This window comes from Catharus ustulatus, chromosome Z, assembly GCF_009819885.2.
Source record: "Catharus ustulatus isolate bCatUst1 chromosome Z, bCatUst1.pri.v2, whole genome shotgun sequence".
NCBI lineage: Eukaryota > Metazoa > Chordata > Aves > Passeriformes > Turdidae > Catharus > Catharus ustulatus.
Genome location: NC_046262.2, coordinates 25,445,541 through 25,733,898, shown reverse-complemented (window position 1 = coordinate 25,733,898; position 288,358 = coordinate 25,445,541). Strand labels below are relative to the sequence as shown.

Below are 288,358 nucleotides of genomic sequence, written 5' to 3'. Positions count from 1 at the left end.
CCACTCATCCCACATTAACCAAGCAGGTTACTTTGGTGTGGAGGGTAATCAAGGAGTGCATTCTTGTAAAGATTCCCAGTACTTGCTGGCTTGTCTGACCTCCATGAAAGCTTACCGTGGAACCCCTCTCAATAAGCTCTGAGTGAGCTGAAATTTTGCTGTTCTAAAACCTCATCAAATCTAAAACCTTTGCCTCAGTACTAACCTTCAGTGTGCTCAAATGAGTCTCAAACTCCTCAACATTGTGATGGCAGCAGCCACGGCTATCACCAAGCGAGATATTACAAAGCAGATTTTCTTGGTTTGTGAACACAAAAAAAAAATTATTTTTCCCTATGATTTTAGTCAGTTATCTATGGATGATAGCTCTAAAAATGGTAATAAATTTATAGAAATCATTGAGTAGCGATTTATTTTTCTGAGATGCTTGCATTAGAAATACCTGGAGCACCCTCCCTTCTGCTATTCCCTGAATTTGTCAATACTAGACAGACACTGCTGAATATGTCTTCCAGTCTGTTCACCTCATAAGTGTTTGCTTGTCTGAGTGTTCAACAAATAGTGTTCAGCAAACACTGATTTAAATTAGCCTCTGCAGAAGAAAGATACATAGCTCAAAAAATGAAGATTAAGAGACCAGGTTCTCAGTGCTGCTGCACTGCTTTCAGCAGTGCATGTAGGTAGCCCACAGCATACATCTGAAAGAACATGCACTAGTTTTACACTCTAGCTGTCTCTTCTTTTAAATTCTTTTCCTCCTATTTTCAGTTTCATTTCATGTATCAAGTATTTATCCACATTTTAAAAGCTAAATGTAGTCACGTTGTTTGGGTATCTTCTTTTCATTATCTGTCTTTCTGCTTGAAATTATTGTAGAGATCATAACTAGTAATCATAAGTAGTAATATGTTTTGATGAATATTACATAGCCAGTATTGAATTTTGCTACCTCACTGATTCCATTCATCCTGCACTACTACATTACACAATGTGACCATATTGAGCAGATAAATGATAGTCCGCAATTATTTTTCACTTCAAAGTGCTTCAATGATCCTTGGACAAAAGCTTGAATCCACTGAAGTCCTCAATTAACTTTATTTCAAATTTCAGTGATAGTTAGTGTAAGTAACATCTTTAACAGAATGAGAAAATGGCTTTGTGGACAAAAAAAAATTCTTCTTTTGTGTTATAAAAATACTTGTACTCACTATAACATCATGTTGGAATAATGGTACCTGTCAGACAGTTCTGTTCCACATCTGATGAATTAGTCCCAGTCTCACTGGGACTAATGGCTTCACCTTCATCAGAATTACTTCATGCTTGCACATATGTAACAGAGCACTATTACAGGAGCCTGTAAATGTTACCAACAGCTATTGGAAACTACAAATGCAGCACATGAAATATTATACAAAGCTATTAGCTTATTTTAAAAACCTGCTAATATTAGAGACTGAGATCAAATGACACTGAATCTGTTACTGTAAAAACGCATATGAAAACAAAATCCAGATCTTAGCCCAAGTACCTGATTCAGATTTGGGTCTGTCCCCTTTTGCTGTAGCTAAACATGTTCGCTTAGCCACGGAGACACTAAATTGAGAAACCATTGAATAATGTTGCTTTCAGTTGTAAATCAAACAGCACATGTGAAACATATTACAGCTTCAGAAATTAACCCAGATCACATACATCTGAGATTTAATATTGGTACATCTTTTGGAAAGAAACTCCCTGTTTGGTACCTTCCACCACTGATTTCCAAACTATGTTGACTGCTTCTCTACAGCTGGTATATGTATTTGTGTACATCCACTGAAATGGTGTATGTGAGATCTGCTTTGTTCCAAACTCTCCCTGAGAGATGCCCCTGCAAAGACAACAGGTGCATGTGGACTTTTCATTGGGTCCTTTTTCCTCTGATTACTAGGACTTCCAGCTAATGAAGAAATGGTCCCCTATAACTTTAGCGTACATTTTTCCCCACTGACCATCATACAGGACATCAGATAGTCCCAAGTCTGTTTATCACTAATTTATTTCTTTCATAATCAAACTCTTCTCCCAAACAGCAGATCTTTCATCTTCTGTAAGAGCATTTGATTCGGAGGGTGAAGGGCATATCAGTCACTTGTTAATAACAAGGTCAGACCACTTTCAATCCCACGGTCTGCTGCAGCAGCTCAGCTTGGTGACCATGAGGAAAAAGAGCCACAAGAGTCAGTTCTTACTTCAGCAGACAGAGAGGATTTTGGGGTCTTCTCTGCACCCCCTAATCATAACAGGCATTTCTCTCTCTCCTCCTGAGAGCCACATACTTCACATTTTCCCCCTACAAATAACTGCTCAAGCCCTTTTTTCAAAGAGCCTTTATTAAACCACCAACTATTTGCTGTCAAGACATTTAGGATGAAATCATCGTGTTAAACAAATAAACGCAGCTTCATACAGATCTCTGCTCTGGGAGCAGAATAAGAAAATAATTTCTGTCTGCTCTCCACAAAAGCAGCTGGAAAGGCTGAAAGAAAAATATTATTTTTACTTCATTGTGTGAAATATCGTTTTGGAGGATCTGTCGCGTTGAGCGTTTGAAGAGTTTTTGCTGGCAGGTTTCAAGGGTCCCCTGGGTTGACCCCCTTGGATTGTTTTCTTCATTAATAAACTTTGCATGATGTGTGTTAAAAGGAACATTTTGTTTGCTTTGTAAATAAGGGATGTCAAACAAGAAGCAGAAGCCTCGCAGACACTAGATGAGGTGCTCTTCAAGGGCAGGAGAAGCTTGTGTGGAAAAATAAAAGTCTCAGGGAAATCGAGAATAATGTGACTGCCCTATCCAAGCTGACACATTGCTGTGAAAACTGTTCTGCCTGTGAACCCAAATGAGATCACTTCTTTGCAAATCCCAGAGAGAAAGAGGCACGCTGTGCCTTAAAGCAGCAGGAGGGATACTTTGGCAGGCAAGTGCAGGACCATCTACCCAAAGCTGGGCAAAGCAGGCAAGAGGTTGCAGAGCAGGCACTGCCATCACTGTGTGGAAGAATTTTGACAGCTCTGCAAACAGCCCCAGGAAGAGGGACTGAGGAACGTTTCTGTACCAACATTTGACAGTCTGCTGCTGCCATGGAAATTACTCTGGTAAAGCATTTGACCGGATTTAAGGCAGTAATTTGCAAGAAAGCAATCAGCCTTTTGCTAGTCCTGGGGTTTTCTCTCCTATCACGAAACAGAAATAAAAATAGTCTGATATTTGTTGGTGTTTATTTTCTAGTGCCTGCCTCCTTGCCTGTATTGCCACTCAACTCTGCTACTGCTTCTGAATCTATTCATTTTGCACCTGTTGTTGCCTGCTCTCTTGAAGAACCCTAATAAGCCTTATAAAACAATTAAGCTCCCGTAATTCACAGAGTATCTGAAATGCATTAGAGATACCATAGCCAGGAAACAAAACTGTCCCCAGTGTCACTTTGAGTCCTGTTTCAGGCAGGGGTGGAAGGCTATGAGACCCCTGCTAAGCATTGGATGGACCAAGCCCCTCAGCTGGCTTTAGCCAATCTGCACATATTCCTACAGTGTCCTATTCCTCTGGTTGTCATCACAGGGGAAAAAATACTCAGACTGCTTAAAACTTGTTTAGATTAGGAAGAGAACAGTCAAGCACACTGTTTCAGAGATGAAGGAGGATCAATTCTCTAACTTCAGTGATCCAGGAGAGGAAACATTTCAGTGTCCAACAGTCCTTGGATGTAATTACAACTGACAGAATCCCACTTACATTTACCATTTCGTGCAAAGCTGTGCAGTGCATCAAGAAGAGATGTGGCTTCCACAGCTAAGCCTCAGGCCGGCTTTAGAAGCAATTCTGAAACAAACATATAATTAACAGTATTACCTTTTTCTTAATCTGTATTGTATCTTTGTTACTAAAATATTTATCATATGTAGGTCACATACCATGCAGTCAGTAAGCTCACTAAGCTGATTTCAAAGCTGTGTTAATAACTGAAAGAAAAATGTTTAATTTCTCTAAAATATATAAATATATTGTTTCAATAATACTTGTCACAAAAATAGTGAAATGCAAATGATTTTTTGAAGAGGTGAATCGGGTGTAGAATCTTAAGAGTCACCGTAACTGGTGATGGTGACAAATATAATTTCAGCTAATTTGCTAATCATAATGATGGAAGGATGCCTACCAAATTTTTTTTTTTTTTAAACCCTGGTTTTGAAGTGATTTGCAGTGGACTTAGAATGCTGAAATGAGATTTTAAAAATCTATTTTGCCTTTAAAAACTTGACTATGTATATCTCATTCCACAAACTCCCTGCCTGGAGTCCCAACTTCTGTTGTCTTAGAGTTACTGTCGCTCTTTAAAAAATCTTGTGCAATGGATAAATTCATTAAGAAGTGTAATGGTTATGCCATATATAGTCTTTCCATGTACAAATGTTGCTATTTTGATTTTGCATATAAATTCCCCTTTATTGATTCTTTATTATCAAGAAACCAGTTTTGATTTACAAAATCTGTTTTATCTTAAGAGGAAACAAGCTGAGTGCCTGGTTTGAGTCAACTGAGTTGCACTAGCAGCTATTTATACAGCTTGTGAGTTTATGTAAGGGTGGGACACTTTCATTGACAGGATGGACTAGAAAACTGTCACAAATTTTTCCAGGTTTGGGTACTTAGTTGCAGTACAGGTCACGTCATTTTCTATCAAGTGCTAATTTTTACTGAACTTAGGGATTATATGAAATTACTATCTTCATCTTATTCTTTTCCAGATGGAAGATATCCATTGAACTGGTGGCCCTGATGGCAGACATATCAGAGATATCAAAAATGGCAAGGACCTGGAAATTGAGGTGATCCATTTGGAATACAAAGGTCTGATCAGATAGCAGTATGTAAACAAATACCCACATATCATTGATACAAAGCTAGGTTGGAGGAAGTAAAGTCAAGACACTAAATGTGGAAGCATCCTTAAATGATGTCCAAGTATTTTAAAAAGAAATTAGAATTTAAGCTGGTATTCCCGAAAAACAGATAGGTACAAGTAAAGCATCCTGAAGCACTGCCTCATGAAGTTTTAGTGGTGGAGTACCGTGATGTACAACTTTTAGACCCTTCAGCTTTAAACAAGATATTTATCATAGTTGCTACATTGATTTTTGGTGATAAAGGTGAAATGTTTGTATGGTGACAAGGCTAGGGACAGCACTTCTTTCCATGTGAATGGTGCTCAGCACACACTTTTGAATAGATCAGAAAGACTAGCATGCAAATTACTTTTAAGTACCTAAAAACCATATCTTACAGGTGTTTGGATAACCCCTTTTAAAAATTAAGATTCCTCTGTGCACCTCTCTGTGTAGGCTGTTCACTAGCCTTGGAGTTAATGAATTGTCTAATCTATCTTCTTTACTCAGGTAAGTGCACTTTTTCACATTCTGTCCCCTGTGGGCATGGGAAATGATTGATCACTGTCCTCTTCATAACAACATTTTACATATTGGGAAATTGTTATCCCTTCCTCCCCCTCCCCTTGAGCCTCATGCTTAGTCTTCTCTTTTCTAGACTAAACAAACCCAGTTCTTTCAACCTTTTCTTGTAGGTCATGTTTTCTAAACCTCTGATCATTCTTGCTGTTCTCCTTTGCACTCTCTTCAATTTGTCTACATCTTTCTTGAAGTGTGGTTCCCAAAGCTGTACAAAGCACATCAGTTGAGGCTTCACCCATGTAGCCTAAATCAGAACACTTACTACTTTTTTCACTGGTAAGGCATTGCAGGTGAAACACCGAAGAATTATATTTGCTTTTATCCTAACACTGCACCAGCAATGGTATTGGTATACCCCATGGTATTGTGATTGCCTATGAGCTCCGGATCACTTTCTACAATATTGCTGCAGTCATAATCTTTCTTATCTTGTTTCTGATTATTTAGATTCTTCTTAACCCATCTAATGTATTTCTCTCTCCATTATCTCATCTTGATGACTTCAGACCATCCATTCTGTTTACCAAGACTATTTTTTATTCTGATCATATCCTGCAAAGAGTGCCTGTATGATACCAACTGCCACAGCTCATACAGGCTGTTGCATGCTGTGGTCTGTGACCTGTTACTGTCCCAGGACTGCACGGCCATGTCATGTCTTTAGTTGCAATGACATACGTGCCAGTCTGCAGTCCTAGTAACTCACCAAATGTACAGAGGAAGGTTTTGCCCACCTCACACATTCACCACAACAGATGTGCTGTTGAAAGCAACTCAAAGAGCAACTTCAGCTTTAGTCCCTCTAGCCAGGGAACCCCTCCAAGAACACATCTCTCCTGCTTGAGTGCATCCCATATGACACCAAGTATGAATCAAACGTACCCTACACACATCTTTTCTTTGAAGCAGAAGGGCTTCCTTTTAGGATGACTTCATCAGCCTGGACTGCTTTGTCTCATACTTTATCTCCTGAAACCTGATGCACTGTTTTTTTCAGTTTAATGCTTTATTTTTTTGAAATATGTTGTTATTCTTCTGCCCTTCTTACTTCTTTCCACCTGCTCAGCCTTCCTTTTTCATCCAATGGTCAATCTTCCTCTGCCTTCAGATTCTAATATTTTTCTAAGAACCTGTGTCTCTCCCCCTATAATTGTCCTTTTCCTTTAATCATTTTCTGAGGACATTTTCAACACATTCTGGGAACACAATGAACCATTTTTCACTTTTCCAACAGATAATCAAGCTCTGCTGAAACTGTCCTTTAGATATTTCAATATTGAAGGATTTGGGGTTTATATGTTTTACAATTTCCACCTCACCATCCAGTACGATGATGTGTAATTCAGCCCTGCTAAATCTTGCTATCCCAGACATAGCCAACAGTGCTGCCTCATGCATGTCTTTGAAATTTCAAAATAATTGCATGACCAGTATTTAGGTTCTCATATCGGTATGTAATAGAACCTACACTTGCATTTTCAAAATAAACCCACAAAACAATATAAATAAATCTACAAATCTAAAATAAAACTAGAGAAGTCAATTGTTACAAAACTGGTGATGAAACTTGCTTCAACATGGTTCCCAAATTCTCGACATTTGTCTAGACATGCATCAACAAATTGTTTTACTATGGTATTTAATTTTTCTCCTCTCATGTTTCTTTCCCCCCATTCATTATCTACTTACAAGGTTTTTCCTGGATCTCTGTTTCTGGGGTTTTGTTCATTTGAAGATCCTCTCAGTAGTTTCCTTCAAAGCCAGTGGAAGCCCAGGCCCCACAGAAAGTTTTTCACTAGAGTGATCCCATTTCTGACTAATTCCCCTTTGCAACATACTGTCTGGTGTCTAAGGAAGCCAAAATCCTTCTGTCGACACTCCGTGCAACGAAGTATTCTCCTGTAGCCTGGCTATTGTAATCTCTGGGATCACATTCAGACCCTCTGTTCTTAACCTGCCAGAGCTGTGCAGCTGCTGGTCATGTGGACCCAGCAAATCAACCAAGTCTTCCCTCCCCCACCCTCCAACTTCTCTCAACCTGGTTCTGGGTTATTCCAAGCTGCCTTTCTTCTCTGAGCCACCCCTGCCTGCTCTTGCCATTCCTCTGCTGTGCTCACATGCAGGGGTCTCCTGAGGTGCTCCTGGCAGCAGATGCTCCCTTTGCACGTGCCCTGCCTGGCCAAGGGCTCTCATGGCTCAGCTGCCAAGTCCACCTCTGCCATGTCCCTTGCCATGTTCTGCTTCCCCATGGGAGGCTGCCACAGCCTATCCACTTGTGTGTCTTCTGCTGGAAGACTTCAAAAGGCATTGCAGATTTTTCCCAGCAATGGGGGATAGCAGGAGACAAAACAATGATGTAATTATTGCCATAATTGACCTGGTAAATTAAGAACCAGATTAGAAACAAAACTGGTGACCTTATTCTAGCCAGGATCCTCCAGTCATGTCTGAGTTATGGAACATTTGCAGAGGTCTAGAGGATCTCTTAACTCTCCCACAGATTAGAAAATATCATTTGGCCTGATTTATACTCAGACATGGATAGTTCAAATTATTTGTTCGGGGTCACTCAGCAAAAAATTTCCATTGCTTCTAAGCATTACCAGGGTAGACACTGCTGCTTTCCAGGTTCAAAATTTTTTAGTTGCATCTCTAATATTTTGGTTTTTTAGCTGCTTAGTTTGTATGAAATGGCATATTGTAGAACATTGTTGCTGTCACATTTCTTTGACACAATAGATTTTACAATTACCATCCTTGTCCAGTGATTGGTTCAATGATCCTTGAGGAAGCCCATTCATTTCTCTATATGACTTCAATCTTACAAAAAAGATGTATTACTGCAGAATAAAAATCAAGTTTTGGAACTTTTCAGTCCAAAGTTACAAAATATATTTTCCTTCTCTTTTTTTAATTTTTAATAATGGACTCTTTCCATTGATGAGTTTTTGACATAGCCTGTTTTGAACCCTTGGTATTTCAAACAGCTCACTGATGTTTTCTTAAATTACATCCTCTTGTGGGTCCGTAAAATCCTGAAGTTATTACAAATAAATAAACAGTATTTCTCTTCATGATGTAAACCAGCTTTGAATGAAGTCATTGAGTGGAAGTTTGACTTGGATTGCTTCTGAAAAATTGCTCAGACTGAAGGCAAAATTCTGTTATTCTCTGTGTACTGCAGAAATTGGTGAGCAGCTGTTCTAAGTCAACTGAGGGGAGCAAACCCCTCTTGCTTAATGCCTTGTTTTAATTTTCAGTGGGAAACCAAGTATCAGAAAGTCTGTACTCTCCAGTCCCTTTTCTTTCATTCACTTTTTCCAAGTAGTATCTTCCTGAGCAAGTTGTACAATTGAGTGTGAATGAATGATATGATATCTGAGTTCTCCCTTCTCTCATATGTTAGGCATCTGATCCCGTCAGGCAATGCAGTGGGCCTCAAGCTTCCCCCAATTAGTGGAGTTGGTACCAATATTTAATGAGCTGTTCCATTCCTAGCTGAACCACAAAGGCTGTGACACCAGCAGAGCACAGCTCAGACTCTGCTGTGAGACACGAGACATGAACAAGCAGTGCTATGGAATCAGGCCTGCACTTCACTTGATTCTCTCCCCATTCCTCCCCACTGTGGTCACCTGCTCTTCCACAGATCTTCATCACTCTCATGGATAGCCTTTATATCACTGAGAGAAAAATTAGACCTTTTATGATCCCCTGCAAGGACTGAAATCTGAGCCTGTATCACCTCAATGACAGTTTGCTCCAGTGCACTATGAGGAGATGTCAAAAGAAGCTCCATTGATCGCTTGTAGATTCAGGAAATATGTTTAGTCTTAGCACAAAGCTGTACATTTCTTCAACAAGCATCTAGAGTTCGGATCATTAATATATATAATTTTGTCTTTTCATTTTTAGTAAAGTTTTCACAAATACCCATCAACAACCCAAACACTCACACAGATATGAATAATTTAATGTGTTGAGCATGTCAAACAAAATGCTCACAAATGTGCTTTTTAATTATTTCATTAACTGTGCTAATAACTTAGTAATGCAAGCAATAAATGCAGTAATCTGTCTCATAATACTGAAAAACAATGACCAGGACAACCTGCTCTCAATTCTCCTGAGAGACAGCCAGATTCTGGCACTGGAGCTGTAGACCATGTTTTAAATGATGCTGCTGTCTGAAAACCCCCACACAAGCACTGAGATTGCTTATGGACTAGGGTACTACCTAGTCTCTTGTCCACAATTAATAAATATCTAACCACAATCTTCACAGGAATCAAATCATGGATGAAGAAAAATACAAACGAGATGGCAGGACCTGGAAGGTAAATTGAAAGTTTTAGGTACAGCATGAATTAAAAGGAACAACCTGTTAATAGGTGAAAGTCTATATAAGTATGACATTTAGCACTGTGACTAAGAGCTAAGTGCTATTTGCTCCTTCTCAGTTGACAAATCTATTTAGCAAGGTGGCTGTTGGAGGGTTGTCACTCTAGTTCCCCAGGGGCTGAGCACTCACACCACCACATTCCCCAGTTCTATGGGCAGATGTTAGCACTGGTTGGAAAGAGATATTTTATTCCTACCCCTCTCTCCCCCTACCCTGAAAACTACGGCCTGAAAATCAAAATACTAGCAGTTATTTCTTTGTACCTGGAAATGCTGTTGCTGCAGCCTCTGGCAGAGCTTCCAGACCACTTCTCCCACTCCTCCCAGGGAGATGGGGAGATGTTCCACCTCATCCTGCTCTGAGGGATAGAGGTCAGTTGAGCAGCACATTTTGTCAGATTGAGCATAACCAGACATCCTGATTGAGATCAGGAGAGCTGCTACATTCAGCTTCCAACCACAGCTCCCATGAAACTTTGTGGCAGCATTTCAGTGTGGAAATACTCTGATTTTCAGACGTTGTGGGGTAGAGTATGGGACAGAAAAAACTTGTTGAAAAATTGATACTGTTCACAGAAAACCCATACTTAAACAAATAATTCATTTAGCTGCTGTCAATAAACAGTTTCAAAATGTGCCTGATCCCTAGTCAAGTCTGCAACCCATACTGAGCTATTTTATTACTCTGAGTACCTCTGAAAAAGTTAGCCCTGCTGTTTTCTCTTCCTCCACATAAGGTAGAGATTTGTTCATCTCGTGGGATGCTCAGTCAGTCCTTGGCTCCCCACACTGACAGCCAAGTTACAGTTTTAGCTCCACAAAACAGTGTTTATATAAGAGTTAGAGAGAAAAGACACCTATGAAAAAGAAAAATAATTATATTTGTTTGTGTTATAGCAGCCCTCAGCAGCCCCACTCACAGTTGGGCCCCAGTACATAGAACAGGGTAAGATCATAGTTGCAGTCAAAGCTGCTTGCAATCTAATTAAGACAAGATGTTAACACACTGATGCAAAAAAATGGTTGAAAAGGGGATCGATGATGGGGGAAGCAGTCACTCCTTAAGAGGAGAAAGAAATTAGAGATTTTTGCTAATTGCCCAATTCCAGCATCTAGGGCTTGCAAAATCTTGCGGAATATCACTAAGTCAGCAAATAATCAGAAACTTGCCGTAAATCTTGAGAGTAGGTAAAGCGCTGTTTACTACTTGACATTTTCTGCTTGGAGTTTTTTTACGTTTTTCCCCCCTTTCATGGGTCCTTCACATTTGTGCCTGTAAGTGAAAGGTGAGGTAGTACAAGCGACATCAGACCATATTTTGGAGTGCTGTTTTTTCACTGCAACTATCTGCCTCAGCAACTAGCTGGTTAGGTAGACTCTAGAAGGCAAAGTTTTTTTGGGAATCGTTGTTGAGAAAGCCTTAAAAATTGTTACATTGCACACAGTGTCAACAGATCAGCTCCATGAACCAGTAAGTACTAAGTTGGAAGAACAGATCAGAGTTATAGATCAACTTTTTTCGTCTGAATGAGAAGCTGAATCTAAAATTTGTCTGTAAACCTTTGTATTCCAATATTAATTACTTCCCCATAAATAGTGTTTTTGTGGGCACTCAAGCACTGTGCTTATATCAAAGTCCTAGCAACTCCCTGCATCTTCACCATTCCAGCTCCATTATTTTCTAGACACTTGACCAAATCTCTGGATTTTGGAAGGGTGGGACTGCAGTTTCCTATTTAATTGAACAGAACAACTGTTCTTTAACAACTGCAGAGAGCAGGTAGTAGGAATACGAGTGTGCAGTAAGTTTCACATCAATCAGAATCATGATTATGAGTTGTAACGTCAGACAGAAATGAGGAAAAAGTGACAATACGCTCCCCCAGTCTAGTGTTGTGTTGATGTAGAACTGACATGTTGGCATGCTCAGTAGGAGTAGTTTTGGTTGCTGTTTTGGAGTCTACCTGTAAAAGAAAAGTGCCTGGCAGAAGCAGGGTAATGAAGAAGGTAATGGCAATTCAGTCTGCAACACTCCTCTCTCTAAATTATGGCACTGAGAGAGTTACAATTCTGTTTGAAAGAGCTCAACAAAAATAACGTTCTCTTTAAAGAAGGTCTCAGAGTAGTAACTACTCTGATATAAATTCAGTAAAAGATTCTTCATCATCATTCAGTCAGTGATTGTTGGTGGTGGAAGCTGGAAAAAGAAATCCAAAAATGTCAGTTTTTCAGTAAGTTTTTGACTGCAAATTTGTACCTTGGAAGGGGCAGCTGAAATCTCACCACTTTCATATGACATAGTCTTGAAAATGTGTAAATATATTGAGCTTTAAAAGTGTTCACAAAACTTTGCAGCTGCCACATATTTAGATTATCAATCAGCCATTTGTAAAGTACTGCAGTAACTAAATTACAGCTCAGGCAGCCTAGCCTGAGAGTGCCAGTCTCCACTTCTAATGATTTCAACATCATTCTTAGAATCGCATAGTTCTAAATACCCCTCAAAACTTTACTCCAACCTGGTCTAATTCTTCAGAAAATATAATCCTTCAGAAACAGTACTGAGTTAATACTTCGATAGGATAAAAAGGGATATTCATGATGCTGATTAGAATGGACTGTCAGTCTGACAAATCATGAACATGAAATACAAACTCCTGTGATCATTTAACTCCTTGCAACACAGTGTCCCAAGACTAGGCAGTTCACTCAGTTTCCCAGTTAAAACAACTACTACTCGCTCATGTACAATTTCCGAGAAAATTAAACATAGAGGTGATATATTTCTTCATTTCCTGCCCTGAGTTTACATAGTATTGCTGAATTTTGTTGAAAAAGCTGCCATGTTCCACGCTACCACTGGATTTATTTCAAAAGTAATTGAGCTAGTTGTTAAAGTATACAAGGAGCACCCACACTGCAAAACAGATTCGCACAGTTATTTCAAACTATTTCTCTGTTCTAGTGGACAAGAATGTTTGTACAATGACTATTCACATTTATCTACACTAAATATTTTTTTTCCTTTCAAATAATAGCACCGTTGCCCTTAGGCAGGAATGTAAAATCTTAAAACATGACCACAGAAGCTGCCCACTACTGAGCTGTGAACCTGCTGCTCTCTGTATCTATTTCGATTTCTGTTTCTTAATCAAATCCCAGTGACATATCTCTCACATGGCTCAGTCGGGCTCCCAAGCTGCAAAGCCAGTGTGAAAGAAATGCAGGTCTGCCCATTTGCTACTGGTAGAAACTACATCCAGTAAACATGACCTAGTAATCTAAAATCTTTGCACATTTGCAGCCAAGGGGAATTTTAAAACTTTAGACTTATTCTGATGAAATGAGATTTTTTTTTTCTACTATGCAGTTTATTAGAATAATAGGGGGTTGGACAAAAAAGAACAGGTGAACTCTGAGTCATATTGACTGGGATCTGAAAACCCAGAATGAACTTTTGGAGAAGTTTTTTAAAATAATTTTTCAGATATTAAGCCTTCATCTCAAGCTATCAGCATACTTTGTCCTTTCCCTTAGCCTGATCAAAAACTTTGTGTGCTTGTATGAAGACTTCTTTCCCCTCAAATCTTTGCGGAAATTTATTCATGGCTTGAAGGAGAAGAAATAAGAGATGTTCAGCCCTCTTCTAATCAGACAGTCCATGCTCCATCAAGTTTCTCTGAATGAAACAACTGCCATTAGGACCTGCCCATGGGCTAACAGCAGCCTGCAGACAAATGCTAACAAGGAAGTGCCTGGGTAATTTGAGAAAATACCTTTGTTCTAGCATGAATAGTTCACCCACTTTACAAAAATGAGCAGCGTAAACAGGGACTTTTCTATATATGTCATGGCAAGGAGACCAAAACTATCATGGAAAGTACTTGTTTAATGGTTCTGGCACATGGCCAACAAAAAGGCAAGAAGGTCACGCCCTTTGCAAAGGTGCAGGGTGCAAGCTGGTGCTGGAAGAGAAGTAGACACTGTACCCACCAGTACAACACAGTCTCCCACCAGCTGCTCTGATTCATAGCAGATGTAGAAGTGCAAGCCCACTTCAAAACCAAGGGGATAAAAAAGAAGCTTTGTGCCTCTTGTGTCTCCATTTTTGTAGTTATGAATTCTGCTCACTTTCCTTTTGGAACCCCTAAATTTTCATCTAAATATTAAAGGGACCTCCAGGTCCAGAGACCAGACCAGACTTTCTTTGTTTACAGCTACCCATCTGCTTTCCTAGCCACAGACTGATTATCTGTCACATTCTGTTATCTGTCACATTTTGTTTATGGATATTCCAAAGTCAATCAAGGAGATAAGTGTCTCTCTTATGCAGCTAGCAATACCTCAGATAAAACATTTATTGTAATGCATTAATCCATATGCACTAGTTTCAAATATTTGGGTCTATTGGTTTGATCTACCTATTCATCAGTTGGCATCAAGAAGCAGAAGTACACCTGCAATTTTCTACTGAAATAAAAGAAAATATCTATCAGATATCACTGTACAGCAAAGAAAAAAAAAAACCTGCAGTTCCTTCCTCATGAAAGCATAATCTTTATTTGTAATATAGATATCACACTATGAAGTATTCAGTTCATGTAGACAAGGGCTCATATTCTCCTAACAAAAAAAGGGCTACCCGCACACAGCTCAGAGAAACCCTCACCACATCTGTTTAGATGCCACTGGTTGCACATCAGGATGTCTTTCAGCCTGAAGGCTGATGCTCTCCTGAGTGGGGGGCCACAGGCAGAACCGCCCTGGGCTTCCCACATCGAAGTGTTCAAAGCAGGGGGAGCCAGGCTCTAAGCCTGGCAGTCACACTCCCTTTCCAGAGAAGATAAAAGCAGCAGAGGAGAGTTACAGCACAACCACAGCATCTCAGCTGTTAAACAGTACTCAAACAAAATGTGTTTCTAGTTAGTTTAAGGAAGGATAAACAAGATTTAATATCTGGCAAAGAACATAAGTTGTTTTTTTCTTGCCCTATTAATGATATTTGGATTCATTTAGATTCGTGTAGCTTCCACTCACGTAAGACTCCATTCCATTTCCTAATTTTCCATCTTTTTTATTTCCTAAAACATGAGTTGTTGAGCTAATGAATTAAAACACTCTGAGGTTTGGTTTTGGCTCTGTGTGCATCTGTGCTCTTTTACTACCATAATTCAATGTGACAAGTTTATTGTCCTAACAAACACTAGCACCTATTGTAGAACTATAATAAAAAAAGAAAGATTGCCTTAAGCAGCACATTTTCTTCAGGGAAGACCAAATACTACCTATTGACATTTTGTTTTCCTCACATCATGTTCCTCTTTTCATTCCACAGTGGTCACTAAACATGCAAGTCTGTAGGCAAAGTGGACTAGATTAGACTTTAAGGATCAGCCTCTGCAATGAGCTGGATCAGATGGAATTCATTCTTCTTATTAGCTTTCAGCTGATACTTATGAGCCTGAACTCAGGACTTCATTTGTGCAAGGCACATTAAACACTGTGAATGCAACCCCTGCCCCAAGGAGCTTGCAGCTCGAAAAGACAAGTATGCAAAGATAAGACAGATAAAAAAAAGAGCCTAGGACTTTGCAAAAAACAAAGTCCAGACCAGCCTTTGCTAAATCAATGCACAAAAAGTCAACACAAATGAGAGGTCGATTTCTGCACAAGAACCAACTTTCTATACAAATCAGCCACATCCAATACAAGGCTAGCCCTCCAGATGAATGTCTGTCCAAAAAAACACAAACCCCCACAGATCTACAGCTAAGTAAATAAACTACAATGACCCAAAATAAAATGTGAAACACTCTGTTTTTCAAGGCTCACAAAACAAGATTATAATGATGCATATGGTCCTTATTTTACCCATAATGGTTCTTTGATATATAGTGGCAAGACTTTAATTCATTGACAGAATAACATGTTCATGTAACCCATTCTATTGCTAACGAAATAATCAAACCTTCTCTCCTGTATCTCTTTGACAGGCTATATTCAATAGCAGGTTATGGAATATTTTATCAGCAGAGGAATGGCACAAGAGTAACAAACACAGAAACTAAAGGGGAGTCTGTCACAACTTGTTCCGTATTAATTTTTTTTTTTTAATTAAAAAAATTATTTCTGCAGAGAAATGCTAATGCATTATGGGTCTGAGTCAGCACAGGTAGACACCACAGAAGACTCCTTCAGGGAAGAAAGTGCTCTCTTCTGAGCTATTCACACTAGTGGTGCAAGTGCCCTGGCAAGGTGGACTTCCTGCTGAAGCAGGGTGTTTGGCGTGGGCCAGGGCTGATGGTAAGGGCTTTGCAATAGCACTCTTTCCTGCTCCCTTCAGTCCTCTCCTTCCTCAAGTGCAAATAAAGTGTGACCTGAGGCCTCCAGGGCTTGCTTCCCTTGATCTCCTCCTCAATCTTGCTGTGGTAGAAGCAATCTGACCCAGTCAGGTCCAGTCCTTCATCTGTGGGCTCAATCCTGCCTACACTACCAAGAAGGCTGCCTTTCAGGGATAAACTGGGGAAAATCTAGATGGGGTGGAAACACTGGCCTCTTCTCTTTCTAAGTAGTTATTTCCATGCAGTTGAGTGCTCAAGAATCTGACTGAGAATAATTAGTGCATTTCACCATATTAAGGACTTTCAAATTCCTGTTACTTTTGTGAAAAAGCTTTGTGTCATCAAGTGGCAGAGGTATGGCCTTTTCTTAAAATATTGGATATAATTTATTACATTCATCAATGCCTAGTGAATTGGTGAATGTAATAAATCCTATTGCCTTCAGCATCCAAACAGACTGCATTAAGCACTGGAGGAATCAATCTGACACTAATTTCATGTTTTATGATATTTTGTTCAAAATGGTTGCACAAATACAGCAGGCATCTGTTTAGAGCATCTTTGGCAGTGTTCAGAGAATCTATATTTCACTCAGCTTTCATGCGTGATTTAAATTAATTGCTGCTCAGGGAAGGGACAGGAAACAGACACAGGTATATATGATGCATGTGTTACATACACATAATTCCTCTAATGGAAAGAGAGTGGTGGGGGCTGCAATTTTCAAAGCTTCCCACTTAGCCTACTTTTTCTGCCCAGTCTAGCTGAAGTGGCTGCACAACCACAGCTGTTTGATACAGTGAGATATCATGTGTAATCTGAGGAGGAGGCAAGCCTCCTCTCACACCCCTGGAAAATTCATACTCATCCCACGCTCTGCTCTATCAGACAGACCGAGAGACCCCACTTAGAGCCCTCCAGGACACTGTGCTGGAGCAGACCCCCATCTGCAAAATGCAAATTAAGGGAACTCAGGGACTGGAGGGGAGCAGTAACTACAGTAATTTCACGACCATAAGGCACACCGGACTATAAGGCGCACCCGCCGGGAGTCGGCAAAATTCGCAACTTTGTAGATCAGATAAGGTGCACCGGACTATAGGGCGCACTTTTTTTTGCAGTGAGGCTCCACCCCCAGCTCCCTCCGCGCGGTTGTTGGCCAAGGCCCCACCTCAACCTGGCAGCCATTGATCCCCGGGGCCCGCCTGTACCTGGGAGGGGCGGTGCCGCGGGGCCCCAGGCCCGCCTGCATCCGGCGGGGCCGGGACATAGCCGCCTCCCCTCCGTGCTGCCTGCACGGGGCCGGGGGGTGCCTGTGGAGGGGCGGCTCCGCCTCCACGGGGCCTGGGGGTGCCTCTGGATGGGCGGCTCTGCCTGCACGGGGCCCGGGTGTGCCTCTGTAGGGGCCGTGCCGCCTGCACGGGGCCGGGGAGTGCCTCTAGAGGGGCCGTGTTGCCTGCACGGGGCCAGGGGGTGCCTCTGGAGGGGCAGCTCCGCCTGCACGGGGCCGGGGGGTGCCTGTGTAGGGGCAGCTCTGCCTCCACGGGGCCCGGGCGTGCCTCTGGAGGGGCGGCTCTGCCTCCACAGGGTCGGGGCGTGCCTGCCGCTGCTCCACCCTGCCTCCACCTGGCAACCATGGCCCTGCTGGCTCCCCCTGTGGCTCGCAGCTCGCACTTCCGGGTAGGCAATTTTTTTGAACTTTGTCCATCAGATAAGGCGCACTGGACTATAAGGCGCACTTCCGGGTTCTAGGGAAAATTTTAGTCAAAAGGGTGCACCTTATAGTCGTGAAATTACTGTAATTGAACTTTTCATCAGGAATAAAATTTGGCAGATCTACATACAAGGCTAAAACCCCTAATTAAGTTTAGGACTACAAGGGAAGTAAAATCCTGTTCTTCTATGCATTGCTGAGGGCCAGCATGGTGCTCAGCTCAGAGTGTTTATCTCAATCTATGTGAAACGAAAAAAAACCTAAAAAGATAAATTATTCATATTTTGTTTTGCAAACAGACTTAGAAAAAGAAAATCATTAAATATTAGATTTTTACTGCATTTGTCAGTTACTAGGAAAAACAAAAACATATCTTTCACTAATAAAATGTTTAGGCTGAGGCATTTTGCATTGCCTTTTTGTAGATCTATGCATACCTTTTTATTTCCAAGCATAGAGTGAGGACAGAGACAAATTTTTCACATGCAGTTATTTCCCTGGTGGAAGTTTGCTATTGAGACTTACAGCTAACACATTGAAATATATTAATAGGGTTTAAGGCATCCATTTATCTTCATTAAAACCAGTTTGAGTCTGAAAGCTGACTTGAGGATAATTTTTCATATCAGGAATGAGAAGACAAAGGTTTCACCCCAGCTCTTCAGCTGCCTTAAGCAGTGATTTCAGACAATTCCCATCAGTTTGGAATACAAAATGTAAACTTAATAGCACATATCTCTCTCCAAAGTAGCCTGACATGTCTTTAAGAAAGTCTGTGAAGAAATAAGAGTATTGTAGGTGAATTTCTCTTGTCTGATGATTAAGAATCTGAGCAGATGGACCTTCACACACTGAATCCATGTTGCAAGTTTAATACTCTGGGAAACTGTTTGTGAAAATGCCTGCAGCTCTTTAAAAAATGAAGCATTTTGTAAAATATATATACTGCTGTTTTTCACAAACTAAATGCTTTTCAAACACATAAGTAAGACAAAGCAATTTTCATGCCAGAAACTGCTTGGGAAATCATACCTTTCCTGTATTAAAAAAAAAAAAAACCATATATATCCTGACTGTGTTATGCATACAGGCAGAACAGTGCATGTAATCCTGCTGGATAAAGGTTTAGAAGAGGTGTGATGTCCTTGTGGCTTCATCCTTTCCCCTTCAGGCCCTGCTGTATTCCTGGGACCATTTGGAACGTCTGTGTGGGAAAGTATCCAGGAGAAAAACAAAGCACAGGACACAACAAAACCCTGGGATCATATTGAGCTGCCACAGGTAGTGATGTGGGCTTGGGGGGCGTGCTGGGGGAGATGCAGCTGAGGAGAAAGTTGCCTCTGTGACCAGCTTTAAGCACTGCAGTTCTCTGTTTGGCCCTTAACAAAGTGGAAAGACTGTGTGGGTTCTTTTCAGCTTACAAATAGTCCATAGATAAATGAGGCTGGGAAACAGGCATCCAGCAGAGATCATAAATAAACACTTTGTCCCAAAACTCTGAATTTGTGATCTTTTTTGGAAGAGGGCAACAGGATGTTGCGTTTCTTGTTCTTCAAGTACTCTGACAGAGTATCACAATGCACACAAGCACAGCACAATCCTGCTGCAATTTCTGTGTTGTAGATAACATCTAGACTACAGACTTCACTGTTTCAACACCCTTGTCAGTGCTTAGCAAATCTTGCAAGTCCTATTACATCCTACAGGAACATCAAGCAAAGACTGGAGCAAAAATATCTTGAAATGGTCTGAAATTAAGGGGATTTCAATTTTCTCTCTCCAATTGGAAGGAAGATCTTGGAACAATAGGTCTTGAAAATTTTCTGTCTCTGTTTTTTCTCCATAAAATGGATGTAACAATACAAACTTCCCTGGGTAAATGCTGTGAAATCAACACATGAAAATGCTATATGGAACTTGGGTACATTAATTGGTAGTATTACTGCTGTTATTCGTGCATTTTTTCTGAAACTACAGTTACTGTGCAAGGACATCAACCAAAAAATCTTACTACAGAAACATGAATATGTGAATAAACATCATTAAGAAAATTCACACACTCTCAATTAGGCAAAATACCTCACAGAATTAGGTCGGACTCTTCAGACAACACTTGCAAAATTCAAGCCCAAATTTTTATTAATTCACCCCTTAAATAAAACTCAGTTTTGATTCATCAACTGGTTTTCAGCAATGCTGTAAAATAACCAAAACACCTTCTCAGGGATTATGCTGACAGGAGTTTTGAACAGGTTTGGGGCAATATTCAATGAACTGTAACTAATCATTTTCATCTTATCGCCTACAGAGTCATTGCATTGGAATGATGTTTGGCTAATTTTCCAAAGGACACGTTTACTATGGATTGTTCTACATTGCTGTCAGGAATGACAGTGAGCCAAAACATACTCTGCCAAGGGAAGTGTTTGGTTGATGAAATTATAAATAAGTCATCAACCAAAAGTCTGTTAAAATGAATCATCATTAAATGTTTCTCAAAATACAGTGTTTAATATCAAACTCCAAAATAGGAACTGCAAGACTGTCTTTCCCTACCTCATTCACAGATCTCCTCTTTGAACACATCATGAGAATATTAAGTCAGTTAATTTAAGCTATATGTGCATGCAAGCACATGCAGAGAAGCAAAGACTGTGATATGTTTTACATAAAGCAGGCCATTGTGCACTGATTATAATGTGTAAAGAGGAAATATGTTTATACCACAATCTATTCTAAACTCAAATAGGCAGCAGTACACTGTGTTTATAAATACAAATGCAAAACCTATGTTAAGATAATGTTAAGAGTCTGGATTCTAACCACAAACCCTAGGAAATTCAGAGTAAACCTTGAAAGTTTGGGCCTGATTCTGATTTCCATGTAACCCCAGTATCTTCAGCAAAGTTTGTACAGGAGAAAACCAAAATTTCGGTCTGAAGTTCTCTAAGTATGGCAGAGTTTGTGCTAAGTATTATCATATTTAAGACTGAAGGCTAGGTACAAGAAAACAACGTAGGTAGCTGTGACAGTCCCCCAAGACTTCTCTTGATCTAATGCAATGTGTATGCACTTGTGGGTGTGTGCAAGAGGGGAAGGTTAGAAATCTGCAGTTTTGACAAGCACATCCTCAAAACTTTCTTGTGTTGTTCAAGACATGTGTAGACATACAGAAAGCTTGGAGCGAGCTGAACATTATCACTCTTTTGTGATGCGTAATTCACATCACTACATTACCATGCTTTACGGGGACTGTAACAAAGGAGCACAGCCAGGGATGTCCCCATTGAGATACACAAATATTAATCAAGACACTTCAGTGAGGAAGGAGGAGGAAGTGACCTAAGCCTGTGCAGTCCTGTGCACTGGAATATCTGTGTGATGTTCCAGTCGACAGCCATGACAATAAAAGAAAATCTGATAAAGGCAAGAACAAGGTTGGATCATTCCAGGTAGACAAGGAAGGGGCATGGCAATGAAGAACAATTGATCTCATGGTAACCTCTAACAACTGAAGCAGATGTTGGCTTTCCTCTATTAGCAGAAGTGAACTAACCTTCCAGATGGAAATGCTGAGACATCAGAGCAGCCAACAAGGATCTCCTGCTATTACAGTGTATTTCATGTTTTACTTTTCTGCAGCTTTGCACATATACAAAATTCCATACATATATCCTTTAGTAAAAATGGCTTTGGATATCTTATTTTCCCTAGCAATAAGGCTAGTGCTCTGATCAATATAGCAAAGCATTCCCTGAGACAAAATCTTCTATGAGTGTCTTGTAGACAATGAATTGTGGACTTCACTGGCATCTGTACAGAAATCCACTTATCCAGAGGGGACTGATAGGTGGTTAAAAAAAATCACCATGCTGCAGTGTGTTTTGTCTCTCAGCAAATGCTCACCCAAGACTTTGGCCAAACTTGGAAGTCACAATGGGGTTCCTGAAAGAGGCCTGAGAGGGTAGTTTAGGTGGAATTTAGGCATTAAATGAGCAAGTCACAAAAGCATATCCAACTTCTTTACTCTTAAGCAGCCATAGATATCTATAAATGGAGCAGTCATGTAGCACAGATCCTGTAAGCTCTGCTCACATGGTGCCAAAAACCTCCACTTTGAATGGCCTTAATCCACCTAAAAGCAGAAACTAACCTCCATCTTTCCTGTAATAGCTGATGTCTGGTGAACCTCCTGAGGAAGAAGAGATACAGGCTACTTACTCACTGTCCTTGGCCTGAGGCAGTCCCCACTCATGCTTGGCAACACATCCAGTGCTCTCCTACCAGCCTCCCCAGAGACTCACAGCTATTCCTTGGACTGGAGCTTCCTTGTGGGCTGGAAGGCAAACAGCACCATCAGAGAGGAACAAGACAATGTCCACATCCATTTTATTAGTAACAGTGGCAAAACTGACTCCCAGATCAGACACAGGAAGGACCAAATGGGACAATCTGACTAATCTGGAAACAGATATGTAAACCTCCACTGAAAGACCCAGAGACGAGAACCGACAGTCCTCAAAAAAAGGCTGTCCATCTCATTTCATCCAAAAGAAAAGGAAACCCAATGCACAGACTATGTGAAAGTGAGGAAGGGAAGTATGCTAAAATAGTAGTGGATGCTGGTAATGTCCCAAAACACATCAAGAAGAGTGGAATATACCTAGAGGAAATGTTTCAATAATGGTTAAGTTTGCTTGGATGTGTACCGTTTTCAAAGGAAGTACAGAAGGGGACCATGTTAATGGGTTTCTGTTCCCAGTTAATGAAAATTATACTTCTGATGTTTCTCCTGGTTTTCCATCCTATTCATCAAATGATTTTTAATGAGACACAACTTCAGCTACAAATACATTGATCATCTTTCCATGAACATTGACATGCTTAACACAATCAAGGATCATTGGTTTACTACCTAGTCCTAAAGTTCATTACTGTAAAAAGCCTGGAAAAATGTGTTTGCATTGTTTGCTATTAATTCAGTTTATTTAAACCAGTACTTTCTTTCAGATTAGTTTATTCATTACCTCTGTGTGATAAGTAAAACAGCAAGCGCTTTAAAAAAACTCTAAAAGTTATCTTAGATATAAGGAGATGAAAATATTCTGACTGTAGCCCCAGTTGACATATTCTTGTGAAAACCAGGCATCAACTCAATGAAAGGAGTCTTCCATGGGCAAAAAAGATTATGAGAGAAAACTCAGGATCAGTCCATTGTTCCTACCCCAAGGGCAACAAAGAAAATTCCAGGAAACTTGTTCTTTATTAAAAAACCATAAAGAAACATACTGTACAAATAAGTGTGCCAGATGAGAGTGCTTCTATATATGGTTGGATCTAGAAGACTAATTCAGAGATAAATCCTGCCTGCAGCCAAAAACACCAACACAGACCATCACAAAAGCAAAGGGAAGATCTCCAGTAAATTATACTGTCCTTCACCAGCTAGCTTGAGATACTAATGCAAGTTTGAACCTCAGTAAGACAGAAATCATCTCAAAGGAATAATATTCTTGTCTTCCTATGAGAATAACAAGTTCATGCATACTGCAACTGTTGTTAATGTGTCGTGGGAGATCCATACAGAAATTCCATTGCATCTAGATGGAGTTGTCTCCTGAAATGTGTACTCAAGTATTGAATTTTTGTAATATGCTCTTTCTACAAAGGACTCAGAAATAAACCCAAGGAATTCTTCATCTCTTTCAGTTCTTGATCCTCTTGAGAGGTCTTGATGTTCATTACAAATTTTTATTTCTCATAGCAGCTTTATCTGACAAAGATTAGATAGACAGGGTTAGGCTGACAGTAGATGGGCGCAAGCCAGAGATGAGCAATTCAGACAGACTGCTGGAGACCCTGCAAACTTCATCACCATGTTCATCACCCTGTGCTGAAAGGAGCCCTCAAGGTCACAGTGCACAAGTTACAGAGATGGCTGCCTGACATCATGTTGGTTGTGGTTTTCAGGCTTTATTCCATTTGTTGTCATGCTAATATAAATCTTGAATAACTCCATTAGGGATTGCTATATTAGTGGTACAGCCTAGATTGGCATCTCTGGAAAGTGAGCTTGGCTCCTGTTCCATGGGGCCTTACTTGCAGGACAGTAGAGAGCATGTTCAGACTCCTCATCTATTTACTGTCTGCTCCTGATAGAAAAGTAACAACTTGTCAAATACATAGAAAATATAAGATTATTTAAAATTATTAATAAAATTATTTGCATAAGAAATGGTTACACCCAAAAATCAGAATCAAAACTTCAGAGAATGAAAGTATTTATTAAGAGTTTGGAGTTTTAACGGATTTTTGTTAGTATTAGAGTCACATAACAAAACACCTAAGTCCTTATTAACTCTATATTTTTTGTTTTGCTTCATAATAATTCTTTAAAGTGTGTCCCACAAATTATTTGCAGATAATTTTTTCTGTATCCATAATTTGATGGTAAAACTGTTTTGGAGTTTCCGTGTGATATCCTAGACTGCTTCTCTGAGGAAAAATATGGATTCTGTTTGTTGATAATCCACCTGGTGATTTATCACCAAGCGATAATACAGGTCACAATACATTTTGTTGTAAGCGTCAGGCATTTCAGAATGCATGAATGCTATCAAGGCAGCTCATGCACCAAAGGATATAGAGGTACCATGGTGTTAAAATCCTAGTTTAGGTTCAAGATAAGCTCTTGCTGTTCAAATTAGATTAAAAAATCAGAAATTAACACTGAGTCTCACTGGAATCACCAAGACAAACATGGAACTGAGACAGCATTGAAGGAAGATTAGATGTGTTTTAAAGAGAAGGACAAGTACAGGGCCATGACTCTTCCTGAAACCAAAAATAATCCACAACAGAGACAAGTTTATCTGAATAAGGGAACTAGACTAAGCAAAAGAAAGCAGGCAAAGACCATATAACCATATGGATAAATCTGAACAATATGTTCAGAAAGAAGGAAGGAAAGATGGAAAGAAGTAGAAAAAAAAAGAAAAAAGCAGAGAATGAAAGAGCAAAAGAGAGAGAGAGAGCAAGAGATGTGTCTATAGGACTTCAAATATCTGGAAGACTGGGAAAAAGAGGATAAGTAAGGTTTTTCTCCCAAGGAACAAGATAAAATTCAAAGGAATATCTTGTCCAATGGGACAGGAAGCATGCCTTAGGTTTTGCATAGCATTTTGCTCAGCACTTACAGCATCTCCCACAAAGTCCTGCTAACATTTCTAAAATCTGAGAGTTCTATTTGTTCTCTGGGCTTATCTAAACTCTGAACTTTGTCCAGGCTAATCACTAGGGTGCCACTTGCAGGTTATGCCTGATAGGTATCGTTCCATGAGCAGCTGGTTTGCGACTAGCTACAAGATCTTCGCTCAGATACACCAAAATTCCATCACACTGAGTGACAGAAAGTCTGAGGGTCCAAAACGTCACCCCCAGTCAATGATACAAGCAGCAGTTCTCAAGACATTGAGGTGCTTAAAGTAATTGTAGACGTAAGACTAGCCGCCAGATGTTGTGCTTTGAATTATAATTTCATACAGAAAGTGCTCATACCAAGCCGTATATTATTCATAATTTGAAATATCTTTTACAAATTTGTGTCGTTGGTTTTTTTCTGCCTTTCAAAGAAAGCCTGAAAGGCTCATTTTTATATCTGCAAATGTATTTAAAGCTTGTGGAGGAAGTCCCTGTCTTCGGGCAATATAATGTAGTCTTCTTTCCGATTTTCCACAGTGGTTCAGTAATTTCTCTTTGATGTGGTCTCTGGCACCTAGAAAGCAAGTAAGTCCATTTCAGCTCTTATGTGCCAGCATTTCAATACCTCCAGACACCATCTTAGTACCTACAGCTGAACGCTGGGGCTGGAGAATAGGCAGAGGAGTGTGAGGGACATCCTGAATTACATTCCTGCACATCCTGACTTCCAATTCTGAAACCAACAGCACAGCAGTTAACCAGAAATCTTTACCACCAGAGTCAAATAACTTCCAAAAAACCAGGATTTACGCACATGTCAGAGACTGATTGCAGCTTGTCAGACACTCCAGGCTAAGTGATTTTAGAGCAATTTCTTCAATTACCAGTCTTTTTGTTTGTGTGGACCACCATGAGCAGATGAGCAGACACCCAGAAATCTCATGACTCCAGTAAGGACTTGGCAAAATATACACACTTGTATATATACATATATGAGCAGGCACACACATGCACAAGAGAAAAAGGATATAATGCCTGCAATTACTTTATTGACTGAATTGCTTTTTTGAGACTGGTTAAGGAGACGCTGTGCTGGGTGGGTTAGTGATTATTATTTTTCTGCAGTGTTAGGGTACTTGACATTTTCGTTCCCCAGTGACTTCAGTTAAAAACAAATAGGTCTACCTGCAGTCCACATCTGATTGCCAGATGGTCTTTTTGCCTATGAAGCTCCCATCTCCAAGTGAATTCAAATGACCTCACACATACATCTTCAAACATTGCTATCTGACCACAAAAATGTATGGAAAACGCAACATCTGTACATGTCCACATCTTAAATCCCTGTTGTTTTACAAAATATATTGCTTGTCACCCTAAAGTCTAAAGCCTGTTAATGATCTTCAGGAGGAGATGTAAATGGTAGTCTATGAATTTAGAAGTTGTTTGTTGTATTAAACTGTTTAATTTCAACCAAAGGTCAAAAGATAGAAAACTATTCATTTGAGTCCACTGAAGCAAACAAATATATACCCATTAAGTACTTCAAATGGTCCCCAATGCACAGCAGTGTGTCACTGTGTGTCTCTGTGTTGTGTGTATTATTTATTATGCAGTTGATGTGTCCACACAGTTAAAATAAACTTGAGATATTATGAAACCATCACTATTGTAAGTTCAGAGCCGTTCTTACCTGTCTAACAAAGGTTTACTGAGCCACACAGCCTGTAAGATCTAGATTGGTTCAAGGGGACACGTTGTCATAGCAACATCACTGTACAAGTAAACCCAACGAGAGGGTAAACACAGGTCCACTCAAATGACTGGGTGAAAAAACAGATGGAATATCACAAACATTTTCCATACTGCAACAGACTTCTAGGCCAATTAAATAGGGTTAGCTTTGAATGGGAGAGGAAATAGTTTTCTTTGCTGTTAAATGTCAAAAAAAAATATTTCCTTGGGGCATAAAAACCCAGTTCATTTTTGGAAACTTGCTAAAATTAATCAACCCTGCGTGAACTTCCAACCAAAACAAAACAACACACAAAGAAATAGAAATATATAGGGAAATATCAGAAAAAAGAAGTGGAACAAAAGAGATTTTGAATTATGTGGTACTTGCATTAGTAAAAGCTTTTTCTCGAGATGTCTTAACCAATCTGCATGGAAAAACATTTGCATTTTATGCTTAGCAGAATAAGAAGTTGAGAATAAAAAGGGCTGTTCTATTATTACTATGTGCTTTTAAGCTTAAATACAGTCATGAGAAGCCAGGTTGAGATACTTTTTCATGACAAAGCCAGTGTATAGAATTTACATTTTCCTTTTTTGTTGTTTTTTTTGGTTTGTTTGGGGGGATTTTTTGTTGGTTCTGGTTTTTTGTTTTGGGGTTTTTTGTTTATTATTATTATTATTTGTTTCTTACAAAGCAAACTTAAATTTTGGAACCCGAGCACTGGCATTTGCCTTCTGTGAAATTAATTAAGATGACAAGTTACCAAGGAGAAAATGCCAGTTTAAATAGTTTGTTCCCTTCTACCGTAGTGGTACTTCATTTTAAAAAGGGAAGAAATCACATTTGAAATCCTCCAAATAGCAAGCCATCCCAAAGTTCAGGCATCCCAAGTTTCCAGCACTGATACATGTTTAGCTCCTTCAAAGGGAGAGCCTTCATCACAAAACAAAGTCAATAGTGGCCATCAGGACATAAAGAAAACATTGGAGAAATTCAGTTAATCTATCCTAGTAGACGAGGTCATGACAGGACCACGTGCATAAATAGAAGAGGTATTATTTTCAGATGTAGATGTTCCAAACAGGAATGGACCAGCTGGGAAAAGGTTTCCTTCCAAGTCCCCTGAATAAATGGCAGTTTTTGGCTAGGAAGAGTGTGGGCTGCGATGTCATCCTTTTCTATCACTGTCAGCTCAAGGCAAAGTGGGAAAAAAACCTCACACCAAAGACACAAAGAAAATCACTTCTACTATGCCTGAGACGCAGTAGTGCATAATGGCAGAAAGAAATGAGAGAAACTGCTTTTGTAATTGCATTTGTTTTCATTCTTACTCACTTTTTTGCCCTGCAGAAGACTATTGAATATTCAACCTGCAATTTGCAGTGTGGCTTTGTGATGCTGAACTTAGACGGGTTCCTTCAGCCTGTGCAAATGAGAACTGCCCGTTTGCCCTGCACTTCAAATCCTTGATAGTGTAGGCATTAGCCACTTACTCTCTAAACCAAATAAATGCAGTCAGACTAATGTCCCAGAGGGTTTTTCAGTCATTCTGTGTCATCTGACATTTAGAAGTGCCTGGGCTTAGATTCCCTTCATATTCTGGGCCTGTATAAGTAACCCACAACCAAAGCATTTCCGTTCCCTTGAAGCTGCTATTGCAAACACTTTTTGCACCGCTTGTCAGATGTGAAAAGAGGATGATATAATTGAGCCTGCTTTAAAAAAAAATCAAACTGACATAATATTGCTAGTAACTTGACAGCTTTATGTAAAGCCTTCCCCTGAAAACCCAAGCTGATCACACTGTTGAAGACAAGCAAAGGTTAGGGAGAAGGTTTAGGCTCTAGGAATCCTAGACTCAGGCTTTCAGAGGTTCGGTCATATTTAGCTTGCCCTTTGACATGACCCAGGCTTAAACAATAGCTTTGTGGATATGCTAAATGGCCACATCTTGCCAGTTGCTGCCAAATTAATGAGCCCATGTCATTTTTAGTTTACAGTTCAGTCATAAAGCAGCCAAGTGGAAAATGAGGCAGGGACCGTTAAGGAGTGTCACGCAAATTTTCAAAGGGTATAGTCCCTAATTCCTCACTGCCCCTTTCAGAAGTCTCTAATCATTGTTCACTTTCCTCCCTTGATTTCTTCAGATCCTCTAAAGATCCCCCACACTGGGCAAAAGAGGCTGGTCAGAGGAACTGGGAACTAGTGACTCAATGCAGGAGAGTTGAGGAGGAGTAAAAAATGCAACCTGCACTCATGATTTGCACAAAAGTTTAAGCAATCTGAGTGGTCACCTGAATTCCCCAGCTCCCACTGGGGGCATATGTGCATGAGTGTAGGATAGTTATGCAGAGCACAAGTGTTCGCTCACTGGAAGCGACAGAAGCAAAAGGAAGCTTCCACGTTAAAAGGGGTTGATTTAAAGGGAATCCTGTCCAGAAAAATGCTTGGAGAAAAGAAAAGAAAAAACACATAATTTTCTACTGTCTTACATTATTTACAGGCAGGAAAATTTAAATCAACGAAACCTAGCATCCCATCTGCACTTTTAGAACTCTTTTCTTGGACTGTGGCTTAATCAAAAACCCAAAACTCAGTTCAGAGTTGCAAAGCTTTCTGCTTCAGTCCTACAAGGATGCATCTGTTGTACCAGTGGTTTTACATGCTTTCAACCTGAAACCATGCAAATCTTGCCAGCTCTTCTCTTCCCTGTCTCACTCAACCCCCACCTGTGGTTTGCCTCCTCGTGGCAGCTGTACTGGCATATTTCCTCCTTCTTAATCCATCTGCTTCCATATCTTCTGTCCCTGTTTCTCACCAGCTGTGGACCTCATTCTTCTATTCCACAGCCTGGACTTCTACCTTGGAAGTGTCTCAGCTTCTCAAAGCTCAACTGTCGTATTTTCTTGTGTGTGGCCTTGCCTGGATGCACAGGATTCTCTTCTTTGCAGTTGTCAGGGATCAACGTTCACATTATCCTCAGGTAGCCTCCTTGGTTCCCTATTCAACTCAAATTTGTCCTTGTTGTTTTAAAAGCCTGCCTCAGACATGCCTCAGGCTCTCTCATACAACTTGTCTCCCTCTGTTCTTCTTCTTGCTCTTCCTGATTGTCTAGCACTTGGTTTCCTGTGTCCCTCCAGGAGCTATGTGTATTCCTTGAAATTTTTACTAGGACTATTCCATTGAACAAAAAATGGTTTTGTTTCATGCTGCACTCACACCCTTTTGGCTCGAGCATAGAGGGTGAATTTGTTAGCAGGAATATTTGCAGACACAGCAAATCTGAAGAATATAGGTCAGAATATTTTTGGAATATGAATACAAGTATTTACAAAGAAAGTCAGCTCTAGGAGATATGTTCTTCCAATTGGGAAGCAGAGCGATTGTCACATGACCTCTGTGCCCATCCAAAATTTGAAACACATTTCACATTTTAAAGAAAGAATTTTCTCACGGAACCTCTTGCAAACCATTTACAGACCCTTGGTTAGATTGTGGTGCTGCACCACATGCCCTAAATAGACAGCAGTTCAAGGCCACACAGGAAGAGCCAAAGAGATTGAGCCTAAGAAATAATTCTTCCCCAGGGTTGCTCACTATGTGTGGAGGTGAACAGTTTATATTAACTGATAGGAACAAAAATATTTAGGAACACAGAAATCGGTCCTCAGAATACCTGAGGTATTCTGATTTTCTTGGAGTGCACTTCAGGTCATCCTTCTCTCAGCCAGAGCAAGCTTCTCCCAAAAGCAGGTACAGTCCTGTTCTCCTGCTCCAGCCAGAAGACAATTCCAGCACCATACCCGTCTTAATTAAGGAAACCTCTTCCAGTTCCCAGCCTAGCCTTGCTCCTAGCTATTTCAGACACTTGTACGTTTCTGATAAGAACACCATTAGGCTGTCATTAAGCTATTTTTTCCATCTTAAATGGCAGCCCATGTGGTTCCTTAAACTGCAAGCAGATCCTGTCTCAGATTGTTTCATAGGACTAAATGCCATTGAGCAATTTTAGTTTTCTCTTGTAACATCAGTTCTTGTTCCCCTAAATATGTTCCAAGTCAACCCTTCTTGGCCTCTGTTCCTATTTGCATCCTTCTTTCTGAAACATGGGTGCTCAGAAAAGCACATTTTACTTCAAGGGCCTCACTGGTATCTGAGAGATTAGCATCAGCCCCTTTTTATCTAGTGAAAATGCCTCTTTTGGCATATATTGTGACCATACTTAACTTCTTCATTGCTATATGATGCCCATATCTATTTTGTATTCCTGTTATTTTCAAATTACTATCTTAATTTTTATAGCAAAATCCATGTTATGTAGCAGTAAATGCATGATCTTAAAATTTGCACTAATGACTGTTATCCCATTTCTATTAATTCAAACCAAATGTAATTCAGGTTTTTGTGTTATAAGTTCTGGCTCACTGCCATACCCTCTCCTTTTGTGTCGATAACAAAAGTCATAAAAACATTTCTAGGCTTTATACAAAGTCACTTTACCATTAATTAAATCCTTTTAAAAGTCTAACTCTAGATTAATCTTTGAAGAGCTCTTTCAGTAACCCTAATCCAATGAGATGCTCCTTTGGTTGTCTTGTTGATCTTCCACAAGTTCCAATGCCTTCTTCATATAAACTGTTAATTTCTCGTGTAAGACCATGCAATATATTTTACTGAAGCTGAGATAAAAGAGATCATTCTTATTTCCTTGTTTAACAATGTAGTTAACAAGGAAAAGTAATTCCTTCAATCTTCCTTGTTTCACCTTCTTCTAACTCAAATACTGTTTTTCAATAACTTTCAAGTGTGTAACTATCTTTGTCTTAGAACTAGCACATTGCTGAGGTATGATTGAAAGGACTAGTTTTCCAGCTTGGCACTTTGCTGCTTTCTAAAACAGTATGTACAACATTTGCTGTCCTCTAAGCAAATGCTACCAGATTTGATTTAACTCATTTATTCAGGATCTCATCACCACAAATCACAGTCTCATCTTTCAGTTCATTAAGGACTCAGGAAAATGTTGTCCTTTCCCAAACACTTAGTGCTCCCTATGTCACGTCCCTTCTCAGAGATTGCAAATTTCCGTGCCCATTCTCTCATTCTTACTTGTTTGCCCTGTTCCCATGTCAAGAAAAAGGTCCTACAAAAAGGGAGGGAAAACTCATAGCTTCTCTGACCCCAATTAGACTGTGTGGAGGGATCCACATCCCTTACTCTTTAGCAATAAATTGTCATCTCTTTTTTTTTTTCCTTCTTCACTTTCCTTCCTCCCCTTTCACTTCCTTCTGCAGGGGCTCATCTTTGACCTCAGCAGTTTTTATCCACCCCGTACTTCTGGTGCTGATATTTGCCTCCCCACTGTTTCTTTAGATCTGGAACAGGACCTGAGCACAACGCGCCAATCTCACTCAACAAAACATGCCCCAATACCTGTGACCAAGCGCCATCTCCTAATCTTCTTTTTCCAACCCTTTCAAAAACTCTGGAAAAATAGAACATAACTCCTGCAAGCCGGTGCTCTTCAAGGAAGAAGAGCTCTGCTAATTTAACCCCACTGTACAGCTGTGAAGACAATCACAATCTTCCTTCAATAGCTGCATTCAAAAGATATCAGGAGTAATGGACAAACTTGAGACAAATTAGATTGCGTGCATGTGCTGTATCTTGAGAGAAGAAGAGAGACAAATGTTTAGTATGAATAAAACAATAGCTAAAGTCACTCACTCTAGTGCAAAAGGTCTTTCCCTTTCTCTTTACTTTTCTTTCTTCTTCCTGTCTTCATTTTTATCCCAGTTCCACATTTCTCTGTCACAATCAATGCTCCCTGAATTTTCCTACAGCAGCTAGAAAGCATCTTAGAATATCATCTCAAATGATTCATTCTGAAGCAGTGCAGGTTTAAGGTACTGCTCTGTGGCTTGCTGCAAGACACTTCTGTGCAGCTGAATTTTTAGACTATGCACATATCCAATAGGATGCAAATCTTGACTAAGGCAGCTATAGATGAAGTATTTGAAAGGCAAATTTATTTCTAAGTCACTGAAGAAGTGTTTATTATATTCTAATCTCTCATTTAGTGGGTATTTTATCCCTCACCTTCTGACCTTGAGCACTCTGCACAGCAGTTCTAAAGCTACCCCAATTAGTTACTTAGAACGTAGGCTGACATGGTCGAATAGCTTGGCATCAACATTCATCCATAACCTGAGCAGCTAGATTTGCTTTAATCCCATAAAAAGTAGTTAGGAATACAAATGTGCCAGATTATCAGCTGAAACAAACTAGCTCTGCATCACTGAGCTCAGTGATGCTGTGCTGATTGAATCCATTGAAGCATTTGGCTTCAATATATCCTAGAGAAACAGCCTTTCAGAAAAATAATCAATGCAAAACAGTGTTGTCATCGGAAAGCCTAGAACTAATGCACATTAGAATTACTCAAGTTCTTTGGTGGGATATTTAAATACCAGTGTTTGAATGCCAGGGAACTACAGGCCAAAGAAACTGCTCCAAGTTGGATTTGGTAAGCACGGGGTTTTTCTTTAAAGCATGTTAGTCAGAAAAGTTCAGTCAAAAGTCATATGTAAGTTTATTAGCTCTTGTACAGGGGTTTTCTCATTTGTGTTGGCTCTTCAAAGGCTTTGGAAGCTGTACTGGGCAAAACACTGAACAGCTGAAGATGGTTGTGCTGGAGGCAGGCTTTTTTCCACGCCTTCTTCACTGCGCATCCGCTTGCCATTGGAATCCCACAACAAACAAATTCCATTCTTACAATCAGTTTTGGGAAAGCAGTTCTTCAAAAAGAGAGGGAAAAATACTATGATGAAGCCTTCTTTTTCCAGCTTTCTTAATATCAGAGACAATGGACCCTGTGGTGTCTCATATAGTAAAACATGGGAACGGACCCAGCAGTAATGAAGAGCATAGTCATGCTAAAATAATGTTTCTAATGTTAGGATTCCAAATTGTGAAATAGTCACAGCCTTAAGTCTGCCCCTTGAATATATTGTGAGAAAGTCCCTAATTCCCTCCTTATTAATCCTGTCTTTGAAGCACATTCATTAATGAATGAAAACAAGATTAAAGAAAAAAAAAAATCAATAGGTGGCCCTTACAAAACTTATACCTTGGGCTCATGTAAGTGTGAGCAACCTGCAGACAGTTCAGGGACCAACAGAGGTTCCTCAACAGTATCCTGAGGCTCCCAGTGACCAAAGGACCCACAGAAAGGTCTAGAGCAACCATGAAACTCGGAAACAGTTGGACTGCTTGTAAAGACCATAAAGACTGGAGCACCTTTTGGACACATGGCAACCTGTGTAGCTTGGCAGGTGAGTCATCTAGTTGAGTGCCTCACAGATGAGTCTGTCTCACATTAGGTCCTCCTAATATGGTGGTTGGAGGACCAGTTGTAGGAGTATTGTTTTGTTCCTGTATCCTTCCCTTAGAATGTGTTGTGAGATATGAAAGAGTTTGAGCACTTTAGTCTGACTGGATAAACCTTGTGTTTTATGTTCTCATGACTTTATCAGACAGATAGGTTGGAGCCTAACTTACTTCAAGTATAACAGACACACTAGGAAAGACAAGCTATGACAGATACATCCTTCCAGGCAGTGAAAGAAGAGCAGCTAAATTCATCTTCCTGCTTCTGACACTATGGCTCTTCTGCTCTCTCCCTTTTATTTTCATACCTCATTATCCCAAGTAACTTTGAAATCAAGTTCATGGTCACATATGACAAATATATTTTATGGATCTTTCCTCTAGATTGACTCAAGACTTAACTGCTTAAGCAATATTGTGAGCACTCCAACAAATGGAAAGAGTCAACAAGCACCTGTCAGCTTGAGCTCTCTCTCCCTTCCTCTTCTCCACTGGCAGCCTCACCTTTCAGCTGCATTGACTCCTGAATGGCCTGTAGATGTCTTTCAGAAGGAAGCCCAAGCAGCCACTTTGAATGTGGTTTAGACATAGCAGCCTCTGTGAATTTATCCTGTACCATGCTCTGCTTCTGTATTCAGTTACAACAATTATTTGGCTCTAAAGACAAAAGAACTTAGAAGTAACTTTCATCATATTAATTTTATTTCATATGATGTAGCTCTAGAACTGGATTTATGCCTCCTCTACATCAATGCTTCTTGAAGTATAGTTGAAGCCAAAACTACACTTCAAAACAAAGTTAAAGATGTGTGTGAATGCATAAAAATGTGTTTGGCCGTTTTTCCTCAACCTTCTCAGCTGTGATGACAACTCTATCACCCCAGTGGCAGGTCAGTATACTGTCAAGCAGTGGTTCAGAGCAGATTTCACCAGGTGGGGAGTGGGGTGCACCATCCAGTTACAACACCTGCAGCAAATCCTCCTCTCATCCTTCAGTCCCTTCAAGTCTACAGCTTAGACCTCTGGCTTGCTATGTTTTTTTAACCTACTCTCTAGCCTGCTGGTGATGAATATCAGAAAATTCTGAGCAAGCTGCCTTATGTCAGGATTTCACAAGCTGCTGGCCATTCTAACACAGAAATGGAGACTGGAAGCGAAACTGCTGGAGTAAGGGCCTACAAGAAATAGAGAGAAAGAGAAGGAGAAGGAGAAGAAGAGGGAGAAGGAGTGGAAGAGGGAGAGAGTAGGTCCTCTTTCCCTGTTTTACAAAGGTCTTTTTTTTCCTTTATTTTCATGGATTAACGAAAGAACAGCTGAAGGGAGTTATTAGAAATTTGTGTTCTATAAACACGAAACAAAATAATTCTTTCCGCACTCCTTCTCTGTGTCCACTAGTTACCAGTCCTAGTTACAGATCTGAAATTACTGATTAGTATCTTGGACTTGCACAAATGCACAATGCACAAATAAGACTATCAGTGTATTCTGAGTACAGAAAAGTTAATGATTATCATGTTTATAGCTTGAGTTAAAATGAGAAAGCTATAAAGACAAACTTCTGATAAGGTAATACCCATATCCTAGTGAACTGTGAGTTTCCTACTGGGCACCAAGGTCTCGAGTCTCATTAGTGAGTCACTTGGACAGCCTGCTTACGAAGTTGTTTAACCTAGCAGGACTAAATTTGATAAGTGTCTGTAGGAACACCAGCATAATTCCTTGCTTTGGTCAACTGATAATGTGCTAGACCTCGTCTTGGGTGTAGCCCTAAAGGAGGGGTATTTTTTCCTTTTTCTTCACTTTGAAAATCCAGCAGAGTCTGTCCAACAAGAAGGCAGCATCTCTAAATTGCAGTGCACAGCCTGTAGGTACATTGGTGTAAACCAAGTGTTTTCTTTGGCTATGTCATGTTGCAATAGGTGGGTCTTTCATGAGCAGCATGAGAAATGGAAGAATCGGCTGAAGTCAGAAAAGTGCCTTAGTCTTCAGATCCCAGACCTTCAGCAGTAACATGCCATTGACTCTACCACTGCAGTTGGGGTACCCATCTGCACTGTAGCATGTTGCCACAGGTGTAGACTATTGTTGTTTCTGACCTTTTACATATGCTCATCCTGACAACTGGACAAGCATATTTTTGTTTCATGAATGTTGTCAAGCCTGTTATTTCACCCTGCAGCCAGAGCTTCATATAGTAAGAAACCCATGTAAAGTATTACTGAGGTAGGAACAAGGTTTTCCAAAATTTAGCATGATGGCTCTTGCAGTCACTGGAATTGGATTGGAACTCAAGCCTTGAAACATGAAAGAGATTGGAGAGGTAAGATCCATTTTGTCTGCTAGAAAATAAAACAATAGTCAGCTGGATGGTATTTCCTCTATTGCCCTAAAAATTATGGCTAACTGATTAGCATGAATGCCTTCAGACAGTAAAACAAAAGAGTGAGGAATAGCTACGATGTTCAGATAAAAGGTGCAAGTGCACCACACTTTAGGTAGAAATTAAACCCTGTGGTATTTTTGCAAACATTGACCTGTGTACGGTAAAAGGATGAAAGATCTAAACTCTGATTTAGATACTTGAGAGGTCTCAGAACACTTGCAGATAGCCAAGAGCTGCTGGTAGAATATTCAGTCTTTTTCTCTGTGTTAAATCTGGAAAGGAAGAAAAGACCTCAAGTAACATGGAGATAAAATAGAGTAAGCAAGCATAACTCTTCATTTCGTAAAGCTCTGGAAAACAAAAGGACCGCCTTGGGACATTATGGACAAGGAGATAGATGAAGCATTTACATTTTATAAGATAATGAAACAACTACAGGAAATATTTTCTAGTGCTGGTTATACTGTCATAAGCCTGAGCAACAATAATATATTGACTGCATGGGCACCGTTTGAAATTGTGTATTGAGCTTGTTCTTTGCTGGTCAACATATTGCAGTGAATGGCTGAGTTAATTAATTTGTTATTGTGGTTTTTTAATATTAAGCTACAAGTAAGGATTGCACTTTAAAATAGGTTTCTCACAAAAACAGAGTAGAACTGCATCTGTAATTAGAGGATTCCCAGTGGTATTGTGTTTTTTTGCTTTTGGCACAGCTGGGAACTAAAAGTATCTTAATTGGCAGAAGTATCTTAGGTCTCTCCAAATGTGAAAGTGTATATTACCAATTGCTATTTTTCAATTCCTAACCAACTAATGACTCTCCCAAAATAATCAGAAAGACAAATGCTGTCCCCATATTACAAAATCAGCAGAAGTAGAAAGAATAAGCCTTGCACTTGACAAACAAGTATTTTTCTTGTGATTTGATGACTAGAACATGACATCAAGCAGCAGTCCAACAAAGTCTAAGTGCCTGACTCCCAGCCACCTGCTAGGAGCTAGTGTGGGGCTAGCGAATATGAAGTTCTTGTTGTCTTTTGTGTTTTGGATTGTCGTCATTGCAGAGATAAATTTGGAGCTCTATGGAATCGTGTCTCTTGGGGATTGCTAACACTTGAAAATGGAAGGGGCTTTTAGAAGTGGAGTCACCAGAGTGGCTAAATACTGCAAAGAAAGGCCTGGCATAGCGATAATGGGAAATTCCACAAGGTAAGCGTAAGACATATACCCAGTAACCAAATTAGCCAATCCTAAAGCAGCAAATCAAGAATCAAAGAAATAAATTGCAAGAAAACCTGTTGTGATGGTGCATTCCAACCCCACCCCCCACCAACCCCCGCCTCATCCCAAGGCCACATTATGATCTGAGAAATGCTCATTAGACTTCAGCCTTGATGAGCACTGCCTGGTCTCAAGGCTCTCTTTCTTGAGCTTATTAGAAACACTGTCTGCTCCCAGTAACTTGTGTTTTCTAACAAGATTTTTTTTTTAATGAATAGTCTTGGAGACTTATTTTTTCTTGCCCTAGTAACAACCCAAGTGGAATAATGGTTTTGTTATCAAATTTTCGAAGTCACCAACCTGAATTGTGGCCAGGATGGAAAATTACTCTGACTAAAGCCCAATCTCTTGCAACCCTATAAATAGCTGTCCAAAATGAGACTCTTTGGGCTTTTCTGGACCACAACAGGTTGGAAACAGAGACCTCCCTCTGAGCAGGGCCTCTCCGAGCCAGCGAACTCTCAAGTTTGCCATTCTCAGAGGACCACTGAATGACAACAATGGATGACACCAGGATGCCCCAGGATAACCTTCAGAAAATGTGAACTTGGGGCAGAAAGGCTCCCCAGGGAAAGTCTTGGTACTATACTGTGCAAGGGATGCTCTCAGGACCCTGAGATCCACCTTGATGACCTACGTTGCATCACCACCTCTCTCCAGTTATTTTCTAAATTGTGACATATTTCTGCTGCTTTACAACTCAGCTTGCTGGCAGTAATTTCAGAGAAAATGAGTTCTAATGTCAGTGGCATTAATACTTTGTAATCTTCTGATCTTGATAAGTTTGGCTTCTTTTGACATCTCCTGTTGCCAGGAAGCTGATCCATTACAGTTCCAAATTTATAAATCTTATTACCAAGATATCCTAGTAAATATATATTCATATTTATATATGCAGTTATATGTTTTAATTTATATATTTTTTAAATAGTTAAAGTTGGTGTAAGCTAATATAGAGTATACCCAAAAGACAATATGCAGCAACACTCAGACATAGGTATAAAGACTTGTACTGTCTGAACTAATCTCTCTCTACATTGCTTTTTCTCTTCCTGTGGAGCTAGAGACTGTCTGAAGGAATTATGGAAGACCCCTGTAATACAAATAATTATCAAAGCAATCTGGCTGAGCAAAACTATTTAACGGATGGCAAGCTGCTTCACACTGTGCTACATTATGCTTTACCAATCAAATGCCTCAGTAGTTAATTCATTGAGCTCCACATGGATTAAACAGGCTAGAGTGCACTCATCCTCTCCTTATGCAAAAGGAGAAGATTTGGTTCAAATGTTGATTTGTAACATGTCAAGAAATGTTTTCTTCAATTAAGCGATCTCATATTAATTACAGTTCCATGCCAGAAAAATAAACAGTACAACTTTTTTGCACATGTGCAGCAGTTACATGCAGGATACAATCTTTGATTTCTGAGGGGCAGCTCTTGAAAGACAGGAATTAATACTTATATCAGGATCACAGCTACACAAGTGTTAGGTAAGTTTTGGGTTCAATTTCACCTGTTTACTTATAGCTAATTAATTTCTAGTGGATCTACACGGGTTTAGTAATCATAATAGAGAGAAAAAATGTCTTTCAAACTGGCATTCCTTAGTGAAGAAGAATTAATCCACTGACTTTGCTCCACACTAACTTCAGTATTGATACTCCTTTTATGCAGTTTAATTCCTCATAGCAAGTTTTTTTTTCCTCTGGTCTGAGACTAATTGACTGGGATAAAAACAGGTAACTATTATTAAAAATAATAATAGACATGTCTTCTCTGGTTTTTACTACTAAGGAGATTAGAAATACAAAGATAATAAGACTCCTAAAATGATGAAACAAAACAAGAACTCCATTTGTCATTGTCAGACAAAAGAAAGGTACAGAAGAATAAATACACTCTATGGTTTTATCTCACCTTCAAGCCTGATAACTAGGGTCTGACCACACGCTTCCTAAAGTCAATGTACAGTAATTTCACGAATACAAGCCACACCAATTTGACCAAAATTTTGGTGGAAACCTGGAAGTGCGGCCAATGTTCCGGGGTGGCTAATACATTAACAAAATTCTAAAAGCTGTCAACACGGAAGTGAGAGCCCGCGGCAGCCCCAAGCCAAGCTGGAGCCCGGCCGGCCCCGGCTGAGGTGGGAAAGCCTGGCAGAGGCGGGGCCAGCAGTGCGGGGGGGGAGCGGCAGAGCCTGAGCCAGCAGGGCGGGGCAGGGGGGCGGCAGAGCCCGGGCCAGCAGGGCGGGGGAGCCCGGGAGAACTGGGGCTAGCAGTGCAGGGGAGCATGGCAGAAGCAGGAAGGCCGGCGGGTGGGGCTGCCTGGCAGCGGGGGAAGCCCAGCAGAATCGGGGCCAGCAGCGTGGGGGAGCCCGGCGGTGCGGGGGCCTGCAGTGCCGGCCGGGGGGGGGGGGGGGCGGCCGGCGAGCCCGGCGGCGGCGGCGGCAGCCCTGCCGGCAGGGCTAGCAAACGCGGCGCGGGGCGGCTGGCGAGCCCGGCGGCGGCGGCGGCAGCCCTGCCGGCCGGGCGAGCGGACGCGGCGCGGGGCGGGCGGCGAACCCGGCAGCGGCGGCAGCCCGCCGGCCGGGCGAGCGAACGCGGCAGCGGGGCGGTGCTGACGGGAGAGGGGGGCCAGCGAGCCCGGCGGCGGCGGCAGCACCACCCGGCCAGCCCCGCCGAGCCGTGGCGCTGAGCTGGGCCACCCGGCCCCGTCGGCAACCATGAGCGGGCCGAGCCTTCCTGGCCCCGCCCCGAGCCAGTAAAGCCCGCTATGCCGCGATCCTGTTACTAATTGGCCAATTTGTGAAAGCTGCGCACGGATTCTCGCGACGAACGAAAGTGCGGCTAATATTCGGGGTGTGGCTTATCTATTGACAAAGACAGCAACATTGTCGAGGCACCGGAAGTGCGGCTTATAATCCGTGCGGCTTGTATTAGTGAAACTACTGTAGTTACAGCAGAGATGATTTTTGGCCTTGTGACAGACAGTTTGCGTTAGATAAGCCAGCCCTAAGGAATATATTTTCACCAGGCTTTGTGTGGCATAGCTGAATTATGAATAATTACTGATGCCCCATCTGAGAGCCAAAGCAGCACACCATTATGCAGCTCATTAGATCTCTTGGGAAACTGGCAGTAAGGCAGCTTTGCTTTTCTCTGCAGTTGTGCTCACCCAGCTGCAGTAACTGGCATGCAGTGGAAGAAGGCTGGGTTTCTTATTCTGCTATGACCCATGCAACAGTGGAATAAAACCCCAGGAGTGTGACCCAGAGGTGAGGGGACCCAGGAAACTGGGAAAGCCCACACAAACATATGGCCGTCATTTGGTCCCTTCATCAAGCTTTTAGAGAGCACAAGCTATGGTGGCATTGCTAGATTTTTTTTCAGTTGGGGGGTGGAGGCAGGTTTTTATTTTAGGGGGGGACACATTTAAAATCTGAAATAATGAGTCAGCACCTTGTTTCATATTTTCTAGGAATAAAAACATCTATGATTTTCTGTTACTTACAATGAAAAGGACAAAACAAACAGTTCTTTAAAATGTAGACAACCTAAACCTCAACTGTATCTATTGATTTGCTCTCAATGTCAGGGGCAAGTCAGGGGAAAAAACATGCCAGAGAAACTGATAATCTGCCAGGTACTAGATACCCCAGCAACCAAGTCTAATAAGCTCTGTTGGAAGCTTTAGAAGATGGTGGTCTGACTCACACCCTATTGCTCTGACCAGGAACTCAAAGATGCTGCTGTGTCCTTTGCAGTCAGTGACAAGGAAGGCCTGTGATACACAGGGATTCCCTGCTGCTAGCCTTACACCTCCTCATCCTTGGTGTGATCCCACTGAGGACAGGTGTCCTGACATAATATTATGCACCTGCTGATGATCTCGTTAGAGGCCTTCACCCACTCACATTTATTAAACACTGCCTAGGAAATAAGCTCAGACATGGTCCCTGATCCATCCATGCATGCATTGGTACCAGCTTTGCTGGTGTGTTCCAGCACACAGCCAACATCCTCTAGGAAAAATCCTGATGGTGTTGCCCATAGGGAGGACAAGACACAGTGACCAGCACTGAAACACTGTAGAAATTGAGGTTTTACTCCCATATTCCCTAGCTCTAGTTTGTACTGATGCTTAAACCTGATTTGGACATGAAGCAAATTTGAATTCAAGTGCAGAAAGAGGGTTACATTCATATGACAAGCTAGAAGAAGTGGCCAGGCTATTCTCCAACAATGAACACAAGCATTGGTGAGAGCACCTAATCAATTAAATTATGGCATAATAAACGATTAGTTAAACACAAAATTACAATGGACTTTTAAATTCAGATTAATTTAATTTTTTAAGTTTTAGATTTTCCTGGCACTGTGAATTCTTTGTGTTTTAAAAAGGGGTAGAAACTTCTTCATGGGAGAAGAAAAAATCCCTGCTGGTGACTGGACTCAAGTAGGTACCACTGCTCTGCACAGGTAATATGTTTGAAGTACAGTAATTTCACGATTATAAACCGCATCATTTTGACTAAAATTTTGGTCCGAACCCAAAGTGCGGCTTATAATCAGGTGCGGCTTAGATACGGACAAAGAACAAAAAGTTGCTGTTTTAGTTTGGAGGACAGGTGTCTGCTGAGAAAGGCAGCAGCTTCTCTTTGAAATGGAGACTGTAAACCCCCTCCCTCCAAATTATTATAATTTTGAAATCAAGGGGCTTTCAGGCAAAGAGATGGGAATTAGGAATAACAGCTCTTTTCTAGGGAAATTAAAATAGAAATACAGTACTACAAAGAAACAAACTCCAAACCCTGACAAAGTCAGAGTACAACCTGACACCCCGTCAGGCAGGGTGTTGGTAGCAGTCCCATTAAATGGTGGCTGCATCCTCCTGCAGTGACAGATGTGAGTCAGTTGGAGCAGTGCTCCTGCAGAAGGTGCAGTTTCCCTCTAAAGATCCAGCGGTGATGTGGAGAAATCCGGTTTTCCTCTGGAGTCCAGTGGAGAAAGGGGCTCCCTTAGTGTCCCAAAACCTCTGTTTTTATCTTGGTGAGAAATGTTGGGCTCTTCCCCCTGGCTGGAGCAACTTCCAATGGGATGAAGTAATTTTATCAGTCACACAGTGGGACTCAATGGGCCATTAGCAGAAAATGACTCGCTGGAGGAAGGATGGGGTGTGAAAAGATAAAGAACAATACCCCACCTGGTTTCAATGGATGGCCCATTAGCAGAATGTCTACCGTTCAGATAAGGATCACTGCCCCCACCCTCAAAAGATGGTGATAGAATAGATACCTTTTATCACACTCTGTGTTGCAACGTGAGGCTTATAATCAGGTGTGGCTTATATATGGACAAAGAACAAAAAGTTGCTGACACCTGGAAGTGCAGTTTATACTCAGTGCAGCTTATAATCGTGAAATTACTGTAACACCTCTCCTTGATTCTACTTTGCCTCCTTATCAGAGGAGACTTAGTAAAGTCAGTAGGTTTTCTTCTTGCCATTGACAGGCTGGAGGTAAATCTTTACCTTCTGCACATAAGCTTTAATTTGCTCTAACCTTTGCCACAGAGATGCTGCAAGCACTAAGTACAGCATCACACATAAGATCTAAATAGGATCCCATTAAGCAACTGGCAGTGAACAGTGCAGGCAGTAGTGAGTAAGCTCTTCCCACCAAATTCATGTTTCATTCCAGATGAGCTGGTGGGTGCAGTAGGTACCGTCCTGTGAAGTACACCACATGTGCACACATACACTTTCTATTTCATTTGCAAAGCTGACACCCTGTTCCTACAGTTTGCAGAGACTGGGATTTGTTTCAATGGTTTTAACTGGGCCACTGCTTGTTCTGTTTCCTGTTGCTTTGATCATGGTTTTCCAGCTCTCCTCAAGTAAGTTGTATCCTCCAAGGTGGATTTTCTCTTTTCCTGTGCTGGGCCAAAGCATCTAAGTGACCTTTGATTTTTTTTTCTTCTTTCCTCCTTTTTTCCCCCTTTGGCTTTTTTTTGTTTTGTTTTGTTTTGTTTTGTTTCTGACTTGCTATATGTGAGATAATTGTGCCCACAGGAATTCCTTTCAGAGTACCTAAGCACAAAAGAAAAACACCCGGCCAGTTCTTTTTCTAGAGCAGTACAAACATTTCCTTAAACCTAAGTGTCTCAGGAGGGGCATTGACAGAAGGCTCCTTTCACCCAGAAAGCCTGCTCTGTGCTGAGCTGCCGGTGAACCCTCAGCCGCCTCCTGCATCTTGACGTCACTGATGGAGCAAAAGTTTTGCCAATAAAAGCAGTCAAGTTCTTTGATTCCAACTTTATGACAATGGAAAGGAGGCCAGGGCCAATCATGCTGTGGTGGGGTTTATTAATGGAAAAGGGCAGTGGGAGCCAGTAACTCTTTGGCAACTTTGTTCCTTTGACTACTGTCCCCCTGCCTTGCACTTGATGGATGGAAAACTGCATGCTCTCCTCTTCAGTGATAGCTTTCCCATGCTAATAATCTCCCCAGTAAGAAGGCCTGGACTAACATTAGGAACTTGCATAGCTTGGGAAGGGCAAACCAGATCTTAAAACCACCCATGTGATTTGACGGCTGCAAGGAACCATGCTAAGAAAATATCCCTGTACTCTGAACTCATCTTATTAAGGGAATAAATCTGATTTCGTCTTTGAGCTCTCCTCCCCTGTGGTCTGAACTGCTAACCCCTTGGTTTTAATAGATGAGTTATGTCCCTGGAAAATGACACAAAAATTTTAGTCCTATTTTCAGCATAACCTAAGAAAATGAATTGTAATCTCTCCTCAAAACTTTTTCAGAATTCTTCAGTCTGTCACTGCACTAACAAAAGATGGGGCTGACAATAAGCTTATCAGGGGCTCATTTTTCCCAGGTTCAGCATGGTTGTGTACTGAGGAAAGGGATTCTGTCTTTAAATCCCAACTTGTGGAAAGGGTAGACAGGCATTGCTTTTCCCTCCCTTCCCTGCTCTGTCAATAAAATTGCCAGTAAATGCCTTGAACAAAGCAAGAAGAAACCCCACACCATGGACCACTGAAGAGCAACAGAGGTAGGGGGACATCTGCTTTAGCGACCAAGCCAGCTTTAGGGAGTACCAAAATCAAAGTAAGGAGCAAGACAGCCAGAGCTTGGCTGGAAGGTAAGAAAGATGGGGGAAAAGCCACTTCACTGGGAAACTTATGGGGGACCTAAGCGCCTCTTTTTTGCTTCACCAAACGTATCACAGAACAAGACAAAGCCCAGAAGTTTTAGGAGCTCCTTCCCTCTCCACTTTGTGATCCAGAACATTCTCAGTGCAGTCAGAAGTCACCCAGTCTGGATGGTTATGGTTATTCATGGACCTTTGCTGGACACCAACAAGGAATCAAGCACATAAATTACATCCCGAGCACTACACTCCTGAACACACCTCCCAGGGAATCCATAGAGGATATGAAATTCCTAGGAGAAGAATTCTGCAGTCTAAGATAATGTCAATAAAAAGGAGCCCATGCTTTAGGACATACTTTGGGTGTGATGATTTTTTGTTGCTGTTTGTAGGAGGAAAAAAAATGTATTTCATTTGAGCTAAACATCTCCAACATTTTTAGTTGTAGTTGTAGAATACAGATTTCATAATAATCCTTGCTAAGGGACATTTCAGATAAAAACACAACAATTTACTTCTCTCTTTGTCTGACAACTAATAAAATTCTCCCCAAAAGTGTATAGTTTTAGATAACTAAATCTCCTTAAAAGTGTATAGGAAAAAAAACTACATTGAAACAGAATTTATTGATTAGCAGTTGTGGGTGGTGAGGATGCTAAGTGTATAGCGATTCTGAATTTTTATGACATGGGTCCAGATTCATAAGAAAAGTTTGATATATGTAGCGGGAGGGAGGTTACAAAATATGTAAGTGCTAATGTTCACAATATACAGTTCAAGTTTTTATGGCAACTTGAAACCAGAATTTATAGAGTGCTATTAAAATGTCTTGGTTGTATGTGTTATACCTTGATAGCAGCTGGACTAGCCTTAATTTTTATTTTTTTTAGTATGATGAAGAAGAATGTGACTGTGCATCTCAGCATGTGAGCAAGTTTATCAAATACAAGGCAGCAGCCAGAACAACAGGAAATCACATAAGAAAGCCCAACTCATGGCTGGCAGAAGCACATTGACCTCTCCTTCATGTCACTGGGTTTAATGCTCCAACTTTGCTGTAAAAGCTTCTTCCCCGAGCCTGGGTTCATAAACGTGTTAGTGGTCCTTGATGTTCCCAGCAGAGGACAGTAAGGAAAACACAGCCCTGAATAGCTCACATTGATTGCAGCAAATACAGAGCAGGAGGGTCAGAACCATTTCCCAGCCCAGAGACAGTGCTGTAGAACTGAGCAGCTATTCATAGCCACTGGATCCTCTCCTAGCCGTGAGTGTAGATTTTTCTTGTATCATCTTTGCAGAGAGGAATTGTGGTCCCCAATGCCTCCCGCTTGATTCGGATAGACTGTTTATTTGTTTAGTCCTGTAATGATATTATCCACAGGGCTAGAGCCACACAGGGAGGATTAGGAATTCCTGGGGGAGAAGCCGCGTGTTTATTACCCTGACAGCCCCGTGTGACACAAGCCAACAGTTATTTGTAGTTGTTCTTTCTCTCTGAAAACACGGAGCATGCAGCGGTGGGGCGAAGGTGTTGGACTGATCTCGCAAAGGCACGAGGCGAAGAGGCTGTCACAGGGAAAGTGGTAGGATTAGCGTGCTGGAAACTCCTTGCTCGACTACCTACAAACAGCTCTACCTCAGGATGCTTTTAAATGCAAATGACGGGAGGGGGGACATCAGAGACCGAAGCTTTCAAACATTGATAACACTCCCAAATCTGTGCACTTAACCTGCTTTTCAAGAGCATTTAATAAGGCACGCAACTCAGAATTTAGCCGGCTTTAAAAAAAAAAAGAAAAAACGAAGAAAAAAAAATTTTAAAGTCCTGCGTTTTTAAAACAACAACCAAAAGAAGCACCAGCACAAAAAGGTCTTGCAAGCATGTGCATAAACCCAGCGAAAGGGGAAGAGGGGCCAAAGGGGAGGAAGAAGGTTGTTGGTTTGGGGTTTTCTTCCTATTATTTTTCTTTATAAAAAATCGTTTCCTATTTTAATAAATATTTAATCATGGAAAGGGAGGGGAAAGGCCAAAAGTAACAAAGAACTGTACGTTGTTTAGATTGCTTGGGAACTCCCTCTTTGCAGCTGACCATTGCTACATGTAGGTTAATTTCCACATGGAGCTGGAGAAACTCTATCCCCGGTTTGTGAAGTATGGGTCAGCCGAAGCTTGTTAATCTGTTTAGCATGTGTGCTTCGTGGAGGTGCCAGACCACCGCCGTGCAAGAGCAGAAGCAGCAGCAACCACAGCCCTTAGGGGTAGTTAATAAAGACTTAAAGGGAAACAAGTTTATAAAGGTTTCAGTTCGTGCACCGTGCCAGCTTTGGACATTTCAGGCTTCCAGCCCTGCGGATCAGAAAGCTGAGAAATCCCCGGGCTATTTATCGCAGCCCTAGAAGGCAAAGCGCCGCTGACGCAGCCTGCGCAGCCGGGAAAGAGCGGGAAGAGCCGGAGTGCTACTTGTCCCGTGAAAAGGGGACAGCAGCTGAAGCTCCCCAAGGCTCTAGGAGGGAGCACCCCGAGCTCCCGTAGCCCCGCACGGGGCTATCTACCCACGGCTTTGGGTAGAGATGGTTTTGGAACCTCTGTTTCAACCTGCACCCTTACCGGCGCAGAGCCTCACGCCCAACTGGAGGCTTGGAGAGTCGTACGAGCTACTGAATGAGATAATAGCAAATAAAACTCCATGGGCTTATTCCTACAACCCCCCACAATGCCAACTAATCAACGTCTCGTCTCTCGCTCGGGGATGAGCTGAGAGACATGTGGCGCTCGGGCTGACAAGCCGCTTCTCTCTCATCATTTTTTTTTTAATTTTCCTTTGAAATTCTAGACACTTATTAAAGCATTTTAAAATAATCAAAATATTTGCTGATGAGTATTTATTTTGACAAGGGTTTTGATTTGGCTTTCGACTTTCCGTTCAACTATATAGACTGTGGTATTAATTTACTATAAAACCAAATGTGGTTGAGATTATTCTTCCTCGACGTTGGATTTCAGTCATACGGAAGAAGTTTTTCTAGTAGATGAAATGAACAGTCACAAATAGGTCTCTTTCCATTTTCCAGCGTGCTTTGCCATGTGTTCTTCGGAGCCAAAGGAAGTTGAGCACTTACCGACAGGAAAAATATCCTGCGAACAGATACATACCGTCGTCGTATTCTGGAAACAAGGGCATTCATGCAGTCCCGCGGTGTCGCTGTCCTCGCCGAAAATCGGAAGAAGACACTGACTGGGACGGGGATCCTCAATGCGGAACCGAATTACTCCATCCCGAAGGAGTTCTGGACGGTGCCCTTTCACTGCTGGGCACTCGGAACCCGGGGAGGGAGGGAAGGAAGGGAAGGAAGGGAAGGAAGGGAAGGAAGGGAAGGGAGGAAGGGAGGAAGGGAGGAAGGAAGGAAGGAAGGAAGGAAGGAAGGAAGGAAGGAAGGAAGGAAGGAAGGAAGGAAGGAAGGAAGGAAGGAAGGAAGGAAGGAAGGAAGGAAGGAAGGAAGGAAGGAAGGAAGGAAGGAAGGAAGGAAGGAAGGAAGGAAGGAAGGAAGGAAGGAAGGAAGGAAGGAAGGAAGGAAGGAAGGAAGGAAGGAAGGAAGGAAGGAAGGAAGGAAGGAAGGAAGGAAGGAAGGAAGGAAGGAAGGAAGGAAGGAAGGAAGGAAGGAAGGAAGGAAGGAAGGAAGGAAGGAAGGAAGGAAGGAAGGAAGGAAGGAAGGAAGGAAGGAAGGAAGGAAGGAAGGAAGGAAGGAAGGAAGGAAGGAAGGAAGGAAGGAAGGAAGGAAGGAAGGAAGGAAGGAAGGAAGGAAGGAAGGAAGGAAGGAAGGAAGGAAGGAAGGAAGGAAGGAAGGAAGGAAGGAAGGAAGGAAGGAAGGAAGGAAGGAAGGAAGGAAGGAAGGAAGGAAGGAAGGAAGGAAGGAAGGAAGGAAGGAAGGAAGGAAGGAAGGAAGGAAGGAAGGAAGGAAGGAAGGAAGGAAGGAAGGAAGGAAGGAAGGAAGGAAGGAAGGAAGGAAGGAAGGAAGGAAGGAAGGAAGGAAGGAAGGAAGGAAGGCCGCCCCAGTTTGGACAATCTCCTCCCGACAAGGCTGCTTTTCTCTTTTTTTTTGCTTTTGCTTTTTTTTTTTTTTTTTTTTTTTGTCTCCAGTCCTTGAGCACCCGTTTGTATTGAGTAATGCATTGATGGCGATAAAATCACAAGTAAGGGGACAGAGCCAGAAGCAGCAGCGTTATAAATGCAGCTGCCTGGAGAAGCCTCTGCCCACTTTCCCGCTGACTGGCAGACCGACTCCCAGCCGTCCTTCCAGTAGTAATGCTCACGTGCACTATTTCCCTTCTTCCTTCTTCACTTGCAGGGAATAGTGGCAGTGGTCACCCACTGGCGTCTGCTGGCACGGGCTCACCGTCGAGCTGGGGTCAGGCTCTTCTCAGCTCCCTCCAAGAGACGAAGCTCAGCACCAAAAGAGCACCCTGTTAGGTTTCCTGGCCTTTTGTGACATCTTCAGTAGTTTACTTTCCCCTGCAAAGCTGGATTTTTTTTACTTTAACATTTTGGCAGTTTTGATGATTGATGTTGGTTGTTTGGCAGTTGGTTGATTGATGTGTGGGCATTGTTTGTCGTTTGTGGTTTTACCTTGCACGCACTTTTCTCATTATGTTTTCTATTAACACTGGAAGAATTGGTCGAGATCTTGAGACGGGCGGAAGCTCCATGGCTTGACGTCGCTTCTGAAACCAACCTGACACGTCAGTAGAACTCACTGACACTGACGTCGAGCATCCTTAGGCTGAGCTATGCAGGGGGAAAGTGTCAACTATTTCAGAACAGGATTTCCCTCCCAGTTAATGCTTGCGGGGTCAACACGCACACACAGAGATGTTTTAAAAATTTTCTGGAGAGAAAAAAAAAAAAAAAGTGTTCTCTGCTCTCCCTGCTGAAATGTTTTACAAAATGTTATTTCCTTGAGGAGTGTCTTAGAGGGGTGGGGAGTAGGTGGAGCGGGGGTTGGGGAGGTAGTACGCACTGACGATAAACGTGAGAAGCCCTCGTCTGCTCAGAGCTTTTAATGCTCTGATGCCCTGTCCTCGAGGGGAGTTCCCTTTGCTCTCATTGCTCCTTGTCCTGGGCAGGCCTGTTCTGGTTCCTCCAACTGGGCAAGGAGCAACTGAGGAGATGACAATGTCATTTCAAGGCGCTAAAATTACTTTTATTGCTCTAATGACCTACAACCTATTTTCTTTCTCTGAAGGATCCAGTAAGACCTATTCTGTTTGAAACAGCCGCTGTGCATTCTGATTGCAGGCCAAGAAAGAGTCCTGCCAGAGGAAATATAACAATGAGTTTCAGAGAAGTGTGTGTATTCTGTGCTTGAAACATGCTCCTGGTCAGAAACCCGGGCATTCCTCGCGCGGCAGCTCTGCTCTCGATCATCTCTACTTCTTTTGGAGTAAGAGGCTATCACTTTCACTTCGGTCAGTAACGCCAAACCAGGAAAATGAGCCTGCAGTGGCTCATGAATAATCGCGATGGTTTAATGGTATATGTCTCGCAGACCCTTTACATCCAGTAACGGCATCCAGTCGGTCTTTTCAGAGATCAGAAACATGGCATAATTATGTGCAGATACCAGGTTGGCTTTCCAATATAACAAAATAACCAAAGCTCCACCGCGTCGAGCCTGCACTGGCGCAGTCTCAGCGGCAGCGGGGGTAGAACTGTGTGGAGGGGAAGATCCACACTTAAAGCCAACCCGCACGGAACGGACAGGCAAGGGGTGACAACGGCTTCTTCGTGCTGCTGCAGAGTGGGTGCTGGGTCAAGGGAGCTCCCCAGACACGATGCAGGGAGGCCCGGCGCACCCCTCACACCGACGCGAGGGTGCAGTGGGCACAGCCACCCGCCCGCGGAGGGCGAATGGAGAGGGGCGCGGAGCCAGCGTTGAGAAGAGTGATTCCGCGGCTGAGAATATGGCAGGGAGCACTTTAGAGAGCGAGGCACGGTGCCGGTGCTGGGACACCCTTCTCCGCCCGTGCCGAGACGAGAGCCATGGAGCCTGGCTCACGTGGAAGGGCCAAAGCGGCGGGAATACCCAGATCCCCGGACTTTCGGAACAGTCCGTCAACACTGAAATGTCGAGTGGGAGCACCCGCACGGTGACCATCCCGCTGGGACGCTCCACTCCCTGGCCAACAAGGCTGAATAAAAAACAAAGAAACAGTAAGAAACAAACAAAACATCTGGACAACCCAAAACTACACAAAAAATGCACTCCAAAAATCGCCGCCAAATAACCCACCTCCCTCAAGATCAGGAAGTGAAATTAGCATTTCACAGAAGGCAGGGCAGGCAGGCATCAGTGCCCGTGCATAGAGGCCGGGGGCCGATGCAACCTTCCCGAGCCGCTCCAGACGCGGGGCTCCTGCTCGCCGGGTGGCTCCACACGGGCGCAGCAGACGGGTCCCACCTCCTCGGCTTCACCCGCCGCGGGCAGAGGATTTCCGTGGCAGCCCCTGGCTGGCTGTGTCCCTCGGCCGGCGTGGAGCACACGTGGGCCCGGGGACACGCGTTGGCGCAGGCGATGCTCTCCCGCCGTACTGCCGGCACCAGGCCCACTTGCCGCGGGTTCTGCACGCCTCGGGCCGAGCGGCATTACAAAATGCGGTACCGCGGGCCAATAAATTCCTCCAGCTCGACTCAGAGTAGGCTTCCCCCTTTAGAAGCTCTACACGTGTAAAGAGGTATTTGGGCTGTCTCCGAAATAATAAATCCTAACAGCAGACAATAAAATTTACTATCACAGGAGTAACAGAAGCCTAAAATATTCCTAACATATTCCCTGAACAAATAACATAATCTCTGGCACACTGGAACACATGGTTTGCTTCAAACATGTTTCATTTTGTCATCGCATTGAGTGTACAGTATTTCTCTTTGGGTGCAAGAGTGATTGATATCTTTGGAAGAATTGTTTGCAAGAACATGAAAGTTGCCAAAGCAAACACGTTGGAGGGAAGTGTGCAGAAGGGGGAGCAGAAGTATTTGGAGTAGATCAGGGTTTGGGGAGTTCACACAGAGGTGAGACAGCTAGAAGTAGAACAAATAAAAACATTCTGCACACTTCATCTAAATAAATTATATACAAAAATTACCCTTTTGTAGCCGGCAACAGCACAGTTACCACGCTTTCCTCATGCCCCTATAGAATGTGGGCTGGAAGCCAACTTTCTTCAGCTAATGATTTGTAACTTTTGCTCTACTTGAATGAGTCTATTAATATTTAGATCTCTACAATTCTGCTCCATACAAGCTGTCAGCATTGTTAAACAAAATAATCTATTTACCTTCTGTTGTACGTGTCCAGCAGTGGCTTGCGTGGCTCCATGATGCCCATTAATATGTTTTTCTTACGCTCCACTGCACTGGCCAAAGGCAAAACTTCACATATTCTGTTCTGTCTTTTAAAAAAATAATGTTTGACAAAACTCATTAGATAGTGCAAACTTTGGGGTGTTGATTTAATAACTTCCATTCCTGAAGGACAAATATTTATCTCAATTCTCTTTTTATCTCTTTCTGCCATCAAGATCTGGGGAAAGTTGTTGTTCGGGCTGGTTGAGATGGCCAGATCACAAGGGTACTTTGGCGAGAGATGGCGAGGAGTGCGTGTTTTCAGACACGCAGATTTCTGTCCCTCTGAAAACTCCCTTTGTAAAGCCCCTTTGCGCCCCACCAGCACCGCAGCAGCGGCCGCCGGGGCCCTGGGAAAGGCCGTCCCCAGCGGGGCGGGGTGGCATACGGCCCCTTGCATCAACCTGCTTCGAAGTATCGGCTGGGAAGGAAGGAAAAAAAAAAAAAAAGGAGAGGAATAATGTCCACAGCTCCACACATCTTCCCCAGGGGCGGCTATGACTCTGCACCCCTTCCTACTCGGAATTTTCACTGAGGACTGGATTGGAGAGAGGCCTAACCATCTTCTACCTTCAGCCTTACCCTCTCTCTTCCCCGCTCCTCCACCAAAACTTCTAATCTCCCACCACCTGCGTTCTTGACCAGCCTGGGGTGAATGGCATGGCTGCACAAAAGACATCTGAGGCAAAGGCATAAGCCAGACTAGAAGAACAGAGGAGTGGATTGGTGTCAGGGCACAGGTTTCAGCTGAACCTCTCATCCCAGAGCTCTGCCTCTCTGCTGCTTGAAGAAATTTCACAAGTGAACTTACTAAAAAACAAACAAGAACAAAGAACAAGAAAAAAGAGAGAAAATTCCGATGCTAACAAGGAAACTTGCTGTATAACATCCCGAGGAAAGTAACGTGAAACATGTAATGTGTAGACAAACAATTCAGCCACCTGCTGATTGTGATGGACTACCAGGCACACAGCTGCAGCTGCCCTGGGTCTGGATACGAAGCTCTGTCCTCATCTGCTTGTTTTCCAAAAGAGAGAGGTCACCAGGATCAGTGTTTGTCCTTGGGCTCTAGACATGCAGATAGCGGTCCCGGGAAGATCCTGTACACTAAAATGAAGAAACTCTGAAACTCACTAAAACTCAGCAGATCCTTAGAGTCCGGGCACTCTCCCTGACTGTATCTTTGTCATCTCTGGACTTGCATTTCGTGATTAAATTCTCTAGATACTGTGTGTGCTGGAGGGATGTAGACAGGGCCACAGCCCACGAGCAGGGGCAAGAGACAAACCTAACTTTTGGAGGCTGTGTGCGTGGGTGTGTGCTCCCTTTTACATCCTCAGTAACCCAGTGCTGCCCAGCAGACATGAAAAGTTTTCTGCTCGTCCCCCAGGGACAAATTCCTCTCTTCGATGGAGGGGTCTCCCCTCTCAATCCCGCAGGTGAGTCCTAAGGGAGACTGTCAGTTCACAGTCCCCAGTGGAGCAGGAGTGAGATCCTCCATAAACATTTTATGAGGAGATGCGCTCTCTGCAGCCGAAAAAAAATCTGTCCTCTGACCTGGACTCGCTTTTGGAGGGGGGAAGGAAAAAAAAAAAAAAATCTATGTCCCTAAGGGAAGTATTTGATCGGTTTTGTCCTTGGGACTCGTCCTGTTGAGTTCACTGAAATTAGACATGAATACAGCGCGAGCAGCTCCCCCTATGTCCCTAAGGGAAATATTTGATCGGTTTTGTCCTTGGGACTCGTCCTGTTGAGGTCACTGGGATTAGACATGATACGGCGTGAACAGCCCCCCGCCTGGCCGAGGAAGAGCGCGACAGAGCTGGGACGCTGCGGGAGCCACCCCGCTTCCCACCTGCCGGCTCATCCGGGTCTAGAGCAAGTCCTTCCCCCTCTGGTAATGTCGCTTGATACTGGGACGAAGAGCAGCAGATCCTCTCAATTCTCTCCTGTTGCGCTCCCCTGCAGAGGGTTTCAGGATAAGGTGACTCTGGAGACTTGAAAGAAAGGGAAGATGTCAACTGGATTTCTGTGCCTGACGTCCCCCACGTCTTTGTCTCAGGAGATCCCACCTGCCAGAGGCTGAGTGGGGCCTCTCCTGGGGCAGTACAGAGAGAACAGGATGCGGTATCCAGAATGCCCACCGCATCGTTCTCAAGAAGAGCAACAACAATTTAAAAAAATATTCCAGCTTTATTCTCTCTGCCGATACTTGGTGCGCTGTAATCACCAAAGGCCAGGGAGTGAAATCCGGATCAACACCCCGTTACCGATGGAACCGATGGAACCGACGGGGCCGCCGCTGCACTCTCGTTTACCGGCACAAGGACGGTGAGCTGCCCCGGATCAGAGCCGGCTGTCGCGGGCTCATCGCCTGCCGAGTCATGAGTGTGGGCTCTTTTCAGGCACTTTGGGTCATATCTATCCTGTAAATTGAGTCGTCCGTGTAACAGGCTTGAGTTAATGAAGAGAACATTTTCCTCATCCCTTCCCTCATCAGGGTCAATCGTTTACTCGCCTTTATGATGACAAAATGTGTCTCTGTAGTACGGGGAGGAAACGGCGCCTCAAATTCGCGAGGTGCCAGACCGAGTGGTCGGCTGAGGCTACCTTTCCTGGGAGCGGGGCCACCCGAGGGCTCTCCGCGCTCTTACACACACCCCGCGGGCACATAGAAATGCGTGTGTGGGTACTTAGGTGCCAGCGGTGTTCTCACGTTAGAGATGAGACACAGGGTACCCCGGAGAGGGATTTCCAACCTCCTTTCCTTCACTCAGCCCGGCGGCCTGTTGGAAACTGCTGCTTTGCGTTGGGTTTCCTGCAAGCAACGTTTGGGGGACAGGAGCCGTCATTTCCGTGGGTGACTTTTCTCCACCCTCCATCCTCCCCTTTTTTACTGCACTGTTCATTCTGACCAAGGCCGGCGGGGCACAGCGAGGAGGGCAGTGGAACAAGAAGGGAGCCGGGCTACGCTCTCCGCACCTGTGCGTGCGAGGGGAGGACGGCGACGGCCTTCCCCGAGCTCCTGACTGGCTTGCAGCAGGCAGCGGAGAAGGAGCTGCCCAACCTTAACCTATAGCTATTGCTGAAAAGGAATCCAGGAAGAAGAGCCTGTGCCTGCCGTCAGGAAAAAAAAAAAAAACCAGGACCAAATATAACGCTCGGAGAGAAAGACTTTGGCCTAGTACCATTTCTCTGCCCCGTTTTTATAGCTCCGTTATCTTCTTCTCTCCTTTCTAACTCCCTCCCCCGTTCCCTCCCTTCTTTCTCTTTCGGAGGTGGGGGCGGGGTTGTGGGGAAAGAAGAAATTCTACTGAACAGAGAAGCCAAGACGGGAAAGGAGTTCCTTTTGACTGCTCAGGGTGATCTATCCAGGCCCTCTAATTAGAGAGGGATCCAGGGTGGCATTAGTTTCCAAACATTTTAATCGAGCTTTAAGCAGAGCTCTTTTCAATAGAGGGAGATAAATGTAGCAACTGTTACCGTACCCCTGAATGGCCACCTCCCATGGCGGGCATTCAGCTTTCCTTTCAGAAGCCCTAAGCAGTTTAGTCTGTGGACCCAGCAACACTCCACATATCTTCTAATTAGTCTAATTAGAAAGGTGGATTGATAGATACAAGGAAGACACAGTTAAGTTAGGAAGATGCTCAATGCTACCAGTCTGTGCTGGGGAACCGCTTGTTCTCAGTGTGAAGGGGGGAAAAGAGATAAAGGGAATAAAAGAAGAAAAAAAAAAGAAAAATAAAAAGGAAAGTAAGAGAGGGGAAGAGAAAGAAGAAAGAAGAAAGAAGAAAGAAGAAAGAAGAAAGAAGAAAGAAGAAAGAAGAAAGAAGAAAGAAGAAAGAAGAAAGAAGAAAGAAGAAAGAAGAAAGAAGAAAGAAGAAAGAAGAAAGAAGAAAGAACCCCGGAGCCTGACAGGAAGAACAAGTCTAGAGAAATCTGACAGGAAGGGGCTGCTGTCTTTTAATTGAAGGGGAGACGTAAGTGAGGTGCTTCTCCTGGCTGAATTTTCTCCCGATCCGGGTTGGAAGTACTCCTCGCTACACGGCACAGCTCCGGGCCGGGACGCGCCATTGGACACGGCTCCGGCCCCCGCCGGCTCTTTCCTGGGACACGGGGCCCTGGGCTCACACAGATACGGAAGGGAAGGAAAAGAAACAGAAGGGGCCGAAAGGTGGCCACCTCGACCCATCACCTCCCGTGCTGTCGCTGGGGAGACGTCACCCGGGGAGACCCGTCGAGTGGAGGCAGCACGAGTGGCTCGAGGAAGACTGAATCTTTAATTGGGCGATAAATCAGGGAGAGGACCACGGGGCAGTGCGCGCAGGTGTCAAAACAGAGGAAAAGTCGGCCGGTCAGCCTGACAGGGCAAGGCCGCCTCTCCCCCTCCCGTTAATGTCTCCGCGTTAACTCTCCTGCCCCCAGACGGGAGGGGAAGAGGAGGCGAGGGTGATAAAGCAGAGCCCGCGAATCTCGAGTCATCTCGGGCCACGGTGGGGAACGGGGCCGCGCGTGTTATATCTATTCTGCGCTCTGCGCTCCGAGCAGGCTTGTGCATCTGTGGGCCTTCTCTTTCTTCTGCCAGGCCCGTACAAAAGCCAGCAAGAGAAGCTTGGGAACTGCTCCCACTTCTCATTGCGGCATTCAGTGATAATTGAGCTCCCACTCCTCTCCGTCCCGCTGTCCTTGCTCCTTCTTCCCCTACCTGCCTCTCTCCGCACTTGTTCGATTTCTGGCAGATTGAAGTTACGGACCAAATTATGAACTCTTTCAAATTCAATACTTATCTGGGGAAAAGGGTGTGTGTGTGTGTGTGTGTGTCTGGGTCTGGGTCTGGGTCTGTGATTTCAATCCAGCTTGTCAAAGTCCCTAATCAAACTGCTGGCGAAAGGGGATTCGTAGACAAAAGGAAACAATGGAAGTCTCGTTAGATCATTTTTCTGGACATTGTTTATGGTCTGGAAGGGATCAATCGTTTCAAAATGTTACGAGTAAAAATGATCCTGTGTGGAATGCAGCTAATCCTTTTAAGTTCCTGTCAACTGTTTCCACTCAAAGAATCCGATTTTCCAAATCAAAGGTGCAGAACTCAATTGCCGAGGGATTTATAGCGTCGGCACCGGGCTCCCCTCACCCCACACGTCCCCGCGCGCCCCACGGTGGGTGTCGACGGCCGGACGGGACTGGGCCGAAGGTTGTCCTCGTCGGGGGGAGTTACGAACCCAGAGTGCTCCGCCGACGGCAGCAGTGGTCTGCTCTATCGGCGGGCGGCCGAGACAGCCCTGTTAGGACGGCAGCGTACCTGGGGCCGGGAGGAGGCACAGAGCACGGTCCCTCCTGCCGGTCTGCCGGCAGCGCCCCCGGCTCCGCCCCGGCACAGCCGCGGGGCTTTGTGCCACTTAGCCGGGCGTACCGCGCCGTCTTGCAGCCGCAGGCGCAGCAGCATCTCCAGGACCGGGTTCAAACTCTTGTGGAAGCGCTAGGTCTGGTTTGCCCATATGTTAGCAAGTTGTGGCGGACTCCTTCTGGGTGGGGAGGAGGGTGAAGGGGAAGAGAGTCTTTTTAGAAGCAAAAACATCCACTCCACATCTCTCGCCGGCAACCCCACTCCGATGCGCGGGACGGGGAATTTGCCTTAGAGGCGGACTGGTAGGACCGAGGATTCCATCGAAAATCACGTCTCGGCCGGCAGATGCTTGAGCACCAGGGGGAGAGACAACGGAATGGAAGTAGGGCTGAAAGCGATCTAAAGCGGTTAATTTTCAGAGAAGGGTCACCCTTTGGCTTCTCATACAGAAGCGACAAGTAGAGGGGAAGAGGTCTGTGGTGTGGTGTTAGCGGGGTCTCCGGCTGCCGAGATTTGCAGGGACAGTGCGAGAATGGATATACACTTGAGTGCGCTACCCCATCGGCAGCGCTGTCTGCACGGAGAAAGACAGGTTAAGGACTTCCATTAAGGAGGGAGGGATGTTTGACAGAGCCCACCGAGCAGCCCCAGAGGGCCTTTTCTGCAGAGGCAGGCTGGAAAGAAAGTATACATTTTTCCCTCCATGGTCTGTAATTTCCGATCCCGTCCATTTTCCAGGAAAGTCAGGCGATATATCTGATATATCTGTTATATCTGTCCCTCCTCGCTCCGCACTGGGTATCTTTCATCCTTTGGTTTTCTTACCAATGCTTCTTTTAATCATCTATTTATTCAAAGAGTCTGTTCTCCTCTACCCTCCCTTGTGCAGCCGACAGGTGGAATTTCACTGTCTACCCGTATATTAGAAAACTATCTGTTTCATCTGGTTGTGACTGAATAAGCTGACGTGACAGTGTTTACTTTACAAAAAGAAAACTCAAGGAAATCACCTCATTAATCTTGATTGTATGTATTTAATGTATCTCGTATATACAGGTGTGCATGTACTCCCCTGCAATGAAACTGAAGAAGCAGTCCTACGACCACTGCGGTACGAAGAGACATTCACGGGTTTTTAAAGGACTGCCAAAGCCTGGGCATTAGCAGGAGAGATGACCGCAGTGCGGGCACGGGATGGTGATATCACCGGGTGCGAGAAACACACTCCTGAATGTTCGAACGCCTTTCGATGCTCTCACATGGTTTCCTATTTCACGCAGGGGACAGAAATATCTTCGGATTTACCGTAGAGATAAGGCTTTCCCAGCCTTAAGAAACGAATTAATGCAACAACTGAATTATCTAATTATCCTTTTGCTTCTAACATAAATTGCATAATCTGTCATCAAAATATGGGGACGCGCAGATTTCTGCATGCCGTTTTACTGCATCAACGAAAGGGAAACAGAATCTATTCAACAGGTCTCCTGTGGCTTAGAGGAAGGGCAAGTTTAATTATTTTGATCAGAAAAATAAAAACCTCAAAACTACAAATTTCCTTCTGAATTTAGCTCAGTGGTGGAATTTCTGAAATTGACTAGACACTGCACTTAAGAAAACAAAAAACCCAAAACAGAAACAACAAAAAACCGCCTTTCGTCCAGTTCAGTCCAAATGTTTTTCTACGTTTTGGGCACTGCGGTGCCTAGCCGATAGGTCTCTCCGTGACGCGGAGCGCAGCGGGTGCCTCTGTGTCTCTCGCTGCTGCACTGAGGGCTTATCTTCGTACGCTGTGCATCTTCCGTGGGCATCCTGCGGTGACTGTCGCGGAGACGCCGTCCGGTCTCTCCCCGCTCACACGCCGAGGCCGGGGAAGCTCTGCTCGGCTGCGCAGCCGCGCACAGCCCTCGGTGCCACCCGCACTGCGGCTGCTCGCGAGTTCGGCCGAGGGGCTCCCCGTGCGTGCCTTCCCAACCCTGCAGCCTTTGCCTTTGTTGTTTTCGGTCGTGCCGGTAACTGAGCGGCGAGCCGAGGCAAGCGTCTGGGAAGGGGCCGGCGTGTCTCCAGGGCCGGCTGCCTGCAGTACACCTCGAGGCGGGGGGGACTGGCGGCGGGAACAGAGTTCTTCCGCAAGTGAAAAACAAGAGCAAGAGGTTTACCGACTTGGAACTCGCGTTCATTTCTCCGTCCCTCCCCAAAATCGACAGGCACCCAACTGCGCAACGAGGCACCCAGCACGGTTGTTGCCGCAGCGTGGATCCGGCAGCATCTTGTTACCTTCTGGAGTGCCATTCTCCTGCACACACATACACACACTTGTGCGTGAACGTCTCCTCCACATCTTGGGCGTGCTTTGCAGCGCAGGAAGGGGCAGTGAGCAGAGACCCAAAGGGCACTGCTGGACGTGACTCTCACGGTGAGGGTTGGAAAGGAGAAAGGACTTTAGGAGAAGGGTGGAAAGGCCTTGCAGTCACCTGTAGCAGGTTTCTGGGGCTTAGAGGGGAGGAACGGCGGAGGCGGACACCTACCTGGTCGGGATGCGCTGAGCTGCGGGCACATGGCAGCCAGTCCCCGCCAGTGCTCGGTTCCGATGATGTGTGCGGCCCGTCGCCGAGGGAAGGAGGGGAAATACCACTGCAGGTGGGGAAGCCACTGTGAACAAGCTGAAAAACAGATCTTCAGTGGTTAGAAGCTCCAGAGCAGAGAGGGCTTGGCATAGATCATAATTTCCATTACTTCTGTCAAATACAATATTATCAGACACTACAGCAGTACTTACTGTAAGTACTAATGGAAAGTACTACATACGGAGTGGAGTCTCCGGGCCGTGCCAAGGGACAGTTAAACCAGATCCATTTTCCCACAGATCCCCGAATAGGCCTCAGTCTCGACGGTGGAGATCGTGTGCTCTGCCCTCGCCACCAGCGCTGCGAGAAAGGGAGCAGCTGAGAGCAGGTGAGGGCCTCGCCCCCCTCTTCCATCTTCCGGACTTGGTGATGGGGCTGGTCCTGTGTATTTGAAACCAGCCCGCAAGCACGGGATGTGCACCCTGCTGACCCCCGGTGCTTCTCACCGCGTCTAAAATACAAACCGAACCGAAAGTATGGTCCAAAGGAGCTGCGGGTGGGGAAGGTTTGGGTGGAGGGCAGCTTCAGGGCTGGGTAACTGTGCACGGGGAGCCACGGGGCTCGGCCGGACCCCCGGGCTGCGCTGCCTGTCGCAGCCCACGGCGGTGTCGGCAGAGTGGGCACGATGTCCGGCCCATCCGCACAAGGCAGCGGGAGCGCTTCAGCGGGAAGGGCAGAGTGTGTGGACGTGCAAAATATCCATCTTCGAAACCAGGAAGGGAAAGGGAAACCTCTTATAGGAGATGTGAGAAGGGACCTAACACAGTCCTGCTTAAGAGAAACGTTATACAATATGTTTGAAAATAAATAATTTTTAAAAAGCCTAGTTAAAAAAATATAAATCACCCATCAGAAACAAAGAACTATGAGGAAGGAAACATTTCTGGATAGAGACACTGTGTGTGGCATAAAAGACGATTGAATACATAAGGGCTTCATTAAATTCCCAATAGATAACATTTGGCTAAATCTATCCCTAGATTAAAACTCCGCATAATAGCACCATAAACTAAAAAGTTTCTTTTTGTGTGGTCCTTCAGGATGAACTGATTGAAACATTAGCCTCTCATAGAGCAATCCCCTCCCAATTCAGATCCAGTAATTCGTCTCAGCCCTACGGGGATATGATGAGCAAGGAGACGGGTTAATGAACCCACACTTTGTCTCTGACAGAGAAGGAGGCGATACTATACTGCATGTCCTATCAGATTTTTTATTAGGGCCCAGACCATTTTGGAGGAATTGTTCGTCCGGGCTCAGTTCTTGCGAGGACTACACTGTAAGCTTCTCTGTTAGTCTTGAAAGCCGCGGAGAGCACGACGGGTTATTAGCATGCGAATGGGGCGCTGCGGCCCGGCGGTGCTGCGAGCTCATCAAAGGGCTGTGGAGCCGGCGCCTTTTCTGGCGGCACCTGCTCCGGGGCAGCAGCGGGGAAACAGGGACCCTCGGGACTGGGACCAAGGCAAGGCAGCTTCCCCGCCGACTCGAGGAGAACAGGCAAAAGGGTCCTTCACCACGACCCCAGGCCTCTCCCTCGACCCTCGGCCTCTCCCTCGACCCCCTTTTGCTTGCAGAAAAAAAGGAAATCTATACCACCTACGGCAATTTGCTCCTGTCAGCTTCCCTACCAACTCCCGAGGGAAGGTCTTGTCTGCACGAGATGCAAGCAACCGGCGAAAAGCATGGAAGGAGCAAGTGGCCAAACAGTTTACTTGCCATATACACCTCTAAGGGGAACTGAGAGACGGGCGGTGGGCATACCTGGACCCCACTGTCCGCCGGCCTGGGCCGGACCGGGGTCTGGGTGGGGGAGGTCGCCGGGCTCTCCAGAGTCTACTACGGAGAAGCCAAGAGAAACAAACACAGGGTGGGACGCCGGAATCTACCCTTCTCGTGTAACTGCTCGTGGAGATGGCTAGGACTCGAGCGGACAGAACCCAGACTGAGGGCCAGCATCATAGCATCCCTCCTCGGGGAGCCTCGCACCGCTGCACGGCCACAGCTGCTTTCTGCCCCGCAAAACCTTTCCCTGCTTGATCTGCCTTTTCGAGGGGGGTCTCTGCTTAGCTTGCTACTCCACGCTGTACCGGCCCGTCGGCCCGGCGCATCCTCCGGCCAGTCCCGGGGAAAGTGAATTAATGGGTCTCTCGTGAAAAAGACGCGCTCTCCCCAGAGGATATATACACAGTGGCTCTGGGGTATTTTCCCTTTTGTTTTAGAAATTACAACGGACTTGACTTCTTTTTCTGCTAAGGAGCCCGGGACACCCAAAGAGGCCTTCCAGTTCCAGACTGCAAATGGATCCCAGCAGAGATCTTATGTCCAGTCTTCCTGCTTTTTGAAACCCACTATTTTAACAGCATTGCTACAGATAGAACGGAGAACCACCGCTTTTCTATCTACGAGAATATTTAAAATCAAGGCCACGAGTTACTTCTGTATGTAAAACCCCTCCTCATTCCAAAGAGTACTAAAAGGCATCCCTCCCTTTTTATTTTTTTTATTATGAAAATTCACATAATTGATCCCCGAGTCTCCTAAATTGTTATAAATACAGTCGTAGTTGAAAAGCGTCTCCCTGGTTTGAAAAACGCATATTCCTAGTCCACAACAAGCATTCACACGCCTACTCTTTAAACATGCGATTCTCTTTTCCATATATAAGCTCTGAATAATTGAGGCCGGATTTTTAGTTAATTTTTTTTTAAAAGTCTCTAAAATAGATATCTATCGACCTTATGCTGTTAAAAACGAGTGTTTGGAATCAGAAAAGCTGCTTTCATGGATTGTTTTGTACATTCAAATATCCTTACTTCGACAGCTTATAAACTTAATCAACTCGTCACACGAGGATTTTACAAAGCGCATTTTATATTTTATGTATTGAAAAGTAGAAACACATGCCACTATTATCGTCACAGAAACATAAGTGTCTAGAACAAATCTCTCTTAAGTTCAATGTATGCCCTTTATTAGTAGTATTTTCCTTTGGGCCTCTTGGAAACCAAACTATGATGCTGTTGTGATTTAAAACACACCCAAAAGTATAAAAATAGTTTTAGACCGGCTTTTTAATCAATCCCCTGATTGGTGCCTTACAGAACTGGGCTTTACTCCCTCCAGAGAGACCTATTTCTATTTATCCCCTCTTTCGTTCCTGCTGTTTTTTATACAGTGTTTTTTTGTTTTGTTGTTGCTTTTTTTGTTGGTGTTTTCTTTTCCTTTTTTTTTTTCCTTTCTTTCTTTATCTTCTAGGGCTAACAATGCATTGACTGCAAAGACTGTATTTTTATTTTCTTCTTTGCGGTCATATCGGCACATAATAAATTTCAAGCTAGAATATTCCTTGACTGTTGTGCTATTAATCCCAAAGAAAAAAAAAATATCAGTGTCCCAAAGAAAGGAGAAGTGCTAAGGAGGGAATGATCCAAAGCCAATTGTTTGGCTGGGCTCCTTTGGTCTTTGGGTTTGGTTTCGATTTTTTGTTTTTTTGAAAATTAAAAATTTTATTTTTGAAAATGTGTAAAAATTTTACATTAAAATGGTACAATAATACTTGCCAGTAATTTTAACAATATTCCTTGTAAAGAATACGCATAAAGTACAAAATAAAAAACTCCATAAGTCTATTATAATACAAAACACAGGTTAAAATAAGAAATGATAATCTTGACTTTCTTCTGTGTAAACACGTTAATCTTTTCTTTTATAAAAGTACATGAGACAAGTGTACTAAATGAAAAAGTATTGCTCTGCTGTCCTCCCTCAAGCCTTTCTTTCTCCTGTACATTACTGTTTTCAAGCTCCTAGACCTGAGAATCTCTGAACTTTAACAGTTTAGAGACATTATTTATCACCATGTTTGTTTCTTTTTAACGTGTAGCGAGTAACTTTCCGATGTAGAGACCGCCTGCCCGTGCAGTATCTAGATCTACACCTGGCTTTGCACTAGTGAAGGTCACGGGAGGTCCGTCGTTCGCGGCGGACAGCCCCCGAGCCCCGTCACAATTATCCCCACGCAAAGACAGGCAGCCCCTGTGGGCAGCGTCCGCCGGGCGTCCGAGCGGCGGAGAAAGGAGATACCCCAGATCCTACCTTCGGAAAGACTCCCAAACACTTAACAGTTAGAGATCCGTGCCGCGAAGCCGGGGGTGGCGGGCAGGGCGGCGGCGGGGGGCAGGCCGCTCCCGGCGCTCCCCAGCGAGCGGGCCAGCCCCGGCGCCGCGGTGGACTGCGAGGCACAGCTGCTGCCCGCACCGGGGCCGGGGCTTCCCCCGATGATGCTCTCGATGGAGAAGGGCGAGCGGGCCAGCGCCGCGCCGCTGCCGGGCTTGGCGGAGTGCAGCGATGCCGCCAGCGCCGGGCCCAGCGGGTGCGCGTAGCCGAAGGGCGTCCGTGCCAGCTCCGCCGCCGGCAGCAAGGGGCCAGGCGGCGCGGCGGCGGCGGGGGGCAGCGCCGCACCGGGGGCGCTGCCGGGGGCGGCAGGGGGCTGGCGGGGTGGCGGAGAGGGGTGATGGAAGGCGAAGAGGGTGGAGTGGGGGTGGTAAGGCTGGAGCTGGAGACCGTAGCCGCAGCCGTAGGGTCCGTAGGCGCAGGGCGGCTGCTGCGGGGGCTGCGGCGGAGGCTGCGGGAGGAAGGCGGCTGGGTCCACGGCGCGCAGCAGAAGCTCGGGCGCCGGGAGCTGCTGCCGCTTGAAGCGCTTTCGGCGGCGCAGGAAGCTCCCGTTGTCGAACATGTCGGCTGATTCGGGGTCCAGCGTCCAGTAGTTGCCTTTGCCAGGATTGCCGGGCTCCCGGGGGATCTTGACGAAGCAGTCGTTGAGGGAGAGGTTGTGGCGGATACTGTTCTGCCACGCGGGGAACTTCTCCCGGTAGTAGGGGAAACGCCCGCTGATGAACTCGCAGATCTCACTCAGCGTCAGCCTCTTCTTGGGGCTCTGCAGGATGGCCATGGTGATGAGAGCGATGTAGGAGTAGGGCGGCTTCACCAGGCTGTTCTTGCCGCCGCCGCTGCCCGCCCCGCCGCCGCCGCCGCCCGCCCCACCGCCGCCCGCCGTCGCCTTCTGCGGGCCACCCTGCGAGGGGGGCCGAGAGCCACCGGCAGCGTCCCCGCCGCCCGCCCCGCCGCCGCCGCCACCTACGCCTCCACCGCGCACGGGCGACCGCGGCAGTAGGGCGGCGGCGTGGAGGTCGCCCACATCCTCCTCGTCCTCTTCCAAGTCGTCGTCCTCGTCCTCCTCCTCGTCCTCGGCGTAGGAGCGGCGGCGGCGGCGGGTCTGTGGCTCCTCGTCGTCCTCCTCGTCGTCCTCCTCGCCCACCACATCAATGTCGGTCTCCTCAGCCAGAGTCGACGCCTCGGACATCTCCGAGCTAAGGGTCATGGCGCGGCGGCGGGGCAGCGCATCGGAGGCGGCCGGCGTGGCGCGGCAGGCGAGCGGGCGCTCTCCCCGCCGCCGCCAGGCCTCCGCGCCGCTCCGCGGAGAGCCGCCCCGCCGCCGCCACGGGCAGGCGGGCCGCTCCGAGCCGCGCCGGCCCCCAGCGCCGCTGCTGCTCCTCTGGAGCGCTCCTGCCGCCCGCTCGGAGGCGGCGGCTGGTCAGGGTTTTGTTTCGGGGTATTTTTTGCTGCCGTTCGGATTTTTCTCTTTCTCTTTTTTTCCCTCCCTTCCCCTCTTTTGGAGATCTTTTTCGGGTTTTTTTCGGTTGGGGTCGGTTATTGTGGACGCAGGAAGGTTGTGCCGTCGCTCCTGGAAGTCGGTTTCCCCTTCTTTCTCCTCACCTCAGCCCCCAGACATTAATGGATGCGGGGCAGGAGGGAGCGCGCCTAGTCCTGGGAGGAGGAGAGGGGAGGAGGCTGGCGAGGAGGGAGGGCGTAGGGGATGGCTTGCTGGGCCTTAGGAAGCACGGTGAAAAGGCTGGGGCTTAGTCCCAGGGAGGGCGGCCTTCCTCCCCGCCTTACAGCGAGGAGGCCATCACATGGCTCCCAGCGTCAGACCCTGGCGGGGGGAGCGGCGCCGTGTCTCCCCCCCAAGAAGGGGGCCTCGCCACCGTCCCGGCTCCTCCGGCCTCATCCCATCCATCTGGGGGGCCCCGGGGAGACCGGTGTCATATTTAGCGGAATAGGTGGGAAATAAAGATAACACTTGACCCCCTAGGGAAAAAAAAAAAAAAAAAAAAGACTGTCTCAAAGTGTGGGAGCATCTTGCCAGAAACCGTCCGGAGGGTCTAGAAGCTTCTCATCTTTCGAGGCTGCCCTCAGAGACGGGGCGCTGCTTCCCGTGGGAAGGAACCGGGGGTAAATCATACCGGAGAGGGAGATGGTGAGTTAGTAAACTTCAAACTTCTGTCCGCGGAGTGGTTTAGAGACATCCTTCCCTGCCTCTCCCCCGTCACTCTCCAGAGTTTAATTTACTTTAGAATGAAATAAAATATCTCTCGATGTGGACCTCACAAACGCTAAAAGAACAGCCTCCAAAACACATCACTATACTCAGTTTAATTGTTAGACTATGGTTATTAAAGAGAGAGAAGCAGCTCCCTCCATTATGAGAAACACTTACAGAGAATTAGCGTTACCTCCTTTGTATGGAAAGGAAATAAATTCACTGGCCTTTAAAATGGGACTTTCGCTTTAAGTAGGAGCAACACCCCTGAGAAAGCGACAAAGGATTGCTTGCTAATTTAGTGGCACTGCTCCCCTTTTCAGGTGATCTATGAGACGACGGAAGACTGGGGCCCCCTTTATGTAAGGGCTGGCAGGGGGAAAAAAAAGAAACAAAAACTCCACCAAAGAACCCAAACAAAATAAAACCCCCACAAATTTGGACAGAATGCAATTACCATGGTCTTAAAAAGCAAGGCTTTGAAAAATCCCATCGTTCCCAGTTCTGGCAGGATAAACCGCAATCAGGATCCGACTGGGATAGGAGTAGGAGAGTATTTCGTTCTTAGGCAGAAATCGTCTTAAGAAGGGCAGACTGATGCATAAAGTCTTATTGATAAAATCGCACTTTGCAAACAACGTACGCGCCCAATTTCTTGAAATATGTTTTCGATATACTGTCCTAACCCAAAGCTACAAACCACCCTGTTTCAAACCCAGTTCCATGGATTTACAACATAATCCTTTCTACTATTTCCAAATAATCCTATTTACATTTTGTTCACTACTAAGGCGCCTGCAAGACAATACCACCAAAAGTTACAAAACAAGGAAGAAAAAAAAAAGGAAAAAAAGAGAGAACCTCTAGACCCAGCAACTGTCTACTTTTTTTTTTTCCTGTAGAAAAATAGATATCACTCGAGATTTACAGTTCATAAAATCTCTCTTCGAATTAATTTTGAGATCCTAGGGAAGCTACTAAAAGAAAGGTAGACAGGATTGTTCGTCTTTAAGAGGTTTCTCGTCTTTAATAAGAGTATTTTAGCTTTCTGCTTCCTTTTCCCCACCTTTTATTCATTTTCTTCTCCTAGCTTGAACGTTTAACACCGTACTTAAAAAATCATGATCTTAAGTATGAAGAACGGTGAAGCTTAAAAATGCACGGGGAAGAACCACTGTAGCGACAAACCAAAAGAGCCGGGATCTGCCCTGGATCCTCTGCTAGCAGAACGCACGGGTGCTTCACTGAGCGTGTGACACCGGCGGCTCTTCGACAGCACCGAGTTCCTGGGAGCCTCGGCTGAGGTGCGGGTCTTTCTGGACGTGGCCGACCGGGGTGGCCTCGGGAGGTGATGGTGACCTCTCTGGAAGCCTTGGGCAACACTGCAAGCTCTCGTCTGTCGCTGCAGGGTGTGTATGTTGTGTGTGCTGAGGGGATTCCTTTTTGGGGGTCAGTTGATTCAGCCTCCAGTGCTGGCAATCAGTACCTGATGTTTCTTCAGTCTCTGGAAATCACGACTCTGGAGTCTCTTGAGATACTCTTAGAGTATCTTCCGATCGTTCCTGTCCCAAACCCGGCAAGTGCCGTTTCAAAAAGTCAAGAAAGAAAAAGAAGAAGGGGAGCAGCGGAGGCTCAGCCGTGAGTGGCACCTCCCGCGGTAGAACCCGGCCAGCGGCGGAGCCGCAGGCTTTGCCCTGTCCCCCACCTCGCGGCGGGTCCCGCTCCGCGCCGCTCCGCTGCGGGCGCTGCTCTGCGCGGACGGGGGATGCCATCTACCGGCAAGGAGCGCCGGCTGTGGGACGCCGTGTGCGGGGGTAGGGGGCCTGGCGTGGCCTCCCCGCCAAAAGCAGCCCGCGAGAAAGGTAGGGTCGGGCAGGAATCCCCCGTTCAGCGACTGAGCGGGACCCCGAGACCCTGAAGAAAAGCAGAATTTTGGCGGAGACCTAAGAACAGCCCCTCCGCGAAATGGCTGGAACTTCCTCGACCATCTTACCACCTCTGTCCTGGGGCTCTCTGCCCACACACCCAACTAAACGACCATCCTCGACCCAGGATCTCCGGGTGCTGTGTTCTAGGGTTTCCTGCTAGTTGTGAATGATCCGATACACTATGCACCTAAAACCACAGTTGCACAGAAGCAAGATGAGAAATACAGCTAAACCCAGCTAAGGTTTGCACTTTTTAAATTGTTCGAGCATATTAAAATTAATTATAGATTTTAAATTAATATAATTTTTATTTTTTTGTTATATATTATACACATGATTCCTGTATGCATATACAGAACATCCACATTTTATCAGTGCAACCCAGACCTTTATTAAAAGTCAGAGATTATCCTGGGCACTATTTAGGGTATTTTCAAGCAGCCACACTGGCACTCTGGCTCAGGTGCTCTGAGTTTTCTGGAGCTGAAGCACTGGACTTTTTCTTAAAGTATAGAACTATTTCTTGAACGATTTATGTTTTCTATGAATGTTGCGTCTTGGGTAAAAGATTGGATTGAATTCTGGGCTGCTTGTGTCATGGAACGAATAAACGCTTCAGCAATGACCTTCCAAAAGGGTGTTGGTGTCCATGACAGAGACAATAACAGCTGTGGTCTTTTTCGCCCAGTATAAAAGTGACCGCCATTTTATCTCCACTTTTTTGGGTGTGTATTTTCCTTTACTCTTGCCATATAGTTTTGGGGAAGCTAACACTTCCTTTAAGCTTTCTGCAGAGGCTGGGATTACAGTCTGTGTGATCACAATGCATTGAAGAGGGCTGGCAGCAGTCACCTAAAAAACTGAAGAAAAATCTGGGGTCCCAGCCATGTCTACTGCTGAAAAACAGTTTACCATCCTTGGAGGTGATCTCCCCTCTATCCTTTTTTTAATTCTTGAACAATTTGGTTTGGTTTGTTTGGTTGGGTTGGATTTTGTAGGGGTTTTGTTTTGTACAGTGATTTGGGTTTTTTTTCCCTCCTTGTTCTATAATTCTTGCAGGACATGTACATCTCTTCTGGCAAGTGAAAATCACAGTCTGTAAGTCCCTTTGGGCTTTTAATTTCTGTGAAAATGTGATTTAGTGTTCTCATGATGTTCATGTTAAGAAACTTTATTATCAGATTAGACCAAGACCCATCTAGCAGCATGAACTGACTTCAACATCAGCTAAGAGCAGATGTTTAGGGAAGAATATAGGAACAAAATGCGTGTGTAAAATTGATTCCTAGCTGTCAGAAACTTAAGTTTCAAGTTGTTTGTTTGTTTTAAAGCAGAGATAATATCTGAATTTACTGGCCTGTGAGAGAATTTATTCCATTAGTTTGTCCAGTCATTTTTTGAAATAATGTACATTTACACCACTATATATGCTCTGTGCTGAAATGCTCCTAAGCTCTAACCATGAGTGGTAAGAAGCATCTCGTTTCATTAGCTTTATGCAAGTCGCCTGCTCATTCAAACGTGATGTGCTCTCATTTTTGTACTAGAAGAGACAAGGAACAAATACTTTCTCCCTGCTGTTCATGACTGTAGACTCTATCACAATTTTTTTTTTTTGGTCACCTCTTTAACATGCTCAGGAGTTCTCCTTCAGAATCACTGGACTAGCACAGAAGTAATTATGTATATCTGACAATATCTGTCATTCTTTCCACCTTCTTCCTTGTTCATCTCATCCCTATTATTTTCATAACAGCACTTCAAAACAGCATGAGATTCTTAAATTTGCTTTACCAGTTTTAATTTCAACTTATTATTTCTACTCTTTTAATCCACTAACTATTGCCAGTGCTGGTGGAAGGATATCAGATTTACAAAATGAAGCACTGGCTGCAAGAGCTGATACAGCAGAGTACTTTTCACACAAAATCATGCTTGTTTAGGTTACTCTTAATTTCATAACTTCACCAACTACTGAAAACCTTTCTAATATTTTCCACATAAGCTCTACTTTTTTGTTGTAGAAAAGCTTTAGCAAACTAGGAGGGGGATCCCATAATTAGTGCCTCAAATATTAGAGTTATTTTCCATTTCATTCCATAGAGATGGAAGTAAGCCTTGAAGGAATACAAACTAGTTCATAAATGCAGTGAATATTGGCAGGTATATCCTTTGTTCACTTAGAAATCCTTGGGGACAGCTATATTGTGATCAAAGACAAAGAATATCAGTTTTTCCATCTAGAACTTAGTGGGTAATGGGTTCCTGCCAGGACTTGAGCAGAAATAACAGCTAGCTGTTGCAGAAGGAGAAAGGCCCTAACCCTATCCAGCCTTTCCACCTCTTGCCATCTATGCTCACCACCTATCTCCTGCCAAGCAGCAGCTGAATCAGGAATTCTAGAAAACCAAAGAAGTCAAATCCAGGATAATAAGAATTTTTCAGTCGCCAAGGCATTAGTCAAAGGTAGCATGATGTCACCTACACCTTTAAAGTGGGCCAAATTTAGTCCTGATTCATCCTAGGCTAAATGTGATACACTACACATTTACATGTGGATGTTGGATCTTGCTGTCTTAACAATGTTTTAACTTGTAAGTGCAAATTGTTTAAAGGCCATACAAAGACCAATGTCTTCACAGAGGTCAAAACATTTCTGTGATCGTGGCTTGAAGGATTTAAGTCCTCTTGAATTCTACATATAGGATGTCTGTAGAAATAAACTGTTTGTATACGTCTCTAACATCTGTGCATAAATTTAAGGTATTACCTTTTTCACACGTAGCCAGTAAGGAATATAGTGACTTCTACTTCTTACTTATTTTCTAACAAAATATTTGTTATGGACTAACCCGCAAGCCTTTCTTGGTGAGCTTTTAGCAGTTTTATTAACATGAACTCACAAATGTCCTGCGAAGCCCGTTTGAACCATGTACAGTGAAGGGAGGGGATTCTTGATGTAGCACTTCTGCAACTACTCTCCAGCAGGACTCTGCAGGGTGTTACAGAGAGAGGCATCTAAGAGGTCATGAAAGGCTTGTGATATGGCTTGATGCCCAGGTATTTTGGGTTGTTGAGTTTAAAAACTACAGACATGGTGAGAAAAGGCCACTTTGCTGGGCAGCAGCCTCTCTTCCTTGACACTAAAGTCTATTACAGGTCAACCCTGCAGCACATGACACAACATAGTAATATATAAGATGAAAACAGCACCAGACTTAAGTTCAATCTTTCTGGGCTACTATCAATGCTTATATATTTGATATCCCTTTAAAAGTTACTAATTCTTCAGTGAGTCTTATGTCTAGATATCTAGAGATAGTTTCTTTTCTATTCATCTCTCTTTCAACACTTTTGGTTCTCTACTCCATAATGCTACTATTTTCCTCCATTAAATTCCTAACATACATGGATATTTTGAAAATTACTTAGTTCTTTCCCCCTTATGTTCCGTAGTTAAACACAGCATTCTTCTGAACAAATGTTTCCAAATGAAGTTTTGATTATCAGATTTCCTTTGCTGGCTAAAACTTTGTTATCTCTGATAATCAGGACAAATATTACTTCACTATAGCCTGATCACTTGTGTTTATGACCTGTGATTAGCTCCCTCAATATGATACCAATACCTCTCCTCAACATGCCCTGCTATTACTCAGCACTGGCCATGACTTTTAGCCTTTTCACTGGCATTTTGAGAGCAAATGTCATTCTTCTGCCTTTAAACTTTCATATAATTTAGGAAACAAATTTTCCAAAAGGTGCTTACTGAGCTCAGGATCCCTCTCAGTGGTACGGGCCTCAGATCTGCTTCATTTCTCAATAGAAGTTCTTCAGCTACTGATAAATCCAGATTTACATTTATGTTTCCCATTATGGAATTACAACAGAACAACTGAAGAAAACAAACCAATAGCATTTTAGCATGCTAAAAGACTTTTTCCCAGATGTTAAGTTTGTTTTTTGAAGGTCACCTCTTTGATCCATGAATGTAACCAAATCTTAGAGTCCCTTGAACTGCCACTCTTGAATCACTTTAGCTGAGTCCTCATACAACTCAGTGATGTGTTTTTTTATCATAGTTTGTCTTCAAAAATCTCACATGAGGGCATATGAGATAATATCTCTAGATCATTTGATCCTAAAATGCCAGCTGGAAAAACATTTTCTACAGATCCTATCTTGGAATAATCTTTCTGTGATTAATTTTCACTTCAGTATTTCAGTCTAATAAAATATTGTGCTTGCTTGTAATCATCATTTGTTCTAACATTTCCAGAATATTTCATATATATTGATAGCAGACTGTGATAAATCCAAAGTGGATTGATTCTTACTTTCAGCAGCTTGTAGTGACTCAGGTTTGTTTTGTTTTTTTTATCTCAGCTGTCTTCACTTCTGCTGCAGGTACACTGGTAGTTTCACCCTGCAATAACTTTACAAGATTTCTTTTTAGTTCCTAAAACACTCTGTCTTCCCCAAACCATCCCCAAACACTCATGTCTCCCAAATCTGTTTCTTTCCCTGCTTCTGAATTATATACTGGGTTTGCTAGTTTAGATTAAATAATAAGGGCTTCTCTCACCATCTTTTCCCACAAACTGATTGACTCTTCAAATTTTCCAGATATAGTGGACCAAATTTTTGGAGGTCCTCCACCATCTTTTACAGTTGTTTGATCATACTCTAATTTTCAGCTGGTGGGTGTCACAGAGGCTGCTGCTCTTCAGCAGCACCTTTTGAATCAATTTCTATCACCACCAGATGGAGTCATCTTGAGATTATTATTAATTTTCACTGATTACAAAAGCCTCGATTTTAACAAGATCAAAATCTTTTGTACAAATTAACATTCAGCTCCAGTGTAGTGAAAACATAACATAGGAGCAAACAAAATTTACAGACACATAAAAGTAGTGCCTTGGCAAAACCTTGTCTCTGGGGATTACTAACAAGGGAGACAATAAAGAAGGATAAATTAATTATTAACATAGTCTTACAGAAACAAGAGCAAAGAGAATAGTTAACTGAAGATATTTCAGAGAAGAACCAGTATAAAAGTTCAAAATACAGGGTGAGATGGCAAGGTCAGTAGCATTCCTACTGGTGCCAGTAGGATCATTGCGTTCAGTTGTGGTGGTGATCGTGACCATGGAGTAACAAGGCTTCTCTCTTGCATCAGTCTGTGAGCACGTGTAGCACGGACGAGAATGCCAGGCTCGTTCCCCCATAAATCTGCTCCTGCCCTCTGCTGTGCAGCACAGGTTCTGCAACGACTGCTTTGCCCATGGCTGTGAGATTAGTCCCACTCGGACAGGGTAAACTCGAACACATTGGCTAACTTGTAGGGAACTGGAATTGTAGGCTGTGAAGGATCTCTGCCTCAGAAATGCAAACTGAGGAACAGGGTTTACATATACTCAAAGGTAGCAGCAACTGTGTGAGTTAGGGCACAGGAGGTGTGTTTTTGGCTCTCAGAATAGGATTCGGAAAAGACACAGACTGCCAATACATAAAAAGAGCATATTAAGACCTCAGTGAGGGAAAACACGGTTACAGGGGAATATCTCTGAGGGATCCAGCGAGGGCACACAGAGGGTATCTAGTGACCAGCAACAAGCAGCCACATGTGGGTAGCTTAGAAGTTACCATAATGTAACAGAAGAGGAAAAGCTACAGTGAAAAACACACAGAGTGGAAGAAATAAAAACAACAAGGACTGACACACAGGCAGTGGTGACAGGAAAAAACTCAGTAGTTTGGCTGGGCAGGGGCAGCTGGGGGTGTCAAGGGTTGGTTCATTTAAGGGGCCCCACCACAGAGCTCTGCACTGGCCAGCTGGGACAAAGGAGGCAAGTTGCTGGGGATAGCAGGGAGAAGCACAGCCATGGGCTTTGAGAGGGGGCCCGCACTACACAAGTGAGAAAGAAACACAATGCTTATATGTTTTCTAGCACGAAAAACAATAAACACATAATTAGTGAGGCCACATCTGGAGCACCATGTCCAATTCTGGACTCCTCAGTACAAGAAAGACAAGGAACTACTGGATAGGGTCCAGCCACACAAATACAATTGCTGGGGCATCTCTCTTGTGGGAGACTGTGGGAGCTGGGCCTGTTTAGTATAGAGAAGGCTAAGAAAGGATCTTGTCAATACACATGAATATCTCAAAGGCAGGTGTCAAGAGGATGGTGCCAGACTCTTTTCAGTTGTGTGCAGTGACAGGATGAGGAGTAATGGCCATAAGTTGAAGAAACAAGAAATTCCACCTCAACACAAGGGTTAACTTCTTTATGTTGAGAGTGACCGAGCCCTGGAATGGGCTTCCCAGGGAGGCTGTGGAGTGTCTCTCTCTGCAACTGTTCAAAACCCATCTAGATATGTGTCACCTACTCTGGATGACCTTGACTTAGCAGGGGCATTGGACTGGATGATCTCTAGAGGTCCGTTCTAACCCCAGTGGTTCTGTGATTCTGTGATGCCAGATGTCATGCCTGTGGTGGGGAACTTCTTTGGCAAAGCTGCAGGTACGGTGGGTAAGAGAGCAGCAAAGCGAGTAAGGCATGGTGAGGGGAGGCACGGTGAGTGCTGGGTCCTGCCCTTTGTCCTCGATAACCCCAGGCAGTGCCACAGGCTGGGGCATAGTAGCTGCAAAGCTGCCCACAGGAAAAGGACCTAGAGGTGTTGATTCAAACAAGGGCCAGCAGTGCCCAGGTGGCCAAGAAGGCCAATGGCATCCTAAGCAACAGTGAGGCGAGCAGGAGCAGGGCAGGGATTGTCCCCTTGTACTTGGCACCGGTGAGGGCACACCTCCAGTGCTGTGTCTAGTCCTCAGCCCCTCATGAGGAGGAGGACATTGAGGTGCTGGCAGAAGACCAGAGGTGGCCAACAAAGCTGGTGAAGCAAACAAAGCTGGTCTGGAGCATAAGTCCTATGAGGAACAGCTGAGGGAACTGGGGCTGTTTAGCCTGGAAGAGACTGAGGGGTGACCTTATCACTCTCTACAACTACCAGAAAGGAAGTCCAGCAGGAGGAAAGTCGGCAACTGGTCAATAGGATGCAGGACACAGTCTTAAGCTGCACCAAGAGAACTTTAGGTTCCCCGTCAAGAGGAATTTCTTCACAGGAAGAGCGACAAGATACTGGAGTGGGCTCCCCAGGGAGATGCTAAAGTTACTATCCCAGAAGCTGTCTAAGGAAAGACTGGCCGTGGCACTGGGTGCCATGGTCTGGCTGACACGGCCATGGTCGGTCACACGGCGGACTCAATGACGCCACAGCTCTTCCCCAACCCAACCGCCCCCGGGGCTCCGTGACCGCAGGGCCCCGCCCGCCCCGAGGGCGCTGGGGCGCCCCCTGCCGGGCCGGGCGCGGCGCACGCGCGGTCCGGCGCGCAGGTCCTTCCTTCCGGCCGCCATCTCGCTGCGCCCGCGTGCGGATCCCGGCCCGCGTCCTGCCTGCCGCCTCCAGCCGCGCTCCGCGCCCCTCCGCTCGCCGAGGTACCGCCGGGGCGGCGGGGGGCGGCCGGGAGGGCAGCATGAGCAGGTCGGGGGCGATGATGGAGCTTGGAGAAAGGGACGGCGGTTGCGGTCTGGGCCTGAAGGGGGCCTTGGCTGGGCTCGGCCGCTCTGCCCGCGATGTGGGACCGTTCCCGGCCCTGTGGCGGGGCGGGGCTGCCCGCGTGCCGCGGAGGACGCGTGTGGGCGTGTGGTGAGGGGCGGCTACAGAGCCCCCTGTGCCCACTCGCCCCCACCTGAGGTACCACACCCGGCTGCTCCGGGCGCTCTTGTTGTTTCCGCAGATGAAGGAAACCATCATGAACCAGGAGAAGCTGGCCAAGCTGCAGGCCCAAGTGCGCATCGGTGGCAAGGTAGGAGCCGCCTCCTTGGCTGTCATCGGGATTGCGTGTCCCTGCCCGCACAAGGGTGCACAAGGGTGCTGGAAACGGGTGTGGGGAGCCGCCCTAAGTGCTCTCAGCTTCACTAGACTGTCTTCAAGAGTAGCTGTGCTCCTCCAGGGCCCTCTGAAGTTAATTTTGTAGGTGCAGTATGTAGTAGCTGAATCGCCAGCAGTTTGTCTCTGTGTATGTTATGTTACAGGAGACTTAATATTCTGTATTAGGGCAAATGGGAATCTCGTCATCAGCAAGGTCAAGTGCAAGGTACTGCAGCTGGGTCAGGGCAACTCCTGATATCAGCACAGGCTGGGAATGGACAGATCAGAGCAGCCCTGCCCAGAAGGACTTGGGGGTGCTGTGGGTGAGAGGCTGGACATGACCCAGCCATGGCACTCCCAGCCCAGAGAGCCAAACGTGTGCTGGGCTGCACCCAGAGCAGTGTGGGCAGCAGGGCAGGGAGGGGATTCTGCCCCTCTGCTCTGCTCTGGTGAGACCCCACCTGCAGTGCTGCATCCAGCTCTGGGATCCTAGCATGGGAAGGACATGAAGATGTTGGAGCAAGTCCAGAGAAGGGACAGCAGGTTGATCAGAGGGCTGGAGCTCCTCTCCTGTCAATATCAGTCTGAGAGAACTGGGAGTGGTCAGCCTGCAAAAGAGGAGGCATTGGTGTAACCTTATTGTGGCCTCTTAGTACCTTGAAGGAGCCTACAGGAAAGATGCTTCAAGACTGTTTACAAGAGCACACAGTGGCATGTTAAGGAGGAATGGGTTTAACTTGAAAGTAGGTTTACGTTGGTTATTAGGAAAAAATTATTTACTGTGAGGCTGGTCAGCACTGGAACATGTTGCCCAGAGAAACTGTGGATACCATAGCCCTGGGGGTGTTAAAGGTTAGGCTGGATGGGACTCTGAGTAACCTGGTCTATTTAGAGGTGTCCCTGCCATTGGCAGGAGGGTTGGAACTAGATGGTCCTTGTAGTACTCTTCCAGCCATTCCATGATAATTGTATGGACTGTTTTAGAAAATGTGTGGGATTTGGAATGAGAGTACCTTACAGAAGGTGAGGTTGGGTATAGTTTTTGTAACAGATCATAGAGAGTTATGTTGCTGGCTTGTCAGAAATACTTAGGGTGCTCAAGGCAGTTTACTGCCTTTCTGTGGAAAGTTGGAAATTCTGTACTTGTCATACTTCTGTAATTGCAGACTAATATAATCAGAACAGCTTTTTATTTTCTTCCATCTGAATGTATGTATTTGTGTTGTGTGTTTACCTATAACCTGAGAAAACAATGTTTAATATAGTCTTGTGACAGTAAACATCTTTTCTACTTGAGGGAATATACAATGTTCTAGATTACAAATTATTCAACAGAACTCTTGCTGACAGTGTCCGGGAGCTTTCATTCCGGTGTTGGTTTGTTTTTAGAATTTTTTTTTCTTTCTATTTTACCAATTGCTGGAGATTTAGGCAGCCTTAAAACAGGGTTTATGTAGTAATTAGCTGGCTTGGTATATGTTAATGGTTCGTTAGAGAACTCTTGTATTATATTGCTGATTGTATGCATGTTAACCAATGTTAACAGGCTTTTAGTGTTCATCATGTGAGAGCATGCATTCAGATTAGAGTTCCTGCAGCTCGCTGGTCAATACAAGGCTTTTAGAGATACTAAGCAAAGTGTAGAATGGTTATTTAGTTTTAAAATTGGCCTGTGAAATAGTTGCAATGCCTGCACTTGCAGTTTTGGGTTTTTTTATAATGGGAAATTATTTCTGGGATTTTAATGGCATTATTGCCATCTAAGTTGAGATGGATGTGGAGGAGGTACATATTCCTCCATATGCCTTGATTCAAGACATTGCATTACTGAGTATTCTTTTGTCTAGAGATGCTTAGCAGATACCTTATCTAACTCAATTCTTGGGTAGACAAGACACTAAAATAAAACATTTTTATTACTTTTAGTGCTTTCCAAACCATTGTGCTAGCTTGACAGTAGCAGGATGTGAATATCTAATTTTCTAGACAAAAAACTAAATGTTTGAATGGTAGTCTTCCAAGTGTTAGTTTTGTATGAATTTGTCACTAATATTCCTCATTGTTGGTAACAGAATTATGTTACTGTCCAGCCATCTTTCAAACTTCTGACAGTAAACTGAAAAGGAGTTGCAGCTCTTCACATGGCTAGGCATCAACATATTGTCTTATTATTAGCATGTGGTACATGAGATGGAGTGGGAGGACTTAGATTAGTAGTTACATTATGTCAAAAAGTAGTTTAGTTCACTTGCAGACATTTTATGTCAGATTTTCCCGAACCCTTGTGCAAGCAATTAGAGAATGACATTTTCTACTTTTTCTTAGAAATGGATATCTTCTAATGTGAGACATTGACATCCCTGGAGAAATCTAGAGCTCTGGGTCTGTAGGACAACTTAACCTTTGCTTGTTTGTTTTCTAAACAGGGTTGGTCTAGAACACTAGAAGTATTTTTAAAAATGTATTTATGAAATATTTTTGAAATGTAAGCATTCTTCAAATATGTAAGTCCATTAGATGGCTTTAGAATAAAAATGTATTATTTTGACTTTTCTCATATTCATTTGCTAATGATGTGTTCATTTGGCCTCTGACTATTACCAAAATTTGGCTATAATTTAGGAAAGGCAATCTAAGGAAAAACTAATAGCTTTTGGAAATTGCTTAAAACTGTTCATTCTTCAGTTTTATGTCTTGTGTTAACTTGGGTTAGCAAGGGTAAATTTGCAACTTCCCTTTTCTAAGATGCTGCAGTAAACCATGAAATTTGTGGGATAAATATTCTCTGATGGCACTGCTTCCTAAAACCTCATGCTTTTCCCACGTGCAAATCTTGCCTTAGTACAAGAGAGACTGTTGCAGTGCAGTTAGGCAGCAGAGTTGCATGCACTGAAACACAGGAGCAGTATGTTAGGTTGATTTGTAGATATTGTAATGTAGTTATATAGACCTTAGGATTAGAGTTGTGAGAGCTACTTAAGTTTTACCTTGTAATTTTTTTTGTTTGTTTTATAAAGGGTACTGCCCGCAGAAAGAAGAAGGTTGTTCACAGAACAGCTACAGCAGATGATAAAAAACTTCAGTTTTCATTGAAGAAACTGGGAGTCAACAATATTTCTGGAATTGAAGAGGTAATTGCTTCAAAGGAAAAAAAATTCTATATATAAATAGAAAATGTATTAACATCAATTTTCTGATAAGTAACAGGTCCTAAACTTGTCTGTAAATTATCAGTGGGTCTTCATGGAGCTTTAAGAGCTTTGATTTCCTGTTGAATTGTAAAATCCTGTTGGACTGCTTCAAATACTGGATTTTTTTTTTCTTGCAGGTAAACATGTTTACCAATCAAGGAACAGTCATTCACTTCAATAACCCAAAAGTTCAGGCATCTCTGGCTGCTAACACCTTCACTATCACTGGCCATGCTGAGACAAAGCAGCTGACAGAAATGCTGCCTAGCATCCTAAACCAGCTCGGAGCTGACAGTCTGACCAGCCTCAGGAGATTGGCAGAAGCCCTACCCAAGCAATGTAGGTTGAACGTGTTCGGTGCTGGCAGCTGACATGAGGCTTATTTCTGTAGCAGCAGTGACATTCCGTGCACTCTCGTTGTCTGCAAGGATGTTGTAGAATACTTATAAAGAAATCAAACTCTTCTAAATCAATTTTATTTGTAGCTCAAATCAGATGGCAAGTATGACTCAGTAAAGCAAAGTCACCTGTTGGTGTGTCTTATAGCTGGGTTAGCACTTCAAAACTGTAGCCAGAGTTGATGTTCTGGTAGTTTCTTTCTTGATGTGGCTACCATATTTTAATGGTAATAATTTATCATCTTCATTAAAGCTGGATGGATTAGTTACTCTGGAAGTGTTAGGTTTTAAAGAAAAATAAGCTTGAGTATATCTCTTTTGACACTTTTAATGGAAAAGTAAATAATGGGGAAAGAGACATAACAGATATCTTGAAATTGCCTTTCTCCCTCACCGGTGTGGTGAAGGTATTTCTCCATGGGCTTTTTGATAACTAGGAGGGAATTATAGGGTATTTATAAGGGAGTACATTACAATTTCAGTATGTGTAGAACAATGTAGAGAACACGGCTGATAGGAGTGTTTAGCTAGATACACCAACTTATTTTTCCATACTTAAAATAGGTAAAAAAGTATGAATGTTTGTTCCTTCTAAAACTGGGAAAAGTAGAGGAGAGACTTAAAAATGTAGTGTTGGAAAAAGGTGCTGCTGCTACAGGATGAGAATGTCACACTTGTTGACACTGTGTATCCTTGTGTCCTTCATGTACAATCTTTCTACTTCCTAAAGTATCTTAAACCTATTCTTTTAAAGATATGGAACAGCCTAAACATGGAAAAAATGAGGTAGTATAATTGTGTCCAGTTTTGGCAGTTATAACTTGATGATTAATTCTTTTTCTTCCTCTGCTTTGTTACCAACAAAGCAGACTCTATGTATATTCCTCAAATTGATGGTACTCTTCTGTCAACAATGAAAAAAATTTTGCTAGAAATAGTCTTCAAGATGTGGGGTGAAGTAATCTTTATCATGATTCTCAAGTCCTTTCTTCTAATGTCACTGTGTGACTTTCTTGTGATATTAGTAGGGCTTGAAAGAAAAAAGTACTTGAAAGATTTGGAATGTTTGCTGAAGTTCTCGTAACAATGAGAAGCTAATTATAAGGGGTTATATTCTAAGCTATATTGTGGAGTTTTAGAAGGAGGGATGTTTGTTTGAAAGTGATTACTTTTTATGTTCTAGTAAATGACGATTTCTTTCCACTAAGAGTGGATGCCAGACTAGTTGCATTAAATTTTCTATTCAACATTGTCAGCTAGATTTTGAACCCTAGTGTCAATGACTGAAGCATCTGAAATGATTGCAGATGCTAAAGTAAACTCGGACTGGTCTTGGGGATGAGAGAGAATGCAGATAATCTGGGACAAAATAACATGGTTTGCTTTCAAATACTGTTTTTAACATTAAGATGCAATTAAGCTTTAGCTGCTTAAAAAAGCAAATGAAGCTTAGCGATGTCCTTGTCCCAGGCCCTTTCAAAACAAAGTTTATTCATCAGTTCTGGTTCTCTAGAAGTTAATGTACAAGTCTAGTAAGAACCTGTCTTTTTCCTCACGCTTTTCTTAAAAACTGAGAAGGATTACAGTAATTTCACGATTACAAGCCACACCGTTTTGACTAAAATTTTGCTCCCATCCCGGAAATGCAGCTTACACTCAGGAGCGACTAATATGTGAATAATTTTCTGACATTTCCAACCCTGGAAGTGCAAACCGAGGTGCTGAGTCGAGGGCAGGGGGGAAGCTCCCTCCTGCTGGCTCCGCAGCCTGGGGGGATGCGGGGAGCTCCCGGCCCCTCCTGCCGCCGCCGCTGCAAGTGCCGGTGGGCTCCATGCCCCCCTGCCACTGCGGCGCAGCGCCGGGCCGGGGCAAGCAAGCCCAGCGGCGGCTGGACCCGAGCGGCCCCGCCAAGTGGCAGCGGCAGGCTGGGCTACCTGGCCCCGTCAGCAGCCCCAAGCCCTCATGGCCCAAGCCGAGCCAGTAAACCCCGTCATCCTGCGATTCTGTTACTATTTGGCAACTTTGTTGCACGTGGGTCCTCCCCGCGAACAACAGAGCAGCTTATAATTGGGTGCGGCTTGTGTATGGACAAAGAACGAAATGTTTGCCGACACCCGGAGATGTGGCTTATAGTCAGTGCGGCTTGTAATCGTGAAATTACTGTAATTGGAATAAAGCTGAGGTACTAGAGAGTACAACTTTACAGTACATGGAAGAGTAGTTTTAGAGTAGTGGCACAGGCACCTAGACACTTGAGATGTCTGTTGTTAGCGTTATGCTTCTGCCCAATTCAGCAGGTGCTCACTGCTCTGCTACAGTGGAGGTGGTTAAGTCTCACTACCTCTGTCAAATGCAACAGGAACCATTAAAGAAATTACTGAGTCAAACGTCGACAAGAGCACTAGGTCACCTCATCACCTTAGGAGCGTAAAATTGTTCATCCAGTTCCGTATTCCTCTGACTTTGTAAGGGAACAGTAATACCTTTTAAGTACTTTTTCTAGTGGTGTGTCTGCCTGCAACTTCACAATTACACCTCAGCTTTGTTTGGATGTGTAGGATAAAAAGATCCTTTCTGTTCCTTAAAGCTTGATGATGTAAAACATGTAAATTTAAGAGCCATGTGGTAGTCCATGAACTACCACAGTTTTTTTTTTCCAGTAAAAACTGTTAAAATCAATATCCACTTGTATTTGGAAATTACTGTTGTGCAGGGCATTCAGTATACCTAGATACAAGATATTCATCAGTATGCTCTTTACCATGCATCTTTTATTTCACTATTGGGCTGTTTGAGCATTGTCAGTAACAAAAGGAATGTGAATTTCCTATACTAGATAAAGATTTTTATTTACCGAACTGGATAAAGCATTGCAGGTTAGCCCAGAATCTTTGATAATATGTTTTCAAAAACACAAAGCTAAACAATAAATCAAAATGCCTATGGTGATCTTGAATGAAGCTTTTGAACTACTTGCTCTTGCAGCTGTGGACGGAAAAGCACCACTTGCTACTGGTGAAGATGATGATGATGAAGTTCCAGGTAAGAACGAACATGCAGTAGAGGAAAAGGAAGTGAATTTTGCTGAGAGATCTTATGCATTGTGTAAGATTAGACAGGGGATAGTAAGAGTTGTCTAGTCACTTGCTGTCACAGAATTTCTGGGCATATAATTTAATTAGTTTCAGATACAATGAGAGACTTCACAGTTTGAGCTAGCATTTTGGTCCTGTGTTGAAATGACAGTTACGACTACGATAATTATTTAATATTCCATAAGAAACTACCTTGTCAGAATCATTGCTCAGTTGTTATAGTGAAGTTAAATGCTTTTAGAATTGTACTTTCTAAAATTTCCAAAATCTCCTTGGTTGAGCAAGGAGGATGAACCTTGAAGCTCTTAAAAATTATTTACTCTGTATTTTACAAGCTGAAATTTTTTATTGTTTAAGAACTTGATATGAAGTAGGACTTAGAAGAAAATTCAAACCCAGAATGTTTGGCAGAGGAAAAGTCGGCCAAACTTTAATTCCAACCATCTTTTTCTAGATCTTGTTGAAAACTTCGATGAAGCTTCGAAGAATGAGGCAAACTGAACTGTCACCTCCTGAATAAAATTAAAACTTGAAAAAGCTACATGGGGCTGCTATTTTATATTGTGACTGCCTTGATTTTATTTCCTGATGAGATCTCAAGATCTGTGATATTTGGAAACTCTTTGAATCTACAGCTCCTTAGTTACTGCTTGTACACAATATTATTTTTGTGGCCTGATTGAACAAACCTATGCTTTGAAATAAGTCAGATTGCTAATGAATTTCTGCCTAGACATTTTTTGAGTAACTTGTATACAAGCACTCATGTTTAACGAACTTTGGCATACAATAAAAATATAAAAAAGTTTCTGGTGTGACTTTTTGTCAGAAAATCAGGGACAAAATACAACAGGCTCTAAGTATTAAATAATCTTCAAAGGCTTTGCTTTTCTACAGAACATCTTCCTATTGCTGTGTTAAAAAGCTTGCTTCTGAAAAAAAAACTGCCTGTGCATAATGAAACCTCTTGGACTTAATTGGTGAATTTCTGGTGTTGCAGATTAGAGCTAGGTAGGTGGTAAGGCGCTTTGCAACCCGCTGAATATAAGACATAGAACTATCTTTTAGCAATAGTTAATAGTGGCTTAATATAACAAAACACGCAAGTCCAGGTAGAATTTTTACTTTCCAACTGCTTGCTGCTGTTCTTCATGGCCTTGGGGAGCTACATGTGAGTGTTAAAATTTTTGTCTTCAGTGAGTGTTTATTAGACATTTGCTTTGCTTAACTGTTTAATGTCTTGAACAATACAATTTTAATTTTTGTTACCTGAAACCATTAGTTATGTGGGAAAATGAAGCACAGAAAGTGGGAAAAGCATTAATAGAATTGATAGTGGCTCTTAACAAAGTCTGTATTTACCAGCTTCAGATCTATTAAGTAATAATTTTAATGTTTCAAGAATGTGTTTTTATTGCTTTTGGGGTTTTTTGTTGTGTTTCAGAGAAAGAGATAACTTTTTAGGGCAGAAGAAGGACATTTTAAATTCCATTCTGACCTCTGTATAGATGGAGTTTCCAGAAGTGAGAGCTAAATTTCATTTTGTGAGTCATTGATATTAATGGTAGATCAGAACACTTGCATAACAAAAGGGAAGCTAGAAGATCACCCAGCTATTGGCCTTCTAAGCTTGTTTCTAGAGCAGAAACTTCAAGAAGTGTAGATTCAGTGTGACTTGTAAAGGATAAATTCAGGGTAAGACTTGCTGTAGCCATAGAAAAGCTCTCCATGTGCCTAGAAAAGGGTGCGTCTGTGTCTGAGTTGCCAAACGTGTTTATCGTGGTATACATTGGGAAACTCTGGAAGAACTTGTTCAAGCCCTAAAACTGCTGTGGTTTGAGGTAAGACAGCAGACTAATACGAGCATGACATGGCTAAAGTCAGGTGCAAGAACTTTGAGTAACAATTTTATAGCAGTTGTCATGGTTTACAGGTACTTTTAACAATGAACTGTACTTGTAGCATTGAATTATCATAAAAAAATGCATTAATTGAATTGTGGCAATAAGGTAGAAAAAGTCGGCCTATGTGAATTTGACTTTTGAAATGAGGGTGGCAAATGTAGTTGCTGTGTGTAAGGGAAAAAATTCTGCAGAGTAGCTTGCCAGACTTTCTGTGTCCTGGTAGATAAATAAATGACGTGTTGGGTTTTTATTGATGTGTCACCTGTTCTGTGATTCAGATGTGGTAGTCCACATAAATACTTGCTTTAAGCCATTGTAGCCCTTATGAAATACTTACTACTTGTTTCTGTCTTATGAAGTAGCTTAAGGCCTTGCTTAGACAGCGTTAGCCTTTCTGCTCTAAGAGACATACATTTGGTACTTAAAAAATAAGATCCTTACTAAAGCAGTGTCTTTGAAATGCAAAGTACGGCTAATCTAGTGATAAACAGCTGTGTGACATGCCTGTGGAAATTTTTGTGCAAGGTATGCTCCCAGTACACTCCCAATCAGGAAATACTGGCATAATCTGCATCTTCAGACTCAGACTGAGGATAAAGGTATGAACAAAATATGTTCTTCACTATAGCAGAGTCTAAATGGAAATAAAGTACAGTAATTTCACAACAATAAGGCGCATCAGACTATAAGGCGCACCCCCCGGGAGTCGGCAAAATTCACAACTTTGTAGATCAGATAAGGCGCACCGGACTATAAGGCACACTTTTTTTTTGCAGCAAGGCTCCGCCCCCAGCTCCCTCCGCACAGTTGCTGGCTGAGGCCCTGCCTCAACCTGGCAGCCATTGGTCCCCGGGCCCACCTGTACTGGGCAGGGGCGGTGCTGCGAGCCACCAGGCCCCACTGGACCCGGGGGGGGCGGTGCCGCGGGCCCCCTGGCCCGCATTCACCCGGCAGCCATGGGCCCCTGGGACTGCCTCCACCCGGCAGGGGCGGTGCCATGGGCCCCCAGGCCCGCTTCCACCTGGCTGCTGTGGCACTTCCGGCTTCCCCCCACGGCTCACAGCTCACACTTCCGGTTTGGCAAATTTCGCAACTTTGTGCATCATATAAGGGACACCGGACTCTATGGCGCACTTCCGGGTTTGAGAGAAAATTTTAGTCAAAAGGGTGCGCCTTATAGTCGTGAAATTACTGTACTTAGCTGGTAAGGTTATCGTATGTTTAACTCAGTGTTCAATCCTGAACTCAATGGTGTGATTATTTTTCTCTTTGTAAGGAGTTTGGTTACTGTTTTCCTAATCTGTCATTAATTACTAGAAACTGGGAATAGTTGTGCTGATGTTTCTTGTCAGGTTGAACTTCTGTGTAACCGTACTGTAATGAGGGTATTACAGATTTGTATCTCTAGTTTTACTGAAGGAAAGTGGCTCTTCATTCTGGATATTTTGGACAATGGAGAAATGAAATGCCTGTGTTTCTACTGAGCTTTCTATTTTTAAAAGGCTAAGGAAATGTCCAGGTTCTGTCACATTAAGTTCTGAAATAGCTTAACTCAATGCAGTGGTGGGTTCTAGTGAGGTTTTTCATAATGTTTGGAACAGATTTTTGGAAATACTTTCATATTTTTTTATCTTATGCTTTAAGGACTTTGCAATGTTAAAAAATTAAAATGTTCAAACAGCAACCCTTTTGGGAGGTGGTGAAGCTGTGTGCTTTATTAAGCTAGTGGTGTACATGCAAAAAGCTACCAGCTATGATTTTAAAGCTCTCGAAGCCACCTTGCATTATTAGTACATGTTCTTAGTATTAAAGTCTTATGAGTCTGTGGTTGTGTCTCTCAGGAAAAGTAACCATTGAGGATTTAATGTAATTTGTAGTGCACGACAAAAGAACATTTGGTTTAAAATGTGCATAGCTCAATACTTCAAATGAGAAGTCAGTGCTTGTGTATCTTACTATTTTGATTTGCCTGGAGTGTGGGGGAAGTTTCGTGTAGTTGCCACCTCTAAAATTTTGTGCTGATGCTGTGTTCTGTGGGTGAAACATCATACAGACAATTTACTTTTCCTCAAGTTCTCTGGTGTGTCTGCTGAAAACCTAAATATGTAATGGTACAGCTGGAATAACAAGCTAGTCTCTCCTTTAAATGTGGGAATACAGTAATTTCACGACCATAAGGCGCACCGGACTATAAGGCGCACCCCCCAGGAGTCGGCAAATTTTGCAACTTTGTAGATCATATAAGGCACACTGGACTATAGGGCGCACTTTTTTTTTGCAGCGAGGCTCCGCCCCCAGCTCCCCCTGCACAGTTGCTGGCCAAGGCCCCGCCTCAACTCGGCAGCCATTGGCCCCCGGGCCTGCCTGTACCTGGTGGGGCCAAGCTATGCCTGCTGCTGCTCCGTGCAGCATCCCTGGGGCCAGGCTTTGCCCGCCGCTGCTCTGTGGAGCGTCCCTGGGGCCGGGGCATGCCCACCGCTGCTCTGTGGAGCGTCCCCGGGGCCGGGCTATGTCCGCCACCGCTCCATGCAGCATCCCCGGGGCGCCGGTGTTCCGGGAGTTCCCTGGTGCTCTGGGTGTCACGCGCCCCCCTGGTGCACCGGGAACCCCACGTTGCTGGTGCGCTCCGGGAGTCCCCTGGCGCTCCGGGTGACCCGATACTGGCGGGCTCACCCCACGCCGTCGCTGCCCCGATGCTGGTGGCTTCCCCCCCGCGGGGGCCGCCCCGATGCCGGCGAGCCCGCCCCCGCAGGGGCCGCCCTGAGGCTGGTGGCTTTGCCCCACCACCTGGGCTGTGCCGCCGCCCTTTCCCTCCCCTGCACGGCTGCTGCCCTGATGGACTTTGGCCTGATGCCGCCGCTGGGTGGGCTCTGCTCGGCTGGGGACTGTTGTGGGCTCGCACTTCCGGGGTGGCAAATGTCGCAACTTTGTACATCAGATAAGGCGCACCGGACTATAAGGCGCACTTCCGTGTTCTGGGGAAAATTTTAGTCAAAAGGGTGCGCCTTATGGTCATGACATTACTGTACTTTTATACAAATTAGTAAACTGGAGAGTTACTATTCAACAGATATATAAGGAAGTCCATGTTGATGATGACTACGTTATAGCCTTAAGTGACTCGCAAGATGGTAGTATATGTAAAGAGGAGAGATTTCTGGGCTACATATTTTAAAATACTAGTAAGTCCTTGACATGTCTTGCACTGAACTAGTATATGCAACGTGGCTTCTAATTTTTCTGAGCTATTCTTTCTTCGTTTACTATCATTTCAGCCACATCTGTGAGAGTTGCTGAAAATGTTTTCTACTGGATATGATAGTTGTAAGATCCTGACCAGTAACAGAGATTGGATTCTGAGAGGAAGTCTTATTTTATAAAAAAAAGGAGCTTATGGTGCAGCTGAACTAAGCTTATTTAGCTTAGGTGACTTGTCTGGAGCATGAGGGAGTACCATGATTACTTTGACTGTGAGCTGAACTCAGTAACTTTAAAGATGGATGAAGAGTGGATGTGTGTGGAAGCTCTGAGAATCAGGAATATAACTATTTCTGTGTATTGTAATTGTCTTTAAGCTGTGTTTTCTTGGTAACATGGTACCTACAGTCTCATCATGAAAGTTTAACTGCTCTGCTAATATTGTCTTCATGCATGGATTATCATTATAAAATAATGTTACTGAAGAGAAGGAAGACATTTTATGTAATACTGTTACTGTACCATCTTGCTGTAATCTGGGTTTTTTTTGCAAGAGATTTAACAGATGTAACTTACATTACATTTACATTGCACCTAAGGTATCCTGGTAGTGAAAAAAAAAGCCATTCTAACCATGTTTGTGTAATGCAGGGATTAGTAATACTTTAACAGACGAGTTACAGCCCAATGATTTGAATTACTAATGAATCCAAACAAATTAGAACAATTGTTCATCAATTAATGTTGTAGTTGTATACACACTAATGATTATAGCCTGTGTCTGTAACTTCCACATGGGTGGAAGGCAGAATTCTAGGATATCTTGCTGTTACTCAGATTGGTTGCAGGTCAGTTTGAGCATGCAAATGCTTTTGGTTTTGATACCGAATAACCAGGATTTGCAACACGTCTCACACAGGGATTTGATGTGCACTGCAGGATACTGGCAGATAAATGTGGAAGTATCTGCTGCACTTGAGATCCTTACTCTGTGATTCTACTGGACAGTGCTTTTTTTTTTTTCCTGGAAAAATGTTGTAACAGGTTGTATTCTACTCCAAATTTTTAGGACACGCCTGAAGTTGAGTTAACAAGTCTTAGCATTCTTTGTGTAAGTTGTACCTGAGTTAATAATGTCTATGAGGCTTGTGCTGGAGTCTCAAAAATTTCAGTCCTGCACACCTGATCAGTATCCTGCTTCATAACCAACATATAACCTGTGGCAAGTGTTTGCACCTGTATGTTATCACTAAGTTTAAAATGATGGAGTAAGATTAGGCAAGTTTGAAGTTGTTGTAAGTATCAACTGAAACAGGAGTTGTGGGTATAAAGTGCAGCTCCAGGGACTGTGACTAGTCCTGCTATTTCCAGTTTTTTCCAGTAACTGTGTCAGGCAAATGCAGATGTAACTGAGTATGACTGGACAGTGAGATCTCTCAACAGTAGCATCTTGTGAGCTGCTGTTTTGTGATGGATTTCTAGTAACTGTGTGTGAGCAAGACTACCGCCACCTTTAAGAACCCACCTAAGATGTAGGAGGGCTTCTTGTCTTCTTGTGCCAGCATAAAGAAAGATAATAAGATGGTTGGGGGTGCCAAAGTCTATGCTTGTGTGACATTGGTGCTTGACATGACGTCTGTGGTGTTACATAGACACTCACCGGTAATCACAGTAGAGTAGAATGGTGTTAAATTGTGTGGGGTGGTGAATATCTTCCTTGTCTCTTCCGTATTGTTTCCTCTGCAGAACTAGGAGAAATTAAAAGTGATAATGCTTCATTAGAGCTATGTAGGTGAGTGACATAGTTAAGATGCGCAGTGAGCAGACTAAAGTGGTTAGGGGCTGTTTTTATAATGCTTACTGTGAACATCTACATCTTAAAAACTTGGGCATTTGTGCTGATTTCTGACATTGGCTTCACCTGTACAGGTCGGTCAATCCATTTTGCTGTATTAGAGTTGTGGCATTCGTCTGCCCCCACCAAGCTTGAGCCTTACAAAAGTATACGATGAGGGTCATGTGAATGTAAGTGTTTGTAGCATTCAAACCTAAACTAAAGATAAAGTGAAAAATTTGAACAATTGTGCCAGCAGAGTGGCAGGCAAGTTTTTATTCCAGGGACAACTGGTATTGAGAGCACTGGGGAGGAGTTAATTTGACAATTCATTTTTTGCCTCCCAGCTGCTTTGCACCAGTTAGTGTTAGGAATCAGTAGTTAGTACAGTTCTTTCTGGTTTAGGGACACTCCTGAACAGTGTGAAACCAGCATAGCCAGCAAGCTGGGGTTTGCCTTTAGCGTATGTTGGGGGCAACATTTGGATAAACAATTCCCATGTACATCTGCAGCATTTCATGCTCCAGTAATTACTACCCGGGGGTGATGATCTTTAAGATTTTTTGGGGGGGTTTGGGGGTGGGGGTGTTTTTACTCTGTAGAACTAGACTAGCTTAGAGGTCTCAGGATTCACTGAGTCATCATCTTCCACCAAATTCAAAATTCAGACTTGCTCAGATGTGACCTTGTGCACGTATACACTGGTGTCTAGGCTGACTTCTGTCAGGAATTGTATTCTAGATGGATTGTCATTCTGCTTTAATGTGTCAGCCCATGCATTTGTACAACAGACCCTTTACTCACTTTATATTTGTTCTTCGTATTTTAGCATTGTCCTATCTTAATAATTTGTACCTTGAAAACAGATGATTATTTATGTCAAAAATTAGTGGTGTCTTTACTCCTCTGATTATGTCCCACTTTAGCATCTCTCTGGTTTCGTCAGGATATACAATGTATTTGACAGACAAACTATGCAGTCTGTATATTGAATTCCAGTGGGGATGCAAAGCTTCTACGATGAGCTGATACATTTTTCTGGAATGCTGTGTACCTTCTGGAAACTCTGTTTTGTGTGAACAGAAAATCATAATGCTTCTAAACAAAAGCCTTTTTGGAGACAATTGCAGTGTTGTTATGCCTGTGATCTTACCCTGTATTTGGGATAACCTTTATACCACAGTTGCAGAGTAGATAAGCAAGCTATGGTTGTGACGCATTTTCAGAAACAATTGTGTTGAATCCATAAATTGTAACATTTAAGAGACATACACATGTCTAGGTGTACAGTGTTCTGGCTACAAAGTGGGGTGGAAGGATCTATGGGGTTTAGCTAAAGCTTGCTTATTTTTCTGTGGTGCGGGAAGCCTGAATAAGTTCTGGCATATCAAGTGTGCCCACACTCCACCCATCATTTAGTGTCCTTTAGCTGACAGTAATACACAAGGATGAGCTTCATTTTCTGTTTATGAAATAGAAATGCTGATGTGCTAGAAAGTTTTGTAGGCTCTGAAAAGCATGTGATGTGATTGTATTTGCTATGTTTTGATTTCAGTGCTAAAAAAAGAGCATGTACAGTTGATTTACATAATGCATCAAAACAATATCTCCTACAATGCAGGTCAGGATTTTTTTTCCAGAGGATTGTTTAGGGATTACTTAGGTTTATTCTTGCAGGAAAAGGATGAGCTGTACAGTGCAGTCCCACAGCTGTAATCCACCCTGTTGCTGTGTCCAGTTTCCATCTTGCTTTTTGTTGGGGTCTGCAACCTTCCCTGCTGATTTCTGCGTACATGGTTGGCCTCATCACTGCTCATCTGCAGAAGATGGACTGACATGCTTTACAGTCCTGTATGCCTGGAGAGTTGCTAGCTTAATTTGGTGACAAATAACCCTCAACAGAAAGATCTATTCAGACGTCATTCCTAGGACTAACCCCCAACAATATCTTTGATCTCTAAAGTTCCAAGTGACTGGATTCCTAATTCACCCAGTTATACATTCATTGCCAGATGGAGCAGTGTACTTCCTGAAAGCATTATGTGCTGCACAGCAGGAGGTGCATGCAAGCGGAACTGCTATAACAATACTAATGATGATCATTCTAGTGATGGGCAGTGTCTGCACTCCAGTGATTTATACTGTTGTTGTAAAGGAAAAAAGTCTGTTCCACAGTGTTCAGGAAAAACTACTGGAATGCCCCTAACGTTAGCCTACTAGCTAAAAATGCAGAACACATTTGAGTCTATAATTTCAGTAAATACAGTCTGTCTCTTTTTTTTCCCCCCCTCTATTCCTTCCAGAGAATGTGGAGTTACATCTGGTTGATGCTAGGTGTAGGCTAGAGCTGTGAATGTGAGCTGCTTAACCAAACCAAGTCACGTAGAATTAGAATAAACTTTCACGGTTGCTCTACTTCTGGCATTTTTTATTCCAGGTATTGTTATAAAACAGTTGTGGAAGATGAGCAGTAGTTCTGGCATTAGTTTACAGCTGTTTCCTCAGGCTGAGCTAAGCATCATCATCAGGGTTTAAAAAAGCAAGATTCAAGATTGCTTAAAGGTGATTGTAGGACCAAGGCACAGTGAAGTTGCTCTGGAAATGTAAAATTGGTGCATGCTGTAAATTGAAGTTTGCTTCATGTTGTTTCTCAGCTAAGAGTAAGGTTCAGTGTCTGATTTTCATCTTGGAGTTGTGCAACATTATTTCTTACAGCAGGAATACCAGTGGGTTAACAACTGCTGAGTTCTCTTGGGGGGTGGGGGAAGTGTTATGGGGCACTTCCATCATGGCCCTGGGACTGAATTTGCCTCTAGTGCCATAGTGGGGAGCTGAGATCGTCTCGTGTGGATCATGGAAAAGGTGAAGAGCAGAGGCCCCATCTTCCATCACTTGGCTTCCTGCTGTTGGCACCTGCTCCCTGTGTGGCATAAGGAGGTGTAGGGTACAGACTTTTTTTTTTTTTAATACCAAGGAAAAGCCCACAGGAGGGCTGAAGGGAGATTATGCTGTACCCTGGGAAGGTCTGGCAGGAGGTTGCTGCTTTCTGTAACTGTCTCAGAAATACAAGTGGGGAATTCAAAGTACAAGACAGATGAACAAAGAAGGCAACAGAGTGGAACTAGTAACAGCCCCAGGGAAAACCAGAGCAGACAGGGAAGAGTGTTACAAAGTGCTCATCAAATTTACATGCAAATAGTAATGCTAACATTGTACATGATTAACCAGAATACCCTGCAAAGTCAAACGGGAATGAATAAGACAAAGACTTTGTGCAGCTCTGAAGCATTTGGCTGTTATTACTACATGAAACTGCTGGCAATCTGCTTTGTGAGCAGAGTTCACGGGATCTGTGTTTACATGCTGCACATTGAATTTGGCAAAACATAATTTAGTTAATCAGGAAAAGCAACTTATTATAGATATGTAGATCTTAATACTCTGGAAGAGTGCATATTGTCATTCAAGTTGAAATGTAAAAGATGAAGACTTACTGTAAGAAATTACATTGGCAAGAGCTTTTGGTAAAAACTTAGGAGAAAATCAACTTAGAATTGAGATTCTGACTGCAGAATTTTCAAACTCCTCTGGTCTTGTGACAAGGAAACACTGCTGGCTTTAGACCCGAGGGTGTGGTTCAAAGGTTAGTCTGTTTTAGTGTCTTCTCACTGCCATCAAAGGCTACAGAAATCATTCACTAGAACAAAATTAGAAGACTGACCTTTCAAAACACTTAACCAATGCTGAAGTTCCCACCACTTACAATTTTTGCCACTACAAACAAAGAAAAATGAATACTGAGAAGTATTTGCACCAAGAGAAACAAAAATTCATTGTTGTGCCTCAGAGGAACACAAAATATGTGGAGGGAGGCATGCTGTTAATATTGCATAATCACCAGTTGTCTGTGCTTTTTACACAGGGATTTTTTTCCTGTGAGTAAAGCTTTTTCTTTGCATAGATTTTTTTTTTCCGCTGTTTGCTAACTCTTGACTAAGTTTTCCTCAGGGTGTCTGAATCATAGCTTCTGAAATAGTGCCGGTTGTTCCCTGCAAGGTCCTCAGAAGAGCCACAGAAAACTTCAGTTCAATGTTCCCTTAGCAACATAAAGTTATGTAGTAAAAAGGGCTTATGATCCAGGAAACAGCTTCTGAAAGATTACCATCTTCACACTTATGCTTGGGGAAGGTGTTGTGATGACTGTCTGACAATTGCTTGAAATTCTGCAGCAAAAAGATGGAAGAAATTTAAATTGTGTTGTCTTCTATTCCAGTGTCTTCACATATAATTAAAAAATGCATTTCCAGGATATGTTTTGAGGCACAGCTAAGAATTAGTAATTTTATTTCCTGTATATTATCTCATTATATTATCTCACTGTTGACTGAAATTCAAGACAAAATGAAGGGCAGATATCAAAGGTTCTTTATTTAGAACAAGTACTTTCCTGTAACACAAATAATACAGGAGAAGGAAATTCTGTTTTTTAGCATACTGATGTAGTTTTGTTTATACATGAGATGTTTTGCAATTTAAGAAAAAATGGCTCAGGTTATGGTATCTCAAGGAAACACAATTTGCATATTATTTGCATTACTTTGTAACAAATGTGGAAGTTCAGCATTTGTTTTTACAAAGGACATTAAATCTCAGTATTTTTAATCAACTTTACAGTAATTGCCACTTCATCTTTAAAATTACAGTAATTTCATGATTACAAGCCACACCGTTTTGACTAAAATTTTGCTCCCACCCCGGAAATGCGGTTTACACTCAGGAGTGGCTAATATGTGAATAATTTTTTTGACATTTCCAACCCCGGAAGTGCAAACCGAGGTGCCAAGTCGAGCAACCTGCCACTAAAACCCGGGACTGCGTGATTGTTACAAATTGGTTACTCTGTTGCGCTGCAGGTGGAGCCGGCTCCCTGCAGGCAGCGCGGGGGATGGGGAAGGCGGGGAACTTCCTCCTTCAAGCAGCCCAGCCTGGGGGAGGCAGGGGGCTTCCTCCTGTTGGCCCTGCGGCTCGGGGGGAGGCAGGGGGCTCCCATCCCCTCCTGCCGCTGCCGCCGTGGGTGCCAGCGGGCTCCTTCCCCTCCTGCCACCTCCACCCTGAAGCGGGGGGCTCCATCCCCGCCTCCCACCACCACCGCGGGTGCCGGTGGGCTCTGAGCGCCCCCTGCCACCGCAGCGCAGCGCCAGGCCGGGGCGAACGAGCCCAGCGGTGGCTGGCCCCAAGCGGCCCCGCCGAGTGGCAGCACCGAGCTGGGCCACCTGGCCCAGCCCCGAGCCCTCACGGCCCGAGCTGAGCCAGTAAACCCCGCCATGCCGTGATTCTGTTACTATTTGGCAACTTTGTTGCACATGGGTCCTCCCTGCGAACGACAGAGCGGCTTATTGGGTGCGGCTTGTGTATGGACAAAGAACGAAATGTTTGCCAACGCCTGGCGATGCGGCGTATAGTCAGTGCGGCTTGTAATCGTGAAATTACTGTAATTACAAGAGACATTTTTCTGGATTTTGATGATGAAATGTTTTTTTCTCTCTTGCTTCCAAGGCATGTCAGATTTGCTGTTTGTTTCATCTGATTTAATCATGCATGATGCAGTAAAACTGGTGTAAACTACATAAGAATACAGGTGTCAAAGCCTGGTAGACAGATAAGGGAGCAAGAACACCAACACCTGCAAGGTCGGTTTTTTGCTTCACTTCCCCTAAGGCTTATTCCATTTCAGATATCAGTGTCATGAAAGAAATGTATCTCTGCACTGGTTGTCACACAACCTTTCAGAGATTAATTCTGACTCAATGTACACCTTCTGCGTACCACAGATGTTTCAGTACAGAGAGTCAGAGAGAAATGTAGCCAGAAATTTCAGGTTTAGTCCAAGGAGGTTTGGATTTTTTTTCCTACATTTTACCATTTTGTATATTCAGTCATTTTGTTATTTCAAAATTAGCATTTTTAATTCATTATTTCTCTGACTCAGAGAACTTGGCTGGATTGTTCTCCAGTCTTGCAGTCCCTTTCATCAGAATCACCATGCATGTTTTTTAAATAGTACTCATTTTCTTTGTGAAAATAGCATTGTAGAGACACTATACAAGAAATACAGGAACTTGAAGGTTGGGCTCACTACCCATGGACTGGGGAAGAAAGGCAGGGATTACTGGTGTATGGATGTCAGTAGATGCCAGACCTCTAGTGGACACAATGGAGAAATGTTTGGGACCCTGAATATTACATGGGTAAAACCTCTATGTACTGTTGGGGGAGAGCTGCTGAAAAGTCCCTTTCAAAAGCTTATGTGTTGTTTGTGCAAAACTGTTATGGCCTATCATTCACTGTAGCTTTGACTAAGTGCAGAAGTTCCAGAAAATCAGTTAACATTGTCTGGTTTTTTCAACTAATTTTAAAATCTTAATTGTTGTTTTGACTGAACAGCTGCACTGGGACTGCACTGGAGGACAAGAGGCTGGAAAGCAGCCCTGCAGAAAGAGATGTGGGGGTTTAGAGTGGGGGCAAGTTGCAGGTGGCAGCCAGGAGGGCCCCCTGTGTCCTGGGGGACATCGGGGACAGCATCACTAGCAGGGCAGGGGAGGGGATTGCCCTGCTCTGCTCTGCACAGGGGCAGCCTCACCTTGGGTCCTGGGGGCAGCTCTGGGTACCACAATAGCCTAATGTAAGGCTACAGAGGGTCAGAGGAGGGCCATGAGGATTGTGAAGGGCCTTGAGGGGAAGCTGTTGAGGAGAGGCTGAAGTCACTAGAGGTTGAAGTCACTTGGTCTGTTTAGTCTGCAGGAGACTGAGGTGACCTTATGGTAACCTTACAGCTTCCTCATGAAAGGAGGTGGAGAGGCAGGCACTGATCTCCTCTCTGGTAACCAGAGTGTGGGAACCCAGGATATTCCTTCCCCTGGCTTTCCTGGAATCTGGGCAGGGGGCTCAGATGCCTTGGCAAGGTGCCCAAAACCCCTGTGAGTTCAATTTAAGTCCCTGGGAAAAATTACCATCCTTATACAAAGAATTACAAAGTCACAAAAAATAAGCAGAGTATAAATTAGAGGGTTAAAAGGTAGAAAAGTGAAGTTTTAAAATTGTTTATATTTGGGGTCTGAACACAAGATGGAGGAATTAGGGTGTGGTATGTCTTTCTTCTTCTTCATGTCATCCATCTTATGAGTTAGGATGTCAATTCTGGATTGGTTTAAGGGAAAACTGGACAATGCAATGTAGGTGTCATGTATTGGAGATTAATTGTAAACAGTGTATGCGTAATTTACAGTATAAAAGATAAGTCCTGCCCAGGAGAGCAGACAGAGTGCCTCAAACAACTTGCAGGAGGAACCGCTGCGAGTCAGAGAGAAAATTCCTTAGATAAGAAAGAATAAACAACCTTGGAAACCTCACAAAATGGCTTCTGACTCTTGCTTCGGTCCTCAGGCTGGAAAATAAGAACTCTCAAACCACCACTACTGTGCAGTGAGTGATCTCAGACCATAAAAGAGATCGCCACTGGCGTCCCTGTGTGGGCACAACGTGGGCTCACGCTGACTGGGCAACGTCTGGACAATGCCTGAGCACGCAGTGGGCTTGGTGTGGCTTCACAAAGGTGAGCACCTTTGATCGAAGACACTCCAGAGGCAAGCACGCACTCGGTGAGCAACACAAGGGCAAGAGGTGGGCTGCACCAGGGCGTGAAGAGCCATCAGCCTGAAAAACAGCTCGAGAGGCACTCCACTGGAGAAGGCTACAGGGAAGAAGTTTTGACCTCTGCTGAGAGAAAGACAGCTCCAAGCCAGAACTGGAAGGGAGGAAACCTGGGACTCCTCTCCTGTGATCTGCTGGCCAGAGACTAGGAAAAAACATCCGCTTGACTTTGAGGACTTGCTTTTGGTAAGACAGGTCAAAATTCAGAACATGGGGGGTGGATTCAGCCAGGAACAAATCAATCTCCTAGCCACCTTAAAAGGTGCAGTGTCAACTCATCCCATGGCCATCCCAGATAAAGAACTTAAAAGCCTGCTTTTATGGGTCAGACTTAGGTTTCCAAATGCTGAAACAAATTTATTATTTGAGCCAAGTTTTTGGGAACAGATTAATAGATCTTTTTATCATTTAGCAACCCAGAGAGACAAAGAGGCATTAGAGCTTTTGTCTCTGGCAGGGGTGCTGCTGGAAGTTATTTCTCACAGAAATGCAGGTTTATCCAGTTGTCGGAGGGCAATTCTGGGTCCCTCTGAAGCTAGGGCAGGATCCCACTCTAGCCATCAGCTGGGGGAGGGAGGTTTTTTGCCACTTGGTTATCAGCCAGTGGAGGAACATTTATCTTCCAATCAGCAAGGCGCTTTAGATATAGATGAAGGGCCTGAAGAAGGTCAAAGTGAATCCCCAGAAATCCCAGGATCCTCACAATCACTTATTTCCTCAGAGATACCTAGTAGACCCTATCCTAGGAAAGGAAAACTCAAGTTAGAAATTTTCCCGAGTGAGCTAGAAGACTTAGATTTCTGTGTCTATAGTTTCTCAGATACCTTGTCCCCAGAGCGCGGGAGGACGGTACAAGCAGCTCTTGCGGAGACGAGGGGGACAGGGGTGGCAGAAGCGGAGACAGGAAAGGCAGGAATTACCGCGGACACAGCGGGGAAAAGCGCGGGCTCGGTGCGCGCAGTCACGGGGATAGGCGGGAATCAGCCATCCGCGGCAGCGACCGGGACGGGCGGGGCGGCCGGGGAGCGTGGGCCAGCCTCGATCCCAGCAGCCAGCGGGAGCGGCTGCGCTGACCTCAACCCCAGGTCCGGGGGGGGCGGCGAGCTCCGTGCCGATCGCGGGAACGCCAGACTCGGCATGCGTGGTGAGCGCGGGCGAGGCGGCGCGGCGGGGGGAGCGACAGTCCGAACCGTAGCAGACACAGGAAAAACAGGCGCGGTGGCAAAAGCAGCCACAGCGAAACGCGCAAGCATGGCGACGAGCGGTACAGGTGCGGTGACCATAGCAACAGGAGCAGCGTCAGGCGCGTGCGCGGTGGCAGCGAAGCGCAGTGGGCATGCGCGGGGACCGCGAAACCCGGAAGTGTCGGCAATAGGGACGGAGAGTCCGGAAACAGAGAGACGTCAGATTAGGCGGAGCAGAAAGCAAAGGGACAGCTCAAATGAGAGTGAAGTAGGCGGTCTAGCTCGGAGGGGGATAAGACGAGCGGCGGTGAGGGTGATCACGATAAGAGAGGAGGCGTGTCCAAGGGCAGGGGTAAGTCAGTCCGAGCAGAGGAGAGGCGTGGTCGGGACAGAAGCGGCCACACCCCCGGGGTTTGCGATGGAGCCGGGCGTGCCCAGGCGGGAGGCGTTTCCCTGGGCACAGACACAGTCAGACTCGGCTGTGAGTCTCCGCTTCCATGGCAACCGAGCAGACAGTTACAAACGAAGGCAAGGACTGAAAGTCTTTCACAGAAGTTGCAAGAATTGTGTGAAGCTTTAAAGAGTTTCCCAGATCCACAAGAAAAGCTAGGTAGCAAAAAGGCGAAGCAAAAGGCACAGTCAGCCCTAACGGGGCGAATATCTAGTGGCGGAACCTTAACATTGCAAGACTTTTTTCCGATTTCTTATAAAAAAATCTTCTTTTAAGAAAAAGTCGCAGGAAATTCCAGATGAGCAACAAGATGATACAGTATATATTACAGAGTGGGAGGGGATTCCGGCGTGGGCGGCAGGTGCTAGTGCATCATGTCAAGGACAATCAGTTACAATTCCAAAAGAGATTGTCAAAGCTTTTTTGTAGCACATGGGAGCAAGCTTGGGATTTTACCCAGAGATGAGGGCAGAGTTTCCACAGGCTTTCCGGATAACTCAAGAGTCGCAGATCCTCGTTCCTCAGCCAGGACCAGCAACAGCATGAAGAGTGCAGGTACCAGCAATGCCGGTGAGTGAAGCAGCGTGGACACAGACACAGCAGATAACTCCTTTCTACAAGCCAGTGCCTATGGAAGCACAGCCATCTGCAGTGCAGACATTAATAGATTGGGCAGATATAAGAATGAATCTGGCAAGAGATAGAGCATGTCCAATGATTGATACAGGGGACATCGCAATGGCAGTGAATTATGATGCCCAAGGGCAGAACCAAATATGGGAAAGATTGAATCACGAAGTAGTTAAAGATTTTATTAAAGCAATAAGAGACAATGGACTGGGATCTTCGTATTTTAAACAACTTTTAAAGAGTACTTTCAATATATATGATTTGACACCATATGATCTCAGGTCTTTCGCATCACTGATTCTTACAGACACACAGGCACTCATCTGGGACAGCAGATGGAGGAGGGTGCTTGCAGAGCTGAGAACGAAATATCAAGGTGGGCCAAATGCAGCTCCCATCTTGGTGCAGTTAGCAGGTGATCCACTGGAGGACAACCCAACCCAGCAAGCAAGACTTCCACACGAAGTGTTAGCAGACATAAAGGAAGCTGCATGTAAGGCAGTTCTACAGATTGCACCAGCAGGTATGCAAAACACAATTTATACAGATATCAGGCAAGGTGCTTCAGAGAGTTTTTCCTCATTCACAGTCAGGCTTACACAGGCAGTGGATAGGCAAGTGACTGATGAAGCAGCCAAATCACATTTGTTAAAGAGTCTTGCGTTTGCAAATGCCAATCAGGAATGCAAGAGAGTCATCAGTGCAATTCCTGGTCAACCCTCTTTAGCAGAGATGGTTGAGGCCTGCAGCAAAGTAGGCACACCACAGCGTATAGCATCAATTGTAGAAGAAAGGATGGAAAGGGTACTCCAAGTGCAAAATGAAACTCTTGAGAAGGTTCTTGCAAATTTCAAAAAGCAGAAGAGCTCCCCAGAGGGACAGTGTTATAAATGTGGAAATTTTGGACATTTTAAGAAAAATTGTCCCCAGCTTGCAAAACCAGGCAAGTCATCAGAGCTTTGTTCAAGATGCAGAAGAGGAAAGCATCCTGCAAGTGAGTGTTATTCACTGACAGATTTTGATGTAAAACAATTACCAATTCTGGGAAACTGCAAAAAGAGCACGAATTGTCAACGCACGAGGATAGAAGTAATGGTGATTACACAAGGAACAGCAGCATCACAAACAGTACAATTGTTGGGAAACGTCAGTCAGACTTCCTCTACAGGGCAATTGCAAGCATCCCCTGCGATCCAGAGTTATTGCCACCCGGAGCACAATGCAAGTCAGAGAGAAAATTCCTTAGATAAGAAAGAATAGACAACCGTGGAAGCCTCAGAAAGGCTGACTCTTCCTTCGGTGCCCAGGCTGAAAAATAAGAACTCTCAAACTACCACTACTGTGCGGTGAGTGATCTCAGACCATAAAAGAGATCGCCGCCGTTCACACCAGAGTTTGCACATAAGGAGATGGAATGAAACTGCATCAGGGAAAAGTTCAGACTGAACATGAGGGAAGGCTCTTTATTGAGAGGGTGGTTGGTCTCTGAACAGGTTCCCAGGAAAATGGTCTCCAAGCCTGTCAGCATTCGCAAAGCATCTGGATGATGCTTAGTCATATGGTTTAGTCTGAGGTAGTCACAGAATATTTCAAGTTGGAAGGAATCCATAATGATCATTCTGCAAGGAGAAGGGAATGGGACTTGATGATCTATATGGTCCCTTTCAACTTGAGATATTCTGTGATCCAAAGGACTACAGTGGCTGAAGAAGGCTGTAGTGTAGGAGGCTTTTCTTGCCATACAGATGATATCTGCTTTCAGCCACTGCCTGAAGGATATTTAGGAGCTAGAAATTCAGTACTTGCAATTAGACTTTCTTGTACAAGGAAATTTCAACCTATGATGCATTGGCCTAGGTGTTCCAGGACTAACAGCAGAAGGCAGGTGGAAAGAAAGGTATGTCAGTGTTCCAACTGAAGCTGCACACTGCTCATTAGGCTCCCTTCTCCTTGTGGCAGACTAGAGAGAATTGGAGGCACTCCAAGGAGATCAAGGAGACCCACTCACTCCATGCAGCTTTATGGGAAAACATGTAGGAGGGACTTTCCCTTTAAATATCCATCCCAGCACTGGAAGTCAGGGTGCTAGAAGACTGTGAACATCAGTTTAACCAGTGGATGTCTAGATTGCAACAATCAAGTCTTGTCACTGGATTCATTGTGGTAATACCTTTCTACTCTTATAATTTCTTTCTCATACTTTTCCTTACATGTTTTCTTAAGTGGTCCTTTCCTGCTTTTTTATTATTACCATAGATAACAATAACCAAAATGGCTACATGCATCCTCTCCATTGCAACCAACTTGTTCTAAAACAAACCCTACACACACACACACAAACCTATATATCTATAAATCCACCAATCATTCAGTGTCCTTTCACTCTAATCCACCGAAAAGTATTTATCTGCTCATTATTCAAATCCCTATAGACTATGTCCAGCACAGTTAATACTTTGGGTACTGGATACCTTTCCCCACCTGCTTGGGTGCTCTACTAGATCATCCTTAACAGTACCTTTCCTTCATGCTTGACAGGAGTCGCCTCCAGGGTCTGAGTTTCTGTCCTCTTCCCAATTGTCTTGTCAGTGCCTACATCCCAGGACAGAGATCCCAGTTGCCTGGCTTCACTACTATCTGGTTTCTCATCATGGGCTGCAATATCCTAGCATTGGACCAGTCAGGTCACCAGAGATTCTCCTGACTGGTGACTGAGATAATCTTGTGCATCTCACAACTCACCCAGGGATAGAAATGGGGTGATTATCTCTGGCCTTGCCTCTTCCTCCTCACTCTTACCTGTGTGAACTGATTTGATCTTGGATTTCTTCTGTATACGGGCGACTGCTGCTGTCACTGAAACTGCAAGGAAAAACCAAAACTATCCAGCATTTTTAGTGTTAGATAATCAAGGCATTACTTTACTTCTGGCCAGGATGTTGTTCTGGCCAGGATGTGTAACAGAAATAATTTCATCCACTCATAGCCTGAGTGTGCAGAGAAAATCATTCCATGACATATGAATTTCACTAGATTTTTCACAAACTTTATACAGTCAAAACCTATAGAGATTCATTGGTACAATGTTTATTGGTTCCAAGTTAGGTAGTTCTTAGTATTTGGTTTCTTATTGGTTACATAAGGTTACATCGATTGCCTCCGATGCTGATTAGGTCCTCATTATTATCTCTGCTTTCCCAAACTAGGTGTCTCCAACCACACTAGGGATGTTGTTTGGAGTCGATGTTCCATTAAGGCCTTGATGGCTGTTGATGCTGTTACCTTTTGTGTCTCTTCTGTGCTGCTTCCAGTCTGTTGAGATGTTAAGATCATCAGGCCTCACCTAGTGGTGCAATGCCCTGAAAACAAATTTCAGGTCCCTTCCCCCAGGGCAAAGGCAAACAAACCTGACTAAAGTTATAAAATTAAAATTTTAAACGTGGTGTATTTTGCAACACTACTAGCGGAGGTTGTTCCTCTGGTTCAGCTGCAGTTTGAGTGGCCGTGGTGCCTACTGGTCTGCTTTCTGCCCTCTCCCCTGAGTTGTTTGGGGTCAAGCAGTGGTCAGGAAACAGTAGCCAGGGTCCAGCATAACTTCGTGCCTCTCTGGAACTGCCACACCAGTTTTCCTTCACGTATTGTGCCACTTTTATCAGGATCCTGTAGTTGTTCAGGAGTGAAAGATACGTGCTAATGTCTTTACAAATAATTTGTTGGGTGAAGGTATGATTGTTAACGTCTTTTAAATGGGTCTTACTGTCTCTGCTAAATTCAAGGCAGCAGGTTTGTTGCACAGCCGTGACGGGCTGGCTTCTGAGATAGACAAGGGTCTGCTCAAGCCCGAACCTCTGAACCTTGGGGTAAAACGACAGGTTCAAGGGGGGCATGGGGGACAGGCGGTTCGGGAAGGCTGTACCGTCAGCCAATGGGGACATGAAGAGGGAAACGTGCGGCCGGGAGTTAAGGATAAAAGGAGGCTGTGCCCTCTGAAACCCCGAGAGAGAAATCCCCGTGGGTGTGTGCCCCAGACGACTCTCTCCCTTTTTTATTCAAATAAAGTTGAAGGACTCCTCTGTCTACCTTCTGGACATAAACCTCTGGCGTTTGTGGATTTTCCTGACGTGGGTGAACTTCCAAACCACTGAAGCACAATAATCCTTCAAAAGCTGGCCCATTTTATCCCACATTCCATACCATTCATGACTATCTACCCTCAGGGCAGATGTCTGAATAACCTCCCTAGAAATAGCTAAACATGATGTAGACTGCACTGAGGAGACCTGCCAGATTCAGCAACCAGAACATGCTCTTCTTAACATGCAGAAGGAATTAAAAATTCTCAAAATCTCTTATAACAGGAGTGAAAAGATGGGTGAAATTGTCCTCTCCAGCTCCCCGCTGCCAGATTGGACATGACTATTATGGAGTCCCAAAAGGTAGTACCTGAGGTAAGGGTAGGTGAGCAGCACTGAATAAATATCCCAAATGACCCTCACTGCTCACTGCCCTTGATCTTATCATGCCATAAACTGATGTCACACAGTACAGCAACAGAACAATCCTGTTCTCTCTCCCTCTGAAAAATAGCATCAGGAGCACATACAGGAATACATAAAAGGTTAGGTACAATATCCATGCCAACAGACAAAGCAACACTGTGATCAGTGCCTCCCTATCTAATACAGCAAATGCTTAAATCAAATTTGTTTCCAATCCCCTCTGGTTTTATCTGTAATCTCAATCCTTCCTGCCCCATAGTGGGTCCCAAACAAGACTGTTGTGGTTCAGGAATTGACATAGATGAGTAACAGGAGGACTTGTTCTTGCAGTTAAGGGTTGATTAGTATGTGTATGTTAAGAGAAGCTTTATTGATGTATAGTTATGTTATTGTAGTTTGTTGTTTAGTTGTCCTCTGTTCTCCCCGTAGTCCCCTTGCCCCACCCCTGTATTGTTGCCGCTAGACAGCCTGGGTTGTCCAGAACATGTGGAGGGAGGTGTGTACCTGTACCCTTGCATGGACAATTGGGAGGAGGGCAGGCTTGTTACTAGGATTTGTGGCATGACGACACATGACCCCCAATCAAGGTGTGAGAAAACACCCTCCACTAATGGACAGTGAAGAGGAGTTGACTGATGGACTTTGGGAGGGGCCAGGGTTGGCTGATGCAACTCCAGGGGTACAAAAGATAGAGCAGCCTTTTTGTGGGTGAGCACGTGGTAACTGGTCATGCATTCCCATCCTGCTGCCTCTTTCCTTATTCAGTCCATTGTTGTATTTTGTTAAAGTTTACTAAGCCTTTAAAATTTAAAAAATAAGTGTGGTTTCCGAATGGTACTGCCCAGTTTAGTGCCTCCCACTGAAACACTTAAAACCACACTACCACTTGCTTACTTGTCCACTCCCTCTCTGCTTTCCCCTGGGGTGAGATAGAAAGGGGATGTCCAAGCAAAAAAAGTAAAGATCACAGGCTGAGATAACAAAAATTTACTGGAAACAGCAATGATATAAGAAAACAAACATGAACAGCGACAATGTACAAAAGAGAGAGTGATTAACATGCAAAAATGCTCACTGCAAAGCTCCCCCGACCCCACTGCAATCTGTCCACCCTGACTGGAAGAAACTCCTTCTCCCTGGAGTTAGCAGTGAGGTGATACAGAATAACCTCTGGGTCCTAGCCCCCTCCTCACTATTGCAAAAAAGAACCCTGCTCTTGCTCCAGCCAGGATAAATATTAACCAGGGACCTCATAAATTTCACACACACAACATATTTTTGTATTATTAACAATACTGACATCTATTTTCTGTGGTGATATTCCTCAATATCAAACACATTTCTTCTTGTATATATATGAATATGTATTGATGTGATGAAGTAGGGCTGTCTTAGTTTGAAAGACAGGTGTCTGACAAGAAAGGCAGGAACCTCTCTTTGAAATGCAGAATGTAAAATCGCTCCCTCCAAATTATTATAATTTTGGAATTAAGGGGGCTCTCAGGCAAAGATATCAGTTTTTTACTGATATATATATATACAGTAAATTCACAAATACAAGCCGCACTGAGTATAAGCCACATCTCTGGGTGTTGGCAAATATTTCGTTTTTCGTCCATAAATAAGCCGCACCTGAATATACGCCGCTCTGTCCCGCATGCAACAAAGTTGCCAAATACTAACAGAACCGCGGCAGGGCGGGGTTTACTGGCTCAGCTAAGGCTGTGCAGGCTCGGCCCGCTAGGGGCTGCTGACGGGGCCAGGTAGCCCAGCCCGGCACTGCCGCTCGGCGGGGCCACAGGGGGCCAGCTACCGCTGCCACTGGGCTCGGTCACCACAGCCCGGCGCTGCCCTGTGGTGGCAGGCAGGGACGGAGCACCCCCCGCTCCCGCGGCGGCGGGCGGGGACGGAGTCCCCCGCCGCCTCCCCGAGCTGCGGCAGTGGCGGCCCGGGTCCCTCGCCGCCTCCCCGAGCCGCGGCAGGGGCGGCCTGGGTCCCCCCTCTCCTCCCCGAGCCGCGGCAATGGCGGCCCAGGGCCCCCCCGTCTCTCCCCCGGGCTGTGGTAGAGGAGGGAAGGAAAGAGCTCTCCCGCCTCTCTCCCCGCCCCCCGTGCTGCCTGCAGGCAGCCAGGCTCCACCCACGGTGCAACAGAGTAGCAATTTGTAACAATCGCAAAATGCTGACTTTGCAGCAGCTCAGCTCGGCACTCTGGCTGGCACTTCTGAGGTTGTAAATGTCAGAAAATTATTCACATATTAGCCGCTCCTGAGTATTAGCCGCATTTCCGGTTTAGGAGCAAAATCTTAGTCAAATTGGTGCGGCTTGTATTCGTGAAATTGCTGTATATATATATACAACACGGCAAACAAAACAACTACGAAATTACCAACAACCAGAACAGGAACCAGAGACAGCTCTTTTGGCTGTGGACACCTTGCCCCTTCGGTGCAGTTACGGTCACAGCTGGCAGTCAGTGCCAGCCGGCTCCCGGTGAGCAGGGGAGATGCGGTGATCACAGGGGTGTGGAGGGGCTGGGGGTGATGGGGGCTGTGTCCGGATGGGAAGGGTGCAGCACAGACGGATCTCAGGGCAGTGTCGGTCCCGGTGCTCCAACAGGATGTCTGGAGGTGGCAGCTGAGGCAGTCCGAGCAGGGGGTGCAGGGTCCCACAGCTGAGGAAGGGCAGCTCCCGGCCTTGGGATGGCAGGGCGAGGTTTTCCAGTGGCCAGTGGTTTTTCCAGACTTTCTCCCAGAGCCAAACGAGCGAGACAGCGAGCAGCTGCCCCCAGCTCTCCTCTACCTGCCCCTGAGCTCACAGTGTTCCCTCTCTCCTTCCCACCGCCCTGAGAGAGAAAACTCCAAAAAAGGGACAGGGAGTCATCCCCTCCCTCTGTCACTAGCTTATCTTAGCATGTCAGTGGGAAAAAATTCTAGAGAGAGAAGAGAGGGGAAAAAAGAGAAAAAAACCAACCCCCAACAAGTAAGCTTGGCATAGTGCCACCCAGTGCACTCAGTGTAAACATTTAGATGGTCAAAACCGGGTTTATTTACAAAGTGTTTCGTGCACAACAATTAACTCTTCTAAAATTATCTCACGATTATAAGCCGCACCTGATTATATGCCGCACTTCTGGGTGTCAGCAACTTTTCATTCTTTGTTCATATATAAGCCGCACCTGATTATAAGCCACATGTCTGGGTTCGGACCAAAATTTTACTCAAAATGGTGTGGCTTATAATTGTGAAATTACTGTAATCAAGAAAAAGATGACATTGCACATTTGTATTAACAACAGTGAAATAAGGGGAAGAACAGAGAAAAGCTTAACTAAAGCCAGCAAATAGTTGCACTGAGGTAAAGTTACATAACGACCAACTCTTGTCACCAATTAGAGCTAAAGAGCAGTTCAAATCTCCCAGCCAAGACGTGGCACCTGCAGTAGAGCCAACCATTATTCCTTAATATTTTGAAGGAGCTTTAATAAATGAGACTCGATAACCTGCTGAACTAAAGCAGAGAAAGAGATGAGGTTAGTCTTTGGTTTTTTTGCATTTTTAGGGTTACACTGTTTTTTCCTGGCAGCTACCTGCTTGAACTGTGCAATCATTTAATAAAAACCAGACATGTATAAATTCACTCTCTGAATAAAGTCAGTATTCCTTCAGAAAATAAAATCCTTATTTAATGCAAAAACAATACACCCAGTTAGGCAAACAATGTTTTTGGAGGTCATAATCAGTTCTTTGGTTTGAATAGGCTGATAGCACATGGAAAGCAAATTTTTTGCCTACAAACAGAAAGTAGGCGAAAACATTTGTTAGAAACAACTTCTGTGAAACACTGAGATTAAGCTCTTGAAGCAGTCTTCTATGTAGACTTGTATGTGAAGTTGTGCTGTGCTGGTTTCAGCTGGGGTAGAGTTAATTTTCTTAGTGGCTGGCATAGGGCTGTGCTTTGGATTTGTGCTGAACACAGGGTTGATGACACAGAGATGTTTTTGTTATTGCTGAGCAGGGCTTGTACAGAGCCAAGGCCTTTTCTGCTTTTTGTACAGCCACACTGGTGAGGGGCTCGGCAGGTTGGAGGAGACACAGCCAGGACAGGTGACCCAAGCTGACCAAAGGGATATTCCAGACCATGGGGCACCAAGCTTAGTGTATGAAGTGGGGAGAAGAATCAGGAAGGGGAGGGGGGGATCGGGGACATTGGGGAGATGTCATTTGTCTTCCCAAGTAGCCAAGTCAGCTGGGCATGGTGGGGCCCAGCTCTCCTGGAGATGGCTGAGCACCTGCCTGCTCATGGGAAGCACTGAATTAATTCCTTGGTTTGTTTTCCTTGTGTGCACAGCCTTTGCTTTCCCTATTAAACTGTCCTTAAACAGCCCATGAGTTCTGCAATTTTCACCCTTCTGATTCTCTCCCTGATCTCACTGGTGGAGGAGTGAGTAGGGGCTGTGGAGCTTGGCTGCTGCCTGGGATTAAACCATGACACTGGCTCATTCATAAGCACAGGGCTTGCTTGGAGAAGCTACATGTACAGTGCTGGGATTATTTTTTTGATTTCATTCATTTCTGTAATGGCAGATATTTCACAGCTTTCAAAATGACAGCAGCAATGAGGGGAAAAACCAACAAGGAGTCCCTTTTTTGTTCTGGTTTCCATAACCAAGTTAGATAGTATAATTCACTGGTTACTGTCGGCCTCCAAGACAAACTAGAGCTAGAGCTGATCTGACTGAAGGTTTTGCAAACTACATAACATCACGCCAGTCAAGTAGGGTGAGGTACTCAGAAGGGGTGCAGGCCTCTTACCACTGCCCAGTAACACACTCTTTTGTATAGGGTGAAGGAGCAGTTCAGCTGCCCTTGTATAAGCAATGGCTGCATCAGCCCTAAACACCATTATTTGAGTCCAGTGATACAGATCCAGGACAGTGACATTTTCTTGCTAAGTATCTGACTTTCTGAAACAAGAATGGAAGGTCCTACCCATTTTGGCCTGATGTATTTAGGATTATTAAGAGTTGTAGGACAGGTAACATGTTAAGAGCTGCAAAACCTCTACTAGGCCATTACAGGAGTTGCAAAAATTAAAACATTTTAAAAAGGGTTTACATCTGCAATACTCACCACTCCGATAGCCCAAGGCTACAGCCAAATCCATGGAATTATATCCAGCATCTGTTTCGATAGTTGGATCAGCACCATTTTCTGCATAAAACAGGAATAGAACCTTCTATTTCTGACAATGAGAACTGATTGTATACTATTACTGATAATTTGGTTTGGACAGTCTGCTTACCAAGAAGAATTTTTACACATTTCACATGGTTCCCATGTACTGCATATAGCAAGGGTGTGCCTCCATTCTGCAAAAGCAGAAAAATGCCTTAGATACTTAGTGATTAGTCCACAACTGTAATTCCTTAAGACATGAATATGCTTCTATGTGCCAATAAGAGACTTCCTAGGTTTTATAAAAATGAAGTTCTATCCTAGATCTTCACAACTCCCATCATTATTGTCTACTGTTCAAATGCTAAGATCACACTTCTACATGAAGTCAACACTAGTCTCATTCTCTTTCTACCAAGAAGTCAGAACTAGTAGCATCAACTTCTCCTATCTTATGGAGGTTTTGAAACTCTCAGGCATTTCAGAAGATGTAGCATAATTTTTAAACTCAGGCCAGTGCTATGTCCCGCTTCAATTTTCCAACCAAAGCACCCTCTGACTAAATTCAAGCTAGACTCTTACCCAGTCGTACTCATTAACATCAACTCCACAGTCAAGCAACATTTTGACAATATCTGTGTATCCTTTACTGCAGGCCAGTGAGAGTGCACTTTCTCGTCCCTTCCCCAGAATCTGAGGATCTGCACCCTGAAATAAAGTATCATTTAAAACAGAAGCAAATTTGAGATTTTTGCATAGACCTTAACTTTAAAACTTTTAAGCTTTTAGCAGCATCAACAAACTTAGGAAGACAAAACAAACTAAAGAGTAAATGAAGTGAAAATCAATTGTGATTTTTTCCTTACATTCTGGAGGAGAAATTCCACTACTGCTATCTGCCCATGAGCTGCAGCCCACATCAGAGGGGTAAATCCTTCTTCATCCTTATGATTGATTAAATTTTCTGTTCAGAGAAAAATGTATAACTTAGTAATCCTTTTCACAATGCACTGTATCAGCTGGTAAAATGTGTTGATGGTAACATTTATTCACAAGGAACCAGTGTGACCTAAAACACAACAGCATATAAATGGCCCAAATGGAAAAAAAAGGCATTTAACCTCCTTCTGTCTCACCTTGTTCAATACGTGTGGCCAAATATAACATTTCTCCTTGAGCAGCCAGCTGATGAACTGATAAAGCTGCAAGAAAGGAAGCAAAAGCATGTGTTACATACATCAATTTTCATTCTGCTCTGTTTAGAACTGAGCATAACAAGTCCATTGGCTTCAGCAGTACACAACTTGGAACTGAGACTGTAGATAATTTCACCTTACATGCTGAACTTAAATCACGATTAAAACCTGAAAATTTTCCAAAGACTTTCATAGCTTTAGGTCATTTTTAAACCAATGCAGCATTCTTAAAAGCAAGGATGCTTCCCACACTGACTGTTCACAAAGTAACATTTTCTCTTCACTGCTGTTCGGTCAGCAACCCAAGATTACTTTAAGACTCATTTATCAATATAACCATATTTTGATAAATTAAGGATGTTTAAATTAAAATCACACTTGAACCGCCAGAAGACCTGTCCTGCCACTCAACAAAGAAAGTCTCTAGTATGACTCTCACTCACTACAATGTGGAATATATTAGATGTTACACACAACCTGACATATACACGGGAAAACAAAGATTGGGGAATTTTTTTTGTTACGTCAGAGATTATGAAGAAATAATGTCCAATCCCACAAAAAACTGTATGGGTGTATTTTGATAATTGCCACTTGGAGCAGGCCTGAAAGGTGCTCAGGAGGCCATATGTAATAAATTATCCACATGATGTAGTAATAAAATTAGCTAATGATTACATTAACTGTAAATGTTCACTGTCCTCTTCCAAGTCACTATGTGAAAGTTTAGTTTGTTCAGAAAGACAGCGCATTTTGTTCAGTGACCTACACTGCAGCTCCTGATTAATTTTTTCCATGCAAGTAGCATTTTTCTTTATAGAGAAAATTTACTGACAAAGTAAATTGCAGCAAATTGATTTAAAAAGGAAATGCTTGTAAAAAACCTTCCCACCAGAAATAATGCTTCCTTGATTTTCAAGGTCTGTGACAATCATGACACTTGCAGTATTGTGTATTTACATTACATCTTAAGTATCCTGCAGCATTTACCAATCATCTAATTTTAAGATCCACAAGTTCTGAAAACATGGGCATAAAGTGCATTAACCTACAACTCAGAATCTAAGTCTTGATTTTAAAAGTATAGGTAAGAGTTGTTCTGGTCTTGTTCTTTCTGGAAAGTAAACTCCAGTCATGAATTCCACACCTCAGGTGGATGACTATTACATGGTTGGACTCATGTGAAATTAGACAAGACTATATCAGTGTTTTCTTCCTACTTTAAAGTTCATTGCAACACCAAAGAAAAAACTAAATAAATCTGTCAAGCATCCAACATAGAATTCACAAAATAATTAATAGTAAGGCAGAAGAATACTTACAGTTTACAAGCAGAGGTGTTGTAGAGACTTCATTTCCCCTGTGTTTGTTAGTTAGTGTAGTTGATTGTTTTATTGGTGAGAAATGCTTAGTAGTTGATGGGGTATAAACATGTCTTACTTGGATACCAGGGGAAGGAGAAGTGTGGCTGTTGCATTCAGCTACATTGAACAAAAAAACAGAGCGGATTTCAGTACTAATAATAGCAAATTAAAAGCAAATCATAAATTCTAAGTCAAACTGTAAAGCACCAGTATCACAAGATCTTGAAAATCCATGTTAAGAAAGCCTTGTGACATGTGCTTTTCTCACTGTATATAATGAAAGCCAGAAAAAGGGCTGCACTAATTTCTAGCATAAAACAATTATGCTACTTCATACTTTCAGTATGGCATAATGTCACCCAGAGACAAGTTAGTATCTAAATCAGGTTAGCCTTTGTCGAGATTTTCAACATGCCTGCCATGGATTTATTACTTAAGAAGTCTCTACTTAATTTGTCATCTTCTCATGGCAAGTCATGTTCAAGGCAATAACATGATGCAGCTTTGGTCAGACATGCACTCAGGTACCTGCTCAGCCTTTGCCTGCTCCTTAACCATGCCACTACACAAGTGGAGACAACCTTCACTAACTTTCTTGACCAGGGCACTTACCACTCCTGAATAAAATTTTAACAGCATTATGAATGCCTGATGAATACTTATCCAGCAGGAAGACAGGTTCAACACTAACTTACGTAAAATGCTACAGCAGGTCACTGCATAGAATTCAGGAAATCATTCACTGCTGATGTGTTACTTCATACTAACTTTTCTTGTTTTCTCTTAAAAGCTAATGGCATTTTATTTCAGAATATCTTTATATATTATATTGGCTCCTAATTCTCAAAAGTAGATTTTGGTTTTGAGATTAAATACTGAAAAGACATACTAAAGGATTAATCTCCATATTGGCATAATTGATTTAACACCAATGTGCACCAGTAATTAATGACTAGAAGCTAATTAACACACACAGTGAATGAACACTATAGAGACCTTTGTGATCATAAACGCAAGCACAAATTCAGGGAGAGAACTAATTTAAAAAACTAGAGTGTAACATAAAACAAAATCTGTATCAATATCCTTGGCTGTGAAAAAGCATTAATTCTGATGAATCTGCCCAGCAATGGCTGGATTAGCTGCAGGGAACCAGACCTGGAGCAGCATTTGCTTTCAGGTAGTGTGAAGCTACAGTGGCAAGCCCATTGCTAGGACTTGAGGCTTTGGACAGCCACAGTGACAAAACACACATGGCCTACATTATCCTTCATTACCCTCATGAAAAGATACAACATGCTGCTGAAGCTACTGAAGCTGATCATATAGTGCTTTCAGCAGTGTTTTCTAAAGAAGCGTACTGCTGTAGGACATGCCGTACAGAAGCAGCTTGTTTGCCTAATTAGCATCAGCTCTTACTACCTTGAGACTTTTGGTGCCACTGATTTTTCAGTTAATATAAATACTTAAAATGCAGTATAAAAATTAATACCGAGAAAATTTTTATATTAATAATCCATTAAGCATATAACAAAAACATTAAAAGGAACACATCTTAGAAAACTGATCAAAACACATATAATGCAGAAGCTTTTTTTTTTTTAAGAAAGCATAATATCTTAACAGGATGACACAGTCCATAGATAGCATTTTGTACCATAAATTCAACCTTTAAATAGGACAGATGCAACTTCAAGGTCAGAGTTGACTTGATCTTGAATATTTTTACTGTCCTCCTCATTCAACGACTTCACAAATCGTGAGCAGACATTCATATCAAATCTATTGGGCAAAATGAATTTCATCCCCATGGTGACACTCTGAGCTGGGCCTTCCTCTGTGCTGGTGTCAAGCTGATGCTCCACTTTAATGTCCGGCATGGGTGGAAGGCTGTAGCTTGTGGTACATTCTTCCACAATTAACTGGGCCCCGACATCTAGGTTTGTTGAAGATGCCATGATCTCAGTCCTGTACAAGTTTCATGCAAAATGGTGCTTCATTGTTTTCAGCCAGGAGCAATTCTGGCCAGCCAAGCCCAATTTTCCAGATGACCTGCAACTGAACAGACATAATAGGTTAAGAACATTCCGGTAAAACAATGCATAAAGACACATCAAACTTTATTTAAACTTATGGCGTTTAGTCAATCAAAACATTGGTGAAATATCAGCCTTGTTGCTGTCACAAGCTGGTCACCAAAACCTCCATTTATGTTTCAGCACTTGATGTTTACACCAAATTTCATTATTAAGCCAGTAGGAATTTCATTCATGTAAAATGATGCTTCAAAATACTCACTTGCAACAAAAAACCCCGCACGACAACCAGCCAGGTTTATACCAAGCCACAAACAAACTATAACTTTATCACCTAGAAACATGAGACTTGAGGGAAAACTTCAAGCGATTTCAAGTGCCTTCATGTCTTTCGCAACCTGAATAAAATAAATTGCTTCTATCACATAAGTAGGAAAAAAAAAACCAACAACAAAAAACCAACAACTTTTAAACCGATAAAGGTAACCCCTGCATACCGTAGCTTGCTTACAGTACCGCCGGCAGCCCCGGGCGGGACCGCGCTTCACGCACCTCCCGGCACGCCTGGAGCCGTCCCCTCCTCTTAGAGACAGTCCGTGAGGGCAGGCCCGAGGGCGGGACACCTGCACCGCGCGGTCCCGGGCCCAGCCGCACCTCGGCTCTCAGCCACCGCCTCTCGCCGGAAGTGGGCCCTCGCCGCGCCGCCATTGGCCGCGGGAGGCGCGCTCTGATGACGCACTGCCGGTGCGCCCGCCACCTCTGCTCGCGGCAGGCGCGGTGCGCGCCATCGCCGGGCTGCAGCGTGTCCCGTGTGCCCGAGCCCATCGGCCCTTCCCGAGCCTCTCCCACTCAGCCCCCGCCGGCCCGGGCCCTCTCTCCATGCGTCATGGCCACGTACAAACCAGTGGTGGTTCAGGCATGCCCCAAGCTCGGGGAGAGGATCACACAGGACACGCTGTACTGGCGTGGATACAAGGTAAGAGGAAGCGGCCCAGTAGTCGCAGTTATGTCTCTGCCCCAGAATGCTTTTTTTTACTACTTTCATACAATTGAAATGTTTTTTTTAAGCACACGTGGGTTATTTTTAACCTCAAAACACGTAATGAATTGGTCAGTTATAATGCGTAAATTGGAAAAAATTGAAAGAGCAGGAGTAGCTTGTCAGAAGTGAAACTCGCTATCATTGTATCTAAAAACTTTCTGGTTCTAATTGAGCTTTGAGTTCCTTTTAGGAAAATAGTTTTTATTTTGCTGTCTTCATACTGGGCGGTGTGGTTATGTGTATTTAATCATCTTTTTCACAATTGTTTTAGACACCTGTTCAGATAAAGGAATTCGGTGCCATAAATAAAATTGACTTCTCCCCAGTCCCACCATATAACTACGCTGTCACAGCATCCTCGAGGGTAAGTGGCTTTTCTGAGGCTTTTATGCTGTTGTTCTTCAGGTGGTATCACACAAGCAGATGTAATACCCTCTTGTTTTGCCAGGTCCACGTCTATGGTCGTTACTCCCAGGAGCCCATCAAGACGTTCTCCCGATTCCGGGATGCTGCGTACTGTGCCACCTACAGGGACGACGGGCGCCTGCTCGTCGCCGGCAGCGAGGAGGGCAACATCTGCCTCTTCGACGTCAGCGGCAAAGCACCGCTGAGGCAGTTCAAGGGTCATACCAAGTAAGGCAGAATTGGTTTGTTTCATTACCATGCCTAAACTTTGCTATATTTGCATGACACAAACTCGTCACAGACTGGGTGGTTTGACCTTAAAGATTGTCTTGTTCCAAGCCCCCTGCAACAGAGCAGGGACTCCTGCTACTAGACCAGGTTGCTCAGAGCCTCTTCCAGCCTAGTCTTGAACACTGCCAGGGAAGGGGCATCCCCATCTTCTCTGGGCAGCCTATTCAAGTACCTCAGCAATATACAGTATAGGTGTTAAATTATAGTTGTGTGTCCACTTCACATGCTGCTGAAGATCTGAGTAACTGACTTATGTTGCTTTTGACTGTCTCTTGTAGATCTTAGTGGAAAGTAGGCTTTAAAGTTAAACTTAAAATAGGAGTAAGTTTTTAAAAATTGGAAATATGAATCAAATATGTAGAAGAGTAAATACATTTTCTGTTTTGTGTAGGTGTCTCTTAGTATGTTGTGTAGATAAAGTCTTGTGAGTACATTGTATCGATAAACACGTTTTATTTGATGCTGCTAGGAAAAGAGTTCTGAAAAGAGTTCTAAAAAGTGTTTAAACAAACAAACAAAAAAAAGAAATATACCAGGAAAAGCAGGAATTCCTTAAGAAAAAGATCCAAAAACACAACCAAAAAAGTGCATAATCTAGTGTGGGGTGGAGTGGGGTGGGGAGCAAGTTAGGAGTTCTGATTTATCAGTGAGGAGAAGAAAATGATAATGCTTCAACAGACTTCTGTGCTGTGAAAGATCAGTGTGTTTTATCTGCGTAGAACAACAAGAATCTCCCTTTCAGTGGAAAGTACCCAGACTGATCTTGAGTAGGTTTCTGTTTGAGATCAGTTTGCAGCTTGGGTGTTAGGTTCTAACGGTTAGGTTAACTGCATACCTGTGCACACCTGCATTTGCATGCCTGTGTGTTCTGCCAACATCTGCTGGATATTTAAACAGTGATAGTAAAGACTTCAGTAGTGCTTTTAAAGGACAAGAAGACTGTTCAAAGCAGCCATACTTGTGATTTGCTCTTATATAGTGAGGGTTTGTAAGTTCTGATATGAAACACTGCACTTCTAGGTTAGAGTACTTTAATAAACGCTTCATACAGACTAACTCTTCTTGAAACATGGATATATTTTAACTTTGGATATTGTGGACTTTGTTTTCTAGACCAGTTCATCTAGTGGGCTTCCTGTCTGGTAAATACCAAATATTTTCTGGTAGTGATGATTATTCGTCATATTTGTGGGATATTCCAAGTGCCACAGAAATCATCTCCTACAGTGAACATACTGACTATGTGAGATGCGGCTGTGCAAGTAAAGTGAATGCAGATGTCTTCATAACAGGTATGGTTTTATTTTTTATTTTTACTTCTCTTGGATTGTAGAAAAATGCTGAAAGATAATTTTTGATACGGTAGGGCCATCTTTATTGTATTTTAGTCATGAAGGATCAGTCTGCCTGTGCAATGCCTGCTTTGTTGTTTCCTGTTTTTGTTTTTTAAACTTGACACTGAGGTTTGCGGGGAATCTGCAGAAACTGAGTTTTAGCATCTTTTTGATTTTGCCTATTAGAGTTAAGAGAACTTTTGAAAGAAAATACTGTGATGTATCCTTTGTGTGGGAGTGACTGATATGTTGTACCAAATTTCTGGAACAGGACACTAGTCTCTACAACCCATAACTGGCAGGCTCAAAAATGTGAGAGTTATTTGTAACCAGTTGCTTTCAGTTTTCCTAGCAGTAGCTTTGTATCAGTCTGTGGGAGACTATGATAAAAACCTAGTATTCCTTTTTCAAGAGGCACAAGAGGCTAGGCTTTATCAGGCTGCTTGATATTTATTGTTATAAATGCACTTGATTAATGGAACTGAAGTGAAATAAAAACAAATCAATTTTATAGACTGGCATGTAGCTAGGGCTGGAATTAAAAAATTTATGTTGCCCCAAGGCTGTAAACTAACCAAGGTAAATCACAAGATGTTTTTACATTTATAGTTTAAATATAGTTTAAATATGGTTTAAATATAGTTTAAAACTATTGCTATTAGCCAGGAACTCCTTTGGATGGTAGGACATAGCTGTTTTAGTTCCTGAACTAGTTGAAATAATTAAACTGATTTGTGCTGGTGTTTGCAGGTTCCTATGATCACACTGTGAAAATGTTTGATGCACGAACAAAGAGTAGTGTCATGACGATAGAACACGGCCATCCCGTGGAGAGTGTGCTTCTGTTTCCATCTGGTGGACTTCTAGTATCTGCAGGTAATTCTATAAAATTAGATAAATGAAATATCTTTTCTCTAGTCCTCATTTGAGAAATACTTCAGCTACTTACTTTTTTGTGGTGTTTTAGTTTGATAAGGAAGTAGTAAGTGATGTAATAGTTGGATTTCTCAAATATCTTCTGTAGGAATCTGTAGGATTCCTAAAGTCTTCTGTAGGAATCTGTAGGATTCCTAGAGTCTTCTGTAGGAATCTGTGTTTATCTGGCAGATGCAAGTAGGGGTCTTCCTGTTTTGTCTTTGTTTTGATATTCTTGTAGTTGGCATTTCCCCGTACCACCCAACTTATTTTTAATAACAAAATGTGGACTCTAATTGGCTCACTTGTAAAGTGGAGGAGTTAGCATGCTTAGGTTTTGAAAAGATGGGAGTGTCTTTCTCTTCATGTTGACAAGCTTTTTTAGTCTCTTGTTGCTATTCCATCAGAAGTCCTGTGACCCCATAGGTTATACACTTTTTTTTTTTGTAATGAATATGGTTGGAGAATGGTTTAATCATTCAGCTCCATTCAGAATGGCCTAAAAAAGAGCAGGCTTGTGCCAGGACGTAGAATGGAAGAAGATGGTGAGTAGGTACAGAAAACTGTGAGGAGGTAAAGGTACCTGTGGAGATACTATATTACTCTGTGAAAACTTCTTCAGAGAAGCATAAATGTGTAAGACTGTTTTCTGTGCTTCTTCTTCACAGGAGGTCGATATGTCAAAGTTTGGGATGTACTGAAAGGTGGACAGTTACTAGTTTCACTTAAAAATCACCATAAAACTGTAACTTGTTTGTGCCTGAACAGCTCTGGACAAAGGTTATTGTCAGGATCCCTGGACAGGTTGGTATATTTTGTGGCTTCCGTATGTTTGAATTCTTTTGGACGTCTGTTCTTTGAGAGGTATTATTTCACATCGCTTTTAACCTGTGCGTGGTGTTTGGGCTTTATTTGAGAATGTGTTTTTTGGCCAAGGTACCTATTGCAAAGCTGTCCCTGCTTTTACAGGGGCCTTAGTCTAAATGAGCCTTAAAAGGTTTTCCTTCCGACTCAAACCGTACTATGATTCTATGATAGACCTTAACCTTTTACTATTCTGAATATCAATAAGGGTTGCGTGTGCTGTTTGGGAATGCGCATGGGGAACTAAACTGATTTTTCCAGCCTTTGTAAATTAACTATTCTTAACTTTATAACAGTTTAAATAGCTAAAAGTGTATTAGTATCCACTTCTTAAAAGCCTGGGTTTTGTGTTTCTCCACTGTTGCTTCTTGTACCCATGAATGCTTGTGAACATGACCTCTTTGCTTTCTTGTTTGGTTTCAGTTGATGAGTACTGGTAGTTGGTGTCTTGTCTCTGAGACATTAGCAATATGAAGTGGTCTGAAATGACAGTGGATTGGTTTTCCTTCTCCTTCCTGTATTTCCTAGGCTACCTCAGGCTTTATGATTACATAACACTAAATTTTATCCTTTCATTATAATATTTTGTTTACCAATTTGTGAAGTATTTCATACTTCCAACCAAATCCTTAAGGGGCAGGTGGGTACAACAATATCTATGTATTTACACACAGAAATTGCTAGTAGATTTTGTATTTAAAATTTAGGAACAAATTTGAAGAAATGCTGTCTTAGTGTTTTCTTAATATGCATTTCTGAATTCAAATAGTTGCTACACCTGCCTTCAATTTTTTTCTACTGGTCTTACCCCATTTTCACGTCTTCTGGGGTAAGAGCAATCCTGACTTGACCTTTTAACAGAGCATTACTGTTGCAGGAGTAATACCTAAGAAGCTCAATGGTAGTCTGAGGAATGCATTAATACTCAGTTTCCTTAAATGATCTGTAGAAGATGAGAGTGATGAAGTTCCTGTAAAGTGACCACAGTAAACCTTTATTAACAGTGTTTTTATCTTTACTCTTCTGTGTAGGCATGTGAAGATTTACAGTACTACATCCTACAAAGTAGTCCACAGCTTCAACTATGCAACATCCATCCTCAGTCTTGCATTGTCGGTAAGTGCATTAGAAATCTTCCTAGACAAGTCCTGATACCTTTTAAGTCACTAGAGTAAATAAAGTGTTGTTTTCATGGCTGTTGCATATTCCAGAAGAATGCTGTATGTGTAAAGCAGGGTAATTGAATATGTTTCTCCTGAGAAACAAACACTAAGAGGTTGTAAACATAATATTCAAATACCTGACTAGACTAAATGAGTCTAGTCTTACCACAGGTATCACAAGTACCTAACTTGACTGGATCAATACAAAATCTTGTGTTTATGAACGACAGTGTATATCATAGGGAAAGTATTCACTTTAGAAGGAAGGTCCTTTGACTTGCTGAAGATTGTAATCACCTTTTGCTTTTCAGGAATGCTGTGAATCCTTTTGCATGGCAGCAATGAAAAAAAGTAGTGAATTTGTTGAGAAATTTAGAATAGGATGTGAACTTGCTTTAAAAGTTGGTGGTGTCAGGTTGATCTGAGGAAGAAAGAAGGATGTGAACATACACAAATTTGTCTGTCATGGCATGTCTTGGAAGCAGACAGCAGAGAATCTTAATTCTCAGAAATGCTTGATTTCTGGTAGATAAGTGACCTGCTGGCCATAAATTTGAAGGTCAGCACGAGCTTTTAAACAATACTATTGTCATGTAGTACCCCTTTATGTAGCCTCTGAAGGACATGTGCATGGGCCTGTGAGAGATCTTTACTATCTTTGCTGCTTTACTATTGTTCTGCTCCGCTGGAATGCAGAGGAAAGTGTGTGTAGGGAATGTTTTCATTTCCTACTACATTACCTGAGCTAAAATAAACTTGGATTTTTTTTTCTTTTAAAGTGAAGAGTACAGAATCCATTGCCTTTTAATACCCTATGACAACTGCAAAATATGCAATACTTACAGTTTAGCATCTCTAGAGTGTGTATAATACATCTTTTGAAACATAATTTTGTTTTCTATTGATTAAATAATTTGAGTTTTAAATGGTCACATGAGAACATTATAGTGCCTTCACTGAGTCAAACCAAAGGTGGTTCTAGTTCCAGAATCTGCTTCCAACTATAGCCATATATGGCTATAAGTGAATGTTTATAGGAAACTAAACTCAGGGCAAGCGTGTTGACATCCTCCCAGATTCCATTTTCAGGTGAGAAATGAACTCATCAAAGTATAATTTCAGTGTAACTCAGTGAATTATTTCTATTACATAAGCTTGTTCAGTCTCTCCTTGAGCTTGATTAAACATGAAACCTTGCCTAGATTCCTTGACAAGGAATTCCACATTTCTGATATTTGTGTGAAGAATTGCTTCCTATTGTTCCACTTGAATCATCACAAGCTTCAATCGATGCCCTTAAATGAGCCATTCATCAGCTGATCTCCATCTATACCTGTCATAATTCTGTAGGCTTTTATCGTATCAGAAAATCATAGAATGGCTTGGGTTGGAAGGGATATTAAAGGTCATTTGGCTTCAGCCACCCTGCCGTGGGCAAGGACATGGCTAGACCAGGTCGCTCAAAGCCCCATCCAGTCTGGCCTTGAACACTTCGAGGGATGGGTGTCCACAGTTTTCCTGGGTAAAATTTATGCCCACTTCGTTATATAAGTGAAATTACATATACCAGTGACTAGTGTTTTGAACAACTTTCAGTTGTTTCTCAAAATCCTGCTGTTCCATGATAGCTTTGCTTTCTGATAGGTTCTTTTCATGCCTACTGTATGGTACTAATAGCCAAAGGTAGTTGTATGCCGTTGGAAAATACAAAACTTATAGTTACAGAAGGGTGTTAATACATAACTGAGCTTGATTCACTGATCAGTCTATAATGTCACATGTGACCATAGCCTTAAGGCTGTCCCTGCTTTGAACAAGGTGTTCAAACGTGAAGATGACTGAAAGATGACTTCCACCTGAAGTCATCTGTGATACTGTGATTTGAACCTTATCATGAAGCGTAAAAATAGAAGAATGTGTATGATAGAGCACATACATGCATCATAGAGCACAAACAAAACACTGGATCCTAACTCTGTGATTTCTCTGTGCTAGCCTGAAGATGAAACCATAGTTGTAGGCATGACCAATGGGGTGCTAAACGTTAAACACAGAAAGCCAGACGAAAACAATGAAAACTCTCCAAAGAAAAGACAACCAGCATATAGAACCTATGTGAAAGGAAAAACTTACATGCCAAAACAGGTATGATGTGGTAAGAAAATACGAGCTGAAACATTTCTGAAAAAATGTTTTATTGGATTGTGCTAAATTGGACAAATCGAAGGGAGGGAATGTATAAAATTATTCATGGTAATATATCTAATCCGTTATGTGTATTTGTCTTACTCTGAACTCTTTTGTTAAATTCTAGGAAGATTTCTGTGTCAGCAAACCTGTAAAACGTGTTTTGAGAAAATATGATAAGCTGCTGAGAAGCTTTCAGTCTTCCAAGGCTCTTGATGCAGTAATGGAGGTGAGGCATTGGTTTCCTTACTTGTCAGAGTTTTGTGCTGTCACCTGATGTTAATTTTTCCTGTATGTCATACTGATTTATTTTAGTGTATAACTAGAAAGAATGTAAGTTGGCTTCCATTTTGGTTTTGCTAATACCAGCCCTGTGTTGTGTGTAAAGATGTTGCTTTGGTACTGAACTCTTCGTATATATGTCCAGCCACCCATCATGCTTCATACTCCCGAAGTCACGGTTGCAGTCATGCAGGAACTACATCGCAGAGGAACACTGAGAAGTGCACTTGCAGGCCGAGATGAGAAGCAAGTTAATCTCCTGCTTACCTTTGTGGCAAGGTATTTTAACATGAGTTCTCTCTCACTGTTTTGATACTTCTGTTTTCTTCCAAGTTATTACGTGCCAAAGAGTTTCAACAGATCAGGGGTGGAACACTGGTACTCCTGAAATCTCACATACTTTTTCATTCTGATACCAAGGTTTTGGGATAGGTTTGAAACAGGTTTATCTGTTAGCACAGAACAGTTTTGTTGGTAGTATGAGATATTCTACTTCTTTGCCAAACACTCTACCCACAGTCTGTTATTTTCTGTCTCATTGATGAAAACTGTATTTCATGTACTTGAGGCTTTTTGACACTCCTTCAACCCCCAGTGCCTTCCTGAAAGGAGGAGGGTAAATACCACATATGTGGGTTTTTTTGACTTGCATCTCTGACTCCTGTTCTGTCATATCTCTTCATTAAGAAAAACTTGTCTGTATGCCTGTGTGAGAAAGATGCTTGGTGGTGGTGGAATGCAGTTGACAAAACCAGTAAGATTGGAATGTCTTCTAATTTTGCAGGCGTGTGATTGAGCCTAGATTTACTCCTGTGCTGGTGACTGTTGCTGATATGATTACTGGTAAGACAACACAAAAAGTATTCTCAAAGCCATATAGCTAGCTTGCAAATTAAATTGAAAGTGCTACATTTTTAAGAAACCAAGTCTTTATGGCTTTGTTTATTTGTGTGGACTCAATATCAAGAGATGATCCAAAAAAAAGATATTTTCAGATAACTTCGACCATAGTTAGGATTCGATCTGCACAGGCTGCAGGAAGTGCCTCATGGTCTCTAAGTACCTTTAATACTTCATGTTTCTGTGTTTACATAGTACAAATAGCTTCCTCTTATTCAATGAGGTAAAAATAGTATTTGAGGTCATAAAAACTTCTGTTTCTGTTAGTTTGACATACTGCTGCTCTAAGTACATGCAACCACTGCTTTCAGAACAGACAACATTAAAGTTGTCTTATTTTTCAGAATGTTGGACTTGTGCTAGAACCCTTAAATGTATTTCTAGCTAATATAATTTTTGCCTTTGTATACTTCTGTAGATTCTTAACTGATGTTTTTCTTTACAGACATTTATCAGCCTGTGGTTGGGCAGTCATCGATAGTTGATAAACAGTTCTTGAAACTCCAGCAAGCTATTGGAAAAGAAATTGACTATCAAGAAGAGCTACTAGAAGTTTTGGGAATGATGGATACGCTGTTTGCTACCTTTACTAAGAAAAGAGATACACGTCTAGAAGAGAACAAAAACAATGGTATTACAGAGATCATTGGAACAAACAGAAAGTACTGACACCCACCACAACAAATTGTCACAATTGTGATCTTGAGCGACATAACCTATTCTCCTGGTAACTTCGTATAATAGTGACTTTCAAAATAAACCTCTCTGTTGAAATTCTCTCTTTTAAATTACAGTAATTTCACGATTATAAGCCACACCATTTTGACTAAAATTTTGGTCCGAACCCAAAGTGCGGCTTATAATCAGGTGCGGCTTATATATGGACAAAGAATGAAAAGTTGCTGTTTTAGTTTGGAGGACAGGTGTCTGCTGAGAAAGGCAGGAGCTTCTCTTTGAAATGGAGAATGTAAACCCCCTCCCTCCAAATTATTGTAATTTTGAAATCAAGGGGCTTTCAGGCAAAAGTATAGGAATTAGGAATAACAGTTCTTTGCTAGGGAAATTAAAATAGAAATACAGTACTACAAAGAAACAAACTCCAAACCCTGACAAAGTCAGAGTACAACCTGACACCCTGTCAGGCAGGGTGTTGGTAGCAGTCCCATTAAATGGTGGCTGCATCCTCCTGCAGTGACAGATGTGGCTCAGTTGGAGCAGTGCTCCTGCAGAAGGTGCAGTTTCCCTCTAAAGGTCCAGTGGTGATGTGGAGAAATCCGGTTTTCCTCTTGAGTCCAGTGGAGAAAGGGGCTACCTTAGTGTCAAAAACCTCTGTTTTTATCTTGGTGAGAAATGTTGGGCTCTTCCCCCTGGCTGGAGCAACTTCCAATGGGATGAAGTAATTTTGTCAGTCACACAGTGGGACTCAATGGGCCATTAGCAGAAAATGACTGGCTGGAGGAAGGATGGGTTGTGAAAAGATAAAGAACAATGCCCTGCCTGGTTTCAATGGATGGCCCATTAGCAGAATATCTGCTGTTGAGATAAGGATCACTGCTCCCACCCTCAACAGATGGTGATAGAACAGATCCCTTTTATCACACTCTGTATTGTAACGTGTGGCTTATAATCAGATGCGGCTTGTATATGGACAAAGAATGAAAAGTTGCCAACACCCGGAGATGCGGCTTATACTCAGCGCGGCTTATAATCGTGAAATTACTGTATGTTGCTGAATAGGCTTGATTACTGAACACAGAGAAAGAGGACCTTTTCAAGATTGTCCATGCAATTTTTTTTCAAACAAGTTAGCTTTAAAATTCTAATTCAGAATTATATAACTTCTTAAGGATTTATGTGGCCTGATTTTTGGTAGAGGCAGGGCTGTTGGAGTGGCTTCTGTGAGAAGCTGACAGAAGCTTACTTCGTTTGGCAGAATCAATCTGGCCAAGGCTGGGCCAGTTAGCAATGGTGATAACAAAGTTATTGTGCAGTTGTAATTGCAGCCAGAGAAGAGCAGAGTGAGAACATGTGAGAGGAACAACCCTGTGGACACCGAGGTCAGTGAAAAAGGAGGAGCAGAAGACGTTCCAGATGCTAAGGTTCCCCTGCAGCCCATGGAGATCCATGGGGAATGCAGAGATCCATCTGCAGCCCACGGAGGAGCCCATGCTGCAGCAGGTGGATGCCTGGGAAGAGGCTGTAACCCCATGGGAGACCCCTGGAGAGAGGGGCCATGCTCCAGGCTGGAGCCAGCCTGTCCTTGGAGGACTGCACCTGTGGAAGAGTGACCCATGCTGCAGCAGTCTGGGAAGGACTGTGTGCCTGTGGGATGGACTCATACTGGAGAAGTTCATGGATCCCATGGGAAGGGGATCCCACAGTGCAGCAGGGGGAGGACTCCTCTCCGTGAGCAGTGGGGGAAGCCTCAGATTGTGAACTGACCATAACCCCCACTCCTGTCTCCCTGTGCCATGGGGGAGGAGGTAGAGCTGGGAAAGAGGGAGGGGTGGAGGAAGGTGTTTTTAAGGGTTTATTTACTTCTCATTATCCTGCTGTGATGTTTTTTAGTAATAAATGTAATTAATATCTCTAAGTTGAGCCTGTTTTGCCCATCTTGGTAATTGATGAGTGATCTCCTCTGGTCCTTAACTCAACTTGTGAATCCTTTGTTATATTTTCTCTCCCCTGTCCAACTGCAGATGTTAGTGAAAGAGGGGCTTTGGTGGCTGCCTGGTGTCTGGCCAGCAGCAACCCACTGTGGGTATATATCCAGTACTGTCAGCAGTCATCAATTTTTGGTTTTTATTTACCAGAAGATACTGATGTTTATGTAATTTTGATGTGTCACTGTCCTTATTTAAGGCACATATCCAATGTCACATCCTTGGAAATACAAAGAGAACAATGCACACATTTGATAACACTTGACTACATTGTTTTTTCTCTCCCTGATTCATTTCCATTTAAGATTTCCATGAATTCACAGTGCACAGCAGGATGACTCAAGAAGTCCATGCTTATGTATATTGAAAAGGTTTATTTAAATTATTTAAATTATGCATATGTATTTATGAGTTACAATTTTCTAGAAAGGAGGTAATACTGCTAAAGGGCAATTAATTTAAAATAAATTAATGTAATGAGTAAAATGCACACCAGTGATAGAATATTCCAGTTGAATGTCAAAACTCAATTTTTGTGGAATTTTGTCACTTTCATTGCACAGCAGATGGGATTTGAGTATTGTTTGAATGCTGGGGTAGTTGTTTGTTTTAACTTTAAGTAGGGCTGCATCAGTATGAATACATTGCAAAGAGGTGTTCCAAAGGCTTTTGAGTACATGCGGTATGACACTAGGGTAGAACTTTGTTCTTAACCTGTTCTATGGCTTAAATTTTCGCCCAGGCCTGGAATTTGAGATGTAAGAGAAACTTCTTGCAAAATTCATTTGCTCACATGTGACAGTGAAAGATAGATACCAGTGGTAGAAATAGCTAGATCAGTTTTGCGAATTCTACCTAAAATCAAAAGTTGTGACTGAAAAGCATGGAGTGCTGTCTGGTCTGCCCTTAAATTACTCTGTGAGCAATGTATGTTCCTGACTACTGGGATTTACTGGTTTTGAATACTTAGAAAGGTAACAGGTAATAACGAGGAACATGATCATGCAAACTTCAAACTTCTAGTTTCCTTGCTGCTTACTTAACTTTTTTTTTTTTGTTGTTTATGTTAATAGAAGTGAACTTTCTTTTGTCTTTTAGGAAATTGGTGTACTTCCTTTAATTGTGTGACTTAATCAGGCAATATCACTTAGATTTCACACAGAATTAATTTTCGGGAGTGGGGATGATGGGGAGGCTCATCTTGGAGCCTCCTTATTCTGTGAACCAGTATTGCTTGGAGTTGAAGGGACATGGTTCTCTTGACAGCATAGTTTTCTATGGCTTGAAAACCACTAACCTTGAAATAAAACATGCTCTTAGTTCTTACTAACAGTACTAACAGTTCTTCTGACAGTATTCATGTCGGAAGTATGTATCCATTTTAGTGTTTTAAAGTTTGCTGTGTGGCTAGCAGAAGCATAGGAAAACATATTAAAAATAGTGATTAGTTTTATCTAAACTTCCCTTTCCTGTGTTCGAGCACCTGAATTACATGAGAGAAGTGGAGAGATGAGCTGGTTGGTAATTTTGCTGCTTTTATTAAGGCTTCAACTGAACATTGCCCAACAAAGATAATATCTTCCCTGGACTAATTCCGCCAGGGAGTGAAACTTTTATTACTAGATCATGTATGCATTCTAATCTCTTGAGAGTATTTCAACAGATAGACTTGAAGACCATGCTGCTATACTAAGTTGTATTACTACAGTTGTTCAAGGCTGAGTAACTATGTGAAAACGTTCAGTATTTTAGGAAATGCTAAAATACTTATAATCTAACATTAAGCTAAGTAGATGTTTAAAAAATAAGAAACTGAAGTAAACTTGTAAAAATGAAAATCAGAAAACTGATCCATTACTTGATGGGGTCAGTTAACTCAGAAATAGGGATGTAGACAGCAGAGGCATTTAATAATGCCTTCTTCACTTCTGTCTTCTACATGTCATAGCCTGTGGGATCCACATAGGTCTCTCCAAGAAGGCCATGACTAGAGGGACAAAACTCCCCAGCTGACTTTGAACGTGTTTGAGGCTTCTTCAGCTGCATGTGCATTTATCTATGGGCCCCAATGAGAAGGAAGTGGCTGATGTTATTGCACCTTACTATTCCTTGGGAGTCTGGAAAGGTCCCAATCTACTTTAAGTGGCAAATACTGTCGCAATTTTCAAGAAAGGTGAGAAGGAAGGTTGGTAATTACAGGACTTAGTGCAGTTAGTCTCAATGCAGTGCTTGGTACAATTATGGATGAAATAATCCAGGAGTTACTGAGAAACAGTGGAGTGACAATGCAGTCATTGGTCACAAACCAGCAAGGGCTCACAAGGGGAAAATCCTCCTTGACAAATTTAATTTCCCTTTATGTCAAGCTCAACCATCTAGTTAACCACAGGAAGTCAGTGGATGTGGACTATCATTATGGAAATTCACTTGGAGAAGTTTCTCCAAATTGTAGCACTTGGGGAGCAGAGTGGAGTTAGAAGAGGAAGGGTAGGACGAGTAGTAGTAAGCAAGTACTAAATGGTAGTAATACTACTAAGCTCAAGAAAACACCTCACTGCCTCCTTGCTCATGCTACTTTCCATTTTGAAATGTTACTTTTTAAATATTTGAATGTTTTATGGATCAGAAGACAGTCTCTACAGTATATGTTTTTTTTTCACTATGTTGCTTGAATGTGATCTGTAAAAATTTACTTGTCATAAGTTTTGCTAGATACATAGTCCTCACACATACAAAAAGCTTGCCTAAGTCTTTATTTGCATAATAGAAATGCAGGAGGTGGTTTCCTCTGGAACTGAGACCTGACAGTATCTTATAACATTACATTGTTACATTAGAAATTATGTAAATGAACCTTTAGCTAATGATTTTCATGTCTTTTTCAGTTGTCAGTATTTGGCATTGCCATCCTAGGTCTATGGCTGCTGCAGACGCACCTCTATTTGTATTCTTTTTAGGATAACATGCAGGTTGCTATATTCAGTGGTGAGTGAATGTAGCAACTGAAGTAAACCAATCCTTATGTATGCTTCTCGTAAAGTATGCTGGGGCTAGATGTAGAAGAAAGGTGCTGTAAGATGGTTGCAAGCCATCCCTAACCTGGCTGCACTTCATCAACCTGTACCTCTTTTCCTTCTAGTGAGTGTAACTTTTCCAAAGTCCTGATCACGCCATAACCAGCAGGTTCTCTCTGTAATTTTGGTGTTGTGCACTTTTGTCCCTGCTTCCTTGCTTAGCCTTTTTTTTTAATGTGATCAGCCACACAAAGCAAAAACAATGAAAAGCTTCAAATTTTAGAAATGAATGCACACTTATTTTGTAAAGCCATGAAATTCTTGCTGAAACACATAGCATGGTAATGGGGTTTTAGTAGCTTCTTTCACTCCTTCAGGCATTTGAGAAGTGACTTTTTCATAGAATTGGGAGGGGACAATGTCTTTGAAGCAAAAAGACTAATATGAACGAGTCAGTTGAGTCAGGTGTTCCCCTCTTCCAGCAGGTGAAGACACAAAACACTTTGCTTCAATAGCAGCCTTTATATACCCGACAGGGGGAGGGTACCTGTCCCCGTTCCCATTGGTTGTGTACTTAGGGACTTAACATTCTCTCCCCACTGCCTACCCTTCTTTCTTCTCCCCTCTCATATTTCTCCTTTTTTGATTATGTGTTTAACATTGCTTCTTTATTGGTTCCCAACAGCACTTAACAGGTGCAATGAACAAATCAAATAAACGATAGGTAATAACAAATAGAAACCAGAAATGACACTTTTCCTTCGCTTACCCAGTAGTTCTTCTGGGCCGAAGCAAAATTCTATTTAGTCTCTCGCAGTGTGGGAGGTATATTTTTGACCTCTGCTCTGTTGCAGCAGTCTAATTTGCTTAATATTAGTCTAACGGTGCTGTATGTGTCCATCTACAGCAGACAGGTTATGAATTAAGTTGCAGTGCAGCAAGAGGAAACTTGCCAAGTGTCTACCCCCAGCCTCGCACTCATAACCCCACAGCTTCAGTGCTTCGCCGTCCTTAACCAGTGAAACAGGCTGGCAGAAAAGCCTTAAGGAGTCAACAGAAGATGGTTTTGAGAACAGCTGAAGTTAGATACCACGAATACATGGCAGCTGAGAAGCTGAGGTGTGATGTGGTTTGTGGGGATCCTTGCACTATGCAGCACGCGTGGAAGGGCTGCGCAGGAAGCTGATCAACCAGCGCTTGGTGGGCAGCTCCCAGCGCGGCGCTGGTGCCTGCGGAGCGCCCCAGGAGCCGAGAGGGAACGCGGGGGCTGCTCCCGCCCGGCCCCGCATCCTGCGCTGCGCCGGGACAGGGCAGCGCTCCCTCCGAGGGCTTCAGGGGCTCCCCCACCCGCTCGAGTCCCCTCGGGGCTCCCGCCGTGCATTCCCTGTCCCGGGGAGCTGCTCGGGCTCTGCTCCCCAGGAGCCTCCCAGCGCCGGGGGCTGCCACAAAGCGCCTTTGTTCCCTCGTCCCGCGGGCTGCCGGGGCGGGGGCGGTGCATCCGCGGGCCCGGGCGCGTCCCGCAGCGCTCCCCGGGCGACTCGGCAGCGCCGCCTCCCTGCCTTCCTCCTCCCTCCCTCCCTGCCTGCCTGCTTCCCTCCCTCCGTCCTCCCTCCCTCCCTGCCCGGAGGCGGCGGCGGAGCCCGGCCCGGGACACCACGCGTAGGTAAGGCTGGCGCTGCCCGCGGAGGCGAGCGCGGCCCGCGGCACCTGCTGGCCGCAGCCCCGGGGCCCCGGGCGGGGGGCGCTGGGTTGTCCGAGCCTTCCCCGAGCTCCAGGCAGCGGCGGCGATGCTCCGTCGGCTGGGACCGCGTCCCGGTGCTGCCGTGCGCGATGCGCCCGGGCGGGCTCCGCTGGGGTCTGCGCAAAGCCTTTGCACGCGCTGTCATTCGCCTTCAGAGCCCAAAAGGCGGAGAGGGATTTGAGCAGGGCTTTGTTTTGGTTTTGCTGTGGTTTTTAAATGTATGTTGTTGTTTGTTTTCCTTTTTAAAGTTCATGGTTTTGCCATAAAAACCAATATTTTTTTCCCACCAGTTTTTTTCCCAGCGGGCACAAGGTATTCGGTCTTGATCATAAAGGTACTTGCCTTTCTCATACAGACCAAAAGTTTTTAACTTCGTTACTCTTCAGTTTTTTACTAGCCAAAAATATAAAGGCAGTGAAATCTTTTCTAATGGTGAAATTCTGAGAAACACCTTTCAATGCAGTTCTTGGTAGTGTTTTGTCGGGGCACTGCTGTGCACAACTTAGAGATGTGCCAGGCTTTAAAATCATTCTTCATTTTTATGGACTTAAGTCCTGCCTCTGTATCTGATCCTACACAAAAATGGATGAAGTTCTTCTTATAAATCTTATAAGGCACACAGATGTGACGGAAAACCTACCAGATATTTTATTTTACAGAAGTGATTTGCTCTTTACAGGACATTGTGGAAATAGGATATCAGCGGGCATTTTACTAAGAAGCATTTTTCCACATAAATAATGATTTTACTGTATTCTGTGAACTCGGTAGGACAGGAAAACATCTGGTGGAAATATTAGACTGCTTACTTGCTTTTATTTTTCCACAATGGTGTTTGAATATAGACTGAAACAAACAAAGTGATAGTGTATGTGTAACTTCATAATAGGCAACGCATCTGGCTTTCTCAGTTAACTTGCAAATTAGACATTTATGCCAATGATTTACAGAATTTTCAAAAACTTACAGATTTTCCTACCAACTAGTTGAGTTGTGTCTTTCAGGCTTAGCATCATTAAGACAAGCAGATACCACCAAATTACATTAATATTTAAAAGAAGACTATAAGGTAGAATAGCTGCTCTTCTCAATGGAAACTGCTGCTTTGATTATTATAAATATATTTAATCAGTTTTAGTATAAAAATTTTTTTCTAGATCCTAGTGTAGAGTTTGTTGCACAGTTCTACCTGTCCCTGAAGGCGGAATACCAGTTGCAAAAGTACCATTAAATACACGGAATATCCTCTTGCTTTGTTAATTACAGCAGTTTGGTGGATGGCCGAGCCTGAGGGATGTCCAAGTGTCACAAGATAGCATTGGTGTGCTACCATTTGAATGCATTTGTAGAACCAAAAGCTTCTAGTCCATTTCTTTGCTATCTTGTCATTAAACATGAAGCATTAGACTGTGCTGCATGAACTCTTTGAAGGGTTTGCTGTTGCTCTGGTCACATGGCTTCACAATGCCCAAACTAGGGAGTAGTAAATGCAAAAACCAATAAAAATTTCATAATTAAAAGAGGAGGTGTTTTTTCCTAGAGTTTTTTCTCTTTTTTAAAACCCAAGACTGTTCTTCAAAGGAGAATTAAGTGTGATCCTTTTTTTGGAGACTCTTAAATTCCCTTCTCAAGATCATGAATTGGTTGTGCTTTTAACAAATTAATTTGGATGTATTTTGGTATTTCAGTAGCCCTAAATGAGGTGATTTTTTAAAAATAAGATTTAAGCTTCCGTTTGTCTCAAATTATTGAAAAGACTGATATTTTAAAAGGTGGTTAGCTGCATTTCTTCTGTTCAGTTGCCTACAAGAGCAGCTAATGTCTGGTGAAGTAATCAACACTAGGGCAAACTGCTTCATGATAAATGTGATAGGCAAAGGTTTATTTCACCTCTCAGTTTGAATGGTGTTAGAAGACAGTAAATGAATGTGCTTGTGAAGCTGTGAGCTGAGGCTTCTGCTTTGTCCCCTCCCTATCCCCCAATGTTCTAAATGTTCAGGAGACTCTAGTGGGAAAATGAAAGGTCCTGTCAAAAACCTTGGCTGTAAAGTTAAATCTCTGACTTTGGGAATGTAGTATTTATTACACATGTATTTTCAGCTTGCTAATCTTTTCCTTTTCATTTATTTTGTCCAAGGTCTTTTAGTAAAGTCCAGAAAAAAGATCTGTACTTACAAGAATGTTCTGTACCACATTTGACGTGGTGGCTGTGGAGTGTAGTTCCTGGCACTGGGGAAGCTGTGAATGAGCTTTCAGTGTACTGATATAATGTAACTCAGATGGAATCTATAAATTCAGAAGCACATTTTAGTTCTGTTGCTGTCCTTTTGTAGTAGGAGCTGTGGGATGAGTGTTATTGATGGACACTGATTTGTTTGTCTTGAGCACCACATTGAAATCTCACAGGTTTTGAAGAATATTAAGATCTGGGAAATATAATATTATATATATATTTGACTATTTACATGGTCAAAAATAATAAAACGGTGGTAGTGGTTAGTTATGCAGTCAACAAGCAGAAGAGAGCTCAGTAGAAGACCTCTTGATTTGCACGTGCTGCTAGACTTCTAAGAGATTTTTACTAAGACAAACATTTTGGATTTTAAGGCATAACAAATGATGCTCTGGGGATTCCTGCCTGCCTTCCAGTGGCTTCTGGGTGGAATGCATCCTTGCTTTATTGTTGTTGTGGTTGACCACAAATGGAGATTTAATGTGCCTGTCTTGATATGGTGGTAGTAAGACCAGCTCTCAGTGTTTTATAGGTACGAGTTTCAGTGTGACCATTACCAAAAAGAAGTGTAATTAAAAAGGAAGAACTGAATTCCAAGGCACCTGTGCAGCATCATTGAGGGTTTATTTACAGTATGATATTTTTGACATTCAGTCAGTTCCTTCACTGTTAAAAAGCAGCAGGTCTGTGGCACAGAGGTGTGGGTTTGCATTCTGAAAGGAGAATGAAGCAAACAGAGCAAAGGCAAAGACTTATGTTTTGTTACCTTTGAATTGATATATGGGAGTATGAAATTAATGTTTTATACAACTGCTCACACTTTGCATCTGTCTGCAAGGCACAGTTTTTTGCACAAACTCTGATCTGATGCAGCTTAATGCCATGGAGGCTTGCTGGAGCAACCACAGAGCACAAAGATCAGTGAAGTTTGTACAAGTGACTGCTGGATTGCAGAGCAGCATCAAAGCCAGAGTCCTTTCTTCACCTTCTCTGTCTCTGTCTTTCACAGTGATATGCTTTATTTACAGGGAATAGAAGAGAGTCAAGTTGCTGGTTGTGAGCTGGGTTGCTCTAGGATCAGGAAGTGCCCTTCTTTGTTTAGGAGAATGCTGATGATAGACAGTAAGTGCTGGGACAGCCAATAGTAGTCACGGTGTTGGCTGCAGGGTCACCTTGTCAACTGGTAGAAATGCCTTTCTGCTGATACATAAATAATGCTGCCCCTTACCAAATTTCTTGGTGTGTACAGAGTAAAAATGTTTGTAACTGACATCTTATAATGCAGTTAAGTCAATAAAGGATGTTTTATTTTCCATGGGTTTATTTTTTTATTGTGGTCCTTATACCATGATTATTGGGGAACCCATGCTGTAAATTGGTAACATTTGTAATGTTGAAAAAATTTGAATATATGACATTCCCATAACTGACAACCAGTAAATAAAATACTGGGTGAAGAATATTAAAATTATATATCCTAACTCTGTGCTGGAATGTCTTGTATCTTTGGTAAAACAAAGTTGCATGTTGCTGTTCATCTTACTAGCTTGAGCTGGTTAGGGAGTGGCAATAGCATTTGTCACTAGGTTTAAGAACATATCATAGATTAAAAAAATGTTTACTTACTAAAATGATGGTCAAGATTTTTTGTTATTTTTTGTATATTTACCTCTGCTTGACTGAAACCCCTGCTGCAAGCCTTTCCAGTTTGCACCACGTTACAATATAATGATTCCATTAAATTAGCTGCTAAACTGGATGCTGAAAAGGTTTTTCTTTGTGCGTATAGATGAATTCTGCTGCTGCTGTCATTGGCAGTGTGGGCAATGCCTGAAACCAGACCCATTTATTGTGAGGTGCCCGTTGTGCTGGTTTCTGTGTCAGAGGCACAGATGTCAGAGGAAGGGATCAGGTGTTGCTCTGTGGAATTACGTGCATTCATGATATTGGGAGCTTGACTCTTCCCTTGTTGTGTGGGGTAGGACTCCACGTTAGCACTGGTGAGGATTTGTCTGTGTGGCACCCTGTGTGCACTGGGGGCCCTTGTTTTTTTGTGGATGTGGGCATTTATTTGCTGTACAGAGGAGGTGAGTAGTCAGTAGTAAGCTGCCTGTGATGGTGTCTCTTTCAGTCCCTCGATCTGAAATGGAGGCTGCACAAGCACTGTGCTCTAGCCAGAACTGAGTATTTCCTCCCTACGTGCATCCTCTTCTTCCTGCCTCTCCCAGCCACTTCCAGCAGCCAGGCTGAGTTACTGTATGCCCCAGACAGAGGAAAGACGTGAGCTATTTGCGTGAATTTTTTTTCTAAACAAGCAGCACTATTCAGACTGTGAGAAAAGCAAGAAGAAGCCTCTTGGTGCTGTGTGTTGACATTTATCGATTCTTCTACAAAAAGCAGCAAGTACCATTAGGTATTCCTTTGTATCCAGCAAACACCATTACAAGCCGGTTTGTCCAGCCAATACGCAGGGAAAGTACTGATAATCTTTCAGAATGGTTCTGAAATGTATGAAAAACCTTGGTTGGTTCTGATGGGCTTATTCATCCACTCAGGATTCATGTTGAGTTAGGTACTTAGTATTTCCAATTGCTCAGGCTCCCAGTGGATCCCACAGTGTGATGAAAGCACAGGGTGCAGTGAAACCAGGATGGTGCCACCTTTCCAGTGAGTTGTGTTTGTATTTGCCAATACTAAAGGAGTTTGTTGTATTGGTGATGCAATTTTTATTCCCCACAGGAAGAACTAAGTAATGTTTTCTAGCTCACACTTTCAGTAGAATAGGTAGACTAGACTGGGTACCTGCTTATGCCATCCTTGCAGAGGAGGATGATGCTGAGATACATCTTTTGAGGCTTTGGAGGTCAGGATAATAATTCGTTGAAAACATCCAAGAGTAGTTCTTACTCTCTTGGCATGGCATAATGATTTGAATGTGCTCATATTTTCTTGCAGTGGAGATGGAGGACTTTAGTTTGGATGTTTTCCTTTAAAAATTGAGAACCACTGTAGGTAGAGGGGTTTTATACATTGGAATAGAGCAATGGTGTCAGATGGCTGACTGATGTTTCTCTTGATTCAGACAATCATGAGGTTATGCTCACTTCAGAAGAGCAACAGTAATTGTGGGGTCTGGGATAGGTATTGACTTGTGTCATCTATTCTGTCAATTAACACTTGTGAAAGGCTCTACCTTAAACTACTTCTTGTGGAATGAATGTTACTGTTTCTTAACTTCTCTTGTAACCCTTTCTTCTGTATAGACAGGGCTGTGCTTCCCCTGCTGCTGCTCTTAAGGCTGCGTTTGGGACCCTGTTGCTGGAAACTGCAGAGCTTTGTCTGTTGAAGTGAGATAAGCTGGAGGATACCTCCTTCCCACACAGAAAATAAGAAACCCCTCTGTCTGAATTTCTCTGCTGAATAGGCTGACTGGACTAGTGTTCACCTTGATATCTTTTTCTTACAGTACAAAAGGTTTGTATTTTTTTTGGCTGAACTGTTGCAACCTGTGATTTTGTAAAGGATTTTGCCTTGTTTTAGAGCCGCAGGAATGTATAGACTTGTGAATTTACTTAATTGATGGCTAACAGGAGATGAGGAATAACAAATTTGTGGTTTAAAAGGACTATATCTGCAGATGGTGGGTGGGTCATTTTTGGTTTAAATTGAAGCCATGCATTTAGTTTCTGCATTTGTAGGCAGGGAACATGTCAAATTCTGTCGGACTCATACCAGGCTGTACTATGCATCAACATGCAGTGAACTGCACGACTGTGTTGTTCTTGGAAAGTGTTCAGCTGTAAAAACAAGGCTACATCTGCGCTGGGAGCCCTGTCTTAAAACAGACCCTTTTTTTGTAGCCTGTTTTGAGCAAGCTGGAGAAGACTTGTGCATAGTTGTTGAGCCCACCTTGCTACTGTAAAGATGTTGCTTCTGGTATGCTTTTCTCATTTGAAAGAATACTACTTTTAGACTGTGAATTTTGAGGATATAGTGACTCTGAAATATAATTATGGAAATCAGAGTTGCTGTGATGACTGTCATTGTATTGGTTCTGGTGATGACTTGTCTCTGTAGTTTCCTGTATATGGTAGTTAAGGCAAACTGCCCTGGGGATGACTTCGGTGAAGATGCTGAAAAAAATCAATCAGACGCTTGGGATATTGGCTGAGAGTGAAAATTGTTACAATGTAGTTCAAGTTCAATTTTTTTACTTCCAGAGATAAATGCTGAAATTCCTACTACTTAATTGGCTGCAGCTAGGAGTGCCTCAGCAGCTGGGCTCAGCCTGACCTGTTTTGTTCACTGTTTCTGTTATCTGAAATGCATGCGACATGTTAACTAATACCAGCCATCCCTCCTCCAGCCTTGCATAGGCATCATTACGCCAGTGCTTTCTCATTCTGGGGAGATTTGGATAGCTGATAAGCTTAATATCCTTCCTGCCCCCCACTCTCCCCATTCTGGAAGATGTTGACCTAGTTTACGGACATGAATTACACATTATATCAATGCCTCATGATGGGTGTGTAATAATGCCACTGGTTTATTCTGTTTGTAGATGCTGTGACAATGGAGTTAAGCTGCTCTGAAGTACCTCTTTATGTAAGTCCTGCAACACTAGGCTTCTGCCTGGAGAGTTGCTTTCTTTCGGGTAACAACTCATTCAAAAGCAGGGTGAATGAAATGAAAAACCATTCTTTTTTTCTGAGACTGGAAGCTGTTGAGTGTTGCTGTCTGATGAAGCATGTGTGGAGGTGATAGTTTTCAGTAGTGCAACTCAGCTCTCTGAAGGAAGTTTTGAATTATTTCCCCTTTGTGGTCGTTATTCTCTTCTACTTCAGTATTCTCAATTGCAATTTTCAAAAGCAGCTTTAGTCACTGTGAAGAGACACCTCTCATTTGCTTTCCAAGTTTTTTGGTTTTTTGCTTACAAAATTCCAAACTACTGTTCTCTCAGTTTGCACAAAGCAGGAAATTTCGTGTTATATAAAAAAATAAGTTGAAATTTGTGACCAAATGGATTTTTTTTCCTGCAAAACCTGAAACAATTGCTTAAAATAGATGAAGTCCAAAATAAAAAACAAGCAGTAACATGAGAGAGGACACACATTAGAAAAGCTTAATTTATTTTGTGCCTTCAAGGGAAGGTGATTGTGAGTATTAAAACCCGGGAACGCTGGTAGTTACTATTTAAAACCCATAATTGTGTTTTTTTATATCCATTCTGGTTTGCAATGAGGGTAGCAGGGGTGCATGGATGATGCCTGGGGGAAAATGGGAGAACACTGAATGATTTTCAAAAGGGTGGTAAAAGATGGAACAGAGACAGAAACAAAACAATTATCTGTTTATTGTCATGAGATGGGGATAGAAATGGAGAAATACAAATAATCTGTACCCTGGAGTATTGAAGGAATATATATGATTGGTAATGCACCAGCATGATTTTTCATTGTATTTGTCAGCTTCAGAGTTGAAACCTCAGGCTTGCAAAAATTAGATGCAGTATCTTCAAAGGCATCAGGAGAAAAATATTTTTGAGGCCTGCTCACATGTGACGTTTATTGTGTGGTGTAAGCTGTAAAAACAAATTTTTGCATGAAAAGTAATTGGGGACATGGTGATACCTGATCTGACTGATCTGGTATCTTCCCGTAATAAGGTAACTGACCACTTTGCAAAGGGCAGTGCAGTGTTTTTAATTCAGGTTGTTGAAAATGAAACATTTGATACTGTGGCCACAGGAAATTCTTAAGGAAGGTAAAGAAGGTGAAAGTTAATATAAAGAGATAAAGATATATGGCTACTGTAAGAACTGTTAGGGTAGAGAGAAAGATATTACAAGTGATAGTCCTTAAGAGTCGTACTTAGGGCTACTTTAGTATTTTGATTACAGTCCTGTGAATTGGATATGGACTTGCAAAATACATGTAAATTTGTTGACATCATGGTTTTGGAAGATGCTGGTTAGTACTGAGAAGAATTCAGTAATTATGTGAGAAGACTGAATTTTTCCACCTATTATCTATGCCTGTAAAAGTGGAAAGAATAGTGCAAAACTGTGCATTTGGAGGCTAATAATGATAGATCTCTTATGATCAAGGGACTTACCAGGGGAGGTTTCAGGAGTATATCAATCACTTGTAGGGTGGTGGATGGGAGAATTGATTTTAGTTGAGAATGTTCACCCTAAGCTTTTCACAACTGAGAGTCCATACCAGATCTGAGCTTAGCTGTTTCTGATCCTGTGCTTTGGTAATTTTCCAATTGTGGTCTTCAGCTTCTCACCAACCCAGGTGGATAAGTCCCAGAGAGGGCTCCAAACTTGTTAGAAGCCCAGTGACATTAGTATGGGTTGTCATCAACTAATTTTCCTGTGGGGGCAGCAGATGGAGGTGGTGTCTTTCTTCTGGGTCCCCATTGTCCTAACATGCCTGAGGTTAGTGGAGAAATGTGGACTACCATGGACTTGCAGTGGGAGCACCTGGGCTGAGTTTCCCAGAACCTGGGATTGTAGCAATTTTTAACAGTCTCCTGTATCTATTTCTGTGTGTGTGTGTGAGAAAGATGGAAAGTTTTCTTTCAACCCCCATGTGAAACTTGGAGAAATCTTAAACTGATCATTTGAGGTTGATGTAGTTAATCTAATGAGTTGGTGCCTGAAAGTGTTGTAGCTTCATGATCTTACCCATCACAGTATTGTTCTTAATCTGAGTGCCTTTGTAGTGTGTTTGGGAAAATCAAAGAGTTCTGTCCATCCTGAAAAAGTCCTTGTGTCAGGACAGTTATCTTCTATTAGTTAGATCCAATTATTTCATCAGTTCTGGAAATTCCTTCCAACAGCTTATGCTGTATTTGCGTGACTTCATTGGAAAACACAATCAAATCAACTTTTAAATTAAACATGAAAGCCCTTTCTGATTATTCAGTTCCTTAGTCAGTTTTCATTAAGCAGTTCTCTGACTAGCTGAGCTTGTCTAAATTCCGTTTCCATCGCCTAAGCGCTACTTTCATGTGCCATAAACAGGGATAGAGAAAACATCTCTGGAAAACTGAGGGAACATGACAAATACTTGCACTTGCACTTGAATTTAGATATTTCTCTGATGTATTCCAGTCCCTAAAGGGCCACAGTGGAACTGCAGAATACCATGTTGTGGCAATTGCACACAGTTCACATGCAAGTTCAAAGATGTCAGCATATAGTTCCAACACATTATTTTCCACAAGAAAAGTGGAAGAGATCAAAAGGTAGGAAGTAGTCCCTTCATTCCAGCCTCTATGAAAACATAGCTTTTATTCATTGAGGGAGGGAGGAATCTGCTGTAGGCTGGGTTCAAAATTAGGATGTTTTTCATACTGTGTAATGGGTATCACATCTATATCCACTGGATTTTATCCCCTTCTTCGTTGTAAGAACGCCTGTTTTGAGAGGATTGTATTTCATGTCAGATTATCTGACAGTAACTGCAGTCTTGTGCTTGTAATACACATTTTCAAAGATTATGTACAGGGTGGTTTGTTGACTCACTGTATGTGAGCAGCTGATGAAACAGCTGGAAGATGTGTCCATACAGTGTGGCTACTTCAAACTGCCACTTCAGCAGGACTGAATTTCTTGGCAAACCTAAAATGGTATGTATAATCTTGTTGGCTGTTCTATTTTGTTACATAGAGGGAATGCTTTCCAAAAGCTCAAAGACCCTGGTGATTTAATATAATTTTTTGTGAAATATCATTTAAGAGTACTCCATGCAATTATGCCTTTTTGAAAATGTGTTATTTCTTCTGTATTTAATTTTGGTGGCAGCAGCATTAAAATGTAATTACAACACACATCAATGCCATGATTTAAAAAATAAATGGTAATGAAATAGAAAAACAAATATTTGACGGACATTTCCTCATTTAGTTTGAGGAGCTTGTTTCTGACTTCTAGACAACAAATAATCACTCTATAAAATTACTCTTTATAAGCCAATCTAGTTTTCAGGATTGACTAGCCAAGGATACAATGACGGTTCATAGATGTCTCTTTTTTCAATGCTAATAATGCATCATTTAGGTATAGAACTTGAATGTAAGTGGATTTTGCCCTCCTAAATTATTCTTTTTAAAACTGATACAAATAAAATTATATTTAGCCAATTCTCTCTTTAAGAAGAGCAGCAAGCTGAGTTTTTCATTTCATTGTGGACTAAAGACAATATGTACAATAAGACCTCATTATCTTCAGGCAGACACTGGTCTATTGTAGATGGAAGAAAGACTATTCATGAAAGATGGAAGATAAAAGCAAAATATTTGATGAAGCACTCTTCAGGTAGTAGAGACTTTAATGTATAGCAGTTGTTCCTCCCATTTTTCCAGTTGTTCCTAGTTTTTAGTGTGGAGAAAGAAATCTCCCTCATGGAAAATCTTTGCTTCTTATTTAATGGTAGGTAACTGTTTTTTGTTTGTTTTAAAGAAATGCTATTGATTACCAACTTTGGTCCTTGACACTGGCAGAAAAATACCTTGCTGCCATACTGTGGAAGTAGTGAGCTCATGAGAGCACTAAATAAGTGTTCTCAGAAGTTTGTAAATTATTCTCTGCTGGAAGTCTTACGAATGTTTCCCATGAGAACAGGAGAGATAAATAAAGAAATGTTGAGGCACAGAGTATATCCCCAGCATTTTCATGGAGACACCAAAGGAACCTCATTTCCCCAGGAGATGGTGCTGAAGGTTATGTGTCTGTCTTTCCAAAGGAAATTTCGGATGCAAATTCTCTGTGAAGAGGCAGAAACACGGGCTCCTCGCTTTGAGACTCAAGATTTCCTGGAAATGAAAACTTCCACTTGTTCTTGTGCAAGGTGCTTACTATTCTCAAAATGTATATTCCTAAGGTATCACATGCTCCTGTGTACAACCACTGGAGCTAGCTAAAAGTCCTCAAGGTCTAAGCTTAATTAACTTCTCTTGTGTTCTGTTACACAAAGTCTCCCTCTTAATGTGTCTGTGTTCCGGTGTTTTTACTTGGGGTCAGTTTTGTTTCTGACACTGTTACACCTTCCTGGGTGAAACACAGGTACCAAGGAGAGAGATGTGCTTGATACTGATGTCTGGAAGTATTGCTGCAGGGAGGTTTTGGGGGGTGTCTCTGCCTGGGTTGGGAAGGGCAGAGAGTAGGATGTGGCACCAGGCTGCTTGCAGCCACAGTGTCTGAGGGCCTGGGGACTCTCAGACTTTGGATAAGTGATGGTCTTTGCCTGAGCTGGGTCTACAAGGTGCCAAACACTATTCCAACATGCTTTTGCATGATTTCAGTGGGAAGTGGCAGTGGGAGTTGCGTATTGGTTGTGAGGAGGTGATTGTCTCCCTTGCCAGGCTGTTTGCCTTCCAAGTTCCTCCATGCTGTAGCTGGTGTTCGAAGAGGGGTGCAAAGGGATAATTTTCCATGGTTGGATACAGCTTTTTTATTTGCTGCTCTTGCCAGGTATTTGGTTTCTTCAAACCCTTTGTGGAAAGAAGATGATTTCTGGCCTGTCTTGTCCATTCTGTGCTTTCACGTTCCCTGCTCTTGCAATGGGCCTGGCTGTAATTCTGGGGCTGTCTGTATATTCAGTGAGGCTGAGATGACTGCCTTACCTAGACTTCAAAACACAAAATAGAAATGTGGTTTAAAGTGTAAATGTGTGTTGGCCTTTCAGCATGCCTTTGCTAATGTACAGAGCAGTGTTGGCCTGATCCAGCTCTGACTGGAGTAATTTGTTTCTGTCTGCTCTGGGAGCCTCATCATGGGAAGCCTGCATGTGGATGCACAAAAGAGTATGCACAGGCTGGCTTCTGGATGCAGGCTTGCTGCCAGAATGAGACTGAAAAAATGTATCTAAAAGAATGGGACCTATTTTAAAAAATATGAAAGAAAAGAATGGGTGCATCAAAGGGTGTCCATCAGCAGGCAGATAATTTTTGTTCCACTGGTATATTTTTTTTTCTCTCAGTTCTTAAATTGAGATTTTTATGGGCAAGGACTTTCTGCTTACATGATTTTGTGTAGTGTCTGCAACAGTAGAGCCCTGACATTACATAGGACATGAGAATAATAACTAGTCTGATTTGTATATTTTAAATCAAGTCAACTGAAAGAGATTACTCCTTTTCTTTTAGTCAGCAGTTGCGTGTCAGAAGGGATGTTAATTTTCTTATTCCAGAAATTTCCTGACCTATGTTAACAGCTCATTGTTAAGCTTTTTAATTCCTCTGTATTACTTTATGCATGAACATAAGTTGTTGTGTCCCTGACAGCAAAACACTGAATGTTATTTTCAATGATAGACAAGCAAGAACATTAATGCATGTTTTAGCACTGGGGTTAAAATTTATTTCTATTTCTTCTGCCTATTGTCCTCTCCTTTCTGATGAAAGCATTCCAGATATTTTTATTTCTATCCAGTGTTTCCAGAATTAAAAGATACTACATTAAATATTGGAAGCATCCAATTTTTTTTTGTTTATTTATTTATTTATTTATTACTTGTTTATTACTTTGTTGTATGGGAGTCTGAAAATTTTTCTCCACTTTAGCTGTTGTCACAGTTTGATAGCAAGCTAAACAGTTTTAAGACTCGTAGTGGCAAGGTAAGGAAAATAAAGTCAGTTTGATATAAAGTGCTGGTTTGCTATAGACTTGCTCTGTGGTTCGGATTGTTAAAAACACTGAGAGATTAATTCTGCATGAACGGTCAGTTCCATGACTGTCTCTCATACTGCTGCTGACATAGAGCAGGCATAATAAGCACAAAGCCAGCATAAGCCCTGTATCGTATGCTCTCACTGATGCCTTAGGATTTTAGCTTTTGTATTTTTCATGCATTTGTAACCCTGCAATTCTTTAGTGTACGATTCTAAACTTCATATAGAGAGTTAGCTACTGTGTTCCCATTCTGGTCAGACAAAACAATTCCTCTCTAGGCCTGGGAATCAAGTACACTTTACCATCTCAGCCCTGAGAAATGTACACAAAAGTGAGTTTAGGGGGAGAGCAAACTTGGGGTGAATGACTTAATTACCTGAAGCTGTAATTAGAAGATTAACTCCCAAAATGCAAAGGGACCAAGCTTATAAAAATGTGAAAACTTGTGACCCATTGTTCATTTTGGGTGTAGCCTTGGGGGGGGTGCTTTGTCTGCCCTAAATGTACTTGAAGGCCCTTCAATAAATCTAACTACAGTAATTTCACGTGTATAAGGCACACCGTTTTGACTAAAATTTTGCTCCGAACCCGGAAGTGCGCCTCATACCCTGGAGCGCCTTATATATAGACAAAGTTCAGAAATTTGCCAACACCTGGAAGTGCGCCTTATAATCCGGTGCGCCTTATACTCATGAAATTACTGTACTTTTTATTCCCTTTCCGGGCCTCTGCTTTTAGGTAGCCCCACAAAGCATCATCACCACTAATTCAGCAAAAATGAGATTGTGTTCCCAGTCTGACATGGGTCAGGTTAGTGTGGTTGGAAGTTGCTTATGGGTGATGTGGAAGAGGTGCTGCTGCCAGCTGTATCTTAAATTGAGTAAAGGTCTGGTTGAGAGGATTAAGCAGAAGAAACAGCACTGAGAAGGACAATTTTTTGGTGATAATGCCTTAGGAAATAAAAACCTGGAAAGCATCTGGTCATATTGCATGTGCACTCAATGGAAAAACATATGTCTAATACATGTTTCTTTTTAAAGTGGGCAATGTTAGAGGCAACTTAGTGTGCAGTAGCATAGAAACTTACAGACATATGTGTGTCATGACCTGTCACTTTGTTTCTTCTTTTTGGAGGATTTTTTCTTCCTATCTTTTGTTTTTGTTTTTTAAATTCTGTTGGATTCTAATTCCTTTTGCTGTAGGCAAATCTTGCAATTGTCAAAAAACCCCTTGTTTTTCTGTCTGTGTCTCTGAAGAGAGTGAGCCTTGTTGAGGCTATTGAGGAGGCAGAAGGTGCAACTCATTTTGAGACAGCTTTGGGTAAACGCCAGTGTATGCAATGTCAGAAACTCCCAATACCACAGATGTATTTCAGTTTGTCACTGAAGGGGGAATATGCCAATAAACTTGATTGAAAATCCACAAAGTGTAAGGGTGGTCTATTAAAACCCAACAACATAAGACAATCCTTTATCTCTCTTCCCCTAATCAAGGCCAAGGACTTGTTAAGCTGTTAAAGAAGCACAAAGTTAAAGAAGCACAAAGAAGCACAAAGTATGCACCAGGTGCAGAAGGTGGGAGAGGCCAGACAGGGATTGTTTGGGTGGGAGGAAGGTCACAGTGCTGTGTGTTAGGGGACTGTGTGATCGGTGTTTTCAAACAGGATGGGGAAAATCGGTCTCTGAGGAGTAGACTTGAGCAGCTTTGATCCTGCTGTGAGGCAGGGGAGTCAGCTAGTTAACTTGTCAGTGTCTCCTCCATACTTCTTTGCTTGGAATGTACTTTTATCATCACTTTGGATTTAGCAGAGTGCTTACATTTCTTTCCAGTTTATGTGGGCTACTTAGTCAAAAAGTTGTCTGTAGCTTCTGCCAGTATTTACTTCTTCTTTAAAAAGGAACCAAAATATTTAAAAATCTGAACCAAAATGATGAACTTTCTGCTTTTTCATATCAAAAGAGGGAAGCTTATATGTCTTCATTAGAAAATTTCTCTTTTAGTGCTTTTCTATTCAAGATAGTGCTGGAACCTTACTAGAAGCATTCTTCAGATTTTATTTTGGTGGTTACTAAACACTTTGTTTTTTCACTTTTTTGACAAGAACAGAGAACTGCCTCAGCTGCTAGTCAGTGGATTTCCTGTGTGCTGTATTGCTTTAAGCACCTGTGGGGGTGATGCTTCTCTGCATTTCTGAGAAAACTGCTACATGCTGAAGAAGTAGCTACAGGACTGGCTCTTCTAGAAGTAACTCTGTGTGCATATTTAATTTTTGTAAAACTGTATGTGTGAGCTTTTGGACAATATATAGTATTAAATATAACTCCATCAACACATGCCTTGTCTCCAAGTTTGTGTGCGGAATTATACTTATTGTATTTCTCTGGATAGAAAAAAAAAGTTAATGCTTCTAGAGAAATGTTCAGTTTTTATCTCTTATATTTTTGAGTTTGTAACTTCTTTTCTTCCCTGCATGCAGTGTTGCTGTTTCATTGTGTGCTGAATCCCATTGCATTCAATTCATTCCTAAGAAAGTCTATAACAGTATTTGCTGCAATATGTAGACATGATCTGTCTGGTGGACACTATAAAAACATCACAGAACATTGGAAAGGCATGTTTATAACTTTTTTCTTGTTATTAGTGACTTGAATATATTTTGTGTTCATTTAGAATTTCCCTACTGCTATTTTAGCATCTTTTGTGTAGAAGTGTTAACAGTTGCATCTGAGTTTCAGAAAGGTCATTAGAACCATATGGTTGCTACTGTTCTTGTCCAAGCACAAGTAAAATATAAACGTTTTCTGAAGTGAATCTTCTCAACAGTGAAAAAATATTTCAGTGAAATTGCAGTGGCCAGTAGCAGCTGACATAAAGGAAAATTTATTGCTGGCAATACTTGGAGATTTGCATTTACTTCAATGTGTTGGCACTTGCATTTTGGGAAGAATGAAACCATTGTTTTACCCCAGCACATAAATATTCTTCTTAGAGCATATGTTACATTTAGAGATGATACCCTTGAAAGCCCTGGATAACACATTACTTCTCAAGCTATTATGCTGCATGCATAGTTTGGTAAAGAAATCATTAGCTTACTTTAGAATGTGTTATGGTAAAATGCTGCTGGGAAAGTAGATTTATCCAGGTTGTGTATGCAAAGAGAGAGAGCAATTGCTGAAATTAAGAATGGTGACCTGGATCTGGAAGTCCTCCAAAGATCTTTTCGTGTTGCACCTGTTTTACTGGGGCAGGTTCCTGCTGAGGAAGATGTTGTTTCAAGGTGGAAGAAGTTTAGTTCATGTGAGTGGCCAGTCATTATATTGAGGAATGGAGTTTCCTGCAGCAGACTAGGGAGGAGGTACTGTGGAAGTGCCATGGTCAATCCTTCAGCCCCTTCTGCTTACCTGGATACTGCCATGTTTCATCTGTGAGGGATTGCTACCCACATTTCCCTCTTCTCCTCACAAACAGCCTGCACAGGACATGGGGGTTCAGGGGACCCTGCTGCTGCATGCCTGGCATGGTCAGCTCTCAAGTGCCCTAGACAAACCAAGGGAAAACGTATGTCTGAAAAACCTGTTTGGTGACACTGAAAGAGTGCATAGACCTATAAATCTTGTTAAAAACGCAAACCTTGCTAATCTCCTCCCTGGTACCAGTGCTAGGACGCTGCCACTGTTTTCCCCTGGTAATAAGAGGTAGGCTTTTCTTTATGGAGGTAAAAACTTCCTCAGCCACAGGTTTAATGTGTTTGGAGTTGAGTCTATGTCTCTCATAAGGTCCCTTTAACTGCTATGTCTTCTCCCTAATTCCCCTGTATGCTTTTCTGGATTTTATTTTAAGGATTACAATAACAATTTTGGCTTTCATTAAATTAATGTCAAAACTCCTCTTGGCTGCAATGGGCTGAGGGCTTCTCCCATATTATTTTTCTTCTGTTTTCTGTGTCTTTTTGCACTTAAAGATGTTGATGCGGCTTCCTGAAGCTCTCTGCTCTTACAGGCCTGAATGGTGTTTGAGAGGTCTCCAGTTTCCATGTGTTCCTGCGGTGGTTCTGTAGAAGTGAGTTTCTTTTTTAGCCATGCATGTGTAAATCTAAGTAAGATAATGGCTAGTTGGTCTCAATAAGTGCCCTCTGACTTCAAAAATTGTTTTCTCTACAAGTCCATCAGAATCAACCAGTGTGAGCTTGAGGCAAGACCTTCCCCAGCATCTACCTGAGCTGTGGCCCGGGAGTGTGTTTACTTGATGAGATGGTGAAGTGGCAAATCCTTCCCCTTGCTTTGATTAAGTGCGGACTGAACTATCTGAGGTTTATATGGACCCTGAATGCATGCTTAAGCATACCTACATTAAAAAATCAAGCGCTCTCTGTTGTATTTTCCCAAATTTTTGAGAATAAAAACAACCTTATTAAGGAGAAGAAAGAGTTGGCAGAGGGGTTAGGCTGGTGTTAAAAGAGTGAACCTGTGAAAATTGTGTCAAAGACATCTAGTAACTGAATTGTCAAGAATCTGTCTCTTCTGGATCCATGCTCTCACAGTGTACTTCAGTGTACTTGGCCACTTTTCTAAAGATGAAGCACCAGTGTGACTTACCTGCTTTGGTTTTTGGTATCTAGAGGATAAGCTTAAATTTTATATTTAGAAATGTAGAAGAAACAGTTGGGATGTGTTTCCAGTTTCAGTGCCAGAACAAACTCAGACCAAACATCATTCTGCAGAAGAACAGTGTTCTCATTTCAGGTGATGTGTATACTGTAATCTCTTTCTGTTGATACTGCTTTTTTGTACTGATATGAGAGGGCTTAATTACTTACTTTTAAATACCAATAAGTGCAGTTTTAGTTTCTTTGTGCTTTAGTAGTAAGTCAGTGCCAGAGTTTTTTTGCAGACTTGAGAAGGTGCTTTGGTCATGCCTTGCAGAATGGGTTGTGAAGCAGTGGAGAAGCCCTTCTCTCACATGTGGTGAGAGTGATGCTGTGCAAATGAATTTCACAAGTGTGAATTTCTCATGAAACCGCAGGAGAAGTGTTTCACTGTTGTTTATGTAAACCAGTTAATTGCTGTAATAGTTAAGTGAATATGCTTTGATTGAAAACCTGAGTTGAATACTCGAGCTCTGCCAAGAAGTAGTGCTTTTACAAAAGAGGTGTCGTCTCCCAGGAAAGTCCAGGAAAGCCTTGTGAAACAGACAGATATTTCTGCATCTCATTGCAAGATCCAACCCACTTCCCTCTTACTTGTGTGCCTTGTTAGGAAAGGAGGAGGAATATGGGACCTGGAATTGCTCCCACTCCTGTGACTCTGAGTTAATTTGTCTGTGGTGGAAATGAAGATCTGTTCAGGTAGTTCCTGCTGCAGCCTGTTCCTGGGGCTGGACCAACCTTGCCTGAGGGACTCAGGATATAAATACTTCTGCAGGGATTTGGTATATAACTTGAATTACTTTCTCAAAGTATTTTTCTGCTTGAGTGTTCTAGAATAGACTACAAGTGATCTTTATAGGAAAAAAAAGTGGTTAAATAGGTCCTGTAATATATTTGGCTTCACACAGAGACAATTTTAAAGTAAGCTGATACATGTTTTAGTAGCAGCAGCAGCAGCAAGAAGAAATATGTTTGAATGGAGCAACATGGAACAAGAATATCTGAAGGCAGGATAGAAAGTGCTGGAGATGGTAGGAGCTTGCATGAAATAACTGATGCCAGGTGTGATAACTGTACAGCATAAAAAATAATATTCCACTATTACTTTCTGTGTTATCTCTGAATCATCTACCATAATACAGGGTTTAATGCTCTTTTTGGATCATTTGAGATTTTCCAGTTGAATCACTTAATTGTTTGGCCAGACACAAACTAGCTGCCAATTTGCCTTCCTTTTGTAAAATCCTTGCTTAAATGACCATGGCTTTCATTTTCTGGAGGGTTTTAAGGAGTGAGCTGTATACATTTTTTTTTTCACTATGCACAAATGAGCTTTCCACTGTCTTTCTCCATCTAGATAAGGACTTGTGAAATTCTGTCTCATGCTTATACATTATGTAATGCAATTAGTTTAAGATGTTTCCCTGTCCTTAGTGAACCCAAGTTAACATTTTTTGAAAAGGAGCAATATGGCTGCAGTTTGGCTTGAACTTTTCCCCTCCAACAGTGGCTTATTAAGTGAGAAAGGTTTCCACAGAACATCTCCCTTGTTTGGCCTTGTTGGACAGAGAAAATGTGAAAACTGTGTGGCTGTAAACTCTCTGTGACTCAGGGGTCCAGAGGGCACAGAGATGGTTTGGAAGTTGTGGCCCCTAGTGCCCATGTGGAAGGAATTGTGCTGTGCTCCTGTGCTCCAGGCAGCTGTCAGCTAAGAACTCACTGGAGCAGATTGGGGGGGGGGGGGGTGTTCTTCAGAGACGTACTCTATTCCTATCTCCCCAGAATAGCCATCCACATTATTACTCAACAGACCAAAAGGGTTTTTCACAACTACAATACATTTTTTTAAAAGTTTTGTTTTAATAACAACAGTAGAAATAGCAACTCCAGTAATAATAATAATAATAATAATAATAATAATAATAATAATAATATTACATTGCTTATAGTAGTGCAAAACCCAAGGAGAAGTAAACACTTCGCAGCTATAATAACACTGCACTAAAAAGAGGAACATTATCAGTGCTTGGGGATGACAGACATGTTTGCTGTTGATACTGAATTCATGATGCTGTTTACATCTGTTCTTACTGGACCAGACCTATCTGAGGAAGGTTTTGGGCTTGAAATCAGCCTTTGCCTCTTCACCCCAGTTCATTAGATTAGTCTGCATTGAAGAGGAAAACACATGCAGAATTTGCATTGTTAAAAGTGGCCAGAAAGATGTCCTTGGGGAAGGTAGGCCAAGATGTGATATTGTTGTGGGTGGCAGTGAAATGTTTGTCTTATAATGAACAGGGTAAGTACAGTCAGAGGCATAAGAGTGATTTTCAGCCACAGAATTATCTGTACTACTGTGCTGTGCTCTGTTTTTCACAAGACTTGTTTATGGAGCTGGTGGAGTCAGTGCTGTGGTAACTGTTTTGAAGAGAACAGGGCAGACATCTTTGGAAATACAGCTCAGATGTTCTTCTGTAGCACGTTTTCTACCAGATGTTGGGGCAATTCTGCCTTATTTAGAACAACTGTGGCAGTCAGGAACTGTGCTGAAGCACACTGTCCTCCTCCTCAAGGAAATGCAGCTTGATCTAAATTTCCTCCCTCAGACTTGTCAGACATTTGTTATTGTTTGCTGCTTCTCAGATCCCTTTCCTGTTCTTTTTTGAAGCTATTGTATGACAGGTTTTTCTTGGCTGGTTGCTTTCTATTTACTATAAAGAAACCTACAGACAGATACATGGGAACTAGTGTTCTTTGAAACCATTCGTAGAATTGCATTGGTGCTTCTTTTTGAAAACTAAGTCAAAGGCATTTTAAACCACTTCTGGTTTTTTTTTTTTTTTTTTTTTTTTTTTTTTTTTAAGAGCAGAACTTGCTTCTGTAAATAACAAAATATTTATGCTCAGGTTATTCTGATGCATTTTAAATAAAAAGCCTGTTCTATTTGTGTGGGGTAGGATGAAAGGATTTGCTTGAAATACATTATTTAAAAGGAGTTTTTAAAAATCAGCTTTGCTTTTGCAGGCATAAAAACAGTGTTATTTTCCAAGTGGAAGTAGGAAACGACTGCGTAGTAGAGTTATAAAGATTACCATGAACTTGCACCTAAATTATACCTCAATGGGTCTGCTGAAGATGAGAAATTCACTGGATGTTTCAGAATGCACTTTTCATTTTCCAGGGACAGGTGACTATACAGGCAAAATTTGACAAAGACATTTACCTCCCAGAGGATGCTGAGTTTTACTTTGTTTATGATGGATCCCTGAAGAGACACATAATGTTTGCTGAGCGAGTTAGTGACAACACTCTTCAGTCCATAGTTCCAGGTGAGCCTTAGTTCATGTTTATATTTTTCTACTCTTTGCTCTACCCCAACCCCATTTGAAGGCTGGGCATGACTGGACAGTTTAATCTAACTGTTTTATATCTCTGTTATGGAGAAAATGCAGGGATTTAAATGATGGCCTTTAGGATACAGGCTGGGTTTGACTCTCCCTAGGTGATCCTGCCTTTTGTAGCAATCCATGCCAACATGATATCGAATTTAGCTTTACTGGACTTGCACCATTGGGGATGCAGTCTTCGGGGATGGCATAATTTTAAATTTGATTTGATTCTATGCCACAACTCTTTGCCTCTGGTAATCCTAACACCTGCAAAAGTCCTGTTTTTTCTGAGCCTTCTCTTGGTTCAGCTGTCAGCCTGCTTGTGATGCTCAGAGCTCTGCTGGAGCTGCACATGGGACAGAAGTGTCTGGGAAGCTGTTCCAGGGTGCCTCACTGCAAACAAGGGACATATGTGTTACCTCCCAGCTGGCTCTCTGCCTTGGGCTTGTCTCCCTCGTGGATGTAACATAAACCTTGCTTGCCGCCTTTACTGTGTGGTTTGTGACCTTTTCATTTGTGTGAGTAGGAGATTATAAAACACGGTGTACCTGTGCAATAGGATCTCCTTGTTTTCTCTTTTGTTCTAAAGGAGATTTAGAGTCTGAAAATAATTGCAGAGTATTAAGAAGAGAAGTTCATTGCTATTACATTGTGGCTCCTTTGAACCCATAAATGCTAAATAATTGTCATGGATTACAACTGGAGAAAACACAATGCTAGGCTTGCTCCGAGTTGATTTTAATTTTGTTTTTAAGATCTTAACATATTCTGTAACACTGTTAAATGGTTGCTTCTGGGGTAATAACAACATCAAAAGGCTACAGGTAACATTTAATCATGACAAAAACCATGAACAGATGAAAATAAAATGTGAAATTAAGCTATATCCCTGCTGATAATAGTGTTATTTTATGGTAACCAAATTGCATATGAGGGAACACAGAGCACTTTAAAAACAACTACAGATGTGGTAAGTACATGCTTCCTTCTGCAGTTATTAGATTGCAAGTGTACTCGTAGCTTTTCAGAGTACATTGGAAAATTTAAACTTGAACACTTAGTACATCATGGTTAACTCTCCAGTGAGAGGTACAGCTTGCATCTCTTTTAGGTATCTTATTTTAGACACCCACCCTCCCTTAGATGTCAAAGGAGTTGGAGGGAAAGACAAAGTGCTGAAGAGGTTAAAGGGAAAAACTCCCTTGGAACTTTGAGGGTCCTAGCTGTAAGTTACAGAATTGATACAGCATTTAATCAAGTTTGCCAAGAGCCTGAAGAGTGCATTAATTAAAAGTTTTTGGGGTTTGGCCTGGGTAAATACAAAATCAGTTTTAATAAATAGATGTATTACTCAGAATTCATTTTGCAGGTGAGAACCCCACTCTTTTCATGAGCATCTAATTCTTCTTAATGCTTATCCAAGAATCTTGAATTCTTTCCACTGTGGTTAAAGAACCCTCACCTAAAAAGACTGGTTCTAGAATTAACCAAGTTGGTATAATTGAAAGGACTGTCAGTTCACATCTAGTTGAATCCAAGTTCACCAGTATAAATGCTTGCTGGATATCCTAAGAAAAATGAATATAACGAAAGAGAAGAATAAAATAATTCTGAATGAGTAGCCACAGCTCTTAGAGGTGAATGAGAATGAAAAATAACATGTATTTTCTGAACATAGATGATGATAGTGATTAATTTACATTATAATTACAGGCCATGGATACCAAGAAGCAGTTTCTGTGTCTGTGTTAATGTACATGGTGGGTTTCTCACCTGTGGTCCTCGGCAGCTGTCCCATCACTTACAGAGAGAATCTGCTGTGCAAGTTGTCTCGCTTTCTGGTTGATCACGCAGAATGTGTCACCGCCACTAGTCACAAACTATTGCTGGATAAGTTTGGGCTAAGGATGAAAGATCTGCAATCATTGGATACTGAGCTGATGATGGCTGTTGCTTATGAAAAGTTGCCTTCAACCTGGAACATCCTTGGAAGCTGCCCAGCAGGTGGTAGAGTTTTATTTGAAGTTAGAAAGCTTTTAACAGTGGTTAGGTGCACAGTTCAGAGCAGAATATTTCACTGTTTTGTCCATTTTCTCTACTCTAGTGCTTTATTTTGTGGTTAATATGAAACATTTTTCAAGTGCTAGAGGGGTAATCAGAGATTTGGTTTGTGCCTAGAGAGTTAAAAAGTATAATGATGGTTATTATAGCTCTGTCTCCTTAGAAGGCTTGTCTGTCTTGACTCACTGTGAATGCAGTTCTTTATCTGTAAATAGAGCTGTCTGTTTAAAAAAGAGCAAGAACTGTATCTTGAAGCTTTGCAACCATAATTCTAACCAAGTGAGATATTTTATTTTGGGAGAAAAAGGTTGTAGTCAGAGAAGAGTGTGTTACTATAGGCATTCCGATGTGCAGAGTAAACATAATTTTTGGCATTGTTCTGTCAGTGTTTATCCTTCTTATATGACTATGGTCATCCTTTGGGGAAAATATCACTAAACAAGTTTATAAGTGGCTTTTATTAATTGTAGAGGAAGTGGAATGAAAATGCATGTGAAACTTTACATTAGGGTATGCTACTGAAAAACTATAACAAAATCCGGTGAGATTTTCCCAGTTTCAAGTTTCATTGCAAACAAAAACCTCTAGTTAGGGTTTGCTGAAGAGTATACTTTTTTGCAGAGTCACCTGATCTATAGATGAGGATGGAAACTGTGTTATACTGGATAGCTTCACATGTTTTTCATTGGAAATTTGGTAGTTTTGGCTGTTTTCCTTTTAGTACTTTAAATTGCTGAAAAGTTAGACGACAGATAGTTTCCATGTGAGCCAAATTCACATGGAAAAAAGTGATGTATGAAAGCTCTTGGGAAATAAAAACACATCAGTTAAGCTCATTTCTTTGGGTAAGGGCTTTTTCACATCTTAAATAATTTTAATTCTTAATAACAGATAACTTAAAATCTGAAGGATGTTTTTTGTCTGTCTGCTGTAAACAACCCCTTCAATAGATGTGAAAACAAATACCAAATCTCATTCAAATATTGACTAGACAGGAGAGAAAAAAAAAGGCTGTTACTTATTTAATTTTGATGTGGAGTAAATATTTGTTCAACTTCTTGAAAAACTGTTGTATTTTAGTAGTGAGGACCTTGTATCAAACCCTGAAGAAGTCATCTGTAGTTTTGTTCACAGGCTTATTTATGCCTTTCACCAGCTGGAACACAACCCAGAAGCATCAGCAGAATGCCAGGGGTACTAAGAGATGTTTGGGCATAGCCAGCTGGGTATCTGCTTGCTTGAAACATAGGGAAAGGTTATCCTGGGTGTGTTACATGTCCAGAGAGTTGGAGATCATCTCAGCTGGTATCAGAGTAAGTTCTAACAGGGCAACTGCTATTCATATAGCAAAATTCTTTCATTTTCAGTTGTTCTAATTACTAATTTTCAGGTGTACTGCAATGTTCATACAGAAAAAGAATATGCTGCCTTTGCAGGATTTTATAGACCTATTTTTTGTTTCTATGTATTTTTCATATTTTGTTCACTTTTCAGATTAAAATACTATCCATAAAGAGAATTTCAGTGCAGCCAAAAAAGCTGGGATGTGTGCCCCCATTGCCATACAGAGTCTGTGTGAACATTTGAAGTGTTAGACAAGCCTGTCTTCAGCATACTGTGGTGGAGTTGCCTCATAGGCACTGTTGCACTTCAAGATGTGACATCTCCTTTTGTAAAAGAGATACTGCTCTTAAATGAAGCCACGGATTTTTGCCTGGTTTCTGAATAAACAAAACAAATTCCAGGGACCTGGTAGCAATGCTCAATTACAGTGGGATCTGTCAGTGCAGTCCTGCTTGGGCAGTGCTTGGGGCCACCCTCAATGGGGGACTCCTGAAAGCTTTCTGGACAGCTTTTCCTTCAAACCAAGGGGGGAAGTCCTTCCCTTTGTCTCTCTCTGAGGTCCAGGCTTGGGCTGGGCTTGATATCTACTTTGCTCTCTTCTAGGCAGTTTGTATAACTTTTCTTTAACTTCTGTATCCTTTCTCTCTCCTTTCTGAAACTATAGTATTGATCCTCTCTCCTGACTCTGAGAAGAACTGACTGGAGTTGCTTCCTTGTGCTGTCCCCATCATTGTGTTTTTGTCCCCAAACCCTGGAGAGCCAAGCAAAGCTGAGGGTTAGCTGTGGCTGAGGGAGGACTGGGCATGGAGTGAAGGGGAGGGAGGGAGAAGGGTATGGACTGAGACAGGAAAGCTTCAGATCTCTCAGCACGTGGAAGTCCTTCATCTTCAGCTGTGAGGTGATCAAGAATAATCCCTGTACTCTTCTGCATGCTGTGAAAGATCAAAATGGGTGAGAAACAGGATCTAGAAATTTATGAGTATTTAGAAGTAGAATGAGAACTTCCTTCCCTACCTACTGTGCCTACAACTCCTTGTACCAAAGATTGGATGTGGTTTGACACTTGACATTGACACGATGCTCTTTTTAATATGAATGTTATGAAAGATGTACATCATTACTTAGGACTTTATGCTTTTGTAATTCTGTCAGTTTTTAGTGCTTCAGGGATATTTTTGTTGGAAAAAAATACTTTTGAGTGATATGTTGCTGGAGAAAACTCTTGCACCATCTGGTGTTTTTTGACCTAATTCATTTTTATGAGGATTTAGAAATGTAAGGGTTGATGCAAAGGTAGAAGAATGAACTTCTTCTATGAAGAAAACTTCATAGGAGTTAGTATTCAGGAAAAATGTTTGTATTTTTTTTATAAAGTACAAAAAGGATTGGATAAAGAGAGCCAAGATATTGTCTAGGGAGAATTTCAAATAATTCAGGAATTTAGTGTAGTTGCACAGGTCAGGAGTTATTTGCCACTTTATAGGAAGTTCCACAAAGGAAACAAGAAAGCGTGACCCTTTTGGTAATCCTCACTTGTGATAGATGCCTGTGTGACAGCTGTGACAGGAGCTACTCTCTCCCACAGAACGGTCCGATGTTGAGATCAGCATCTTGCTGCTAGAGAAAACTGGGGACTCAACTAAGGTGCTATGCTTAGACATTTTTTTTCCTGGTGGGTTTCACGAAAGGGGAAGGAGGGGTAGGGAGCAGGGAGAGCGAGAATCTGACTTTCTTATTTGTTGCACCTTGATAAAGGATATTTTCCTTCTGAAGGGATTGTTCAATTTATGGAAACAATCAGTATTAAATAATAAGATAAATAAATTGTTAGTGCTGCCAGAAAAAAAGGAGAAAAGAATTTTCCCACAGTATTTTTGTTTACCTAAAAAAGAAAAACAAAAAAAAAGAAAGAAAGGAAAAAAAGAGAAAAATAGGGAATGATTCCAAGGAGGGAGGGAGCAAAGAAAGACTAAAAAAAGAGGAAAAGAGAGAAAGAAGAAGTTAATCTGAATGAGAAAAATACTTCCAAATAACTGTTTCTTAACACCATCAGCTTATAGCAGCCTTCTAGTACTGGCAGTCCCAAGAACCATCAGATGTAGGTTCAGCATCTTCCCTGTGTTTTTTTTATCCTTGACACACACAGATTTACATTTCTCAGCTGATGAATAGGAGCACAGGAGGGCACTTTGCATGTAGTGCACTTTATGGACAAGAGGCTGAGGGCATCTCAGTTTCTGGTTGTTTTAGGGGCGCTGCCAAGAGAATGAATTCACATCGTCTAGGTTACTTAAACATGCTGGTAAACAAAGAAGAACAGTTGCTGCCAGCTTTGCCACCATTTACAGTTATTCTCAAGAGGAAGACTGCTCTTTTAGGTTCTTTCTATTAATAAAAGTAACAGTGGCAGAGCCCAAGTTAAGAAAACTAATTGTGGATCATAGAGAAGGAAACAGTGTTTAGTTCCCTTTTGTGAACAAGGAGATTTTCCATTTTATTTCATAAATGCATTGTAATTGTTTTCTAGGGGTCGGTACTGTGGAATGAATTACTGCTTTATAGTCTGCCTTAGGGGGACACTTTTCCATTTTCTGTGGCACTTTTTACTTTATAGCCCTCTTCCTACCCTTTTCTTTGTAATTAAAGTTACTCTTTTCACTTGGTATTACACACATTTCTTCTAAAGTGCACAAGCTCAAACCTGACCCATGCAGGTCAAGGTTTTGGTGTAAGTTAAAGAAATTTCTGTCTGTACCTTCAGGTGGAATTTCAGATTACTTTTTTTCCCGTGGAAGGAAATGGAGAGGAGTGCAAAGTGTCTGCTCTCCTTCATAGAATTAGAAAAACACTGGGAACAGTGGGTAAGTGTGTCTAGGTCTGGTGAGACTAGTGAGGAGAGGTAATTGTATTTTGGTCAGAGAATTCAGGGAGTTAGAGAAACAGATAAATCTTTGGCCCAGTAGGAGTTTGTGTACCTGGCAGAGGGAGGAGGATGCTAGCCTCTGCATTGTGAAGCAGATGTGTGTCTTCTAGAGCTTGCTGCTGAAACCTGAATGGGGCAAGATGTTGTCAAGCATGCTTTGAGCTATAGGTTTCCAGCAAGTGTATGATTCTCATCTCCTGGTCAGTGATAATAACAGCAGAGAGGAGGTATTTGAGACCCCTTTGACCATGAAGATGCTTTTTGAGAAAAGCACTGAGCGCTTGGAGATATGCAGAGTGACAGGAGAATGAGTACTGCAAGAGATGCATGAGATAAAGTTTCCTATTGAAGGCAGTATAAAAGCAGTGGGGCTCTGAAGCCACTCTGCTGCTGAAGAGACCAGATATGAAGCTGTGGTGTGACCCAGACCTCAGCCTTCAATCAGCACTGGGCTGGAGAGCCCTGATCTTCTCCCAGCTGAAAGGGTATCCTGGTTGGTATGGGGTGCACATGGGTGGTGCTCAGTAAACAAATGTCTTACACCAGACACCTCGAGGGAGTGTCTGGCTGCACTACTAAAGGATGAGGAATATCTGTCCCAGAGCAGACACCATCTCCTATAGTGTTTTGCATCATAGTTGGGGTCACCCAATCAGTAGGGACTGGATGTTCCAGTAGCTGGAACTTCACCTGAGGTGTAGGTGTGGCACCATGATGCATGGGGCTGGTGGATGGGAGCCTTTTCTAACCCTCCTGCTGCTAAAACTGCTGGAGCAAGACTCCGTTTGCTAGGGACCTCTATCTTCTCTCTCTCCTTTCCTTCTGTAGGACTGATGCCAGCCTGTGGGAGTTGGTTCATGCAGGTGTGCTCTCAGATGGTCTGTCACATACCTGACTTCATGCGTTGCAGCCTGATGTCCTTTCACAAAACCACCCATGTAGGTTTTTGCAGCAGTGGGGTGCATTGAAGACAACTTTATAAATAATCTCATTTTTAATGGAGAAATGAAAAAAAAAGAGCAATAATGTATAAAAATATGAAACCAGGAAAAAATGGAATTTGTCAGCCAGTTTTGATGCTTTCCCCCTGCTTTTCAGTCTTGAGGTTTTTAGTCTCCTTTCAGGAAATGAATGGGATTCAGAGCCCAGAAAGGGCTTAGTCATTTCTGTTAGAGAAATATTTGGTTTTAGTTTGTTTTTTTGGATGTAGGAAGGGATTCAGGTGCAAGGAAGAACAAAAGGATATTTTTAATGTTTAAAACAGACTGTTTGGCTCAGCTCTGTGTAACCAAAACAAAATGTTTAGGCTGAGGAACTGGGATGCAATGCAAAACAAAGTCTTGATAGTGCCTATCATTTACAGCACCACCCGCCTTGCAGTAGCTGACCACAGCCAGCAGTGTGCCCTTCAAATCATAGGAGCTGTTTTGTGCGTTGATGTGTTTATGCATTGATGGAAAATGGCGTTTTATACAATTTTAATTAAATGGTATTTTTTTACCATTTAAATATGAATATGTTCAAGCAGCCTTGTGTTTCCCTTTTTTTCCCCCTTATTTTGTTCCAGCTTGCTACAGAATGCAGTTGTATTATGTTGGGTTTTCTTTTCCACAATATGGGGGTGTGTGTGTATGTTTATTTCTGGATAGTTGTCTTTCTGTTGTGTTTTCTTGGTGGCTCCCCCCATCCTGACTTCATGCCACACTTGAATTCTTTCTCAAGGGAATGGGAAAAGAAAGTGAAAAGTGTAGGAAATTGCCATTTGTTCTGCCACAGTGAGGAAGTATAAGAGAAGGTGGTAAAAGAAGAGAACTAAAACTATCAATTGTTCTTAAGGGATAGAATTGCTAACCCCCCTATTGTTCCAGAAGTTTACCATCTTTTAATGAAAACCTTTCTTTTTTGTAGGCAGGTCTGTTTAAAAAGCTTAATATCAGTCATCTTTTTTGTTTTTGTTTTTCTTTTTTTGTTTTGTTTTGTTTTGTTTTGATATTGCTGATTCTAAAATAGAACAACAGCAGATTTTGGATGTAAGTCTCCCTGGAGGTGACCAGGTCCAGTGTCCCTGGAGGTAACCTGGTCCTACCCTACACTTGGAGCAGGGCTAGCTTGGGAATTGTATCAGGTTGCTAAGGATCAGGTTTTCAGCACTTCCAAGGATACACAGTTTGTAATCTCTCTGGGTCACCTGTCCCAGTACTTCACCATCCTTGTGGTGAAAAATCCTTGCACTGAAGAGCATACTTACCTTTCCATTTGTTCTTCTGAGCAGACAGTCCGAATTTCACATTTTACAGTCATGAAGGTATTAGTAATTGCTTTATGTCATCAGTTTCTGTTCACTCCTCAGCAAGCCATGTGGGACTAGTAAGAAGAGAGTAGCCTAGCAAACACATCATCTAGAGAGGTAAAGCATGGGGAGGAATGTGAGTGCTGTTTCTAGGTGCATCAGGGCTGCACGCAGACAGTGAACCTGCTGGGTGGTTCAGCTACCATGTGCATTTAAGCTGACCATGAACAAATTTAGCATAAGATTAGATGGAGGTTGTTAGGTTTGGCAGATAAAGATCAGTTACTAGACTATTTGTGGTGAGATAGTAGAAGTTATTGTTTTAGATGGTGGTTTCAGAAGACAAAGATTAATTACTGTTATTTTTAAAACTCCTTTTTTTTCAGCAGACTTTTTCATACTGCATTGTTTGTAAAATTTGGCTGCCAGAAGAGTAACTTTATTTGCTGCAGTGTCAGAGGAGAGAGGCTATTCCTCATCAGGGAGAGGGCTTCCTAAGGGCTCCCTTTTTGTTGAGTGGGCAAGTCCTAATCTTATCATCCTCAGAGCTAGCTTATCTGGCTTTTTTTTTGCATTGTTACACTATGCATTGAAGCCCAGTGGCCACAGGCCAATGTTCAGAGTAAAGCTTGCTTTTTTGTTTCAATCCATTTAATCTGAGGATTGAGGTTGTGTCTACAGATATTTAGCGGGGTTAATATTGATTGATGTATTTGCATGTGTTTTAATTAGATTAATTTGTCTGCTGTCTTGTTGCTAACACTGTAGTGTAGTATAGTATGGTCTAGTTGGAAGGATCTGAAGAACATAGCTTGATGTCTAAGGTGGGACTTCAGCAGACTTTCAGTATTCCAGACCAAGGAGCAATTCTGAAACCTTTTTTTTTTTTTTTTTTCCTGTGAATGCATGGTGTTTGTTCAGGGTCTACATTTAGGACCACATGATTTCCTGGGTATTTAAACTTGAACTCCCTGCTGTACATACAAACAATCCAGACAAGGTACTCTGCTGGGGTCCAGATGGGTGGCACAGCTTTGAGTGTGCTGAAGTCCTCACAGGGGAGACTATCTGAAGTACAGAAATAGCATTGGGGCCAGTGCTGTCCATGCACAGCAGAGATGATGTTATCAATCTCTATTCAGAAATGCATTGGGGAAAGGGAAGATACTGGCACACATTTTCATACTGTGTCTGAATTGTTAGGTCATTCTCTGAGCAAGGGAGAGATTGGGCTTTGAGCATTATTTATCACTCCTGACAACAATATAATGAAAAATGCATCCACGTCTAAACACTGGTTGAGTGGCGCTTGAGAATATTTTATTTATTGCTTTTACATTTCAGAGACTTTTTGTTTGAGAATATATATATTAAGGCAGATAAATTCTTCCTTGAAGACAGACCAGGGAATGGTGTGAATGACGATTCAGCATCTAGTGACTAAGTCATGGTTTTGTGCTCTTTTATGTTAAACTTTGTCTCATTGAACTTGATAATTACTATAGAAAGGAGAGGAGAGGAAGGACTGGCACATGAGGTCACCTTTTGAGAAGAGAGAAGCAGGAATTATGCAGCAATTGCATTATTTCATAGCTTATAAACTTATAGCTTATATGGATCTCTAACTGTCTTGATAAGCAGCCTGCCTTGAGAAATTACATCCCTTTTATTTCTCTCTTTTGATTTTTTTTTAAATTTAGATACTTGGCCGTGCTACTGAATGTTTTGTGTTGCTGAGGCAAGGCAAATTTCTGGAAAATTGCTTTTTAACTATCTTTTCCACTGGGGCATTTACTGGTTCTGAATGCTATATTACATACAGAGAGTGAGAGAAATAACAAGATTATCTACTTCCATTTTCTTTGATGGAAGAAATTAGATATCCTGTAGTTCTGCACATGCAATTAAGTATGTAACTGCTGTTTTCAGTGAAAGACTAAAGTCTGCGACCAAAAGAATTTTGTAGGTCTGAACCTGAGCTGTATTATTTCTGCAGATGATAATAAGTGTCTTTTGATGCTTACTAGCAAGTAAAATGCTGGAGTTTGCTACTGATGATTTTAATCTGCTTGTTGTGTTTTTTAAGAGCCTGAACAAAAAGAAACTCTCCTCCACCTTGTGATGAAGCTGGGCTTGGTTAAACTTTCCCTGTTCTTGGCAGCCCAGCCTGGAGGGTCATTAGCATTAGCATTACCTAATGAGGATGGAGCAACACCTTTAGATTTGGCTTTACATAATGGACACTCCAAACTTTTAGAGATCTTTACAAAGTGAGTATAATGGTTTGGTCTTTTTCTATGAAAATATCTTGTCATTTAAGGGATGTGGGAAGTACTATTATTTGTCTGGAGAGAATTGCCTATTTTGTGCTGATTTCTGCTACTTTTTGCCAGCATTATGATTTTAAATGGTAAATTTGCATTTACAATTGAGGGAAGTTTATTATTAGTGTCCTTCATTACATTTGAAGTCAATTAATAGTCAGTTAAATGACAGAGCACCAACTGCACCATCAGGTGCCTCTCCCAGCACTATATCAGCTGAATCCTGACACAAAACCTCATCAGAGTTTGTGATCCTTCTAAAGCTCAAGTTTGAACAAAAAAATAAGGGAGAACCAGCAACAAAGACAGTGCTGCAGTTATGATTCTGTTTTGCCAGAGAGCTGCCACACTGACAAATGACTTAAAGGGCAAGTGCTTTCTGGCACTTTTCAGCTGTCTGGAGCTGTCTGGACAGCCCTGAGGAGCTGCACGGGGTGTATGTATGTGTCTTGTGATACCAAATGGTAAGCACCAGACAACCCCTTCTTAGGCTTGGCTTTTCTTTGCAAACAGAAATATGCAAGAATTGGGCTACATTTTCATTTTACTATGTGGCTCTTTCAGTTCTGGCTCCATGCAGCCTCTAGTTTATGTCAGACTTACCCGTACTTCAGCTTAAAAAAACCAAAACAGCATGGGTACAGTACATTATGTTACAACTGTCTCATTTGTTTGTTATGTCCAAACAATACTGTATTCCCTTGAGATACGTTCTGTTTTTCACTCTTGTGGGATAACAAATCTGCTAGCCGCCAGTTGTGTCCTACTGCTATATATGGCAACATTGACAGGAAAAGGTACTATTGCTCATTTACAGCAATAAGGAGAAATAGGTATTGTCAGAGCTTGCGTGTTCTGGCTTCTTTCAGTAGTGAGTAACTGTCTGGAGTTAACATTGTTTTTTCCCAGTTGATACCTAGAAGTAGCTCTGCGTTCTTAAGGCTGAAAAGAGTCATTAGTACGTTTTTGTTTGCCCAGCTGTGTTTTCAGTGGGCTTCTGCCCCTGGTTTTTGCAGTGGGTACATTGGGGTCCTTACAGGTTGTGCTGAAGGCAAGCAGGAACTCTGCAGGTCACTGTGCCCTGCTTTCATTCTACCTGTGCAGAGACCATCTGCTTTGGCTAAAAGAGTGTGTCATTTCAGCTTCCAGGGCAGGCAGTCGCTTGACATTTCAAGAGCAGAGATCGGCGAGGGTGCCTGCATACAGTTTGTTCATTCATCTGGAGCTCTGACGCTGACATTCAGCCACACTGCACAGCACTTGCTGGAGTCAGACATTCAGCTCTTCAGAAAATACTACTGGGACAGACCTCTTCTTTACCAGGTACCTCAGATTTTCTTCGTAATTTCCAGCTGTAGACTTTTAAGGTTGCATTTGTTTTCCTTGAGTAGCCTTTTAATTCAGCTGCTGTTCACTGATCACTAGCATAATTTTCATAATTGCTATTGTGGTTTCTACTCTGTGTAGGTGTAGCACATTGTAAGTCTGAAGCTGGAGCATAAGAGGTGTTGAGAACTTTGTCAAAGCTTCTTCTGCCTCCCAAGTTGTTTTTTAATCATGGTGGACTCTAAAGGGAGTATATTTCCCTGAAATCTCTGTGTCTTCAGTTGCATTATCATTGTATTCATGTTTGTACTTTGAAATATTTAATTTAGTTCTGTTCTTCTGGTAGTGTGATGCCTGGGATCCGTTCTCAAGAGCCAACTCTGCTCTATTATTTACAGCAGAAATACAGAGCACAGACTTTTTCTACAGAGCTTAGTTTAGTTTTTCTTAATGTAAAATGTCTGAAGCACTGTTGTTATACGCTTCAGGACATCTCTTGATTCAATAAAAAAAAGAGAATGCTTGAATATATAAGTTCTTTAATAGCAATGTAGATGCTTACCTGTGTGTTTAGATTGAGACTGCACAGCACATATAAAACTAGAGAGCTAAAAATACACTAAAAATTGACTTTTTTCTGGTCTTGAAATTCAGCTTTTCTTTTCCATGTTTCGCTTCAGGTTTCATAATTTGTGCACTAATTTTTCTTGCATTGCCTTTATTGCATGCAGCATTTTTAACTTAGAAAATGATTTAAGTGTTATGTTTAATATAGAAACTTAAGGTGGGGTGTACTCTATAGTCCTTATATATAATCTCATGTAACTATATTGTTGAGTTTTTGATTTGTTTCAATACAAAAAAGTTGCTATCTGTAACTTGCAGAATCCCTGCAATTTGTGTGTGGCTTTTCCATTGAGACAATAAACGAGCTCAAAAGGAAAATCGAAACTATAATCAAGAATGCATTGTTATTTATATGTTTGGCTTTTTCTTGCACTCACAAAGTCCTTGTTTTTCATTCAGTCTTTGAAACTGAAAGTGTGGCATGTTAGGTATTCTCAAAGACAAAGACTCTGAAAGGCTGCAAAATTCTGCATTTAGTATTTTCAGGAAAAAGCCTACTGCTCTGGGTTTGTGGGTTCTCCTTTTGCCATTCCTCTAATTGCAGCAGTCTAGGTTCTGTTGTGGGGACCTTATTCCCCTCCTGCTCATCATCAGTATTGCAGCACTTTCAATCAAGCAGAAATAGACCAGAATTAATTGGGAAGATCACATGGTTTATTTAGTTAATTTCTTATGAACAACTTCTTGTTTTTAGACTGTGTATTATGTCCAAAAGGAAAGATAAAATTAATTTTCCTTCTGTTGCAAACAAGAATTTTGAGCTCTTCAAATTGTATCCAGAGCATTGGGAGAGAATTAGGATTTTTTGGTAGGTATTAGAGATTTCACAGTACATAGTCTTTTTAAAATACAGGTAGAATTCACTGCTGTCCTGGAGTATTCATTTTATCTACAGCAGACTAAGGCTGAACATCTGATGTCTTGAGACTGTATAAATGACCACATTGCTACTTTACGCTTGAGTCAAAAAGTCGTGAACTGAAGAAAGGGAGCTTTGTCTCAGTTATGGTGGCATGTAGTGTTGGATTTGTGGATTTGTGTGAAATGATTGCCTCAGACAGCAGCACATCTATTCATGCAGGAAAAACATAATCTTTCTGAAGTATATTCTTCACACTCTGCTGTGTCGGTTCTTTCAGTTCCTGTTCTATTCCTTAGAAGCCTAAGAAGGTAATGGAAAAGTTAAAACAAGCTGTCAGTAAGCTAAAGACACTTGTATGGGAGCCATGCCTTCAATAAGGATTTCAGAAAGTGGAAACTCACAAGTTTTGTGGCTGTGCTAGGCAACAGAGGTGGGGAGATATCTGAAATTGCTGAGAAAGAATGTGGTATTGGTTAAATTCTGTGTGACCCTTTTGGGGCAGAGATTGCTGTGTGGTAGTGGTCCCTGCCAGTGGGACAATGTGGTTGGTTCATTGTGCACCTCCTGTGGAGACCTAGACAGCACAAGCAGGTGATCCATGATCTGTCTTAGCTGCTGGAAGCAGCACAGCCAGTGCAAGGCAGAAGTCCTCTGTTGGGAGGAAGAGAGATCTGGGGACTGATGGAAACATTTTTAATGTGTCAGAGTAATGAAAAAAACCAGAAAGGGCAAGTCAGGATAATAATCCAAAATTACTAATGTCACTTATGATCATTTAAGGTTTTTTTTTTTTTTTTTTTTTTTTTTTTTTTTTTTAATCCTGGTGATGGACAGATTTAATAGTTTCTCAACTTTCTTTTGATGTTTTCTGCTTGGCAGGTGTGGAGTGGGAAACAGCAAGAGATAAGCAGAGAAAAAAGGAGCTTGCCCCACTGAGGTGGGGCTTCATGGCTTTCAAATTACAGTAATTTCACTATTATAAGACACACCATTTTGACTAAAATGTTGGTCTGAACCTGGAAGTGTGGCTTATAATCGTGAAATTACTGTAGTTTGGCTGCAGTATTCAGCCCAGGCTTATCCCTGTTGTTTTTTTTTTTTTTTTTGTGTTCAGGTTACCATGTCTTTTCTCTGTTTGCAGCTCTTGGTAGTTGGCAAACACGCAGGCAGTCTACTAAGGGAAAGACTAGAAGCAAGCAGAGTAGTAGATGAAAGGACACAAAAGAATCCATTATTTCTTCCTCCCACTTTGTTTTTCATTTCTGAGAGTAATTTCTAAAATAGGAGACTGTATCCCAGCCCCCTCTTCCTTTTGAGCAGGAGTGATATAGCTGGTGTGTATCTGAGTGAGGGAAGAGGGACCACAGACATGGGGAGTGTCTCCTTGCTTCCAGACTATGTTTATTGTGTAGTAGTATTTAGTCCTAGTTTATTCTCTTTGTATTACCTATTCATCAAAATTGCTTGCTTTACAAGGATGTTTTTAACATAAACTATACTTCTGAACAGAACTGTTGTGAAAGGCTGCTGTGCTGCCTTTCTCATAGTGAAGGTTGTAAGCAGTGAAGTGCAAATGGTAGATCTGTTCCTTTAGGTCTTTTGTGTATTGTAAGCAGGAGGTGATTTCTCTTGTAGTTAAAAATATTTTACTGGTTTCCCTCTTGAGGGATTGCTGTCAGTTTCCTCTAGAAGGTAACCAATAAAATATTCCTTGTGGAATCTCTCAGTCATTTTAGTATTGCTTATAACATACAGTAAATTCACGAATACAAGCCGCACTGAGTATAAGCCGCATCTCTGGGTGTTGGCAAATATTTCGGTTTTTGTCCATAGATAAGCCGCACACGAATATAAGCCGCTCTGTGGTTCGCAGCGAGGACCCGCGTGCAATTAGTAACAGAACCGCGGCAGGGCGGGGTTTACTGGCTGAGCTAAGGCTGTGCAGGCTCGGCCCGCTAGGGGCCGCTGACGGGGCCAGGTGGGCCAGCCCGGTGCTGCCGCTTGGGGCCACCCGCCGCTGCCCCTGGGCTCGGTCACCCCGGGTCGGCGCTGCCCCGTGGTGGCAGGCAGGGACGGAGCTTCCCCCGCTCCTACGGCAGCGGCGGCGGGCGGGGACGGAGCTTTCCCGCGCCCGGGGCGCCGGCGGCGGGCGCGGACAAAGCACCCCGCGTCCTCCCCGAGCCGCGGCAATGGCGGCGCGGGGCTCCCGCGTCCTCCCCGGGCCGTGGCGATGGCGGCGCCCCCCCCCCCCCCCCCTCCCCTGGGCAGCAGCAGAGGAGGGAAGAAGAGAGCTCTCCCGCCTCTCTCCCCGCCCCCCGTGCTGCCTGCAGGGAGCCAGGGCAACACGGTAACACTGTAACAATTGCGAAATGCCGGCTTTTACTGGCTGGTGCTTGGCTCGGCACTCTGGCTGGCACGTCTGGGGTTGTAAATGTCAGAAAATTATTAATATATTAGCCGCACCCGACTATTAGCCGCACTTCCGGGTTTCCACCAAAATTTTTGTCAAATTGCTGCGGCTTGTATTCGTGAAATTACTGTAACTGTTTGCTAGTCTTTGATATTGTTCTTGAGTTTTCAGATAAATGTCATGGGCATCAAATACAATTACTGTAATTTTGATTTTTTTTTTTTTAATAGAGTATTAATTCAAATGAAGTTGAGACAGTGGAAGGTCCAAAAATGCCCTGCAGTACAACACGCTCTGTAGAAGGTACAGTTTTTTTATTCCGTAATGCGCAATCTTTCAAAGCTTTAGAAAGTTGGCACAGATTCATACACTATTTGCTTGTGCAGAAAGATCATGTTTCATATGGTTTTAGAGACCAGTTGGTAGAGAACAGTGGAATAGGTAAGTGATACATTATAAGAGTTTTGTAAATCATGATGCTCCCTACAGAGTGTCGGTTTTCCAGTGTCAGACTGAAACTGTTAACAAAATATTATGACGTTTATAGTGACTGGAAATGCACTAACTGATTCCTTTTTAAGAGCTAGAAAAATGTCAGGTGGTTCCAGGAGAGGGCAGTATTTAACTGAATGAAGTCTCCTGCAAATTCCAGTAAAGCCTAATGAGTTAAATATGATAGCAGCAGAGTAATGATTTGTATGGGTAGTTTTGGGATCCAGCCTAGACTTCTTAATGTGGCAAAATCCTCATTTGTTTCCATTAGACGCTCACTATTTTGGTGAGCAGTTTACCTCTGCAAGGATTGTGGGACTGTGCTTTGGGTGAGAATGCTCTCTCATTACCAAAACACCTCCCTGTGTAACTCAGAGCAAACATGTCTTAGAGCTGAAGAGAAAATCACAAAAAAGGATCATTCTTCAGCATTAGAAGTATGAGGCTGGGCTCTTATATGTGATTCTTAGGAATAAATTAAAAGTTTATATCAATTTGCTTCTGAGGCTGGCATTGTATATTTGGATAAAGCAGCAAGCAGAAAACTGAGAGCTCTGTGAGAGGTTTGGTCATGCTTTTCAGTGGCTGCTGGAGAAAACCTTACTTGAGGGCAGCATGAACTGCTGACAAGACCAGGACCAGAAGCAGGGAAATGGTGGAGACTAGTTCAAGGGGCATCAGCTAGTAACTTCAAGTGAATGGGTAAAATAGGGACACAGTCACGTATTTAAGTATGTATGATGCCTTTGCTAGTGCTGATAAAACAGTTTTATATCCAGCTTTTCTGTCAGTCTTCAGGCAACAAGTGTTCTGCCATTAGAAGCTAAATTTACAGAGAAATAAGCAGTTGTTACCAATTACATGGTATATATCTGTTATTTTAAGTGCAAATGAGAATTTATTATATGGGGTTTGTGAATGACCTTGGTGACACAGTGTTTAACTGCATTTACCCTGGGTGTTCACCTGAGCGCTGTACTCTGATCAGGGTGATCTTTAGGCTGCTCCTTGAGGATAGAAGGTGAATAGCCTTCATTGGCAGCATCATATGTGGCAGTCACTTGGCCAGAGTGACTTGTTGGTGATGATTACTTTGATACTTTTCACAAATGAAGTTTTTAACCCGGTCTGACTCGCACCACAAGCAGAACGCAGACCTCAGTGGGTATTCATAGCCCAGTAAGAGTGAGAGAGTCTCCAGTTCAGGATATCTATTCTCATTTTGGATTCTGACAAGCAGCAGAGATATTTGGCATAGGCTATTTGTGTTTTCAATGGAAGCTGTACACTTTTGTGCCTTCACGCATCAGAGTTACTTTGCATCTCTTTTTAAAAAAAAATTCATTTCAACACCTGGAAGAGCATGTCATGTTTTGTAAGTATTCAGGACTAACAGAAACAGATTATAGTAAACAAACTTGCATGTTTTATGGTCTATCTACTTGTAGACATGAGAAGTCTGTAACTACTGTTTGTACAGTGTTAGGCAACAAAGCTTTTTCATCTTCTTATATTTCAATATTTAATTGATTACCATATTCCTGTAAGGAAGACTGTTTTCTAACCACCAAATAAAAACAATTACAAATCACCAAATGGTGGTTAATGGTGACTTGTCTTACAATTCCCATTTGCTGGTATTCAGGAGTTCAAATGAACTTTGTCAGAGATTGAGTTAAAATTGTTGCTGCTGGAAGCAAAAATTATTTGAAATAATTGTGCTTTTTATTACATTCTGAGTTGCATGCACTGAACTCCTTTATAAAGTGTCTGCTAAGTTCAGGACTTTATTTTGGCACACTTATGCCATGAAAGTATCCCCCTCAGATTTTAGAACTGCTGTCACTCCAAGAAGTTGTAGCTACTCACTTCTCAAGTCAAGATCCACAGACCTTTAAACCCAATGCTATCAGAAGCCCTGAGATGTTAACAAGAGGAGGTTGATACAGCTGTATGTTGCCTCTTGTGAAATGCCATCATATGAAAGCAGTGGGTCAGTGTAAGGTGATGCTGCTAGCTTGATCTCCTGCAGCAACTGAAATTCAAGTATGTGGAGTAATACATTATCCCAACAAGATGCAGAACAAAGATTGAAATAGGTGGTATATTGGCTAATTTTATGATTTGTGCTTTTCTTTTCTCTTTTCTGACTTTTAAATTCCATGCCCATGAGTTGATGGAATGTTGTTGCCTGGAAGATAAGCCAATTGTTGCTACAGTATAAATCATCTAGAGAAGATGGCTTTTTACCTCCAAGAATTGTGGAACTGAATAACCATAATGCCAAGTGCATGTCAGTACTGTAAAAAAGTCTTCTCATGGAAGCTTTAAATCACTTACATTTACAAAAGAAATAGTGTGTTCCTACTAGCTGAAAGGTGGTGTCTGGAATGTTTGACAGCACCAGAGATTTTGTGCTCTGTTATTGCACTGTATTAGAATGCAAGGGGAGATATATATGTGAGTGCTGCAAGAGGTTAATTAAAGAAGGTTGATTAATTCAAAATGAATGATCGTGGTACTGATCAGCATGGACCCAGTCCTAACTCCTGCCAGTGTCGAGGGGCCCTGCTGAGGTCAGGGTTTCTTTTTTGCTGAGGATTGTGTGATTTAGGTTAACGGGCAGCTGTCTGTGAATTGTTTTTCCCAAGATGTATTGATACAACCCTTTTTTTAAAAACATGAGTGTATACTTTGTTCAATGCCAGTAAAGTTCCCCAAACTCCATATACCTCAAGGCACCCAATGCTGACTGCTGGAGCATATTTAGTTTAACTATTTGCTGGAGCTGGAGAAGTGAAGAGGGTAACTGAGAACAGATATGAGCCTAGAGTTGAAAGATTCAGTATAAAATGAAGCATATTTACCATGACTACTCTGTCTATCTAATTTCAGTTTAATTTTATTTTAAAAATATGTTTGCTAAATAACAACATTCCTGGAAGTATGAATGATGCTTGTGTTCATTTACATTCCTGTATCTAAATTACTCTTTGCTGTTTCACAGTAGTCCTTCAGGCTGTGTTTGGGCAAAACTTGAAAAGTGTGAGAGGTGTTTTTTGGGTTTTTTTTTGGTGTTTTTTGGCATTGCTCTGTCCTTCTCCACATCCCTTGGAACAAAATACAAACCAAAACATAAACAAACAAACAAAAGAGCTACAGAAGTGAAGATTTGTTTTCACTTTTTGGGTTAAAATTGCAAAGTCTAATTTCAGAAAATGCATGATATCCCTGCAGAAGAAGAACTCTGTGGCATTAGTGTGAGGCACAGTCCTGGAACTGTTGATTTTCTGAGCGTGTGAGGGTTAATCAGTGCGAACATAGCTGTGACAATAACATAGCACTTGTTGTGCATCCAGCTTGCATGCTGCCCACGGGATCGCTGCTGCAGGGAGATGCATGGGCTGCCCATGTCCATTGTTCTGGCTTGCCTGCCTGCCTGCCTTCCTTCTTGTGTCCCCTTTCCTATTTGAAAAAGGAGGGAGACCAGCAGCAGAAACCAAAGCAGACCAAGACTGAATTTCCTTGTTATTAAAGGGAGCAATCTTTGCTCTTGCAGGTCCTGCGAGATTGGCATCTGATGAGTTGTCCCAGGATGATATAAAGGTACAGATTTCTCCTTTTACCAATAGCTAAGCTTTATTTAGGCTGAGAAGCAGCAACCTCTTCATGCCTATCGGAGCACTACCAGAGCTAAGAAATAAATGCTAGCCTGCCAGGCAACATTTCTTGATATTTCTATGCTGCATTATTATTATTATTTGAAAGAACCTGTTATGATTATTATGATTGTTATGATTATTATTTGAAAGAACCTGTTATGTAGTTGTGGGCTGGAGATCCAGGTTGCAGAAGCAAGCTCTGCTTTTGGACCAGAAACCTCTTGTATTTATGGTGAAGCTAAGTGCCTTTAGGGAGCTTGCAGCTGCCAGTTTGGGGTTAGCACCGCACTTATGTCTAGCGTAAGTTTCATCATTGAGATAGCATGGTTCGTTACATCTGAGGAGTTAGTCTCTGAGCGAGACCTTGTGGGTAACTGTGAGTCCTTAACTGGACTAATGGGAATAATGCATGATGCAAAATATACTGCAAGTTCCCATTGCCACCTACTTGGAAGCTGTATCTAAACAGCTTTTGGTAGAGACCAAAATATGTGAGAAGTGCCATTACAACTGTGTTTCTGTCCGTTGTATTTGATCCCTAATCTTATATTCTGCTTTTTATTTATATGTATTTGTTTACAAAACTGGAAAATCTTTGTCTTGGTGTTTCTTAAACACCTTTTAAAACAGAAGCTTGATTAATATCTCAGTGGGTATGCAGCTAAAATGGTAATTGAGAGAAACAATATCTGGTCAAACCACGTAAATCTGGTAAAAGTGACATCAACACCAAGTGACTACTGTTTGTTTTGGGCTCTTTTAATAAGATTTGAATGTAGTGGAATATTGCTGAGCTGACACATTAGTTAATTTTTATAAATGTTGTGACCTCTTAAAAATGTTTTTATTTGTTTTTGGTTGCTGGGGTTTTAAAAATTTTTATTACCTGCTATGCAGAAGATTGACCATTTGTTTGGAAGTCACATGTTGGTATTGTAATCTGTGACATCTCAGAATTAAATTTGCAGTATGCACACACTTCGGAGTTTATGTTGCAAGTGAGTGTTGAAGCAGAGTGTTGCAGCTCATGAGTCCTGCTGGGGGGAAAAAGATTCTGTTCCCATATTGATTGTCTCTTGTTTTGATGTAGCAGAAAGGCTATAATGAATCTATAATGAATGAACTGAGCTGTAACATTTCTACAGGTGTGAACAACTCAGGCATTAGGAATATTTCTAATCTTAGCAAATATTGCTGTTTTGTCCAGAGCACTATGCATTGGCTAGTCAGAGCACAATTAAACTTTGTAAGAGGAAAACAGGCTGAAAATTGAAGTTTACATGGGAAGTAAGATATGGTTTGGTCTCTGCTTTGGTAATGGTTATGATTTGAGTCCTTAGGGTTCATTTGCATATGGAAGTAGCATGCCATATCAGTTCCGTTTATGGGAATGGCTAAAATAAAGTGGCTGCTGCCTGACAGTGTTTGAACTGAATTCTGAAAACCTATAGCATAGTTTGCAACTAAGCATAAATACAACTATTTGTCTTCAGAGATACAGCTCAATTTTTCTGTTTCTAGCCTTTTCAAGACTGTGGGGTTCCTTCTAAAGAAAATGAAGATTATGTCTTGTTGGACATCGGTAAGAAAGAATAAAAAATGTTGGCTTCCCAAAAGCTACTGATGGATAGTGTCATGTCAGTTACACAGAAAGCAGTTTCTTTAAAAGAGGTGAAGGTAATTGACGTTGCAGAGTAACTTGCTGAAAGATCAGCCAGTTGTGTCTATGTCAGAGAGGGAACCTCTTTTGTCTCTAGCAGACACAGGTGGTGTACCCAACAGTATTGTGATGCCAGGACTTTTCAGTAATGTGCTAGCTTTTGTAGAAACAACCGCCTTGAAAATGTTATCTGATAGAGCCAACATATGTGACTGAAGGTGGAATGAAGTCTGTAGAAATGTTTAAATGCCCCAGTGAGTTGTGGGCCTGGTACAAGAATATAGCCAACTGTGCTAGACAGCACAGACATTTAGAGACTGAAACTCCAGTGGAAAGGTATTTCAAGATTTGTGGAAAGCTACAAAAGCAATATGTAAACATGGGTTCATGGCAAGCATAGCAAGCTGGAAAATATGATGAGTAACTAAGCTCTGCAAGTGGGAGCTGCTGTGCCAGGCAGAGACTGCTAATCTGACATCACTGGCCTCTGATCCAGCGCTGAGCTCAGAAAGAGCAGCCCAAATGGAGGCATTCTGTATGCAGATTTTTGTGCTGCAAAGTGAATATTCACTTTGTCTGTACAGAAAGAAAGGAGATGTGCGTGCATAGTGGGGATATATGTTAGAAGGAAACGAGCTGATGTAAACTCAGAAATAGTTCTAAGATAAGAAGCTGGCAGATTATTTTATTACCTCTCACTAAATCAGCATCTAGTTATCTATTGTTTTAGTTACTGTTATGCCAAGTACCTGTATTTCAACAATTTAGTGATGTTTGTCTCACTGTCCCATACAGGGAATACAAGAGCTCCATAAGGGAATTGGGACTAGTAGCAAAAACCCTAGTATTCACAGTCATTTTAATTTAAGTGCTTTTGAGAATAGGACACTGTACCACTCTTTGCCTTGCTCAAAAATGTAATGTGGGAAATTAGTGCCCATGTGTTCAAATCTTTTTTGTCAAGCAAGACCAAAGTATTGGACTGTGTTTCAGTGTAGGAGTGTGTGGAGTCACTGGGGAGTGATTATGGTTTGTTAGTATGAAAGCCATGTTTGCTTTGGTCTTTTTTCCAGTTATACCATCTGGACAGAACATAAAGTAATTTAGGAGCTGATAAAGTAGAAGTTCTCCACGCTGAAATGGTAGCTGATATTTCTTTTCTTACTTCTGAAATGCTTTTTCCTTCTAAGGAATCATTAGCACAGCATTGCTTGAGACAGCTGAAACAGAAACCACGTTCTGTGGCCTCAGATCTGCTCATTCCCTGATGCTTGATTGGGCAGCTGCATCAGATCATGAGTCCTCTTGGAGGAACAAGTGACTTTGGCCATGGTTCATCCTGTTAGGAGTTTTAGTAGTGTGGATTTTTAGAGGAGCTAAGAGGATAGAGTGGTGAATTTGCATATGATTTTGACAAGTTTTAGGTGCTTAAAATTTGATTAAAATTATTTTTCTTAGGCATCTTATTTGCATATAAAGTAAAATTATAATGTGTAGATATACATATATATGTAGATATACATACATGCATTCATACATGTGTGTTTGTGAAGTGTGTGCTGAGAACAGGATCATCTTACATTAAACTAAGAAAAATTCCTGGTTGTGATGCCCATATGAGAAAGAATCAACCCTCTGTTGCCCCCTGTATCTTATTTACTTTATAGCACATTAAAGAAGTTGACTTGTTTGTGGAAAAGCTGCAGTGAAATCAGTTCTACTTTTTCTAGAAGTCTCTGTGACAGACAGTTTGGTTGCCCTGTGCAAGGACTGGAGCATGGACTTGCTGCTGGCCACACTGTGGGCTGTCCTTGCCCATCTCTGGGTTGTGCACTCAAGTTGGCTGAAACACTCATCACATAGACATCCAGTGGGATTTTGCCATTGAACTCAGCAGGGCCTGAAAGGTTTCCAGTGAGCGCCGCGTTTGAGATCTAATGGGGTTGAATTGCAGACAAGGGAATGAGAAGACTGTTGGGTGTGCAATAAAAAGTGGAAGCGGGGAGGGATGAAGAAGTATGGAAATAGAGTTTGGTGACAGCCAGAAATTTGTAAGTTAACCAAAGCTTTGTTTACTGGTTTATTTGAATGTTACAATCGGCATATGTTCTAACCTGACTCATTTAACCATATTGCTAAATATCATATTTTTCTTACCCTGAATTGTTTTAAACTATTCTAAAAAAATGTTTGCTTGGCAGTGCTGTTAAATGGCAGTGGTTTTGGCAGGAGAAGCACACAGTGGGGGATAAGAGGAGAAATTCAAATAGTTGTCAGTGGGGGAGAGGAAAACAACTAAGGGGGATTGAATGAAAAAGAATGAATAGAAGCAAGCAAACTTGGGAATCTCACTAGTAGCCGGATGTGTAAATCAAAGAGGACTTGTAAGAGTGAGAATGTGTGTGCTCTTTGAATGGGGGTACAAAGTCCCCCGCTTCTGTTTCTCACTTCTTTTTCTATGTGGTTCTTGGTTTAGAAATCTCAACCAAAAAACTATGTTGTCATGGAATGGTTTTGATTGGAAGGGACCTTTGAAGTAGCAGTGGGTACCGGAAAGGCTCTCCTGTTCATGCTCTTCCTCAGACATCCCTTTCAAGCATATTGATAATTATGACTCTTTCTCCACAGCGTTTGGGAAGTGCATTTGCAGAAGTGCTTCCAGTGTTTGGTAGGGTGCTAAAAGGGCACCAACTCTTTCCTCCCTGATTTCTTCATCTTTGGGTTGGGACTCGGCTGCCTTAGGCACCAGGTCTGGTAGTGAGTCTTGTAGTTTGGTTTTGAGAATTATAGTTCAATTTTTTTTGTGCAAGACATTTCTCATCCTCCAGGATCATTGGAAAGCTCCAGGAGTATCAGTCCAGGTAGTGTGATGGGCCAGTAAGAAGCCAAGAAGAGGATGAGTTTTGGATTTGCACTATTTAAGAACGGAAGAAATAGGAGTAGGGCACAACAGAATGCTAGACCATGCTTAACAGGAGGCTGTAGGGAGACACTCAACTGCTAGTTACACCTGTCAGTGCTCTTTCCCCTCTTTCTGTCTCCTTTGGAAATTGTTAGAGATCTGTTTTATGTTTACAAAGAAAAAACTGCTAAACAAAACCCAAAACTAACCAACCAAATGCCTCATGCACTTTTAAATTTTTTTTCATTGAAGGTAAATGTGCTGGAAATATTGAGAGAAAACCAATTATCTGGTTGGGAAGAACAAATAAAAGAAGTAAATGGAAAAAAACAAGTTTTTTTTTCTTTCCTTTCAATATTATGCATTTGTGTTATTGCCAGGCATTGTCATCCTCAGAATCAGAAACCCCATCAGTGCAACTACAATCAGTACATTTTGGGAGAAGGTCTAGGAGGTGACAGCTGTATGCTGTTACTGTTGGGCATGTAGCAGTGTGAGCTGGGCATGGATTTTAAAATATTTATAATTCCTTCCTGTTTTGCATAGCTGGTTGGGAAAGATAATGTTCACAGGGCCATTTATAAAGCTGCAAAAGTTTCTCCTTTCCATTAAGAAAAGTGACCCAAACACCCAGTTTTTCTTCCAAGCTTTTTCCCTCCCCCTAACTTCAGGGAAGGATGATGATAATAATTTTACAAAGTAATTTCCATTGTCTCCTCCGTATATTGCCAGTAACCTAGTGGTGTCTGTCTCTTCTATTCTGTTTGCTCTGCCAGTGATGAAGAACTCCTGGAAGCCATGTCTTGCCAGAGATAAAATTACTGATGCCAAATTTTTGGCAGTTCAATCTGTGACCAGGCAGCTACAAAATATTTTTAGTAGTGTTGTGCCCTTTGATTGTCATGACTCCACAGAAATCTCCATTTAACCACAGATCAGTTTAAGGAAGAGAACATAATTGGCATAATGATCTTCTTTTCTGTAAAGCAGTGGGCCTGTACTAAAATCTGCAGAAAAATCTGTTTTCAGAGTTGCTGTTTTGTTCTTTTCCTTGATTAAATTTCCTCACCATGGTCGGTAAGACTTAAAATTGGTAGATTTTTTTTTTTTCTTTCAAGATAGAAATAAGCGTGGTCCTGCTGTCTGAAGTTCTACCTTGGTACAGTTTTTATTACGTGTGAAAGTAATGATTTTTTGTACTTACTGTGGTCATATCTTCTGATCCTTTTTTTTGCTGTTTGTTTGCTTCTGGGTTTTTTAGGGCAGAATGTTTTCATTTGGAGGCATTTAGAGTCAAGAGTGTCTTTTTTACACTGGAAGTACAGGAAATAATTTTATGGTTGCTGATAGGTAAGAGTGAAAGTTATGTGTAAAATGTTGTCTGTTTGAGACAGTTACAGGAATCCTCAGATTCAGGTTGTGCAGATCTTTTTTGTTTTTCATTTTTATATTTTTTCTGGCAGCTTTCCATCCTACCTTTGCTTTATGTATGCTTTGAGAGGGGCAGAGTGATCCAGCATAGCATTTCTAGTGCAGGACCTACAGGCTTCTGCTTCAGTGTCCCTCCTGAACGGATTTCTAACACTTGTCACTTATCTTTTCTCTGCAACTCATCTTTTCCTGAAAGAAAGAAGACTGTAGAGAGTAAGATGATAAGGAGGCACTACAGTCCTTGGATAGTTTGACAGATGCAAATACTCAGACTGTACCAAAGAAGTTCAGTTTGTGGTAAAGGAAGATTTAAACCCCTAATTTTTAGTCAAAAGGTAGATGATTTGAAAGTTGCAGAGAGAAACAAAAACTGAAGAAAATTGCACAGTTACCACTGCACCTAATGATGGTGGCAATCGCATTCTGGCATTTTGGCCTGCAGCTTTGTCATCTTCTTCCACTTTGCAAAATCCTTGCACAGTTCCTTGCACTAGAGACATACCTTGGGGTTGGTCTGTCACAGTATAGCCAGCAACAACCTTTAAACAGCATTGAAACATGACTGTAACTTACTTCAGTACATGAAAGTATTCACATTTGTTTGGAGTGTCTATAAACAATGCAATATTGAAGACTGCAGAATAGTTAGGAGCTGCAGAAGACATGGGAAGTCAGATTTTTCTGGGATGTGAGCCTGAATTGAGTTTAATTAAAAATCTGGGGAGAAATCTGGAAGAAGCAGCATTAGACACTGAAACAAGCTTGTTCTTGTTACTTGGAGTTTCCTCCACTCTTGATTTTCTGAGGCATTATAATTCAAGTTAACCTCAAAAGAAAGAAAGAAAGAAAGAAAAATCATCAAACTACAAACATATGGTTTTTGGCATACCAGAACTTGTTCTCTTCATCTGCCTAAAATCCCAAGCAAATTTAACAATTTAACAACAAAATAAGCCTCCATAAAGACACTTTTAAAAATTTTATGTTTAAATAACCTTTTTTTTGGCCTGTCTTCTGCCCAGTTTCATTTCATGCTAACATAAATGAGCAATCTGGAATTTATCTAATGTCAAGTTACTCTTTAAATGTGAAATATAACCCAGAAATACATTGTGAGGAAAACAACTGTAGTCTTGAGAGTGTACACAAGAAAGCATTTCTCAGCTTTCTTCCTCCTCAGGAGACAGCTTTCCCTTGAAGTCTTCCCTGAAACATAGAAAATTGGATTTTTAATGAGGTGGGTCTTTGGTGGACTTTTAGGCATCACAGTCTGCCAGTGTGAGTGCAGACTCAATAACCAAGTCGTTGGCACAATGTCAGTAGAAGTGAGGTCCAAGTCAAACTTCAGTTTGCTTTCACATGTGGTAATATACACACTCCTTGTTCCTGCTCTCACAGGCCTCCATGGAGCTGAAACAAGGAAGACTAATTCCTTAGTCCTCAGGCTTTTCCAAATAATCTCTTATTTTCATCAGGGAGCTTTTCATCAGGATACTGGACAAAAAAGCCATGAACTTTCCACCCACATTTGTTCTGTATTTCCCAGCTAGTCTTTTGATCTGAATAGATACTGGACAAGGAGAAAATTTAGGCAAATTATCTCTATATGTGCTTTGCTTACTGGTTGTTTCAAGAGTCAGGGCATACAGACTGCTGCCATGAGAAAGTAGATTTAATGATCTTCATATCCTGAACCCAGCTTGCTTGTTACTCTAGAATGATCTTGATGTTTTTAAAAAGGATAAAAAAGTAAACACCTACCATCAGTCATGAGCCAGACATCAGAAAGGTTTGATTTGGAGAAATGCTGTGAATCCTAACAGCATGTGGGTGAACTGAACAGCATGAAGAGTTTGAGACAAAACCCAGAGGATGCAGCGTGTGAACCCATGGGCTCTTTGGAGCTGTGGTAAGTCAGTATTTAGGCACAGATCATGTTCTTGCCTAAGTTTTGTAAAAATATTGAGCCCTTCTATATCCCAGTCTGGTGGGTGTTTTCAAAGGATCTTGGAGTACTAGTACAGTTTGTGCAAAGCTGTTTCGTTTACAGTAATTCCACGAATACAAGCCGCACCAATTTGACCAAAAGTTTGGTGGAAACCCGGAAGTGCGGCTAATATTCGAGGGCGGCTAATACATGAACAATATTCTAAAAGCTGCCAACACGGAAGTGAGAGCCCGCGGCAGCCCCAAGCCAAGCTGGAGCCCGGCCGGCCCCGGCAGAGGTGGGAAAGCCTGGCAGAGGCGGGGCCAGCAGTGCGGGGGGCGGGCGGCTGAGCCTGAGCCAGCAGGGGGGGGCAGGGGGGGCAGCAGAGCCCGGGCCAGCAGGGCGGGGGAGCCCGGGAGAACTGGGGCTAGCAGTGCAGGGGAGCATGGCAGAAGCAGGAAGCCCGGTGGGTGGGGCTGCCTGGCAGCGGGGGAAGCCCAGCAGAATCGGGGCCAGCAGCGTGGGGGTGCCCGGCGGTGCGGGGGCCTGCAGTGCCGGCCAGGGCGAGCAAACGCGGCGGCGGTGCAGACGGGAGGGGGCGGCCGGCGAGCCTGGCGGCGGCCGCCCCGCCGGCAGAGCCTGGCAGTGGCGGCAGCCCTGCCGGCCAGGCGAGCAAACATGGTGTGGGGCAGCCGGCGTGCCTGGCAGCGGCGGTGGTGGCTGGCCCGCCGGCAGGACGAGCAAACGCGGCAGCGAGGCAGTGCTGACGGGAGAGGGGGGCCAGCGAGCCGGCGGCGGCTGCAGCACCACCCGTCCGGCCCCGTCGGCAACCATGAGCAGGCCGAGCCTTCCTGGCCCCGCCCTGAGCCAGTAAACCCCGCTATGTCGCGATCCTGTTACTAATTGGCCAATTTGTGAAAGCTGCGCACGGATTCTCGCTACGAACGAAAGTGCGGCTAATATTCGGGGTGCGGCTTATCTATTGACAAAGACAGCAACATTGTCGAGGCACCGGAAGTGCGGCTTATACTCCGTGTGGCTTGTATTCGTGAAACTACTGTACATTGTTTTTCAGTTTATCAAAGAAACAAGCCTGAAGTACCACCACTTACAAACAGTTGCTCTTCAAAAGAGGTTCATATGGCTAAGACTTCTTTGTAGAAGAATGCATAATTCACTGAATACCACAAACATCATATTTTTATCATTTATAACAGTGTTATTCTTGTTATAGGTATTCTAAGTGTAGTTGTCACCCTGCTTTCAAAGAAAGCATTAAAAAATAGCCTTAGCAATTAATTTTGTAATTAACATTACAATTAGAAATGTATCTGCTGGGTAATAATAAGCATTTAAATAGAATGTAAGCAATTTAGATAGCATGGTCTTCTCTTAGTCTGGATGGTTTGCTGCAACACAGTGATTCCATATGCCTTGTCTGGGAATGATAAAAAGATAGATCCATTTGGAAATAAATGCAGTTAAGCATAAAAACTGCACTGGCAGTCCAGCTTAAAGCAATCCAGAGAGCAGTGCACACAAATTGCCTATGCTTTTCCTGAAGCCTGCCACAATTGCAGTGTGTTTCAGTAAACTTGTGTCTTAGAACAATGTTTTTGGAGATGGATAGGGTGCTCTGCTGTGCTCAGCAGAGTGTCTGTGAAGGCAGCAGCTGTTCTGTGTTCCTTTCCAGGCTAGTGTCCAAAAATGGCACAAATAAGTAAATGAAAAATTGGCCCAAATTTATAGTACTATATTGTTATCTTATATTTTTCATTATTATTTCTGTTATCTGTCTACACAACATCTACAGAAGATCTACTTGTTATAGTAAAAGAGGTCCCTAATGTGGCTGAATTTTGTCATCAGCTGTTAGAATGGAAGAGTAAAGAACAGAGCATCAGGGGGACCTGTGAGCAATAGCCATTTAATCTCATGTCAGAATATGACTAGCTTTGATACCCAATTCACTTAGGACTGCACTTCCCTGGGAGCGCAAATTCTGCTGCTTTGAACTTGTAGTAGAGGAAAAGGCTCTGTGATGCTGGATGGTTATGATCTTCACCCTGTTGAAACATGTGGTTTCATCAGGGTTGAAAGCATGGAAAATAGGCATGTACCTCATTAATGTGTATAAGTCATGAAAGGGTAGGTTTCAAGAGGCTCAACCAGGCACCTTCTGGTCCACCTGGTGGTGCCAGGCAGCAGGACAAGAGGCAGTGGGGCAGAAACTGATGCACAGGAAGTTTCACCTGAACTTGAGGAAGAACTTCTTTACTGTGTGGATAACTGTGCACCAGAACAGATTGCCCAGAGAGTGTGGAGTCTCCCTCACTGGGGTTACTTAAGAACCATATATGCACAATCCTGTGCCATGTGCTCTGGGCTGACTCTGCCTGAGCAGGGAGATTGGACTGGGTGACCATTGTGGTCCCTCCCAACCCGACCCATCCTGGGGTTCTGTGATTCTGTTTGCAAGGAAGGCATGCAGTGCCAGAAACTGTTCTTCCTTCCCGGCTCTGATCCCCTCTGGGTGATGCAGTGTGGGTAGGCTGCCACAGGGTGCAGGAAAGGGAGATGGAATCTACCAATTACTGCCACAACATTGGGTAGTGATGATGGACAGTGACTGCCTGCCTTGGACCATTTGAAATCCACTGCTGAACAGTTTAAATCCCAAACTGCTGTGTTGCTTGTGGGAGACCTCTGTTTGCAAAATAAGAAAATAATGGGCCAGATCCTTAAACCAATAGCCTGAATCACCCATCAGAAACTTAGCAATAAGGAGGATTGTAAACAAAAGTGGAGGAGGTTATCAACTAAGATCTCAAGGATCTGGACTTGGTTCTTTGTTCTTTAGCAGTGAACAGTTCATCAAAGATTTGGGAAAGGGAGAGAATAGCAATGTGGCACAGCTTTTCTAACTATTTCTGTATAAACTTCCATAAGAAAGATCCCGGTCTTTAGTAGAGAAGAGAAATGAAAAAACTGATGTCTGTGACAAACCATCCTTCATGACCTATGAAGATGTTGATAGCCACAGTCTGCATTGCATCATTGTTGTGGGCAAATAGTGTTACAGTTGGAGGGTGCTTGGTGCCTGGCATCTGGTTGGTAATGTTTTCCTTTTAGTTGCCCTTAATTCATATTTGCTGTGTCTTGTTAAGTCTAATGTAGGGTAAAGGAGAGAGTTTGTCTTGGTACATTGTCTGATCCTCTCTGTGGGAAGATATGCTCTAATTAGTGAGAACAATGTAATGAAGAAGGTAGGAAAGCCACGTGTGCCTGTGGATCACAGAGACCAGTAGTGAAGATCACCTAACCCTTCCTACACCATTTTATCTTGTCAGATGTTTTGATGCACTTTGGGAAAGGATTGCAGACTCTGTTGGGCCTGGGACAGTATCAAGCTGGGGGAAATTAATTTCATTGCTGATATCAGGGCAGACTCTTCCCAGAGCTAAGTGAACAGGATGTTTTTGGTAGAGCTTTTGTTCTGGCAGCTCTCATCCTACCTGTGTCCAAAAGTGACCCTCTCCAGCTTGTCTGGGGAGTTGCTAACCACATTTTCCATCCCATATATGTCCCTTCTTCATCAGAGGAGGGGGCAGTGGCTCAGAGTTGTCCCCTTCTGCTCTGCCTGAGACAGAGAGCTGCCAGCTGTGGCTTAGCAGTTTGAGCAGAGGCAGCCCACCCACTCGGAACCACACTGCTGTTCATTGCGTGTGCGGGGAGGCAGCAGTGCTGTTGCATGGAGTCTGCGGATGTGGTGACATTCCTTCGCTTCCTTCCGTCTTGCCATGAACCACAGGAATGGCCAGACAATAGACAATACACTGTACTATCTCTGAAAAACATTTAGATTTTATGAATGTGTTTTGGTAAGCATTGGTTGAAAGAATTGAAGCCATTACATTATTTATCAAAGTGTTAGCCTTAGATAATACGGATAAACCCCCACAGCTGCTCTTTATCTTCACATCTATACCTTGGTATATATAATGAAAAATATTTTTTCAGTGGAAAGTGACGTTAATATTTTCCAGCTAAAAGCACTTTTTATCTCGCAAGTAGCCAGATTTCTGCGATAGCTGCCTGGAAATACCACTACTTTGGAAAGAAGGAGTGGTAGGTGAAAAGTGTGTTGGATCATCCTACAAAGTGCAAGAAACAAATATTTTTAGTCAGAGACTGTAGGGCCCTTCTTTGTGGCAAAGAACAGCATGACATCTTTCATGGTTGCATAAAGGAGTTTTACAAATAAAAAAAAGAAGCCTTTCACAAGGCCCAAACAGAGCAAGTAATGTGAGCGATATTCAATTAACCTTTCAAAAGTAGGGGTTAAGGTTGATAATTTATCTGTACTTTCAGACTGCCATTAACAAATTTCCATGTAAGATCCTATTCAGGTGGGGTTTCAGTATGCAGGTGAAAAGCCCAAGACAAAAAGATTATAAATAGCAGGAGTGCATGATCAGGATTTTACCACTGCAGAAATTTACTTGTTGGATTCTCTGAGAATTACGTAATAGGGCTGCTGTTGAAAAATTATTTGACAGTCTTAATCACTTATTTGGGTTAGAATGTTAAATGAACGTGGCTTGTTTAAGGCAGGGAAGACAGGCAGTAACTGAGCAGTCGGGGCAAACATTTATGCAGTGTACAGAGGTCATTCAGGAAAGTAAATGTCTCGGCATGTAAAATATTTTAATGCCATTAAATACATTGGCTGCATTTCCTCATGGTGAGTGTTTTGTTCAGCTCTGGTTACCCCTCCCTGGACTGAACGGAAGTCCAGGAAGACCAATGAGAGTGAGTTCTTTCAGCTGAATCTATAAGTGAAAAAAGCCAGATTTGCAGAAAAGATGCACAAATGGAGATACCATAGAAGTAAGCAAAATTTACCATTTCTCATAATATAGAACAAGAGAATAAAGAAATGTGAGAAATTTTACAACAGCTCTCTAAATTTAAACTGCCCTTTGTCGATGGAACATTGCCATTTGTGCATGTCTGAAATGAAAACTTTTATTCTGGTTGGCATTAAGTATATCCAATGAGCCAGACAGCACTGTTGTGTAGGGAAAATCACTGTGTAGAGGGGAAATCTCTGTTGGAGCAGTTGGGAAGGCTTTCCTTGAAATGCACTGTCCTTTTCTCAAACCGTGGCCCTGGTGGGAGGCAGGAAAGTGCCCTGGGTGGTGTGCAGGTGGGAAGGAGTACTTCAGTGCCTGCGTTCCTGTATGCCCAGGGGGTTTATCAGTGCAACTTGAACCTGACATTCCAGGGAGTGCAGATATTTTGAAGTGGATGCTTAAAGCATGGATTTATATCCTCCCTGTATTTTCCATTGTCTGTTGTAATTCCCTGGGGCAGTTAATTATACATATAAATCAAACAAAGTCTCTCTGAGTGTCTAATATTTAAAGTGAAAGTCGAAGGCTTCCAGTGTCTGGGGTGAATTATTCTTTTCAGGCCTAACAAAGCTGGCAAAACTTCAGTTAAGGGAACAGCAGAACAATGATGTGTTTCAACTGTGTTTTATGTAATTTGTGCACTTTATGAAGGGCTTGTATAATTATTTTATCCCTGAAAATATGACGGATATTTTTCTAATGGCTTTTGAATTAAATTTGCATTTGAATTGCATTATTTTCTTCAACAAATACATTGTTATCTCAGACTGAAATGTGGATCAAAGAATCACTTGAAACATAATACAGAAGTAGCACTGCAGACCCTAGCAGCCTGAAAAATAATTGAAGTGAAGTAAGGAATGTTAACAAGCTCAAATGTCATCATCTTCCAAAACCTGACATTTAAGCTGATCCACATTCTCTCTCCTCCTTTATGTGGAACACAAAACCACATACATTGTGGAGTAACTAAAAGAAATGTTTGCTGGAGTTGGTTAAGAAACAGTGGACATGTTATTTTTGTATTAGCTCTTGTATAGCCACATATAAGTTTGTTTGAAGAAAAATGTAGTTTGTGTAGCGTAAAGATGTTGGGGGAAGGGATAATGAGTTCCTACTGAATGCTAATTGCCTATGAGTTGTTCAGGGAGACTGTATAAGAATGGAAGATTTGTTGTAAATTAGTCACTAGCTGTATTGTGCATTGCAGTGAGGTTAGACCAGAGCTGTAAAGGTGCCAGCTCTAAAAAATCCTGATGGTTCACTGTCTAACTTGGTGACTGTGTGAAGGAGAAATTACTGTGCAGACTAAATATTATTGGAAAAAAATGCTCCTCTAATGACAGTGTAATCCTTCTTCGTGACACTTAAGCTTTAAGCTCATTTGATCTAGAAAGATGAGAGTGACAGATTTTGAGTGGGTTATCACTGCTTTTTGCAGCTGCAGCATTGTAAGGTCTGCCAAAATTATAAATGCTGAGAGGGGGGTACTTCTCTGAAGTGATACAGAGCCCAGAAGATTGATTAGTGCTCATAACTTGGTGTTCATCTTTGGCTTCTTTAGTTCCAGCAATTTGCCTGACCTTAATTTGAGACCTCCTAACCCCCACTTTTAACATGGAAACAAAGCTTTGCAATAGTTTATTTGCTTTTGAGAAGTATTTTCTCATTCCTTACCCAGCTCCTATTGTTTTCATTTGCATCAAAATGGAAAGGTAAGTTAATGATTCATTGGCACACAGTGACCTTTCAAATAGCTCTGGACCACGATGCAGCAGCTCAGCTCGAAGCTCTCATACTTTAACCTTCTTGTTTCTGCTTTAATATTTGCAGCCTGATCTGTCTACATGCCTGGACGCCTGAAGAGAGCAAACATTTACAGCTTCTCCCTCCCCTGTGTTTAGTGGGCAATTTGATCCTTCTTTGTCCATTCGTTTATTCCACATTACTCTTTGGCTTGACTTGCTATTGAGAACAACAAAGTGCAACTTTGGGAATCTGCTCTCTGTTGATTTAGCACAAAAATGGACTCAGACTCTGATTCACCTTTTAATTACTCTTGGCCTTCCTTACCTAAAATGAGGATTCGAAGAAGGGCATCCAAACCAGGTAGAAAAAGCTATCTTCTCTTAAATGACTCCTGCTTAACAGCTCTGCCTCCTTTTCTCTTTCTACTTCTCTGAAGGTGGCTCTATAAACGGCTTGTGTGAGGTAGATTTTCTTTCTATCAAAAGTCCACCTCACTGTTTTTTATGCCTTTTTAGATAATAGAGTTTGGATTCTTTAAGTAAAAAGAAAGTATATTTTCTCCAGGTTATGTACTATTCTTTAATTTTTTTTTTTTTATTTCTTTACTCTCTTAAGGCTTTTTTTCCCTTCTTGATGTATGTGTAGCTCTCACTGAACAACTGACACCCTGGAGCTGCTTGGCAAGGCAGCAGCTGCAAAAGTTCTGCTGGTTGCAGTTCTTTTCATTTAGGGAGATTTTGCTAACTCAACTATGCCTCAACAGCTAACAGGTTTGTTTTTTATTTTTCAATTGTGAGAAAAATCATACCAGTATGAAAAGAAAAATCTTTTGCTTGCTGCAAAAGAAAATGAAAAGGGTCAGTTACTGTCTTTGCACAGTTAGACATTATCCTTCTTAGTGGAAAAATCTTTGGGAGGTAGGGATTATAAATGCTGTCAGTGTGAGAAAGGGTGGTTTTAAGGAGGCTCAAAGACACTGACCAGTAAGTTTATGTAAGGAAGGATTATGATCAGAAGCTTTAATGAAGAAAGAAAAGTTTTTACTACATATAAAAGCAAAAGAATGAAGACAAAGAATGGCAAGAAAATATGTGATTTCTGTTTTCTTTCACAGAATTGGGAGTTTTTTGTGTTTCAGAAAGAGGAAATCACAAATCAGAGAAGTAAGATGCATCAGTGTTATTAAATTCAGTAAGCCAAGAGAATAATTTTTAGACAGACTGAGACTTTGACCTAGTTTAGAGTGAAAAATGTGTACCGAGCACATTTTAACGTGCAAGGCACTTCCTCAACTTTTTCCTTGTTTTCATGAGGAAATCCAACATTTCCCAACTACACAGGAGTTTCTGCAGTGTGTATGGATGCACATGCAATTTGCAGAGATGAAACGAGTTGCAAGTTGCACAGTATGTGTTTACTCCATCTCAGAAGAGGACTCATTTTATCTGTAAATGCTGTAGCTGTGCACTTGCCTGTCATTCACTTTTGTTCAGAGAGATTTTTTTAAAATACCCCACCATCTGTAAAGCACTGGGTACAGACGTGATGTTTGTATGTTACAGTACTGTACCTTGTTTTCCATCCCTGTTAGAAGTGTACCAACACATGCGGCTTGTGCACACAGCTGATCTTATACTTATAAGGTTGTTGGACCAAGAAGGTGATTTTGGGTACTTGTACGTATTTCAGTGGTAAAGTTCAAGGGTTCATTTGTGCTTGGGGAATTGAAACTCTGTGTGTTGATGTAACGGGAGGGGTGCCTTTACAAGAGCAGAGCAGGCTCATGATCTAAGCTCATGATCTATGTTTTTTTTCTGCAAGTGATTGAACATGACCAGTTGATCCTGGCATGCAGGTGTGGGGCACCTAGCTCATGGCTGCATTTCATTCCTTACGGGGGTTCAGGTCTCAGTGAACAAGAAAGACACTTGCAGTGCCTGGCAGGAAAGAGCCCAGGGTTCTTCCAGCCGCTCCACAAATCATGAAATCATGTACCTGCTCCAGCTGTTCTGGACCATGAAATATAAACTGCCACCCCTCCCCTCTGAAACATCAGGCTGTTGGTATCCTGGCCTAGGGTTGCTTCTCTTGGGAAGCTGGAGAGCTGTGCAGGCTGTCCCACTCTTCGGAATGGAGAGTCAAAGTTATCACACACCGCTTCCCACCATGCACATCAGTGTTTTCACATTTTAAGGCCCAAAGTCAGTTTTCATCACTGCTCAGGAACCTTTCAGAAAGGGTGTGCAGTCATTGGCCTTCCCCTGAACTCCTGGAGTCTGTCAGGAGCCAAGTGCAGACTTCCTTTGAGAAGTGCATTGCAGACCCCCTCCTGCTGAAGCTGCTGGGCATGGCATATTTAAAGGGTAATTAGGGTATACAGAGAATGTGAACATGACTCTGTCTTAGTGAGTGGACTGGGGAGGGGGTCTAGGGTTCTTTATGTGAAATTGTCACGAGGCATAGTCCTTACTCTGCACAGTCCTACCTGCTCAGGCAGTGAGTCTCTCAGCCTTTTGGGTTTTAAAAACCATCAGGGGTGTTGAGAATATCTGTCTCAGATGGGTCTGTCCTGCTGCACTGGGAGCAGGGAGTTACACACTCAGTCCACTCATGCAGAGGTGTGAAGTGAAACCAAATACTCCATATCACAGGAAAATTTTTTTTTGTTTGTTTTTATTTTTTTTGGTGTACTGTTCTATAAAATGAAACACCAACTTATTTCTGTTTGTATATTCATTTCTGTAATAGGTAAGGTACCTTCTTCAAGGGAGGGAGTCAGGACTGTGAATCTCAGGTTCAAAACAGATGCTTTCTTACAACCCACGTTTAGGTGACCAAGACCAAAGTCAGACTGACAAATGCTTTTATTCTTAGTGGCTACTTTAGGACCACATCTTGAATATGTTGGCATTATTTTCCAGCATTTATATGCCTGATCCCCATTGTTCAATACATAGGTAACACTGTGCTTTTGTTTCCACTTTGTAGATTTAAGACAGTTAGATATTCATCTATGACAATAGCACTTCAAAGCCTACATTATTTACCGTCTATGAAGGGTTATTCTCAAGGGTTGTTCTGCTTAATTTTGCTGTCCTGAGTAGTCGTGCTGTCTGAGTGAAGACCTAAGACACCTCAGGTGCAGTTCTCCCCCTGAAATCGGTTAAATGGTTCATATCTATGGATGTGCATGTTGTTTCAGTTGGACTCATGCTAGGAACTTCTTTCTTAAAATTCAGGTGGCCTGGATTTAGAGCAGTACATTTGCAGTGCTGCATCACCCATGTGCTTAGCTGCTTGTATTTTTCACTGACTTGCAATTATACATTAACCCCTGCACAGATGGCTGGGGGTTAATGTGATGAGCTGTCTGAAAACTATTCATTGTATTAGGAAGGGAATTCATAATTTCTTTCCTGGCTCTTGGCTTGGTCATGTTTATGTATTTAATTGCTCTTTTGCTGTGTGTTCTCCCATGAAAAAACTTAAGTTTTGATTTTTGTGAAAAAAAATCAGTGTTGTGTTCTTGCCATTTTCTGGCACAGACCATTAAAAGATATACATTTTCTTACACCAACATAAAACATGTTTTTAAATACTTCTATGATGATAATTTTTTTGTTTGTTTTGTTTTATTTTAAATACAGTATTTGTATAAGCTTTGTGGCTGGTAAAATGTGCAGCCCTTGCTGTATAACTCTACAATATTAGAGAAGATGTAGAGAACTTGTGCCTAGTTACTCTTTGATCAAGATCTTTTATTTTACCCATGTTTGGAGATTATTCTTCCCAGCATGACATTTAAATAACATACAGATTTATTTTGACTGTTTATCAGGCAGATGGCAGAGAGACACAGGCTCTTCTAAAGGAGGTATGTCCTTATTCTTTTTCTGTGATCACACTGTAGCGCCAAAGGGTGTTCAGTTCAGGCAGAAGGATTAGCTTATTGAGCTGTGCTTGCTAGGTTGTTTTAGCAGCAAAGTTAATTCTCCTCTGTTCTATTCAAGTCTTTCTTACTTTAGTAAGCATCTTGAAATCCATTTCAAATACCTTACAGAATCTAAACTCTTCTGGGGGCACCTTTGCCAGTATGCTCTGGCAGTCCTGTCTTTTCACAAACTATGATGAATTTTTGCATCTGCAATGTGAACAACCTTTTTGAACGCCTAGGAGAGATTTTTGAGACGTTTTATTTGAAAATTGATTTTGCTGATATTTTTCATCTTTCAGGCAAGCACAGCCTTGCTCCATATTACTGCTGGTACCCAGTACAGTGAGTTCCTACTGCTGCCACGTTAACCTGCAGGGAAAGGTCTGCAGATGGATCCTGTAAGGACTTGCAGCCAGCAAGGCAGGCTGGAGGCAGTTAGTGAAGCTGGAGGAATGAAGTGTGTGACTTGGACATTTGCAATGATTTTGTCACTTTTTAAACTATGTGGGCCATTGTGGTGGAAATAAGTTACTAGCATAGTCAATGTGTAATTAATATTGCTCTTCCCCACATTCAGCAAGGCTTTAGACTTCTCATGTTACAAAGTCAGTTTGATGCCTTTCCTTGACACGTTTGAAATTTAGGGGGGAGGGGGCAAAGTGGGGTCACACTGCCATAGCACTCAATGATCTCAAAGGTCTTTTCCAATGTACATAATTCTATGATTCTATGAAGCCTGAAATAATTTTTTACCATTTAAAATCCCAATGAATATTTATTTAGTCATCTCACATTTAAAAACAGACTAACTGGAGCATCTCTGGGAAAAAATATGGCATTTAATGGGGATAATAAATAAAGGCTTACAGACCAAAGATACTGCAGGTAGCATATTCTGCTGTAGCCTGTACTTGCAGTATCTTTCTCCAGAATTTGTTACTTAGGTTGTCAGTCTTGTACAGAATTTTAAAATTATGTAATGTGTTGTTAGAAGGGGGATTTGGGTTCTTTCTGGTTTGGGATGTGCAGTTCACCAAGTGACGGTGAAGATCCCATGTGACATCCCACCCTGAAGGGGAAGAGATCACCCAAGATGCTCGTAGATAGTCATATTCAAAATGAATGGCAAGAGACCACAAAAGCTTTCAAAATTTTAGTAGTAAATTACAACATGGCATAGAAACTGTTATAAGGTAGTTCCTGATGTCCTCCTGTAAGCACACAACAGTGGGTTTTGGGTAAAGAGGTGGATTGAAAGGGAAGAGAGAGTGAGGGAGATGTATTAAAGAGGGGGAGAGAGAAAGAAAGGGAGATCACCAGAACTGGCGTTAGTGTCAATCCAGCTAGGGGGGTGTCCAGGGTCCTGGGGCTCATGTACAGCCTAGTTTTGGAGGAGTATGTTTGCTTAGATAGTTTTTTCACACTCTGGAGCTAAGTTTCTTGCTTTCTATACAAATGAGTTATTATGCACAGTCCATTTTTCTGGACCTCCCTGGAACTGGGTCAGAGGGCTTTGGGGGTCTTGGGTTGTCTTGACTCCTCCCCTACAGTCCATGCCTACTTTTTGACCTCATTCCTGCACTTGAGCTGTATTGTGTTGTGCTTATCTCCAGGATCCAGAAGAAGGACATTTGTCTCAGAAAAGTGCTGCCCTACCTCTTGAGCCACATCCTGTTCCCTCTCACAGCATGTCATTACTGACAATGCTTGGCTGGCTCCGCAGCTGTCCGTCGGTGTTTGTGACATACACATCAACCTCCTAATCCTTGGGGTTTCTGCACCCCAGCAGTTGGGGGTATAGCTGAAGTAAAGAAACTGACTTCTTAGGCTCAGGTTTACACTGTGATATTGGAATCCTTAGTGCCTGAGCTGTTTTTTAGGGGTATGTGTTGAACCTGTGCCAGCCCAATATTGGAGGTGTACACCACCCTTGCCTGTTGTACCCAGGGGTTTATATATGAGAGGGAGTGCCGGCTGGGGAAGGTAATAAGCATACAAGAAGAAATGGAGAGTCTGAAACTTTGTTTTTTACCTTGTTGGTTTAAGACAAACCCTTGGAAAGCTTTATTTGCCAGAAGAAAGTACTGTCCATTTTGCCAAATCACATTTCCATGTAATGTGAGCTACCAGAGTTTGATGAGCTGCTGTAAAAAACAATGCTTTTATATTATTTATAAACAAAGGCTTTGGGATCTTTTCAGACATAAGGAAATGGTTTCCAGCTTTAGCAGTTCTCAATATGACAACCACTAAAATCATGTTAAAATTCTTACAAGACAGAGAAACAAAATGAGATACGTAAGGATATTTTAATGGTATGAGATCCCACAAGGGCTGCCAGGGGGCAGCCAAATATTCAGAGTGTGCCATTTCTGAATGGGAATTTCCATCTTTCTCTAAGTACAGAGGTTACTGTTCTTAAGCTTTATGAGATAGCATCTTGAAATTATATGAAAGCTGTGGTTTATCATTACAGATTTGGCAGTGGTTTGGGACGTCTTTTTTGTCAAGCAACAAATGCACCAGACCTTAACAAGTGTTGTTTCTAATCCACTTGTATTTTTTCATTAGGAATTTTCTTGCAATCTAATGCCTATAAGCATCTTGGATGGGCTTTGAGCAATCTCATCTAATGAAAGACGTCCCTGGGCATGGCAGGGGCTGGACTAGATAACGAAACCATGCTATATGGCTCTGTGACTTTCCAAAACAGTATGTTGCTTTACTAATATAGTGTGAGGAAAGTCTTTAGTGGCATTTTTTCCTTTACATTTCTGTAGAAAATAAATTTCTGATGCAGCATAAAAAAGATTTTAAAAGTAATAGTCAATAACAGTCAAACTCAAATTACAGTAATTTCACTATTATAAGCTGCACCTGATTATAAGCTGCACATCCGGGTGTGAGCAACTGTCTTGAGTTACAATACAGGTTGTGATAAAAGGTGTCTATTCTATCACCAACTGTTGAGGATGGGGGCAGTGATCCTTATCTCCACGAGAGATATTCTGCTAATGGACCATCCATTGAAACCAGGCAGGGCATTATTCTTTATCTTTTCACAACCCATCCTTCCTCCATGAGTCATTTTCTGCTAACGGCCCATTGAGTCCCACTGTTTGACTGATAAAATTACTGCATCCCATTGGGAGTTGCTCCAGCCAGGGCGAAGAGCCCAACATTTCTTACCAAAATAAAAACAGAGGTTTTGGGAGACACTAAGGTAGCCTTTTCTCCACTGGACTCCAGAGGAAAACTGGATTTCTCCACATCACCACTGGACTTCTGGAGGGAAACTGCACCTTTCTATAGGACCACTGCTTCAACTGCATCACATCTGTCACTGCACGAGGATGCAGCCACCATTTAATGGGACTGCTACCAACACCCTGCCTGACAGGGTGTCAGGTTGTACTCTGACTTTGTCAGGGTTTGGAGTTTGTTTCTTTGTAGTACTGTATTTCTATTTTAATTTCCCTAGAAAAGAACTGTTATTCCTAATTCCCATATTTTTGCCTGAAAACCCCTTGATTTCAAAGTTATAATAATTTGAAGGGAGGGGGTTTACATTCTCCATTTCAAAGAGAAGCTCCTGCCTTTCTCAGCAGACACCTGTCCTCCAAACTAAAACAGTAACTTTTCATTCTTTGACCATATATAAGCTGCACCTGATTATAAGCCGCACTTTGGTTTCGGACCAAAATTTTAGTCAAAATGGTGTGGATTATAATCGTGAAATTACTGTAAATTTATTGAGTACAGTAATTTCACGACTATAAGGCGCACCCTTTTGACTAAAATTTTCCCCCGAAACAGGAAGTGCGCCTTATAGTCTGGTGTGCCTTATCTGATGTATAAAGTTGCAACATTTGCCACCCTGGAAGTGCGAGCCCGCTGGCATTGGGGCGGCCCCCGTGTGAGGCGGCCCCACCGGCATCAGGGTGCCCCCCCCCGCACGGGGATGGGGAAAGCCGCCGGAATCACAGCTTTCGCCGCGTGGGGGGGCGAAAGCTGCCGGAATCAGAGCGGCTGCCGCGCGGGAAGGGGGAAAGCCACCGGAATCGGAGCGGCTGCCGCATGGGGAGGGGGCAAGCAACCGGAATTGGGGCAGCGGCAGCATGGGGCAAGCCTGCTGGCATCGGCTCACCCGGAGCGCCAGGGGACTCCCGGAGTGCACCAGCAGTGCGGGGTTCCTGGTGCGCCGGGGAGCGCGTGACACCCAGAGTGCCAGGGAACTCCCGGAACAGCGGGGCCCTGGGGACGCTGCACGGAGCAGCGGCGGGCATAGCCCGGCCCTGCCGGGTACAGGCAGGCCCGGGGGCCAATGGCTGCCGGGTTGAGGCGGGGCCTCGGCCAGCAAGCGCGTGGGGGGAACTGGGGGCGGAGCCTTGCTGCAAAAAAAAAGTGCGCCTTATAGTCCGGTGCGCCTTATATGACCTACAAAGTTGCGAATTTTGCCGACTGCTGGGGGGTGCACCTTATAGTCTGGTGCCCCTTATGATCGTGAAATTACTGTAGTCTGATTTTGGATATTTTGCTGGGTGCAACACTTTCCTCTATCACATCATTTTACACTAGTGTGTCTCGATTCACTTCCATTGGCAATGCTTGACTTGCAGGATTTTAAGGAAAACTATCTTGTGACTGTGATTTTTTTAGCCTGTTTTCACACAGTCTACAAACAAGCCTACTTTGTTAAATTTTACTTATTTTACTTATTCAGAAGATAACCCGGCTCAAATGCGGGACTGGTATGTGGTCTTCATTCATATAGCCAGCTTTAAGAGAAGTGGCTTGCAGGACAGGATTTTTTGCTGCTCAAAGGCATAAAATACACAGCCCATCCAACTTTCTTTAATATTTGCAGTCATGAGCCCACTTTTGAAAACTAAACTCTGGACGTCTGTTGTTGATTTCTGGTGAAATTGGTCAAAAGCAGATCAGATGCAGTGTTCATTCTAAACATCCTGTGCATGGATCAAGCCTTGCTGTCACTCTCTAAAGGCAGTATTAGTGGTAAATGCCACTAACATTCATTTATACCCCTTTTTTGTACTTATTTTCTGTTTGGTCAGTGTTTTTTGTTCATTTGTTTGGTTTAGTTTTTTGGTTGGTTGGTTTTGTTTTAAGAACAGCAATCTGATTTCTTGGTTTGAGATTAGTATTTATGTGGCTACCAGTAGGTAAAATGCTTTAGCAGAATCATTATTTGACTGCAATTAAACAATATTTCATTTATTTAATGTATCAACTGTCAGGTATTTAATGTGTCAGTAGAATCATGCATAATTTTTCCCAACCCATAAATCTTGTCCTGTGTTCTTCTGTAACCACAAATCTCTGCAAAGTTCTATCTTAGGTGGAAAATAGAAGCTTTTGCTAACCAAGATACAGGAACATTTATTTTCCACTTATGTGAATGATTCTGTACCCTTGAGATTCTTGTCAGCTATAGGCTTGCTGGAGCATATAGCAAGTTTTGGGCAGTTATGAAATGAGCATGTTTTGATGCAGTCGCACAAATATTACTCAAATTGTAATGCCATTTTTATGGCAGTATTTATACATGAGAAGGAAATAGTTTAAGATTTAATGGCAATTTTCCCATAATTTTTTATTTTTCAGAGCACAGACACTCTACCCTTGATGTACTTAGGAAATTGAAGCCTCCCCCTACTTTCTTTGCTGCAACCAGACTTTCTCCCATGCTGAGTGGAAATGATGAAGTATATGCAAACTGCATGGTAGTAGACCAAGTAAGCTTATATTTGAACTTCTGGGTAATTTTTCTTCATCTTCTGTTATTTTATTGGCATGATAGTAAGATCTGCATCTGTCAGCAATGGTGTGCTGTCAATTATTAAAATTCTAAATTATGAGGTCTCTTTTAACAGATTCAGTCAATTATAGGAATTATTCTCCCTAGCCTTAAGAAAGAACTCTAAGGCAGGTATTATTATCTCTTCTGTACATTTGTGAAGTTAAATTATAAGATCACAGTGAGGCTTAGAGGCTCAACACAAAGAACATGCTGGTAAAAAAGTGAAACTGATGTCCTACAATTGTCATGGAACATTCTGATATTGGAGATCCTGATTAGTATTCCCATTTGCCACCAACACTGGAGATGACCTAAACTGTCCATACCAAATTATATTTTACATCACTGTGTTGCACCTGGAATCTGACCTCCATGGTCACACTTAGAGACCATAATTTAGGCCAGGGGCATGAGCCTGACTAGTCACAACATGGGTGTGGTGGCTGGGTCTAGATAAACAGATGCCAGATTCTGGTGGTGTGTAGCTATTTTTCAGTGATGCTTTAAGTGATTTATTTATTTGTAACCTGCTTTGGACTCTCCCTTGCCTGAAAGTTAGAATATAAGAGTAAGAAATTATCAGATAATGTTAGAAGTCTGAGATTTTGCAAGAGTGATACTTTTTCCCTATTTCTTTGCCTCCTGCCTGTCCCTACCCCCATTCCCTGAAACACTTCACCCACTGCATTCACTGCAGATCCAGTTCATGTGAAAGCTGAGATGGAAGTTTAAGTCAGAGGCTGAGTGTGTTCAAAATGCACTGAAGAGATGTAATATGTATTACAGATGAATGTAAGAGATGAATGTATATAATAATGACCCATGAGTGAACAACTGTCAGGGGGACTATAAAGTGCAATCTTTGAACCCTTGATTTGAACAATATAGAGGTTGGAGGGACAGAGCTCCAGAACTGCATATCCATTACAGATGGAGATGTTACCCAAGTGTTTCGCTGAGGGGGCCTTCAGCTTGGGTTGCTAACCTTTGCTCAGTAAGTGACCACATTCTGCTTTTTAAAATTGCTGTCTGGGGCCAAATTGTCCTTTAAGCACCATCAGCAGGAGCCAGAGTGGCTGCTGGAGAAGGTCCTTCTGGTGCTGAGGAGGAACACTGCCCAGACAGGAATATCTTTTCAGGGAGGAACAACTGCGTAAGACCTGGGAAAAGCATTTCCCCTTTGTGCATGTCATGTGCACAGGACAACAAAAGTATTTCCAGACTTGCATGAACTGTATCTTTGAATGCAAATGTGGGCTGCTGTAAAAATGCCAGCAGTTCTTCCTGTCTTTCACTAAGAGAAACATAATTGAGATGGGGATGAAAGCACATCTCAAGAGGAACTGGAAAAGAGGATGTCAACAATCAGAAAGACCAGGGCTTTGGAGATGCTTGCAATCCTTCCTATATTCTTGTTTTCATACAGGTGCTTTTTGGAGATTGAGTGTTTTGACTGGCAATGTGAGTTTTCAATATTATTCAGTATCTAATTACATGACTGTTGCCTCTAGCTAAAAGACTAACAGTGAACTGTATTTTAGTATCTTCTGCAGAGTCAACAAGGAATTCAAAGAATTATTTGTGACTAGAGGCTAAACCCTGATCCCTGTACCTGAGAAAATAGAATTCCCAAATCCATTCCTGTCTTTGAGCAAAAGGAGAGGTGTTTCAGGCCCTGAATTGCTTAATAGCAAAAAATAAGAGTCCTTTCCCTTCCTCCCCTAGAGAAACTCTGTTCCAGGTCATATATATTTATCTCAAAGCTTAGGAAACTGAAACTGGTGCTGAAAAATTAAAAGTTTGAATTCTCTTCCCTATGTCTCCTATGCTAATATTTTATGCATATTTTTTTCTTAGCTCAAGGGTAGTTTTTAGTAAAATCTATAAATATATGTATCAGTATATTTAATAAAAGATAGAAATATGAGTGAGAAATTCAGTAGACTTGGGAATATTAATTCATTGCTGCTATAATTAGGAGAAAAAGTAATGCAAAGTCTAGAATCTCCTAGTCATGTAAATTGCCTTAAATTCATGTGATGTAGAAAGTAATAGGGAAAACCTCCACAAAATATGTAGCCATAAATAAAATGGCAAACTTCTCAGGTCCTTGTTTCCTGACAATGTGTCTTGTTGTTGCCTCTTACCAGCACTCATTTTTTACCAGCAGGCTGGAGACTTAAAGACTAACTACATTCATGGAGATGGTGTCAGCAGTGAAACGTGTCTGAATCCCACCAACTCAAACCTGATGGCTAAGAGCTCTTCATCTCCCTCCCTTGAGAAGAATGATCAATTTATGTATCTCCCAAATGAAGAAAGCCAAAGGGCAGTAAAAAAGGAAGAAAATGCAGGACCAAGACATACCATTTCACCTTCTCATCTGTATGTAGCAGATTCTTATCTTCCATTCAAAACCCATGGATTTATTAAGGATCGGGGCCAACTTTATGCTGACATGAAAAGAAGAAGGTATGAAATTGACTTAATGCTATGGCTGTAATAAGGATTCTTTATAACCACCTTTTGTTTAAAAAGGTGAGGCAGAATCTGAAATAATAAATAGTATTATTGGGGTGAAATCTCTGTTTTTCATCACTAGTATTTATTGCCCTAAGAATCTGTTTTCATAAAATAGCTGTGAAGATATTTTTAACACATCAAAGTGTCTTATTATTAAATGGATACTTTTATACATTTACTTTTTGTATGCAAATACTCTTTACAAAATAAAAAATTGAATCAGCTCTTCATTTTTGACAGGTAACAGAATTTCACTGTGGTTCTCCTCAGTTATATTTTCCATTAAGAAAATAGTCCAAAATCTGTTGAAATCTGTGGGAATCTTTTAAGTCTTTAAATAGGCCTGTAGAAGGACTGTGTTATTCCTGATTGTGTAGGTATTTATCTTGAAAGTTGCAGTGCAGAGTGTAGCTGCTGTGTATGACAAGTTCAGACCATTTTCTTCTCCACTGCTAGTACACATGGTTTGCTGCCATTTGTCTGAAGAACCTCTTTGAAATCGTTTCAGAAATGCAGAAAGCTTTGAAGATAGAATTATAATTTTTCTCATTAAAATTAGATTTTTTACAAATTATTTAAAAATTAAATAATTTTACAATATATTTTCTTGAGGAAAAGGTTTTAATGGTTCTTCGAATAGATGAGACTCCTTGTGCAGGAGAAAATCTGAATCTTGCTCCCACCTTTGAAAGGTATTAGAATTAGTTGGAGGTAGAACATCAGATCCTTGTGAAAACAGTAAGGTAGAGAAGGGTCAGCCAATTATTATTCAAAGTGGGCAATAAAATTTTCTCTACCTTAATTTTGAATTTCTTATGCAACTGTGAAGTCCCACTAGGAGGAAACTTTGACACAGATAATACAACAAATGTCAGACAGAGTTTTTCTTTCACAACTTTTTTTTTTGGTTTTTTTTTTTGTTCTTGTTTTTGATTTGTGTTTTTGTTGTTGTTGTTTGTTTGTTTGTCTTCTTGCTAACTATAGGGATGTCATGTAGAATACTGTGCTTCTAGTCAGAAACGCTTTTATCCTGTATATATTTCAGATAGTCCCACTCTTTTGGTTAGGTACCTGAATGAGAACTTTGAGAGTGTATGTAAATTTTCAGAGGTATGTCATTTGCCTTAATATGTCATATGATATATGTAAGTGATCCAAATATTACACATAAAATAAGACTAGTAGTATGTAATTCTATTTTTAAACCAGATTTTCATGTCAGAAAAGTTCCCTGGAGAAGTTATCATGGTAAGTCATGGACACTTCTCTGTTGACATAGACATGCATTGCTTTTTCAATTTTTACGTGTGACAGTAACTGATAATGCATTTATATATTTGTTTCTGAGATGTCATGTGGAGTGTTATTCAGAAACATTGCAAAATACTGTCTCTAGAATTGTAATAAGGAAGTAGTTTCAGACAGTCGCGATAGATTTGTGCTGCTAAAAAGTAGTGATGTGTGAAGGAATTTTTGTGCTATTATCCCTGGTAGGAACTCTGGCTATTTAGAAATACCACACATAATTTAAAGTTTTATGTTGTAAGGCTGGAATGTTACTGCAAGCAGTCAACCATTCCTTCCAGTCACTCTGATGAAGAGACTATGAACTTGCTCTTGCAGGTAACAGGACTCGTTCTGGGAAACTCTAATACTGCTGAGCAACCTTAGGACACTCTCCTGTTCAGGAACCCTTGGCAATAAAATAGTCTCTACGTGTTTGACATATTGATTTAGCCAGAGATTTTTCAGTCTGCTTGTTACTCTCTATGTTTTTAAATGTTTGTCTTTTGAACCGAATCTCGTAAACTATTTCAAGACCCTTCTTAGTCTTTTCTTAGTGTTTTTCTCTTCCATTTTCTGTCATGAAGTCACAGATATAGATGAAAATATGTCTGTGAATAGCCATGTCATATCTTCCAAATACACAGATGCATGTTATATCCATCTGTACCCATGTATCTTGATACTGAAATCCAAAGTAGTTCACTCAGTTCTGCTTATTGTCTCAGCTCTCCTTATGTTTATGAAGTGGAACAAAAAAAAAATCTCCTTTTTCGGGAGATGCTGACCATGTGTCTGAAAGTCATGATCCAGAGATGGCTGGCTGTGGTGGGAGTGTGCAGATCATGGGTGATGCAGATATCTGTAGTGCAGATATGATGAGAGTGCATCAGAGAGTCTTGGACAGAGAAACTGAGTACCTTGACCCGGTGACTGCAGACCAGAGAGAGGCCTCAGTGCATGGTTTACCTGACATAATCGTGGTGGCTTGGGCTGTCATTGCTCAGGCGATTCAGCTGTATCTTTGCTTGCTGCATTAAGGTTGAAGTAAATTGCTATGAGGAATTCAGGGAAGTTAAGACTTTACTGTCTTCTTCAGTTCAAGTCTTGATGACCTTGAAGTAGACAATGGAACTGGAGGTGTGTCGGACAGATCCCATGTTCACTACCCTCCCCTCAGCTCTTCAGAGGCCATGGCTTCTAGCAGAGATGGATTGGACTTACCTACAAGTCTGCAGCCCAAGGTATTTGATCCTGCCTTGGTTTGAATTGTTTTCCTTTTATGTAAATCACTAAAACTATGCAAGAAACATCTGAATCTGAAGAAGGAAGGTGAATTCCCAGCTGACAGTGCTAGTCTTTCCAGAGACCACTCACACAGAGTTGTAAGGCTGGATGTGGCTGGGCTAGGCAGCAGCCGTGGAAAGAAAGTGTCCATCAGAGATTTGCCTCAGCTTTAAAAAACAGACCATTTATCAGAAGTGTTTCAAAGTAAATATTTCAGGTTCAGTGAATCAGCATTTTTAAGACAGAATATATTTAGTGAGATGTTTAACCAGCTCTATCTAGCTCTAGTGAAAGAGCAATGCCTTGTAAAGTATAAAACTGGCCTGCTATGTGTTTTTAAAGAATTTATAAGATGTTTTAAACTAAAAACTCAGGGAAATTCAGTTGAGGTGTCCATTGATTTACGTAAATATCTTCATTATGGTTTTCTGAAGTATCCTGTCTACATTAATTTTCATTGGACCATGGTGCCATTTCCAAGTTATTCAGACACATACATAGAGTTATTTCTTGTTTGCAGAGATTCTTTAGGATTTTTTTAAATGCACTTGTTGCCACTGCAGAACTTTATCTGATCTTTACCAAATGATTACATGAAGGGAGAAACAGAGTTCAGCATGAACTTGATTTTGGGTAGAGCTAATTTAAAAAAACGATGAGGTAAGCACTTTACAGGAGTTTTAGGAATAATCCATTGAAATGTAAATGATGTATCAAAAATTAGGAGATTTCCTTTCAAGTCTTACTGTTAAGATATTTGGTAACTGGAAAATATTTTCAAATACAATAATGATGCAAATCAAAAAACAACATAGTGAAATGAGAAAGAGGTTAACTCCTTTCTTTGGAAGCTCTGATATCAGTAATTACCAAAGCATGGCCAAAGTCTCCATGGAATGTTCTAGAAGAATTAAAGTACTAAGATTATTGCCTTCCTTGGTAAAAGAAGATTGCTTGGTCATCAGAAATAATGGCCAACAGTACTGTGTGGATGTTGCTTGTTGCCATATTGGAGAAGAATGTAAACTTTCTTTTAGTCTTGCACCCACAACTTATTTCCTGTAGTATACAAAAATTTATCATGGTGGAAATATGACAGACTTCCTAAGAATTCACATTAAGCTGTCAAAAAATCAACTTGAAGCCAAGAAAATATATGCGAATCATCAGCTGTTCCTGATTTATTATTTTTCTGTTGCTGATGCGTTTCAAAGTGATTCAAGGTTTCTTTTGCTGCAATTTGTTCTAGGAATGCACAGTGTTTGGGATTCGGTCGCGCTCCTATTCCTGCTCCTCACCCAAAGCTTTGGTAGGAAGACCTCGCATTCCTCGGGACTTTGCAGTTTCAAAGGATTCAAATGGAGGTCAGTTCTCTGTATTATTTGCATTTTTCAATACCTGCTTGCTTCAGGCCCAGTGCTAATGACATTACTTTACAGAGCACACGAGTGTGTATATTTGGTAACCTTCTGGTAGCCCTACCTTCACCCCTCAATTTTGTCCCATCTACAGCCCCATCGTGCCTCCATCATGCCTGTGATACAGTCACTGATCTTGAGAGGACAATAGCAAAAAAAAAAAAGAATGTAGGTAAGGGCAGTAATCCTCTTTTTGGAAGATCTTACTCCTAGCCTCTGCTAAGTGTCTGGGAGAGGCCAGGAGGAAGCTCAGGATGACACAGAAGAGGCATCAGAATGGCCAATGGTTCCAGCTTCCCACAGATCCTAGGGAATCTCTGAAACAGAGGTGGGCTGAGTATCTCTACAGGCTGGGAAGCAAAACCCACCCACTTCATCAAGTGGAGTCAGATGTCTCTGCAAGAAGCTTGTAATTTTAATGACTTGTCTCTGACACACTTTATTTCCGTACACATAGTTTCATAGTTTTAGAAGACAGCACATACTTTTCTCAGTGAGGAGATGAGTTATATTTGAAAAGTGTGAGATACATACACTGCACTTTTCATACAGCTCACATCACTTTAAAAACCTTCATTTCAAGAGACTTGACCTCTGTCTCTGTAAGCCTGATGGCTGTATACTTTCAGCTTGTTTCTCACTCCAGTATACCTTCAGTTTTTCATTAGCCCAGAGTAAGAGACAATAGATGTGAGCTGCAGTGAACAAGATGGATTGGGCACCCAAGAGAAGTTGTGGAATTATGTATCATTGGAAGTGTTTAAGGCCAGATTGAGCCGGGTTTTGAGCAACCTTGTCTAGTGGTGGCATCTCTGCCCATGGTAGGGGGTTGGAACTAAACAGAATAATGGAATTAAAGTTGGAAATTATTCCAAGGTCACTGAGTCCAGCCTGTGATTGAATACCATCGTGTAAACTAAACCACAGCACTAAATACATCCGGCTGTTTCTTGAACACTTCAGGTGACTCTGCCACCAACCTGGGGGGCCCATTCCAATGCTTGACTACCCATTCAATGAGGAAATTCTTCTTGACATTCAACCTGAACCTCCCTTGGAGCAGTTTGAGGCTGTTTTCTCTTGTACTTGTTGACTTGGAGAAGAGGCCGACCTCCACGTGGCTGCACACTCCTTCAGTCCCCCTGAGCTTCCTTTTCTCCAGGGTTTCTAAACAACTCCAGCTTCCTCAGCTGCTCCTCATAGGACTTACTCCCTAGACCCTTCCCCAGCTCTGTTGCCCTTCTCTGGGTATGCATGAGCACTACAGTGTCTTTGTTGTGAGGGGCCTAAAACTGAGCACAAGATCTGAGGTGTGGCCTCACCAGTACCCAGCACAGGGGGACAATCCCTGCCCTGCTCCTGCTGGCCACACTGCTGCTGGTACAGCCCATGATGCCATTGGCCTTCTTGGCCACCTGGGCACTGCTGGATCACGTTCAGCTGCTGTCAGCAGCACCCCCAGGTTCTTTTCCTGTGGGGAGCTTTGCAGCCACTCTGTCCCAGCCTGTGGCACTGCCTGGGGTTGTTGTGACCCAGGGCAGGACCCAGCACTGGCCTTGTTGAACCTCACACCACTGGCCTTGGGCTATGATCCAGCCTGCCCAGATCCCTCTGCAGAGCCTTCCTGCCCTCCAGCACATCAACACTCCCGTCCAGCTTGGTGTCATCTGTGAACTGACTGAGGGTGCATTTGATGTCCTCATCCAGATTAGTGCTAAAGTTAAAAACAAAATGGCCTCCATGCTGCCCCCTGAGGAACAGCACTGGTGACAGACTGAAAACTGGATGTTTTCATTCACCACCAGTGTCTGGGCCCAGCCATTCAGACAGTTTTTTATCCAGCAGAGTGCACATGTCCAAGCAATGAAGTACCAGGTTCTTCAGGAGATGCTGGCTGGGCCTGATGCCCTGGTTGTCCTGTATGTGCTGATAATCACACTCAAGATACTCTGTTCCATAACCTTCCCCAGCACTGAGGTCACCAAGGTCAGGCTGACAGGCCGGAGTTCCCCAGATCCTCCTTCCGGCCCTTCTTGTAGGTGGGCACCACACTTGAAAATCTCCAGTTGTCTGGGGTGTCCCTGGTTAAACTAGAATTGATCACAAGTGAAGCAGAGTGGCTTGGCAAGCTCTTCTGCCAGCCCTCTCAGTACTCCAATGATCTTAGAAATCCTTTCCAACCCTAACCACTCTGATTGACATTCAATATGACATTCATATGAAAACATACAAAAAGTGAGGAAATATTATCATTAACTCTGAAAGCATTTAACAACTTCAAAAACTGTTGTGAGGGTGAGTGATGCAATGTCTACAGGGTTCTTTTTTCCTAAGAAACTGAATTAAGCAGTGCAGCAAATAACTTCTTTTATGTTACTCAAATCCACTGTAAGATTTAATGTCCCCTTGTAAGGAGGAGTAAGTATTGCAGCCTGCAGCATGCTGCTGTGCTATATTTTCCTCCATCGCCAAAGATGGAGGGAATTGTAATGCTATTTGAAAGGTATTTGTAAGTATTTATATACAATACATCAGGTGAGAAGTCTTTGAAAAAAACAAGGCAGATGAAAAAGCTAGAAGTATGTCAGCAGAATAGTAAAGCCCTATGTCACGCTTAAAGTTACAGTAATTTCACAATTATAAGCTGCACCATTTTGACTAAAACTTTGGTCCGAACCCGAAGTGTGGCTTATAATCAGGTGCGGCTTATATATGGACAAAGAATGAAAAGTTGCTGTTTTAGGAGAACAGATGTCTGCTGAGAAAGGCAAGAGCTTCTCTTTGAAATGGAGAATGTAAACCCCCTCCCTCCAAATTATTATAATTTTGAAATCAAGGGGCTTTCAGGAAAAAATATGGGAATTAGAAATAACAGTTCTTTACTAGGGAAATTAAAATAGAAAAACAGTACTACAAAAAAAAACAAACTCCAAACCCTGACAGAGTGCAAGCTGACACCCCATCAGGCTGGGTGTTGGTAGCAGTTTGATTAAATGGTGGTTGCAGTCCTCCTGCAGTGACAGATGTGGCTCAGTAGGAGCAGTGCTCCTGCAGAAGGTGCAGTTTCCCTCTAAAGGTCCAGTGGTGATGTGGAGAAATCTGGTTTTCCTCTGGAGTCCAGTGGAGAAAGGGGCTCCCTTAGTGTCCCAAAACTCTGGTTTTATCTTGGTAAGAAATGTTGGGCTCTTCGCCCTGGCTGGAGCAACTCCCAATGGGATGCAGTAATTTTATCAGTCACACAGTGGGACTCAATGGGCCATTAGCAGAAAATGACTCTCTGGAGGAAGGATGGGTTGTGAAAAGATAAAGAACAATGCCCTGCCTGGTTTCAATGGATGGCCCATTAGCAGAATATCCCCTGCGGAGATAACGATCACTGCCCCCACCTGGTCTCAACAGATGGTGATAAAATAGATACCTTTTATCACATTCTGTATTGTAACATGCGGCTTATAATCAGGTGTGGCTTATAATCATGAAATTACTGTAAACCGAGTTCTTTTGATGCCATAGCAAAGGGGCTTTGTTGGTGTCACAGCCCCTTAAGGTGCATCCAGATGCCATTACCTGCCCTGAATTGATCTGGGTTTGGGTGGATTTCCTTTGCCTTTTGTGCCCTTCCTTGGGCAGAAACCCATTCTTGTCTAGACTTTAGAAGCAGGATGTTCTATACCTGCACCACAAATGGGGCATAGTGCTGGGAGGGAGCAGCATTGGTGGTGGTCTGCTGAGCTTCCTGCTGGCACATCCTTCAGCTCCACAGTGCTGTTTTGCATGAGGCTGTCTTCATCTCCCATGGATACATGGCACTGGCTTCTTACAGAAGCATCCTGTGGCCTAACAACTAGCTGAAATGCCCTTTTTGTTTTGCTGCCTCTTTAGTAGATATTCTAGTTCCTGCTAACCTGATGTCTACATTTGTCTGAAGAGATGCTGATTCAGCAAATGGTGTATCTAACTTCGAAGAATGGCCTGTATCTAACTTCGAAGAATGCATGGTTCTTTGAGTTAGGCAAGCGCTTAACTTTCTGAACCATACCTGTGGTAGTTTTGCTAAAAATGTCTGCTAAAGGGAGTGGCTTTTAATTTGAAAATGGTGGTATTCTCTATAGTTTTGGGCTTACTTTCTTCCAGAACAACCCAAATGAGTTATTTATCTTTTATTTTGCTTTTAGAGAGTTTGTGAGAAGTAACTCCTTGAGTCGTTTGTTTATAGGATCACAGAATTGCAGAAGATACAAATTTGAGCACATTAAACATTCTTGGCAGTACTTAGAGTAGTAGTATTCCTCTTTATGTAGAAGGATTTAATTTTTTTAATAGATAAGCCAGCATAAAGTGTGTAACTGCAAATGTTAGAAGAATGTAATTAAGATATTTTACAGCAAATTATGCAAAAAGCAAAATGAAGGGAGAGTCCTTCAAGTCTGTTTTGTTATGAAAAACAAAAGAAATAATTTTTGCTATTTTTAAAAACGGGCTATTTGCAGCGACTGGAATTCAGTGATACCCTTCTTAGTTCTGGTAGATCCTGTCAACTAAAAGTTTAGTAGGAAGTGATCTGAACCTAGGAAAAGCTGTTTGTAATGTATGTATATTTTTGCCTTTCTAATTTTCAAATGACATTGCAAACCCTTAATGGCAAGCTTGTGTCTTGGTGGAGGTGGCGCGTTTCCAACAAACTCGATGATAAACCTTGCAAAGTGAGTGCCTGTGGGTGTTTGTGTCTTGCAGAACGAGCGTGCAGCCTGCCCGAGCAGTCCCGGGAGCAAAGGTACGGATGTGTGTCACGGGCAGCCGGGAGCAGGTCTGTGCAAGAATGCCATCTAGGGAGCCAGGTGGGGAAGAGACCTTCCATGGGCTTTGAGCAGCTGTGGCTTCTGTGAACTCATGCCTAAACTGTGTGCCAAGCTCTCAGCACACACATCCTGCAGTAGGGATTTACTGTGCAAAGTAGGGATGGGCTCTGTCTGCTGCTGGGGCTTCTGCCCACTGTAGGAATGTCCAAACCACTGCACTAAAAGCAGGGGAGCTTTTGAGACCAACTGTAATCTAGGCAAGCTTGTTACACATCGTGCTTGTTGGCAAGTGTTACTTCTTTTTATATAGGGATAGCAATCTTTTTCATAATGTGTTAAACCCACAACAAAGCATGTTGTTGTAAATGTTAGGTGGAACAAGCACCGTCCAGATTCTGCTATATGTTAGTTAAAGGAGTATTGCCACTGGCATTGGGAACATTTTTTCACTGGTGTGTATTTTAGGATTCAGGAAGAGGAATGGAATAAATATGTTGTACCCTCAAAAAATGAGTCCGAAAAATATAAAGTGAGTCGAACTTTCAGCTTTCTGATGAACAGGATGACCAGCACACGGAATAAATGCAAGGTAATTTGGGATTTATGTCCATATCATTATGTTTGTTTATGTTACTGTAATTAAATGAATTATAGATGGAAGCTAAATTTTTATGTAAAGATAAATTGTTTATTGCAAAACCAGAAAAAATAATCGGAAGACTATTTTCACTTTTCTTTTTTAAATTTAAAACTTATTCAGGTAACCCTGAAACAGCCTTTGTATTAAAAAAACAACTTTCCTTTGATGTCATTAGTAATTCTTTTTGGTGATTTAGCCACCATTTAAATGTACTAATTACATTTAAGAAATATTTTCTTCATTAAATAAAATTAAGAGATATGGGCCCGTTCTTTGAATTGCTCTCAAAAAGCAATTGAGTGTGTAAACTTCTATATTAAGGCGTGATTAGTTGAATTTGCCTCATTTGAAGTTAATGGGACTTCTTGTATAAGTAAACGCTGCTTAGTGTTAAAGAGTTTGAAATTTGAGGCCTGCACATTCAAACAGGCCTACTATGGAGGGTAGTTTAATTCTAAGACATTTTAATTTTAGATGAATGGCATCAATTAGCAGCTGAAAAGACAGGTTTGGCCTACAGGCTCTTTCTAGGTGGCCCTTTGATGGTTTTCCAGGCTCCCTAGTATGCCCTTCTGTGTCCCAGGACACCCTGATGTACATGGATGTGAAGGTGTTTGTCTGAGGTGATACCTTCAGAGTGTCAGAACTGACCTTGAACATGTATATCTGTCTGCAGCCTGTCTCTGTGTGTCCTCCTGAAGGACAACACTCAGTGACCAAAAGTATAAGATATAGCTGTAGTTGTGCCAACAAGGGTACCGAAAAACTAGGCAGAATTTATTAAATTTTTGACCACTCATTCAAAATACAGTAATTTCACAATTATAAGCCGCACCATTTTGACTAAAATTTTGGACTGAACCTGAAGTGTGGCTTATAATCAGGTGCAGCTTATATATGGACAAAGTACAAAAAGTTGCTGTTTTAGTTTGGAGGACAGTTTTCTGCTGAGAAAGGCAGGAACTTATCTTTGAAGTGGAGAATGTAAAACCCCTCCCTCCAAATTATTATAATTTTGAAATCAAGGGGCTTTCAGGAAAAAATATGGGAATTAGGAATAATAACAGTTCTTTTCTAGGGAAATTAAAATAGAAATACAGTACTACAAAGAAACAAACTCCAAACCCTGACAAAATCAGAGTACAACCTGACACCCTGTCAGGCAGGGTGTTGGTAGCAGTCCCATTAAATGGTGGCTGCATCGTCTTGCAGTGACAGATGTGATTCAGTTGGAGCAGTGCTCCTGCAGAAGGTGCAGTATCCCTCCGGAGGTCCAGTGGTGATGTGGAGAAATCTGGTTTTCCTCTGGAGTCCAGTGGAGAAAGGGGCTCCCTTAGTGTCCCAAAACCTCTGTTTTTATCTTGGTAAGAAATGTTGGGCTCTTCCCCGTGGCTGGAGCAACTTCCAATGGGATGAAGTAATTTTTTCAGTCGCACAGTGGGACTCAATGGGCCATTAGCAGACAATGACTCTCTGGAGGAAGGATGGGTTGTGAAAAGATAAAGAACAATGCCCCGCCTGGTTTCAATGGATGGCCCATTAGCAGAATATCTGCCGTTGAGATAAGGATCACTGTCCCCACCCTCAACAGATGGTGATAGAATAGATACTTTTTACCACATTCTGTATTGTAACATGCAGCTTATAATCAGGTGCAGCTTATGTATGGACAAAGAACAAAAAGTTGCTGGCACTCGGAAATGCGGCTTATACTCAGTGCGGCTTATAGTCGTGAAATTACTGGTTGTTTCTAATTAAAGACAGCTTGTCTAAATTTGCATAACTTCACCTTTATCTGCAGAAGGATGAGCTGTATACATGTAGAGGATGTAGGCATCGATAGCAGTGTATGCAATGAATAAACAACCCTTGTTAAATTTTGTTTCCTGTTCCTCTCCTTTTTATAGATTTCTAAATCTCTTCCTTGATAATGCTTCCAGGCCTAACTGCCAGTAAAACCAATGCCTATATGATTTTAGGGCTTCAGCAATATTGGGTATAAGAGTACAGTATGCCATTGCAAGTCTTCCAGGACATGGATTAAATATTCTAGAATAATTTGGTTTTATAAAGCAATATTTAATTGTTTTTAAGATTGAATAACTTCATCTTAATTATTTGTTTGTTTTCCTGCCTCTGTTTTTGGGGATGAAGGCGAAGAATAAAGATACCAAAGATAAAGAGAAGCCAACCAGGCACAATTTTACAAATGGGACTTTCCCAGGAGTTATCCCATGTATGGTCTGTGAAAAGGCCCTCCTAGGAAAGGAGTCACTGCAGTGTTCTTGTAAGTAGCTGCTGGCTTTTACATGTGGATTTACAGTGCTCTGAATACTGTTCTGACACCCTGGTTCAGTGTGTTTGAAGCTTTGTCTACATTTGGACGTACCTGCTTTATGTAATGAGGTGAGGAGGGAGAGGGAGGAAGGACAACAGGTAATAGATTCAGAAAGGACCTCATCCGTCTCCTAGCCCTAGCACATTAGGCAGAAACTTCCTTCTAGCCTAGATCTGTACATCAAAGTATCCTGAGGATTACTTTAGTAAGTGGACCTGAAAAATATAAATCCGAAGCCTCAGAGTATATTTTCTGCAGTCTGGGGATCCTGTTTGGTGCCAGGCTTTGAAACGTACCTTCTCTTTCAGATTGCAGCCTGATTGTGCATAAAAGCTGCAAGGAGTGTGCTCCTGTGTGCACCAAGGTAACCTCCTACACTGACCTGACTAGAGCATACTTGCTTTCCAAGAGGCTGGAAACATGATGAAGGGAAAAAGAAAATACACATAGACTGCCCAGGTCCAGTCTTTGTGTGAGGGGCTGCAAGGGTATCAGAATGGCTAATGTGAGCTACAGAGTAAACATTGTGCTTGAATAACAATTTTTAGTAGAGAGTAGATTATGAGTTTGTATGATTTTATATTTAGATTTAATATTTAATATTTTATTTTTATATCTTTGCAAGTTCAGACTGTGAAATGGTGTGTCTGGAGGGTTACAGAACAGATTGATTATCAAAACCCCAGAGGGAAAGAACCTCTATGTACTGGGGGGGGATTCCATATGTTTGGAATAATGGAAAGCAGAGATGGAAGAGGCTCTGGCAGGTGACCTCACCCACCTCCTCACTCTTGGGCAGGCTCACTTCTAGGTAACATTTTGGGCAGATGTTTATTTTACCCATTCTGGAAAATCTCTGGAGAAGGAGATTCCACAACTGCCTGCCTCAATTGCCTGCCTAGGCAATTGCTCCCAGTGTTCAGCTGCTTCTGAGTAGCGCAAAATCAGCACTAGAGCTGATGGATTCTTCCTTGACTGTTAAGAAAGAATGCATGCATGGTGAGGTTATCATAACAAAGACAGATGTGTAAGGATACTGCCCTCAAGAAATGAAATGAGACTTGAAGAGAAATATTCCACAATGATGCAGGTAATTTTTCACATTAGTGGAGCATGTCTTTTTGGTGTAGTTGAGTTTTGCATCATGGTGGCTTCCAAGGAGACCATGATTCCATAGTGATTCTTTGCCATAAACAAGCCTTAAACTGTATATAAATCAAGTGGGTTTAATTTTGTTTCTAATTTTCATGCCATTATCTGGGAAACTTGAGGCATTAAGACTGCTAAACTGACAGCTTTGGTTCCTGTTGGGAACCTGGTGGGTTGTTTGCAAGAGGAGACAAGAGCCCCCAGCTCATCTCAGCAAGAATGCAGTGCAGGAAATGGCCACTGACGCACCTGAAGCGAAGTACATGCACAAGCACAGTAGGCTTTTGCTACAGATTTTGCAAAAGTCAGCTTTGGAAGGGGAAGCAGTTCTACCTCTGATACCCATGCTTCTACCACAAAAGCTTTGATCTTATTTGAATATAAAGCCCTGAATGTGCACTTTCCTTGCAGCCTTTGCAGGCAATACTCATGTAGAGAAAGTAGAATGTTGTTAACTCAGTCTGCATAGAATAAATAGTTTTGTATTGTAGTACAAATAGTATTCTACTTTGAATATTATTACCTACCAACAACTAATAAAATTAGTTACTGGAAGAAATTAGTACCATACGGGAGAACTACTTTCTTGTAGCCCTTTGTGTGATAGTATATGTGAATTAATTACTGACTTGACTGGTAAGTATGTTATTTCAAAAAATTCTTCTTTTTTTCAGAAATCCCAGGAGAGATACCATAATAAAAACAAGCTCCAAGTTGGTGTAACAAGTAAGTTAGGTATAAACCTAGCATTTCTAAGGTAGGCCTTGATTAAAAATCATGGCAATGACAGCATGAACTTTCCCATTTAATTTCTCTGTTTTTAATTTTTGTTTCAGTGTCTGTATGAAAGGGTGTGTGTCTCTAATATGAATGAAATTTTTTTGAGAGATCACTGTTGAAGTCACTCATCCTCTAGTGAAATGAGTGTGAATTTACTATATTTTCAGTGAAAATAAAATAAAAAACAGTCAGTTTTGTCTGTGTCATTTATCTTGTGCACAAGTATTTGCACACCTATAGAGCATGTATGATTTCAGATTATTTTCATATCAGATGATAGCCACTCTGGGACTATTCTGCATTGCCTACAGGTTAAATTTTATATTCTGTGAAGAGCGCTGTGGTCATGCACCTTGGCAAGTGAACATTCCTGATGCCTGGTGTAGATCAATACAAGCACCAGATAGCATTTCTCAGGATAAGTGTGCTGTTGATGACACACTCTGTCGAACAATGGCAGACTCATTGTTTGTCAAAATGTTGTGTTGTGCTTCGCCTCACAGATTCCCTGCCTGGAGACATTTCACAGATGGTGCTATCTTCAGTGCATCCTTCTTTCTCAGCGCCTATTGGACTGTCTCCTGGAAAGAGGGAAGCCTCACAACAGTCCTACCTCTTGTCCAAAAGTGTCCCCAGTGCCAGTTTGGAAAGGTAGAGGGGCAGTTGCCAATGGACTATTCTAAATACATCCTTCAGCATTTCTAGGAAAATTTAAACCATGAACTAAATGTGGTATTTTTTTTTGTTCCTGCTGTAGAAGAGCTACACAATTTTCTGAACAAGACTCTGAGACTAGCACCTGGAGGTCCAAGTCACAGTCTGAAGAGATGTTACAAGCACTAGGGACCTTTTCTTCGACAGATACTTTTATGATGGAAGGTGAGAATATTGCACAGATGTTGCATCATTTAGCTGGTATTGGAAAGTGAAAACCAGAAAAACTCCTTCGCTGATTTAAGAAGATGCTTCATTTTCTCAAAAAGGAGCACTTGTTTTTGATAAATGCATCCCTAATTAAAACAATGAAATCAAACACATTAGTCTTAAAAGAGAACTTTTCCTTTCTCTCTTGTAACTATTTTATAACTTTTTGAATATTTTTAGTACGTTGTTACCATTTTAAGGCAACAGGGATAAGTTGGCATCCTCGCAGAAGCAGAATACAGTAATACACTCTTGTTCTGCACTCATCTAGTTGACTCTGTTGACAGTGTCTACTGCAACTGTAAACCTGCAACACTTGTATTTCCTCCATAGCCCAAATTCTTAATTCTTACTGGTGAGCTGTGCTCTTACAATAGCTATGTAGCCTTACGAAGCAAATAGAAATACTTTTTTTCTGTAGCTAGCTGTGAGATTGAATTTGAAAGCTGAGGGGCTTTCACTCTGGTAGGATGGTGCACATACCAGTGACTAGATCTGCTATTGGAAATACTGAATTTTATTTTTAAATTTTAAAAGGTTTCTTCAAGCAAAGAGTTATAAAAAGAATTTAATCTGAGGAAAGAAGAGTGTGTTTTTTTCCTATTCTCCTCCCCTTCTGTCACAAAGGCAATTCAACTCTTTGGTAATAATGTTGACATCTGAGGAATTTTGCTGTAGTAAAGACAGTGACAGCCTTTGCAGAAGTCTTACCTATAACTCATCTCTGTGATGTGTTCCCCTTACTGTATGAATAGATCTGCATGTGCCAAGGGACTTCCCTTACTTTTTATATGTGTGGCGTTAAAGAAATATAAATTTTGTCATAGATGATGTGGATTTGTCTCAGTGGACTGATCTCTGCACAGATGCAGAAGAATTTGAGGCAGAGTCCTGGAGTCTTGTTGTGGATCCGATGTTCTGCAGCAAGCAAGAAAAGGATGTCGTCAAGCGGCAGGATGTCATTTTTGGTCAGTATTTCAAAGCTGTGTGTAGGCTTAAATGCAATTTGGTGTATTGAATAGAGAGGGAACCTACATGGTTTATGTCCAGAAGAATGAATGCTTCAACTCAAAACAACAAGAGGGTTCAAAAAACATTTTTATTACAAATTGCAATGTCTCCTAGAACTAAGAAAATGGATAGTAGTGGCTACCAGGGACATGCCTAGCCTGTTCGCAGAATGGCTGAAATTGGAAGGGGCCTCATCTGATCCTCTGCTCAAGGAATTACAAGCACAGCTTGTTGTTTAGTGGGATACACAGAGAACTGTGTCAGAGCCGGTGAAATTAAGTCTTCCTACTGACATAATCTATTAGGTTTGAGGCTCATGCAGAAAAAGGAATTATAACTGTGTATTTGATAGACTAAAGTCTATCTTAGAAGGTGTGCAAAATATTCTGGTGATTACTACACTATGCTCTTTTCTTTTGTACTACAGAGCTGATGCAAACAGAAGTACATCACATCCATACCCTGTTCATTATGTCTGAAATATTCAGGAGAGGGATGAAGGAAGAGCTGCAGCTTGACCACAGCATGGTGGACAGAATATTCCCCTGCTTAGATGAGCTACTGGAGATGCACAGGCAATTCTTCTGCAGAATGAAGGACAGACGGCAGGAATCATGTGAGGCAGGGAGTGAGCGCAATTTTGTCATCAGTAGAATTGGAGACATCCTTGTGCAGCAGGTAGAAATATCAGTTCTATTAGTCCTTTAAGTGCTCAGGGTTCCAAATTGAAACAATTTTTTTACTCCTTCTGTGGAGTACTTCTCCACAGAAGTGTACTTCTGTACTTCTTGGAGCATATTTCTGTGGGCAAGAAGACAGTTATGGTTGCCTCAAAAAGATTCAAAACCATCCTCCCCTGATTATTTCAGGATGAAATAGCAATGCAAAAAAATATCTTTATTGTCAGGTAACTGTGATGAACTCGGGGTGGATTTCTCCCTATGTGGTATGAGTGACAAGGGAAGTGATGAACTTTGTCATGTTTGCAGTAGAAGGCTGCTGTCATACTAAAGACTGCAAAAAATGAAAGCAATGAATTCTCATTTTTATCAGCTGAGCAGAGATGTGAAGAACTGATGATGGAAAAGAAACTACCCATGAATTTCTTATAGCGATCTGGCATGTTACATCCCAGTATACTGCTCGCTGGGGAAGGGATGGTTGCAAGGTGTTTCCTGTGGCCAAAGAATAGCTAACTGCTGGCTGGCATTCACACCTCAGTCCTTTGTGAAAGGGAGATGTAACTTTTCACCTTTGGTCAGTCTGTTTTCACTCCACTGAAATAAAGAGCTGAGCTGTTACCTTGTCTAGAAACAATGTGAAGATCAGACAAAAGTAAATGAACCTCAGAGGGTTGTGTTTAAAAAGAAGTGAAGGAAATGCTGTTATAATGTTCTAGCTTTTGCTGGCAAGATTGTAGTGGAGGTTGCTTGTGCTCTCTCCAGCCTGCATTCCTTTTCTTGATCCTAAAAACAGCTAGCCTACGTTCATTTTGTAGTGACAGGCCTTGTTAGTGAAATTCAGAGAACTTGATAAACCAGTAATGTGAAAGTTCCCTATTTGTACAAAATTCACTAGTTAAAGGTATGCACTTTTCTGTCAGATAAAATGCTGAGCACGATTCACTTATTAATTTCTTCAGTTTTCAGAGGAAAATGCAATTAAAATGGAGAAAATATATGGAGAGTTTTGTAGCCATCAAAAAGAAGCTGTTAATCTCTTCAAAGAGCTGCAACAAAACAAGAAGTTCCAGAATTTTATTAAAGTAAGTTAATATGGAATCATGAGAACTATTGACAAGATGCTCAGGAAAAACATATATAGCTATTACTTAGATTTAGGGTTGGAATTATACTCAGTAACTCACTTTTAATGGCTAATAAAAATGGCAAAAGTTTTTCCTCCTTAACTAGTGAGCTGATAAATCACAGTTTTCTTTCAAATTTTAGAATGCTTTGGCATCCAGTGTGTATTACACACATGTTCCTGTTACAGTACGCCTCATCCCTCAGCACAGCAACTGTTCCGTGGGGATGGTTCAGATTACCCAGCATTTGTTTTAACTTAATCTAATACTTTTAGATCATATTTCTTATTAGTAGATTGGTGATTTAATATGCATTTGCTGCTTAAAGTATGTATTTGTATCTGTGCAGCTGAGAAATAGTAACCTGTTGGCACGACGCCGAGGAATCCCTGAATGCATTCTGCTCGTCACCCAGCGAATCACCAAATACCCTGTTCTGGTTGAAAGGATATTGCAATACTCAAAAGGTGAATAAAAGCTAAACTGTTGCTTCATGTCTGAAATCCTAGCACATTTCTAACATAAGGAATTTGCACAGCTACAATATCACAAAAGATTAAATTCTGCTCGGTTGAGCAGAGCAGAAGTAAACTGCTCTGTGGAGATACAACCAGAGCAACGTAAGTACCTACTGTTTAGGCAAATATCAGCTAAACAGGGCTGTCTGGTTTATATAGGCCTTGTCATGGCTGGGTTGTGAAGATTTCTGATATTCAAGCCAGGTAGGCCATAGAAGTCCAGAAAAGCATACTTGTTTTAAGAAAAGACCTTGACTAAAGCGTGTGAGCTAGCTCATAAACACATGTGTACCTTTGGAGTTAATTCTGGAGGAGTCTTTTCTAAGTAGGGCTAGGAAAACATTTTGTAAATTACTCTCTGTTTTTTCAGACAAAGCTTGAATGCCCTCTGGAACTTAGTAGAGCATTTTACAATTACTACTAACTTACAGATATTGTCATCCGAATGGGCAGTAAATGAGTGTTGTAGAAAGTTGCATATACAATGCAAATCCTTTGTACTCACCATCCTGTTTCAAAAGTTCTTTTGCTTAGCCAGAAAAATAATATATTAGATGATTTGTTGGCCGCTTTTTTTTTTTTTTTTTTTTTTTTAAGTGCTTGCACCTCATGAATACGTCGGAAACTATTCAATGTGTTGTTTTGGCTAATGAACAAATCTGAGGTACAGGTCATCTTTTAATAGATGGGTCAAACAAAGGTATATACCTCCAATAATTCTAGTAAGATTGTTGCCAGGTTCAACGTAAATTAACAAATTTATCAATTTGCATCATGCTGATTATTTCCAGAAAGTAAGATCTTATACCTTCTCTTGAACATGCTGACTAATGTAATGGTGTTTAATTTTTGTCTCATACAGAAGGAACAGAAGAACATAAAGACCTCTGCAAAGCCCTTCGTCTAATTAAAGATGTAATAGCAGCAGTAGATTTGAAAGTGAATGAGTATGAGAAAAAGCAAAAGCTGTTAGAAATTCTCTGTAGAACTGAAAACAAAACATATACAAAGCTGAAAAATGGCCACGTTTTTAGGAAGCAAGACTTGATGAGGAAAGAGAGGATACTGCTTCATGAAGGTTTAGTGTACTGGAAGACAGCAACTGGTCGGTTCAAAGGTATCTCATCTGAGCAGTAAACTTTATTTGTAAATAATGTTTAAAGACTGGCTAAAGAATGAAAATATTTTCTTGTGCTGTATTGCAAATAAGAATGTCTGGGGTAATGGTATTGCAATGTCCCACTAATTTCTGGATGATCAGCTCCAGAAATTGCCATGGTTTGTGAATAATCTGTGTGAGAACACAAGTTCACATGCAGTGCCATCTTGATTTGTCCTTCCAGTCCTCTCTTCTTGTTTATCAATTTCATTTCATAATATAGTGTTTTGACTTGTACGTTTTTATTGTTCACAGTATTTACCATTGAAAATAGCTCGTTAACAATTCAGTGGTAATGAGACATCCGTAGTAGAAAAGAAATTCTGAAGCTGCACTTGGCTGGAGCACAATTTTTATATGCAAGCTCAGATTTTGATTTTTGATTTTGATTTTTGGTGTTAATCATGTATTAGGGGTTGTGGGGGTTTTTTGAGCCTACTAGTATTTGCTGTGCAACTTTATATAGCTGTCTCTTGATCATTATTCTAGAAATGCTTTTACCAGTGTAATACTGTGCTGTGAGCGTATGTTACAGCACAGACAAGGCAAAATTGTGTGAGATAGTCTTTGCCAGGTGAATGGCTTAGGGAAGCTGTACTGCCATTGGTGCGAGGATTACTTCTTTCCTTGGACCTGTGCTCCAGCATGGTGCACTTTCCTGGTGTACACTTTTCACGGTGTACAAAGCAGGTACATGGAAGTCTTCATGCAGACCATAGGCTAATTCAGATATTTCCTGTTTAGTTTACTGTAGGATTCTATGAGATATTTCTTCATCAGGGTTTATCCCTTTAAAAAGATAACGTAAGAATTTACTGATTAAAGTAAGAATTAACTGATTACACTGATTTTAATTAAAAGCCATTATTTTTCTTTTCTCATTTTCAGACACCTTAGCTCTGCTTCTAACTGATGTACTACTGTTCTTACAAGAAAAGGATCAAAAATACATCTTTGCAGCTGTTGTGAGTATACTACCAGATATTTGAACACACACATTGCACATTTATTTGTATATTTCTCAAAAACTAGGTCCTTATCTAGTTTATTCCCATATAACTTTATTTTTTTTCTGAAATCCTGGTATTGTGTTCAAAACTGTAATGTGTCAATATATAGAAAATTAAGTTTGTTTTCAAGAGTAAATAATTTTAAAGGAAGAAGGATGAAAATAAGAGAGTTATATCTTTAATGTTGTACCGTACATGACTGTGAAGGTGAGAAGTAATGAAAGCTCTTTCAGAAATTTAAATTTCTTGTTCCATAGAACAAAGAGAAGAACAATTGTTACCAAAAATATAGTAGTCAACACACATAAAAGATATGAAATGTCATGTAAAGAAGTCCCCAAACTATATAAATATAAACATTATATGAATATTGTGTCTCAGTATCATTGAGCCTCTGAGATTCTCTTTTTAGCACTTATCTAGTGCTTAATTTGTTTGTTAACACTGTAACATATTTTAAAGAATAGTGTAAAAGGATATCTGATTACTCAAAACTTTCAACTGTCTAAGTATACCAGGACTAGTGTTAGTCAAATGAATTGAAAAATCATATTCTTCCTAGAGTGTGATGTTTTATAAGAAAGTAATTTATTATGCATGTGCTTTGACTGTTTCCTTCAGGACCAGAAGCCTTCAGTTATCTCCCTTCAGAAGCTCATAGTAAGAGAAGTAGCCAACGAAGAAAGGGGAATGTTTCTGATCAGTGCCTCGTCTGCAGGGCCTGAGATGTATGAGGTTCATACTAGCTCCAAAGAAGAACGTAACAACTGGATGAGGCATATTCAAGAGGCAGTAGAAAGGTAGGGAAAAAGGGGTTTGGTTTTTGTGCTGGTAGTCCAAAGCAGATGGGAGGTTGACTGGATGTTCATGGCAGCATGTTCTTTGTTCTGCATTGCACTGTGTCCATCTTTGAGTTTGGGTTTTCCTCTGAGCTCAAGGTGCCAAAACCTCTTCGTCACTCTTGCCACATTTCTCATATTCCTTCTGCTTTCCCACTGAATTAGCAGACCCTTCCTGTTCCTCATGAGACATCCATACCAGCCATTTACTGGCCTTCCCTCACCTTTGCCTTTGGCACTGGCTGCCTCCAGAGTCCTCAGGACTCTGCATGCAACCATTTTGTGGAAACCAGAAATCATGCCTGTTATCTTGCCGTCAGCTCATTAGGAATGGTAAGGAAAACATTACTTCTGATGGGGCCCAAACTTATGCTTGGGACAGCAGACCTGTGTGTGTGTGCCAGCCATTCTCTCGTGCACAGTGCAGCCTTAGCAGAGTGAAAAGTCCTTCAGTCTGCTTGATGTTCATTTACTGTTTCTTAAAGAGGCAGACAACTGGCATGCTTCTGGATTGTTGCAAAAGGTGCTGGTGTTGTGTTCTGTTTACTGTGAACATAACATTGTTTTGAAGATGAAGAGATGATGTGCAGATTTTGCTTTATCCACTTTTGTCTTTTATCTTTGAAGTTGTCCGGAGGAAGAAGAAGAAGTAAAAATGAATGAATCTGATGAGGACAGACGCATTGCTGAGGCCAAGGCATACAGAATTCAGAAATATCAAGGTGTGGTACCTTTCCTGTCACACTGAGAGCTCTGGCATCCTCAGAATTCAGGATGAATTAGTCATGCACCCATCCTGGCTGGTGTTTTTTCCAAGTGGCTTAAGAGGCAGAGTCACAGAAGAGACAGATAGGGTGGTCTGATAGTATAATGTAAGTGTAGTGAAAGAGAAGCATATTTTTTCCAAACACTTTAATGTTTTTGCTACATTACTATGACTACAAAGGAAAAATAAAAATGCAGGTTTTCAAAACAAATACTGAATTTCACAGATTAGCATCAGGACCAAGTAGTTCTGAGTTTGTAAAAATACCTTGAATCTTCAGTTTTGTGGCTTCATGCTTGTTTATGACACTTTGTCCTTTTCTCCAATTATTTTTATCTGCAAATATAGCTAATAAGGATAAATTCTACTTCCTTGGTGTCCCTATACCTATCTCCCACATCTTTATATTGCTGTGAGGAGAGAAATTGCAGCAATGTCTTCCCTATTGAGAGCCACAGAGAAGGGCATCCTCTGCTGAAAATAGGTATTCTTTGATGTTGAGGCCCTGATTTGTTAGCACACATGAGCCAAGTGCTTTTTCAGATGATAGAACTGATATGTTGTTGTGAGTGCATCAGGACTAATGAGGGCCAGAGAGGGCAGCCAAAGCCACCTCATCAGGGTAGGGCTTTGGCTTAGACTCTGCCAGAGAGTGTGTTTGCTTTCATTTGGACAGACTGTGGGATGAACTTGGATGAATTTGGGTCCTGGCTACTTAAAAGAAGCTTAACTTGAATTAGCACTTTCTATAGAGCATAAAGATTAGAAAGGTGATTGGGGAGCATACTTTCCCTGCAAGTTAAAAACCGATAATACAGTTTTCAATTTCACACTGTTCAATTTTGGTTGACAGAATTACTGAGTAACCACGACCAGCAAATCTGCAGTTATTTAGAAGAAAAGCTGCGCATCTACGCAGAACTGGGAGATCTGTGTGGGTTTGACGATGTCCATGTAGAACCTCACCTACTTATCAAACCCGATTCTGGAGAAACTCCTCAGGCTGCTTCACTGCTGGCAGCAGCACTCAGAGAGGGTGAGTTCACGTGGGAAGAGTGGGTTGGTGGCTCTTCTTGTGGGCAGATATTTAAGGTAATCAAGTGTAGCCATGTGGCCTTGTGTTGCAATTCTGTCAAGTCTCACGAAGTGGCAGTGTCAAAAATTGCCAAATGTCATAGAAGAAAAATCTGTCATGTTTATATTTGTCAAATATAGGACAAGGTACCTGCCAGATTGTATAATAATGGATATGCTTAGGGCACAGCCTCAAATATAAGCAGGCAGGGGTGTGGTGTTAGCTTGTTAGCCGTCCTTACAGCTAACAGCAGGGGTTGCAGTATGGTGTTGCACCTAGTCCCAGACCTTCACCTACCTTGGCTGATTTTGAAGTCAGATCAGAATCCTGTATGATCACATACAGAGCAAATAAAATTTCCACCAAGAAACACCTTCCAGAATTGTGGGAGCCCTGTTTTTTCTGCCTGTTATCTAACAGTGAGTTGGCTGCACCATCTACAACACTGTCCTACAGAGGAAAGAAGGGAATGGCATTTGTAGATACCTTGCCTAGCTGGAACTTCAACTAAATTTCTCCTAAATTCAGTGGAAAAGAGCCCTGATAAAAATCAGAGTCCTGATTTTAGCATCACCTAAATTGAGAACTGAGTGCTACTAACGGCATTTCAACCTACAAACCTTCCTGGTTTAGGGCAAATTTGGGAGAAAACTCCAAAAGGGGACCCTCTAGAAAGCAGATTCAGGCCCCTCCCCTTACTGGTTTGGGAAAAGCTTTCTTGGAAAAAGTGGAAAAAAACCTGTTCATTTAACAAGCAAAGTATTCAAAAGCATTAAAAAATGAATAATATTAAAGAGTAAAACCTCTTGCGGTTCTGAAGAGATGACAAATTCAGAAAATCCTTATTGTGGGGTGTAGCTTGGCTTGCTCAGTCTCTTATCAGTCCCTCCTTTGCTGAAGTAGGCCACATCCCAGGCCAGGTGGGACACAGGTGTGAGCTCCTGGTGTTTTTCTGCATTTTCAGTCCAGAGCAGGTTTGCATAGTTCAGTCTGGGGAACTACTCTTCCCAGCTAGCTGAAACACTAACTAAAAGCAAAGGGGCTCTCTCTCACGCTGTCTGTCTGTGCTGCAGACAGCTCAGTCTGTGAGAAGGAAAGCTAAAGCTCTTATCTCTGTTTTGAATACGTGCACCTCAGACTTTCCACCGCTTCTCCTTCTCCCTCCCTTCACTTTCAGATCTAGCTTTAAAGGTGCAAGACTTATTTCTGGGCTTAACAGACAAATGGGGAGACAATTCAGCATCATAAAGTCACCCCAGGACACTTGGTTTTCATCATCATTATAAAAGCAAAGAGAATTTATTAATAAAAATTGATTAAATTTGTGTAGGATACTGTAAGTTATCAATAAAACAGAAAATACTTAAAATGGAAGCCTTTACTTATTACACACCTTATTCTGCCCACTTCTTTATTTTTCACTTTTTCGTAAGCTATTGTTGATGTTGATGATGTCTTGGATTTCAGAACTCTACAAGACTCTGTGGGAGATTACAGTTGTTTACATTGTAGACAATTTGTGGGGATCATTTTCCTGGATGGAAATTCTTAGTCCTTGAGCTAATAACAGACTGTATGGGAATAAAGCATTGCTCAGAGTAGAGAAGGACAGAATTACACAGTGCTTAAGCAAATTGGATCTACATAAATCCATGAGATGAGATGGGGTAAATCCAAGGCTGCTCAGCAAACTGGCCACGGTGAGGCTGTTTTCTGTTAACTTTGAAAGTCACAGTGATCAGGAGAGATTCCTGATGACTTGAAGAAAGCAAACCTCACACTCCGAGAAGAAATATACAGAGAACTAAAAAAACGGTCAATCTCACCAGCATCTTGGAAATAATCCACCTGGAAGGCATTTCCAAGAACCTGAAAGACAGGAAGATGACTTGGAACAGCTGTCACAGATTAATTAGAACAAGTTGTATCTGACTAACCTGACAGGTTTTATGGTAAGAGAAGAGTGCATGTTGGTTACCTTGACATCTCTCAGACTTGTAACACTGTTTGCACTGGCTGTAATGTCCTTAAATGTGAATTGTTTAACTGGAAGACAGGCTGGACTGCTGGGCTGAAGAGGTCAGTCATATAATGTCCAGTCAGTATAATGTCATTAGGAGATTCTCTTATGGGTGTTTACTGAGACCAATAGTTTTCAATATATTTATTAATGCAGTTAACCTTAGGATTGAGTACACTCTTAACAAGCTCATGACTATCATCGAATGAGATGGAGCATTCAGTGAGCTGGAGAGACCTCTAGAGATTGGGGAAATGGGCTAAGAGGAACATCTAGACATTTAACAAAGAAAAATGCAAAGTCCTGCATCTCAGGTGATACAATCCCATGTGTTAGTACAGGCTGAACACTGATTAGGTAGAAAACACCTTTGCAGAAGTGGACCTGGGAGTCCTACTCAGGAGCAGGTTGATCATGAGGCAGCAGTTGCCCTTGTGGCAAAGATGGCCAACTGCTTCCTGGGCTGCTCAGTAGAAGGAGAGTTGCCAGCAAGATGAGGGAGGTGATTCTTTCTCTACTTAAGCCTAGGAAGTCCTATCTGGACTGCCATGATGAATGCTGTGCTTACCCTGAGCAAGAGAGACATTGATAAAGTAGAGCGAATCCAGTGAAAGGCACCAGGATGACTAGAAGGCTGGAGGACACGACATCTGAAGAGAAGCTGAGGTAGCTGGCTTGGTGGAATCTCATTACTGTCGACAACAGCTTAACGGAAGGATATAGAAAAAACAGATTTTTGCAGAGGCAGATGACAATAAAAGAACACATGGGCAAGAGACAATAGTCCTGTGGTGAAATACAGGAAATTCTAGTTAACTGAAATGAAAAATTAAATGCCATGAGAGTGTTAAAAAACTGAAACAAGTTACTCAGGGACACTTTGAAGTTTCCATCTTTGGAGGCGTTAAAGGTGTGTGTGTGCAAAGCTCTGAGCAACACAATTTGACCTTGGTCAAGACTGACCAGGTTTGAGGGAAGTGTAGGACTAAGTGACTTATGAAAGGTCCTCACAACGTAAATTATTCCATGGTCAATAAATTCTGTGTCATTGATTCATGCACTAAGAAACTATTTAAGGGGCCTCTGTAATTCTGCATGTTTCCCTCTGTAGTTGAAAGTCTCCATGTTGCTGTAACAACATCACAAGTGAGTGAAACAGACAGCTCACCAGAGGAAAGTACTGAGGAAGTAAGTGTGGAGCATGGATGCACTGCCAATGAAATAGTGGAATCTGTTCTGGGTGGTGAGTAAAATTTCGTGCTTTTACATCTTTGGAGTGCTAAAATAATTGATAGCGGATTGTTTTTTTGGAAAGCCTAAATGGTCTAGGACAGAATCAAAAGAAAATAATGTAATGAAAGTTGTCTTTGCATTCAGGTATTGTAAATTTTTATATAGCTTCATTGAAAATACAGTTTCTTGTCTTTGTTCAGCTTTGCATCAAGCCTATATTACAATATAGGCCATTTTCCTTTTTGTCAGGAGGCTTGGAAACTGGGATTGATATTCCAATAATTTCAGCTGCAAAAGGTAGCATTAATTTCTTACAACAAAATTGCGAATAAAGTTATGTAAGAAACATTGCTACAGAGCATTTTTAGTGTTATGGTTACACTTATTTCCAACCTTTCATAAATAAAATAGTGCTAATTTGTAAGGAAGAAAGATTGGATTGTGCCACATATGCCATCCTGGCTTGCAGATTTGTTTTTCCCCAGCCTAGGATCCATTATGTATAGTAATTTCATGATTACAAGCTGCATCTGATTATAAGCTGCAGCTCCGGGTGTTGGCAACGTTTAGGTCTTTGTCCGTAAATAAGCCGCACCGGATTATTAGCCGCACTTTCAATTGCAGCGAGGATCCGTATGCAACTTTCACAAAGTTGCCAATTAGTAACAGAATTGCATGATCACAGGTTTTATTGGCTTGGCCCTGCTCGGGGTGGCCACCAGGGAGTGGCCCCGGCCCTGCTTGCTGCTGCCACCGGGAAGCGGGGTTGCGGTGTCCCCAGCTGCTGCCGCCAGGAAGAGGAAGAGCGGCGTCCCCGGCTGCTGCTGCTGGGAAGCGGGGGTATGGTGTGCCTGGCCACTGCCGTGCTTCCTGGGGCCACAGAGCGCCACTGGTGCCGCGCCCCCTGAGGCCGGGCAGCACTGCCACTGCACCACCGCTGCCCAGCTGCCCAGGGCCAGGTGGGCTCCGGCTCGGCTCAGGGCTATTGTGGGCTCGGACTTCCAGGTTGGGAAATTTCCAAAATTTGTTCATATATAAGCTGCTCCTGAGTGTAAGCCGCACTTCCGGGTTGGGAGCAAAATTTTAGTCAAAATGGTGCGGCTTATAACTGTGAAATTACTTTAACTACAGAGTATAAAAATCCCTTTCTCACCATCCTGAGTAGCTGAAAAAAACATGCTCTTTGTTTTTCTAGTCAGGATATGCTTTGATACCTTTCTTTTGCATTTTCTTGGGGCTTTATTTGCTAGATGCAGATAGAAAAGAAATTGAAGAATCACCAGAAATCGATCTCAGTGTTGAAAAGGAAATGGTAGGTGCCAATCTTGAGGATAAGGTATGGTAACTCTGTTTTTCTTCCTGCATTGCACACACCAGTCTAGGCATGGTGTATATACATGCTATTCAAATTTTTATGGGGAATTTCTCTCAGATCCAGGTAACTGAGTCTAATAGAAGTCACTGCAATTAATAATAAAATTTAAAAATCAGTCATAAATAATCCAAGCACAATGATTTTCCTGCAAGGCTTGAGATCAGTGAGTTGTACTAACAGGCAGTGTTTTCAAACCGCTTGTACGGGCCCCTTAAGAGCGTGGGTCTCCGCTGTCATCATTCAATAGATTCCTATCTATGGAGCTACTCCCTCCTCCTGTTCACATGATGGTGAAAGTCTCCTGCAGTGGCACAGTCCTCAGCTAAGGCAAGGAAGACTTGTGGATTAGAAGAACTTCGTCCTGAGAACAAGTACATAAGATAGGACGGATACTTTTGCACCAGCTTGCTTCAGAATTTTGAATCAAAACAGAATGGAGCAATTAGAGAATAGAAGAGAAAGCGCTCATTTTACAAAGTCCTATAGCTGATAAGCAAATCTGGGGAGAAAAGCAGAACCAAAAATCAGTTCTGGACAAAACTAGGAATGACAAATTTTATGTAGCAACAGTGTTGGAGTAAGCAACATGAATTACTGTGTGGAATAATAGTGTAGTTCTTAGGTGGAGAATAAGAATCACAAGAGGAATAAAGTGGGGAGAGAAGAATATAAGATACAGAACTTGAAATGGAAAGAAAACTTTGCTCAAAAGTTTAGCATTAACATACTGTCTTTGCACCAGGTCTGAAAGAGGGCTTGTGTGCCTGAAACCTTTTTATGTTTGCTTGTTTTCTATATTGGGAATACTCTTGCTGATACACTAATCTCTCTATAGCCTCACTTATGCTTAGCTCTAGATCATCTTATTTTTCTAACTGCTGATAGAAGGGAGCAGGAGGAAGAATGTGAGTGGAAAAAATTGTTTGAAAACAGAAATCCAAGTGAGGGAGCAGAGAAGCTAGGTGAAGAGGAATAGAACCTAGAGAGGGTAGAGGAGCTCAGATATTGCCCATTAAAAATTGCAGTAGCTCCACATAAAAACTTTGCCATTGGGTTACAGAGAAGGTAGAGCTGGGCTTTTCTCAGAGGTGCACAGCACAAAGATGAGTATCGAAGATTACAAGTTGCAGTAAGGGAAATTCTAAGTGTATACAAGGAAATAAATTCAGTGCAAGGATGATCAAGGAGCAGTGTTTGTCCAAAGAGGTTGTGGGGGTCTCTAGCTTCAGAGGTTTCCTGGATTTCACTGGATTTGACTGGAGAAAGCCTCTGGCAACCTCCTCTAAGTTTGAAGCTATGCCTATTCATAAAGCTGGAGGGATCAGCACCCTCTGGTTCCTCAGCAGCTCTTTCACCCTAAGTCATTATCCTATTATTTATGGCCTAATATTTGGACAAGGCATATAGCACATCTTCTGATACCATGTCAGAATTAGACTTACCAGGAGGTGGCAGAGCGAGCAAAGAAAAGAGGCAAGGCAAGGGCTTTCCAGGGAGGCGAGCGTGCAGTCCCAACGTTGAGGGTTGCCAGCTCTGAACTCAGCCCAGCTAGCTTGGGAAAACAGGAGATGGACAGAGGAGCAAGAGCTCCCAGCTTGGAGGTTAGATACTGACTAGAAGAGCAGTACCTGGGAGGCAGAGCATTGTCCCTGCTACATGAGTGGCAGCTGTGAGAAGTGATTCCCACCTTGTCTCCCCTGCTCCTGCCTTGTACATGTATCTCTGCAGGCATTGTCCAAAGCACATTGCAGCCTGCCTTGGAATCTGACTGTCCTCATCTCTCTGAATCAAGGTGATCAGAAACAGTGGCAGAGAGGTGGTGGTGGCCTTCAGCACAGAAACACCTGAAATTACTGCTTCACTCCTAGCTGGACTTGCAGGGCATGTGCCAGCCCAGCTAAACCTGCCTTATTGTCATGTCCTAGTGCTCAAGTGGTGCTGCAGTGAAGGTACCACAGGCACTGGGACTGGCCACTTGCAACTCCTTGGTCAAGCCAATGCCAGATAAACCTTCCCCCTGTGCAAATCTGTTTTCAAATTAAAAAGGGCTTAAAACCTGAAAGAAACTCTGCTCTTGTTCAGTGTGCAGGCTCTCTGTTGTACACTCTTCCTCACCCTTCCAGCATTACCTTAATTCTCTCCCTCTTGGCCCTGTGCTGCCTCCTTACCCACTGCTCACCATCCAGCTAAGGAAAAGCAGAGCTATCTGGAGTCCATCCTTGTGCTGCACAGAGACATCTGTGCAAAATCCACTGCTTTTACAGCAGAGCTGAGCTTTTCTATGGCTTATGAATGCAGTGAGGAGGAGGTGAAGATGTGGAGGGGGAATGGAAGGAAACACTGAAGAGAGATAATGAGAGAAAGAGTAGTGGAAGAAATGATGCAGTTGGTACTCCCTTTGCCCCATGGGTGTCTGTGTTGGGTTGTGTTTAGGGGACTGGTCTTTCTCATTTTCATTTTCAGTTATTGCGTCTAAATGTAGCAGATGCTTTGCTCTCTGTGGTGGAAAATGAGACTCAGTAGAGAACTTAAGAGAATCAGAGAGAAAACAAATATTCCCCAAACTCTCCTTTGCTTCTTTGAAAAAGAGAAAAATCATACAGGAAGTCTTTTCAGCGTAGTCTCAGAAGGGATTGTGTTTGAAACAGTCCCCACCATTTCACCTTATCTTTCTCAAAGGAGCTGTTCTTCATGCTGCAGGGATTATGGGTAGCTTTATCCATAAATTTAGAGAACTTCTCAGGAAAAGGGAGCAGGATGGAAAGTGTGAAGCAGCTGTGCCTTGCTGCAGAGGACCATGCTGGTGCCTCTTGTAGAGTGTACTGGGCACAGTGTTCTCACAGGATGCCTAAGGTATTTTTTGTGATCCACTAGCATGACTTCTTGCTAGTTTCTTAGAACACTGTTATCTCTACTTTAGAAGAGTCTCATGCTGTTTCATCCTACTGTGAGTAATCTAAACCCACCGTGCTGTATATACAGAAATCTGGTTATTGTGTTACAAAACTATCAAGTAATCAAAGAACAAATTGAAATGTCTTTTCTGTGTAGCATTACTCACAAGGGATTAAAATCATGGATGAAATAGTTTTATTTGTACAGTTGTGTTCAGAATCTCTAGTAATTTCCATGGGAGTTCCATTATTGATGAATTATTAGTCTTCATAGGTTGTTGCTTCTGCCTTTTTTAATACACCCACATAAAAGACTGACTCAGTATACATTTCCTAGCCATATGTCCCCACTAGTTTAAAAAAAATTACCTAGAGATAACAATTTTATAATTTCAAACAACTTTTTAAAGCTACATCTCTTTATTTTAGGGAGCAAGTATGAATTTTTCAGAATCTACAGGGACAGAGGTGAGTTAATTTAAAACTTGGACAGAACGTAGTAGCTATTTAGTTAACAGTGGTCAAACCTTTGAAAATATTCTCTTTTATTTTCTAGATTGTACAAGCAATCCAGAACTTAACCCGTCTCTTATACAGCATGCAGGTGACTACTCCACTACTAACTTCATAGAGTAATTAATTTGTCCTAATAATTTACTTTTAAAGATTTGTTTCCACATTGCTCTACTTTTAGACATTACGTTAATTGATACTGATCTCTACTGACTGTTGCATAAGTTGTCATGGAATATAGTTTTATTCTACATCTGTGGTAGGTTTCTTTTAAGAACTGAACAATATTAACTTGCTTGGAGATCAGTCTCTCCTCCCAAAAGAGGACTTCTGTACACTCCAAAAACCTAGCAGAAAAGTGAAATGATGTCATTCCACACATTTCTGAAATTCAAGTTCAAAAAACTGAAAAAAATTTGTATTTTGATTAGACTGTTCTTCTGGCTAGTAGTAGGCAGTAACTTTGCCAGGCAGCTCAGGTAGCAAACTCAGCCCATTTTAGATGTTTAAATCTCACTTACTTTGTATATTCTGTAAGGCCTACTTCTTAGTATGAAGTATTTGCCTCTTTTAAGCTAAGTTTGAATCTTCTTCCTATTTAGCTGCAGTTTCATAATTCTATTTTTAAATGTTTCATATGAGTATACTTAATTTTTAGACCCTATTGACCTTAGCATATTTCATAATAATCCTGGACAGCTTGGGTTTAGAAGTTACATGTATTGAAGCAATGCAAAAGCAAAATAAAAAGCCTGTAATTTGGGCAAAATTTTCTGAGTAACTGAAAAACAAATAGGAACAGTAAATTAAGGTTTAGAATCACGCCTTTAATTGCTCAGACCATGAATGGGCGGTCAGATGCCAAGAAACAAGCAGAGGATCTTGTCTGGTTTACAAATCGCTGGAACTGACCCAATACTGGAAGAAGAGCCAAGAAAGTGCAGATGGCACATTGCATGAAGTTAAAAACTTTTTGGGGTGGACAGCATAGGGTAGTGGGGCTACATGAATTCTCTGGGAATGTCAGCTGAAATAGATTCCCATGTCAGCTCTACAACGTAGACAGCGCAGTAAGTGCCTCAGCAGATCTAGGTTTTTGTTGCTTTTCTTTCTTTTAAATCCCAGCTATTTGTTTTTGCATTATTGGAGGAATCACCACCTTTAATGCAAACAGTGTCACAACATTGTTGTGCAGAATGGAATATAGAGCTCTCAGCTGTAAAACAGGAACATCAAGCCTGAAAGCACTACTGTGCTGCAGGTATATGGTTGCACTGAGGCCTCGGTCAGGTGCGGGTAGTGGTACAGTCCTGGTGATGTGGCTGGGTTGGCAGGTGCCTGTAGGACTGACATTAGTCAGACTGTGGTGTTGCAGGTTAGCAAGGAGAGCCTTAAAGTCAGAGTGAGCCCTGCTGGAAAGAATACAGTTTTATATGTGTAAATCACATCTGTGTTAAGAATATGTGGGTGAGTAGAGCATTCCCAGTGCCTTATTGCCCTCTTCAACCATGAAATATTGTTTTTTCCTGCGTGTCTTTACATCCTCTGAGAAAACATGACCCCAGCTGTAATTGGACTGCACATGCACAGCTGTAACATAAACATGTATAATAATACTAAGTGTAAACCGGAAGCTTTGTTAATAGTGCTCAAAAGACTTGAGTTTTATTTTAGAAATACCTCAATGTAAAGGCATTATCACAGAATTTTCTCTATTTGCTTGAAGAATAACCTCCCAAAAAGGTTGAAGTAATTTATATAATGATTCCATGTAAAAACACAAACATGGATTAATGCTGATATTTATTTTGTGTCTGATTTTGTTGTGGTGTCTAGGCAGCACTGGCTATCCAGGACAGCCACAAAGAACTCCATAAATTACTACTGCAAGAGAATGAGAAGACCAGTCGGAGCCACGGCTCTCGGCTAAACCTTGTTTTGGAACAAGAGAAATATCGGAATCTGGAGAAACAAAGGGTGGAACTGGCCGACACGGACAAACTGAAGCAGCAGTTTCAGCAGGAGCAGCAGCGGTGGCTGCGTGAATGTGAGCAGCGGCAGCGGGAGCAGGAGGCGAGGGAGAGCTGGCTGGGGCAGCGGAAACGGGAGTGTGAGTGCCAGGAGGAGCTCCTGGAGCAGAGCCGTCAAGGACTGGCGCTGCAGCTGCAAGAGTACCAGCACAGTCTGGAGAGGCTCCAGGAGGGACAGAAAATGGTGGAGAGAGAAAGAGACAATGTGAAAATGCAGAAGAAACTCGTGTGGCACTGGAAGCATGGCCAGCAAAACAGCCTGTTTTCACGCACAGGGGACTATGAGGTTTGTGCTTCTCCATTGTAATTATATCCCTGACTGCATTCCTAGACACCTGCCTTGATGAATAGGCCAGGATGTCTGAGTTTTGTTGGTTCTTAATGTAATGAGTGAGCATGTGGGAAGCTGAGATTCAGGCATATCCAAGCATTTTCTTTGAATCTCATGAAGTTTAAGCAGGGAAAGTGCAAAGTCCTGCCCCTGGGAAGGAGCAGCCCCATGCATGAGTAGATGCTGGGGATCAACTGGAAATCAGCTTGACACTCTACAACTGCCTGAAAGGAGGTTGTAGCAAGATGGGAGTCAGCTTCTTTTCCCAGGCAACTAGTAAAAGGACAAGAGGAAATGGCCTCAAGCTGTGACTGGAAGGTTTGGTATGGATGTTGGGAAGATTTTCCTTGCTGAAAGGGTGGTCAGGCATTGAAAGAGGCTGACTGGGGAGGTGGTGGAGTCACCATCCCTGGAAATGTTCAGAAAGCAACTGGATATGGTAGTTAGTGGTATGATTTAGTTGATACAATGGTGGTGTGTTGTGTCAAAGGCAGGACCCAATGATCTTGGAGATCTTTTCCAGCCTTTATGATTCTATGATTCTGTGAAAAGGACCTGGGAGTCCTGGTGTAGAACATGAACAAACAATGTGCCCTTCTGCGACGGTGGCACACAGTCTCCAGGGCTGCACTGGGCAAAGTATTGCTAGCAGGTCAAATGAAAGGACCCTTCCTCTCTGCTCTGGACACACCTGGAGTCTGGCTCTCCCAGCACAAGAAAGGCATGGAGCTCTGGGGTGGAGAGGAGGTACAGACAGGAGGATGGATGTCTGGTGAAGTGCCTGTTTGAGAAGCAAGGACATCTGTCCAGTAAGGAAAGGCTGACACTATTCAGCCTGGAGAAGAAATGGTTCTTATTAATGGGGGCTCCTTTTAATGTATAAAAATACCTAAATGGAGGTTTTAAAGGTGATGGAGCCAGGTTCTTTCCAGTGGTACCCAGTGGCAGAACCAGAGGCAATGGACACAAACAGTAATACGGAAGATTTGTTTTGAAACCTCAGAAAACTTTCTTTTCTTGTGAGGGTGATGGAGCCCTGGCATAGGTTGCCCAGAGAAGTTGTGAAGTTTCCATCATTGGAGATATTCAAAAGCCACCTGGACATGATCCTTGGCAACTGTCTCTATGTGGCCTTGCTTTTGCAGGGGGGGTTAGACCAGATGTCTTCTAGAGGTCCTTTTCAACCTCAGCCATTCTGTGATTTTAACCTACCCTACAAAAACCAAACTTAGGCAGACATTTAATAAATTGAGAAGACATAAATTATAAATATGAGAATCTATGTTTTATTGTGCTTTGCCACTGTGTTTGTAAGATACATTGTGTCTCTCCATCTTGTAGGCAAATTAAATTATTGTAATACTTAAGCATATAAAACACTTAATGAAGTTTTTGGTAGCTTTTTTTTCCCCCTGGACCACTATCTCCAGGGAGGAAAAGGTGCACCTTCAGGAGTAACAAACACTTCTTGTGAACCCCACATATCAGGCTCTGCTTCCCCATTTCCTGGAACAACCAGCCCCCTAGGGGAAGAGTTAGGTGCGTGGCTCCATCCCTGATAGTGTAAATCCTTGGAGATGCTTATTATTTGGAGGTGCAACTTAAAGTAGCCCCAAAGCTTAAGTGTTCAATACTAAAATTTATTAAGTTTTTGTTGAGAATGAAGGATGCAGTCTGTTTCTGAACTCAGCTGTCTGGATGCTCACCTACCAGGTAGGTCTTCATCTCTATAATACCTGCATGGTGCCTGTGGTCTTGATTTCCATAACTGTCCTCTAAAGCACCTGAAAATCAAAGCATTTTGTCTGGCTTTCCCATATATGGAAAGCTCACTGATGCAAACAGCTTTTTTCCCCCTTATGTTCTCGTTTTCACAAGAAAATCTGTAGAACCTTTCTTCAAGCCATCACCTCCACAGTTTTTCAGCTGACGACTCACCCATAACAGGCAGAGACCATTTGGCATCTAAGATTGTGCCTGCCTGAGGGGGTAAAGGATTGGCCTCTGACCTCTGAAGACACATTCTACTAGCATAGCATGTGCTGCAGTTTTGACTTGTTTGGCAGTGCTTAAAAAGCACTGATAAAACAAATTAGATTCTTAAGAACCAATGATAAAACCAAAACTGAAGTTACCCATCGGCTTTGATGGATGTGACTTCTGAAATCTTTTGAGAAGGGGAAGTTGAAGGATAATAGTCTGGTAGAGGGCTATAAGATGGCTGTAAGGATTACACAGAGAGGCAAAATAATTAAATGCTGATTGTCAGAGAGTAGCAGTTTTTGTAATTTGTAAGACTACTTATATTTTTTTTTCAAGTAGACTACATGGCTTTGAATCCATCCAGACCTTAAGACTGTCTTTCTCTCCTGTTTCCACTACCATACTCCTTGCAGCAGCGGAACAGGTTGAGTGATATTCAGTCAGCTGGTATTTTTGTATTACGCTCAACTTACACTTGTGACTTGTGTGACCAAATACTGCCTTTTTTGTTTTGTTTTGGGCTTTTTTTGTGTGTTTTTTTTTTTTTTCCCCTTGGGAGCCATGGCTTGCTTGCTAAAGATGTTTGCCATCCCCACATTGACTGCCACAGGCCTGTTCTCTGGGATTGCCTGGATTGCCTGTCTATGTGAGGTGCAGTGTTATTTAAGGATTGCAGAGTACACAGATTTATGTATGGGAAGTGGTACCTTGTTGAGCCATGAGGCAAAATATTAACTCTCTGGAAGTAGTCAGCAGAGCTCAATGCATCCCAGTTAGTGATCCTTTTTTATCTGTTACTTTGCAGTTACTTCTTTTTTCAAGGTGAGCTAAGACCAGATCTGCTAGGTTATTGCTATTTATTCCTGAATGCATACCAAATTTAATGTATTTTGAGGTTTACTTCTGGCAGATTAGATGACTGTTTGCTGTGAATTCCCATTCTCTCTTGCAGTTAATTTTCTGCATCCTGTTGTAAAGATTTTTCAGGATGATGCTCCTAGTCATACACTAGTTTTACATAGTGAGAAGCAGGGAGCTGGACTCCATTATTCTTATGAGTCTCTTCCAACTTGACATACTCTGATTCTCAGTTCTCTTACTTGACAAAGGTGAAAATAGAATTCTCTGTTTTGTTTTTTGGTGGTTTTTTTTCCCCCCCTTCTGCAGATAATGCGACATAATCAATTGGACAGCTTGCATGGTGAAAATACATTCTACTTCAATGAAGCTGTAGTGTGTGTGTGTCCAAGCAGAATCAACAGATCAGATTCTTCTCTCATTTATGAGGATGTATTTTTGTTTTTAAAAATTTATTTATTTATTTTATGGGGTGTGTATGGGATGAATATCTCAAGGTCTGATGTAGCAGGGACTAATGAAAATCAGGTGGACCTCAAAATGGACACTTCTTCATTAACTATTGCACTGTGGAAATCCATTAGTCCTTACAAGCAGATGTCTTTTTCCTGCGAAAGCAACAAGGATTCCTTTAATAATGGTAATTAATGCTGTATTTAATGAAGAAGTAGTACAGGCAATTTGCCCACTCTCTGGCTGAACAGTCCTAGGCACAAAGACAGCTTGGTAGTGGTGGAAGCAAGAGATTCTGATAAAACAGTTGCATGCTTTTTTGCAAGATTTTTGATCATAGGTGAAAAAATAAGCAGAACTACAGAAAATTACTGAGAAAAATCCAGAAAATTAATGTTTTTGGCCCGCATAATAGTAGTCAGAATGTATTTTTCTCTTAGTCTTTTCCCAATGCGTTTGACCTTTTTTTTTTGTGAGCAGAAATCACTCTTTTTCAGGTGCATTTTATTGATTGAGAACATACATGCAATACTTGATGATTTCTGGTTAGAATAGCTTTTGATTGAATGTCTTAGAATGTTAATCAGTGTTCAAACACCCATTTCTTTCTTCATTGAGGAATGAAAATATCTTGAAAGATCTGTGGATGGTAAATTGTATCATATCTAAGGAATAATATAAATTTGGAAATAGGTTACATTACGAGCTCTTACTCCATTATCTTTTTTTATTCTTGCATTTTACGGGTACCCCCAAAGATATCTAGGCTGCATGGCACTTGCTGATGGTGGCTACTGAAATGAGTGGAAGAGGCTACCTATCTGACCACTGCATGCACTACTGAAAATTGCTCGTAGGTCTTAAAAACTTACAAGAAGTCTGAGTTCTCTGGGGTTTATATCTCATTTTGCACAATATTAGTTTTGATCTAACTTCTTTCATTAGTGTGAGTTACACAACAACTAAAAGTCTTGGGGGCCAATGGTGCACTTTTGGTGTAACAGATTAAATAATCTGGTGGGGTTTTCTGCACAGTTGTAATTTCAGGAGACATGGCATCAACACTGCAGCAGTGCTCGAGCTCCCATTTTTCTGCAGTTGGCGGTGCTGAATAACTTCTCACACCAGCTTCATGCAGGTCAGGTCACGGCAAAGACCAATGGGCAGCAGAATTAGGAGTTGAAAACATACACAGATACAATGGTTAATTGTTTTACATGCATGATTAAGGAACCAGTATAGGTTTACTAGTCTTTGGTATGTGGATTACCAAAATAGCATGTTATCAAAGGTAGGGCAGGCTAGTCACATCACCACAACAGCAAACCAAGCTGATTAGTAAAAGAGATTAATATTTCTAAAAATGCCTAAATAAGTAGACTGGTGAAACTTGTTCTAGTTTGACTGTTGTTGTCATTTTAGTTATAGGTTACCTAACCTAGTGCAAATTTGAAAAGGAACACATATGTGGGTTTAAACCTCTCAAAAGCGGCTTAGCTTGCCCTGGCAAACATACAGATAGAAGCTAACCAGGATGCTTTCTTTTGAGCCCACATGAGAGCATCTTTTTTAATTAAACTGGCTTGTACCAGTTTAATTGCACTGATTCTAAGATAAGCTGGTAGAGCTTCTGTGTCTCAAGACACAGCGGACCAGCTTTGTGTTCAGCTGTTGTCAACACACTGTTAGACATCCTTATCCCAGGGCACCAGGACAGTCCCAGCACTCTACAGGACAAGCTCTGGCTACAGAGCCTGCCCAAGAGGCCAGTGTAAATCTCTCTGACCAAGCTGTGTTGGCAAAATGTGCAGTTACTGCTCGGGTGGTGCCACAAGACACGTTATGCAAAGGGGGGAAGCAAATCCTTGCAGCATTCTGGTGGTTCAGATGATGCTGTGAAGCCTACCACCGCATTGCTGGAGCAGGGCAGGGCTGGAAGCCTCCCACCCGAGAGACGTGACATCACATTTCATGGTTGCACTTCTGATTCAGAAGGTGACAAGAATTTTATGCTCTGATCATGCAGAGCCAGACTTGCTTCTGTGTTGCATCTGTCACTATAGAGGGAGGGACTGAGAAGAGTGCTGAACTTCCCCAAGGGACTCTGCATGTGGAAATTGTGCAAATCTCTTGTTCCTAAGCAATGTCAATCAAATCGAACAACTTCATACTAGGAAACAGATTTGTTTTTTCTTACATATTTTTGGTCATGTTTTCTTCACCAGAGAGTTTTGCAGAGTTTTAGACAATCTCCAACCTTGTGCCTCCACTTTCTGACACCTCTGCAGGATATAGTCAGTTCCAATCACCTTGAAGGAAAACTTAAATGCAATAAAGGAAAGAACATAAAAGTTACAGTAATTTCATGACTATAAGGCGCACCCTTTTGAATAAAATTTTCCCCTGAACCCAGAAGTGCGCTTTGTAGTCCGGCGCACCTTTTATAATGTACAAAGTTCGGAAATTTGCCAACCCAAAAGTGCGAGCCCGCAACAGTCCCGAGCTGAGCAGAGCCTGCCCGGCGGCAGCATCAGGGCAGTGCCGGGCCAGGGCGAGCCCGGCGGCATAGGGGCAGTGCTGGCACGGGGCGACCTGGTGACATTGGGGCAGCACTGGGCCGGGGCGAGCCCAGTGGCATTGGGGCAGCGCCAGCGCGGGCGGAAAGCTGGTGGCAGTGGCACAGCCCGGGCGGGGGGGGAAAGCCGGCGGCACTGGGGCAGTGGTTGCATGGGGTGAGCCTGGCGGCATTGGGGCAGCCTGGGTGAGGAGGGGAAAGCGTAGTGCCGCAGCCTGGATTGGGGGGGAAGCTGGCAGCACTGGGGCTGCGCCGGCATGGGGGAAAAGCCCAGGGGGGGCGCAAGGCTCCCGGAGCTGCATGGGGCTGTCGGAGCACCGGGGCGGTGCAGGGAGGGAGGGAGCCGCAGCCGCCCCAAGCCCTGCCTCGCCAGCCAGCGCCAGGGGTGGGTGGGAGTGCTGGGGCCCGTACATGGGGAGGGCACCTGGGGAGGGCACCTGGGGCTGCGTTTAAAGGCTATGCCAATCTGTGAAAAATGTTTGCAAATTGAGCACCTGCCAGTAATTTGTTATTTTGTTGCATGTGGTGCAGCTCCTCGCTGCAAAAAAAAAGTATGAGTTGTGTTTTGAGCTGCGAAGGGGGGTGGTGCCACAGGAGCGCCGAGCTGCGAGGAGGAGCGGGAGCAGGCAGCCCCCAGCCAGCTAGAGCTGCACAGGGAGAGAGGGAGCGGGCAGCGCTGCACCGCCCTGAGCCGTGGATAGTCCCGAGCCGCGGGTGGCCCCGAGCCACCCCGAACCGCCGCGAGCCGTGGTGGCCCTGAGCTGCCCTGAACTGCAGCAACCTCGAGGTGTTAGCTGTGGCTGCCCTGAAGCCGTGGCAGCCCCGAGCCCCGCCCCGCCTGCCAGGAGCGGGCAGGAGTGCCGGGGCCCACGCATGGGGCGGACACTTGGGGCTGCATTTAAAGGCTACACCAATCTGTGAAAAATGTTTGCAAATTGAGCACATGCCAGTAAACCTGCAACGGCGCAATTCTGTTACCAATTCATTACTTTGTTGTGCGCAGCACGGATCTTCGCGGCAAAAAAAAAAAAGTGTGCCTTATAGTCTGGCACGCCTTATATAATGTACAAAGTTGCGAAATTTGCTGACTCCCGGAGGTGTGCCTTATAGTCTGGTGCACCTTATAGTAATGAAATTACTGTAGTTGAAATCTTCAGTATTTTCATGTGGATGAATGTTTCATGGCATTTTGGTGCATTTTCCAACTAGCTTTTTGTATGAAGTCTCATAATCATCTTTCAGAAAATATCCTTAAATAATTAGTCAACATAGACTGAGTATGGTTTACTGCTTATACACATGTACCACATACATGCGTGGCCAGACGTAATATATTGTTGAAGTTTTATGTGTATACGAAAGCAATTTCTTGGGTTTGATTAACTTCCCCAGAATTATTAGGCATTTTGTAAAAAGTCTGCTCTATCAAAAAAAACCCTTGAATTATTTAAAGACTATCACCATCTAAACTCATTTCCAAGGAGTTAATCACACTGGATTCTACCATATATTAAGTACTATTCAATTAAGCTTCATAAATACACAGAAATTGAAAGGGCTACATTACTCCAATGCATAATTTTCCATTCATATTTCCTAAGGTAAGACATAGGTCTTTTCACATAGCTAACATCATGATTATATATCATTGTTTTATGTGTATGGGAGGGAACTTTAGTAAAGACCTTCAGGCAAGTTCCCACAAAGCTGAAACTGGCATAAGTAACCTCACTAGAAAAGGTGTGTCAGTCAACAGGAGGAAAATATGATTGAAAGAAAAATGTGTTAATGCTTTACAGTAATGGTGATGAAATTATCTGCATGAAAGGAGCAATACTTTTGCTAATTAGGAAGGAGGGGAAGTATAGGTTTTGTGCCAGACTAGACTGAGAATTGAATAAATTAGTCTTGCATTTAATTGACGTGTCAGGTTCACTAGCCAAAGTTATGCCTAAGGATTTACCTGTGGATTCACCTCTTTGATTTCAGAAATCAATGCAATTTAAATTCTTTTAAGCTTTGAAGCAAACAGCATTGTTTGCTGCTGCTACCTTAACTTTGTTTATTCAGACATTGTAGCTACAGAAATAGAATTGAAAAGTAATAGATCTGGAAAACCACTGAAACTTGAATGTGGGAAGGTTTTACTTCAGACATTTAGTGTGAGGGATCTATACATGTGATGCAGTGAAAAACATAGTTTAAATCTTTATGGGGAGTGTAGGAAAACTTGTGATCTTCATAAACAGCCAAATGCAAACCCAAGGAACAAAAATAGGACTCTATTTGGCTAATGTAATTTAAATCTTTCTTAAAGGACAGGAATTTGTACATATATGCATATAAACAAATGAGATAGTTTGATTTTGGAAAAAAGAATTAATTTATAGTGGCTTTCATCAAAGTAAGTGGTTTCTAGAGATGTAAAATATTTAATTTGTGACAGAAAAAGCAAAAATTCCAGAAACAATGTGTAGTATCCTGTAACTCCTTATAGTTTATATGAAATATCCTTCCTATTCCTTAAGGCAGATTATGCTAATTGTGATTACTTTGTTGAACTCGTTCTTAAAACTGTGTATCAGATTCATTTGCTTTGGTTTCCCTTTGTTAATTTAGATGGCATTAAGAACAGCGCATATTTTGTCTATGTGCTGGTTTCAGCTGGGGTAGAGTTAATTTTCCTCTCAGGCTGGCATGGGGATGTGTTTTGGATTTGTGCTGAGCACAGGGTTGATAACACAGAGATGTTTTTGTTATTGTTGAGCAGGGCTTGCACAGAGCCAAGGCCTTTTCTGCTTTTTTACAGCCACACTGGTGAGGGGGTTGGCAGGTTGGAGGAGTCAGAGCCAGGACAGGTGACCCAAACTGACCAAAAAGGGATATTCCAGATCATGGGACACCAAGCTCAGTGTATGAAGTGGGGGAAAGAAGCAGGAAAGCGGTGGTGACATTTGTGGACATGTCATTTGTCTTCCCAAGTAGCCAAGTCAGCTGGGCATGGTGGGGCCCAGCTCTCCTGGAGATGGCTGAACAGTTGCCTGCTCATGGAAAGCACTGAATTAATTCCTTGGTTTGTTTTCCTTGTGTGCACAGCCTTTGCTTTCCCTATTAAACTGTCCTTAAACAGCCCATGAGTTCTGCAGCTTTCATCCTTCTGATTCTCTCCCTGATCCTTTCAGTAGGTGAGTGAGCAAGGGGCTGTGTGGGGCTTGGTTTTTGGCTGAGGCTAAACCACCACTAAGGCCACCTTAACTAATGAAAGTTGTGGCCTAATGACATTGCATAAAAGTACCTGCTCTATGTTTGCAGCAGGGAGGTTGAGAATAGTAGTCCTGGCTCTTTTCTCACAATTGTGCTAAGTTGAATTTGCTGCACTCAGGAGAGATATACAATGTAAAACTGATGAAAATGTGATAAAAAACAGGTGAAAAATGCTCTGTACTGCAGTGTTGAAAACCCAGCTGAAGTGGTACAGGCTGTTTGTCTGTGCTTCCATCTTGAGACTGGATTTTGGCAAGGATCAAATCTCAGTAACTCAGGGCCTTATTCAGATAGCATAGCTCCTGCTGCCAGTGCTGGAGGTGGCTGATGGGATCCCATGTTGAGGACTTTGTTGAGTAAGATTCATTACTTGGAACCTGGTAAATAATGATTAGCAACACCCCCAAAAAAGTCACCACATTTCTGCATATGTGATCACTGTGCGTTAATTTTTATATTGTCGTTGCTGAAAGAACTGCTTCTGAGTACATCTGACTTTTCTTAGCTGGAATGAGCTGGAATGTAACTGTCCCATAGAGCACACACTATAACAGCATCCTTTGGAGTCAGTGACAGGTCAGCCCCTTATGACCTGCAGAATTGCATGTGAAGATATGTTTCAACCTTTTTTTTTTTGATATGTCTAATACTATTTTTAATAGTGCCATTTTTTTCACTGTCCCATACAGTGAGCAAATTCTTTTTGTTTTTCTTTCACTTGGGAAGAGGGAAATTTTTAAAAAGCAAAGGATGATATGACCCATTGTCAGGGAGCCTCCTAAGTGTGACATCTTGCGCTTCTTTAAATTTTTTGTCTTTTTTAATTGAGTAGATGGCACATTGAGAACAATTCCAAATTGATTTTTCTGTGTTCAACATATCCCTACTAGTCTTAGTGTGGATGGCTACACAGGTGAACACAGCTCATTCAGTGCTCAGTGTAAGTTATAATGAGAACGAAATTAAATGGAAATATATAAGAATATGAAGCTGAGTAACATCAGCACCAGCATCTTCCAAGTTCAAAATCTCATTGATTTATTAGAACAATTAATCTCATACTTTTGACTGTGCAACAGACAAAAGCAAATTTACCTCTTCTCCATACCACAACATACTGATTTTCTTGCTCTGCTGAAACACTTATGTCTCTGAGATACTTGGCGGAAATTACAGTAATTTCACGAATACAAGCCGCACCATTTTGACTAAGATTTTGCTCCCAAACTGGAAATGCGGCTAATACTCAGGAGCGGCTAATATGTGAATAATTTTCTGACATTTACAACCTCAGAAGTGCCAGCCAGGGTGCCGAGCCGAGCGCCTGCCAGTAAAAGCCGGCATTTCGTGATTGTTACAAATTGTTACTCTGTTGCGCTGCGGGTGGAGCCTGGCTCCCTGCAGGCAGCACAGGGGGCGGGGAGAGAGGAGGGAGAGCTCTCTCCTTCCCTCCTCTGCCGCAGCCCAGGGGAGAGACAGGGAAGCCCTGTGCCGCCATTGCTGCGGCCCGGGCCCCATGCCGCCATCGCTGTGGCTCGGGGAGGCGGCGAGGGCCCCGTGCCGCCATCACCGCGGCTCAGGGAGGAGGTGGGGTGCTCCGCCCCCGCCCGCCTCCGCTGCCGCAGGAGTGGGGGGGGCTCCGTCCCTGCCTGCCACCATGGGGCAGCGCCGGGCCAGGGCGAGCGAGCCCAGAGGCGGCGGCCAGCCCCGAGTGGCCCCGCCGAGCGGCAGCGCCGGGCTGGGCTACCTGGCCCTGTCGGCAGCCCCGAGCGGGCCGAGCCTGCACAGCCCGAGCTGAGCCAGTAAACCCCGCCCTACCGTGGTTCTGTTACTAATTGGCAACTTTGTTGCGCGCGGGTCCTCGCTGCAAACAACAGAGCGACTTATACTCAGGTGCAGCTTATTTATGGATAAAGAACGAGATATTTGCCAACACCCAGAGATGCGGCTTATACTCAGTGCGGCTTGTATTTGTGAAATTACTGTAATCAGAGAGGAAGTATTTTTTTTCCTCTTGGGAATAACACTGCTGTTTGTTTAAAGCAAGTGGCCAAAGAGATTAAATCACATGGCAGTGTAATACCGAAGTGAAAAATATGTAATTATGTGTCATCTACAATTAGTATATTTTGAGTAACACTTGCTTTTCACCTCTATAGCAGTCAGATTTTGTTGTTATGTCACTGATTTTCTCATCTCAAAACACTTTTCTCATTTCTGAAAATAACCACAGTAGATGCAGCACTATAACATAACTTCTAATTAAGGCAGCTAATTATTTTATTTTGGTTTTATTTTATACATTAATGTAAGTAATGCCTATCCTGTGTAATGCCTGCCTGATTTTATTCTTTCTGTTATCTTCTCCTTTTGAATTCATTCATTTGTGAAGGGAAGTTTAAAATAGTGCACATCTTTAAGGTTATGAATGGAGTAAAAGAGATTGCCTGCCCCTGTCTTCTAAGGTACCACTAGTGTTGGTGTAAATCTGCACACCAAATTCAGGCTCTCATTGACTGCAGACATAATAAACAGCAACAGGATGGTGGCTGAATCTTTCTCATTTTTCTCACATTTATGCTTCCACCAACTTCAGTATAGTGGTTTATGAAGTCATTGGAATTAGCTGTGTCAATGAAATTGGAATTATATGGAGGACCACCCTTATATGCAGATTTATTCTTTACTTAGGTTGGGTTTTTCCAGTAGATACAGGTTTCAGGAAAGTAGAAGGATGAATGGAGAACATTTCATAGCAGAAATCCATGGGCAGAGGGTTTTTAGCCAGACAGCTGATTTATAGTGAGTTGGATCCCATGCTCCAGCTCAGGGATGTGCGGAGATATGACTTGGATAGCAAGTCTGCAGGGAAACAGGTGATCTCTTAGGAAAAGGGCCACAAAACAACAGCTTTGCTGGTTGTTTGATGTCAAGAAGATTCCTTGGGAAGTCTTTGTTTTCCTTGGGAAATACTCTCTGTGGGTGGAGGCCTGACTGCAGTGCCCTGCTCTAGCACATTAAAATATTTTGTATATATTTTGTAATGAAGTTAGAGTCTGAAATAGATCCACTAGTGTAAATAAATAATTCAGTGTAATAGCTAGGAGAAGCTGTTTATGGATGATCAAATTTTGCAAGATACTGAGTATGCAAACACACCCTGTAAAACTGTGTAGCTGAATCACCAAGTGTATCTGTCTGGCTTATTTTGTAAAGTACAATCTCATTTTAAGTATTTCGTATAATACTTGACATAGTCCAAGAAATGGCCTGTAGCATGTTGTGAAAAATAATGAAGTGTTAGTAATATGAAACCTCCTCAGCATCATCTGCTGTTAAATATTTATTAGGACACTGGGGAAGATTGTCTGTCTTCTGCAGGTATTCATCACAGGAGCACCCAACAGCCTTGTAATACATTTCATTGGCTGTCATTGCCAAACTGCTAGAGGTGATTTCATGGAATGCCTTGTTCCCCATTGCCAGATGCTGCAGAAAACTTTCTTTTGGGTGTAAATTTTTAGTGGGGCAGTAGAGAAGAGGAGCCTTGGTGCTGGTGTGGAACTCACCTGCTGAGACTCCTTGAGTGTTCCTCGGAAATCTGATCTAGAGCTGGATCGTAGATGACAAAAATATATACGATTTTTCTGTATTTGTTTAGGGTCTGTTGAAGAAAAATCAAACCCATGTACTTTAAAAATCATTGAATATATTTCATGATAAAGAATATATGACAGTCAGGGAAAGAAGGGTATTTGGCAAGGATGAAGATGTTTTTTATCTTTATTAATTGAACTTGAAAATTGAAGGCTGATTGTTGCTGACAGAAAAACTGCAAAACACTGTAGAGCAACTTGCCATTAAAGCACAGTGCCACTGGGGAGGGGATGGCTCCTGCATTAAACACAGGCAGTTTAGAGCTGAAAGTGAAAATTAATACAGGCAGGTGTTTTAAAACTTGTATTTACGGTGATGTAGATGAGGAGGTGATGAATTTGGGTTTAAGGGTAAGATCAGTACTGCTCATACAAAGGAGAAGTGGGAGCAGAAGTGAGGAAAGTAGATGCAAGTACTCTCCATGCACTCATGAAAAGCACTTGGCTGAAGGGATAGACATGCTTATTTGATGATTGTGGGGCTTTATAGCTTTGATGTACAATTTTTCCTTTACCTTTTATGCCAGCTGTTTTCACAGCAGTTACATTTTCACAGAGCTTTTAGCAAACAGTTAAAAAGGGCATTCATTTCAAAATATTCAATAACACCGAAAATTCCTAAGCTTACAATGCAAAATTTGGGGAATGTGCAACTTTCCGTTTTTTTCTTTATTTTTCTATGGACTTCAAGAAGAAAACATGAGCGCATATACTTCCTGCCAAAAAAGAATAAAAGTGGCTGTAATAATACTCAATACACAATCAAAAATTAGTGAATGTTTTCCTCAGTTTTGAGCTTGGGATAGAACAAGTATCTCTGTGACTTTGAGATAAGAGGCTTCACTCAGACGCTCACTCTTGTAGTAATGCCCGTATTTTTCTGTATTAATCAACAACAGCAGCTTCTATTAAAGGTTAAGATTAGCATGTAATTGATTTGAAGCAGGTGCTTTGCCTGATTTTTTTCTTCAGCAGCAACTCTATATATTGACTTAGTGTTCTTCTGCTGGTCTCTTTGAGTTTTGATCTCGTCAGCTTTTATGAGTAAGAAGTGGTGGATCTGGTCTGTTGTTGGGAAATTGCCCTATAAAACCACAGTGCTTAGGAGGAAACTTGAGTGTTTTAAAAATTACCTCCCCCTTTTGGCTTTTGTAACAGAGTTGTGCCCTACTGCTATTCAAGAAAATGTTTGCCAAAGTCCAGAGCACTTCTTTATGTTGCACCTGAAAGACTGGCCAAATGCTGGGAACTAAACTGACTTTTTGCCAAGGTCTTTGATTTCAAATTTATTTCAAAGTGAAAAAAAAAACCTCAACAAAATAACCCACAACCAAAGAGAGTCTATAAAATATGAGGCATAGCTAATCAACACACTAACATCTGTCTGTGGTAACAGCTCAGAAGAAGAGTTTTGATGTGTAAATGTCCCCTTTTGTTTCAAAGGGAATGACTTCATGTTCAAGAGACTGTTTTTTCAGGGTTAATGTTAGCTGTTTCTCTTTTTTTCTGGAGGGAAGGAGATAAAGCCTACTGCAGTGTTTTATCTTCAGTACTCGAATTGGGACAGTGGGTGAGGGACGTGTGGGGATGTGCTGGTGGCAGCAGAAAGGGGAGCTGGTTCATTGTCCCCTGAGTCCTTGGAAGTGCTGTTTGGGTCTGTAACTTTATGGGGTTTCTGTTTCTCCATCAAACATTCAAGCAGTGCTCCTTACTGATGGCAGTTTGTTTTGACTTCTGCCTGCTGGCCAAATGACTTCAGCAGATGATGGGCTAGGAAGAAACGGATGCAGCCCACTTTGTTCACACCCGCACTGGACACCTGAGAGAGGAGGCTGTGGGGGTTTCCCATGCTTCCCCACCACTGTTGTCACCGGGCAGGGGAGCTGCCCTGCCTCTGGAGAGGTGCTCCGTGTGGGTGTGCTGCTGCCCTGGGTGGGGCATGGCCCTGCAGCGGCAGCTGGTCACGTTCCTTATGATCCTGTGTAGGAAGAGTGTTCTTGGGGTTTTATGGTTCTTTCCTCTTGATCATTTGAGTGCAGCTGTGTTTAATGAGCTGGAAAAGAAGTAGGTCAATAAAACATGTGTTCATTGTTAGCAAAATACCTGTTGGACCACGTGTTTGTCTGTAATTGACCATCTAAAGCTTCAAAGTGTAGCACAAAGACAGTTTAACAGGGAATTCATACTTAAATAAATTAGTATTAAGCAGAAGCAGACAGCTGTCAGGCAGTCTGCCCTGCCAAGGTGAGACTGTGCGTATTTAATGCACAGACAAATTATGATTTCAAATCAGACCTATTTTTAAGTCTCTCTTATTGATATGCATTAGAAAAACAGCATACCAAAAATAGCTTAAAACCCATGTGCTTTAAAAACCAATACAACTGATAACATAGCCATGCAGCTAGGTTAAAATTTTAATCAACCTAATCAATTTTAATTAACATGCTATGAATATGGTGTCAAAGTGACACTGTCAGTATCTGAGCTTGAGTTAGTTTTAAAATCTTTTCTTTGGTAAATCCCAGTGTTAGAAATAGTATGTTTACTGGGCTGTAATAAAAGAAAAATGACTGCATCATCATATTACTCCAAAACCTGGAGTATGAGTTGGAATTTTATGATAAATGCCATTTCAATGGAATAAATGTGTATTTTGTGTTTCTTGTGCCAAAAATTAGGTCCAAATTGTCTAGACCAAGCTTCTCTGAAGACTTACAAGGCACAACTAGAAAATGGACCCGCATTGCTTTACCTAAGACGGCAACTGCAGAAAGGGCAGAAACATGCAGAATAATGGCAATCCCAGTAATTTTACCATGATTAAAAATCCAGCATACAGATGTAGAGAAGAGTTATGTTATGAGGTATAGAATTCATTCATCATAGATTTTGAATTCCTTCTGTTCTCTGTCTTGTAACAAAAAAATGCACCAAAAGCTGCTAAGACTAATTAATGTAGGATCTCTTCTGAAATAATTCCTCATCTGCTTTTTGTGTAAAGATCTCTTATTCATGAAGGTGGTTGTTTGCCTAAGAACTGCAGTGGCTGGTTTTTCACAGGGTTGGGCTCGTCAAAAGTAAATACCAGCATTACAATTCCCAGACCAAATTTCTTGCCTTACTTAGTCAGATGGGAAACGGATTAGGCTCCTCTTTCCTTGGTAGCCTTAGGAAAAATATTTTTTCCCGGTGATTTTTGAGACCCAATACCAAATTCAGTTCCCACTGTGAAATCAGCTTTATTGAGGTGTGAAGGTTTGTTGATGGTGTGTGGGATCTCAACTGCCTGTGAAACTGCTGGGGTTTGTCCTCAAATCTTCAAGGCTTACACCTGACTTGTCTGTAGCAAGTGTTCTGTTCTGAAGTGGTAGCAGCAGCATCTTGGTTGTTCCAGGGTGATGCCCTGGCATTTAAGGGTGATGCCCTGCTGTTCCAGGTGCCCAGTGCCACCTCATGGTGCACCCTTTCTTTCACCAATTGTGAACAACTGAACCTGCAGTATGGAAAATCTATTGCAATTTGGGAAAGTTGTAGTAGGTTTTAAAAAAAGCCATCAAAACTCATCATGGTGAGGAAAGGAAGAGAGGCTGATGTACTTGGAGTTCCCTAGGGAATTGTCTGTCTGTTGCTAATGAATCTGCATGGAAACCACTGGGAGCATCATTAGAGACAAAGAGGTGCCGTGGGATTTGCCAGTGGGTTTTTCAGTGGAGCCCATGGGAGTTAGGCTGCCGTTTGCTGTTGAACTGTGATGGCAAATGAGAGCCTGTTACCCTTGAATTCCTTTGAATATCCCAGACCCAGTAGACTTAGCATTGGTTTTTAGGTGTCTGCTTCTGCTTTGCATTATGCATGAGTGCCATCGTGGGGATTAAATAGAGTAGCTCTGCCATTTCAAATAGCTGTGGCCTGAAGATGATGTGTCAGCTGTCAGTCCAAATGAACTTGGTACCAGTTGTTATAAGTACATGTAAAACTGAAACCTAACGCTATGTACTATTTCAGAAAGTTAGTGCTTTTCTGACTCTTCAACATATTTGTTGCTAAAAGTGGCACAAATTGCTCTTCATTTTATTCAGTTCTATTTTGTAAAGAGGGCTGATATGACAGATCTCGGACAGTCACAGAAGGTAATTGTCTGCAAAATCTGCAAAATCCATGTAGTGTGTTCCTCCTTCCTCCCACCTTTTTTTTTTTTTTTTCCCTTCCTATTTAGACAGGACTTAGAAGTAAAAAAGGTATCCAGCCTGGCCTGACCTCGGAGCTAACCCAGCTTTGAGGAGGAGCTTGAATCTGAGGCCTTCTGAGATCACTTCCAACTTCAGTTATCCTATGATGCTGTGAAACCAGGGTCAGAGCTGAAGGAGGAACACTAAGGACTTTCTGTTCAAAACATAGAAACCTGAGAGGTTTTTTGCCTGGAGTGTTTCTTAGTGCATTGGTTCTCCTGTCCTTCCCATAATCTTCACTGTGGGCACTCTAGCCTAAACATCAAGAGCTCTGATCCTGAGGGAGAGAGAGGAGGGGTGAAGGGGGTGAAGGAGAAAATCTGTGGCATTTATTTGATGTGGAAGTGCTTACATCCTATGGCAACAGACAGGAGGTGAGAATCAGTGTGACTAATGAGTTGTTTACTTGGCTTTTGTATCTCCCGCTCCCCAGGTACATGGGCTGTGTTTGTTTTTATATGTACTGATTTCAGATTCCTGCAAATACCATTCCTTTGTCCTTCACCTTGTCAGCAGTTTGTGAGATACTACTAATCCTGTCTCTTAGTGCTGTGGAAAAGGTAGGGTAGCTAGGACACAGAACACTACCTTTTTCCCCTTTCTTTTCCCATATAAGAGTACCATGTTTTTAGCCAGGAGCTGTCATTTCTCAGAGTTTGGACCCAGAACCTGTTTGGAAAGCTGAGGTCCCCTTATAAACTTCCTTGAAAAGTGATCCCAAATATGACAGGCCTGCCATCTGCCATTGCTGTTACTGAGGTGGTCTAAAAATGTACGGAAAGAGTAGAGTGCCTCTCTGCAGTTTCCCAATGCCTGTCCTTGTGGTACCAGACCTAAACTCAAGGAAAATGGGGAAAAAATAGCATTTGTTTCCAGTGTTGAATTTGACAGTGTCTGTGTGAATGAGACAATTTGTGATTGGATCCAGAATTTGTTAGAAACAACTTCATACTCCTTTTGCAAAAATTGGTGGGGAAGAGTGCTGAGAATGCCTGGGGTTTCTTTATTTAATGAAATGGTCTCAGCTGAGATTAAAGGGAGTAAAAGCTATACTTTAGAAGTATTTAATACTGAGGTGTGGCACAGGCTACAGGTCCCCAAAAGGCTGAAATGCTGTCACAGATTACCTAATATTAGGTCACCAGCCTCAAGCACGCCCTTTTTCGCCTTGGGTGTTTGACCAGCCCAACTTTGAAAGACTGGATTTCTCTGGTCTGCTGTATCCATGATGCAGCTGCGGATCTGGCTTGTTCTTAGGAAAGAGTTACCTGGAAGATTGAGGAAAAATATGCTTTTTGTAGGTGAGAAACAGGTAAAGGGGGTTTCAGTTTGCATTCTGGGGTCCAGGGTGCAGGGAGATGCTGACAGCTCTTGGCTGGTGCAGAGGTGGGAGCGAGCAGAAAACTGTGTCAAGAGCAGATTGTGGAAGGAGCTGAGCTACAGCTCAGTTTTGTTAAAGCTTTCGAAATAGTCAGGAAGTATTCTCTGCGTTTATCTAACTATGAAAGAAAAACAGTGTAAATGGGCAAGCGGCTAGCTATGGCCAGGTGCACTCCTTTTGTTTGTCCTCCTGCGAGGGTGTGGGAGCAAGGGGGCAGGCGGAGCCCAGCCTGGGCAGGAAGGGTGTGGGCAAGGGCCGTGCCCAGCTTCTGCCAGGCGCTGGTGATGCGGGTGCTGGTCTGGTGGGCGCGCTGTTGAGCCTAACACAGCCTGCCAGAGAGAGCATCTGTCGGCAGCTTGGAGGGGAGCTGAAAAAAGGATAAGTAAATGCTGAATTTAAACAATGGGGATAGCACACGACTCATTTTATGGCTGATGTTGACAGGTGAATTACAATACATCGAAGGAAGCTCACAGAAGGTCTGCACTTACCTGACTCTTGATCCATAGTGAATTTTGATGTTTGTCTCAGTGCAACAGAGAATGGACCTGGAGAGGGACTGGGGAGCTCCCATGGGTGTCCCAGCTGCCAGGGGAGCATGGGAGAGCTTCTTGGATGCCACTTTCTGGTAGCTGCCCCTTTGCCTTCATGTCTGCTCAAATAATATTTTCCTTTTTTATTTTTATTAAGCATCCTCAGCTTTCAGAATTCTTTAGTAGACAGCAGCTGATGTTTTCAAGTCTGATTTCAGTAGTTTCCTCCTTGTTTTGGGAGAGCATTTCAAGAGGAAGATTTCTCCCACCTTTCTCCTGCTTGGTGACAAGGGCAACTCGGTTTCCTCATGGTGTACCAGAGAGCTCAGGGGAGACTTCTTGGCTACTGTCACTGTTCTACATTATAAGAACCAAGGCTGACTGCAGTTCAGTCCACTTTTCCTGCTCTTCCTTCACCTAAAACTGTTATTACTGTTTCTAGCACTTCTTCCACACTTCACATGCATCTGCTCTCAGGGCACATCATGCTGCTGCCTGTGATACCAGCTGGCCTCCTGGCTCAGCTGCTTCCAGCATGGCAGAGAGGCAGCAGCCACCCACCCCGATGGCAGGCAGAGTGTGATGGCCTTGGCAACACGTTGTGCTTCTATTAGGCAGAGCCTGTGCTGAGTGCCACCTGAAGTGCTTCCAAAACCAGCCCCTTCCCTCTTCAGTTAGATTAAGCACAACTCTTCCAGCCTGAAGCCAGTCACTGCCCCAGCAGCAGCTGTACTCTTACCTCCTGGGTGCTCTCCTGCTGTTCAGGTTTTCCACATGCAACGTATTCAGGAAAAAAAAGAAAAAAGAAAGAAAGAAAAGAGCTAAACTAGCGAGAAATCATTAATTTTGACAGTGACAGGATCTGATTTATTTTTCCAGAATGCTGACAGTTTCCACTGCTCAGCTCTGATGCTTATAGTTATAACAGTTAATGAGAAATGGTTTGGAAACAGCTACTGTTTTAATTGGTGAAGCAATTACTAGTTTAGTTTTGATGGTGGAAAATAGCTTCATGTAAGGTGTTTTTCTTTCTTTTCTGTGTATTTTCAAATTTGTAATTAGGCTTCTCAAATTATGTACTTCATAAACTTTGGAAACAGATCTTTCAAATAAGTGTTTACTCCCTGGTATTCTTATGCACATAACTTGGTTAATGTGAATAGACTCACAGGACTTAAAAAGAATATTAATGCAGGTAAAATTACCCCAAAATATAAGTGTTTAGAAGGCAAGGACCTTCTATTAGTAGGGCTCATTTTATTAAATAAACAAACCAAATGTATCCAGTTTTCATAAAGACAGGCAGACATATTTTTGCTTTCTTCTGTGGGCTGCAAATCACAATCTTTCTAATATGACCATCGAAAAGAAATGAATACAGACACCATCTTCAAAAAATCAGGACTGTTTGACTAATTTAGGGAGTCAAGTCCTGCTGTGTTACATATTGCAAATAAATCAGTTGCAGGCAAGACTTACTCTGGATTTCCATTAAGACTAAAACTTAATCCAGTATAAAACAGTAAAAGAAAGACAATTGAAGACTAATTTTTGTAACATTCTGTGTCATCCCACTATGACTAAGCTTGTTTATAAATGCCTTGTTCCTGCCATTGACCCTGCAGTCTTGGCAGCAGGAATAAGATGTATGTTGCTTATGCTGGGAGCTGCAGCCCCAAATCCTGTTTGCTCCCCCCAGCTGTGTGAATATCAAAGAGGAGAAGATGCTGAAGGCAGAGGCTGTGATATGATGTGTTCCCACATGCCCATTGCATAATCATCCCACACTGCTCCACAGCCCATGCCAGGGAGCAGCCTGAGAGCTTAGGCTTTTCAGGGTGCCAGCAAGCTTGTTTTGCCTTGAACTCCTGCCTCAGTGAATAGGACTGATGCAAGTCACACATATTTGAGGAATGCCAAATGTGAGCAGGTGTCATTATGAATTGCCAGCAGTTAAGTGACATGGTGTGTAAAAACCCAAATAGATCCTTCATAATAGATTTCTGTTGCACATGCATGTGAGAAGTAGGGTCCAGAGCTAGCATGAAATATCTCTTCAGCTCTGCATGAATGATGAAGGCTCAAAGAACCCCAGTTTTTGGTTTGCATGCTTCTGGTATTACCATGCTGTACTAGGAGATCCAAACTCTCTTTCTTTCTTTCTTCAGAGTCCTTTTTTGAGAGAGAAGAATGAAAATTTAACCCTCCTGATGTAAAGTAAGATTTGATCAGGCTAAGATTACAGTGAATAGAATTTCAGCATATCCTTTACAGATCTTTTTCATTGCTGTGTATGAGGATACACATTCTTTGTTATGCGGCTCGTTTTTATGGTAAAGTTGCTTTGAAGAAATGCAGATGTAGAAAAGCCTGCTACTGAGATGCAGTTCCTGGGGGCGCAAAGTGCTACAGAATGCTGACTAGGGATAAAACCCAAATGTAGTCATATTGTTTTGGTTTTTTAAGCTATACGTGGATCATCATTGAAGTGTTCATTGTGCAGTGTTGGGAAACAAGCACCTGATTATCTGCATTTGTGGGAGAAAATTGGAAAGATAACAAGATCCGTGTCAAATAATGTTCTAGTGTTTGAATGCAAGTGTTTCTCTCCACATCATACCAAAAGGATCAAGACAGAATAGAGTAGGTAGTTTGTGCGAATAAACACAGGTAAATTTGGCAGAAAAAGCTGAATGCAAGTACCAGCTGTGTAGAGTTTTAACTTTGTTCACTTATTTTTTTTTCATCCATAAAAGGAAGGCTTACAAATAAAATTCTATTTCTAATGATGAAAACTATATTAATGTTACGACTGTATTATTACAAACAAAGGTACTGATTATATGCTGTGTATTTCCCTCTGGCTCAATCCTGACCTCGTTTTTGTCTTTCCATTATTGTGTGTCTGTTTAGTAGAGTACGGCTACACATTTATTATTATTATTATTACTATTATTATTATTATTATTACTATTATTGTTACTTGAATAGATTTCACTAACCTTGGGTAAGGTACCTCTTACCAGGCTGTAGTATAATTTGTTCTAGAGGAGTGTTTTCCTTTCTAGACAGATGCAGCAAACTAGAAAATGGTGCTAATGAAGAAGTCAGAATTTGTTCTTCTTGATGGCTTGGGCAAGGCAGAAAAGGCATTGTCATGTCTTTCTTTTGTGTGTTACAGATCTGAACACATCACAGACCCAGGGTCCCCAGAAAAGTGTTCCAAACCAGGGATCCATCCAGTCACCATAGGCAGATGAACTGCTGCTGAACCACCAGCCTGAGAGCCTGCAGAATGCAGAAAATGGAGCCAGAGTAGAGGAAAAGATTGTTTACATCTGATAACTTGTTTTCTAATCTCAGTAGCACTTTGGAAAGATAACTGTGTTTGCTTTTCTGAATTTCTGTAGTTGTTCTCTGTATGACCATCTGGCTTTAAGGGTAGTATTTAATAGTAAATGCGAAAATTTCCCCATGATAAATATAGCAAGTAAGTTATTTTGAAACCCTTCCTGTATAATCTTTAGTTTATGACATGATTTCAAATTCTTTGCAAGAAGAAAATGAGTAGCAGGGGAGACAACATTTTGAAATTGTAATGATGCCATGAAGGACTGCGAAAGCTAGTGCTGATTTTCTTGAGTCCTCTTTTTACAAGAATGAGCTAAGAGAAATGGGTCTGCTACTTGAGATTTCAGAGTGTGTATCAGTAACCTTTTAACAGTTGTGATATAACATGAAAAGAGAGCAATGTAAGAATGATGGCTCTAGTCTTCACTGAAATATGCTATATACCCTTAGCTGTTGGGTCATTTTCCTTATTTTCTAGCTCAGGAACTGCTCAGAAGGGGATGTTTTTTTATGGTCTGAGCATAATTGCATAATTGTAAGTGTTTTTTCATGTCCCAAAGCCTATTATCATTTTGATACTACTGCCAGTTTCTGTGCAGAGATGCACTAAATCAGTTATTGTATTATAAGTGTTCCTCATTTCAGTAAGTGTACTTACACATTAAAATTTACCAGATAAAACCATCTCACTGGTCAAAAGTAAAAAAGGGGGATAAATAGTAGGCTTCAGTTAACTGAACTCTTCTGAAACTGCACTGCTTTCCTTGTAGAAGTCAGATCGATTTCTGCTTTCAGATTCATGGAATTCTCTGTGTGTTAGGCAGTAAGAAACATGCTTTGTGCCTTTTTGTGCCTTCTTGTCTTTCTGAAAAAATTGTACATTTCTGTCAAACTAAATAAATATTCTGTGCATTTCTGCAAAACTGTAACTTTGATTCATTGTGAGATTCTCCAAAGAAATCAGAAAACAGGAAGTGGAAAAAAAGTGTCCAGACCTTGTTTGACCTGCACTCTGCTGCAGATGTGTGTTCCTGGTCCAGTGTAGCCGAAGCTGTGTTTTTCAGCTGGGAACATCAAGGATGTTCCTGTCACTGCTTAGCATGGCTGAAGTGCAGCAGGAATGCAGCTGCAAAGCAGCTCATATCTGCCCAGCTCAAGGAGCAGAGGAGCACAGGATTGCTCCCACCCATTTGACTGGGTAAGCCCCAGGTGCCCTAAACTTTGTGTTGTGCAATATCTTTTGCAGGGCATGGAGTTTAGATGTGTGCATTTGTCAGCAAGTGTTTTCTGACTGAGAAGGATTCTCTTCCAGGCACTTGGGTGCTAGGAGTAGGGAGTAGCCTAAAGCAGAGCTTTCTGAGCTGCATGTTGCTGGACTCCAGAGTAGTTTTCAGTCGGTATATTTGGCAAGGAACTGAGCACCTGGTGTGATGAGCAGGACATGATTCTCGGGTGTATTAACTGATGTGCAAGTGCCAGGGAAAGACTGGGCCTGTAGATGTGGCTTCCAGTGTCTATGTCCAGCCTTCAAGACTCCTGCTAACCTGACAGCACTTGAAAATATATGTCTCTTTATAAGAGAAAGTTCTTTTAGAAAGTCTATAATTTTTTACTTTTCACAATTTTTACTCTTCGCAATTAGACTAGAATTAAAATGTGGATCCATCTTCTCTTAAGGGCCCTGCAGCAAGGACAGAGTGTCAGCAGTGAATTCATGGTTGCCACCTGAACAGCTTTTTGACAAATTTCTAAATAGTCAGATAAATTTCTTGGGATGCTATATCCCAGGATATGTGCCTTGTCCAGAGACCCATGGGAAATTGGGAAAAATGAGCAGTTTTCTGCAGAGTTGCCTTCTCTGCGTTTTATTATGCCTTGGCTGAAACATCTGGCATTGGTTATTGTCAAATCCAAGCTGCTGGATGGATAGCTGCTGTCCCAGCTTGGTGTGGGAATTCCCACGTAAGCGTCTTGCCACCGGGAGAGGAGGAGACAATACTGTTTCTCTCATCAGTTTTAATTGAGGGGCCGGGAGCTGAAAAGCTGCTGGCCCAGACTTCAGCTGTTGTGCAGATTCTTTAAACCCGTTAAAATCAGGCAGCATCTTATTTTGGTCACCTGTGTTTACAGTAAAACTTCTGGCATTTCGGAAAGGCGAGGGCAGGAAACAGGTGGCCCTTAGATTTAGGTATTTTAATTGTAGAAAATGTTTAAAGTATAGGCCAGTATGGTCTCCGCAGGTGCTCTTTATAACAAGATGTATTATACACCCCTGAACTCTGTCCATTATTTAGGTATTTCTTAATACTCAGCGGAATTTAAACACAGCCCCAGCGAGACTCAGCTCTTTTAGCAGTCTGCGTTTTTAGTTATTTTCAGGCATATATTAATGCTGCATCTTCTGTTTTAATTAGAAAAATATATTCAAAAATTCTCTTCACCTTTTTTATATTATTTTGAAGCTGGCTTGTTTGCAAAGCCTGTTGTTTTTCACTCATCCCGTATATTGTGTTTTCTTTTTGGTATGCTTCTCAGATCATGTTGCCTCTGAAGGCTCAGAATCTAACTAGTCATTAATTTCAGTGTTTAAATTAAAGGAGCAGTTGCTGTACTACAGATATCCATGGCACCAGGATGAGTTTTCTGTTTGTTTTTTCTTCTTTTAATTTTTTTCTCCATCTTTTAACAAAAAAAAAGGGATTTCTTTGCTGTAATGCCTTGACTTTTCCAGCATTTTTTCCTTAATGTTGTATGCTGGTAAAGTTGTTGTATAAAGCAACTTTAAAAGACTTTTAATGGAAACTTGTAACAAATATTTTCTACAGCAAGTCTACAGTAATAGTAGAGAAGAAATTAATGAAGAACTCGAGCTTACAGTGTACTGGATGCAGACCCTTGGATTTGTGCATTTGCTCACTTGTAGAATGAGGCCAAAACGGAGCAAATTCTTCACTTGGATACTGTTTGAGTATTAAGGTAAACAACACACTTAGCTGCATTTCTAATAGATTTTTCACAAAGATCATCTGTGTCATTTTCAGATTACTAAATTAAATACAGATTAGGCTATCAGCAAAACTCCCTGAAGTTTGTTTACTGAAATGATTGAAAAAACGTATGTTAATGTTCCATGTAAGGAACACAAATCATTTTACTTAGAGAACCCTGTTAGCTGCATTAATTTATAGGCCACCCACTTAGTTCAAAAAAGTCAGTAAGATTTTTTTCTGCATAATTAAGTAGGTGCCAATTTTATAAAGAGCCATATTGCTGCTAAAACCATCTTTGCAATATGATGATGTTCATTCAACGAAAAAGAGACTGTGCTATGGTAAATAACATGTACAACTTGTTCAGGCTGAATTTTGAAAGTGATGAGGCAGTTTTCCTTGTGCATTTGATGACAAAATGGGGAAATAGTGTGATTGTTTGGATACCTTCTAATGAATAGTCTGTTTGACAAGAATTCCAACCCCAAATCCTTCCTATCCAAAACCTTCACTGTGCCCTTCATATTAGAGAAGTAGAAACAGCACTGGTTGTGGAGCATTAACATACTGAAACAGATTGGATATCTGCTTTTACTGAACTGTGGAACTACAGTCCATTTTTCCAAGGCAAACTGAAACATTTGTTGTTTTGTCATCCATAGTGAAGATTTGTATGTAGAAGCACTGCAGAGATAGCTATGAGTATTCTTGATAATCTTAGTCATAAGGACAGCTACATGTTAGCCTCCAAAAAGAATTTTCTGTCTTGCTACAAAATAGTGAGATAAGTCTGTGAGGATGGCCTGATTTCAATGGCTCGAATTTTACTTTGGCAGGCTGATGTCAAGAAGTGTTTCATTTCTTCAATATAAAGGAAAACACTCAAAGGATAACCTTTGAGGCATCATTCTAAAGCGAGGCTGGCATTATTCTAAAGTGTTGTCATCAATCCAGCCCTTTGCTCTGAAAAAGTGCATCAGACAATAATCTGCTAGGCTGCTATGGGGAACTCATCAAAGGCTGCACGGATTGCAGAAGAACTTGCAAGGGTTTTGCAGGCTGTGGAGGTGAAATGATCCTGCTATCTCACCTGGGAATGTCAATATTTTTCCCTGATGTGCAGAGCAGTGTTGGAAGCAACTCTCTTCAGGTTTGTAGTTGGCTCCCAAATTCCCGGAGGGCTATGTTTCTTATTCCGTGGATCAACTGTGCTGAAGTTTCTTCCTCTTCTCCTCACTCCATCTCAGGCCCAAATCAGGACGTTGCCACCTCTTACATGGAAATGTTCTGTCACAGGGAGGTCTGCAGCACTCACCAAATTCTGGGCTTGAGTCTTGAAATATCCTGAGTGGAGACCAGGAGAAGAGAAAAGAAACATGAAAAGGCTACTCTGAGTGTAGAAAAGGCAAGAAGAGCGTCCACTCTGATTGGATGTTTCTAAGCTCCCTCATGGAACAAGCTTTTGTATTCAGAGAAAAGAAGTCTATTTGTCGCACTAGTTATTGACTGAGCATCTCCTGCTTTCAGTCAGTGGAGGGTAACTATCCCTATCCTCTGGGGTTTCTTTCCAGTTTTTAATTAAGGAGCAAGTTTTCACAGCAACATACTCAAATTGTTAGTGAAAAGGAAAACATTAAGAGTGAAATTACCTCTCTGCTGATGCTGCCTTCCTTCACAAAAGTCCCACTTAGCAGATTTGGTCTGGCTTTAAGCTCATGTCCAGACACCAGGTAAACCGACAAGGTGGCACAGGCTTCATAAAATTATCTTGAAGTGCCTGATACTTGTCAGAACAACTTGTATCTGAGTTCAGGCAGTGAACTCAGGACAGTGACAATGCTGCGGGTAAAGGAAGGACCTGGAGGATACAAAGCTAAGGTGTGACCTCCTTTGAAGCATGTGTCAAATTAATGATTTACTCTGAGATCTGGCAGTGCTCCATGGATGTCCTGTGAACAGAAAAAGCTGGCACAGAGAATCTGAAAGATTCCTTTCCTTCTTCCAGATGGCTTGAAATTGCTATCCTACCGTGGAAAAGATGTCCTTACCTCAGCCGACCTTCATTTGATGTTTAGGCTACAGCTGTGCTAAATGTCTGGACTGTAATTCATGAACCTGTAGAAAATCCTATTGTTGTAGAATATGTCTTAAATACATCAGACTACCTTCCAGTTGATGCCAAGGCTTTCTGTAGGAAGATTTATCGTGATAATTTTCCTTAATGTTCTCAGTAAACATCTACTACTCCAGACTAGAGGGTGTGGTTGGTATTTTTCCATGTCTGGCAGTGCAGAGCTTGTTACCATGAAGTGAAACTCGAGCGTATAGGAAGCAAAGTGTGCTTGTGGTTGATCTATGGATGGTGAGTGGATGGTTCCTTCAGAAACTACAGATGCCTGTTAACGTTCCAGGTAAGCTACAAGGATATTCCTCTGGATGGCCCCTAAGAGGAATGCTGGGTGTTGAGGGAAGGCTTCCAGCTCTGGGATTTGTACATGGATATCATCAGTTCAATGGTGCTAGCATCTTGGTAATCCAGAAAAGCAAACCTGGCTATGAGACCAAGCCATTTGGTGTCACTGAAGCTGATGCCTGGGAGCAGGGCTGCATGTTCAATCCTGCTTTGCCACACAGCAGAGTGCTGGGGCCCTGTCTTTGCATTGCTCAGGTCACCCCCCTGCCTGGCTCTCATCTCTTCAGTGCCTCTCTTGGAGCTGGATGGCTGTGTGCAGGCTGTGAGACATGGCCTGCAGCCTTGGGAAACCTCTCTTGGCATATAAAATAAATGCTGAGCACTGAAGGATATTTCACAGAAAGTAATTATTGACAGAAGGTAGGGTGCATCAGCTGTTTTACCGGAAATCACAATTTGCACAGCAGAAGTTCAATTTCTAATCCTGACTCCAGCTGTTCTCATTTAATTTACAGCATAATCCTTCAAAGGGATCAGGATAACAACTTTCAAGGACAAGATATGGAACTACTAAAAGGTGAGGAAGAAGTTTAGCTTATTAGTAAATGGTTGTTTACTTCTGCTTGTTCTACAAGCAGGACTGTGTTGCAGTCTCATGAACTAAAAACCCAATGAAATGGCATACTTCCAACATACTTCTCAAGGACACTGATCATGTGTAACAGCATGGTTTGCAGACACCAAACTCAAAATATTCTTCTTTCTGGGAAACTTGAAGTTCAGAACACCTGGACTGTTGAAATTCACCAGAATGCAGTCCTTCCATCTATAATTTCAATTAATGAAAGTCAACTATGCTCACCACTTAATTTCACAATTGCCTTCTGATAAGCAGAAACATCTCCCTAAACATTGGTCAGATGTATCCAACCTATTATTTCTGCTACTACCGTCAACAGTTCTGGCGTAATTATAGAGCTGGGCCTGAACACAAAAGAGATCCAAGCTTGACAGACTCAGAGAGAATGCTTCATTTCCACACAAAGTTAGAATATGAACTGTCAGACAAAGTGATAAGGACTCAAAAATAAGTGACTAGAAATAAGCAGCACAAGCAATAGTGGAAACTGCTTCTTTTTTACAGCATTCAGGGAGTCACTGACCAAAATACCTGCATAGGTATTCTGTGAAATTTCATTCTTATAACAATAATGTCTTATTATTTGATTAGGGATTTTGTTAATGTGTGTTTACTGTATAATTAAACTGCTGGGTCACTCTAATGATGAAGGTAAAGCTGAATAAGATGGACTGGGATATAAAATTTTATGACCAGATAGCAGGAAGTATTTTCATGGATCAAGAAAGCACAGTGGGCAGAGAAGGAGAATGAGATTACATTGTCTAATCTCCTGGAGATAATCTTGCCTTTCTCTGTCTCCTGCTGTGTCATGTCTGCCTCCCCAGCACAAAATCAGGATGCTCTGGACCTTTTGCAGCAGGCATCTGGCCTGGGTTTGTCTCCCCAGGGGCAGAGATGTTAGGGTGTGGGGAGCCCACAGATGTGCCCCATGCTGGTGAGGATGGCTTCCCCATGCTGCCAGCAGCCCCTCTACACTAAAAAAGGGATTTTACTCTGTACTGCAGAGAAACTATGCACTGCAAATATCACACACTCAGCCTCTCGTATATTTGGTGCTCTCTTTCATGCTACCATGTAATAAAAGGCAATTGACAAGGATATGAAGTACTACCTTCTAAAATGCAACATCTCTATGAAAATTCAAAATGTGCTCAAATTTTTACAAAGTAACAAGGGTCAAGTACGGTTATAATAATTAACAACATGTGTGTTGTTTAATCTTCAAAGCAAGCTTTACCTTTAGATGTCCATAATTTACTCAGTAAATATTGTTCCTCTTACTTCAAAAGGAAGCAATAATTAGATTATGCCTGGACTCAGATTAACATTTAATTTGTGCATAGTTTCAGACCAACATAGTTGTCTGCATACAATAGCAAAATAATTCTTTTTAACTCTGTATGCTGTCAGTGTTTAAAGTTGTAATTTAATACCCAGAGGAAAGATATGACAGTGTAAGAGGTGCAAACTCTGAAAGGTTCTCCAAGCCAACATTGCCTCCATCCACTTGCACAGTCACGGACAAACTTTCCCTGGTCCTGCCTCCTTCCCATCCACTGTTCTATCAAAATCCCTACTTGAGTCAATTATCATGGAGTTTTTTTGGAGGTTTTGCTGTTTGTTTGTTTGTTTGTTTTGTTGGTTGGGCTTTTTTAGTGGGTTTTTTTGGGCTCTTCTTTAATTCTCTGCTCTAGCTCCACCAAGGGAGCCTGGCTTACAGGCACAGGGGTTCTATGCTGGCCCCTTCCCACAGCTGTCCCTGAGGAAAGGGCTCGCTGGGCATACATGAAGTGGAAAACAGCTGAGATAGCAGTGCCTCCTGCTTTGAGGCTGGCCTAAGAGGATTTATCTCGACAGCCTTGCAGTGCTGTGCTGGCTATGGGAAAAGATGGCTTGCGGGCGATGGCTTGTGGGCAATGGTTTGCAGCTGACCTTTGGTCATCAGGACTACCTTCCCTAGGTGGGGCTGAGACAAGGTTTTAATTCCTGGCAGGGAGTCCTCGCACTGTCCCGGTGGAGAAATCCAATCCAGTGCCTCCCTCATCACAGCTGGGTGCAAAAGAAAACCAAGAATGGGGGCCCCTTTCCTGCAGAATAACTGAAATAAGCAGCGCTTCCATTAGCTGGAACAACCTTTCTCACTCCAGCCTCTATTAACATCTAAATGATGGGGATCACAGCTTGCCAAAACATGTGTTTGGAGCCTAAACTGACAAGATAAGAGGACTAGTGAGATAAGAAACACACAAATAAGAAATTATTATTTGCTGCTAGTATTTTCTTAATCGCCTTTATGATATAGGTTGCAGGTGCAGCATGCAAAATATTCCTATTCATTTTATGAAGCCTGAATTTTTTTTTAAAACATAAAAATGTGGAAATGGACTTCTTTCTATGCTTTGAAAAAGAGAGTGTCTGCTTTAATGTGACTTAGCTCAAGTGCTACTATACATTTTAATGAGGTAATGTATGAGGAGGGGTCTAGTAGAGCAAGGACTCATTCTGTTCACACCAGCACTGACACTACTTTGCTGGCACAGGAGTAGTTCTCCAGCCACAATTTGAATAAAATATGGAATGTAAAATGCTCTATTGAGTATTCCAAATCAGAGTAGTCTGTTGAGTATTGTTGCCATGGGGACTGTGTGAAGGTTGGATTAATTAAGGCCTGAGCAGATGCTCTGAAGTATGTGGTGTCATTTGTGCTTTCTGCTTGTAATTAACATGCATGTGTGTAGGGTGAGAAACAAGCAAAGAGAGAGATACCCACCTTAATTTGTGTGTGACAGATTTTCAGGTAAAATGAATTATTGGTATATGAAAAGTGATGCCTCTAAAAACGCAGATTAAAAAAAAAGAAAAAAAGGGATAATCAAAATTATCATCTAGCTGAGTCACTATGTTTAGTATAAGAATGCCAGAATCAATAACACAAACATCCCTCCTTGTTACGGCAAGATTTAGGAATTCGAAGGAGCCACTTAATCTCTGAAATTGATTAAGATTAGAGAGTATCTTTTAATGCTATCCTATAAAGTTAGAACATATCATAGCTTTGAGGGATATTTTTATGCATACACAATTTTATGCATGCAAAGAGAGCTGGGATAGTTTATTCTAGGAGTGTGTATGTAAAGTTAAGCTTCCTTTCTAGTTTTCTGGAGTCTGAGCTGCTGACCTTGAAGCAGCAAAACAAAATTTCAAATCACTCTCTCTATGCTCAATAAGCATTTGTTGTTATAGCAATGCTTGAAACCTTTAAAACAAGTTTTCTTTTCTGCTTTGCTTGATGATGAGAGAGTGATGCCCAGTTCTTTATGAGTGCTTCAGCACATGCCCTGAGCTTCACAGGGAATGTTTTTGGGGTATTAGGGATCACACATAGTAGCAACACCTTCCAGAGAGGGTGGTGAATATGGTGGTGGGCACCTACTTTTCCATGGCCATTCCTGTTCTCTCTCCACATTTGCACAGGGATGTGGAGATTCCAAATTTTTCAAAGCCTCATTCAAAAACAAGAGAGAGGAAAAAATTCGTAACTTATCCCACGAAAACATATTATATGGACTCTTACTTTTGAGCTTTTAGAAGTGGGAATACATTACCTCAGAGGAGCCACAGTTGTTGTGTGACTACCTGGTGGCACTAGAACCTCAGCTGCTAGAAAAAAAAATGCAAAAACTGCCCACACTGTTTTCTAGAAGTATTCAATTGAAAAGAAATCAACCTCTCAAAACATTTCATACAATGGAAGAAAAGTCACCGCAGTGATTCCAAGTGAAATTTTGCAGAAGCCCAACAGCTTCCTGTTTTAGGAGGAGAAGTTTCCACCCTTTCATGATTAGAAGATGTGTTCCTACCATTCCTAGTAGTAAGACAAAGTTAAGCATTTTCGTCTAAATATGTAGGAGGAAAAAGAAAGGATATTAATTTGCTGAGTGCTATTAAATGAAATATTTCTGTTTTCAGAAAAGAAAAAATTTTTTCTAGGCACTCTTGGCAAAGTTCTGTACCTGAGCCTGCTGCCTATATAGCAATCAGGGTGTTGAAGTACTTTTTTTAAAAAAATAAAATTATTTGTAGTGTAGAACTCTCTGAATTACCTGTGTGACTGTGGAATGAAAAGTAATGGATGTTTTTCTCCAGATTGTGAGAAAGAATAGTCAGTCTAATGAATGCTGAAGCATGCTTTTTTCCCAGGTGCTCAGTCCTCTCCCTCCCTCTCTAATTTGCCTGCTAAATCTGCTGCATTTTCCTCTCGTTTCTTAATGTTTAAGGATTATCTCATATGCTCTCTTGGGAAATGTGGCTTGCTTAGAGTTATGGAAGTAATTAGAAATGATTGGAGCCTGCTTTTTGAATGAGTCTGGATTTATTTCTGTTTTTCTTTTTGCTAATGAGAGGCTTGATTGTTCTTGCTTTGATTTAGAAAACTTTTTATTTTTTTCTTTTTTTTTTTTCAGAAAGAAAAGTATCGTCTAATCCAAAATGTGAAAAAATAAATTTATGAAAGTTGAAAAATCCACAGAAATGGCTGAATGCCTTTGATCATATGAACATGTTTAAATTGAACATAGATATCCTTTTAAATAGAAAGGACTGGAATAGGCTGGAGGTATTGATTCAGTTACCGTGTCACTAGGAAAATAAGAAGATAAATGAACCATCTAGGAAGAATATCCCAGATTTGCAATGAAATCCAAGTGAATTTAATTCAAGTAAATTTGCACTTGTCTCTGCCCCAGTTCTGAACCTTGAAGCAGATGAAATCTGTACCATCTCTTTAAGTACACATAGTCTTGTTTCTTTTGACACATAGAACAGTTCCATCCAGAGTATACTTTCCTGCTCCAGGCTTTCCTTATGTGAATAGTTTCTGAACACATGTATTTAGTTACCACCTACTTGATTTCAATAACAATTTAGATGTTTTATCAGTGTTAGGTAAGTGTCCAAATAAAATTTTGCCCTGGTCCCTGCTCCTTGACTCTGGGATTTTGTGTGTTGTTGGCTGATCCTACGGATACTTGCCACTTTTTCTGTAAAGAATTATTTATCCCTTCCATTAATAATACACAGTGGGATTCTGGTATGTTTTTATAATTCTGGTATGTTGTTATATAAAGCCTTCCTAGAGTTCATTATTAGATCACCCTCACATACTATTCTTCCTTCCTGGCTATCAGATATTCTTTATTTTCCCTGAGGTCCTTATTTTTCTGTCTTCCTTAATGAAACAGTAACTGAATGATAACTCTTGAAATTATCTGTATCTGAAGCTCCTTGGAATATATCTACACCAACCAACCCCTTTAAAAGTATTAGAAGCCTTCAGCTAGGTATAACTCAGATATACCTATTGACAAATTGCAGCTGTGACAATCTCAAAAGGGCTATGTGCCTTGGCAAGGGAGAATGAGTGTAGTGAATGCCATACAGTCTGTCTGCAGTGTTTGTGGTATCCAAACTAACTGGCTGAAATAGAGCTTGAATACTGGCAAGACATTTTGCATCTTACACGTAAAAAAAGCCCAGGGATGTCTCAGGAATTGTTTGGTGCTAAAACTGTTAAATAGGGCAGGGATAAGCATTCATGTTGTGTATTTTTGCTTTGATTTCTTCCCCTGGCACTTATCACTAAATTTATGACTGGACTTACATATCAAGGCTTTTGACATGACTTCTCATGTTACTCCTAAAATCAAAATGAATGGGGTATTTGTCAATAAAAAAAAATTCAAAGCCTTGCATCTGTGATGGAATAATGCTGAACAGCAGCAAAAATCTGAGCTCTAGACCAAGGGACCTGGAGACCCATAAAATATTAGTGAGACCCAGTGGAGTAGCCAATAGTCAAATGAAGCAATTATTTTGTTCCATTTGATACTTGTAAGGGTATTTTAAGATACTATGTCCAGCTAGGGGAGCCAGCACAAGATAGTTGCTGGAAACTGGAGCTCAGGAGTCCAGAGAAGGATGCAGTGGGTGCTGTACAAGAAGAGTCTAAGGTAACCCCAATGGCTTGGTCCATGAACAACAGAACTGGATTGGGATCTTACTGCTGCCTTCACCTGCCGAACGGGGAATAGAGAGGAGGGGGAGGTAGATGTCTCTCAGAGCTGCCCTGTGGAAGGACAGGAGGCAGCAGATGGGAATAGCAGCAAGGGGAATTCCTAGTGCGCTTCAGAGGAAAACTTCACCAAGGTGGAGAGCTCATGCTGAAAGAGCTTGTCCAGAGAGATGGTGCCATCTCTATCCCTTCATATTTTCAAAACGTCTGTAGCCAAGATCCTGGGTAGCAGGACTTAACCTGGAGATGGCCATACTTTGAGAAGGAGATTGGATCTCTGCTTCTAGAGAACTCCTTCCACTAAGATTACGCTCCGATTTTGTGGGAATTGCTATCAAATTTAATCTGTCCCATCCCACATACAATCATATCAAAATTTTATTGTCTGTATTGCTGCTTTACAGCCTTAAGGTTCCTTTTTAGGGTTTTGCCACCTCCCTAACTCTGATTCTGATTTAGAAGGCATTTAACATATATTTACTACTGTGAACAGATAAGTCTTTACTCTCATTTCAAATTACATCTTCTGCAATTACACAGAATTATTTTATATCAATACAATTCCAGTGGTCACCATTCTTTACCCTGGATTTTTTTATGCACTCGCTAGTCTCTGAAGGGGACAATATATGACTCTTTTTACCTTAAATATAATGCCAAAATGGAGTTTTGCTTCTCTGGATGATTTGTTTAGTTTCACCTTCAATTTTGCTGATCTTCTGAGGGCAGTAGATTCAGGAGATGGACTGGAGTATTTTCTCTTAAGATATCCTTTTTGGACTCAAGAACACAAGCCTTGGCTTCACACGCTATCTAGAAATATACCTAAGGCAACCGAGGATCTGTAACATGACAAACATCAGTCTACACTGTTTCACAGAATAAAATCTTAGCTAACATAGACTTTGTTGCTGAAAACCTGTGATCCTAATAGGTATTTTTGCATACCAGCTATGGTACATACTCAAAGCAATTTGTGTCTCTTTTTTATCATTTAACTCCTACTAATTATTTTCATAACAGAATGTTGAATTTCGAGTTCTTTCACTTGCACTAACATGTAGTTTGAGGTTACGTAGGGTTTTCTTTAAGCTTTTTAAGAAATGTAATGAAACAAAGGGGAAGAGTCACTCTGGCTTTAATGTGCCCTATACAAACACCCTTGTGAGCTTTTGGGAACGTGTCAGGCAGATACACAGGTGTCACTTTAATGACCAGGGACAGAAGCACTAGTGGTGCAAATGCCATTGGCAGACCACACATAGGGGTGACAATGACAGTAGGGGCATTTGGTCCTTCTTCCAGTGACCTCAGTGGGACTGCCTGGGACTGCTGTCTGCAGCCACAGCTCTGGGATGAGTTTCTACCTGTCAGGAGCAGCATAGAGATCCCTAGCTCCGATATGGAGCTGCTGGAAGGGGATGAAGTGATGTTATTTAATGACCAGCTGGCCGGTGTGTGTGGAATTAGTTTTTCAAGGAGGTTAAAGAATTTGGCCACTTCTGCTGGGGCCTGTTCAGAAAGACAGATCTTGACAGCTGGACCTAGCACCAGCAGAAGGAATGTCTGATCCTGCATGCTGAACATGGGGAGAAAATTTTCAGACTCCTCCTGCCACAGTGTGCACCTTCTACACTGGAGTTTATTATGTAGCATTAGGAGGTCCTGCTGAAGCTCAGGGCGTGTGAGCAAAGACTCCATCTTTTGGGTACTGCACTGCTCTTAGCTGATGGCTTAAGGATAGGCTTTAGGAGTGCATTCTATAGATTAGCAAACCATAGTAAAGAGGAGATGATGTGCTATTCGACAGACAGTGAGCAATTAGTAACCGTTTTTGAAAATCAAATCACCTCTACTCCTCTTTGGTATTAAGAGTAGGATGTCAGGGCTGCACTGACCTGAGATGATGTATTATTTGGCGTTTGCAATATGTTTTTTCTCATTAAACATGAAGGTTGGGTTTTTTCCAACCTTGCTAAAGGAAAGAGCAAAGGCTAATGGGGCATGATATGTATGGCATCTGCCACATCTGAGAATGATGTACCCATTTGTTCAGTTTCTTAACTTTACCACTCCTTCTGATATTCTAGTATCAGTATCTGGGTGACTTTCTCTTTTGACAGCCAGGAACAATAATTTGGAAACAAAACCAATTACAAACTTTAAAGATTCTTGGGAGTCTGACCAACATAACTGCATGCCTCTCACCTTGAAGTCCAATTGGGCTAAGATGTGAGAAAGAGAGAAGATGGGAATTGGTTAAGTGGTGGTGTATCATTCAACTGTCCATGTGCTAGAGGGAAATATGGGACATCGTGCTTCTCATCTTTCTGTGGTTGTAAGAGTCAGGAACGCTTGCCTCATTCCTGACTCATCCTGGGCATTCCTTGTGTGACCTTTCTCTCACCAGTTCTAGCTGTCTGTGGGTGTGTGATTAATCCTGCCTTGGGTTGCAGGTTGCAGACCTGGATGTCTTGCTGCAAAACCAAACTGTATGCACCTGCAGGAACACAGGAAACTAATTTTCACTTTATGCTTAAGAGTTTAAGAAGAAGTGATTTACTAAAGCAAGTAATGACAAGGTTTTCAGTACACATGACTGATCTAGGGGTCTGGTCCTATTGCTCACAAAGCAATGCAGCCTACACTTCCTAGCACAGAGCCACTGGGAGGCCGTGAATAAGCAAGAGCTTGGGAAAGTAGTAATGAATTCCTTGAGGCCATCAAAGTGCTAACAGACAGGAAATCGTCGACATGGATTTCCCAAGACTCTCCTATCTGCCTGATCACAGCCTAGCTCTTTAGCATGTCAGATCAGCAATTTTTCGGGAAGCACAGAGATAAGGTACACTTAGGGAAACAATTAATTCAAAGTCCTGCAGCTGTGTTGCACAAACAGGTGCATTTTACTAATAGAGAGGGAATACGTATAAACAAACAGACAAAAGTAAAATCAGGGAAAAAACGCAGCCAGCAGTAAACTTCCTGTGTTTCCACTAGCTGCAAGGGTTTTAAGCTGCTATTTGCATAAGAAAACTGATACTTCTGCCTATAAACATTTTCCCTTCTGCTGATTCAGACCAGCGTGTTACTGGTCAGCTGGACCTGCTGACAGAGAAGGCGTGAAAATCCAGGTGTATTGCTTTCTCTCTATCTCTCTCTCTCTCTTTCCCTGGCTCTCTCCACTCCCCTCTCTTTCCCTCTCCACCTCTGTATTTGCTTGTCTGACCATATTTCACTGAGATATGGGACCAGTCTTGATTTATGCTGGTGTAAACCTGCAACTCTATCTTTGACCTTCATGAGTTCATGCCCATCTGCATCTCTGGAGAGTGACACATTTGTTCCAATAATTTGGAACTTCTCAAGCTACCTCCTGTCACCTCACGTGGGAGACATGAAAAAGCAGGCTAGTGTCTCTGCTGTAGTGCTTTCCCTCCATAGGGTATCCCTTGGTGAATTTATCTTAGGCTGCAGGGAAAAAAAAAAAAAAAAAAAGAGGAAGAGATAATTGTTTCTGTTTTCAGCAGTTTTTAGTTTTGTTGCCTTTGAACCCTCTCTGGAAACAAATACCTTTCTTCTTTATTTTCCTCTGGAGACAGTCAGAAGATCTGCTTTCAGGCAGTCTAATGAGAAACAAGCCCCTGTTGACAAGGTTTAAGGAATGTGATTAATTGCTTGATTTGAGAGTTTCAGCATGCCTCCATCTAATACCTAGAAGAGCTGGAGTGAGGGACAGGAGTTTGCCTTTTCAGCAGTGTATCTATTCCTCGGTGCGAAATAAGCTCCTACACATCCCCAAGCTCTAAAATGTGATGCTGCAATCAGGCAATTTCTGTTTGGGTCCCATTCTCCCATCTTTTTCTTGCAGATTTGCCACCTGGACATTTCTGTACCTTGTAGACTCGGAGCTGTGCCTGCATATCAACTGTCCAGTGGAAGGTGTGCCAGGTGTGTTGCAGCAGTCTTGCCACAGGGCAGTGAACAGCAGCTTAAAAAATCCTGTATTCATGGAGAATAGATGGGTCCTTGGCTTTCCCAACTCTGCTGAAAAGCAGCTGGGCAGGCTCAGATTGAGGGCTGTAATGGTTTTGGGGATAAACTGAGTAAGCTCATGATCCAGGACCACCAGGATGTGAGGCTGTGGGATCATTTCAGTTTCGTAAAGCAGAGCCTGGCACACTCCTACAAACAAGTGCCATGGAAGGAAAGAACGTTATCACGTTTGCCCCCATCACCAGGTCTCTTTAGAGATCAAAAAATCCTGGAAAATACTAACAGTGGTTTGATGACCTTGGGACCTTCAGAGCATAATTTCTAGTACTCTTACTTTCCTGATACATGATGTTCCTGGTACTCTTGAGATGAAGGAGACCCTTAGAAAGGATCCTTGATATTTCAGAGGTCTGTTTCCTCCAGGAATCAACTCCCCTCTGTCTGTACAAAGATTTTCCACATAGAGAAGATGAGTCAAAAGTTCTGGGGTGTATTGGCAGGGTTTGAACATTTTCTGACCCATCTGCTTAGAGCAGGGATACATGCTCTGCACCTCAGCATTTTCTTTCCACGTATGTGAACGCTTTTAAGATTAATTTATCAGTTTTCCCCCTCCTGTGACAGCATGGCAAAATGGCTTAGTGTTTGTATTTGATTGATGGCTTAGAAAATGAAGGACCACTTATGATTCTTATGGTTTAAAACAGATTGTCAGCAGAAACATTACCACTCATTTCCATGGGGACTAAGTCTTTGCCATTGCCTGAAAGGAAGTGATCAAGCTTTGAGCTGGGTCTTTGAGGTCCTGGTTTTGCAAGCTGTTTTCCTCAAACCAGGCCAAATTTATTTCCACCTGAGGAAGTGTCCTTCACTGTACTACTTTGCTCCAAAGTAGCTGGGACAGAATTATAGCATTGCTTTCCAAACAAGAACTCCAAAAGAACATGTATAGATTGAGAAAACGGCAATTCCGCCTTGAAAAATTTGAGAGAGACACAGTTAGGGGACTCAGTCTCATATAATTTTCTGCACAATTTAAAATCATCATAAGGGACCAGGACATGAGTTCTTACCTCTAATATAACTTTCTTTAGTTTTCCTGGGGGCAGTCTGAAGTAATTTATGTCTGCACCATAGGTATGATGCTTGAGGGAAAATAAAAAAGCAAGAAACAAGTCTGCAAATATGCGCTGGTTTTCACATTTGATTACTGGAATATGATTCTGAAAATGATGATTGACCGATTTGGATTGGAAAAATATGCTGGAAAAAGAGCTTCTGAAAGGGTAACCTTTTCTCTCTTGATGCTGCTGGAACCTATTGACATGGAAAAACAAGAACTGTTGTGAGGGAAATGCAGAGGCTGACATCTGTCATGAAGTAAGCAACATGAAGAAACTCCAAACACTGGGTGTGCAGGAAAGGTGTGTCTAACACCTGTTTGTCTCTGTTGTGCTGGATTAACTCACCCTGGTGTCTACTGCATGTATTTTAAAATCAGAAATTATATTGCAAAAGTGCTACTGGAGCAGGCAGAAATATTTTCAGAGCCAGATGTAGAGTTTGCTTCATTCATGGGAATTCATTCGGACTTAGGCATGCAGTAATTCTTAGTTATTATTATGTGATTCATTCTTCTGGTTGTGTCATACAGAGTTATTTACGCTTTTGGGAAGAGTAAGTTCTGGCTGTAAAACGTGGAGAGGTTTTACATGTGTTTTTTTCTGTCATTGCATATAGACTGCAGAAAGCTCAGAAATCACATCCATGAATATATATATATACAAAGCTTTGATTACTCATCCCACCCCAAGCTGAGAAACTGCTGATCCCTGAAAAAAAAAAAAAAAACCAAAAAGGGAAGACTTTGAAGTCTTCCAACATTGGCTCGTCATGGAGTGAATGAACTTGAAAGAGAAATGTAAGCCCTTACTTTTGATATAGTAGAGAACTGGCAAGTTCCTACAGATTTTTACTCCCAGATGACATCACTTTCTCTCCAGCAACTTGCAGCTTGTCTAGCACTGCCATGCCACACAGTGCTCATCACCTCAGGAAGTGTCCTCGTGTTTTCCCATTCTGAACCCAGGATATCAACAAACTGCAGAGCAGATGGTGCATGAACCTGCAAGGGCAGATCAACAACCAGTGGGAACTGGCATATCTCCCATGAAGTGGAGACAGAAGTTATGCTGATTTATAGCCTTTGAGATTCTAGCCCAAGGTAATGGCATTTTCATTTCTGACTTCAATAGGAGCAGGCACTGGTGTTGAGAGTGAGGCTTCCTTCCACTGGAGAAAAACACAGCTGAAACACAAAGTTGAAGGAAGAGTAGCACCAAAAAACTGCCTCAACAGCAGCGCTTAGATTTAAACATTGTGCACACCTTTAATGTTCCTAAGAGCCAAGTTTCTCATGTGTAAGTGCATTTTTTTGTCTGATGCCAAGAAAACAGATGTGAGAGTTATTTCCTAATAGCCAAAGGCATTGTCACATGACTAATTCAGCATCTTCCAAAACTGGGTGCCTGCCTAGGCATGTGATGGAAAGACGGGAGGAAATTGTCTGGCTCTGTGGATTCCTTGTGGTAAGGCATATTTAGCTCAGTGAAGCCATGACTAACAAATACCAAGCACTCAACTTTTCAAATTATAGAATCACAACACCCTGAAACCTGTTGATAAGCTTTTACAAAGCTTGCAATGTTTGGGTGAAAGCAGACCATTATAGGACTCAGAGAATTTCATGGTGGCAAATAGGTGTGTACCTTAGATGTTCTGTTTTGGAATTAAGCCGCAGCAAAATCCATTTGAGAAAGTACGTTCTTCAATTGTAACTGCTTTAAGAAGTAATGTTAAAAAACAACCACTCTCTGCAGGTTATTCTCTGCTCTGTAATTGCCATGAAACTCACATGAAAGAATTTGATGGTACCACCTTCTGGAACTGTGAGAGTAGGTCACTCTCAGAACAAACTACAGTAATTTCACAACTATAAGACACACTGGAGTATAAGCCGCACTTCCGGGTGTCGGCAAATTTCCGAACTTTGTCCATATATAAGGCGCACCGGTGTATAAGGCACACTTTTTTTGCAGTAAGGATCCGTGTGCAACAAAGTAATGAATTAGTAAAGGAATCGCACGATCGCGGGGTTTACTGGCTCAGCTTGGCTTGGGGCTACTGTGGGATCACACTTCCGGTTTGGCAGATTTCTGAACTTTGTCCATACATAAGGCGCTCTGGGGTATAAGGTGCACTTCTGGGTGGGGACCAAAATTTTAGTCAAAAGGGTGCACCTTATATGCATAAAATTGCTGTATTTCGTAGACCATTAAACTAAAGTCTTTCATTTTATGAAAATATCTCAACATTAATGATGGAAACCAGAACATCCTCCTCTGATTACCTTGCAATTTGTCATTCTCTAATTACCCGGTGAGGTATATCCTGCTGCTTCATCAACTCTCTGCAGCACTCTACATAGCTCGGCTGTTGGCTGCCTTCTTGTTTCTCTGCACCTCTTATCTCTGAGCGTGCCTGGCCAGGAGCAAGAATTTAACCCTGTCAGTTCTGCAATATTTCCTGAGCTATGTCTGTGCTGCAGAATCTTTCAGTCCTAGCTAAAATTTTGACTAGAGCTCTTTAAAGCTATGCAAGATGCTGATCCACAGTGTACTCTTGTTTCCCTGCAGCGAGCACTTATTTCAATGTCTTTTGTCTTGTTTTTATAATTGGATAGCCAGGTTTTTGTCATAAAGCTTGTGTGTGCTAGCTGTGTCCACCACATGGGTCTTGTTTGAAGTTTGCAACTTACAAGTGCTAGAACACTCACAGATGACAAATAACATAGATTAGTATAAAGTTAGCAGTTAAAGTGTGTGTACCTAATCTGTGAGTCAAACTCATAGCGAGAAATTTGTTGATCTACATTTAGGTAAAATGAAAGGTACTTTCCACTGAAACTTATTCCCTAAAAGCTTGGCCTATGGAGATGCTTATATTATGAAAACAGGTATATGGCTAAAAATGTCTCACCTTAATGCAAGGAAAAGTTGAAAGCTTTTCCTTTACTTCTTTCTATCCTGCTTTTTTAATTTATATTCTTATTTTTCCATGTATTTTTATTCTCATTAAAAAAAAAAAAAAGATGAGATATATATTCACAAATCAAAAATTCACCCAATGTGATCTCACATATCACACTTTTAAGATGTTCCTGGTTTCATTAAAAAAAATCCATTAAAATTGCTGATAAAAACATTGCAGTCGCACCAGCTATTTTTCAATAGATTACAAATTCAAGTCCCTGTAATAACATCTTTTCACTAGCTAGCTATAAAACTGCCTGTGGTATAGAGCCCTGGTATAATTTTCTTTGTTTATTTGTCTTTTATTTATATCAGATAGGTTGTGTAAGTCCCACACAGGAGGCAAATTAAAAAGACAGGCTAAGAAGCCCTCCCCATGTCTTGAGTCTATAATCTTTTATGAAAAAATTAAGTTAATATGCCAACACTGCTGTGGGCATTTGGGGACAACCTTTGTAAGGCTGGTGAATCCTGACAGGTGCAACGAGATTTTTACACCTAGAATTGCTGTGTTTTGCACTTATGAGCAACCTGCACAGACACACAAGCTGAACTGGGTTTCCACCTGGACAAAGGTGGTTATGTGAGCTGTCACCTACAGGAGAGGAAGGGCTTGGGGATAGTGTTTTATAAAATCTGGGGTGAGGTGGCCTTCCTGTTGTCTGAAGGAATGAAAATTTAAAATATCAACTTTGAGACAAAGAGATACAATTAAAAATATCACTGTGAGGAGCACTAAGGACATAGGAAATACCAGGGTCATAGGCAGGTCTGGGTTTGGTGACCGTAAAACTCAGCTTTGGCTATCCTTCTAAGCTGGAGAAGACAGGCCGTTGTGGGGTCCCAAGGATCTTGGAGGAGAGGGTAGCTGGTTTGGGGGATTTTTCACTTAAGGGGTATACTGGTTTTTGTAATGGCATCTGATATCTAGTGTTCTATTTTATAAGGAAATATAACAGTATATTTTACACAGTCTCTTGAAAGACTATTCATACTTGCATGTCTGCTTACTTCTCCCTGTCCAAGGCCTCACAAAGGTATTTTTTAGGACAGAAGATTCAGCCTGTTGTGAGAGGATGAGGATATGCTCAAGAGCCAGGACTGCCTCTGAGAAACAGAGAATAGTGTTGGGCAGAGGTTGTATACCAGAGGCTCTGGGTTAAAAGGAAGGTACCTAGACATGGTACCTACACACGATACTCAGATGCTATCAGACACCCTGGGAAACAGGGATTGGATCTCCTAGTACTAGGTGATGAGTAGTAAGGATACTTGGACAGATCCCATCACACGTGAATCATTACTTGCAAAGCTGAGTTATTACTGGTCTCATTTATAAAAGTAGCTACTTCAGAAGCATGTACAACTCCCCATTTAAAATTCCCTATTTGGATAAATGAATTGGCGCTTGAAAGAAATTGTAGCTGCTTATGTTTTTCCCGAACACCATTGTGTTAAGTTAATATGCACAAGTAGTCACTTGTGAAGAAACAGACTCTGCTGCTGGAACTACAGCAGCTGTCCTCAGTTAGTAATTTTTGCAGGAGAGGAGACCAGAAAGGAAAGCTCATCAAAGGAGAGAAGTGAATGCAGTGCTTACATCCTCCATGACTCCCTTCCCTGACTTCCTCTAGGTGCCATGTCCTCAGAGCAGCCACATCAGTGCGGATGCCTGCGAAGGATTGTAAGGTGGTCTTGTGTGTCTCCCACACAAGGGCTCGTAGCCCTCCCTACCATTCTCAGAGCCATGACAGGGAGACAGCTCTTCCGCAAAATAGCTAGACAGGTTGGTTAGTTTCGTTTCTGTTCTTTTAAGCCCCTTTTAAAATATGGTGTTGGATGATAGAATACCAATTTTTATTTGCTGTAACACTGATGGTTTAAAGGCATGAACAAGGATTAAGAGACACAATGCAGTGAGCCTGTCTGTAGAAGACTTTGAAGTGAATAATAATTTTGATTAAACACAGAGTTCACATCCCACCAGTTTTACCACTCTTTTAATACTGAAAAATAAGAGATCCATTAAGAAGCCTGTTAGTGTAACCAGTGGCATTTGTTGTAACTTGGGCCAAAGACCTGTCACTCTCTTTAAAGAAAATGCCTTTTATTTTGTATGAAAACTTTGAGGTTTCTTTTAAAAGTACTACACTGCCCTTGTTTACATAGGAGGTTTTATTTCATGTGTTTCATCATTTCTGCTCTCATGCATCATTTTCCAAATCTTCCCTCATCAAATTACCACAGCTTTAGGGGTCCTGAAGAAATTAGTATAATCACTGTAATTAAATATTTCACATTTTATTTGACACTTCATGCAATAAGCTGCATGGAGATTTCATACAAAGCCTGCCATATCTTTATGTATCTCTCACACATCTGATTGAATCAGTAAGTGCAAAGATTTATTTCACTCATGTCTTCTGTCTTGCAGAGATGATGTATTGTGTTGTGTCAGGGAGGATTTGTCATATGAATTGGCAGCTGTCAAGAATGGCCTCACCTGCATCAGAACATGAAGCAAAGGGAGACAACATGAAGTCATGTTGTAAAGACAATAGCGTGCTCTTCTTAAAATGAAGAGATAAAAAAGGACTGAGTAGAAGCCCACAAAAGCACAGAGCTTTATTGTGCATCTTAGTACAACCAGTAGTTCTCAGTTTTTTTAAAGTTTTGAACATCTCTAAAAAGGGTGCGTTCTTCTTTCATCCTTGGTCAACTGGGCTAAACAACTGAAATTGTCCATGTAAGTCTCAGAAAACAGTCAAGAATTTAGGAATTTGGCATTAAATTATATTGCTGGGACAATTTTGCAGTCTCAGCTTTCAAAGCTGACATGCTGTTAGTGAATTTATGGGGTACTGTGGAAGGAAATTTTCATGGTTGCAACATAAATTACTGAGAAGCCTGAAAGAACTAGCTCAGAAATAAACTAAGAGTCCACAACCATCAAATAATAAAAAAAAGGAGAGAGTGATGCTGGCTATAAATGCCTCATCTTCTGTGTTGGTCCTGAAGGATCTGCCCAGGAGTTCCTGGGAAATGATGCTCTTGCTCCGGAGGGAAGGAAGCACTTCCCCACATTTATTTATCACTTCAGATGTTTTCTTTTTTTCTCCAATCTAGTTTTCTTTATCTCCTGGGTATAAAATAAAAAAGGAGAAACAAAATGAGAGCCACGTGAAATGTATTACTTGAAACCATGATCTCCAGAGAGAGAGGAAGCCATGCAAGCAGCCCTGTAAAAGAGAAGAAAACAAAAGAAAATTTAATAAGTTGCAACAGAGCAGGAAGTTCAATGACATCAACAACAAGAGAAAAAAAGGAAGAAAAATAAAAAGAACCAAGCTGTAAAAGTCTGAATAAAAGCAAAGAAACAACATGAAATATTTATTCCAGAACAGAAGGAGAAAAAATAAAGGAAAGAACAATAATAAAGAAGATATATTACAATTACCTTAAACATAATGTTGAATCTATACCACCACACTAGTTTGCTTGGGACCTTCATTTTGTGACATAAGCTCTGGATATTGCCTTGGAAACCTGAGCTAGGGTTGTGTACTTTGGCAACTGTGTCCACATCATTGCTCCTGAAGCCCTAAAGTCCAGACTATGCAGTGAGAGGGCTAGTATCCTCCTCTTTGTGCACTGCCAAAGCCCTCAGCCCTTTGTAGCACAGGATACAGTCACCATTTAATTACAGCTTGCTGCTTGAGTTACAGGTTGCCATTATTGTTAACAAGCTGCTCTCCCATGATACCAAGTAGTGCAGTCTTGAGGACAAGGCTGAACTGAGAAGCAGGGAACCTACCTGCTCTACCCAGGCATACCCTTGGCCTGTTATGGGATTGTGGGTACATTTTGCCAACTTCTTAGCAGGATACTAAGATTGTTGTGATTGTGCTACATGTAAAATACAAGGATGTATATAAGTGTGTTCATGTGGATGCATATATATACACATATATGAATACATGAAGTGTTAAATTTTTTGCCTTCTTGATGCTTAATGCGGGTTGCTTGTGTGAATGGAAAGCCAAATTGCATTGTCAAATGTAGTTTTTGACTTAGTAGCTCTCTTTAAATCTGTAATACTCAGGAGACACCACACAGGTATAGGACATTTCTTAGATATTGTCAGCAGCCATCAGATCATGCTCTTCTGCAGTTCTGACCCATTCTGCTGGCTGGAGGAAATGTCATGCCTCAGCACTAACGCCCATCCGTACCTCCACACCTGGGCAAAGCCCGGGAGCAGAGATCAGTTACTTCCCATCACTCATGCATTCACAGGTTTTTCACCCAGAAAAAGCAATTGAAAATGTCTTTCCTGGGTAAGAAATCCCATTTCCAGTGTCAGTTCCCTAACCAGACAGGAGAAAAAATGATTGGTCTTTTCAAGCTGAGTATGCACCTGCCAATGTCACAGAGAGCAAATCCACTGTAGGCAAAGACAGGGGGTGGTGTTGGGAAAATTACTAGCGCAGCAGGTATACTGATAAAATGCTAATTTTAACAGATCATATGTTTTTTTAAGCATTTGAAAAATACATTGTAGTCAAATGTCTCATGGTGAGAGGATTTTAATAAAACCTACAGCTTTAGAGCTTTTCTTTATTATTTGCTGATCAAGCTGAAACCCAATTTGTCATGTTTGTTTCTGTACAATAAGCACCTAAACACATATACAGTGCTTTGGAAATCTAAGTGGTCTTATGGAACAACCCTGTACAAAGCTTTCTAGAAGAATACGGAGCAAGCAATAGTGAGACTGTACAAATTATATGACAAATTGGTGGGTACCTTTTTTTCCTCTATGCTTGTATCACAATACATGCACAGACAAGCAGCCATGCTAAAGCCCATTATTAAGATTGTTCTATCATTTAACCCAAATGTGCAAAATGCCAGAGGGAAGATTGCCTATGTTCTCTTATTTCTGTTGCTCTTTTACGTTATGCAGCATGCACAATTTTTGAGAATATTCTGTATTCATTTTCTCATATGCCTATGCCTCATTAAGCACACAGGGTAGATGAGTCCCCATAGTGAGCAATTATTCAGTGTTTTTATTCCAACCTTGCTATTTAATATGAGGTTTTACACCTTATTTATTACTCATCCCTATAAATTCTGCTGCAAGAATGAAGTTATTAACTTCTTTATAGGCTTTTCTGTGGTACATACTATTATGAAGCTTGAATGTTTTGCAAACAACAATGAATATATTCTCCCACTAGCTCTGTAGGATAATAGTGAGAGTTATCTCCATCTTAGGGTGGGCGAGTTGAAGCACGGAATAACTAGAATCAGAATTATGCCGTAAGTTTAAAGACTTAGTTTTGAGTATATGGGCTACTAGACTGCTACAAACTTTCTATGTTGTTATTGGAATGACATTTGTTTCACCCTTGAGGGTGAAATGTGCAAATTAGATACTATTGGAAGAAATGTATTACCATGTACCTGAGGTTTGTGCTATGTTGTAGTTGCTGCCCAGATGGACAAAACAGCTTTCCTTACAGTCCACTGCTTTTTGCATTAGATTTTTTATTTGGTCCCCAAAAGATGAATTATTAAATTTTTTTTGTAGCCAGTAGAGGATGAACAGTGAACAATTCCAGCTTAGGGCTCATATCATGAGCCACTCATTCTGCTTTATCCCCACACTGAAATTCCAGTCTTTCTTTTTAAGGTACTCATGCTGGTTGTCTTTTATCAGTCTACCAGCATTTCTGCAGCCTACAAATGAAGCCAAGAAATGTAGCTTCTTACCTAAGCAAGAAAACCACTGTTAAAAGGCAGCATTGGTGTGAGAACAAATATTTACCAATTTCCCACTAAGATATTTAGGCTATAATTTAAAGAAAGATGCTTAAGTATCAGAATAATAAGCAGTATCCCTTTATCCATAGAATAAGGCTCTTTTAAGATGCAGGTGAGTGAGATTCCAGAAAAGCAAGTTTGTGTGCGGTGTGTCTCCAAGATGTGGGGTATCTTTTATTACTGTGGGCACTAGGCCTTTTCTCCTGCCTATGCCAAAACAGGTTCCTTGATTTCATCAGATCCCTTCCATCCCAAACAAGGTGAGGGCAGGTGCTAAAGTATGTGCATCTTGGTAGAGGTAGAGGCTGTCTTTTTTTGCTTGTATTTAGTGTTCAGGGTGCTGAGCCTGTGGTCATGGTGGGGAAAAGGAGAGCTTTGTTCCCCCACTGGATTTTGTCAGTCAACCACTGAAGTTGGATAGACACAGGATCCAAGAACTCTGCAAGTGTGAGCACACATGATGCATGCAGGACAGTTTTTTGCTTAAGCAGTCTTCAGAATTTCGCAATAAATAAATAAAATTGAGGTCTCCATTTGGTAGGTGTGATATTTGTCAACTTATGAACTGGACAAATTTGGGAACAATTTCCCAAGAAGGAAGATGTGTAGAAAGAAAGCAATCTTATTCAACTTGTCAAATCTTGCCTAAAGGTTACAACACCTTGGTTGCTCAGAGCAAAGGGCTCAGAAAGACTTTTTAAACAAATGCAAAGTAAGATATCTTCCCTAGTGTCCAACCAAACCCCACACTGCCCCTCGCTTGCTCCCACACCAGTGGGACTGGGTAGAGAATTGAAAGGGTAAAAGCTGGGAAACTCATGGGTTGAGAAAAAGACAGTTTAATAAGGAAGCAAAGGCCACACACAAGCAAAGAAAAAAAAATTAATTCTCTTCTTCCCATGAACAGGCAAGTGTTCCACCAAGAGAGCAGGGCCCCATCACACATGATGATTTGGGAAGGCAAACACCATTGCTCCAAATGTCCCCCACTTATATCTTTTTCTCCCCACTTTATACACTAAGCTTGGTGCCCCATGGTCTGGAACACCCCTTGGTCAGCTTGAGTCACCTGTCCTGGCTGTGTCTCCTCCAACCTGCTGAGCCCCTCACCAGTGTGGCTGTACAAAAAGCAGAAAAGGCCTTGGCTCTGTGCCAGCCCTACTCAGCAATAACAAAAACATCTCTGTGTTATCAACCCTGTGTTTAGCGCAAATCCAAAACACAGCCCCAAACTAGCAACTGTGAAGAAAATTAACTCTACCCCAGCTGAAACCAGCACACCTAGTCATGTAATTTTAAGTGCCCATACTACAGCTTTCTGCAATTTATACAACTGCAGAAACCATTATTGCAGAAACCTGATGCAAACATCTGGCATATATAAATGTCAATCTAGGCAGTCAGCATTTAGTGTACAAGGAATTGAAAAGAGGGTCTTACAATATAAAGTGTCTGGTAATCGTAACAATGGGTGGGGTTACCAACCATATCTGTAATATTAAATTTCACAGCTTCAAAGCCAGGTTGCAAGTCCTCTGTATGTCTGGTCATGTTTTTACACATGAAGAAGTAAGATTCCTCATTCTCTACATGATTAAGACACTCACATAAAGATACACACTGTATTTCATTTTTGGGGTGTAATTTATCCAATGGGGTTCACCTGCTGTGTACTGGATCATAGTTCTGTGCGTACAGAAGGAAATGCACATGCATATGCAGATGCATGTGAGCAGGTGTGCCAGGATGCTGGTGATACTTACCCCGTGAGTGATTTAATTCCAGAGCTATGATTGTGTCTTGGCATTTGACAATGGGATTTACCCTGCTGTTCCACTGCCCAGTAAATAAATACGTGCCCCTTGCTGCTCAGGACAGTTTCTTTGTAGTGCCCATCTATACCAAAGGTGGGGGCATGACCTTGGAGTTCAGAAATTCCCCCAAGCAAGGAGGCATGGTGTGTCCAAAGCAGCAGTGCATGGTATGTGTCAGAGCCTGTCTCCCCATCAGCTACAGTTTAGACAGTGCAGAGAGGATTTCCAAGGTAAAGTGGCAATGGAACTACATTTGGGCATCAAAGACTTATCAGAGATACAGAAGTGTGGAAATCCCTTCTGTGAGTTGCAGCAAAGGCAGAACAGCACCATTCAAAGTGATGCAGTATCACTGACAAACTGATGACATGGACTGTGTCATCTCACTTGGGTCTGGGGGCAAGGACCTGCTGCTTTGCACACATCTGGGGCAGCAGCTGGGGCGTCCACCCGTCACAGCCTGGGCAGGTTGAGCATCACCGTGCTCACAAGTGGTGGTGCCCCAGGCTTCCAGGCACATTGTAGAAACCCTCCTAAAGTGTGACCCCACCTTTTAATGACAAGCTCACTGAGGGCCAAGTGGCAAGAGTATTCAAGCAAGAAGGGAGAGGTTTAATAATTTCTTCACAGAGGTATGTACGTTCGTTCTCCGCACCTCAGAAGAGTGTGTTCTCACTCTACGAAACAACTATAGGAAGGCCAGTGATACTTTCCTCTCCCCTGTGCCTGTGCAGCTGCAAGGAGCACCGAGCCTCTCCTGGTGAGCAAGAGAAGGTTGCATGCTGGTGAGCAAGAGAAGGGTTGCATGCTGAGGACTCAGGGAAGGAAAAATCCCAGCCTCTGCTGCCAACATTGCCTCTATGTTTCATTAGTGGCTGATCAATGTAAAATGAAGAAATAATGCAAATTTTACTTAATTTATACTCATTTAAACTACAACTCTAAAAGCTTTTACTGGATTTGTGTCTGACTCATATTGAAGACTCTTACCAGGTGGTGAATGGGAAAGGAGTCTTTGACAATACCCTCTAAAGACCTTTTAAAGATAAAGCTAATTTTTTTTCTGTGAGCAGAGTAAATTATTGGACTTTGTTTCTGGCACAGTGACTATAAAAATAGTCTGACCCTCTCACTCTATAAACCTATAGCAAATGAGAAAAATAATTGCTTTAAAGTAGATTTTTTATAAAGCATGTACTTGGGATGGCCTGAAATGAAAAGGAATAGCTTTATCTAATCTTGCCAGGAAAAGCATTTCAGCACAGAGAAGTATGAAAGTGAATACTTGACCCTCCTTGGAGGCCAGTTTCCATATGGGGTCAGGCAGAAAGACAGAACCTGATGATAGCTGATGATAAATCCAGGATAAAACACGGAGGCTGACTGAGAGTTCAGGCTTTGTGGTTTATGCTTGAGCCTTATCACTACTGAAAGAAAATTGAAGTGATTATATAGTACTTTGAACTTAATGGAAAGAAGAAAGATAGTGAATGGTTGATTACATCTCTTCTTGAAGTCCTTCAAGTACAGGCCCCTGCCCATTAAACTGTTGCCAAGGCAGCTTTAGCTGGCAGCTAGATAGCTCAGGGTCCTCTCTCTAGCCTTCCCTGGTAAAGATTAACTATATCATCTCACTTGCCTTCATCCTCAGAGCCAGTCAGAGCAAAAAGTGCTGCAGGAGATTTCTGCTCTTCTCTGTTGCCTTCAGCCAAGATTCAAAGCAGGCTGCAATTAAAGCAGTGGGACTCCTGGGCTCCTATGGGGAGCTGATTCACAAGAATGTAAGAACAATGCTTCCTACATTTCCATAAAACAAGTTGCAAGCTGCAGCTCCCCAAGTGTTCCTCAAGAATAAATTACCAAGAATTACTGATGTTTTTCAAAAGACTCATACAGTGTTGAGGCCTGATTCATGATTGGGAATGTTTGTGCTTGGCAGGATGCAGTATGCAAGGAGTAGCCAGAGACCCAGAGGCATATATGTTGGGTACCCTGAGGTGGTACAGGAAGGTGTTTTCCTGGGACCAGATGTGAAGATTTTGCTAGGAACAAAGGTGGCAAAGTGTTAGCCACTACTAACAATAAAATAACTTGTTATGCAAGTTACACGGCTGCTGCTAATTCAGACACAACAGATTATGAACTTGCCTGTGATGGAATTTTGAGAGTCGTAATGAGACTGTAGCAGAGAGGACAGGTAGCAGAAAGAGAGCAAACGGTGATAGTGACATTGTGACTGTGATTAAATCACTGCACTCTCCTCCCCAGGATCACAGTGTAGGGCCAGCTCAATGTCTAATAATGACACCTATTGTCACCATTAAGGTTGTCACTGAAGATGTTACAAATGGTTTCCAGTTTCCTGCATGGTTCTGCAGAAGTATTGTAGGTCTCCACAGAAAAATACTGTCCTGTGAGAAAATAAAACCGTAGTTTGCACTGGACTCCATATCACTAAGAGAAAAGGTGCCCAGGATCCAAATGATAGTGAATAGAATAGCTTTGTACTGATGCAGGCAGAGCCCTAGTGCTAAAGCTGATGCATAGGCAGGTGTCAGAGCTTATCATGAGTGGCAACAGAAAGATTTAAGCCTGTCAATCAGAGACAGCAAATATTAATGCATCCACTTTCACACAAGAAAATCAGAAGTACTGTTGATCTTGCTAGCCTTAGGCTGTTCTGTTTTTGAAAGCCTTGATCTGGAGCTGATCTACCAGTCAGCAATGTCCTCTTACCTCCTGTTTTAAAAGTGGGGCAAAAAAAGAAAGTAAAAGCAAAGAGCAAGATTTCTTAAGGCAAACTCAAACCTCAGCCCTGCTTAGAATTTTTTCTGGACTTTATGGAAAAGATGATGCAGACCTAAGTTCATATTCAAATGCCCTAACTCAGTAATGAACTAAACATGGCTCACAGAGCCTGATATGCCTGATGGGATTTTACTCCTCCTCCTCCTCATATTTTACTCTAGATAGAAGCTAAAAGTCACAGCATTAAAACCATGACTCATTTCTCATTATGAACTTCTTAATTTTACAATCACATTTGCACTTTCAGAGGATGTTCACCTATCTTGACTCCTGGAATCCAACATTTCCTATCTCCTCTGAAAAAAAAAAAAAAATCAGGTGTTTGTGAAACTGCCATGGCCCTGGGCCCCATTAAGTTAAGCAATGTGTCATAAATACCTGAGGTGTTTCAGGGTGTTGTTCTTGTAGCAAGAGCTTCACCTTGGTGCAAGGGTCACAGGAGGCACAAGAACTCTGTTGCTTAAAACAACCCTCATAAGAGTGAAAAGTTGAAGAAGGAAAGGTGAAAGACACCTCTTTGTTTTCTGACAGCACCTTTGCACTGGGTACTTCTGTGCCCACACAGAAAAGATTGTCACTAATCCCTTCCCATCCTGGTTGTTGAGTCAGACTGCCACATTGTGCAACCTCTGAAGGTGGTACAAGAATTTCTACCTTAAGCACATCCATATCTTTGATATTGCTTTTCCCTGTGAATTGTTCTGAGGTGAGTTTTTTCAACCAAACTCTGTACTCAAAAGTTTTCTACTGCTTTGGAAAATAGTTGCCAAAACATCCATGCTTCAGAGATATCCCAGCACATCCCACTGTCGTGGCAGCCTGCAGACGCAGCCTGTGGGTGTCTTGCACCAGATGTGTGTGTGGGCAGTGGATGTACGTGCTGGGGTTGTTTGGAGTGCAGGGGTCCCACACACCCAAATGGTTGGTTTTTGCTCCACAGATCTCCAGGACTGCTGCATTTGTACTCTGTGTGACACATACCAAGGCAGTCAGGGCTCTTCTCTGGATGCACACTAGGTGGAATTGCCCCGTGATGTTCCTTAACATTTTCCTTGTTAATGTACTTCAACGACTTCTAAACCATGTTTGTACCCACTGAACTCAGAATTATTTGACTTTAAGGAGTTAGCTCTGCCTACCTGCTTCTTTCTTTATATTTGAATTATTCCTGGTCTACAGGACTCCATTTATCTACACCTGCTGAGCCCTGTTACACAAATACAAACAGGAAAATGAGTAGGTGTATGCTAAGTGAACTCCTGCATCAAACTGCCGTTTGTAATTACTTTGTCTTTTCCTAATGGGAGGAAAGTGAAGCATTAAAGTCAATGGAAAAAATCAGGATAAGAAATCAAGCCCTGAAACAGGAATGATATTTCCTAAATGCATGTTACCAGCTGTAAAATAATAACAATCTTTGTCGTCTTGCTACATGTTGATGATAAACACATCTCACAGACAGGAAAAATAAATGGGACAAAATTATTTCTGCAGTGGGTTCTCTGATTCTTGAGATTTGCTGGGATTTGAAAACTCTGTTTTTCACTCTTAATGGTAGTTGTTTACTTTTTTTTTTTTTTCTGTTTTAATGGTTGAAGGACGGAAAGGAACATCTGAACTACTTGGCACTCATAATACATATGTCCCATTGGCTTAATCTGGTCACAAAGCTTACAAGCTCCACCAGCTACGCCAGGAGAGCTTGTAAATTTTCTGAGTTAAATGAGGAGATTAAGTTTGCTGAACGTGAAAAATCAATCATCTTAGCCAATGGAGCTATTAAACTCTTTAATCCAACAGCTGTTTGGCCTGAAATCTCTCACAAAAAAGCTGATCTTCATTCTCTATCTTGCCTTTTGCCAGGTGCAATCCCCAAAAGCATCTGAACCCCAAGGAGGAGCGCAGGTTCCTGTGATTGGGATCTTTGTGTGCGAAGGTGAACAGGGTGGGATTTGTCCCACCTTGGTGTTAGCTCTCAGATACAGGGTATGTCATCTCAGCTGGCTGTCCAGCTCTACCTGTAACCAGCAGGGATACCTGTGAAGACAGCAGGCTGGTCTCAGTGTGGGACACTGGTCGTGTTCTACCTGGAATGCTGAACCATCTGTCACCTTTCACTGGCCATGGAGACACCTGGAGAACAAGCTTCAACTTATGCTCCATGGTGATCAGGTGTGATGGATTTCACTCAAAGGGTGAAATCATTTGGTTTCAAATGATGGACAGATGAAAAGGACAGATGGGCATCCATTTCGACATCCATGAGTGTATGGGATTCACTACCTCTGTGCCTTTATTTGTAAGTCCTTTGAGGATGTGATCCAAGCTTCACACCATCATGTGATTCTATGCACAAGGACATATGTATTTCCATTCCAGATCTTCTGAGAAATTATTATCTGTTTATAATACAGGTCACATGACAGGCTGCATTCCTGTTTCCAAGAAAGGGCTAACTGTCCTTTTTAATTGTTTTAGTTTCTTAAGGGAACAAGTCTCATGCTCTTTGCCCTGCCTGTCTATCTTCTCAAACAAGCCCTTTTAATAAGCTCATTTCCTCTGACTTTCTACTTCCACAGCCTCACAAAGATTCAGTTTTCAGATGCTAAGTGACATGACTTGAATGCAAAAGGTGAGCTATCTCCATGCCCCAGATTCACCTA

At 42.0% G+C, this 288,358-nt stretch overlaps 6 protein-coding genes and 1 long non-coding RNA gene across 27 annotated transcripts; 4 read left to right on the top strand and 3 right to left on the bottom strand.

Annotated features, from left to right (window-relative positions):
• Positions 1-58,894: 58,894 nt before the first annotated feature.
• Positions 58,895-65,912, bottom strand: FOXD1 (forkhead box D1). Of its 9 annotated transcripts, XR_004420861.1 has the most exons (3): positions 60,412-65,912; positions 60,161-60,179; positions 58,895-60,007 (listed from the first exon to the last, which is right to left on the bottom strand). XR_004420861.1 is itself a non-coding variant. In XM_033086396.1 (2 exons), exon 1 carries the CDS (start codon positions 65,888-65,890, stop codon positions 64,628-64,630), a length of 1,263 nt encoding a protein of 420 aa, XP_032942287.1. In that variant the 5' UTR covers positions 65,891-65,912; the 3' UTR covers positions 58,895-61,278; positions 64,606-64,627. The 9 variants fall into 9 exon arrangements, 2 of the variants coding, with proteins under 2 accessions (XP_032942287.1, XP_032942288.1); XR_004420858.1 differs by having other exon boundaries at positions 60,100-65,912; XR_004420859.1 differs by having other exon boundaries at positions 60,161-65,912.
• Positions 65,913-76,216: 10,304 nt separating this feature from the next.
• Positions 76,217-84,247, top strand: BTF3 (basic transcription factor 3). The gene is made up of 6 exons (XM_033086398.1): positions 76,217-76,319; positions 76,622-76,690; positions 79,773-79,886; positions 80,084-80,285; positions 83,330-83,386; positions 83,894-84,247. Exons 2-6 carry the CDS (start codon positions 76,622-76,624, stop codon positions 83,938-83,940), a joined length of 489 nt encoding a protein of 162 aa, XP_032942289.1. The 5' UTR covers positions 76,217-76,319; the 3' UTR covers positions 83,941-84,247.
• Positions 84,248-98,416: 14,169 nt separating this feature from the next.
• On the bottom strand, positions 98,417-99,394 carry LOC117011117. Its single transcript, XR_004420862.2, has 2 exons — positions 98,910-99,394; positions 98,417-98,827 (listed from the first exon to the last, which is right to left on the bottom strand). It is a non-coding gene; the product is annotated as an uncharacterized LOC117011117 (long non-coding RNA).
• A 70-nt stretch (positions 99,395-99,464) lies between these two features.
• Positions 99,465-105,744, top strand: LOC117011114 (endogenous retrovirus group K member 5 Gag polyprotein-like). The gene is made up of 2 exons (XM_033086394.2): positions 99,465-102,513; positions 102,889-105,744. Exon 1 carries the CDS (start codon positions 100,285-100,287, stop codon positions 101,608-101,610), a length of 1,326 nt encoding a protein of 441 aa, XP_032942285.1. The 5' UTR covers positions 99,465-100,284; the 3' UTR covers positions 101,611-102,513; positions 102,889-105,744.
• A 2,370-nt stretch (positions 105,745-108,114) lies between these two features.
• On the bottom strand, positions 108,115-115,309 carry ANKRA2 (ankyrin repeat family A member 2). 4 transcript variants are annotated; one of them, XM_033086111.1, is made up of 10 exons: positions 115,117-115,309; positions 114,882-115,017; positions 114,253-114,641; positions 112,542-112,700; positions 111,160-111,225; positions 110,890-110,987; positions 110,606-110,731; positions 110,151-110,217; positions 109,979-110,059; positions 108,115-108,356 (listed from the first exon to the last, which is right to left on the bottom strand). In XM_033086111.1, exons 3-10 carry the CDS (start codon positions 114,539-114,541, stop codon positions 108,301-108,303), a joined length of 942 nt encoding a protein of 313 aa, XP_032942002.1. In that variant the 5' UTR covers positions 114,542-114,641; positions 114,882-115,017; positions 115,117-115,309; the 3' UTR covers positions 108,115-108,300. The 4 variants fall into 4 exon arrangements, with proteins under 4 accessions (XP_032942002.1, XP_032942001.1, XP_032942004.1 ...); XM_033086110.1 differs by lacking the exon at positions 114,882-115,017; XM_033086113.1 differs by lacking the exon at positions 114,882-115,017 and having other exon boundaries at positions 108,115-108,351.
• Positions 115,310-115,371: 62 nt separating this feature from the next.
• On the top strand, positions 115,372-124,846 carry UTP15 (UTP15 small subunit processome component). 2 transcript variants are annotated; one of them, XM_033085671.1, is made up of 12 exons: positions 115,372-115,595; positions 115,933-116,025; positions 116,110-116,294; positions 117,471-117,649; positions 118,442-118,567; positions 119,275-119,410; positions 120,502-120,586; positions 122,629-122,778; positions 122,948-123,049; positions 123,248-123,381; positions 123,887-123,945; positions 124,448-124,846. In XM_033085671.1, the coding sequence occupies exons 1-12, from the start codon at positions 115,506-115,508 to the stop codon at positions 124,669-124,671; spliced, it is 1,563 nt and encodes a 520-aa protein (XP_032941562.1). In that variant the 5' UTR covers positions 115,372-115,505; the 3' UTR covers positions 124,672-124,846. The 2 variants fall into 2 exon arrangements, with proteins under 2 accessions (XP_032941562.1, XP_032941561.1); XM_033085670.2 differs by having other exon boundaries at positions 115,933-116,294.
• A 6,425-nt stretch (positions 124,847-131,271) lies between these two features.
• On the top strand, positions 131,272-261,025 carry ARHGEF28 (Rho guanine nucleotide exchange factor 28). 9 transcript variants are annotated; one of them, XM_033085286.2, is made up of 37 exons: positions 131,284-131,342; positions 136,917-137,127; positions 138,215-138,258; positions 142,407-142,511; positions 152,164-152,311; positions 154,085-154,375; positions 163,076-163,259; positions 164,456-164,636; positions 168,769-168,841; positions 172,590-172,636; positions 174,214-174,274; positions 196,837-196,967; positions 199,200-199,504; positions 201,939-202,083; positions 203,376-203,490; positions 208,279-208,318; positions 208,809-208,932; positions 211,138-211,270; positions 211,630-211,685; positions 213,145-213,196; positions 213,754-213,901; positions 214,008-214,129; positions 215,002-215,142; positions 215,613-215,863; positions 216,828-216,950; positions 217,342-217,459; positions 218,373-218,627; positions 219,558-219,634; positions 220,301-220,479; positions 221,146-221,240; positions 222,138-222,320; positions 225,491-225,622; positions 226,863-226,948; positions 230,311-230,349; positions 230,438-230,485; positions 232,231-232,710; positions 260,960-261,018. In XM_033085286.2, exons 5-37 carry the CDS (start codon positions 152,263-152,265, stop codon positions 260,984-260,986), a joined length of 4,491 nt encoding a protein of 1,496 aa, XP_032941177.1. In that variant the 5' UTR covers positions 131,284-131,342; positions 136,917-137,127; positions 138,215-138,258; positions 142,407-142,511; positions 152,164-152,262; the 3' UTR covers positions 260,987-261,018. The 9 variants fall into 9 exon arrangements, with proteins under 9 accessions (XP_032941174.1, XP_032941177.1, XP_032941173.1 ...); XM_033085282.2 differs by lacking the exon at positions 142,407-142,511 and having other exon boundaries at positions 260,960-261,025; XM_033085283.2 differs by lacking the exons at positions 136,917-137,127; positions 142,407-142,511 and having other exon boundaries at positions 131,272-131,342; positions 260,960-261,020.
• Positions 261,026-288,358: the final 27,333 nt, after the last annotated feature.

Bases quoted from the DNA above. Each gene is read 5' to 3' on its own strand.
- FOXD1 (XM_033086396.1), bottom strand. From the start codon at position 65,890: ATGACCCTTAGCTCGGAGATGTCCGAGGCGTCGACTCTGGCTGAGGAG.
- BTF3 (XM_033086398.1), top strand. From the start codon at position 76,622: ATGAAGGAAACCATCATGAACCAGGAGAAGCTGGCCAAGCTGCAGGCC. The intron at 76,691-79,772 runs GTAGGAGCCGCC...TGTTTTATAAAG, and splicing joins AAGTGCGCATCGGTGGCAAG to GGTACTGCCCGCAGAAAGAA. The intron at 80,286-83,329 runs GTAGGTTGAACG...TTGCTCTTGCAG, and splicing joins AGAAGCCCTACCCAAGCAAT to CTGTGGACGGAAAAGCACCA.
- LOC117011114 (XM_033086394.2), top strand. From the start codon at position 100,285: ATGCCGGTGAGTGAAGCAGCGTGGACACAGACACAGCAGATAACTCCT.
- ANKRA2 (XM_033086111.1), bottom strand. From the start codon at position 114,541: ATGGCATCTTCAACAAACCTAGATGTCGGGGCCCAGTTAATTGTGGAA. The intron at 110,988-111,159 runs GTGAGACAGAAG...TTCTCTGAACAG, and splicing joins GGCCACACGTATTGAACAAG to AAAATTTAATCAATCATAAG. The intron at 110,218-110,605 runs GTAAGAGTCTAG...CTGCTTTTGCAG, and splicing joins ATGTTAATGAGTACGACTGG to AATGGAGGCACACCCTTGCT.
- UTP15 (XM_033085670.2), top strand. From the start codon at position 115,506: ATGGCCACGTACAAACCAGTGGTGGTTCAGGCATGCCCCAAGCTCGGG. The intron at 117,650-118,441 runs GTATGGTTTTAT...TGGTGTTTGCAG, and splicing joins TGCAGATGTCTTCATAACAG to GTTCCTATGATCACACTGTG. The intron at 120,587-122,628 runs GTAAGTGCATTA...TCTCTGTGCTAG, and splicing joins TCCTCAGTCTTGCATTGTCG to CCTGAAGATGAAACCATAGT.
- ARHGEF28 (XM_033085282.2), top strand. From the start codon at position 138,226: ATGGAGTTAAGCTGCTCTGAAGTACCTCTTTAT. The intron at 174,275-196,836 runs GTAAGAAAGAAT...TTTATTTTTCAG, and splicing joins TTATGTCTTGTTGGACATCG to AGCACAGACACTCTACCCTT. The intron at 216,951-217,341 runs GTAAGTTAATAT...GTATCTGTGCAG, and splicing joins AGTTCCAGAATTTTATTAAA to CTGAGAAATAGTAACCTGTT.